Source organism: Telmatherina bonti (genome assembly GCF_933228915.1).
Source record: "Telmatherina bonti genome assembly, chromosome: 7".
NCBI lineage: Eukaryota > Metazoa > Chordata > Actinopteri > Atheriniformes > Telmatherinidae > Telmatherina > Telmatherina bonti.
This window is the reverse complement of record NC_136625.1, coordinates 30,143,794-30,428,929: the sequence shown is the minus strand read 5'-3', so window position 1 is coordinate 30,428,929 and position 285,136 is coordinate 30,143,794. Positions and strand designations below refer to the sequence as shown.

Sequence of the window (285,136 nt, the reverse complement as noted above, 5' to 3'; positions counted from 1 at the left end):
CACCAGAGAACAGGACCTCTTTCCCAACTTTGTGAGGATCCCTTCTATAAATACTCCTTACTTACACTCTGAATGACAGTCATAGACAGCTGCAGCCACCAGTCAACCCACAAGAGAGGACTAACCACAGCAATTTGAGCAGCCCTGTGACTCCAGAGAGTCCTGCTCTGCTCTTGGTAGCGCAGGGAGCCCACGCAACCCAACGGGGACAAGGTGACAAAATGGCTGCCATGACTATAGACCCGGTGCAGCAGCCTCGGATGTACCAACAGACCTTGCTTCAGGATGGACTCTGTGACCTCCTAGAGAATGACAAGTTTGTGGACTGCGTTCTCAAAATCCAGGACAAAGAGTTCCCATGCCACCGCTTGGTTTTGGCTGCAAGCAGCCCCTTCTTCAAGGCCATGTTCCTGTCTGACTTGGAAGAAAGCAAGAAGCGGGAGATAGTCCTCAAAGATGTGGAGCCTGGTGTTATGGGAATGATCCTACGCTACCTATATACATCTGACATTAACCTGACAGAACAGAATGTGCAGGATATCTTCATGGTTGCTAACATGTACCAGATCCCATCCATCTTCTCTGTATGTGTGACCTATCTCCAAGAAAAGCTGGTTCTGGGCAACTGCCTCGCTATCTTTAGACTTGGGCTTCTTCTAGATTGTCCCAGGCTCACACTGAATGCAAGAGAATTCATCTGTGAACGCTATCAGATTGTTGTCAGAGACCAGGACTTCCTTCAGCTCTCCCCCAGCGAGCTGGCCATCCTCATCACCTCAGATGCCCTTAACGTAGAGCGGGAGGAGCTGGTGTTTGAGTCCCTGATGGACTGGATCAAGCATGATGAAACAAAGAGGCTAAAAGACCTTCCAGAGCTGTTGCACTGTGTCCGATTCAGGCTTATACCAACGGATTACTTCAAAGAGAAAGTGGAACGGCACCAGTTCATCCGGTTAAACCAGGAGATCATGAAGGAGTTGGAGCTCGTCAAGGATGCTCACAAAGGACGACTTCCCAAGCCGAAGAGGCTTACTAGCGATGGAGCAAAGGGGGGAGAGGGGAGTGAAGATGAGGAAGATGAGGGATACCTGCCAGGGATACTCAACAACAACCCTCGCTTTGGCATGTTTGAGATGGACCTGATACTTATGATTAACAACACAGGGACCGTGGCTTATGACCCGGTAGGAAACGAATGCTTTGTGGTGTCAGAATCAACAAAGATTCCCAAGAACCACTGCAGTCTGGTGACGAGTCAGAACCAGATTTTTGTTGTTGGAGGTCTTCTCTACAACGAGGAGGACAAAGATGAACCTTTTAAGTCTTACTTCCTACAGGTAAAGTGTCATGACTGTCTTCAAGGAAAATATATGTATTTTCTAGACTTCTGGCTTTGCATAATTTCTCATGAATCTTTATTCTCATCCATAGTTTGACCCAGTAAGTTCAGAATGGTTAGGGATGCCCCCCCAACCTAACCCTCGCTGCCTGTTTGGCCTGGCTGATGTTGATAACTCCATCTATGTTGTCGGTGGAAGAGAACTAAAGGATGGGGAGCACACCCTGGACTCAGTCATGATCTATGACAGACAGTAAGTTTAATATGATCCATAAGTGCTGCTGATCTACTGTATACCTGATTAAAATATATATCTAGGAAATTAACCACCGTAGTTCTGTAAAATCTGCAAAAACTTGTATTAATTCTCTTGTCACTGACATATAAACTTTCATCCTTTTTGTCTAATTTTATGTGATGTTAGTCTACCTTTACATTTTCTTGACATACTTTGTATTTCCTGCCAATCAGATAGATTCTTCCAATTAGCCTTCAAACTTCAGCTAATCTAGAGAAACATCCATTGTCTTTCTTCTATGTGCAGGTCATTCAAATGGGGAGAGTCTGACCCGCTGCCTTATGAAGTGTACGGACATGGAACCGTATCCCACCAAGGTCTTGTCTATGTTATTGGAGGAAAATCTGAAAGCAAGTAAGTGACGAAGAAAAACACTTAAATAAAACAATCAAATTTTATAACAATACTGCAGTTGATGCAATGATATCAGAAGATGTCATGGTTTATTTGCCCTGTTTTGTTACATGAAGTGTCATCAGGTATTCCCAGGTATTGGTTCGGTATCACAGATTAATAAATATGAAAGAGTTACAAAAGAAAGAACAAACCTGGTATCCCATAATGCAACTTTTTACTGTCTGTTAAAAAAGTAGTGCATTAGACGTGGTGAACCCTTTAAGATTTCTTTTTTTTTTTTTTTTTAAATAAATTTGATCTAAAATATCATTTGAAAGAAAAGAATCCCATTAAACCAATGAGAAAATCATTTCACTTAATAGCATTTAATAAGAAAACTTCCACCATTAGTAACAGATATTTAGTCCTGCTCAAAAGTTTGAAAGATTTTGACCTAATTTCTCCATTTAGAAATAACTCCAGTGATTGGATTAGTGGGTTTTCTCACAGTAGCAAGATGTCTGGTGGGAGTCCTGACTTTTCTTGGGGCGTCGAGGAAAGCGGACCCAAATTATAATACTGCTTTAACCACGTTCCAGAGATAAGAAAACTTTTTATTTCTTCAAATAAAACATTTCCAGATTAAGCCATAAATCTTTATTTTGGTTTTGTGCTTTTCATGCTTTCCAGGTGTGTTTTTTGTCTTTATGACAGTGCAGATCATTTCAGAGAGTTGTGACTTTAACTTTTCAGCAACACATCATTACTCAATGCTTTCTTAATGGACTCACTGGAATCTGCACCAGACAATGTGAGAGTAGACCATAGTGTCTTGGTTGTAGTCTGGGTTCCTTTATAAAAACCCTCTGCTGCTTCATGTCATGTTCTCGATGTAACCTTTGTTTGTCTGAGTTCAGCTTGGTGGAGTCCAAACTATTTAGAGGTGGTTTTAGACACCGGCTGCTCATGAACACCATAAAAACATTCACACTAAACAAATATGAACTAAATAAAACTTATTAATCCTTCATAACTATTCAAAAGCTGTCTAGAGTCAGTGTCATTCTACGCTTCATGAAGTTCAGGCTTTGATTGGTCCTGGAAATAAAACAGAGCTGACATGTAGAATCAGCTGATTCCCCTTACTGACCAGCTCATCAGGTGTAATATTTTTATAATTTGTTTAGCCGTGTTCGTTTTATCTTCTGTTGCAACTTGTATAAACTTATCTTGGAGCTTTTCTTAAAGCAACACTATGGTAAATAATTTTTTTCAAGTATTTGTGTGTTCTCCCAACGTCCTCGGTGCTCACAGCTTTCAAACCTGAGACAACGAGTGAGTACATGTGCTTTGGTTTAGGAAAATATAAAGTCTTAAGCCTGTATGCCAAACTAGATCACCCTGTGAGTTGTTTTTCCAAATATTCACATGCTGAGTTTTACTTTCCTTGATTAATAAACTAAGCCCAATAGATCAAATCAATGCTTAGATCCTTTAACATGGAATAATGAATGTTTGTGTGCAGGAAGTGCATGAGAAGAGCGTGTGTGTACAACCCCACTAAGTTCGAATGGAAGGACCTGGCTCCTATGAAGACAGCCCGCTCTCTGTTTGGTATCACCGTCCACAATGATCAGATCTACGTGGCGACAGGAGTCACAGACTCGGGCCTCACCAGCTCGGTGGAAGTCTATGATATCGCCACCAACAAGTGAGATAAATCAGTTCTTTTTTATGGTCTACTTTACCTTATGGTTATGAGGTGAAGCATCTGTCCACAGGAGTGCAATGATTCATGGAGCATGAATAGCACCTCATTAGATCATAAAACACTACTTGTTGCACTGATGTAGGTGTCATATTGTAATACAGCAGCTAATTTAACATCATTGCTTCTAATGTCTGTGTGAATGTTTGTGTGGCTGTGTGCCAATCGTGCTCCAGGTGGTCTGAGTTCACAGAGTTCCCTCAAGAACGTAGTTCCCTCAATTTGATCTCAATGGGTGGTATGCTGTACGCTGTGGGGGGCTTTGCCATGGTACCCAGTGAAACCAGTGAGGAACCTGTCCCAACAGAGATGACAGACATTTGGAGGTGAGAGCTGACTAACTGCACTCAGATAGCCAGTTCTTCTTTGGTGTATTTATTGAGAAATCCAATGGTTGTGGTTTCTATTTTTTCTGTTTCCAATGAAAGTTAAATAGATGATGTCTGACATGAACAAGCTGAAAAGTGGAAACTTCCTTGACTTTATTATAACATTCTAGAAAATGACTTTTAGCCTTTTCAAATCTAAACTTCATTTAGATCAGATAGTTTGAAATACAATCCCGATGTCAGAAAAGCTAGAACACTGTCCTGAATAAAGACTGAATGCAGCGATTTGCAAATCCCATCATACCACATTTCATTCCTAATGGAACATAACATACTGGATGTTGAAACTGAGACATTTTTACCATTTTATGAAAACTATTTACTCCTCATTATTTATTGGCAGCAACAAATCTAAAACAAGTTGGAACAGGATAATGTTTACCATTGTGTGGCACTCCTCTTATTTTAACAACTCTCTGTGAACATCTGGAAAATAAGGAGACCAGATACTGAGAGAAATATTATCTTATCCTCTGTGTCAAAATGTTGTTTTCTATTGGTGAAACATTTGGATGGATGTAGATGGTGTTTAGCTGAAATCTCCAAGATCTTTCCTGAAAGAGACATTGTCTGGATGGGAGCAGATATTGCTCTGAAACCTCAATGTCCCATGGCAGATTTGGAAGCTGGGTGGTCCCTTTTCTCTTTAGTTCATAGGACATGACGTTCATGATTTTACAAAAATAATGTGACCACAGAGCAGTCTCTACTTTGCCTCAGATCATGATAAATGAGCTGTGGTCCAGAGAGGATGGCAGTGTTTCTAGATCATGTTCAATTATCGCTGCCACTTTGCATGAAAGAGGCTTAACCTGTATTTGTAGATTTCATGATGAACTGTATTACCAGACAGGGATTTGTGGGGGTGTTCCTAAGTCCATACAAAGATTTTTTAGCAGAATTGTGTGTAAATTTTTGGCAGTGGTGCCTGAGAGTATGAAGACCACGAGCCTACAGTTTTAACTTTAAGCCTTGTCCCGTGCCCACAGAGATTTCTCCCAATTCTCTGAATCTATTGACGACATCTTACAGATGGTATAAATTGTGAGATATTTTTACAATTTCACCATTAAGAACACTCTCCTGAAATTGTTCCACAGTTGTTAGTCAGCCTGTCTCAGACCTCTTCCCATCGTTGCACCTGAGCGGCTCTGCCTCTCTGAAATGCTCCATTTATACCCAGTAATGTTTCTGATTTGTTGCTTATTCACTTTATAAGTTGTTGAATTCTCCTCCAGTTGCTTTTTATTTGTGCCAGTTACCTTTCCAGCCTTTTGTTTCCCTTTTCCAACTTTTCATTTTCAATATGTTGCTGCCACCAAATTGAAAAAAGCCATTTTTTCCATGAAATGATAACATGCTATAGCTGCCCTCATCAGTTATGTGTTTAAATGTGGGTTTATGAGCTTTGCAAATCATTATATTGCAGTTCTTTCTTTTATTGCATTTTACACAGACCCCAAAGTCTTTTAAAGGTGAAATTGTAAATTCAGTCATGTCTGAAGATGAGAAACAGAAAAACTGGATTTCATTCCAGTCATATATGTAATGTTATGTCATCATTACATGTCAATCTCATTGACATAGTGTCTCATCAGCACACAATTAAAAAAATGATATCTATGTAAATTCATTAATTAATAAGTCATACACATTGTAAATGGATCAAGGAGAGGTAGAGCGGAAAAAATCCTTTCTGGGTTCATATGTGACAATTATTCACAAACAAAGCTCAGCTGTTTTACTAATTCTTTCTGTATCTGATAATCAAAACTTTGATTTGGTTTGTAAAAATGTAACTAATAAAAAAGAACATAATATCATTTGTTCTTTTTTAGTTAAATTTTTATAGATATCACAAATTATATTGACACAGTAAGCAATATTCTGCAACATATTACATATTGTTCTTTTTAAAATATTTGACAAAATATAGAAGGCAGCCTGGCTTGTGCTGTGTTATGATAAAGATTGAGCCTGGTTAACTGCTGTTCTTGTGGATGCCTGCAATGACAGTCTGTTTACTTTCATTGTACACCACAGTAAAATGTCTTCCAGCTTGTTGTTTTTTTTTTGTTTTTTTTTTATAGCTTTTCTAGTTATTCCTCATTCAGTCTGTTGAACAATCACTAGATTTACATGAGAAGTACCAGATTTGCTGTGTGAGCCTAATATGCTACAAAGGCAAATAAATCTTACATCTTGTATCTTTTCCACAGGTATGATGAATCAGAGAAGTGCTGGGGCGGGATTTTGCGTGAGATTTCCTATGCAGAAGGATCCACCATCCTCCCCGTGCGTCTCAACACTCTCCGTCTCACAAAGTTATAGTGTTGGTGTTATGAGGTTAACAATGTAAGCTTATAATCAGGTTATGATAACTTATTCAGAATAACAGCTGAACTTTGCCTCGATAGAAATTAAAAAGAAAAATGTTAGCATGTGCATCAAATGTCTTACCTTGCATTTTACAACAGGGGGAGACAGAAACGTGCCTGAATAGGTTTGGAGAAGTTAGAATTCCTTGAACCAATGGATTACTTCAAAGAACCACATCCATGTGATACCTAAAGCCCTAAAATGTGTATTTGTACTTTTTTCATGAACTATTTTGGAAATTTTCTTTTCTATGTGTAACGCTGTATTCAGAAATTAAAGATAATGATAATTATGCTGCTTTCAGAGGATATTCTTATTGCCTAAATAGAAAAGATACTGAAGGCATTTCTCAGTGCAAATGGTTGTATTCATCTTCATTTGTTCAATAACAGATTTATATGCTACTCCACATATTGAACAATGCATTTCTTTTAAAAGTACATGAACACAAATGAGAGACACTTTTACAACTTTACATTGACATTATGCAAACATCACAAGTGACGAACGTTTCTTTCAAATGTAAACACGGATTTCTAGTTGACACCTGAGCACTAAACGTATCACCATCAAACAAAATAAACACATTCTTTATCCATATTTACAGATTATCTTTATATACAACTATAGCTGCATGTGACATTTACTCTGAGGTACCTTCTGTAACTTTTACTTTATTTTTAGTTTTACACACAGTGGTACAACAAGCACAGAGGAACTAAAGTAAACATTAACCCCACGTGGATCCTACTGCGGCGTTACTGTAGCCTGTACTTTTTGGGGGTATCAAATACATGCTTAAATGCCAGATTGAACAGAAAACTATCATATCATTCAGCTTGATAAATTCTGATCAAACAAGACAAGAGTCCACAGTCAAGCTAGCAGCAAGCTGCACTTTTAGTTAACATCTGTATGCTAACATGCTCCAAACAGGAATGCTAACAAGACAGCGCTATCCAGATGAATTGATAATAATCTCAGTTTAACATCTCATATTTAGCACCAGACACAAAGTACATAGGCTTTTCAGATGTTTTGTATCTGTCAGTACTTGCAGAATAGAAACCTTGATGGTGTGCAATGATCGAAAGAAAGCAGTTATTTGATTTGCTAGCACTTCATTTCCATTTTTAAGGTTGTGGGAAGTTCAAATGACTAATTAATCTTACATAACTGTCTTCCTATCTTACTTAATTGTTTTACTTGCAATAGACAGTGGTCTAAGCATTCTCAATAGCTGAATTTTAACCATCAAAGTTTGAGCAAATAAGTATATTATTGATTTTTTTTTTTTTTTCTTTTTGCCACTTTTGCATCAGATATTAAAGCAGACGCAATCTGTGTGACATGGTTTATGTTGTGAAAAGGTCAGAACAAAGTAAAATAAAGAAAAAACCTGATCCAAAAGTAAAGAAGAAGAAAATCCACAAGTCATGGTTATATTCTTAGTAACTCTGGGTTCAGCTTCCTGCTCAAGAATCCTTTCTGATCTGTTTGAGAGTCCCTCCTGTCTACAGCAAGTACAGCAAAGTTCACACTACAAGACCTGAAGCCGAAATTTCACAAAGCAGACAAATATTAAAGATTGGAGGCACGTGGCCATGATCTGAAGCAAACCGTTGCCAAGTGCTGCGTGTGAACACTTTGAAGATGTGATTAGTGAGTGTTTCCAGATATTTTGAAGAGTTGCTGGGGCAGGAGTTGTATGGAAGTGCAGCACGAGAAGCAGGGTGAGGAGAGATAGGAGGGAGAACCAAGGAAGATGAAGACAACGGAAACACAACTAGCCAGATGGAAATTGGAAATTAATAAGCCATAAAGAAAATTTGGGGAAAATGTGTGTGGTATTTAAAACAACAAGGTGATCAGTACACGTTAACCTACTATTGTTTGTATTTCACTAGAAAAAACAATAACTGTGTAATTGTGAACACAATTAGAATAAAACCAAACATCTAATTATATATAGTTGTGTTCATATGCCTGATATCATACAGAATTGATGCTCACAAAGTCAGACACACACGATGAGCTTAGGAATCCAATCACTTATGAATGAAAGCTGAGTATGGTCATGCTTAATTAAAAAAAACATTATAATAAAGATTGTTTTCTTGAGATAAAGAATGATTTTAAGGAAGTGAAAATGTTTAGTTTAAATTTTAAGGAACAATGATAAAACACACAGGAGCCTTTTTTTCTATCACAGTTACACAATAAGATGTGCATACTTCCACTTTCTGTTCTAGTTTTTGATCATTTGCAACAATTACTAATTATATTCAATGCTAACCACTCATTTTCAAGCTCAATATGATCATATCACGTTATTTTGTGATAATTAGTTATCTTGTAGACAAAGGTAGTTATCTTGACAAGACAAAGGGTCAAATTACTAAGATAAAGCTGATGAAAATTATAAGATAAAGAATTCTTGAGATAATGGCATCAAAACTAGATGATTGCACGCATGGCCACCCCTTATGCGCTCAACCAGAATCAAATAGCTTCAGTGTCTCTGCTCTACAGACAAAGAATCCGGTAAAGACATGCTCTTGTAGTGTGTAACTCATGCCACCCATAATTCATGTAGAAACTAGTGTAAGATGTTAACTAACCATAAGGACTTCACACAATCTACTTTAAAGAAAATGAGAGAATATCTCTTTAACTCATCCTGACGGGAACATGAAAGTCTGATGGGAATACTTTCTGTAAGCGTTCAGACATTTTAAATTGAATCTCAAATGTAAACCTGGCAGTGGAAAAAGACCAAAGTTTAAGAATCAACTATTCTAATTCATCATCTGGTAACTATGAACATCTGGAAAAATATCTCATGAAAACATTTGCTGGTGGCACAGGAATAGAATATTAACAATAAATAGAAGAATAGTAACTTTCCATGCAGTCTAGTTAACAGAAGTTAGGAACTTTTACCACATATCCATTTACAATTATTTGCATGATTGACTAATGTGACGCATTTGGATTATCTGACATGAGACTGTGTCCTAAAACCAAACAGAAGCATCTGTAATCTGAGTCACATTTCACAAACTACAGCTTGAGTTTACTGAGCTGGAATGTTATCTGGCAGTAATTCAGCAAAGTGGATAACCCATATAAAACTGTCAAAGACAAGGTATCTGGTTCTGGGACCATGTAAAAGACTCTTCCCAAGTGACTACTTTTTAAAACAGCCTGGCAGTGTCATTAATGTTGTTACCATTTGTCCCCTATGCGACCCTGGTCATTAGGTTAAGTGATTGGACTCTCCTGCATAGCACATGCTAGTAATAAAAACATCTTGTTTCCTACTGGATAGAGCTTGTCTCTGGTTTTATCCTTGTATCACATAGAATCATCTGATGAACACCAGCCAAGAGTCCCATTTCCTTTTAGCGCGGATCTTTGTGCTTGCAGATGCATGTTACTTTACTGTTGTTGCCTTAAAACCTGATTTTCTATCCTTTAACAATGGTAAATTCAAGTACACTTAATGTGAGATTTCAGCAAAACATTATATTACTAGTTGGGCAAGCTAGTCTGCGTGCCCAGTGATCAACGTTCTCCTGGCTGTGCAATCAAACTCCAATGATGTTCTCCTGACTAAATCTAGGTGAATGCAATCTATGAAAATGGCAGAGTGATTATTTTGCACTGGTGTAAAGCTGACTTACTCTGGCATGAAAAAGCACTGAACAGCTGTCATTTTTGATAGCTAACCCACAAAATAACAAGAAATAAAATGGGCTCTGTATCAAAATGTCATGCCGACCCTCAGAACTCCCTCTACCTGATAGTATCGCTCTTGTGGGCCACATATCCTTGTGGAACATAAGCGAGTCAACTTCTATTGGATTTTAAATGGCAGAGAGGTGCTCCTGACATGCAGATGCTCGTCGTGTTGTGGGGCTGCATTTGGTCAACATGGTGATCTGGGTGCTGAAATTGTTGCCGTTGCTGCCAATGGAGGGCTGCTGGTATTTAGTGTCAGCACCCAGGAACCGCTGCAGCATCCACCTGCGCCACTTACGCCTAATCTCTGACTGCACCTGCAGCAGAGGCAAAGAGGTGAACAAACAGTTTATGATGGGCGTTACAGGAGAATGACATGCAGCAGGGGGAGGCAAAATGAGATCTAGTGATATAAAGGACAGTAAACATCTTAAAGAGGTAATTCTGCTTGAATTTACTCACCTCTCCATTCAGGAAGCAGTACAAGACTGCAACAACAAAACCCTGTTAAAAAGAAAAACAGATAAAAGAATTTGTGTTGTTGGAAGAGACGTTGTACTAGATAGCACAGCTGGGGAAACACTCAACATTTTTTAGGATGAGTAATGACAGTACGATTAAGACCAACTTCAAGCTGGGACTGGAAGCTCATCATGTTGCTGTCTGGGATATGTTCCCAGGAGATATCAGTCTGGGCCAAAAATGATTATAAATCAGGACGACTTTCCACTGGAAGATTTCCATCTTTGCACTTTGCTCTCAGCTTCTAGTTTAATACATAGTAAATCTGATAAATAATTTTTCAAATACGCTAAATTAAACATTAAATGCAGCATTCCAGATTTGTAAAAGGATTACATCAGATCCCGTTCATACATTTGTGTATAAGAAGTGACATTTTGACTGACTTCTGGAAAGTATGACCAGCACACTCCCTAACGCAGTGTATGAAATTAAGGGATAGGCTACCTGAAATGACCCAAGGACAAGATCGAACACCATCCTGATGTGTGGGTGGAGGTGGTCAGGGATAAAGGCAAATATTATGTAGTTTATGCCAAACAGAGGTATCAACAGCAATGTAGATTTAGCCAGTCTCCTAAAAGTAGCAAAAAGAAATCAAAGATTAAAATAAGGTTAGTGTTCATTTCTTTTCTACATCCACAAAAAAAGAACGTCATGGCTGTATTAGTTTTTAGGCAAGAGCTATTGCTCAACACAAATAATTCAATCAATCTCAGCTGATAAGACATGACTGTAACCTTTGCTATGATAGAGTTGTTGACATTTGGCACTGAAAACCTACGAGTACTGATTGGACTCCTTCCTTCCGATGTCAGGGCAATTCATTTTCTGACGCAATATTCGGATTATACAAATGAAGAGGAAAAAGTTCACCTGCCATGAGAGTAACACATCTGTTAATGGTGCGTTATGCTGAGTTGTATGTGAAATGTTACACATGAACAAGTGCAGTGACTCACAAGTATGGCGACTAAAATGGGTGTTTTGATGATCCACCAAGGATTGTCGTCAATTGTCTCCCAGCATCTGACAGAGGAGAGTTAAACAATCATACAAAAATGATGAACACAAACGGAACCAAGCAGCTACACGAACAGAAAGAAAATAAACTCCAGAGCTAAAGCTAGCACAATGCTAATGCTATCGCTTAGATTATTATGCAATCACTACAAAATATGTTCCCTCACCTCTGCTTCTTATTCTTGAACTTAGAAACTGATACAAAGACTAAATATTTCATTTTAAAGGTACAGCATGTAAGAATTACTGACATCTAGTGGAAAAGATGGGCATAGAAATTCAAATGCCAAGTACAGTTGTGAATGGACGGTGGCTGTAAGTGGACAAAAATCTTCCAAACATAAACATATTTTTCATTTTTGAGTGGATCCAGTGTCCTCAGGTGCAGCGATGGATACACTACTGGTAAATATTTCAATATTATTTTAATGTGTACTGTCTATTTTATGAACCTTGTATTTATCCTGAATGGTGCTCTAGCATCTATCAAATAAAGTTGGTATTGCAGTATTAAAGCTCACATAGTTTTTGTATGTGTTTCACATATAGTTTTTTTGTCTATCCTGAGACACTATAGGAAAAATGACTGCTGAATTCAGTAGAACAGTAGAAACAGTAGAACTTTATTGGCTCACTCTGAAATAATAAAAACACAACAGTTATTAAATGCTGATAGAAAAACAGCTCTTAAAGACATTTTACATCTTACTTTGATCAAGCTTTGATTTTGTTACACGCTGCATCTTTAAAATTAAAATCTCTTTTGAAAAAAAAAAAAAAAAGGTCCAGAGCTTCTTATGTTTTCAGACAAGGAAGGAAGGTTTAGAGCTCCTTCTACACATCCATCTGTACCTGTTTATTCCAATCCAGGTCTGTGTGTTGGTGACATTTTTCTTTTTATTCAGCACCTTGTGTGATTTTTTCACAATAGGACCTCATCTCTTAGCAATGTTCCTAAGCAAAAAAGACTATTTAGCCACATCTTAGGTATGACCTGTCAAAAAACTTGTAATATTTGCTTAAGCTATTTCACTCAGCTTTGTTGGAAACCATCACAAGGTTAAGGAAAGCTGGTAGGACAAAATCCAGAAGAATTTAAGAAATGACAACAGCAAGTGAATCTGCATCTACAGATGTTCAATACAGATTGTTCAAAAGGTCTTTTGGATGTTAGATATTATTTTGTGAGTGCTTTTTATCGGTGCAGTCTCATCCCACTGTTTCAATAAGAATACATGAGGAATGTTGGTATGTTATAATAGAAAACAGTTTTTATTTCTAAAGTTTGCAATCAGTAAAGGCACAAAAGGCACATGCCACAGGAAAGTCAGTTTATCTCAATGAATCTCCATTAATTCACACAGATCAAACACAGTGAAAACTCAAACTAGTAACATTTCTTTCTAAGTTAAGTGAGCGAGTAGTTTAAAATAAAGCTGGACCAAATTAAAATGTCATGTTTAAATCAGCTGTGTAATTAAATTCCTTAGCTGAGACAGCTTTAGATAATGAAGTGTGCCTCAAAAATGCAACTGAGTGGACCATGCATGGATGTTAGATATTATTTAAAATTTGTTGTTCAAGTCTTGGAAAAACTATCATCTCACCATGATAATACGAGCTTGGCTCTTCTGTGTGGCGTTTGCAAGTATAGGTGTGTGTTCTCTCTGGAAACTCCAGGTTCCTCTCACAGTCCAAAAGGTTAATTTTTCGCTCTAAATTCTGGGGTGAGCATGAGTGGTTGTTTATCTCTGTGTTGGGCCAGTGATGGACTGGTAACCTGTCTAGGGTATACCCTGCCTCTCTAGCTGCTGGGATGGATTCCAGCCTTCGCGACCCTGCATTGGCATAATACCGGTAATAGAAAATGAATGGATGGATGGAGTACAAATTTCCCAGCTAAAGAATGAGTAGTTGAGAAAACAAACTGCTGCAAACAGCTGCAAAGCATATTTCAATAATTTTTTTAAAAAGACCGTTGTGTTATGTGAACCTATATTTAGCATATATATCAAACCTGTGATATCAAGATAGATAAACTCAAGATATTTTTCCAGAGGCATTTTTAATTCAACATCATGAGTTGTTTCAGCTCAAAGACACAAGTAGTACAATAAATGTTGTACTACGTTTGTTAAACTTTTATTTACCCATTTAACTTAGGTCCACACAACCTAGGTGAATTAACTTGAAAAGCTTTTCAGCTTTTTGTCTTGAAATTCACTTAATTTTTGTTCAAAAAGCAGTTCGAGAATCAGATAAAGATAATCCAGCATTGCTTGGAAATTAATGACAGAATCATCACCTTAATTTTAGAAAGGACTGTCAATGTAGAGTTGCATATACAAAGTGATACTCTTTGGAGTTCTCCCCTTAGCATTTAGAGAATTCAAACAGTTCTTATCATGGCTTTTGCGAAGACATCTCCGGGTCATTTCACTGAGTTTGGACAGTTTGGAAGCAAAACAAACTATTCAGCTGAACATTTGACTTTAATTTTATCATATTTCTTGTGCCTTTGCAATTTTTTATTTGTTCTCCATGGTTTTGTGTTCTGTGATTATTCTGTGTTCTCCTAATGCTATCCAAAACTAGCTATAAATCGGTCATCAGCCATTCTGTATGCAAACTACCAAATCTCTGCTGTTCTCTGTCCGGCATCGGCCATCCTGTGGGTAAGTAAGAAGCTTTGAAGTTGAGTTGCAGTTGGTCTGTTTATACTTTTGTTGTTGCCACCTGCTGTGATGATTGTTATGTTGTGTATTTCTAGGAGGTTAAAACAATGTCAAAACTCACCCTGGGTGGTTTAAGTAAGCCTTTGTAATCATCCATGTGGAAATAAAGATGGTTGGAGCCCCTGCAAGCAGAAACAAGAAGTGGCTAAGCATCATTTCCATGAGGAATGATCAGTAATCTCCTCCCTGAGCCGCAACCTTGTTGTGGTGGAGGGGTTTGTGTGCCCTGAAGATCCTAACAGCTATGTTGTCAGGGGCTTTATGCCCCTAGTTGGGTCACCCATGGCAAACAGGTGTCTAGGGGAGGGACCAGACTAAGTACGGCTCAAAAACCCCTATGATGATAAGGACTATGAGTGGGTCACCAGGACTTCCCTTTGGAGCCAGGCCTGGGGGTGGGACAGGAGAGCGAGGATCTGGTAGCCGAGTCATAGACTGTCCATTACGAACACCATGTTCGAACATAAGAGTTTCCATATGTACACCTGGCATCGGAACTATCAACTGATCACACCACCTGAGCCAACTCACTACTTATTGGTAGTGAGGGACCAGGTGGTGTGGGAGGAAGCCGGTCAGATCTGGCAGGCCCAAACGTGTTGTGAGGGTCTGCTGGGAACATCTGGCAGAGTCCCCCATCAGAGCGAGCTTCAGCTCCCACCTTCAGCAGAGCTTCAACCATGTCCCGAGTGAGGCGGGGGACATTGAGTCTGAATGGGCTGTGTTCCATGCCTCTATTGTTGAGGCGGAAAGCCAGAGCTGTGACCGTAAGGTCGTTGGTGCCTGTCGTGGCGGTAATCCCAGAACTCGTTGGTGGACACCAGCAGTGAGGGATACCCTCAAGCTGAAGAAGGAGTTCTATCGGGCCTTCTTGGCCTGTCTGGTGGGGTGTTCCAGGTATGTCTCTACGGAAAGAGACCCCAGGGAAGACCCAGGACATGCAGGAGGGATTATATCTCTTGGCTGGCCTGGGAACACCTTGGGATCCCCCCCACAGAGAGGGAAGTCTGGGCTTCCCTGCTTAGGCTGCTGCCCCTGCAACCCGACCCCAGATGGTGGTGGTAGAAGATGGATAGATGATCAGTAATGTTCAAACCAAACATGGACAGACTCAGAGTGACCAGATGAGTGGTAAAGCTTTCAGTGTGTGTACACTGTTAATCTTTTGAATTACTTTATAGCTAAATCTGTATCTAATTTTTTGTACACTTAGAATTTTAAACATGCCTTGTTCATCATGGGGTCTCTCAAGAAAGTCAAAAGCTTTTTGGCCATTTTCCTGCTGGCAGATCATTTTATTCAGACCTATTTATTGTAATTATTTATGGACTTCATTCAAAATAAAAACATCAGAGAATATTTATTGAACATGCATATCAAAGCAAATTGTAGGACCAAAATGATGGGAAAAAATTACAACATGATAGAAGAAGTTAAGATGAATGCAGTCAAAAACTCTTCCAGATCTTCTACAAATATATGTACTTTTATGAAAAGTTTCTGCTAAGACGCATGAATCAGTACATAAATACAGGCAGTTCAAATCCAATTGGTTGGATTTAGATGGTGCTTATTACATTACATATATATTATGTTGGATATCCTACAGTGCATATAGAAATCAATGGGAAAATATGACGCAGAAATTCTGGTTGTCTGATGATTACTTTTGACGATTTCAAGCACCACTTCAGAAGAGTGGACAGATTACAAATGCTTGAGATTGCGATTCTCTGAACTGTCTGTGGCCATCTGGCACGAGCACTTACCCCAACCAATCAGAATGTACCACCAGAAGTATTTCCTCTCAGAGAAGAAGGAGACGGCTAACAAGGCGTGAAGATAGAGGCCCTCCACCAGCAGCCAGAAGTAACTCGCCATGACCCCGTACTGGAAGAAGACCACCACCGCCTTGCAGCCCACCTAGAAAACATGAATGTGTTGCCTTACCAAGAAAAATTTCCGCTACAATTATAAAGCAAACAAACGTAGTCTCTTAAACATATATGTAAAGTTTATGACCCATATGGGAAGCAAGCTAATGTGTTCAACTTGTCACTGATGGAATTCTTAAAGAGAAAAACTTAAGGAAGATGATCAGGTAAACTACATCATGTGATTGTGTCTGTGTGGGTGGGGTTGGGGGTTGGGATGATCTACAAATGTCCCTTAATGGTTGTGCTGCTCGTAAAAACGGTCTTGGCCTGACACTTATATTAAAACGACTGCTGATGGTACCTCAGAAAGTCTGAAATCAGACAGGGTCATCTGATTGAATGACTCGTTTAAGTTTTACTGATGTATCATAAACCACAGGCAATGTGGTTGTTGTCTTGAAATATAAACCTGCACCAGCCACTTATTAATACCACCAATTTAATTGTTTATTAACGCAAGTATCTCATCAGCCTATCACATGGCAGCAACTCAATACGTTTTGACATGTTGACGTGTTGGCTGTGTCCGAATGGCCACACAAGTCCCTAAACCATCATTTACTACATAGGCGTACACTATGCATCTTACTATATAGTGAACTCATTCTGTTGGCGATTCAGACACAAAGCTGGCTAGTTTCTCCTCGTCGTAGATCACATGACTACCGACTGTTACCACAGCAACCACCATGCATTGTTCCAAATCCAATCCAGACCAGTGTGAAAATATTTTATTTTCTAACATTGTATTTTATACTTTCTTTTTCATTTATGCAATAAATAAGGACATAAATGAATTATCTTGCTTCTTTTTTTTTTTTTTTACCTGATTTGATGTTTGTGTCACTTAAGCCACTTTGAGCTTCCAATGCATTATGGTCTATATTGACCCATCTAGTGATTATTGATGCTCATTACTTTTCAAGATGCATTGTGGGTCATTTTAAGTGTACTACTTTTTTTCTCTCTGGACATTCGGACGCCCTTAGAAAATGGCCACTATAGTATATAGTGACCACTATATAGGGCACTCTGTAGGGAATAGTGTGGACATTCAGACACACTAATCACACAGCCACGGTCACCACAACTTGCTGAAGTTCAAACTGAGCAAGAAAGGAGATTTAAGTGAGTCTGAAAGTGGCTGTCGGTCTGATAGTCTGACTAAATAACATCTTGCTGCAACTAAGATGTGCAGGATATCATCTCTGAACACACAACACATCCAACCTTGAAGCAGATGGACTGAAGCATCTCAATAGCAATAATTGAGGTCAAAAGGGACAGGAGTAAATGATAGCACATCTCCACGTCTCAGTGTTTCAAAGTAAAAAAAAAAAAAAAAAAAAAAATTGTTTTACAGTTCATTGTCATTGTTATTGAGATTTTCTTTTACTTAACTTCACCACCCTATGCCAGTGTTTTTATAAGTTAAGTGGGGCCTCTCATTCCAAGTAAACTGAAGTAATCACAACAGACTTAAGGACTTTTACCAAGATATAAGATTATAACATTTTTTAAAAACATTGTTTTTTCATGGTGGAATTTAGAATCATCAGGAGATTTAGCAGCTGTGTTTGGAGTCAAACAATCTGTGTACCCCAAAGAGGAAATGTTTAAACTTGGCCATTAAGGATCAGCACTTGGAGGTTGTAGAACAGCTGATTTACAGTTTGCTGATTTTATTCACTTTGTAATACAGCAATAAATTTAGATAGAGCGAGATCTGAGAGAACAGCACTGACGTTGGTGGCCTGATTCATCAAACAAGCTGAAAACAGATGTAATGTATGAAACTATGACACATCCAGGAACTTATAAAACTCTTTTTATTAACTCAACACTTAGAATACTGTTGTTGCCAACATAAAGTGTTCCAAACTACATACTGGAGCGCTGAATGTGATTTATTGACAAAGCCGTCTGCAGTTCAGGTTTAATGTTGAGCAAACAGGAACTCTCAACATCCTGCTTGACAGGTGAATGGGAAAACACCGTGTCAGGAGTGGAAGGGCCTTGGCAAACGCTGCTACACCCAGGACATTAAGTAAACTCTGAGACAATGCATTCAAAGTCAGTAAAGTCTGGGTGAGTGATCACCACAGCTAAAGAAAGAAAGAAGCTGTTGAAAATGTTCAATAATATGTCAGACCTTTAGGAGGAAAATCCGCAAAAACTGTGGCATAGGAAGAGAAAGGCTCTTTCTTTTTTCAGATTTTACCAGGATATGCTAAATTATCATCTGGTTTTATACATCTTTAATTTAGATGATTACTTAAAGAAAAACTAAACCAAAATTTAAATTCAAATGCAATTTATTAACGGATCATTAGGAAGTGCAGTCACCTATAGAAAATTAGAGTTTGGACATTTTATTGATCTGAACCATTCAGATGACAAGAAACAAAAAACATAAACAACTAGGAAAGCACTGGAAGAGCACAGACCTCTGCCAAACCATTGTCATTTTTTCATTTATCTTTTTTAATTTACTAGTGCTTGTGGGAATTTCTTTTTGAGTTACAAGCTGTAATGTTTATCACTACCTTCCCATATCTCACAACCTGGTGGTCATGTGACCATTGCCATGGGCTAAGACAAGAATCAACATCTTACTGAAGAAACAGGATATAAAACAGATGCTGGATTACTCTTTGTTTGGGGTGTAACAGTCTGAAATCTGACAAAGTTCAGCAGTATTGCCTAAATGTTAACATTCCTGATAGTACAATAAGAAAATATGGCTTGTATGCAAGAGTTGCCACATTTAAGACTCTTAAAAAAACACAAGGCAGCATGTTGCATGTATGAGATCTGCAATACAAAACAAACACAACTTGAGGAAAAAATGTCTTTGGAAAACACAGGGCCAACGTAGACGCTTGGTATTAGTGCAGTAGCACATGTGGATCAAAGCAAACACAGCATCTTCACACAAATTGTCAAGCACAGTGGTAGAGAGCTGATGATTTGGACTTGTTCTGCAACCATAAGATCTGGGCACCTTGTAGACATTATTAACTGCTTTGTATACCAACGTATTTGAGAGTCAAATGTGAGTCTATTTGTCTGGCAGCTAAACTTTGGCTGGAACTGACTCAAGCAGTGATCCAAAACACAGAAAGAAACCTACAACAGAATGTCTAAAAAGAAAATAATGAAGGCGTTGCAGTGATCCAGTATTAGTTTAGACCTCAACCTGGCTGAAATGTTGCAGCAACAGCTTCACAAAGCACTGCATAAATGAATATCCACAAACCTCAATGAAGTGAAGCAACACTTTAAGCTTTTAAGCCTTGAAGACTCCAGATTTGGGGCTTTTGTTTCACTGGTAACAGTTTGTGTTTTACTCATCTCGTCAAATCTCACAAGTTTTCCCTTTAATTTGACATAAAAAATTTTCAGATCCATTTTGTGGTTGCAAAAATATAGTCATTTTCCAAATGCAATTTTGAGCAAAGTAGGATTAGGGCTTAAAAGGTTACAGCCTGACCGACATTTTTTTTAAATGTGAATTCTTTATTTGCCCCATTAAAAAAAAAAACAAAAACAAAAAAAAACCGAACTTCATTTTCATGCATTTTTACCATTTATTACTGCGTGATGGGTCGAAATTATTACAGTGTAGTCTTATGGTTCCTAGTATCCATTATGGAGCATAAGACAAGTATCAGATCATGTAAAACAGGATTTTTCTGCAAAGTTCCTCCCATTAAGTGATGCAAAAGTTCACAGAAACTGTATCTACCAAATATATGTTTGGCTTAATGAGGTTAAATAAGCAAGGGTCAAAATTCCCCCAAAATGATGTACAAGACAGATAATATCATAAAGAAAACAATGCAGCTAAAGGTAATTTTACAAGCTATTGAATCATGTGGTTTATTAAGCTGTTCATGAACAACTTTTGACTTTTCATTTAGTTTTTGCTAAACAAATAATGATGTGGTGTAACGTCACATGTTGTGGATGATCAAAGGGTAAATTTACTTCATATTAAAATCTGTAAAGGACCAGATCATTTTTATTTCATCCTAACATGTAAAACCTTTGAAAAGAAAGCTGGTGTCACATCTTTTTCACAACACTATCAGCAAGTTCAATAGAGCTTTTATAGCAGCACAGAGTGATAAGAGCGAACGGTACTCACTGATGATTGACAGTTGTCTGTCTCGCCAACATCATACAGAACCACATCCTTGATGAAAACAGTCACAGCTTTCAGTATGAGAGACACAAACAGATGCATGTGGATGTAGTTTCTTGTGCAGTGCAGCTTCCTGGAGGAGACACGGTTGGTTAAACAACAAAAAAGGACATTTCTGTTCACTATGAAATAGTGATCTATATTCATGACTATTGTGAGAATAATCAAGTAAAACACAAATACATGTCAGTAATATTCGCTAGAAATTTTAATGCATCAACGAACAAGACCAAACGACTGAGAGCGGTAATTATGAGCACTATGTCGTGCATGCCTGTTGCTTTCGAAATGTTTTCTTACTGTACTGTTTTCTAAATATCACACCACATAAATATTTTAACAGCGAACAGCTTTGTGTATGTACTTCACACTATATATGGGAAAATACTGTACCAGTAATTCTTGACATTCTGCAGAGAAGCAAACAACAACAAATCTGAAAGTCTTGCAGATAAAATGTCAGTGATGTAAACTCTATCCTCTGGGTACTTTTTAAACAAATGCCTTCCCGCTGAGCTGAGGACTTGGGTTGACAGGTGGAAACTTATCAGGCAAGTCGTCGCAGCAGGCCGGGTGAGATGACACACGGCATCAACCAGCTGCCTGAACGCTGCATCCAAAGCCGAACATAAACAGCAACGGATGTTCACATCCTGTGTTTCTGCTTCAAAATGCAAGTCGATGACATGTAATAACCAAACGGAGTAAACACAAGCCTTGCTGTTTAGCTCATATCACATAAACAGTTTGAAAGAAAAACTGACCGCACATAGCAATTTCTAAAGATCAGGGTCACTTAAATCTTTCCACGTGACCCCAAGACATATGGCCAGGAAGGAACATGGTGTGAACAGCAGCAGGCAATCTAAGTGGTTTGACTTTACAGCTTTTTGCACTTGACTGCTTTGAGATGTTGATGCAGATAATGTGTAAATTTGACGACTTCTCCCACAAAATCTGCTTTAATCACTGTGTTTAAAACACTGTAAAACCCCTATAAAACACAGGGCAGATAGTGTAAAACGAGTAAATGAAGGGGATTTATTGCTTTGAATGATGGAAAAGGCCTTATGCCGAGACATTAAACAACATTTTGATGAATCTACTTACCTAAAAAGACAAAGTATGACGATGGCAGCTGTCAGAGAAATGAGCGAAACGCTGTGACCGATGGTGTAACCCACTTTGATGGCGCCAAAGAATTCCCCCTATAACAACATATTCCGTTACTGTAATTGGAGACAGATCATTTGGACGGAGTTTGACATTTAACTGGAAGCCACAGCAGCAGCAGTTTCTATACTGACAGAATTTTCATCCACAGTGTTGTTGGGATTGTAACCACAGTCCATTATGTAGGAGTCCATACTGATCGGGGTCCAGCCATCTGCAGTGCAAGTCTTTGATAGATTTCCTGCAGAACAGAGGGACAAAACAAGACTTCAGAGTGTTTCATGCAAAAGCACAGTAAAATACTCCTAAATAGTAAATACTCCTAAATTTACTCATACTTAATTGTGTCACTGAAGTATTCCCGTGAGACTCGTACTTCTATGTTTCCCTCTGGAATACTTCCAAACACTAAAAGCACAAGAAAGGAATGACTGAAGGGCATCAGTCGTCCAACTTGTCCAGAGATGCTGAAACTTTTCCCATGTGTATTTGCCTCCATCAGTCTCTTAATTACCCTCAGCCTGCACACACACATGTGAACACCAGGAAGCCTGTATTCAAACGGAGATGTTTTTGCTCTGGTCCCTCCATCGGGCCAGAGGTGGAAGGTCTAAGTGCATTAGACTGATGGCTAAGAGCAAAAAGGTCTCTCTTATCTAAGCTATACAAGCAGAGACTCATGCAGGAGCAGAGAACTTGCCAGTAGAAATCAGTAGAAAAAGAGGGGTAGCTTTCAGATGCTTTTCAGAAGCTTTCAGACGCTTTACTCTAGCCTACATGTTGCATTAAAAAATGGCATATGTAATAAATGATAAGGCTTTAAGCAAACCAGCGATGAGGCAGCCACGTCTTTCTCTACTGCACCATGGTAAAGCCTTGTAGAGAAGACAGATCAGCAAAGTATAGGAGGACCATGTAAGGTAGATTAAACCTGAGTAAAGTACAAGAGAGTAGAGCTCAGCAGATTACAGTAAAGCTCTGAATGCAGCGCAGACCACTTCAGAGCTTTGCTTTGATGGACCAGGGAAGAAATAAAGAAAAAAGGGAATAAGTGAGCGAAAGGAATTGTTTCCTCCAGTTCAATTACTTCACATTCAGCTGCAGAGATATGATTTAATACATTTATGACTAAATAACATAAAATCTAAATCAGATTATTCATCTTTTAACTGTGTTCGGACAGTACATGTGCTTTACTTAACCAACTGAAATAAAATGAAGGTTTCTGGTATGTAATGTCCCTTGTCTGATTCTATTCAAGGATTTTTGTTGTATAGCACATTTATCCATCTGTTCATAAGGAGTAATGTAATCCTGCTGTATTATGATGGACTGACAGGTATGGGATGTTGCTAAATCGCTTATTGTATAAGGTTTCTATGTCATATTCCCTCATCTCCAGCTTCAAGACTAAAGAAAAAGAGCTGTGTGAGAGATTAATCTGCAGGCTGTCGTAGAAATTGAAAAGTTGGACATTCCACAAATTTCCTAATCGTATCACTCCACAGACATCGAATCAAGATGGAGTTGGGAAATGACCAACAATCCAAAGTCTTAGAATGTATTTGGCATTAAAATTTAGTCAGCTCACAAAATACCTGAGCGGCGTATTGCAGAGAAGACTGAGGCTTAGCTTCCTCAAACAACATGACAAGACACAAAGGCAAAGATAAGCCCCTGCTGTTTCAGCCCATGCCACCACTGGATTTGGCTTGTTTGAGGGATTGCCAGAAGAATGCTTTCATCATTCCCCAAAACATGACTGCAAGGATTTTCAGAGTCATGAACGATAACAAGGAGAGCTGAAATTAGTTTATCAGTCTGTGATCATTTTTATTTCCAGGTTGCTGTTTATTCCACCTACCCTTTACAGTAGCTACATTCAATTTAAATACTTTTTCTTTTCTAAATGTGGCAGATATGAACATTATATTATTAGGTTCAGCAGTTTTATGGCGTGTTAGTAAAATCACTGGCAACCATGTCACAATCAGGCTGGTAGGAGGCGGTTGGTCTCTGTTATTAGGACTGATAAATAACTGAGGGTTTCTGTTTAACCTTCTTGGTAAAGAGTTCATGAGAATGTCAAACTATCTCAACTAAATTTACAGCATGGCTCCTGATCTCTGTGGCGCCATGTTTCGTAATGCTTGTTTTTAGTGCGTGAGCCTTCTAAAACGAATGGCTCACGATGTGGCAACAACTCGTGTTTCGCAACTGCTCCAGACAGGGAACCAAACTGACTTTAGGCATTTTTTAGGTGTTTCATTATATATATATATATATATATATATATATATATATATATATATATATATATATATATATATATATACATATATATATATATATAAACATTTTTTTAAAGGAAATTTAAAAATAAGTAATAGCATGCTTCTCAAATCTCTTTTTAATTAAATAAATAAACTGGAAAAAAGCACAATGCAAGGTTCCCACGTAGCTGCAGTGGTAATTTAAAATGCACAAAGCCCCAGACCGTTCATCATTCCTTAATTAAGTCCTCCTTACAAGACCTGAGAGCAAAGCAGGTTTAACCAGCTGAGAGCTTCACTGATTAGTTGATTTACTACATAATTGATTTGGTATGCATCAGAGCCACAAAGGTCACTCAGAAAAACTTCTCGACATGCTGAGGGCCAGCTCTTCATCCCAGCCAGCTTCTGAGCAGCTGTTATGTGAATCTATAACATTTTGGGGAAATATCTATGTTCTTCCTCAAACTCCACAAAACCAGTGATTCTTCATCTCTCCTCCATCTTTTTCCTGGAGTGCTATCCTCACTCAGGTCACACTATTTTTCCCATCTGGGTCACAGTGCAGCTTCCCACAGAGACTTTCCTCTGTGCAGTGAGCCTTCATATGCTAATGGAAAATCCTCGATTGGACCCTCTCTCATATCCTGAATATGACGAGGAAAATACTGACTGGATTTTGGCAACAGGCATTTCTTCAATATCTTTGAAAAACGCAGATTGATTATATGAGCGATGCAATCAAGTTGACATTAGAAATTTGTCAATAAAGCTTGACATAAAAGCACAACTAAGCCAGGACATATGGTACGTATAAAAGCAGAAATATGAATATGCATTCATGCACATGGATAGACCTCTCCCATTTCCATTTCTGCATTAGCCATAACCGAAAATACATCCCCTCAATTAATAATTTGCACATAAAAATGCTTGCACCAAAGGTTATTCAATGTGGCAGCAGCAAAGAAGAGAGAAAAAAAATCTGAATGAAATAAAGTATTAGAAGCTATCAACTCTGGAATTTCAATCAAACAACCCTGTAAGCAGAGAAAAAGAAGATTTAACTTCAAACAACAAATGTAGCTGCAAGGCAACACCAGTGCTGCTGTTCTTAGGCACAAATATTAACATGAAATCAGCTACTAATGACAACATAATTTTTTTTTTTTTTTTTAAATGGGTTTTAATGGGCACGCTGTGTGGTTTCCACATGATTGTCTGTTCAAGGAGAAATTCTGTCTTAGGACATATTCACACCAGAATAGTTCAAAGAGACAAGTCTGGGATGACTGGGTTCAGTTGGGTGGACAATGTCAAGGAATGTCGGACCTTTCATTAGTTTGGCTTGTTTTCACATTACTCTTTACTCAAACCGGCTGGACACCGTTGCGCAGCTACAACTGCTTGTCGCTCAACAACAAGGAAATATCAGGAAGATGATAAGATGAGAAGATAACTCACTTCATCGATTGTTCAAGATTGGGATCAGCTTGTTCACCACAAGTAAACAATGGAGCAAGAAACCAGTTCATGCGGGATTGTTGTTTCTGTTTTTATTTTGGGGTTCAGAACTTAATCAGATTTACTCAAGAAGCTATGAGCAGCAAGAGAGGCTGTGAGCTTTCTCGTATTTTACCATAAAACACGTTTTACATGGTCTTCTGGTCCATTTTGTCCATTTGATTTCACATTGAAATTGAATCCAGAGCTTGGTTTTCAGGTGGAACACAGTTTGCTACTTTGGTCTGCATCATATGCAAATTAACATTCATGCTGCTTCAATAAATTGTAAAATCAACACAAGAAGACTATGTTTATTTAAAAGCCATTTACACGACAGAGCCTTTTTGTCTTTCATCTGCATCCTTTACATGCATATTTTTTCTACTTTTATAGAGCTTGCGGCTGCGTAGCCTGACATAGAAAACAGAGTAGAACTCTAGCAACCATGCTGGCGGTGTTGAGCAATATTGATCCTGTCAGAGCAGTGAAGAAAACAACTAAGAAGAAATTGCTACTTATTAAGTAAATGCATGCACCACCGTCTACTGAGAGTGAGAATGTACACTATAATAGTTTCCTTCACTGTTGCTGTGAGGCTACAATGTAGTTGTTAGCATTAGAGCTTTACTGCAAGAGGTTGCTGGTTTGAGTCTCGGTGGGGGTGGGTGGGGGTGTTTCTCTCCGAGCCCTACGGTTTCCTACCATTGTTCACAGACATGCATGTTAGGTTATTGGTAACTATAAATTGTCCCAACGAGTGAGTGTGAGCGTGAACGGCCGTAACGGACTGGTGATTCGGGGTGTATGCTGCTTCTCGCCCAATGACTGCTGGGATAGGCTCCAGCTTCCCCCCTCAACCTTTAATTGGACTAAGCAGTTCAGAAAATGACTGACTGACGGACCATTGCTGCGTTTGCTAAAGTCTAAAACTGATGTACTCGATGAATTTGAAGATGAGTTGTGCACTGCCGTCAAGTGGATACATTTCATACAGACTATACCAGTTTAAATATTTTTGGGAGTATGTGAGTAGTGATTTGGATGACATCTAAAAAGGAGATACTGTACCATATTTACATAAAGGGAGCAAAAATGAGCCTTCAAGCGAACCAAGTGGCACCTGGGTAAATGTGCCTTTTTATACAGATTGTCTTCTTAATTGAACTACATTTCTCTTCAAATGTCTAAACTTTACTTCCAGTGAGGATAAGAGTATACTAGATTTTTCCATTTTTAAGGAACAGATGAGCTGAATTTCTTTAAAAGAACATAACTAATAGAGAGGGTCTTCAGATTTTGTGAAAGATTTTGTAAAAAGATCTGTTATCCACTATGCTAGCAGACTGTACATTGCACATTACGCAATCATTTCAATGCAAATGTTGGTCATATTAAGCTATGGATGTGTGCAAATTGTAGTGATCAGTTGTTAAGACTGTCAAGCTAATAATTTGTTAGCAAGGTTGGCTAACGACAAAAAAAAAAAAAATCAGTTGCGGTTTTTTTTTGGTTGTTTTTTTTTTCTTGTTATTCAGGCACAGTTTGGTGGAGTTTTATAAATCTATTAAAGTATTATGAGAATTTCCATAAGAATGAACTTCCAGTAAACTTACATGTATACACAACACACGCATATGCTGAAAATTACATATAAGTATTACATCAGAAAATCTGTCAGATTTAAAAACCTTATTCCCAAATGTTCATTTTAAGAAAATGTACGTTTTATGGTTGCTTAACTTCAGTAGTGGGAGGGTTTCATCTTAACATTTTGTGAAGTATGCATCTGAATTATTTTGTGTAAAGGTAAACTGAAAAACGCTAGCCTGACCAAAAGTTATTTTTGTTAAAGAACGTACAAAGACAAATAAACTGCAAATCGTGCACTAAATATGTCACAGTCTCCATCATGACAATACCAATGCAAGTTCAATTTTAAATATAATTCAGAACTTCTATCTTCCCGCCACCCTGAATTGGATTAAGCGGTTAGGAAAATGAATGAATGAATGAATTTTTATCTTGATTTTGGTTGTTTATCGAACTGCTTGCAAACAATGTGGACACTGAAATCAATATTTTTCACTATATTTCTGGAGGGGAAACAATGTAATGATTTCTAACATTTACCGGAGCCTCAGAAGATTCCGACATAATTTTGTCAACTTCTTCTTGACTCCCATGTAAACACATGTATGTGGAAATGTGGGTGCAGAAAAAATGTCTGCAAACAAGCAATGTTTCACATGAACACAATTATATACACAACCAACACATTACAAATTCTCCAGCAGTAAATTCATGTGGAAGTAGGGACACATTTCACTGATGAACATTTCACCTGCAGACTACTATGCTTAGACTACTTCACACACACACAGTATTTACACACGAGTAACTATATTCATTTAAATATTCATTGAAAAAATCCTCTGGTGCAGCTATAAGAAACTTTAAAGCTGCAAAGTTTTGAACTAATTTAAGTCTACTTCAACTCCTGTAACATTTCTCATGGCTCTCATTTGAAATGAAGGCTTCCCTGCCGGATGAATACAAATCAACAGCTCCTTCAACTTTTACTGAGTAATTAAAGTGAGGAAGCTCTGTTTGGTAATTAATGGCAAACTGAGAAATGCTGGAAACTCTGAGGGGAATTATCTAACAAACTACAGTGCTAGCGTCATCCAGTAAATTTTCAGTAGTGTTTTCCCTCCTGCATAATTAGCATTACTTCTCTGAGAGGGCTTCGTAGATTAAAGACGGACAAATAAACAGCATGTTGCTTTGATGGGTGGATGGGGCTGTAATTGGAAGTTGTTTATTTTTTTTCTCACTCAGTTGTGCAATGGGTTCCAATTTTTTATAGTATATCTTTTGTTATGTATGAGAAGGAGCATGTGTGATCATGGGCCAGAATGGCATAATGAGTCTGAGTCTGTGACAGTACACTCCATAATTCCCATTTATTTTGTAAGATATTTATTGTGTTCATACTGGCGAGGACTCAAGATGAGGGAATGTTTGGAATTCTGACAAAAAGGGGTAAGAATGAATAAAAATGAACATCATGCCAGCGTTCCTTGTTGTTCTTTCAGATATCCTGTAACTAAGTCCTGCCAACTCAATTAGACATCCTCATTAAATTTCATGTTAATCTGTGACGTGGCAACATTGCTGTACAGGATTTACATAAAAATGCGCAATATAACCACTGATATATTTATTTAGTCATTATGCTTAGGAATGTTTTTGTTGTTGAAGACAAAAAAAAAAGAGATTAATAAAATCTTTTTTATTGTTTTCTTTTTTTCTTTTGGACAGTTAGTGGAGGAGCACCAGAGAAAACAGACACTTATAATAACATTATGCAGTTTATGTGAGGAAGCATTTGCCCACATGATGATTGTACAAACCCAGTTTCCAGAAACATGACATTTTTAATGTTCTTCATTGATCAACTTGAACAATTCATCGAATTAAAAGCAGCTAAAAGAAAATTTCTCTGACATTTCTGAATTTCTCTGTTTCTCTGTCCATCTGGGAAGAGCTTGTGTCCAGAGAAAAATAATCTTTTCTGTATTAATGATGGTGGCATTTGTGGAATTTAGTGACATCTTGTGGTAAAGCTCCAGTATGCAACCAATTGAGCAGCCTGCCTCAAAAAGCTACAGAAAGGGAACATTTATGCTTAACATTAAATATGCATATGGATAGAGACCTCTGTCTGTTCGCATTATTTTAATATTTCACTCCGTTTTCTGAGAGCTTGGAAATGCAGAGCTAAATGGAGCGACTTAGCAGTACTTCTGGACAGCGTGGGGTCAGTGTTAAGCAGTATAAAGCAAATGCAAATAGCAAAATGAACAAACAAGATGAAGCTGCAAGGTATTTAAAGGCTTTACAAATTTCTCCATCTACTGTGCTGCCTTTTTATGTCCCTTTCTGAGAAGGTATATTATCATTATCCCTTCCACTGTCATCATGTTTGCTACTGACGTCAGAGTTCTGCATTGACCTCTACAGCAGCCATACGTCAACATAAAGCACACATAGGGGGGAGCGCTGTTTGACAGAATTACAAATGGATGCAGTTGCTTTTCAGTTTATTTTGTCAAACACCTAAAAGCATCAGGAATTGTGACTAGCAGCCCATTATAACTCCATAGTAATATCGTGCAGTCAGGTATTGTCTTACTGACAGAAGTTTTGCTCTATGAAAAAAAATCCTTCTTTCATAACTACAGCATCATCTGACAGATTCATCATTCAACAGACTTAAAGGCTGTGCTTTGACTTTTTTCTAGAAACAGATACATGATGATAGGAAGGCGGCACAGTCCATAGTGGTGCGGCATGTAACATACTTCAACCAATAACTTGATTTCCTTCTGTCGAGTGTATTCTGAGGCTGATAGGTCTGTTCAATGATTCTGAGGCCCCAACCTATAACTTGACCTTTCAGCCATTAAACTGTATAAATTTGTCTGTTTGCCAACTGTCACAAAAAACAAACAACAGAAAGGTTCGTTGTCGTATGCACACACTCAACGTACTCTCTAATCATGACACTTACGTGGAGGTACGTCCCCAGAGAAGTAGAATAGATATTTGGGGCAGGGGATGGTAACCACCTCTCCAATGTCAGCACTGGGCCAGCAGGTGATCTTGTCCCACGTCCCACTGCAGCCTAACAAAGATGAGAGGAAGGAAAGAAAACACTATGAAATCATAAAGACCAAAATAAGCTGAGAAAGACTGTTGCTCAGAGAGTGCTTCACACTGTTAAAACATCACTCCGCTTCAGTAAAAAACACAGTAGCCTGATTAAAGTTAACATGGGTTCCCATGACAGCCAAAACGTCAGTCGTCATTGCGGTAACATGCTGCTATGATGACTATTAAAACAGCCCCTCGTCCTTCATTACACACTGTTATTTGAATTCAACAGATGAGTGTGACTTTCCACTGTGTGTGTGTGTGTGCTCTGGAGATGTGGAATCAGGTCGCAGCACTTTTAAATCTGCACCTGCTTGACGATTCATCACGATGAGAACTCACCTTGCCAGCTGTTGTCTGCAGCTGCACCCCAAGGAACTGGAAACAGTCAAAACAAGTGGAATCCATACATTTGCAAATGGTGACTAAATTAAAAAGATAATGTGTGTTTAATGACTTATGTGCTGTGTGACAATGATGGTCACATAAAAACCCCAGTTTGAATCAATGATGGTTTCAGTCACACACAGACAAAAGAGGCTCATGGAGCACAATCCTGACCAGGTAGAATATACCCAGAAGTTGCATGCTGTGGGTATACATCGTCCCACTTGGCAGCAAGTAATTTAAAACCTGTGTAAAACAACAAATCAGTGAAGTGACTCCCATTATTACACACTCACTGCTGTGTTTTGCATGCAGATAAACTCTCTGCCGCTTTCTGAGGGATTTATTTGCAACTCTGACTTGAATGTTTTCGCTCCCAACTGTACAAATTTCTGACTCGGGGCTGAGATTAGCTGTAAAATTAGGAGTTCAGCCGTGCAAATTGTCAGAAGATTTGGTTTGAATAGCTTCTTTGTCAATCAGATGTTGATTGTCTAGCCGTCCAGCCGACTTCTGGACTTCAGATGAGACGTATGAAGATGAGACCGAATGAGTCAAATGCATTAATATGAGTCAGTGCTAAGCACACAAACACATACCCAAAAGAATACATACCTGTTGTTTTGTTTTCAATCAGAGCCTCACACATGTTTTTCTCCTTGTCTATTTCCAGAATCAGGTCACACATCTGACTCTGTGCTGGAAACACCTGCAGGAAGACAATGTGATTTTTAACTAAATTTTCTACCTTTTGCTATAAAAGTTACAGATGCATGTTTTTAGTGCTGGAAAAGTTTAGATAATTCATGAAAAGTTGTAGATATTTGCTAAACTTTAAGAGGTATATAAACTTGTTTAAGTGACTGGATATTCTTAACAAAAAAAAACCTTTATAAATGTTGCTCTTTGTTTGAACAAACCTTTAAAAAAGGAAAACAAATATTAAAATATTGCATCCTTGTGCACACTGCTAGTTATTTTTATTGCGTTAATTAACCTAAATTCTTTATTTTCTTAACTAAAATCTTCTACTCTTCTACTTTTACTTTTTTGTCATTTAGTTACTGTTGTAACAACTGGAATTTCACCAAAGTGAAAATAATAAAGGACTATCTAAAGCGAGTGAAGCTTTATTTATACCAGCAGTGATGTGTAAAAGTCTTGAGCGACCCGTTTAGTTCTTTATATTTTGCTTCCAAGTTGCTGGGACTTTCACGTATCATTTCGGGAAGTTTTTAAACAAGGGTTTTCCAAACTTTTTGCAAGTCATTCAAAGGTTTCTTGTATATTAGCAGATTTTTCTGTCTTTTCCAGTCCAGTCCACATACCTCACCGTTTTCAACTGGATAAGGTTCTTCTTTGTTAACCTATTTAATGCGCTGACATTTTCCGTAGGCATCTTCAGCAGCATGTTACATCATTAAAGTGGAACTATTATGTGCATTTCAGCCTAATTAATTTTTTTATTTCTGAGACCAGAAGGGCTGGGATTGATCAAGTTATTGTCACAAATCTCTTTATTTACTTCAGACCGACCCTCTCCATAGGCTGTCAGATCAGCCTGTGGGCAAAACGAGTGGATTGAGACTCTTCCGCATTAAGCCCCGCCTCCCGCCACTGCACTACATCGGGAGCGCGCACCGCACCTGCTTTTGCCGTCATTGTAACATCTCATAAACAGAAGGATTAGACTAATATGAACTCAATAAAAAAAACACAACACAATGTCAGAACATAGCATACAGCCCTACATGTTCAAACCTGAATCAAACTCTGAAAACAAAGTGGAAAACAGCAACCCACAGCAACGAATGCAGCAGGATGTCTCTCTTTAGTAAACTCACCAGCCATCGGTGGAAATAACTTTATCTGACGTTTTCCACCCGCCTGATGTATTTGTACATGCCCTTGTTAACCAGTAGAAGGTAACCAATCACCGAACCTTATCCCCCGGGACGTCACAAGGATTTCCAAGTAGAAAAAACTCTCTAAAAGCGCGTTTTTCGTCACTATGGAAACCGAACGGGGAGCATGCTGGAACTCAAACTCAAACATGGGTTTAGGTGATAAAAAAAACAGTGCCGTTCATGTGTCTGATGAGGATTCAACACTGTAACACTGTAGAAAGCTCAGAAAACTCCAAATACCATAATAGCAGCTCTTTAACATCATTAGTGCTTGAAAATGAAACTTGGCATATCCCAGCATAGTGTGCAGCATCTCTATAAAATTCTGAAGAAACCTAATAAGTGAAGAACAAAAGAAGTCCATCCATCCATCCATCCATGCATCCATCATTTATCCATTCATCCATCCATCATTCATCCATTCATCCATCCATCCATCCATCCATCATTTATCCATTCATCCATCCATCATTCATCCATTCATCCATCCATCCATCATTTATCCATTCATCCATCCATCATTCATCCATTCATCCATCCATCATTCATCCATTCATCCATCCATCATTTATCCATCCATCCATGCATCCACCCATCCATCCATCCATCATTTATCCATTCATCATCCATCATTCATCCATTCATCCATCCATCATTCATCCATTCATCCATCCATCATTCATCCATTCATCCATTCATCATTTATCCATTCATCCAGTCATCATTTATCCATTCATCCATTCATCCATCCATCCATCGGCCTCTTTACTTAACTGCATAGTCTAATCAAGGATTACGGGGAAGCTGGAGCCTGTCCCAGCAATCATTGGGCGAGAGGCAGGGTACACCCTGGACTGGTTGCAGGTCCATCACAAGGCCAAACAAAGAATTGGCAGGCATTTACAAAAAAAAGCTATGTACATCAAATAAACAGTATATTAATGTGTTTTTTCTCAAGAAACAGGAAAATATCCAGCAGCGATCTGACAAAGGAACGAGAAGATGCATTTGGGCTTTCATGTGATCCATGTTCACTGAAGCCTGATCAGAAATGGTCTCCATGGAAGGGTGGCTGTCATGAAGTCATTCTTAAGGAAAGGAAATGGGGAGGAAAAACTGACACATGCTAAACCACACAAGAACTGGACTGAAAATCAGTGGAACCAGGTTTTATGGAGAGACACATCCTCCCTACTGAAGCAGTATGGGATCATCTTAACTGAGCACAATAAAAAAAAAAAAACAAAAAAAAAAACAGCAGCTAACTTTCCAAAGCTTTTCCACAGAAAAGTCCTGGAGACTACTTGAAGATAGATAACTTGTCATAGTGAGTTAAAGAATCGAACTGCTCATCCCAAATACTGACTTTCCAGCTCATCAAACAGCACAAGTTCTGTTTTTGCCTTCAACTCTGTGATGATATCTATGTTTGTGCATGCTTCAATAAATCCTGCTATTTTTATATATATATTTATGTTGGTGTATAAAAAAATGAGGAAATGAGGAGAGTCTTAAGACATTGCAGAGTTCGATAAAGAGTCATATAAGGGCATCACATCTGTTGTTGCTGCTCATGCGTTGACCTTATCTACATTTATTTACCCAATCTGATTTGCAATGAAGAAGCAGGACTGGAATTTTATCTGGGATCTAACACTTCTAGTGCATTAAACAAGATTTTATCCAACTCACTGAGAATGTCCCAAGTCTTGTATCATGGATAGGACATTGTTCACATGTGAAACACATCCAAAAGTCCAATCATAAGCAGAATTATAACACAAATGTAAACACACTCATGTTTTACCAGTGGAATTTATACAGCCTCTTGGCAGGATTGCAAGATTTATTACTCTCACTTAGCTGGATGAATCTCCTCTCCGTGGACATTAATCAGACTTGTGGTACGTAGCTATTGTTAGCCACAAAATGAGCCCATATGACTCCAGCTTCTCTGCACACACAAGGTGACTCCCTTGCATAGGTAATAATTTATCTCCCTCCTCTGGCTACGTGACCCCTCTTGTGTTACTTCCCCCAGTGATGATTAGGCAATACAGTTTTCTGACAGTGTGATGGCTCAGCTTTGCAAGTTAAGAAAAACAGTCAGAAACTTCCAGGAGGATCGTCATTATGATCTCACTTTTAGGAATACTTTACCGAGTAAAGAAGCCAAATCATGAAAGGGAGTAAAAAGTGTGAATGTGCACTGACATGCACATGCACAGCATTTCCACCAACCTCCAACTGGATTCCAGCATGATTCATAAATGCTCAGAGGAGACAGTTAAGTGGATGAATAAAGTGGAAGCACAAAGACAGACAAAGAAGACTGTTGCCATGGTGTCCAGGTTGGAGACCAACACGCTTCCTTTGGAACTTCATTCTGATTCCATTAAAATGAATTGAACAAGTTGCTGGTGTTTGGAGATGGGGCAAACTGTGATTGAGGGTCTAAAAATAAATAGGATTTTTTTTTTTTTTTTTTTTTTGAAAAACCTTAATGCTGGGAAAAGCCTTTAAAAAGTAAACGCACGTCCTCCATTCACACCCGCTGAAGATGCTCAAGAGGTCACATTGTTGCGCTTTTAGAGGGAGTGGATATCACTTGGTGTTTGTATAGAATTTAAACCTTGGAAAAATCTACGTGCTCATCCTAAAAATAAATAAATAAAAGTTCCCAAATCAGTCGATCAGCTGTGACTTGTTTACAACGAGCCCGAGTTCAAGTCATGAGAAAACTCAAGTGTTGCTGAAATATACTTACGGGTTCCAGTAATGTGCAGCAGTAAAGGAGGGAAATAAACCTTGAAAATAGGGACAACATATCCTCTAGATTTGTTAAATAATAATACTTTGGGGGCAAAAAAAAAAAAAAAAAACACGTAAAAAAAACCGATGCAAGAGCGGATCTGCAGTGAGAATCCGAGGCGGGTTGAAATGGGTCTTTTGCTGACTCTGTGCGTCTTGCGCTCTTGGTGGAGAGCTCGAGCTTAGCGTCCTCCTCCTCTTCCTCCTCCCTTCCACACTGCACCTCACCCTCCTCCCTCTAAAGATTTACCTTGAAAAGCCAACAAGTAGCCAATGAAAGCTCATTGGTGCGTCAGTAAATGAGTGTGCACAAAAACAGCATTAATATTATAATGCTGCTCATGAGTCACAAGCAGAAAGACCTACCAACCGATTTCATTTGACTGATTTGATACGGCTGCCTTTAAGTAGTCTAAATACATTTACTTTGCTACAGTTTTTTTGTTTTTTTTTGTATTTTTCTTGAATGTTTTTCCACCCTTACAGTCTGTAGGGTGGAAAAACACGACGAGTCTGAGTCTGACTCTTACAAAGCAGCATTGAAAAGGAAGAATTAAAGAAACTGTTATTGCCTGTTTAGGCTTCTGATGGCTATCTGAATAAACTAATTATTGCAAATATTTTTCCTGATTGGGGGTATTTTGTATATGCAGGGGGTGGGCAGAGTCTGCTGCCATGTGTTAAATTTCCTTTCTAGAGCTCATGTGTGAGGCACAGATAATTGAGTTTTTTTTTTCTTACCAGTTATTTTGCTTGCTTGATTAATGACCAGGGAAAGCTTTGCTTTAGTCTTAAACATTTGTAGAGCTGAACCAGAGTGTGATAGCGTCTAAAGATTTTTAAATAATTCAATGAGTGATTTGATAGCAGTTAAAATGTCCTTTCTATCATTGAAGATGTGCTTCCTTGGCAGAAATGTGCATTGTTGATTTATTTTTTGTAGACAGTGTCAGTGTGTTTAGAGAGGGACATAGCTGTCAATCTCCATGTCTAAGTAACCTCAACCTGTCCACTCAGCCCATGGATTTGATGGCGATGAGGGGAATTAAATGTTTTTTCTCAACATCACATCTCTTTGGTCTTGAAGATGTAAAGTTCCCAGGAGGCTTCCCTCATCCAGACTATGAGCTCGTCCACCTGTCCATAGTATGCTAAAAGGCAGTTTATGTCCCTGATGTGGGCAACCAGGCCATGCAATCAGCATACATAAGAAGTGAGAAACTGGGGTTATTGCAGGTAACGTTGTCCATGTAAATGGCAAATAAAATGGGAGGTAAAAGGGTACAACCGTGTTTAGAATAATTATTTAAAAGCATTGACCACAAAATGCTGGGGTCAAGTCTATTCAAAGGCGCATAGTGTGTGTGAGTTAACCATATTAAAAGAACAGGATTCCTCTATGAATAGAAATCCTTGTGTGGGGGTGGGTGGGTGGACATGTCAGCACAATAAGTGAGTTGTAACCATTTATGATAAATACATTAGCTGGAAAGCTGTCATCATCTTGCAGATGTTGTTACTTCTAGCAAAGAGGTTTTGATAGGGAACAGTGCTGCACTTATACCATAAAAAAAACTATATATGTCTTCATGATAGAAAAGTAAGAGGAGTCCCCTACAGACTTACTAGTTTCACTGAAATCCCTGAATGCCTCACCATGACGTATAGAGAAAGAGATTAAGTATTGCTGAGCCTTTTTAAAACAGCTGCTGTTTTCCTTCTCATTTGTCATCTGTCTGTGTGATGTAGGCTTTTCTGTTCTAAGGTTTCTCATATCAGGACATAATAAATAAATAAATAATCTAGTCCTCACTGGGTTTCAAAATTAATCAAACCCAATCTCGGATAAACAACAACAAAATACATCACTCAAGATCATTATTTGTTCAATTCAATTCAGCTTTATTTCTATCGAGCCACTTCACAACAATGTTCTCACAGGGAACTTTACCTACACAAATCAACATACACATCATTTCAAGCCAATTCATACATATTCGATAATAGAAACCAACAGATTGCATCGAATCATGACTTCGATCCAATCCACAAGTAAACCAGCGGTCTGAGAGTGAAGTGCTCTATTTGGAATATATGACCCTGTGAGATCTTTTATGTAAGATGTAGTTTGGTCATGGAGAGCTTTATATATGAGGAGAAGAATCTTAAACTCTAGCCTGGATTTAACAGGGTTGTGTTGTGAATTTGTGACGTGAAACTAAGTCAAAATGCAGAAGTGTCTGTGTGAAAATGTTGTAAGTACACTCTTAACGCCTCTAATGTGAAGATGATAATCAGCGGCTGCACTTGATTTATTGATCATCATTAGTACTTCTATAAAAAAGCAAAGGTTCTCTCAGTTTATTGGTCTGCAGCATTAAGATGTGTGTGTGCTGAGGAAGGAAAACATCAGCGAGAATATCAGAGAAGTCATAGTTCGATCTGAAGAACATAATTCTACAGAAAAAAGATCATTCACAGCTGGAAAAGAATCGATATTTGCCAGTCTTCCCAGGAATGGGAAGATCGGACATCCCAGCAGTTCAATGTGAAGTTGAACCTCAGAAAATTCAACAGCTACATCTCAGACTTCCCAGGCCTCAGTTTGCATGTTAAATGTTAAAATCCATGACAAAACAATCACTGTAGGTTGTTTAAATGGATGGTTTTCTTTAATAAGAACATGGCTGCCAAGCTTGAGTTTGGACTTCTGAAACACTGCTCTTTACACAGACAGGATCAAAGTAGAAATGCTTTGCCACAACTTGCATTAATATACAACCAAACAAAACACATAACATCTGTATATATTCTAGAGCCAAGTGTGAGAACATTTGACCTGAATAAAAGTAGTTCAAGCAACAGGCTGGACAACGATTCCTAAAACAGCATATCTACAAAAGATAATAAGAATAAGAAAATAATCAAAGTGTCACAAAGACACTGTTGGAATTCAAATCACAGCGTCCAACTTCGTTATATCACAAAGAGAAATTGTTTAGTTTCTTTGAGGAGGAGGCTGATGATTGTGACCAAACATACCTTTTCCTGCTCACTTCATACTAGAAGCAAAATGCATTTTCATGGAGTGGTTCAGATTTACAGAAATACTCTGCAGACACACAAATGAACAATCGAGTTACAGGAAGTCTGCAGAAAAGGGTCATGGCTTGCACCCTGCTCTTAGATGAGATAATGCTACTGTACTTAGACAAACGAGTGATCCAAAGTTTGCACATCTGCATGCATGTGAAAGTGTTTTCAGCACATTGTGGAGAATCCAAATCAAATAACTCAACAAAAGCTGTGGAAGAGAACTGAAGAGTGTTTCAGCTCTCTTGCATTCCTCGTCCGGCTACAAATAGACAATACTGGTGAAAACACACAGCGTTATGTGTGTGTGACTGTGTTGCTGGTGCAGCATTGTGTAGAAATTGTATCACTTGTTTATAACCACGAGGAAGCTGGTGACAATACACAAACCAAGGCCTTGTATTCTATGACTTCTTCACAGATAACATGTGCTTTGACATATGCTTCACCGTGGTCTGGTCAGTATCAACAGATAACTCAGTGGCTTATGTATGCTTTGATGGATGGCAGGATAAACCGTTAAAAGTCTGGGATTTTGGTTTCTGCAAGAGAAATCTTGTGAGTTTTTTTTTTCACATTGGGTTTGTTGTGTTCATCTTTTAATGGATGATTCAATACAAAGCTCTTCAAAGTTGTTTAATATATTAGAGAGGAGATTTATTTAACCTCCCACTTAACCTCCTTATATCATATTATAAGGATGATGATGATGAAGCTGCAGCCAGTCATCACCACTGATGTTCACCGCTCTCTTGCACCAGTTGTTGTGTGGTGTTTTATTTCTGCAGTGTTTCAAAATTAAACACATGCTTCTCATAAACCTTTTGTCATAAAGAACTTCCTCTCATCACCGAAAAACCAGGAACATCTTACAGTTTCGCACCATTATGCAATCAGATAAGCTCTTAAACACGATGACAAGCAGTGTGAATTATCATGCCTACAAGATACAAATACTAATTAAAGCATTAATTTATGTAGATGATTGCAGCTGAGACAGCTGCCTCAACACACAAGCTGAAATATGACTCTGCGTCATAACAAGCAGCTCTTTGTGAGGCTGAAACGGACTAAGTCTACCTGCAAGCTGTCAGTCAAGACCCAAGATATTTCACCAAAGGCAGTGAGGGTAATTATAAAGATGCATCAAACATATTAAGCCTATTAAGTGAAGACCTGAGAGTGAAATCGTGTTCACAGCAGGGAACCAAAAGCTATGTCAGTGTGCTTGAGAGTGTGTTACTGTTTGTTTTATTGGCTGATGAGTGTGTCCATATATCCTGACAAAGCATTCATAAGGAGGTTCATAGCAACCATGAGCCACAAAAGAAGTCACTGGAACATTGTTCAGTTTGCACAATAGGTGTTCTCTGGTGTTATCTATCTGATCATCTTAAAGTTATTTGAAAGTCAAATTTTCCCCTTTATGCCATCCATCATTTGAAAGAGGAACTTGACAATGTAGGGCATACTAATGTAAACATAAGGCCCTAAGCATTGCTGATTCACTTTTATCAGCACTACTGGCTAATAGTGTTTTTCCAGTCCCAAGATAACATTAAAAACTATCTAAAAACACATAAAATTCAATCAGATATCGATTTAATAATCCAAAGTAATTAAAGACTTATGACTGTTATTTTAAGAGGGTGACGATATGCAAATCAGTTCATTGCCATCCATACTGGATCAGTCAGGACTCAGGTTAACAGCAACAATCTTCTGTGTTGTTAATGTACTGGGTGCCACACACACACACACACACACACACACACTAAGCTTGAGAGAAATATTGTTAAAAGCAGACATTTTTATAAAGTACGCAAATAACAAGAAACGTTATCAATTAACAGATTAACTGGTGACAGGTAAGGGAGTCAGGACTGGGTATAAAAGGAAAGGAAGGCTTTATTCGCTTGTCTGTAATAAAGATCTGCCTCAATTGAAGATATAAGAAGCCTTTTAAACATGGGATTCAGAAGATGACCACCACTTACTGCTATGTTAAACTTGTTTTCAGCAAATATGGACAGATTTTTCTGCAAACATACAGCAATTATTTCCTCAGTTCCCAAAATATAAAAATCATGTTTTTAACCTCTTAACACACAGTGTCGCAGATTAGAATTAAGCTACTTCTGGTCTTTGATTTTTTTTTTCTTATGTCTATTTATTCCATTTAATTCATTTATTTGGCTACATCCTTTTTGTTTATGTACTTATTTCTATATTATTTATTTAATATTAAATTTTACTTAATTTAGTTTCAGCCTTTTTCTTTTTTAAACATTTTTCAGATTTTTTTTCACTGTGTTCACTTTATTGATTGAACAAATAAAAAGAAATTCAGGCACTGATTTAAAAAAAAAAAAAAGACAAATGTGGCTTTGTACCAATGTGTCTTTATCGATTTATTTATTTATTAGTATAATGCAGACAAGAATCGAAGCTTGTTTCTAAATAACATTGTTTCTGCATACAATGTTTAGTGGAGACAGTAAAGATAATGTTGTTAGACATTTCAGAAAAACAAAGTCAAAAAAGATCTTTTGATATTCTCTGATTATTTCATATTGCAGGGAGCACAAACAGCCTGGCCTGGAACTGTAAAGCTGTGTGTCTTCTGTCTGCTCCCACCCACCAGTGAATAAAAAGACTAAATTTGGGGGTTGGGTTCAGCTTAAAAAACATATATTTATCAGAGGATTTAAAGCTCCTAAAGTCAGAAGGGAGGATATGGGGACAGTTTTGTTTTTGAAGTAAAACTAGTGTTTCATTAGCCAAAGGATAGATAATTCCAAATTCCTTGTTTTTAGTCCTGATTTATTGCTCTGTCTTGCATGAATCCTTTTTGTAAAGCCACCGCATTCCTGCAAAGATGAAACATTGCTGGATCACAGCTGTTTTCCAGCTAGATAGTGGAGGTTGCTGGCTTCATGTTCTCTGTCTGTGGCCATCAAAGGGCTTTGTTCCTCGCAGACCTGCTGCAGCAAAGTTGCAAATGATTTATTGAAAGGTATTCCAACAATAGGCAAACTGGCGTCACTGCTTTGAATGCCATTTTGCTATCAGCGAGCAGTCAAGGACAGACATGCTGAAGAGGAAGGATGTAACACCTGAACCAGGGCAAGGCATAATAAAGTGACAAAAGAAGTATTAAATGAAGAAATTATTTAGTAGAATGCTATTTCTCTTCTCTCGTCTCATCCAGAGTATTAAAGCTGGGGAGCCAGAGATGCCCCTGAAGATTTGCTTCTATTCCTGTGGAGCTGAATGGACCCACAGACAAAGAAGAAATCTGTTTCCAGTAAGGAATTTACATTTTCTGTTGAAGCACTCTTTTCTTTAACTGAACAAGCAAAACAATGGGTAAAGGTAGCATGAAAATGACAAAAGAAAAAATGGGTACACATTAAAAACAGGTGTAAGCAGCAGTTGGACGCTGTTTACAAAGAGAGCAATCTGTCCACACTTTAGTACACAAAGAGGACGAAAGAAAAAGGAAGCTTGTAAAGTTTGTGACGCCTGACTTTATGATTCATGATGGTATAACACAGGTCACTATAGATCAGAGCAAGAGAAACACAATCAGGTGACAGCAGTAGAGGGTAATGTACTTTGGTGATATGGACCTCTCCAGGAGGCCACAAGTTAAATCTGAGAGACCATGAGATGATTAACCAGAAACAGACAATGTGCACCAGGAGTCACAAACTTTAATATCCTGTTTGGATCATGATGGAAGATTTTCAACCACTCAAGTTCTCATTTATTAGAAACCTTATCTGTTATTGGTATCTAGGTCACATGGAGTTGTCATCAGAAATCAACATGACTGCCAGCACTGCAGGACATGCATACCTGGTGCAAAGCAATCATACAAAGTGACTTTCTTCATTCTTCTATTCAATAAAAAAATATTCCTTTTTGAAACCGTGACTTGTTATGTTGATTATGAGAAATGGCATTCATTGTATACTTCAGCAACTTTTGTATCCCTCAGGATAAATTGGAGGATTCAGGGTAGAAAGCCATGTTACTAAACAATTTGGATGCACAGTGAAAGATGTGATGATATAAACTGCAAATTCAAATATTATCTTGACAGCATGGCCTTTAATTTTCCTGCAGAGTATCAGAGATTGCTCATTATGTGGCAAAATATATGCAAGTGGAGGAATGACAGAAAGAGTGGTGATTACTATAAGCTCTTCATCATCAGATTGTGTAGAGAGATAGAGCCAGGTAGTGAGGTAACTTTATGCTGAAGTGGAGGAGGACAACATGCCAAACAGTTTAGAGGGGGCAAAGAAGACAAGTGGCCTTTTCTCCTCATTTATGAATTAATGCCTAAATGCTCATATAATAATAGATCCATGAAACCTTTTTGAGGAAGGACAGTATGTTACAGTATCCATAAATGCATCATGACTCAGTTTACAAATCATCCCGGTCATGACTGCATCTTTCAAACTGGCAGCATTAGTCAGCACCACACCAGCACAAACAAGCATCAGTAGATGCTGCACTATTATGGGGGAGGTATGTGGAGATAACTGTACCTGGGACAAAAAACAGACAATTTAATCAAAAGAAAATGATAAAAACAAATAATAATGGGAAAAAAAAGTATATGTCCATTGTATAGCCACCTGTAGCCTTGATTAGTTCGGGCTAAATCCCTTTCCATCTCCTTTCTAAACATTTTCAAATACCTGAAGAAATAAATTGAGAGAATTTTTAAAAAAAAAACCAAAAAAAAAACTATAAAAATATATTTGAATTTTACAAAATCGTATTTTGTCGTTTTGAACTATCAGCTGATGATTTATCAAGTGATAAATCTAATGTAGAGAAACATAAAGTGTATTTTAATGACAAAGCTGAACGACTCTGCAGCTCTGTATGTTGGTTGACATTTCCTTGCTGCCACCTAGTGGACAGAAACGTCATTGCACACGCTGCTAAAATCCTATTGGCTGACACATAATGACGTACTGGGAATACAAGGAAATTAAACAAACCATTTGGTTTCGCTTTGTGTCACTAAATTAGGATTGCGTTATAACTTTGTGGTGTTCTTTTAACAGGTGAGCATTGTTTAATTGTTCTATCCCTTTAGTTAATACAATACAAAGGCAGTTATATTACTTATTCACTGGCAGCGTCTGTGAGTAGCTTACTGTGACCCCTAGGGTTGCCACTGACCCCGGTACGTTAAGTTGCATTTAGTTATGAATGGTTTCTCATTACAGGTACAAATATGGATGACTCTCCTCTAAATCATCTGGTTTTGATCGGTGTTGGGTCCAGCTTTGCGTCTTGGTTATTTTATCATTTGTACCAGGAAAAGAAGATAGAGTTACAAAAACTGAAGGCAAGTTGATATTGCAGTAAACTTGAAATGTAGTTAGTTTTCTGAGTTTTTTAACATCCTTCTTCATTGCAGGAAATACCTGTTTTCAAACCAGATCAGCATCTGCTTAAAGTAGTGAAAGCATCCCCACACAAGCGACTCCAGTATGTTGCAGTTGAAGGTAGAAAACTGTTTTGATATTTGAGTAAAGGATCATTTGAAAGACAGTCATGAAGATATTTTTAATACTTGTTCATTTTTGTCATATGTGTTTTAAAGGTATGGTCCAGCCAGATGGGGAGCCTCTGGCCAGCAAGTTTGTCCCTCAACGCTTTGGTGTAATTCAGAAGATAGTTTCAGAGGAGCACTGTGAACACTGGGACTCCACGAGCAGATCATGGTACGCTGAAGCCAAAAATACACACACACATGTTGAATCTACTTTTCTAATGCAGTTGTAATTTCAGGAACTCTAAGACAATCAAAAGGAACGAAACCAACGACTCAGTCCCTTTCACTCTGATCAGCCCTGGAGCCTATATCGCTGATGCTTCTGTGAAAGTGCACGAGCCCCAGAAGGCCTCGGGGTCCTACCTAGAAAGGGTTTATTTCAAAGTGAGACATGCTGAAGAGGGTTTGGTGGACATTGTGGTTCAAGAGCTGAGCGGTGAGAAACATGTGAAAATGAAGGAGACCGAAGAGCTTCTGCATGTTGGAAGCACGCTGACAGGTTTCGGTGAAGTGGTGCTGGAGAAAGAACAGGTGATGAGGCTGCAGGCCCCGCTGGACAACCGCAAATACATCCTGATGCCAACTGATTACAGAAGCTTCATAAACAGACACGAGGCTTCAGCCAGTATGTGGAAGAGTCTGGCTGCTGTGACTGGGATCACAGGAGCTTCTCTTCTAGCCGGTGTCTTCTTTGGTTTCTTTGGAAAGCAAAATGACAAATCAAAGTAGACCTGTGGGGAATTCAGCAGATTTAAAAGCAATAAGAGTTGTGCTGCTGCCTTTTGAGCATCTGCATACTGTCTCAAATTAACTGTACAACTTTCACTACAAATGATTTTGCCTGTTATCATTTCTTTTATGGAAGTTATGTAAAAAGGGGCATCAAGGCCTTTCAGGCCTTTCTTTAATTGGCTTTGAGGCTGAAAAAATTAACATTAATGAAAACACAAAAAAATTAAGAGAAAGGTTTCAAATCAGAAAACAATCATTTTAACCAGAAAATACAACCAGGGTCCAATAAAACTGGCAACAAAACAAGACAAACTAAATTCTTTTTAGAGCTTTAATAAAATTTAACTTCTCTGAGGTGTCTTCTTTGAACATTTGCTGTATTCTTTTTGCTTTGGATGACTTAAGGGACCAATTCAGTGAGTTAATTTGCTTAAAGACAAGGTGGATATATTGCGTCTGCCAAGAGATGGAGTGAAGTTTAAAACCATTACTGCTTTTTTTTCCTTAAACTAGTACAAAACGTTTAATACTGTGGCCCACACTGCCAGAAAATACAAAACACAATAAAGACTAAAAGGCTTATAATGCAGCATGCACAAGAATTAAGTCAGTTTTTATTGCAGCTTCATCACAAGAACAAGCTGTTACTTTTTTTTAAAGTGAATTTAGATCAAATGTTTAGGTGAACTTGTTTTTTTCTTTTCTTTCCAAGATGTTTGGTTTACTGTGAATCTGATCATAAATGACTGTCATGTTATTTGATTAATTGCCAAACATCCCTGGCCATTCTGCTTAGACCCAAATGCGTTGATGGTGATCGTCTGCCTCCTTGTTGCTTTTACTGCACTGCTTGAAGTATGTTCAGAAACTCAGTTTAGTATGATCAAAATGGGATTATTTCTTTTCAAAAGGTGGTGTTTTTATTTTTTAAATAAAGCAATTTTTCAAAAATACATTTCTCCACATGAATATGTAAAAAAAGAAAGTCACGTGCACACACTTCAGTCCATGTAGTCCGAGACCTGTTCTTTATTTGACAGATATTCAGAGCAGCTCTTTCATCTGCTTCACCTGTACAGAGCAGATCCTGATGGTTAGTGGAGGCAGGGGAGGGAAACCCAACAACAACCCAAATCCCTCCTGTCACACAAGAGTGAATTGTTTATAGTCGCCCATTCTGAAGCACTCATTCGCCATCCTCTTCTGAAGACTCTTCAGCTTCTTCTAACCACTGGATGAACTTCTGAAGCTGTTGCAGATGAAAACAGAGAAAACAGCTGTTAGAGTCTGCATTGCAGAACGCTTTTCTGATACAAGAGGAGGTGAAAGGTAGTCCAGTTAAGGTGATAGTAAAGCGTACAGAGAAATGAGGAAACAAACTTAAGGAATCTAAAATCTTGCATTGACTTATTTTCCAAAAGGGGACCAAATTCACATAAATATGCTTTTCAATAAAATTCTACTGAGTGAATACAAAAAAAAAATTCACTAATCTCTGGCAAACTGAGAAGAGATTTTTTTTTTTTGTTATAGAAGGTGGAATACACTGGAGATCATGATAAATATTTCTTTGATTCTGGTTTGAACCAAACTGTAACAGACTGCCGGGTCTAAAAATCTGGTTTCATGTTGCCAAGCCTCACTGAAGAATGTAGCATGTCAAGGCTGGCTTGTGTTTCACATCCGACAGAAACGCTGCTGCAGAAACAATTCCTGAAAGTGTTTGTTCCGACAGACGCATCACGGTTTTGTTGAGCATTAGAGCCACGTGGCTGCATACAGGTCAGAGTGCTCATGCTGACCTCCGTCCACCACCACAAGCAAATAATGGACAAGTGAGCATCAGAACAATAAATGAAGGTGAACTGGTCAAATCAATCATCTTTTCCCACATTTACACTATATGGATTGCCAGGTCTGAATGCTTCAATTACAATTAAAAACACAACAGTAAATCCACTGTGGGAAGAAGGAAAGTGGAGAGTGGGGTGCTTTGGGTAAGCTTTCATGTGGATGTCACTTTAACACATACCAACTACCCAAAACATCAATGCTGGCAAATTACAGCTGTCTATAGAAATGGTTATTCCCTAATGACAGTGACCTCTTTCTGCTGCACAATGTGCCTGCAATCCTGCAGAAACTGACCATCTCCTGGGATGTTCTGGACATACAGGACTACATGGATCTGATCATACAGATCACACAGGTTCAATAAACCCCACGCCTCGACACATCAACTCACCACCATACATAAACGGGTTTGCCAACTCCCATTACTGCCTCCATGCTTGGAAGCTGATGAAAAAGTCAGTATTTCATAAACAGCTGCTGCACTTTACCTCTGGTTATACACAGGGAGGATGAAAACCAACCTCGTGACTAAACAACACACACTGAGACCAGACGGTCTTTATAAGACGTGTCAACAAATCATCCTGCATCCTGACGGCACCCACACATCACCTACCCCTTGGTTCTTGCGGAGCCGTTTGCTTTTGTCTGTGACGGCTCCCTGTGTGAACCAGCGTAGAATCATCTCCTCCTCCAGGATCTCCAGTTGGTACATGTTCATCAGGACCTGGGTAACAGACATCACAACACATCCCCACTTTCAGACCAGATGACCACACAACAACTTCTGCACCTTTACAACAAAACGCTCTGGTTGCTTTAATAACCCACAAGATCAAAGATTGATCCAGACCTTGACCATGGCAGCCCAGTGGCTCTCCTGCTCCAGGAAATGTTCCTCAAAGGCAGACAGGCAGTCCAGATGGTCCTGTGCTCTCTTCACGTAGTTCTTAAACACTGGTGACCATTTCTTTAACAACTGAAAGCAGAAGAAAAAAAAAGAAATGATTAAACTTTCTGCGATGTCTAAAAAATAAAGGACAGACATGACGTATGAGGATGATAAAAGATCTGCTGCTAATGACCGGCAGGAGCAGAGCGACGTATTGTGAAGCGTTGAGTTGGGGCCCCTGCTGCTGGAACGGATACTCCAGCACCACCCTGGTTAAAATCTGCATCACCTCCTTCAGGCTGATGTTGTAGGCATACCTGCAGAGGGACAAGGTGTCAAACTAAACTAAAACAGCCAAACGGAGCTGCACAGCTATGAGGAAGTTCACAGTATCGACTTACTTCAAAGAATTGATTTCAAGTACAAGATTGTCACAGCTTATGTTCTCCTCCAAACCCCTCTGCAGAGTCCCGAGCACCTCCATCTGGAAGACTAACCAACACCAATCGAGAAGTTATTTAAGATCAATTACGTGAAATTAAACCTGAAACTTGTCTCAGATTTTGCTGCCTATACTTTGGCTTTTGAGTCAGCAGGGGGCAGTCTCACAGAAAGAAGCTGAGTTCTCACCTTTGACATCATCCATCTCAGGGGAGGGAATGACCAGATCGTCAGGCCCATCAGGCTCACTGTCCTCACTGTCACTCTCAGGATCTGGGTTCAACACCAAACCTGCTCAACAAGAAGCAAAACATTTATTAACCCTTTGATGCATCATGTCCACCACAGTAATCACCTATTTAAAGGCTGTTTTATATCATATTCATAGGTAAGGATGGTATATTTGCAATTTTGCCACTTCAGTGGACATTAGGAGAGCTGCCAAACACACCGCCGCTTACTGAAGCATAAACAAATATAGTATAAGATTTCATATATACACGTACATGTAATTACTATGTAATTACTAAGTTTACCTTAGTGATAAACAGGACAAAAAAAAGACACTATTTCTATAGAATATTAAATAAAGAAACTCAATAAAAGTCAAATAATAAAAAAGACAAAGAAAAGTGTCTGTGCATGTCTGTAGAAGTAAAATATTGTGGAAAAATGTGGGAAAATGCAGCATTGTTTTTTTAATCACTCATGCATCAGAGGGTTAAGAAATAAGCTGCTGGGAAATTGGACATGGCAACACAGGAATCACTTCCAGACTACAAGATCAACCTAAGACAGCTGAGCTGCGCTCCTACCCCAGAGACACTGCGGCAACTCGTCATCCTCTGCGTCATCCAGACTGCTGGCCTTCCAGATGTAACCTTTTCCTTCCGCTCCAACTTCTGCTGGGTTGAAAACTGGAGGACAGAGGAAAACACAGTCACTCTCTCAAACACATAATCACTTTAATTGCATCACATCAAGTCATTACGCACCTTTCTGTTTGGTTTTGTCTTTACTTTGGCCCACTTCTGCATCATCACTGAGGAACTCGTCGTCATCTTCCTCCTCCTCTTCCGGATGGTGCATGGACACAACTGTTCCCTCTGGCAGAGAGATTTTTGGTCCAATCACCACCTTAAAAACAGGTCACAGAAAAATGAAGACACAACTGGTGCCAAAATTCAAAATGATCATTTGAGTAGAAAAAAAAGCAATAAAGTATTAAACACAAGCACATCCTTCATCAAGCCCAAAGCTGTGCATCATAATACAAACAAAAAAGATCCCTGATCATTTGTTTGAATATGCATTTCTGAACAAACCAAAAAAGGAGTTATTAAGTCAAATTGTTTATAAAATAATTGAACACCATAACAACCCTAACACAGTTAGACAGCTAAAGCTCTACAGATAAACATCCTCTTAGCAAAATCTCTTTTTTTTTTTTTTAAAAAAAGATGATAAAACCATGATAGAAAGTTCTTCCTTATGAAGTAAAATGGGGAAAATCGATGCAGCAGCTGCACGCGGTTCGGCTAAGATGCAAAATTCTGTCTAGGCCAGAAACGGTTTTTACAAAAACTCCTAGATGTCACTGCATGAAGCCAAAAAGCCTTCTGATTACCCAGATGCAGCTCTAATTTGTAAACATTAGCTTTTTCAATGAAATTTTGACAAGAAGTCAAACAATCAATTTAACTTCCTTTTATGCGTTTGGCGTCGATGATCACACAACTTTTTTTTCTTGCAAAGTAGCAAACCTAAATGAATTAAAAGGTTAATTAAACCAAATAAAGTAGTTTTTACAAGTTTCACTCTGCTGGATCTGTTGGTATAGATAATTGGAAAACACTGACACATTGTTGATTCCTTGGAATAAATTAGGCAACAGTTATATTTGGAGACAACATCTGGAAACACCTGTATGGGAACTACTGAAAGTTAACCTGCAGCAATAGAGACAAAATATATACAACACAGTTTATGATAGAAAAATAGGATTTTGTATGTGCAGCTTACATTATAAGCCAAGACGCACTGTTTATTCAGAGTCACAGCCTCTTTGACCTCAGCTTTGTCACAGACCACAGACTGCCTGATCACCACATTACTGGCGATGTGAACATTATTCCAGATGTAGGCACGGTCCAGGCTCACGTTATCACCTGTAGCAAGAACACAAACAAATGTTACACTTGTGTGTATCAGATCCATAAAGTCTTTCAGGTACATTACGGTGGATCAGGTAGCTCACCTATAGTGCAGTTGTTACCAATGACACTATTAGAAATGTAACAGTTAGCACCAATGCTAGTGTCACAGCCTATGAGAACATTCTCCTCCATTTGGCTGCCATGGCCCAGGCTGACTCCAGAACCTCGGTACACATTGTGGCGAGAATATGTGCAGATACGTCCCTCCTGGTCCGTGAAGTTGGACTCAGGCGTTAGGGGGTAGATCCACCGCCTCACAAAATCAGACGAAACGGAATCGTACATGAGCAAGTTGGATACACGGACACCATAGCCATCCTTGGTGACATGCATGTGTATCTGGTTGCCAAGAATCTAAACAGAGACAATGAATTACAGCCTTGTGAAATAAATGTCCTCTGTATCATAATATCATGCAAAATGTGACAGAAGACTGAGCAATACCTCTTCATTTACTAAAATCCCTCGAACAAAGTCGTCCCGTGTTTGGTAGTCAAAATTATCAGTAAAGAGTTCAGCAACCTAAAAAATGAGAGAAAACACATTACTAAATCCTAAAACAATATGTTGAATATATTAGACATTTGTATTGAAACTGACCTGAGGGGAGCAGATACTGATATGGCAGTCCAGGAGGTCGTGTCTGATTTCAAACTCATCACTTCCACTATGGAAAATGTTCTACAAAACACCAACAACGGCAGCTACCAGTCAGTCAAAGCATTAAATGGGCATTACTTACTTATAAAACCACTGCTTACCATGGGGAACTGTAGCCTTTTCAACCCTTGTGTCTTCTGGTAGTGTAAAATTTGTTGGCTCTTGCCATCCATAGCTACAATGACGTCCTCCTCCTCACAGCGGGATTTGTGACCTGGTGAGGACTCTTTAAAAATCATGGTCATCACCGAGATATTCTTCTCCATCTTTCTCCGAAGCCTGAGGTACACAAAAAGCAGCTTGGTCAATTAAATATGTTACAATCAATCCCTTTAGCTTCACAGAAGGGCTTGCCATACATAGGAGATGCAAAGATCTTGTACCTGTGCTCTTGCAGTGCCTGGGTGACATCAACGTTGGATACAACATCTCCGTAAACCAACACAAAGTCAGACCGCACTAGGGACTTTGCATCAACATCCCTGAGGACATCTCCAAGGGAACGGTATAGATCTGAGGTGATGATGTGGACTGTGTTTGGAGAGCTGGGTCGACACCACTTTGACTTCCTATCAGAGACAGTGTCAACGTCCTCTTTAACAGAGTCCACTTTGCTTAGAAATAACTGTACTAATAACACTTACAGAGACAATATCAATGTCCTCTTTAACAGAGTATACTTTGCTTAGAAATAACTCTGTACTAATAACACTTACAACAGGTGAGCCTTGATCTTACTGGCCATCCAGCAGCAGAAAACAAATGTTTCTTGTACTCCAGTGGACGTCAGGAACTCCAAAGTGTAGTCTATCATGGCAGCATTACCCAGCGGCAGCAAAGCCTGAGATAAATGGTTGTGACACATCACGTTAGCAAAGAAATGTAGGTGTCTCAGCGGTCTCGCATCAATATTGTTATTCCTTAAATTAAACAAAAAAAAAATAAAATAAAGCTTAACTTGTTTTTTAAATAGACGTGTTAACAGGTTTTAATGTGTGTCAGAGCGACTGTGTATTTGCAGCATGGGCATCAATGAGTTGCTTTAGCATTCCAGTTAGCTTAGCTTTCCGCCTACCCTCGGTTGGTCCTTGGTTACCGGGAAAAACCTCCGGTTGAAGCTGTCAGCGACTAAAACGGCTTGAAGCGGCTGCTCCTCTTCCTCCTGTTCCCCTGCACCTTTCCTACCTGGAATGCCAGAGCCAGATCGACTCTGTTTTCCTACTTTACCAGCCATGTTTGACTCCCCGATGCGCGACTGTGTCGTCAGAAACAACTATGGTGGCTTCGAAGGGACAATCTAGTGTTGTGTCGTTGTCGGATTTTGAGTTTGTAATGGCATCTTTTTTGTGATTTTACTCTTTAAACTTAATATGTATTTGAAAGTCAGACTGAAAGTAAAGTCAATTAACTCACTTTACTATTGTATCAGTGTTTCCCAATCTAGACAGCTCTCAGAAACATAATTGAAGTGAAAATTATATCGTCACAAGTACTGGCACTTAATGAAAAACACTGAAATTTGGTGTTTAAAGTTATATTTGGCTTTATTTGCTAATAAAGCAGTATCTTTTAATATTTACAAGGCTTTTGTCAGTTTGACAACACACGTAATGTCCAACAATAGGTGTATCTCTTATGATATTGTGGCCGTTTCAAGTGCAAACTGGTTTAAATAATTCAAGAAATTAAAATATTGGATGATTTTTTTTCCTTATTTCACATTAAGTTAATCTTTAAATTATATTGTACAACAGAATAGTTTTAGAGAAACAAAGTTTTTAAAAAAGTTAACATTAATAGAAATTATAGCTTTATCTTCATTGTGATGAAGTTTGCCATATCTGGTCCAAATATTGAAAGTTCAGCTAAATAATGGGCAGACTCTTCTTTATTTTTTAAATGACTTTATTTAAAATAAAAATGAACAAGAGAGAACATATGAACCAACATGTTAAACTTTAACAGACATGAACATCCGGCTCCTGACACCCAAAAGTTTAGACAAAAACCTTCATTTACTGCTCTGAAAAAGCTCAACAGTTTATCATGATGTTCTCAGACTCCTCACACAGCGCACAGCCAGAAAACTACTAGTGGTGTTTAGTAATCTTCTTGGCGTGTTCCAACACTGAGTTGTATCGGAGTGTTCTGGTGATCCAGGATGATGGGATTCCCTCGAGGCCAATCTGGATTAAAAAAAAAAACAAGAAAATAATAATGAAAAGGAAAAACAGAAAAAGTATTTACTGAAAATAAAATAACAGACATTCAGACCTGAGCTCCAAGACAAGCTCCAATGAAGGATCCTCTACTGCAGGTGCATCCCCCACAGTTCATGGTGTCTCTGATCGCCGTCTCGTACTGCTTGGCGGTCAGGACTCCATGCAACGCTGCCTGGAACGCACCTGGCAAACCTGAAACAACATCAACACTATCTGAACTGACTTTTTTAATACTGTTATCAACAACTTTCCAAGTTGGAGGCAGTATTCTATTATTAGTTATTTAAGTGGTGGTAAATCCAAAGTTGGGCTGCATGGTGGAGCAGTGGTTAGCACTGTGGCCTCACAGCAAGAAGGTCACTGGTTTGATCCTTGGCTGGAGAGGGGTTCACTCAGTGGCCTTTCTGTGTGGAGTTTGCATGTTCTCTCCGTGTATGCATGGGTTCTCTCCGCGTACTCCGGCTTCCTCCCACAGTCCAAAGACATGCATGTTAGGTTAATTGGTTACTCTAAATTGCCCATAGGAGTGAGTGTGAGCATGAATGGTTGTTCGTCTCTGCGTGGCCCTGCGATGGACTGGTGAGCTGTCCAGGGTGTACCCTGCCTGTCGCCCAAAGCCAGCTGGGATAGGCTCCAGCTTCCCCGCGACCCGGAATTGGATTAAGCGGTTCAGAAAATGAATGAATGAATAAATCCAAAGTTCAAGAAAGGCGAGTAAAAATACCTCATGTATTTGGAAAAACAGTGGGGATGAGCTCCTGCGGAGTCTTGGATAAGTTCTCCTTCACCTGATGAATGTGTCCTGAAATCAAGCAGGAAGTTAGAAGAGGACAAATAATTAATAAAATAACGTCTCAATCTTAATCTTTACAAGGTGTAAAGTAGAATTGGATGATGATGCCTTTAGCCTTCGGTCACATGACTGAGTCCCATGACCGACCACACATACCAATGACTGCTTTGTCCAGATCCTGAGGCTGCTTTCTGTTTGGGTTGCTGAGCTGATTTAGTACTACATCCAAAGCCTTTGGATCTGGACCATTCAGGATGAAATGCTCCAGAAACCTGGAAAAATTAATCAGCTTTACATTTCATATAATGCATATAAGTTTGGGCCACCAGATGTGTTTGTTTTCTTTTTCTGACTGATATTTTATATGCAGCAACTCTGTGATGAAGCTAATATTATGTCAGCAATATGTAGCAATGATTAGTGACATGAAATTTTTAAAAAATATGTAAAGACAACTTTACATTTTAAAATCAATGTTAACCATTTCAAAAAGTACTTTAAAGCGAGTCTGTGCTAATTAAGTTGCACTGACAAATATGACTGACAACCTGCTGTTGTTTACTGTTAGAACAACAGTGGAAATATTTGTTTTTGATCTCAGTTCTAAGAGTCAAAAGTTTCTCCTCAGCAACAAAGAAAGTGGGAAAAACTAAGCTTAAATAAAGGAGAGCCCCTGGCAGATTTACGAACCTTGCTGCTGCCATAGTTACTGCTACACATTCATCGTTGTTCTGGGTGACACGGATGGCCTGTTCGACCTTTTCCAGCATATCAGGCTGCCCTGCATAAAAAGCCACTATAGGCGCCAGCTTGGTTACTCCATCAATCTGACAGTCAGTCTCGCAGCCTGCAACAAACACAACACGATGCCTATGTATTGATTTTCTGCATAACATCAAAGCATTAATAGATGGGTGAGATTTACCTGTTTCCTCCTTGCCTGCATCTACATTCTTCAGGAAGCTCTTCAAACTTGCATGTCTCCATGGTCCCTCGATTGGGAGCTGAGGTCTTGGCCCTTATTTAGCCAAAAGAACCATCTGTCAGCATCTTACCAAGTGATGCAAACACTTTACACACTTACTTCATCAAGTTTAAAATTAGTCGTTTTAAATGGTTAAGCTTAGAATTGCTATTGTCTAAATAAATAAATAGATAAATAAATAAATCCTCCACTGGACTGCTGGATACCTCCTCTCTCCCTGTAAGGATCATTGACAGGTGTGTCATACTCTGATCCTGGTCCAAAGAATTTCAGTGTGCGCTGCTTCAGATCATCAACATTTAGACCTGGAAAACAGCATAAAACAAGATCATAATGACAACTTTAAATGTGTGGAAACTTAAAGTATGCAAATCAAGATTGGGAAAAAAAAATCCTCATAAATCCCACCAAAGATCAACCGAAACCTTGAGTGGTTCTGCAAAGTCACATTTAAAGCATTTGTTGATTTCATACTATTAAAAAAACACTGAGGTAATGTCAAAGTTTAACATGACCATGGAGCAATCTACTAAGTATATAAGACAAAAATAGTCATTTACCTCCACATTCAGACAAGGACTCCAGCAGGACATATGCCTGGTCTCCGTAGCAGCTCTGCTGGCCCGCCTGCCGTCTGTAGAAAGGGTTGGCAGACTCAGAGCGGAACTCGGGGTTCGGATCCTGAGCCAAAATTCCCTTCAGCTTCTGGAGGTCATACACCCAGTGAAGGGGCTGTGCTAAAAGACATCAATCATACAGTCAAAACTAGCAGGACTACCAGTACCTGAGCTGAACAACTCTTCTGTTGCAACAATCAAACATGCAATTAAAGAAACACCTCTGATAATTCAACTTGTATAACTTTAGCAGCATTATAAATGAGACAGTGAGGAAATGTAACTATCATGTTTTTCCAGATCATGTTAATGAATGATGTTGTGTAATAGCCTGGATACTTACCTGCAGCATCTGCAACTGCTGATCCAACAATGGCTCCTATTGCTCTGTTAGCCACAGCTGAAGCCATCTGTCAACACAGAAAAAGAAATACTTAAACTTAGAAAACTGGTGGATTATTTTAACCCTGGAGGGAAACATAGATATTTCTCAAATATCTAAAACATTGTCAACATTATTTCTTTTTCACTTGACAATATTCTGGTTGAACCTAAATCCACACAGGAAACAGAAAGCTCCAGTCCTCAAAGGCCACAATCCTGCAGGTTTTCCATGCATCCCTGCTCCAACACACCTGACTCAAACGAGTCAGTCATTGTGCAAAACCTCATTGGCTGTTGGATTCAGTATATGCAAGCCAGATGTGTTGACTTTGGAGACCCTAATCTGCAGGATCTCAGACATGACTCAGATAAAAACAAACACCAAAACCATGGCTATTTAAACATAAACTACATCCCGCTGCAGCCACAAATGCAACTGAACCAACCAGGTTAGACTAGCTGTTATACAAACCTAGACTCTAACGAGATAGTTCGCGGCACAATTACAAGAGGAGACGCCGTTCCGCACAAACTACGCAAAAACTACAGATCCCATAAACACTAGCAACCCTTCGATAACCTTTTGAGAAACTCACGTCCTTCTAAATCATCATCTGACCAGTTAGTTTCAGTTCCCACAAGCACATTTCTGGATGGTAATAATACATCTAAAGTACAAGACATCTTCCATCACTAACTAGTTTGAGCTCCTTTTTTTTATTGCTAGTTTTAGCTTCAACAACGGCTGTGACAACTAGCTAGTTCCAGGTCGTAAATAACATACATGACATGTAAAAAGTCTGACCTTATCTCCGTCAAACGTAATGCAAGACGTGCTGCAGTTTAACTCATTTCTTGCAGATATTTTGACTTCCCTCAGCGACGTCACTCCTAAAGTCCACCGTTATGAAATTGTCAGCGCTTTAGCACCGCCCGCCAGTGACAACATAACCCCGCCCCTCCGTGATTACCCTCTGAACTGGGAGTTTTGGAAAAATAAAATATTATATATAGCTTTTAAAGAGAATCAAAATAAAATTGTTAAATTGATGATGGACATGGATAAGAAAGCAACCACAAAATTTGCGTCTCGCCTGGTGCATTGATTTGCACCACTTTGTTTTTATATAATTTTTGCATTTCCTCATTGCTAATCAAGGGGCACTTTGGTAATCTCGCATATACATTTGTTCTATTATAGTCATTTGTACCTGCCTTTGAGCGCTTTGGGTGTATTTAAATTTTGTTTAATATCTTCTTGTACTTAGTCACATGTTATGACTGACTGGAAGTTTTGTTTGGGATGAATTTGTTTTTCTTTATGCTCCTGTTTGATCACTGGTGCAAGTAGATTATTATTAGGGTCCGAGCCATACGAAGTATGGCAAGGCCCTATTGTTTTCCAAATGTTTATTAGGGTCCGAGCCATACGAAGTATGGCAAGGCCCTATTGTTATTGTAATGTTTATTATTATTATTCTCAGCACAACTCACTCAATTTTGACCCCCTCAGACCCCGTGAAAAGTTGCGAAACTTGGCACACACCTCAGTCCCGGTGAAAATAGCAATATTCTGGGGTCTGCGTGCACGCCAATGCAAAAATGCCTCGACGGCGCCCCCTAGAAACGCCAAAAATGGCCTCTAGAATGGTGAAAAAATTTTTTAGTTTGACGTAGGACAACGAAATTCGGTACACATGTCTATCACATCAAGACAAGTAAAAAAGTCATTGAAACGCCTGTTCTCATGGCAACGGGCTGTCCGCCATCTTGGCGTTTGCGGCCATTTTTTTGCCCGTTTTTGTCAATTTGGGCGCATCGCATTTGAACGAACTAGTCTGAGGGTATTCATGCTATTGGCTCCACAAAAAAGCGATAGTCTACTTTGACCTAGGGCTACGAAATTCGGTACACATGTATAAGTAACCAAGACGAGCAAAAAACTCTATTGAGAACCTGTTACCATGGCAACGGGGTGTCCGCCATCTTGGCGTTTATGCCCTTTTTATCACTTTAAGCGCATCGTATTTGAACGAACTAGTCTGAGGGTATTCAGGCTATTGGCTCCACATTCGCCATGGAGCTTCGTGACAAGATGGGGACCAAAAGTTATTCAAATCTTTCTGATAGGAGAAAGCGTGTTACCGTGGCAACCCATGGAAAAAAGCGTTCTCGCCATGAAACACGGTTTGCTTATATCTCTGTAGAAATGCATCCGATCGGAACCAAAATTCAGATAATTCATATTTGGCAGCTCCTTAACGCATTGTAATATGTATTGTGGGGGGGGCGCATTCTGGGGGGGGCCCCTAGGGGCCCGATGGTCTACTTTGACCTAGGGCTACGAAATTCGGCACACATGTGTATCAACCCTAGACAAGAATAAAACTCAATTAAGCACCTGTTACCATGGCAACGGTGTGTCCGCCATCTTGAAAAAAATACTCCTGCCATGAAAGACGGTTAAATCATATCTTTGCACAAATTCATGCGATGTGCACCAAAACTGTAACTATTCGACTTTGGTAGGTCCTTAACACATTATAGAATGTATTGTGGGGGGGGGGCACTTTTTGGGGGGGGCCCCTAGGGGCCCGATCGTCTACTTTGAGCTAGGGCTACAAAATTCAGCACACATGTGTAACAACCCAAGGCGAGTAAAAAAGTGCATTGACCACCTGTTACCATGGCAACGGGGTGTCCGCCATCTTGGCGTTTACGCCCATTTAGCACTGTATGTGCATTGTTTTTGAACAAACTAGTTTTGGATTCGTGCCTTTTACTTCACATCCACCCAATAGCTTTGTGGCGAGTTCGGGTGGAGGGTTCGGCATGAGGCGAGGACCCGATGGATGCCGCTTGCGGCTTTATTATTAGGGTCCGAGCCATACGAAGTATGGCAAGGCCCTATTGTTTTCCAAATGTTTATTCTATATTATTATTCTTCTCAGCACAACTCGGGCATTTTTAACCCCCTTAACCCCTGTGAAAAGTTGCGAAACTTGGCACACACCTCAGTCCCGGCAAAAATAGCAATATTCTAGGGTCCGCATGCATGCCAATGCAAAAATGCCTCGACAGCGCCCCCTAGAAACGCCAAAAATGGCCTCTAGAATGGGGAAAAAATTTTTTAGTTTGACATAGGACGACGAAATTCGGTACACATGTCTATCACATCAAGACAAGCAAAAAACTCAATTAAGCACCTGTTACCATGGCAACGGGGTGTCCGCCATCTTGGCGTTTATGCCCTTTTTATCACTTTGAGCGCATCGTATTTGAACGAACTAGTTTTGAGGGGATTCAGGCTATTGGCTCCACATTCGCCATGGAGCTTCGTGACAAGATGGGGACCAAAAGTTATTCAAATCTTTCTGATAGGAGAAAGCGTGTTACCGTGGCAACCCATGGAAAAAAGCGATCTCGCCATGAAACACGGTTCACTCATATCTTCGCAAAAATACATCCGATCGGAACCAAAATTCAAATAAGTGATATTTTGAGGGTTCTTAACGCATTGTAATATGTATTGTGAGGGGGGGGGGCACATTTTGGGGGGGGGCCCCTAGGGGCCCGATCGTCTACTTTGAGCTAGGGCTACGAAATTCTGCACACATGTGTATCAACCCAAGACAAGCAAAAAACTTCATTGTGCAGCCGTTACCATGGCAACACGGTGTCTGCCATCTTGGAAAAAAACCTTCTCGCCATTATACACGGTTTGCTTATATCTTCGCACAAATTCATGCGATGTGCACCACAACTGTAAATATTCATATTTGGTAGGTCCTTAACACATAATAGAATGTATATTGGGAGGGGCACTTTTTTAGGGGGGCCCCTAGGGGCCCGATCGTCTACTTAGACCTAGGTCTACGAAATTCAGTACACATGTGTAACAACCCAAGGCGAGTAAAAAAGTGCATTGACCACCTGTTACCATGGCAACGGGGTGTCCGCCATCTTGGCGTTTACGCCAATTTAGCACTGTATGTGCATTGTTTTTGAACAAACTAGTTTTGGATTCGTGCCTTTTACTTCACATCCACCCGGAAGCTTTGTGGCGAGTTCGGGTGGAGGGTTCGGCATGAGGCGAGGACCCGATGGATGCCGCTTGCGGCTTTATTTTGTTTTGTTTTTGGTTGTTTATTTTGGTTTTTTTTGTGTGTGTTTTTGGTTTATTGTTAGGTTTTGTTTTTTGTGTTTTGGGTTGTTTTTTTGTGGGGTTTTTTTTTTTCAGTTGTTTTTTTTTTTTTTTTGTTGGGTTTGTTTTGCATTATTTGTTGTTTTTTTTAGTTACGTTTTTTGTGTTTATTCGTGTTTTTGATGTTGTTGCTTGTTTTTTGTTTTTTTTTTGTTTTTTTTGTTTAGTTGTTTTGATTTGTGTTTGATTGTTTTTTGTTGGGTTTTTTTGTTTTGTGTTTTCGGTTGTTGATTGATTTTTGTTTGTTGTTGATTTTTGTTTGTTTGTTGGGTTTTTCTTTGTTTTGCGTTGTTGGATGTTTTTTGTTTTGTGTTTGTTTATTGTTGGGTCTTTGTTTAGTGTTTTTTGTTGGTTATTATGTTTTTTGTTTCGTGTTTTTTGTTGTTTATTATGTTTTTTTTTTTTTGTTGTTGTTTATTGTGTTTTTTTGTTTCGTGTTTTTGGTTGTTCGTTGTTGGGATTTTGCGTTTTTTGTTGTTTTTTGTTGTTTATGGTGTTTTTTTTGTTGTTTGTTTTTTGTTTTGTGTTTGTTTATTGTTGGGTTTTGTTTTTGGTTTTTTATTGTTGGTTTTTTTTGGTTTTTGTTGTTCGGTTGTTGGTTGTTTTCTGTTGGGTTTTGTTTTTGGTTGTTTTTTGTTTTTACTTAATTTGTTTGTTGTTTATTGTTGGGTTTTGTTTTTTTTTCAGTTGTTCATTGTTTTTTGTTGGATTTTGTTTTTGTGTTTTTGGTTGTTTTTTGTTGGGGTTTTTGTTTAGAGTTTGTTAATTGTTGGGTTTTGTTTTTCGTTGTTTTGTTTTTGGTTGGTTGGTTGGTTGGTTTTTGTTGTTTTTGTGTTTTGTGGGGTTTTTTGTTAGTTTTGTTTGTTTTTATTTGTTTGGCCTTTTGGTGTTTTGCTCAGGTGTGGAACCCTATGGCGTTGTGGTCTGTGCTTGTAGTTGTTTTTTTTCCATGTGTACGAATTAAGGTGGTGGAAATGTGTGTATCCATTTATTCTGCTCCTCTGCAAAACATGCATAACTGGGAGAAGAACTTACCAATCCTTTGTAAAAACGTGTTGCGGGTGTTCACCTCAGTAGATCTTCATTGCTCTTATTTACAGTTACTGTTAAACATATCAGAGGATGTTATGTTTGTGATGTTTTGGACGGGTGTTGCTGCTGGTTTGTTTGCATTGTCAGCAGCAGTTTCATCAGCACAGGATGTAACAATGGTCTCTTCTTCTATCTCACTGGGATGAATGTCTGCCACATTTATTTGACTTAAGGTCTCAGAAGGCTGATCACTGGTAACAGAAAAGAGTTCCTGATTTTTCCAATGATTAAATGCTTCCATCAACTCGACCTGCCTTTGATTTTGTGCATCCATCAGCCCCATTATATATCTTCCATCACCTTTGTTATAATATTCATCTTTGACTTGTTTGTCGCTGGGAGAGACTTCTGCAGAAGTTACAGCAGTAACTCTGTTAGCATTGGTCACATCGCCTGTGAAGCTGGTTAAACTGTTGACTGATTTAGTTGTTTCTTTAGTACAGGATGTAACAATGGTCTCTTCTTCTATCTCACTGGGCTGAATGTCTGCCACATTTATCTGACTTAAGGTTTCAGAAGGCTGATCACTGGTAACAGAAAAGAGTTCCTGATTTTGATGAAATGCTTCTATCAACTCGACCTGTCTTTGATTTTGTACATCCATCAGCTCCATTCGATATCTTCCATCGTCTGACATAACGCTCTGAGTTGGAACTGCGAAAGGCTGATTATTTTCCTCAGATAAGGGAGTTTGAAGTATGAAAGGGTGATTGAGTGCTTCAGCAGGGGTGATCCGTTTGTCTGGATCCACCTGCAACATCTTTTTGAGAAGACTGATGAATCCATCTGTGTCTTCAGGTTCTGTGGTCTTGTCAGGCACCTTATGCAGTGTTGGCAGATCTTCCAGAGAAGAGATGTTGTCATAAATATACTTGACGGAAGTAAACCAACCTCCTTTAGATCTTTCATATTCATCCATTGTATTTCATTTCCATTCTGAACCGTCATCCGTCTCCACCGAGTTAAAAAAGGTTTCGGTTTTGAGTCCTTTATCCAGTATGTAATTAGGAATACCTATAATCTTTGAAATGGCTCTCATGACCTCATAATTATTTTTGCCTGCAAACAGGTTTTCTCCAAGATACAAGAACATCAGTGTGCAACCCAAAGACCACATGTCAACTGTTTCATTGACTGGAAGGCCCAAAAAGTTCTCAGGGGCCCTGTAACAAAGTTTTTGAAAGTATGGATGATTACACAAATCACCTGACTTAGCAGTTAGTCCAAAATCAATTAGCTTCACTTTGAAAGGCTGCAATTTCCGGTTTACCAACATTACATTGTCTGGGGTATTATCATTATGTGACAAACCGATACTATTGAGTACAAAATTCTCCACATATCTGTATCAACCCTAGACAAGCAAAAAACTCAATGAAGCACATGTTACCATGGCAACAGGGTGTCCGCCATCTTGGCATTTATGCCCATTTATTACTGTATGTGCATTGTTTTTGAACAAACTAGTTTTGGATTCATGCCTTTTACTTCACATCCACCCGGAAGCTTTGTGACGAGTTCGGGTGGAGGGTTCGGCATGAGGCGAGGACCTGATGGATGCCGCTTGCGGCTTTAATTATTATTCTTCCATATTATTCTCGTTCAAAGCACAACTCGCTCGATTTTGACCCCCTTAGGCCCCGTGAAAAGTTGCAAAACTTGGCACACACCCCAAGCCCGGCGAAAATAGCGATATTCTGGGGTCTGCATGCACGCCAATTCAAAAATGCCTCGACAGCGCCCCCTAGAAACACCAAAAATGGCCCCTAAAATGGGGTCAAAAAAGTTTAGTTTGATGTAGGATGACGAAATTCGGTACACGTCTATCACATCAAGACAAGTTAAAAAGTCATTGAAACACCTGTTCTCATGGCAACAGGCTGTCCGCCATCTTGGCGTTTGCTGCCATTTTTTTCCCCGTTTTTTCAATTTGGGCGCATCATATTTCAACAAACTAGTCTGAGGGGATTTATGCGATTGGCTCCATACTCAGCAGGAAGCTTCGTGACAACATGGGGACCAAAACTTAGTGAAATCTTTCCAATACGAGAAAGCTTGTTACCGTGGCAACCCACTGAAAAAAGCCTTCTCGCCATGAAACACGGTTCACTCATATCTTCGCAGAAATACAGCCGATCTGCACCAAAACTGTTAGTATTCATATTTGGTAGGTCCTTAACACACTGAAACATGTATTGTGGGGGGGGCACTTTTTTGGGGGGGGGGCCCCTAGGGGCCCCCGATCTTCTACTTTCACGTAGCACTACGAAATTTGGTACACGTGTAACAACCCAAGGCGAGTAAAAAAGTGCATTGACCACCTGTTACCATGGCAACGGGGTGTCCGCCATCTTGGCGTTTACGCCCATTTAGCACTGTATGTGCATTGTTTTTTAACAAACTAGTTTTGGATTCATGCCTTTTACTTCACATCCACCCGGAAGCTTTGTGACGAGTTCAGGTGGAGTGTTACCAACTTGGCTCACAGTGGTAACAACAGAGGGAGTCAAATACAGGATGAAGTATTCCCATTCTCTTTATTTACAGAACTTATTCAAAACAAACTCATAATGGGGTCTGAGTGTGTAAAATATCAGTAGTGAAATGCTGTGAATGGTTGTGTGAACATGTGTGCAATGCTGTTCAAAAATGCAACCCAAAGCTAAACAAATTATAATTACCGTGATAGTAAGAGAAAATGCTGCCCAGCCAGAGGAGAAAAACCCAGGGAGTGAGTCTGGCAAAAGCAGGCTTTATAAGTTAAGCTACTCCCACCTCTGCAGGTGCATTACATTCTCTCCTAACCACACCTAATACAAACAAACTGAGATGGCAGGCCATCACACTCCCCCCCACAAAACAAGGGCCGAAGTGACCCTTGCCGTACAAGCCTTCCAACAACCTGTAAGAGACAAAAGACATGGTTAGTAGAAGACAAACAGCAAACTACCGGGGCAAAACCCTCGACAGGGCAACAGCCACAACATTCTCCGACCCCTTGATGTGACGAACATCCAAGGCATATGGCTGAAGAAACATACACCACCTCATCAAACGCTGATTAGGGTTTTGCAAGGAATGGAGGAAAGTAAGGGGATTATGATCGGTGTACACCGTAATAGGCAAACCACCACCCACATAAACCTCAAAATGCTGTAGTCCCCAAATCAGAGCCAAAGCCTCTTTCCCCACGATGGAATAGTTCCGCTGGCAAACACTGAACTTCCGGGAAAAAAAACTAATAGGATGCAGAAAACCGTCCTGCCCCCTTTGTAGCAAAACAGCACCAGCTCCTACATGACTAGCATCCACTTGCAACTGAAAAGGCTCACCCATTTTGGGAGCAGCCAATACCGGGGCAGACGAGAGCAAACATTTAACATCCTGAAAGGCCTTCTGACACACAGGTGTCCACTCAAACTTAACCTTGGAACTAAGGAGACTGGTTAAAGGGGCAGCCACAGTCGAAAAATCCTTACAGAATTGCCGGTAGTAGCCAACCATCCCCAGGAAGCACATAAGTTCTTTCCTAGTAGAGGGAGGAGGAAACTGGTCAATAGCCTGGACCTTAGCCCGCACGGGACGAACCTGGCCCCGACCGACAACTTTACCCAAATAAGTGACCGTGGCCCTAGCAAACTCACATTTCGCAAGATTTACTGTCAGTCGAGCCCACGCAAGACGCCGAAACAGTGCCTGCACTCTCTGTATATGTTCTTCCCAGGTGTCACTGTAGATGACAACATCATCTAAATACACTGCACAACCTTCCAGGCCATCTACCACCCGGTTCATCAACCTCTGAAAAGTAGCAGGTGCATTTTTCAGGCCAAATGGCATGACTGTATAAGAATATAAACCAGATGAGGTGACAAATGAGGCTATCTCCTGAGCACGTTTTGACAGGGGTACCTGCCAATAACCCTTCAGTAGGTCAAACTTACTCACAAATTCTGCCCCCCCTACTCTATCCACACAGCCATCCACACGCGGCAAAGGGAAACTATCAGGCTTTGTGACTTTATTTACCTTATGAAAGTCAGCGCATGGCCGAAAAGTGTGGTCGGGTTTCCTCACAAGCACACAAGGAGAAGACCAACTTGAACATGAAGGAACAGCAATGTTGTTTTCCAACATGTAACGTATTTCAACCTCCAACTGCTCCTGTTTCTCTGGTGATGTGCGACAAAAACTTTGCCGTATTGGAACAGCATCTCCGACATCAATATCATGCTCGATTACATGAGTAACAGAAGGGGTATCTGAAAACAAAGAGGGAAATGAGAAGATCAACCCCTTCAACTCCTCCCTTTTAGGTTCAGGTAAATGCCCCAAAGAAGCATCCAGATTACTCAGCGCTTCAGAATTCTTAAGGCGACACTGCAAAATACCATCATCAGGCCCACAAATATCCTCCGACTCACCAAGTGAGGAAACAGATTGCACGATCCCGTCAGGAGCTGCAACAGCAGCTGGATGAACATCATTCGGACTACTCGGACGGACATGATAAGACCTCAACAGATTTATATGGAAGAGTTGGGACTTCCGTCTTCGGTCAGGAGTAGCAACCACATAATTCTGATCTGAAACCCGCCGGACAACGGAATATGGACCAGAAAAACGTGCTTGGAACGGAGAGGTAACCACAGGAAGTAGCGCCAACACTTGGTCACCTGGATTAAACTTGCACTGTTCGGCTCCACGGTCAAAAAACCTTTTCATCTTCTCCTGAGATTTGCCCAGGGTTATTTTTGCTTGCTTCCCAGCCTCATACAATCTCGGCCGAAAACCGTTCACATAATGGCTCATGTTGGCAGCACGAGAGGTTACGCAGGCGAGTACAGGATATAGCCCAAATGATCTGGTCTTTGGTCATACGGTTCGTGGTCCTTTGGCTGTTTTACAGGATAACTGGAAGAAAACTTCTCCCTCTACTTAGCGTAGTAGAGGGAGAAGTGGTTTTATACAGTCATGCCATTTGGCCTGAAAAATGCAAGCTGTCAGCGTAGTAGAGGGAGAAGTTTTCTTCCAGTCATCCTGTAAAACAGCCAAAGGACCACGAACCGTATGACCAAAGACCAGATCATTTGGGCTATATCCTGTACTCGCCTGCGTAACCTCTCGTGCTGCCAACATGAGCCAGGGCAAACCATCTTCCCAGTCCCGATCCAGTTCAGTGCAATAAGCACGCAACAACCTTTTTAGGGTTTGGTGAAATCGTTCTAAAGCTTCCTGACTCTGTGGATGATATGGTATGGACGTGGCATGTTTCACATTAAGTTGGTTCAAAACCTCCGCAAACATGTTTGCCGTAAAGTTTGTTCCCCTATCACTTTGAATGACCTTTGGAATACCAAAAACAGAGATAAATTTTTGTTCAGAGTAACCAAGTCAGGATTTGAGCCCCCTGCAGATCTGCGACATCTACTGGTTTGAAAAGTTAACTGCAGGCTCAAGGTAACGAGAACATTAGGTAACTTTTAATGAGGTATTTTCCAATCTAGGTGCTTCTGTCCCGTTGCATTGCATGTTTTGCAAGTTTGCCCACTCTAACACACCTTATTCAAATTAGTCAGGACAAGAAGACCTGACAACAAATGAACAAAACATCATCTAGAGCTGGTCTCTGTAAAGATTCTCACAGCTGTGTCTGCAGATATATTCATTTTTATTCGTTAAAATAGGGACGACAGATATTAATGAACACTAATGTGTACATTTGTAGAAATTTTTACTATTGGCTAAATCCTCACAACATAATTTGTATGTCAAATTGTAATTATCACTGACTCAGCTGTGAGCTAGTGATTATCTCTGCAAGAACCAAATGATGTTCCATTTCTATTGTCTTAGTGTAAAATGAATATTAATAAATATAATTAAAATAACTTGGGGAAGCACATGTTGACACCTGGATCTATCAGAGGCACGAACAGAGTTACAAAATGTTTTGAGTCTTCAAAGCTGCCATGTTACCATAATCTTTCTTCATGTCAGTTAGAAAAAAGGTGGAAATTGGAAATTTATAAATGAAATGATATGCTAATAATAAAGGGATATACACGCATTTCTGTAACATTTATCATTTTTAAGTTAGCATATTTATTGAGTTTATATTATGCAGAAATTGATAAATATTAATCCATCACCATTTGTAGTTTAGTTATTCTTTATGGACAGATTAACAAATTAGGATCTAAGAAGAATACTTTTGCACAGGTTCATGACAACTTATTGGCAGAAAACATTCATATTTTATGGTTTCAGTCTGTAGAAAAAAATGAGTAAAGCCACTTGGTAGTTTAAATACTGTTAAACCTTTTCAATAAGGCTTGATTACAGTAATAATCACTCAACGTTTGTCAGTCCACATGTGTTTGAGCTGACTGTCTTTTTAAAGGCCTTTCAATGAAATGAAATAAGAACTGAAAATAGTTATGCAAGCTGTCACCGCATGAGGTGTAAACGAGACACAGTTGAAGCGCTCCCCCATTTCATTTCAGGGCTTCATCTCATTTTATTACATGTTTACAGTTACACAGTGAATCACAATCCGGCTTGATTTTCCATAGTTAATGACATATGTTAGACCTATTTAACCCACTGCGTCGCAACACACACGCATGGACACATACATTCAGACTGCATCTTTTAATCTGTTCAAAAAGACTAAATCCTGCAGCTTGAACGGTTTAGACTGACATGTCTTGTTACAAAACAGAGTGGCATGTTGCATATGTGTTTCAATGCTATGTAGCGTGTGATTTATTTTTAGCTTACATCTTCCCTTTCAATCTGTAAAATAATATGACATGGAATCATGTTAAACATACTCACACACATTGCACAGGTGCATGTGTTATACATCTAAAAGACATTAAAAAAAAAAAAAAAAAAAAAACAAGAAAAGAAAGAAAGCCACTTGCCCCCTCTTGTAAAACCATGATTCACTTTCTTCTTGAGTCAGGGCTAAGTGACACCTATGCACGAAGCTTCAGCAGGTGCACCACCCTCTCGTCTTCTGTCTCCCCATGTCCTGGAGTGACCCAGCTCCACATTCTAGCGCTGCAATGATGCCAGCAGAAGCAAATTAGACACCAGCAGCAGCCCCTCCTGATATGTACTTCTCTGTCCCACATCCATTATTTTTAGCTGGGATCCAAGCCTCCATCCTCACTTAATATGGGAAAAGAGTGCCTCAGATTCGTTCCCACCTCTAAATCCACCATATGATTCTTCTCCTTCAACAGGGAAAAAGTAGACAGGTTAACATGCTCTTATGTACACAAAGCTCATACAGCTTCCCCGGCCACCTCCATCACCGTCTCCAAGTGTCCTGTGCCTGGTCAGAGATGGACCAGGCAGTCAGCTGGCCTTCATCGTCACACTCCACCCCACTTTTTCAGATCTGCAACACACGCTCAATCACACACACAAACACACTTACACACAAAGCTGTAACCGCAGCAACTGCCTTGGCCCTGCCTCATCTTTCCCGTGCTCGATTACACACCACGCAGGCACACACACTCACACCTATGTCAAACTTAGCCCAGCCCCTCTTGCACCCTGTGGCCCACTGACACTTTCCCATGTGGGGTTTTTTAATAAGGTGGATCCAGGAGTTGGTCTTGCTCTCTTCTGGGTGACGCGGATTGGAAGGGGTTCTGCATACTTTCACCAAGCTTTCTTTTTGACCCCACTTAGTTAACTGTACGAAACTGTAAATAAATCTAAACTGTCTCAGAGTGGAGCCATGAAGTGGACCTGGGTGCTTGTGGCAGTCTTGCTGTCCTTTGGAGGTTCACTGGGCAAGGAGACCTTGGACTTCCTTGAGTATGATGGGAAGGACCGTGTCCATGACCTCAACGCCAAGAACTATAAGTCTGTGATGAAAAAGTATGATGTTATGGTGGTGTACTACCATGACCATCCAGGATCCAGCCGCGTCGCCCAGAGACAGTTTGAGACTGAGGAGTTGGCCCTTGAGGTGGGTTGAACTGGGGAATATTACGTTGGTAAAAAGAGGAGGATTGCAATATACAGTACCAGTCAGGATTTTGGGCACGCTTTCTTCATTATGGGAAAATGTGCACAAACTCATGACTGGTACTGTAAGTAGTGCTGGATTCAGTACACAGACATTTAAATATACTGGAGCTGCTTTTAAGATTTTGGTTGGAGACTCTAAAAGAGTTTTACTTTATAGTTTTGTTTAAGTCGTCAAGCTTAAAGTCAACACATCTAAAGTAAAGCATGCCTCTGCTGTTGGTTTGGGAATGTTGATGCAAAAGCATACATTAATACAAATGAGAGGGCTGCAGTTTTTTCCAGCATGGTTACTGGATTGAAAACCCACTGACAACAATCCACAAGCTTCCTCAACTTGTGTCAAATGCTGAGCATGAGTGCATGTGTATCTGTGTGTATTTTTGAGCAAGATGATGGACCTTATCACACTTGTATCAGCATGCCAATCACATGTTAGGCCTCTTGTCAGCCTGGAGACTCAACAGTTTCATCACATTCCTCGCAGAGAGGCATTACATCACCCTTCAGAGCAAAGTTACGGTGTCAGCTCTCAAAGCATCAAACAACAGCTTACCAAGGCTGACTCTCAATTTACACCTCAATTTACTGTATATTGAATGTCACATTTCCCCAGGAATAGTTGAGCTTACTTTTCAGTTCAAAGATGTTTGCAGACATAAACAACAGCCTTTTTCAACCGAACAGGTTTTAACATAACTATCTCAAACACAATCTAGACCTAACAGGTTCTTAAATGGCCTTTTATGGCAAGTATGGTACATTTTAAAGAAATATTTAACCCGTATCTGCTCTGATTATTACAGATGGAAAAATGAATTAATTAAGGTGCTTTATGGAATACACTGGAGCACGAATATTATGTCATGTCATGGCATTTAGCATGTTTATTGTACAGTGTAAACGTCACTACAGCCTTGAACATGTGCATGATCATGTTGTACTTTGAAGTGATATGAAATGCAAATGGTGTTAACATCTTATGTCTGTTACTTAAAAATCCATTAACAGCATATAAATGTTCACTGACTCATTGAAAGGTGTAATCTTATTATTCTTTTGATATATAGTGAGCAAATAAATGTAATTTAAATATTCGCTAATATTTTATGAATTAGAAAAGCACAGTTGAGAAGAAAATATTACTAACAGCAGGCAGCAGTGGCCTGATTTGATTGACTGTCCTGAGTATATCATATTATCTCGACAGTCTCTGGTGTTGCTGTAACGGGTACTGGGGCTTGGTCTCGGGGCTGCAGGCCGGCATTTGAGGCACTGGCTCAAGGAATGCCGGCTCAGCTCTGTGCAGTGATTGACACTTGCAGTACTGTACTTGTCAGCGGATCCCTGAGTGCTGAGCATCACTGCCGCCTGGCCAAAATAGTCCCTAGGCTGGTGTGGCCCCAGGGTGCTATATTTATCCCAAGATGCTTTTGTGGCGGGCCCAGCTCCCTAAAGGTTTCTGTTTCTCTTATGAATGTATTATGATTTATATTTAATGAGGTTTTAATATTAGTAACAGGCAACAGCAGAAGGTGCAACATTTCAGAGGTCAAGGCGCGCTGTGGGGGTTCGTGAATGGCAAATGACACATGACATGAGGAAGTCTTAAGTGGGTGCTTTCTTTTTGGTCATTTGAGACTCTTTGGGTTGTTAAAGTGGCCTCTCTTTGTGTCCACTGACTTTGTGTTTTTTGGCAAAATAGTTAATCAACGTATACATTTAGATTTGAGTGCACACACAGGCAGTTATTTACATTTTCTCACAGTGCATTCGTATCAAATATTCAGTAGATTTGAACAGATTATACTGAATATATGCTGTTCATCGTCTTTTTTTCACACAATTTTTTCACATGTTTTGGGTAAATCTCAACAAACAACAACATGACAAGCCCACAAAAATAAAAACTGCACTGCTGTTATGCTGTTCACGTGTTGCCAGGCGGTGAAACGTGCAGATATGAAGCCATGAAATCTCAACTCAGATCCTCAGGTTTAACTTTACATGTAGCTGAAGAGGTTCAGTTACTTTAAAGAAGTGCCTCCATCAGCGTTGTTTTGGATGAACATCATTAAGACTAACATCCAAAATAAACTTGAATACTGAGAAGATATAAATATGCTAATCTACGGATATTTCCTTTACTTGGAAAAAAATAGAAATAAAAATAAACAATTAAAAAACAGATATTTTTCACTATAAAGTCACTAAAAAAAGTCACCCTGAAAAAGCTTGAATATTTCAGTTTCATGTTATTTATCTGAGCAACCAGACAAGAAACTTCCTATTCAGATAACTCTTCATGAACACAGTGTCTTGAAACATGTATTAAAATACTAAATACATATAATTAAATATGAAGCTCTTTCCCCATTATGTCAGTTTAAACTACAAAGATGTCGACTGAATCTAAATAAAGTGCAACATGAAGATATAAGTCTACATATAAAAACAATGTTTTTCATTCCCATCCGTCTGCAGTTCAAATCAAGTTAAAAGTGATGCAAACAATCATGTGTGCAGCCATCTCCACAACAGTCTGGTTAGTCTGAGTATTCATGCCAGTAAAAGGAGCTGCTCAAGAACCCTGACACCAGGGCATGAGCATTTGTAAGTGTGTGTGTATGTGTGTGCTTTTTACCCTTCAAATGCTCTGAGATGGCCCTCAAACCAACTCCTTAATGCAGTTTGGCTGCAAGTGTCTTGCTGCTATTGGTGGAAACAACTGTCAGTCATGAGGTTCAAGTTTCATACAGATTTAGAAAGTGCATAAGCAGCTCTCTGAAAAGCAGGCTTTTATGGTAATCAAACCACAGTGTGATAATTTTGTCATGAGGAGCACGCAATAATGAAACAGGTATTTGTGAACTGCATGAGATTAATCCATAAAATGCTGCATATAACAGCAATTTTTGTTTTTGTTTTTTTTTTTTAAATCCTGGGTTGTTTAACCAGAATCGTGTGCTGGTGTTTGTATTTTGCAGCGTGCAGCCCAGGTCCTGGATGAGTTTGATGATGAAGACATTGGAGTTGGTCTCATTGATGCAAAGCACGACAAGGCTGTTGCAAAGAAATTAGGTAAATTCAGAAAAAAATGAGAACTTATAACAGTTGGAGACACTGTGACATAATCTGAGTTGGCATGAAGCTGTCCAGTTAGAAATAACAGGATGTTTTACAACTTGTTTGTACAGAATAAAATGCTGTGTGTGGATTTTATTCCTCCAGGCCTTGATGAGTCAGACAGCATCTTTGTCTTCACGGATGATGAAGTCACAGAGTATGATGGCGAGCTTGAAGCAGACACTCTTGTGGAGTTCATCTACGATGTTCGTGAGGATATATGTCCCAGTTAATAGCCTGTCTTGTCTAAGAAAAAAAAAAAGAATTATCTATTCTTTTCTACAATGACATCCTCCTCCAGTCTCTCATTCTGGTTCCCTACTTTCTCTTTCTTCTCCATTTCCTCTACAGCTTCTCGAGGACCCAGTGGAAATTATTGACAACAGCAGAGAGCTGAAAGGCTTTGAAAACATTGAAGAGGACATCAAACTGGTGGGCTACTTTAAGAGTCACAAATCAGAACGTAAGAATCTGTGCTGTGCTTGCTTGATAACCTGTGTAGGACAACTACCACACTGATCTGAGATCATCATTATGGCAATTTATTATCATGCTGCTGCTTTTACTTCAAAATACTTTATTTTAAATTTCATCTTGGTAAAAAAAAAAAAACAAAAAAAAAAAAAACAGTAATAAACAAAAAAAAGTCTACACTCTTAGATAATTCATAAAGGGAGAGATCTACTAAAACAACTTGATGGATGATGATGAACATTTCAGATTTCGATGAGTTTGCGGATGCTGCCGAAGAGTTCCACCCTCACATCAAGTTCTTTGCCACGTTCAATCCCAAAGTAAGTAAGCATGATACATTGTTATTATAGCAAATTTCTCTAATTTGCTATTATATAAATCAGGAGGAGAAACTCCCCGAGGGCGGCAGTCCTGCAAGTGTTGGGAGTTTCCCTGCTGCAACACATCCTGACACCTATCATTAATTAATTTATGCTTTTTTGCAAACTTGTGCAGAGCTTGAAGTCAATTTCTGCACAAGTTAGTTAATTAGCCATTATTTAGAGTCAAGTGTGTTGCAGCAGGGAAACACCAAAACAAGACTCCGGTCCTCAAGGACATACATGTGTGTGTATGTGTGTGAGTGTGTGTGCACAGTAACAAAATAAATATATTGTACGCTCCTTCATTTCTGGGGTTTTACATATAATGAAACCATCTAATCCTCTAAGCAGGTCAGCATTTAAGCTCAGATGTCGGATCTAACAGTTTGACTGTGTCTCAGGTTGCCAAGGCTCTGGAGCTGAAGCTCAATGAAGTCGACTTCTATGAACCCTTCATGGATAATCCAATTGTTATTCCTGGAAAACCTTATACAGAGAAAGAGCTGGTGAAATTTATTGAAGCGCATGATAGGTGAGTCCCGCTTAGATCAACAAAACAAGGTTTTCATGAATCAAAAGCTTGACAAATGCAATAAAAATCTAATGGATCTGTCTCATTAAGACCAACCCTGAGGAAGCTGCAACCACACAACATGTATGAGATCTGGGTGAGAACTTTGATGCATTTTGCAGCAGTATTTTTACAGTTTTTTTGGCATTGTGACTGTAAGGTCATCAGTAAAGCCTCATAAAGTTCAGTTTGTCTTTTTTGGTTCTACAGGATGACGATGTTGATGGTGAACATATTGTCGCTTTTGCAGAAGAGGATGATATAGGTAAAGTAGCATAAAATCTGGAATTCTGCAACTGTAGTGTGAGAACATCAGCAGTGCTGTGATTTGTTATTGCATGCTTTTGACAGACAACAAAGGGAGGGAAACTTTAGTAAATCTATAGATGGGTAAAATACAAAAGCAAATTCCTTAAGCAGGATTACATCGTAAAATTAAGTCAAATGAGTGTGTAATGCTTGTGTGTGTGTGCGCATGTATCATTGATTGATTCAGTCATGCGATCATTCATTCATATAAAGTTAGCTTTTTAGTTGTTACTGACCAGCAATGTCTTTCTCCACTCAGATGGTTTTGAGTTCCTTCATATCCTTAAACAAGTTGCTGAGGATAACACAGACAACCCTGACCTTAGCATTGTCTGGATTGACCCTGATGACTTCCCTCTGGTAAGATTATGAAGCAGTGAGACTTGTTGCATAAAAAACTTAAGACAAAGGAAAACCAAGATTTAACGGTAAAAGAGGAAAACTGCAATGTATTATGACAATGCTTTGATATTTCTATTTATTTCTCCCTGTAGCTTGTGCCACACTGGGAAAAGACTTTCGGAATCGACCTGTCCCACCCTCAGATTGGTGTCATTGAGGCCGATGATGTGAGTGATATTTATTTTATTGAGTTTTTCTGCAATCTCACAGAACGTTGCAATACTTGGCAAACGTTCGCCAAGTTTATGCAGTGACCTCATGCTCATGCACATCTTGCAGCTGACAAAATCATTTAAAAGCTCGGTGATAAAACAACAACAACAAAAGAAAACAACACAGAGTTTCACTTCCTTGAAATCTCCAGAAGCAAATGGTTTCTGTTTGTTGTGCAGGACGACAGCGTGTGGATGGACATGGACGACGGCGACGACCTCCCATCAGTCGATGAGCTGGAAGACTGGATAGAAGATGTACTCTCTGGTGACATTGATCCTGATGAGGAGGACGACGATGATGATGACGATGATGATGATGACGATGATGATGACGATGATGACGATGATGACGATGACGACGACGACGATGATGATGACGATGATGACGATGACGATGATGACGATGATGATGATGACGACGACGACGACGACGATGATGACGATGATGATGATGATGATGACGATGATGATGACGACGATGACGATGACGACGATGACGATGATGACGACGACGATGATGACGATGATGACGATGACGACGACGACGACGATGACGATGATGACGATGATGACGATGACGACGACGATGACGATGATGATGATGATGACGACGACGATGACGACGATGACGATGATGACGATGATGACGACGACGATGACGACGATGACGATGATGACTACTAAATCATTAAGTCATTATCTCTTCAAATCTGACCAATGCAATTTTAAGAGACAACACCTGTAACTCTACCTATTCATCCTCTTTTGTAACTTCTTCCTATGCTGAACTCGTCCGTCCATGTTGATGTCTCATCTTCTCATCATCTTCCTCTTCATTTCACCAGAACAATATTCCATTACATATTCCATACTCCCTCACATATTCACTAATCCTCCATGTAACAAAAGCACTCTCTGAGATGCCACAATACCACATGTAGCACTGGCAATAAAAAAAGAAAATATCTTACAAAATCTTGCCATTTATTGCAATAGATTTTTTATTAATAGAATTAAAGTTTTTATTTTCCTAAGCACTGGAGGGGTTGCATTGTTTTATGCAGTATGCCTGCGTCCATCTGTGGAGTCTCTTGCTGTTTGAATGTGTTTTATTACATTCTACCATTTTCTTGACTGCCCCTGTAGTAAACTGACTGAGATCAAACCCATGGGTGCTAGCAGTCTGTTGGTCTTCAATAACACCATAATATCATGGTACTCTACTGTAAAATCAGTGTAATGCTGTACATCATATGGACGTTTTCTACTATGATGAATTATCATGACAGCCAGATTCTATTTTTGTAACAAGAAAATATTAAGTTACTGTAAAGTCTTAAATAAATGACAGCTTGGACAGAAACCCATCAATTGTATAGTTTTTACAGATGTGTGTGTGTGTGTGTATGTGTGTGTTTGTATGTGTGAACTGTACACAGCATGTCATACCTGATGATTTAAATAATTATCAATGAAGTATAGAAAGACAGAAAATATAGACGGCACACCCAAATCTGTCCAAAAAAATCTAAAACAAATCAATTTCACATATTGGTATTGTGAAACTGGCTGATTTTTTTTTTTTACATGAATAAATAAGAATGGCATTACACGATCCCTGACAAAAATGTTGCAAATGGTTTGAGCCACTTTGTACCCTTATTTTAGAAAGAATTTTACAACCTGTTCATCGCTGAAATCTTTCGGTGGATGTTCTTTCAGATGCTTTAATTGCAGAAAGTTAATATTTAATTATTACAGTTACCAGCTGAATATTCTGGCATTATTAATTAAATAAATTATTTTTAAAAAATATTTAACAACCTCATTTTTACATCTAAAAAATATAGACTCATCTTACAATTTTAGTTATTTTTTCAATTTCAATTTCAATTTATTTTTATTTAAAAGGGACAATGCCAGTTAATGAACATCATGTACAGCTTGCAGATGTAAACAAGCCAGATTATATTTCCACCTGTTGTCCCCTAACAGATGTTCCCTAAAATTACAAAATGACCTAAATTACCCTGAAATTTTATTTCTAGAGAATCCATGGGAAGGTTGTTCATTCATCAGGTTATGGCAAAAGATGGTGGTCAGTTCAAGTTAACTGTGTCTAAATGTTAAATACACTGGAAAAAATTAAAAAGGAAACATGCAGGTTAACCAAGGAAGATGTCAGTGTGTCAGGAAAGTTAACTCAAACCAATTTTTTAAAATAAAGAAATGCAACAACCTAGTGTTTTTGACCGCACGGTCAGAAAGCTGATGAAGGGGATAGAATGTACCTCTAAGAAAGCCAAAAGAAGAATATTATTCATATTTAAAAAGAAAGAAATACATACATACTGTGGATAATTAGTCATGAATCACCATTTTCCATCATACAAACTGAAACTTTTTTTAAGTTCAAAAAAGCTTATAATGCTTAAAACTTAATTCCACATTTGATGATATGGAGTTAATGTTAGCTCAGATACCTAGGGAAATGGTACTTCTTACTTCCACAATACAAGTGCAGGGGAACTTGAAATTTTGGACACACCTGTTTAAAATAAATTTTGTGATTATGTATGCGATTTTTCAGGATTATGATTCATTTTACCATAGAATCCATAGTTTTTGACAGCTGTGTTTATACATCTGTTAACATCTACTGCAGCTAATTTAGGTTCTTGCTTTAAAAAAAAAAAAAAAAAAAAAAAAAAAAAAAAAGACACACACACATTTACACATTTGGAATTTATCCCAGCTATTTGTCGGCGAGAGGCCGGGTACACGTACACCCTGCACATCAAAGATAGTCATCTATAAAAAGAAAAAGAAAAAGAAAGTGACTCAGTAAATTAAGATTTTATACATTTTTAAAGAACGACAACATGTTGCGCATCGGGCAGAGGACTCCCTTCCCAAAACGTCTTTGCTCCGCCCCTGTATGGCTCATGACGTTTTAGGCACTGATTTGAGGCGCTTGCGCCAAAAACAAGACACGCCCCTCTTTCTGCAAGCCATGTGGCTTTCGTTGGTAAATAGTGATAGATGCTAAATATTGACATTCATCTCTCATCCCATTTTTGAGTAATCTCAGACTTCCGTGGAGCCAAAGCGGCCATAATGTCGGCGGGCGTCGTGAACCTCCAGGCGCAGGTGGAGTCGTTGCTGGGGACGTTGGTTAAAGCCGCTTCGGTAGAGTTGGTCAAACTGTTTGAGAGCAGATACCGAGACTTGGCTGTGGATGTGGGCCTCACTCAGGACAATGAGGAAAGCGAAACCTTGGAGGTGCACGGTAGTCTGTGGTTTGAAGACACAAAACGCAGCATCGGTATTCAAGTGGAGGAAGACGTCTGTTGTTCGCCATTGGAGCTTTCTGGTTTGTACTGTTTGCGGTTTTTGGGAGCTGTTTCCTCCTTTAGAACTCTGTGTTTAGGCTGCAGGAAACCGTGTTTGAGAAAAGTGCAAAAAGCTGCAAAGTAAAATGCGGAACCTTACGCAATTGTGTGCCATCAGTGCGCATAAGCAGGTCATGCTTGCGTTACTTTTCCTCCAGCCCTTGCACTTATTGCACGTTCCAAATGTATACCAAGTCTTAAGGAATGCATCTGCTGCCTGTCGTAACCCCTCCCCCCTCTCATCAGCAGACCCCTCTCTACTCTCAGATTGTAGTTGTTTGAGGGATCCAAGTGGAGTGTTGGTGGAGGGGTGTCTCCTTCCATCTGAAATCCTCCTGGATGAAGATAATGGCCATGCTGACCCCGAGTGGCCGCTTCTGAAAGATCAGGTCGGTGAGATAACAGGATGTAAATCACCTGTGGCTTTGCAAAGCAGTAAAACTCCACACTCTGCTAGTTTCAAGTCTCATTTCTCTAATCTTAATTGCATTTTAATGGAATGTGTTTGCTGAATTAAAATGCATGCAGCTCTGTTGTTTCTTTTTAAGCAGACTGCAGCAGACACTTTAAAGATGTTGGAGTTGAGTGTTCTTGAGGCAGAGTCTACAGCTGATAATGACGCTCAGACAGAAGTTGTTTTACATGGTAAGAGCTGAAATCGAAGGCTGAAACACTGACAAGCACCATAGAAACTAACCGTATACACATAGGTATATGTGTGCAAGTTTAACAAATAATGCTCACTCCCTTTGCTGTTACTTTGATTGAGATTTTATCATTGGTATTAGTTAATGTTAACAAGCACATGAAAAACTTTGTATTATATTAATAATACGGTGCCTATGGATTTGGAATGATTTTCAGCAGCAAAAGTAATGAAATCATAAGAGTTATATCTATCTCATGTGTACTTAAAACCAGACCGTTTTAAACATGACATCTCTGCTGCAATGTGACATGTGTCCCAGTGCATGTTTTGATAGTCTTAACTTTCCAGTTACACTGAGCAGGACAGGCTGAGAAAGGAAGAGGAACTGTAGATGGATAAATATTTGGTCATCCAGAGAATTACTACAACAAACATGTGCATTTCTTGCCTACACTCACAGTCAGTTGAGCAGTGGGTTCCTGATGACCTCCAGTGGCATCAGATTATCGCAACTAGCAGAATTTAAACTTTGCTCTAGTGGTGAGGGTTCAAGGTTGAAAAGAAAACCTAGAGTTTCTTGGCAGCAAGAAAACTGCACAATGTGTTGCACCTTGACTTTGAACATTACAGCTGCATAAATAACCAAAAACCCTTATCTCAGAAAACCATTTTTCTCAGACTCGTTGACATTAATCTGATGGCGATTTAACACAGTCTAAATTGGCATCCTGGTTATAACTATGTATATTTGCCATATCAGTCCTAATCTCAGATTAATGTGACATCCATTCATCCACTCCTTCACAGGTTACTGATTTAATTTGGGATGGCTCTTGGAGCTCGTTGCCTTCTTTCATGTCAATATAGAGACAATATTAAGAATTACAAATGTTCATTCTGTTTGTTTCAGAGGAATCTTGTACCTTCTTTCAGACTACCTTTAGTTTAGCTCCTGTCTCTTAAAAGACATGTCCTTTTTCATCCAAAGCGGTCCTACTGCTGGTTTTGAGCTGCTGCCAGTATTGTTACTATATAGAAAACAGATGAGAAGTAATTCAGTCTTGGCATTATACTCCTGTTATGTATTTTGAATATCTGTACAGGATGACTGTAAAGGGAAACAGGAAGTCCTCACAAATAAAAGTGTCTTGTTCTGCTAACTAGTGTTTATTAATCACCAGTCAGGTTTCATGAATGTTTTTAAAAACGGTTTGTGTTTTCGAATGCTATTTACCATGCAGATGGAGGTTTTTAAAGGGTGAATGTTATTTATGAATAGGGATCTAACAATGGTTTATACATGCTGGCCAAGACCACCAACACCATTTATTAATAAATGGCCTGCTGTATAAAAAGCTGTCTATACATTTAGCTACATTTAGATGATTTACGCTCTTTGATGCAAGACTAATTTTAATTCGTATCATCATAAAACTTGTTTATTTTTCACTCTGCAGCGATTGGTTCAGAAACCTCAAAGTGTGGATCTACGCAGAGCTCACCCTCTAAAAAGACACTACTTGTTATTCCACCAGATATAAATGGTGCCTCGTCTGAGGAGAAGGTGAAGTATGTTTGTCCATTAATCCTTAAACCAGACTCTCCTGCACCCAAACCAGACAGTTCGGAGAAACCTGAACAAGCTGAACCCCAGCAGGCCTGCGTCAGCACCGCTAAAGGCACAGCGTATAGTCCGTCCCCATCTGATGGAGCTGTTACGCCCACACAAGTTGGGGTGTGGGAGCGGATCCATACCCCTAAGGAGACCAAAAACCATCTCCAGATGAAACTGAAACTCACCTCTCCAGATCAAAAGTTGGTGCGTCCCTGTAGAGTGCAGCTGGTAAACATGCTCACAGTGCCTGAGACAGAGATGAAAGCTCAGCACGGTACTGCAAAGGTCAGCGATTCTTACCTCAAGTTAGGGTGGCCCCTACCCAAAGACTTCCGTCACCATCAGGGTCCCCACACGGGCCATCGCCTCTGCTGTTTTACTAAGTGTGAAGGAGGTATTTGGCGACTCCAGAAGGTGGTTACCCACTCGCGTGAAGGTTACATTTGCAGCATCTGTGGGAAAGCGTTCAAGCGAAGGAAGATTCTTCGGAGACATGAGCGATTCCACACGGGAGAGAAGCCGTATTCGTGTTCGGTGTGCTCAAAGACATTCGCCCTAAGAAAGAGCCTTCGTAGACACCTGAGGTTCCACACTGGGGAGAGGCCGCACACCTGTACACAGTGCAGCAAAAGTTTCCGTCTGCGAGACAATCTCAAAGCACATTTGAGGTTTCACTCAGGTGAGAAACCTTTCAGCTGCACCACCTGTGGTAAAACCTTCAGGATTATGAGAAATTTGGAGAAACACAAACTGAGCATCTGTAATTTCTTTGTTCCATCCTTCAGAACAATCGCTGGCATGTAGCGTGAAAAATAAAAAAAAACCCACACACAGCTGTCAGCAGCAGGTTGGAGTGGTTTTTAATCATTGTCTGCCTCAGACCAAAACAATAAATTACCTTTAGAGACTCTTATAAAACTGATACGAGAAAACTTTAAGATTTATCCAAGACTGAAAAAGATTGCCCTCAGTGCCACATTTTGTCATCCCAGAAAGGGAGAACATGAAAGCTATAGTTAGATATAATTCTTATAACATGTACATACACTGATTTTTTTCTTTTTTTTTTCTTTTTTTTTTTTTTAGCTTTTTTTGGGGGTGGGGTTGAGGGAGGGGGGTACTTTGTTCTCATAGTAGAATTACTGAATGTAATAAATATTTTGGTTTTATGACCAAAAATCATGCTTTAAATGTCAAGACGTGGCTCAACTATTAGGAAAAAAAACTGTACGGACAAACAGCTAAACTACATTCCTACTTTGAAAGGTCATTTAAAGGTTGTTATGCTTTTTACTACATATATAAGCTATATTGAGAATGTATTTTCTTTCTTTATTATTATTTTGTTTGTCTTTTTACAACTACTGGTAAATTGTCTTATGTCAATAAAGTCTATTCTGCTGTATTTTGTGAACATCTGTCCAATCAAACATTGATTTAAACAGGTTGCAATTAACTATTTTAATCCATCCTAATGTGTCATTGAGATATGGGGTATCTACACAATCACATGTTGTGATGGGCTACTTTTCATACTAAATTTGCCCCTGTCTATCAGCCTCATTAAAATTATTATGGCTGATTTGTTGACCTTTCTAGTTTGAAATGATTCCGCACTCGTCCTTTCTGTCCTTCCGCGGGTTCCGTACCATAATGCGCGTTATTTCTGCGCAACTAAATCCGAACCGTAGAAGACTTGAGCTTTAATTTAGAGAAGTTTTTTTTCAGTTAGCTTTTTTCCTAGAGAAATTCTAGGTACTATTGTAGAAATTAATTGCTGCGTTTGAGCCAATTTGAAATCGCTTATACAGCATAAATAAACAGAAGCTGGCCATTAAAAGTAACAATGCGGTATTAATTTATTTTAATATGCATGTATCTGTGCTTTTATAAACACTGATTTATTTAGAAATATATTTTTATGTTATGCTTGAATTAAACCGCTTTTGAGGTTTGTAGGCTCCGCCCTATCAGGAAGTACGACTGTAATAATAATACTTTCACTTTAGCTTTTTAGTGTTGACGGAAGAAGAAAAGCACTACATAAGTTTTTATTTCAAGGTATGAGTAAATATATAAATTATAACTAACAAGATATGACACGTTTACAAAGGCAGCAGCCTAGTGAAGTAAGTCTGTTTTGAACTTTCTCCTTTGCTCTTCATGCTCTGGGAAAAGCTCAGATGAAAAGCAGTCAAACATGGAAGACTCAGATCAAACCCGACTTGAGGAACTGCTGACCTGCCCAGTGTGTCAGGACATCTTTAAGGATCCTTTACAGCTTCCCTGTGGACACAGCCTGTGTAAACACTGTCTAGAAAACCTGATGGCTCACTTGCTGCCAGACACATCTTTTAGTTGCCCAGACTGCAGGGCAACTTCTGGAGAAACTGTTGGGGCCCAGAAGAGCTACGCCCTGGCCAACATTGCAGAGGAGTTCAAGTTGAACAAGAGTAGGAGGGTATCAACTATAAATAACCTTCTAATGCTATCATGTAGTCTCTTTTTGTATGAATACACCACTTCACTCACCATCTGATTTTTTTTTTCCACTCTAGGAAATCCAGACAAAATGTGTGTACTGCGACTGTTGTCTGGAGAAGAACATTCTGGCTATTAAAACATGTCTGAAGTGTGAGGTGTCATTATGCAAACATCATGTGAAGGACCACCTTGAGCTGCCGGTCTTCACGGGACACCCCCTTGTGGAACCTCTGATTGATCTCCAGGAGAGGAAATGCTCACAGCACAACGACGAGGTGCTGAGATACTACTGCAGATCATCCAGGCGCTACATCTGCAACATCTGCGCCCTGGAGAGCAAGCAACTCAGCAGAGCCACGGATCTCTCCAGTGTCCTGTGGAGACAGCTGACTGTGAGTTCAATGACATGAGAACGGTTGAGTGTTGCATTGAATGGAGGCAAAGTATGTGTGTGTGTTTTTAACAGGACAACATGGACCAGCACTTTAAAATGCTCAAGGAGCAAATCACAGAATCCTTCAATGCTGTGAACGAGGTGCAAAGAGGCACCCGACGTGATGTGAGCTCTGTATTATATAACGGATTTAAAATGTTTCATCGTTGCGTTTCAACACTTTTCTGGTCTGACATGAGATGTTTTACAACCCAGAATCCTCCTGACTCGCACATCAACGGTGTCACAGTCGTCCTTCTGCTTCTCTGGTTCATTGTTTTGTATTATGGTAAGAAAAGCAGGGCAGGACTACAAGTGTGTGTATGGCTCTTACATGTCTTGCAAAATATTCCGACATCAACTTTTATTCTGCTTTGTTTCCAACCAGCTTATAACTACTCTGTGGAAAATCAGACGCTTAGAGAGTCTCTGGAGAAACGGCAGACCCAAGATGATCGCCTTTGTTCCACCGACATGGGTGAGATTCCACCAACTTTTACTTCACAGAGACAACAAAAAGAGGGAATCCATTACAGAGTGGCAAAAAAATATATATTGGATATTTTTGTTTAGTTATTTTTAGACCATGTTTTTAAATAATGACCATGGGAAGGTTATAAAATGGAAACATACAATTCAAACAAGGAACGTGTTAAAGAGTTAATGAAGAAAACTTAAATCTATTTACCTTTATGAGGGTCGACCTGGGAAGATGGCTCCAGTTTCGGCTCCAGTTTCCCAGAAAGATCGTAGAAACATTGCTCCAGCCAGACCTGATTATGTGGTCAGTGCCATGCAAAACCATCCTGCTGGTGGAACTCAATGTCCTGTGGGAGGAGGGTATGGAAGCCTCTAAGGAGCGCAAGCATGCTTAGTTGGCCGATCTGGTGGCAGAGTGTAGGAAGGCTGGCTGGAAAGCCATTACGTGCCCTGTTGAAGTGGGATGTTCGTCCATTTGTCTGCTTCGTGACATAGGATGGCCAGAAGTAGAGTATTAGAAAGCCTTCAAAGATCTGGCAGAGAAAGGCAGCTTCTGGCTGTGGATGAGGAGGAAGTATAGGGACGGGGAAAACCTTGGGCATCAGCAGGGGGTCTCTCTGCCATCGCTCCGCCACCAGGAGATGTCCTGGGGTCAAAGGAGCATCCATGACTGGTGGTCCCCAGCTGATGACCCATGTTATACCCAAGGAGGTTGTTGTGGAAAAAAGTCTGTCAATCACGAGGAGTCTGGTTCTGAAGTGAAAAAGATTACAAAGTTGATTGAACAGAAAGTAAGAATGAACAGAGTAACACAAATAGCAATTTGGAGAGACATTTCAGAGGTCTGATGGGGCTGTAAGAGCCATAATAGTATATTTTTAATGTTCATTTAGGTGGCACTGGTGACTCAGCATCTAAGCGGTAGGTGTGTCACGAAGTTTGAAAGTTGCCAACTCACCGGTGTTTGGGGGCATGGATGAGGAAGTGGGGTGAGCTCAGAGGTAGTCCAATTTTCTGTTGACCGCATATCACACATACTGGAGAAGTCTGTTTAGTCAGTATACCGTTTAGTCATTTGTTGGATCTAATCTTGGAACTGTGGATGGAAAGAATAAAGGTATCGCTGCTGATACAGAAGTATCTTGGAGTTTATTTGGAATGCGTGTCCGACAGAGAGCCCCGAGTTTAGTCCACAGCGTCCCTCATACAATTTCTCTTTTGCCGCAACAGGGGCAGAAAGTCTGAAAATGCTCTAAAAAGTTCTACACAAAACTATTTTTTAAGCCCTCTCCTACAGTACGTCAATTGCATGTCATAAACCTATATTATTTTAAACAAGAATGGTCTGTTGTTGCGTAAAAAGTTACGTCAGACTGACCCCTAAGTTATAATCTCCCTAATGGCACCGTGGTATCTAGTTCATCATGACCTTTACAGAATGCCTACAAAGCCATAATCAGAAATTAATATATGTAAGGATTATTAAAGATATGAAAATCTAAGTTAGAACATAAAATTTCCACAACAAGGTGTTCAGATTACTCTTTCCAAAAGGCACCGGCGGAGGTGCGTCAGGCAGCATTGCCCAGCAGGTAGACTACAAACCTTGTATACTCAAGTACAACAAAATAAAGAAAAAACTGAGGGGTAAAATCCCACCAAGCTTCTGTCAGCTGTTTGATAAACAAATAAATTGGCCACCACTATAATAAAAAGGATCTATGCGACGTCTACACAACCTCGTCTGTCTGTTGTCTGCATAATGAAGCAGAACAGACCAGATGGGGTTGATGGGAGAAGGGGTACGCTTTAAAGTTATATCCCATTCCTAACTGGTTTTAATGCAAGGGGACCATTAGAGCTGCAGTATTTTCTTTGTAAGTGCTACAGCCATGTTTGGGTCAGGTACTTTAAGTAAGTAAAGGTACACAGAAAAACACCTTATACGTGCAGTTTTGAAGTAATTATTTTGGCCTCAGACGTCACCTTCCCTTCAGAACTGTGGTTGTCATTTGGGATCATGTCTGTCCCCATTTTTACCACTAGATGTCAGTAATTCTTAAACACAACACCCCTAAATAACAGCAAATGACCTCCCAAACCCATTCTTAAATGTCTGCACAGAACTATTGGTCGATCATCCACTGAAGAGCCCCAAACCTCCAGAAACAGAAGACAAAAGTACAAAAGGGAGAGGTGACGAGCAAAGGATGGATCCGACTGATAACCCACAGACACTCTGATCACCTGTTGCCACAGACTCAAACAAGTATCTTGGTTTGGAGCTCAGAAGCTCGTCCATTGATTTAAGTCTTATTGTGATTTTAAGAGGCATTTGATTGTTTCTGTTTATGCAGGCTGTTCTGACAACTCCAGACAGTTCATGCTCCATCCACCATCACACACCAAGAAAACAACTGCGTATTTTACAGTCTGTTATCATATATAAGAGCAACAATAAATGTTTTTATTTCCATCATCACTTTCAGGTTTATTTCAGTATTATTATATTTGTTGGTCACTTTTTAAATGTTTGCTTTTAATGAATGAATAAATAATTATCATGATCTGAGTTGAGGCTGTAGTGGGTTCTGGACGGTACCAGAATGATGCAGCGTCCTAAAAAGGCATCCAGTGCAAGAACAAGGATACAGACATGTCAGGCAGCCGGATCGTAACACCGGACACAGCTGTACACATTCAGCACAGAGCTGACCCAGGCAGTGTGTTTGGGTCTTTATCATGCAGAGCCTCCGTTGTCAAGGCTTCACGAACAATCCTGCAGTCACAGCATTCAGCTGACTGCTCAAATATTTCAGTACTTTTGTTTTATAATATATAAAGTTATTAACTTTTAATTGTAACTATTTTTTTAGTAGTATATTTAGACTCATTTGTGGTGTTTGATGAAAATTTAGTTACTACAGCATCCTCCTGTGGGAATGTTTTTTCTCCAACAGGGTAGTTAGATCGTTCATACTGAAGACACTGGGTTTTTTAGAAAAATAAAAACATGCAGCTTTAGGAATCTGAACCCAACAGAGCGTTCGTGTAAAAAAGAAAAAAACAAAAAAACATGCTGAGGTGCTCTTCAGTCAGCCTAGCTGACCTGGGATAAACATGCCACGAAATGTGAGAAAAACAAATAAAAGAAAGGAAAAAAAAAACAAAGCTCCCATTTCTGTCCAAGATGCTTGAACCAAGAAGTACACGTAGGGCAGAGATCCTCAAACCTCCCTGACTCAGTGAAGGGAGACTGACGTGTACATGCTTGGAAAACAACAAAAAATGTTTCTGCTGACAAAGAACAAGAAAAAAAATTTTTTTTAAAAATCAGCAAATTTCAGCAAAACTGTAAATTTATTAAGAAGACATGTTATTTTACAATTATTTTACAAAACATGAAGACATTAAACAGCCTGGGAAGCTGCCATCAGTACAAAATGTATATAAACTCAAACTAAGGCTGAGCTGTTGGTTTTTCCACTCAACAGCAGAACAGTTTACACACGTACTAAATTCAGCCATGAACACTTTACAACAAGAAAACACCCTGAAAGGTTTATCTGTGTCTTCTGGTCTTATCCTACAACTAATGATCAACAAACTGAGCAGAAACGTCACTGCCTTGATCGCCTTTTCAACTTCTCTAGCTGCCTTTAAGTCTTCCGATGACTGAAAGTTGGACAAGCACCTAAAAGTAACGCTTGGTATTTTTTTTACACAGGACATTCTGGTAACTAGAACAACACCAGTATAGAACAGCTGTCTTGTAATCAGAACATTTGTGCACTTTAAAAAAAAAAAAAACTACTGCAATGCAAAGTTAACTGTTATACTATTACTTCTGTAGAAAACATTAAGAAATCCAAAAAAACACCAATTAAATTTGATCGATTGCCAAACTATCCATTTTTCAGCCATCAGCTCTGGTAACAATCTGCTTTCTGACAAAAAGGAGTCGTACAAGCTTCACTTCACCGTTCCCAGGTTCTGATTTCTGATGGAGCACCATGCTTTAAACACATCCCTGGAACACAGAAAATATCACATCAGAAAAACTTGTCAGATATAAATTATGATTCAAAAAAAAAAAAAAAGGCATCAAACTGCTACATACCTGCAGTGTGTGGCCACACATTCGTTGCTGCAGTATTCTTTGTCCCAGTCTTCACTGTCTACTGCTGGGTTGTTGCAGCCTGCCCTCACACACACGCTCGTCGTGATGGCGCCATCACCAGACCCCTTCACCTCCATCACATCCTGTAAAGAAATCAAAACCAAATTTATTTTTTAAAGCACTTTTCCTGCCAGGAGCAACACAAAGTCCTTCACATGATAAAACCATGTAATGTGTAAAACAAAAGCAAACCGCCACACAAAAAAATTGATAACATAACTATTTAAAAACACTCATTTTCTCTTTAAAAGACATACACGCAAGCAAGCGCACACACACACACACACACACACACACCTCCCCACATTATATGTAATGATACCAAATAATTTAAAATCAAATAGTCACAAAACATGTTTATGTGTTTTTATCTGTAGATTAAATTAATTACAAAGAAATGGGAAAGCATCACTGATTTAGATGCTAAACTAAAAATAACGGCGTCAGTTAGATCATTTAAGCTTTTTGTTTTGCTTTTTTTTAATATATATTTCCCCAGAGACGGTAAAAGGGGGGTGGTACCATCACTAAAACTGGATGTGCATAAAATAAAATCTTAACCATCCAAATGGCCTCAAGGTTACTGCTGATAAGTGTTAGTTGCCTGAAAGTAGCTCTGAATGAGTCTATGCTGCACTCAAAGTTGAAAAGCAGTCACCATGGCAACCGCTTCAAACAGACTGGGGTTAAAATTACAAGTAAACTCAGATATTCCTTTCAATGACCATTTATTAGATCAAATTAAAAAGCATTTGTGTGTTGACAAGCTCTGAGTGTAGTGGCTACGTTTGTGCAAAACGTACCTCGTCTGAATCCAGGATTTCCGTGACATCGTCGTCTGCACTTCCTGATGTCTCTGCTAAGTTCACTACGTGCACCGGCTGCGGTGGTGTGGTCGCAGCTGCAGCGGTGGGAACAATAATTGACGTAACCTCCTTGTCGGAAATAGAGGCAGGGAGAATTTTAATCTGTAGCGGAGGTGGCGGCGTTGTTGTGATGGAAACAGGGTGGCCTGGTGTGAGGCTTCCCTCTCGGGGTTTGGCTTGTAATGGCGGGGGAGCTGGTGCCATCTGCTGGAGTCGTGGCAGAGGCGGCGCACTCTGCATCTGCTGCAGCGGCGGTGGTTGGCGGGAGGCACTTGAGACTATGAGGGTTGGCTGCAGGGAGCGGACCCCTGCAGGCAGCACAGTAACCACCTGCCCCCCTCCCTGCAGCAAATGCTTTGGGATTATGATCTTGGTGATGGTCTGGGCAGGAGGCACAGTGGCTCCAGGAGCAGCAGCTTTGTTGGCTCCTGTGCGAGAACGTGTGATCATCTCAGGGACGTCCAGGATGATGTTGGAGGCACAAATGTTGGTGATGGTGTTCTCTTCCACGCTGCTGTTAGCTGCAGGTGGGCCGCTAGCCTGCTGACCGGCAGTGGGATTCAGACTGACTGCAGGTGGAGGAGGTGAAGGAGCAGTATCCATCTCCTCTGCAGCAGGCTGGGATGAGACCAAATTATGGATTTAAATATAAAAACATGAAGCGAAATGAATGAAATATGAAAGGAAGTGGTCATCTCTTATGTTACCTGAGAAAGCTGTTTGGCTTTATATGCTGCAAGAGCTTTTAAATACTCCTTTTTTGCTGCTTCTGTCTTCCTCTTGTACACCTTCAGAAAACAAAGGACCACCGTTGTAAATAAACGTGTTTCCGATTCTTCTACTTGTCAGCATGGACGCAAATCTGCTCACAAACCTGTTTCTGATCCTCAGCCAGGCTGTCCCACATGGAGGCCACGATCCTTGACACCTCCCCAAAAGAGGCGTTTGGGTTCTGGCCTTTAATGGCCGCCTGGGTGTCTCTAAAGAACAAGGCATATGCTGAAACTGGCTTTTGCGGCTCATTAGGATCTTTCTTCCTCTTTCCTTTCTTTGCACCTGCCATTTCCGTAGCTGAGGCTAAAACGGCAGGTTTGCCCCCGCTCCTCCTCGCTGTAGCCGGGGAGACGGTGAAAGGGGAAGCAGAGTGGGAGAGGACCGAAGACAAGGACATTGATGAGTCTACCAGCACACTCCTCTGTGAAGAGAAGAGATAACACATTAAAAAAAAGATGAAATAAAACAAGATGCTGCACGATTTGGTTTGGAATAGACATCCAAGAAGAAAGAAATGGGAGAAAACAAACAACTGCAAGTCTCTAACTACCTTTCTCCTCACCTTAAAGTCATCCATGTCTTCATCCAGCAAGGACCCAGCTGGAGACGGCGTTGCTGACAGCGGTTGCTCAGCAGCATCCGAGTGATGACCACCACCGAGACCCAGAGCCAGCTCTGACGGGTTGATGGTGGCAAGCTGACTGCTGCCTATAAGGCCATGACCGATGTCACCAAGCTGGACATCGATAGTCATGGGAGATGAACTGTTGAAATGAGAGCCACTGGAATTCCCCATTTCCTGTGAAGGGAACAGCACAAAACATGCAAATAACTCTGAGCTGCATTCATTCATGGTCAATAAATTATATTCACTCAGTTTAATCTTAAATCTTTGTCAGTGAAGGAATAAATATTCATAGGTTTTACCTGATTGAAAGTATTAAAAGTAAATCAAGATACTTAGAACTAAGGATTAAAACATGTTGGTATAAATATGTACAGGTTGATAGTCTTTGTACATTCACAGACAGTATGGTAGTGTTGTGTCAGGTTGTTGTTAGAAGTGACAGTGATCATGACTTTAGTGTTTGACATGAAGATTAGACAACATTCCCATCCAGCTACCACAAGAAACTATGTCTTTCAGATATGCAACTGATATCTAGACAGCAAACTATGTCAATAAGTGCATGATGCAAGAATAACTAGTTTATTATGTAAACAGACAGATAGAGCTGTATTATGAGAGTTTTATAGCTTTGTGCAAACACATGGACCAGATGATGCTCAGTGTAATCTTTTTAGAAGGAGCCAACCTGACTTCATGTTGAAGTTGTTGGCAGACTATGCATACATTCATCGATGTGGAGATAATGGAAACCCGCTCCCTAGATTTCTTTAAAAACACTCATTTCCCACAATGAGCTGTGTGAACCTGGTTAGTGTAGTTTGTTTTTTTACTGCTGTGCGACATGGTCACTGCATCTCACAGCAGAGCAAAACTTCTTTCTTTTTTAATCTTGTTTGTGGTGATATTTTACTAGCTTATGTTTATGTGAAAGATCCACGCGCACAAGTAAAAAAATGGTTCATTCTGAAGTATACCTTCATTTTGCAAAGCAGTGAGATACCAATGAAGACATAGTTATGATAATAAAACTATTTTTCCTTAAAGAACCTTGTTTTTGTTACAGTCTTGCTTTACAGAAATATATCCCAGAATAATAAAACACACACAAATGTACTTGCTGCAAATAAAACATTATTATTGTGATATTACATTGTATATGTAATGAATTTAATTTTTCAAAGTATTTAACTGATAGAAAAGCATTGATAGAGATGGAGCTGTGTTACTTCTCATCAGGCACAACACGAGCTTCCTGCACTTATTCATTGATTTGTATACATAACAGTTTTAACTATGACATCTTGATTAGCCATATATTTCAAGACCTCCCCAAAACCATGAAGTAAATGCAGTGTAAGGAACTGAATTTGCATTTCATAAAACATCATTTTTAGCATCATGTACTGTGTTAACTGGACACTGGAGCTCCACAAGTGCCTGTTTTAGCTTCTTTTCTTTTCATGTCTCTTTTAGAGACTTTTCAGACTTTAGATATAACTCATGAGACCTGCCACATACAGAAGGACTGTTTGAGGACTGGAAAGGGAGTACAGGGACCATGTTGTGGCGTTCTCAGACAGGAGTAAAAAGAACTGTCTTCTCCTAAAAACCAAGAGCTGGTAGTGGATTTCAGGAGATCTAAAACACCTAGCAAGCAAGACTGCATTGATGAGCAGGAAAGAGACACTGTACAGTCCTATAAATACCCAGTGGTAGCTCTACATCAGAAAGTGGAGTGGTCTTTCAATACAGACACAGCATACAGGAAGGGTCAGATGTCTATGCTTCTCCATGCGGCTCAGGTCCTTTAATGTCTGCAGTAACATGCTGCAGATGTTCTACCACACTGTCATGGCAAGTGTACTTTTCTATGCCGTTGTCTGCTAGAGGAGTAGCACTATGAACAAGGACTGTAGACGTCTTGTCAGATTGGTTAAAAAGGACAACTCTGTGCTGGGTATGAATCTGGATCCTGTTAATACAGTGGTGGAGCAGGAGATGAAGAGGAAACTGCAGAGCATTATGGACAATATTAAACAGCCTCTCCATAACACACTGACAGGACAGAGAAGAAGCTGCAACGAGAAGCTGATCTCAATGGGGTGAAGTACTGAGAGATTCAAGTCGTCCTTTGTCCCTTCAGCCATTAGGTCAGGGATCCTCAATCCTGGTCCTCGAGGGCCGGTGTCCTGCGGGTTTTCCAAGTGTCCATGCTGGAACACACCTGACTCAGACCCTAAAAGGTCTGCACACGTCTCCTGAATACACATTGACTTGAATCAGGTGTGTTGCAGAGGGAACACTCAGAAAAGCTGCAGGACTGTGAACCTGTGGACCAGGATTGAGGATCCCTGCATTAGACTGCACAACACCGACTTCTTTAATATTAACCATTTGCCCGCACAGAACTGGGGAAAAAGGGCCTTTGTCTACTCAGCTCTGTCTACGTGGAACTCTTTACAGAGAGACTGGAAATTGTCCCAACTTATTTCTTTGAACAGTTTTAAGTCCAGAGTGAGAGATTTTGAGGTGTCCTCCTTTAGTTGTAATTGCTTTTAATTATTTGTTCTGTTTAATTTATTTGTCCTGTAACTCTTGCTGCCTCTTGGCTACGACTCCCTTGAGAAAGAGGTTCTTAAACTCAATGGGAATTTCCTGGTGAAATAAAGGTTAAATAAATAAATAGATAGATAAAATATGACTATTTCACTCATTTTAATCAATGAAAAAAGTAAATAAATGGGTAAGTAAGTATCTATTTCTCACTTGTGAGCATCCATTGGGTACTTACCAGTGCAGAGGAACTCAGAAGGCCTCCCCCTCCAGCTTGGACCATCGTCCCAAGGTTCAGACCCTGCTCCAGACCCTGACTACCAGAGTTCACAAAGGTGGAAGCAAATGAGGGGTCGTTGGCCTCAACCACCATGTTACTAACAAGGCTTCGTGAGCCTGATGATCCACTAGTGCCGTCTGACCCATCAGTCAGCTCGAAGTGGGAAACCGCATGGTTGATGCAGAGAGCTTGGTCTGGATCGAGGGATATCGGGGGAATCTCAAAAACCTCATCTCCGAGGCTGGGTGTATGAAATGTTTGCTGTATGTGAACAATGAGAAGTACTGGGTTAATAAAAGAAAGATGGGAGCTCACGTTGTGTTGCTACCACGTTTCTGAAGTTTCCTCACTTACCTCTGCGGACAGAAAGGGATGACCAGCTCCACTTATTGTGAGATAACTATCACCTCCTGGGGGAAACTGTAACAGACCATTTGCAATTAAATAAAGACACACAACGCAGTGGTGATTTTTAATCAAACATAGCGCTAGTTGATGTAGCCTTACCTTATTCTCTTCAGAGTATCCACCGTATGCCTGAGCGTCCAAAAACTCTGATTCAACATTTTGAGCACAACCACCAGACAGATCAGAGTAAAAATTAAGGTCCATTTTTTAAAGCTCTACTTTAAATAAGCAGATATACTTTCATTCTTGGTTAAAAGGCAGATTTTTCCAACTACCTCCCTACTGTAGCAACTATCTGTTTACTTTAGCGGTTAGCAGCTAGCACGCTAGCCTGAGTAACGTTTGAAGAAATTATGCTAAACTATGTTTTCTGTGGAGTCCAAATGATAGTTTAAATACCTTATTAATAAAAATAACAAATAAACAGATTATGGTGAATTATAAAATCCATATGTAGTATAATTATCGGAGGTTTAAGTTTAACGCAGGCCCGAAGACCTGTTCATAGTGTAGTGTTGTTGATAGCGCCCCCTACAGGACAACAGCGGAATAAGGAAGGAATGCTGGATTCACGTGCTGTCGGAAAAAGTCAGTACGATACCCCGACAACCCAAAATATCTGACAATCCATTGGTCTTTGATAGCCAATTTGTGTTGTTTTACTCCAAATTAACAAACCAACTGTTATTAGTATTCTTTAAATATTATCACCATTTTCAAATGAACGATATATAGCGTTGCCATTTTATCAACGTTAAATGTTCAGTGCGTTAACTCCACCCAAGGATGGCACTTTTAAAAGGTATTAGACAATTATTCCCAACCAAGCCTGTTTCGAGGGGGAGAATGCATTAGGCCTGCCTTTCTCCATTCCTTTCCTTTTTTAAAACCGCTGGGAAAAGTTACTGTAGTAAAAATATCTGTGAAATTACATATATTTCAGCAGCTTTTCTACTACAACCAGCCACCAGAGGGAATTTAAACGCACCACCGTGAAATTAATTCAGAAACTGGTTGAGGATGGTGCTGATCTAGATTCTCTATTAATTTTATAATCAGTCAAAATTCCTAAATTAAAGGTAATAATTTGTTGGATAGATTTTATGAGCCTATCATTCCATACAAAAGACCCATGTTACTCGAAAAGCGACTAGGCCCTTGGTGTTGTCTTGCAACAGGGTAATTAGGCTTCGGTCAAACAAAGATCTGGGAAAGACCCCTAAATGAGGAAATACCCATTCATCATTTTCCTAAAATCAACACTGCACTTATCTGTATCTCAAAGCTTTCATTTTCAACATAATATATGGCATGAATGCAAACTTAACATCACTATGACCGACGCACCACTTGCCCATTTCTAGTCTGCTGGGACAAAATTCAGCCTTCTGTGGCACACAACACATGAAATGGGAGGGTTTTTTTTTTTTGGTTTTTTTTTTAAAAAGACTGCCATTTTAAACACTTTTGACACCATCTTCCTTCCCTCAGTCTGTAAATGATGAGATTTGGTTGTGTCTGACAGACTTGTTTTAAAGACAAAATCATAACTTTAAATTCACCGATCAGGATCAGACACTTTGTCTAATAGTGAACTAATAGTAAACAGTTGTAAATAATTTAAGATGATTACTTTATATTATCACATTTGCATAAGAGGTAGCTCTTCTGATTGGCATTTTAAACAATGGGAAAATGTTTCCCCTCAACATTAATTAGATCAAAACCAATCTAACCCTTCCTCTGTAAACACAGTCCAGTTTTGGCAAGTTTTCTTTGTTTAAAAACTATATTAATTTTAAGAATAATCCCAGTTAGCATAGCATTTGCTGTGGTAACAATTGGGGTCTCATCCAGGAACCAGTTCATATATTCATTATTACATGTCAGGGAAAAAAAGGGGGCTAGTTGACAATAATGCTACTCATGGTACTGTGGCATTATAGGAAAAAATCATAAGACCATTTAAACACCAGTCAGCGCTTTCATCATTTCACAACCGAGCGATTTCTAATGACAGATTTTATCATGTGTCTCAATTCTTAGAGCCTCCATGTGGCAGGCACATGTTGCATCTGAACAGTATTTGATTGATGTGAGGAGTTTAAAACGGTGATGATAAAGCTCTCGTGCACCCTGACATGCTGTAATCAGAACACTTTTTAAAACGGTTTAGAAAAGGAGTAAGTCTTCTGGTCTCGGAAAAGCCACAATTACACACACAAACCTTTTTTTTTTCCACTGTAGATTGCTGTTATTCATATCACAGATACAGTCAGGTCATAAAACAAGAATAGTAATTCACTGCTGTCTTTGCACCATAGTACACGACTGACCAGCTCTACATTGTACAGTACACCCCCCTCCTCTTACCACTGCTTCAGTAACTAATATGCCACTTTCCCCTGTCCCTCCCTCTTAACCCCCACCCCTCCCATTGAGTGAAAACACTAACAGTACATCCACAACCTGGATCTCACTTTAGTTCACATACTCGTTTGGAAAGAAGATGACCAAACTAGATTGGAGGATTGTGGGATCTGGCTCTGCTCAGTACACATGTCCAGTTACATGTAGCGCTAGAAGACCAGCTTTGAGGTTTGTATATATGAAAAGTATCTGTACAGTAAGGGTCCCCATTTGGTCACGCTTGGGAATGTGATGGGAAGTTGTAGGTTTGGATGGAAGAGGAAGAGAATGGTGAGTGGACAAGAAAGAACGCTCAGTTTTTGCCATTTTTCTCAGGAGGTTTTTGAGAGGAAGATCAGGTAAAGAAAAATAACAAAACTGTGATAGAAAAAAAACAACTGATGGGTGCAAACCTGCTCATTATATGGGAAAAACAATCCTAAATAAAATAAAGTAGCATAAAAACAAAACAAAATTCATCCATAATTCCATTACATGATGGTAAAAATAAATGACTGAGGAATAATATGATTTGTTTTTCAAAGGGGACTAAATTAGACGTGTTTGGGGAGTGGGGTTCAATCAGTCCTCTGAGCTTGATGAGGAGTCGGAGTCCTTCCGTGTTATAATGACATCGTCCAATAGGGCTTCTTGATCTGAGCTGTCATCTGAGCTGTCACCTTGGGAAAGGCTGTCAGCTCCCTCCATCTTAATGTCAAAGTCCGGGCTGGTAAGGAAGTGATGGGAAGTTTCCAGGTCCTCCTCATCCATCATGTAGGCTCCATCTGACACCAAAGTCTCCTCCTCAACTTCGTCCAAGTTGGGGTCTTCAGGCGTGGGATCAGGAGTGTGGTAATGATGATGGTGGTGGTGATGACGCCGGCGGCTTTTCTTCGGGATCTCAGAGTGCTCGGTCAGCAGTCGGTGGAAGAAGGATTCAGGCAGAAAGCCCTGCAAGAAAAACAAATAAAAATCAGCCTGGTTGTAATAATATAGCACAATTAGTCGTTCTGCACTTTGACAAAATAAATATATTTTTTTTAAAAAAAATAATTAAAAAAAAAAGGGGGGGGGGGGTGGGGGGTTGTCATGTGATTTCCTTACAATAGATTTATTGATGTGCACTAAAAATCACATCAGTAAGCAAACAAAATCAAAGGCAGAAAACTTTACAGCAGGTATTTTCCATACCGAGTTTCGAACGGTTTCAGACCACTCAGGTGCAACTGCATTATCAGGATTCTCCTCCAGATACTCCCTCAGGTCCTGTAGCATCGGACAGAAAGCAGCTCCAACCTAGAAACATGTTTGAATGTTAGTTAATAGGGGAAAACACACACACACACAAACACAGTAAATCAGTTTAGTTGAACTATGACTCACCTTCTTTCCTGTCCTCATGTTAATGATTTTAACCTTCTCAGTGCCTGTGGGGGCTTTATCTGCCCTCCTTCTCCTCTTCCTCTTGCTTCTGTTCACAAGAAGCTGAATAAAAGAAAGAAAAATAATCACAAAGCTGAAACAGTTAGCACTGAACTGAATTTTGAGAAGCATTATGAGTTGGCTTTATTGGCCGCTAATCTATTTTTTACCTCCAGCATGTCTCCTTCCACCTCATAGTCAGGGTTTTCCTTCAACCATGTGGGAGGGTCCCTTCGTCGAGGAGCACGTTCCAGTGCATCATGGAGTCCGTCTAGGTCTGACATCTACATGAGAAAAAAGGGAAAAAAAAAAGAGCAAACAACATATAATCCAGGAGAGGTGCTAGAGGAACAGAGATAAGTGTGTACCTCTTGGTCCTTGCGCTTTTTGCGACCACTGCTCTCTCCCCCCGACCCATTGGGCATCAGGGCTTGCTTAGAGAAAGTCAGCTTCAGGCCTTCCTCCTGGCACGATAAAAAACACTCTTCTTAACACAGAAATAAACTACATCACAGCTGAAGTCAACAATGTTTTGAAGCATAAAAACATGTTAAAAATCTTGAAGTTCCTTCTTTCAAACAAGCAAACGGATTTAGTTTGCCAAAACAATCACCAGAAAACCAAATTTCAGTTTTCTGCCTCCAACAAACAGTCAAATTTTCCACTGTTTTCTCACCTTGAGGAGTTTTACTGTAAACTCTCCATCTTCTCCATCTGGTCCAAGGCCGCTAGGAGCGCTGCTGGGTTTACGGATGACCCTTGTGTAGGCCATCTCATCTCCCACCAGCTCTGAGCTCGGAGGGTTGAGGTGCGCTTCGGGCACGTAACGCCGTCCCGAGGGCCACTGACCACTCAGCACAAGGGTACACAGATTCTCCAGGCGGTTGATCAGCACACGATCCTGAGAGAAAGACATCATATACAAGTTATTCATCACAAAGAGAGAAGAAGACATGGTTTTGCTTTCAAACAGCATCAAGTCCAGACATGTTGAGTGATTTATTCACCTTGGGCCAGTCAACTCTGAGAGGATCAGGGGGAGGAATGCCATCCTGAGACAGAGTCATGGAGAGCAGACTGTTATCTTCATCCATGTCTCCCACCTTCATTCCTCCTGAGAGAACAAAAAGAGGTGCAAACACAATAAGAGGATGTGGATTTCTTTTTTTTTTTTTTTTTTTTTTTTGCAAGAGTCAGCATTTTTCTCAGTAACCGTGAACTCACCTCCTTCCACCTCTTCTTCACTCTCTCCGCTGTCATCACTGCCACCGGATCGATCCGAAGAGGATGAGCCTGAATCTGAGTCTGAATCTGAATCAGACCCACCCTCCCCCTTCCTTCCTCCCTCGGTTCTCTCTCCCCTTTCCCGGCTCCTCTTGAAGTTCCAGCCCTGACCTCGCACTTTGCCGCCATGGTGACTTAAGGGTGTACTCTGCAGCTCAGCGCTGATTCCAAGCAGCTGTGCACTTTCATCCGTTTCCTCCTTTACTCCAGGTACATCCAGCTCGTATTTGGGCTGGCCGAGTGTCATGATGGGTGGCATTTGGGGTGCGGGTGGTGGAGGAGGAGGTGGGGGTGGGGCCTGCTGGTTCTGGATAAACTCTTCACGGGCAGTACTAAAAGTGAACTGTGGGTCAGAGAAGATCGAGAGCTCTGTGCGACTGACGCCATGCAGCGCAGCGCCAAGCATGAGCTGACGATCGTGCTCCGGTATAATCCACCAAGCAGGCAGCTCAGAGCTGGATGGTGCCAGAGCCAGACGCTCCTCCAGGGAGGGGTGGGGGAGGACGCGCTCACGAAGGCGACGCAGGAGGCTGATGCGATAAAGGGTACGTGACGCACGTTCCTCAGTGATGGGGGCCACAGTCTGAGAAAGCTCTGATGGATCTGAGTAAGAAGAAAGCAAAAGACGGTTGAGAGGACATGAAGGGAACAGGAGGCATCACCTGAAAGGTGGCTGAGTGTCACACACACAAAAATGAAGCAAGTAAGCTGGTGGAGAATGAGTTAATAACACTATTAAATACCTTCATCGCGGCCAAGCTGGAGGTTGCACACCCTGCGACACATGGCAACAAAGGAGCGGAAGTATCGGCTGAGGCTTTCGTCAGTTTTTTTATCCAGACGAGCAAAAGTACGGAAACGGGTCCAGTCATACTCATGGTCTCCGCTCTCTGGAAGACCTGGCTCCTTCTTCATCTTCTCCACTCCAAATGTTGATACCACGCGGTAGAAATCACACTCCTCTCTACGTGTCCACCTAAAAACATCAATACCAGACAAGGAGTTGAGGCGTGGAAAGGGTTTTATGTCTAACACTTTGTTTCTAAAACTGAGATTATCCAGGGTGATTAGTTCCAGTATAATACAACACCTTTGCTGTCGTTGCTGTCGTGCAATTTCCTTCAGTTTGCTGGCCTGTTCGCACCGCCTGCGCCTGCGGTCCCCCTTAGCCTCAGCTTCGATCTTCAGCTGCTCCTGCCTGTAGCTGCGCTGGTAAGCCGTTATCAGCCGTCGCATCCGTGCTGTTAGTGATGAGCTGGAGGGCCAATCGCACACGCCGCTTTGGCTGGTTACACTCTCTGTGATCACTGGTCCTGCTTTGTCTTCCACAGTGATCTCATCGTCCACGTTCATAGAATCAGGCTGTCAAAGTAAAAGATATTGCATTTATATATATATATATATATATATATATATATATATGTATGTGTATATATATATATATATATATATATATATATATACACATACATATACTTATAAAAATTCAACCTTATCTATGCACAATGGTCAGTGCCACAAGAAGTGAATACAGGTTTGTACCTCTTCGAAAAGATCTTTGGTGTGTCTTGAAGCGGGCTTGAACTCCGGATCCTCTGAGTACTTATCATAGTCGGCACTGCACAATACAAACAAAACACAATCAAGCAGGAAAGGAGACAAAGTGACATAATGTGTCAACAAGATTAGGAAAGAACAAAAACTTTCTCACTTTAACAGTACAGAACTGAGAGCTCTTGGTTTTTCATTTATGTCTGAACATTTCTACACACGTGCAACTCGTCACATTAACAGAGACTGCATCCAGTGGAAGAAGCAGGTACAAACATGTTACAGCACCGTAAATCCTATTCAGCCTTACTAGTGAGTACAGTTTCAACTGATTAAATTAATAATGAGGGGGAAAAAAAACAACCAATATTTCTTCTGGGTAATTATATACACATTGCCTCAGAATTCCACAACATCATTATTAATCATGCATTTGCATGTATTACTTTCTGGTGAGGACATCCCAATGTGCTCCATAGCTCTTCTGTAACAACGCTGACTACTTCATGAGGAAACAGGTTTAAATTGTCAACAATGCTAGCAAGTTGCTGAATAATTTAGACATCAGAATTCAGTCGAAACTCGTCCAGATGGCTCCAAGAAAGTCAAGTGTCAGATATCTCAAATCGACAATAAGTTTCCCAAATAATCTTAAACTGTAAAAAAAGAGACTCCTTGTTTTGTAACTGCTGCCTGCATGCTAACCATGTATAGTTGTATAGCAGGATATCAACCATCTGATCACCCAGGGTATGAGTGTGTGTGAATCTTCCATGCAGTGTCAAGTACTTTGAGTGGTCAACATGACTGGAAAAGCGCTATATAAGTACAAGTCCATTTACCATCTGTCATGTTAATGTTGGTGCAACTATCTTCTCTCTCAACTTTAAAATATTCATTATTATTAAGGCCTCAGTGTCCCAAAAACGTAATTTCTCGCAATCTTGGAAACAAAAACGCAATACATTTGAATCCTTAAAGATCCAAAAAAAGGTCCAATATTTTAATCAGGTCTTCATTTGTACCTGTAACAAACTAATATTTAATAAGTTTAAAGGGGTGCTATTATGGTATTTCAAGTGTTCTGAGCTTTTAAAGAAGTGTTACAGTGTTGAATCCTCATCAGACATGTGAACGGCACTGTTTTTTATCACCTAAACGCATGTTTGAGTTTGAGTTCCAAAACTCTCTCCGTTCGGTTTCCATGGCGACGAAAAACACACTTTTTTTAGAAAGTTTTTTCTTCCTGGAAATCCTTGTGACGTCCCGGGGGATAAGGTTCGGTGATTGGTTACCTTCTACTGGTTAACAAGGGCATGTACAAATACATCAGGCGGGTGGAAAACGTGGGATAAAGTTATTTCCAACGATGGCTGGTGAGTTTACCAAAGAGAGACATCCTGCTGCATTCGTTGCTGTGGGTTGCTGTTTTCCACTTCGTTTTCAGGGTCTGATTCAGGTTCCAACATGTAGGACTGTATGCTATGTGCTGACATTGTATTTTTTTTAATTTTTTTTTATTGAGTTTATATGAGCCTAATCCTTCTGATTATGAGATGTTACAATGACGGCGAAAGCAGGTGCGGTGCGCGCTCCCGACATAGTGCAATGGCGGGAGGCGGGGCTTAATGTGGAAGAGTCTCAATCCACTCATTTTGCCAACAGGCTGATCTGACAGCCTACGGAGAGGGTTGGTCTGAAGTAAATAAAGCGATTTGTAACAATAACTCGATCAATCCCAGCACTTCTGGTCTCAGAAATAAAAATAAATTAGCCTGAAATGCACATAATAGTTCTACTTTAAGTTCTTACAGTGTAATCTTCTGCTTTCTGGTGTCCATTAAAGGGCAGAAGAAAAAAATCTGACTGTGTTTCACAGGATTTTGTACAAAGTTTTTACCAAAAAGTGACTCCAAATGTCTCAGAAACTGTTTGCTTCACATGTTACGCTGGGATCTTATGGGTCAATTGGCTCTGAAAGCGAGTGTAACTTACTCATCTCCCAGCTCGGCATCACCAGTGTGCTGCTCAGCATCAATGGCCTTATCATCAGGCCGACCAACTCTCTCTACGAAGCAGAGGCAGGGATCAGCTCGCATGGTAGTGTACATCTCATAACCTGGAAAAGGAGAAATAAAACAAAGTCTGTTAAAAGATTTATCGCAGACATAACAGAAGACAAGCAGACTCTATTTGGTTCATAAAAATAGACTAAAATTAATTAAATATTCTATTCTAAAATCATTTGGCCAATGCTTTTATCCAAAGAAACTTAACATCTGACTTACATCTCTGCAATGAATTTAACACACATGTCTCTGGACAATGGTAGGGAGCAGACGTAATCGGAGAAAACCCATGCACACACGTGGAAAACATGCAAATGCCACTGTTCAAACCGCCCCCGAGTTTAGCCTACCATGTTTGAATACACCAGCAAGCAGTGAGCGATCAGCGTCTGAGTCCCACCACGCTGCAGGCACTTCCTGCTGCTCCATCTCTGGCATCCAGATATCAACATCCCTGGAAAAAGAAAAAAGAAAAAGTCTCAGCGTATTGGCTTTGTACATCACAGTAAACTGGAGGAATGAGCATGAGTGACTGCACACGTTTAACACTAAGCACAGCGGAGAGCATTAAAATACCTGATGTCAGCCCCTTTTAGGACAGAATCAGCATGGTCGCCAATCACTTCCTGTTTCAGGTAGTAGAGCATACGCACCCTCAGCAACACCCTGAGGAGAGAGGAGAGGTTTTAATGCTGAACCGCAAATGAAACTGCCTATTTATAAAGAAACAACTGAGTGGGTTTCACATACTTGTTGCACTGGTGCTTGAGATGTTTGCGATAGCTGTCATCGAGCAACAGCGTGTCAGGATTGTACTTACGGATCCACTCCACCTTCTGAACATCAAATGTACTCTGGGCCTTTACTCTCTTCCCCTTCCTGCCTCTTGGAACGGGAATAGACAGGCCTAGAGAGGCAAAAAAACACAGGCAAATGTTTACTTGGCATACAAGTTCTTTGATAAGTATCAGGTTGACAAAGAAGAGAGAATTTTTCTTCTGCGCTCTTCTGTCTAAAAAAGCCTAAATTTGATTTAAGACTTTTGCGAGAGAATCTGGACGCAGCTTCCTACCAGAGTGGTTAAGTAGTGTTTGAGGTTCGCGTCCGTTCTCTGGTGGTGTGATGAGCTCCCAGATAAAACTCTTTATGTTCTCATCTCCGCGATAGTGGAGCAGACAAAAAACTAGGATGACACGACAGATGGTCTCTACGTCACGTTCACTCAGGCGCCTCTTACACCTGGCATGAGACAAGATATCCCTCCAGCGACCCCACCTGAAAAGATAAACGGGTAAGCGAGATTCATACAGAGGACACCACACAATGAAATGAAGATGTATGGCTAACACCGCTGACATACCCGTAAACAAGCAGGTGTTTCTCCACTCTGAAGCAGTCGGTGCGTCCGTAACCCCCTCCGCTGTGGCGGTCGGAGCGGCGAGAGGCACGTGAATGTCTAGAATTTGCAGGTGGATACTCATCGTCGCTGTCTAGGTCAGACACGTCTCCACCTTCACCACGTAAACTGGAGAACTGTCGAGTCTGCTTACGAATTCTCGGCGTGTCAATCACAAGAGTGTTCTGGAAGTAAAAGAGGAATTAGTTCAAGTAGTCGGCTTAGCGATTCTCCATGCAGCAGATGGAGCTAAGTAGATCATATTTAACTAAGATGACTTGTCTTCAAAAATAAAGCACTACCTTCCGATTCATGGAATCCACGTCTATGTCGGCTTTCTTAGCCCACTTCTGCCAGAATTCGGGGTCATCAAGGGCGATGTCACTGCGGTTCTCAGAGGCCACGAAGCTGGCTTTGGAGAACGTGGAACCCTTCCCCTCACTCTCAATCGTGATGGTGGTTGCTCTTCGTTGTAGGATCTGGTCAATATCCTCCTCGCAGAATCGACTGCCCTCGTCATTCTCATCCATGATGGCAGCATAAGCTCCTTTCCTTAGAAGATCCTCTATCTCTTTCTTAGAGAACTGCTGGATCTGTTCCAGATGACATAAAACCATTTACACAAGTGATCCAGAATGCATATAAGCTGCTTGGTTTTGAGTTTTTTTTTTTCCTTTATTATTACCCCGTTGACGTTACTGTCTTTGTTGCCGCTCATGCTTTGCAGGACCGCACGGTCCAGACCAAGTTTCAGACTAGCTTTGTCCAGCATCTCCCTCTCATAGGAATTTCTGGTGATGAGTCGGTAGACCTTCACTGCCTTTGACTGGCCAATACGATGACATCGTGCTTGGGCCTGGATTAAGAACAAAAGAGAGTTCAAAGAAAAACATGAAGCTGTTCACATAAAGGGATCGGGATGGTTGCAAATTATGAGTTTATTATAAAGTAAAATCTTGTACCTGAAGGTCATTCTGAGGGTTCCAGTCAGAATCAAAAATGATACAAGTGTCTGCAGCGGTGAGGTTTATGCCAAGGCCGCCGGCACGAGTACACAGCAGGAAGACAAAGCGATCCGAGTCAGGTTTGCTAAAGCGATCAATGGCAGCCTGTCGCAAGTTTCCACGAACTCTGCCATCGATTCGCTCATAAAGGTATCTGTGAAAGAAAAGACATGATACAGACGAGACATGAAGAATCATGCGGCAAATTTTTTACTAAAGGCTTCAAACAGATGATGTTTTATTAAACACTCAAACCAAAATTCACAAAATAAGACTGAAATACCTCTTGTTGATGAGGTAGTCCTCCAGAATATCTAAACAGCGCACCATCTGAGAGAAGATGAGCACTTTGTGGCCACCAGCCTTGAGACGAGGCAGCAACTTGTCCAGTAGCACCAGTTTTCCAGCCGACCGAATTAAGGCCTGCAAATGAAAGTCAGGGGCTAGGGGGTCGTACACCTGCCGCAACTCTGCTACGATCTTCTCTTCCGCACCTGAACAGAGAGAACAAAGTTTTTATTGTATATCAGCCTGGTGAAGTTAATGTTTACATTATATGATCTAAAGTTGCCATTAATAGGATCATTATGAGCAGCACAACATTTAGATCAGTTGTTTTTGGAGGTCCCTGCATAGCTAAATAACATACAGCTCAAAAACCATGACTAACATGATCTCAGTCTGCTGTTCTCAGCAACGACCGATTTTAGCGCCAGCGATAAATGCTAACATAAAAACTCAGTCACTTTAGGTAGCACAAGATTAAAAACATCACAGTACCGTTGATGAGGTAGGGGTGGTTGCAGCACTTGCGGAGCTCCATCATTGTGTTGAGCAGGTTGGGAACATTGCTGTTACTGTTTGCCCCCAAACTCAGGAAACTAAAGTTCCTCTCCAGAATGGCCCTGTAGTACTTCTTTTGGACATCAGTCAACTCAACCTAATAAGAAATTAGAATTTATTTGTTGTTGTTTTTTTTTTAAAGTCTCAAAACAACCTGGTGCATCTCGCTGCAGGTTCTCTAATGAATTAAATCTTAACATCCAATCCACGATTTAAAATATTAATCAAGCCTAAATCCTTTAGAGAAGAACTTGACTCACAGTTTTCTTGAGAAAGATTGAAGAAACAAAGTATCGTAAAGACTGACCTCAATGATGGTCTCCTGCTTGGGTGCCAAGTTCTTCTCCACATCCTCCTTGAGTCTTCGCAACATCATGGGTTTTAAGATTGCCTGCAGTTTCTGAACCTGCAGGATCAGGTCAAAGAGTACTTGTTCAAAACCAGCCACACAAATGTTATCACATCACAAAAACAGTGAAAGGCTTTGTGCATGTGTGTGAATCTGACTGGATTTCACACCTGTTCCTCTGTTTTGAGGTCTCCAAAGTCTCTGAGAAATTCAATTTCAGAGGGAAACTGAGCCGGCTCCAGGAAATGAAGCAGGCTGAAGAGTTCCTCCACAGTGTTCTGAAGAGGAGTGCCAGTCAACAGCACTTTGTGTTCCTGAGAAAAACCACAAATTATAGTAAAAAGACAAACACACATGTATATTTTATCACATTAAACAGGTACAAAGTATCATCAGCTATGGCCCACTCACAAGGTCAAGCATCTTCAAGCTGTCCAACAGCTTGCAGTTGCGATTTTTAAGGCGGTGAGCCTCGTCAATGATTACACAACGCCAAGCGATCTCCCTCAGTTCCGGACAATCTGACAACACCATCTCAAAAGTTGTGATGAGGGCATCAAACTTGTATGCACCGGGGATCAGATGTCCCTGTACACAGAATTATTATTTTCATTGGAGACGTTTAACATAACTTATGTTAATTAGTTACAATCTCAAATCAAAAAGTGCACCTTGTCATCTTTGCAGTACATCTCATACTGCTGGATCATCTGTCGGCTCGCCAGGCTGCCATGGTAGACAATGGCATTCATGTGGGTCCATGTGGAGAACTCCCTCTCCCAGTTGGTGATGGTGGACAAAGGAGCGATAACTAAGAAAGGGCCTTGAACACCAGCAGCATACACCTCCGACAGCAGCACGATGGACTGGATGGTCTTCCCCAGGCCCATCTCATCTGCCAGGATGCAGTTCTGCCTGAAAGACGAGAAACTTGTGAGCATCCTGAATCCTTGGAAAAGTACTCACATATAATATACTCACATCATTTTTTGGGGGGATTAATGAGATATTTTTCCCATTTAGCTGACTATAATAAACAATTCTTTCTTCAAGTTGCTGTGTCGTGTGTTCACTCTTCATCTTACATTTATTTTTAATGAGAACCACTCATTTATCTTGAATTAAAATTAAACTTAAATTGTGACTAAAGTTTATACCGTTACCACTTTAATTACAGGTTTGAGTACTTTACCCAGCAAAGCAAACCACGTCAAAGTTCATTTAGCCATTAATGACCATAAACTGTAACCCAGCAGTGTGTGTGTGTGTGTTATAAATACCTGTTATACCAGTTGAAGAGAAGCCAGTTGACTCCTTCCAGTTGATACTCTCTCAATGTGTTGCCATTCTTGTACTCTCTGGTCTCCTCCAACTTTTTCCATGAATTGGCTTGAGGTCTCACCTGAAGAGAGGTAAGTAAGAACCAATGAAGAAAAAACCAAAAACAGCTAAACAAAGATGGCAAATTTGTTTATATTTATATATTTGTTTATATTTATTCTGACTTCTTAAATTGAATAAATGGAAATAAATAAATAGGTAAAAAAAAAAATTAAATTAAAAAAAAGACCTAGTTTCTCTTATGGATTAATTCACACTGAAATATAACTTGTTGCAACTTGTACATTCAAGGCTTCATAACCCTTTTTAAGAGATAAGCTATATACCAGTAATGTCCATAAACCTGTGACAGCATTCTGTCATTCATTTTTTGTTAGCTATTGTTTTGATGCTCTTAAAAGCTGCGTTTAGACAAAGTAAAAAGAACCTCGGTGAGATAATGCTGACAGTTTCTCTGACAACAATTCACCGGAGACCAAAAACAGGTTGTGAAAAGAAGTTAAACAGAGCTTTTCCACATGTTACCAGTTAAATGGATGGGATGGTAAAATGTTCTTACTGGTTTCACAAAAGCTCACAAACAACTTCAGACTAAATGCAACACAAAATCAAATTTTAAAATGGTAAAACAAAGCCAGAAATGTTTTTCATTTCAGTCAAAAATCTAAATAGACATTTTTCAAACATAATTTTGGGATGAGCTAATATGAAATACGGTTTAAAATACCCGATAGTGCGACAAGCCAACTTTTCTTTTACTACTTACTGTTCTCTTCAGACGAGGTTGTCTGTTCTGGATTTTGCTGAACTCCTCAACTTTGCCCTCATCAACATCCTCTTTTAGTTCCCATGTGGCATCCTCATAAGGCAGAGAGCACCACTTCACCAGGTAGTAGATAACAGGCTGGAGGTCAATGAGAAGAGCATTCAAGCTGTTTTAACGCAAGCTTTTTGTCTGCAAAAATGCTAAATCATGAAAGAAAAAAGGTCAAATACAACAATTTCCACATGATACTCATCTCTGACCTCGCCATTGTCTTTGTCCACACTGTGGGACACATCAAGGATCCTGTCCACCTCCACATAGTCAGGGTTAAAAGGTTCTTCATCCTGCAGAGAACGTGTTATGGTCCACTTCAGCTATCTGAGCAACTGCCTACAATACAAGGTGTCAGAATCTGCCTCCTGCTCACCTCCTGGAACAAGTGTCTCATCTGTGCATGCTTGGTCTTGAACCTCTTGATCTTCTGATGGATCCTCTTGTCCTTTTCCAGCTGATTCAAACTGGCCCACTCACAGTGTAAGTACGAACTGAGAACGAGAGCGCATTTGTAATCATATTTGTTTGCAAGCTCACCCATTGAGGTATTAAAAGTGCTGAGACTCAGTTTGTTCAATGACGTAATTAAACTTACTAATTCTTATATTTTACAAAGAATTCCTCAACATTGGTATACTGGCCTGGCAACACCTAGAAAAAAAAAACAAAAAACAAAAACGAAGAGATCTTAATGGGCAATTCACAAATATACCAAATAATCAAACATATTAACTTTTGGATGGTGATATAAATAAATAAAACACATACCTCTTTCTTGGTTATCCTCATAGACAGAACTTTGTCTACAATGGCAGCATCTTCCTCACTTGGATTTTCCTGTAAAATACAGTCATGATGCAGAAAAGTTTGTCAAACTCAAACACGTCTTTCGCCTTACATAAACAACGCCACATTTAAAGATCAAGTTATTTATTCAGTGTCTTCAGAGAAAAGGAAACAGTCACAAATGAGACCCACCACAAAGAACTGCATACTGGGCAGTCCATCACCATCAAGTTCCACCTCCTGCTTCAGCTGCGCCGCCGCCCCTCCGCTGATGGAGGCCACAGCTGCAGCAGTCGTAGTAACATCCACATCTTCCTGCTCATCCTCGTCATCTGTTATTTTGATATCCAGGTCTTCGGTGTATTTCTTCCTCTTCACCACACGACTGGAGCGCCTCTTCTGGCCAAAAGAAAGTGAGTGTAAATTAAAGGCATCTTAGATTGTTTTCTTGCACGACACCCCATGTATGTGGTTAAAAATACCAGATGGACTGTGTTTTTTTTGTTGACCACTCAGTCATTTTCTATAAAAGCCTCCTTTTCTTATTCACACACTCAAAAATCCCTCACTTCTTAGGATACATACTCTTCTAGAGACTAAATAGTACTTTATAAAGAAGTACAGATACTGATGAAACCTCTAACTGAGCTACATTCATCCCAATCTCAACTCATATGATGCTTTCTTCATAGTTAGGGTTTCTCCAAACTAAAACGCCGCCGTCTGACCTCGTTATCCAACACAATTTGGAAGAACTGGGGCGTTAAAGCCCAAAAATGCAACTCCCAGAATTTTTAGCTATAAATGTTCCTATGTCGCATTTGTCACAGCACTGTCAACTAGGACAACCAGCATCTGTCTGATTTGTCAAAGACAGTCAAACTTGGCATATGTTCATTAAAAGAACTCAGGATTTGTGGCACTCGAATCACAAAAACATGCACTAATGCAAACTCATTGCATGTATGTGTACCGTAATCATGTCATCCTCCAGTGTTGCAGGCGAGGCAGGGCTCAATTCCCCATCAGAGTGGTCCGAGGAAGCGTTCCTCTTTCTTTTCTTTGCCCCCACTAAAGTAATAGTGCTGCCAGGAGGAAGTGGAAGGACACAGGAAAGATATAAACAGAAGGAAGCACTGGTAAAGAAAGAAATGGGGCTTTTTAAAAAGCTCCATTTCCAAACAGAAAGCAATTTTACTTCATCTTACTTTGCTTTAGTCTTGCTTTTGCTCTTGTTCCCAGGTACAGATATGACTGTGCCACCAGCCACTGCAGTTGTTCCTCCCAGTGCCTTCACTTTGCCCTTTTTGTCAGCCCCAACAGCGATTCTTGAGACCAATCCACCAGATACAGAACTCTTCTTTTTGCTTGATCCTCCGCTGCTTTTTTTCTTTGCAGCTGACACCACAGTCACAGTACCTCCAATTTCTGGAGAGGTCTGTGTGCTTGGAAGTTCATCCTGATTCAGGACTCTGGGCAGGTTCTTCTCACCGCGTGCTTTGGCCCGAGCAATGGCTTCAGCCACTATACGGTTTGCTTTCTCCTGCTTGCAAAGAATCTCCACACGTCGCACAGATGCAGACTCACCAGGAGCCTTGGTAATGCGGATGGCCTGGGAAGGAGTGGTGGTTGTTGCAGAAGGACCTGCAGTCGAAGAGTTGATCACCTTTACCACAGAGACTGCGCCGCCAGAAGATGAGGCTGAACTTGTCTGTAAGAGAGGAAACGTAAAATCTTTTTGTAAGCATTCTCGTGTATTAAAAACACAACACAGTGCTCTAATGGATGCAAATATGCATGCGAATGTGAAGGGTTACCTGTGGCTGTAGGAGCATTTTGAGAGGTAAAGCAACTCTCTGCCCTCCTTGGCCCTGGGATATCTGCAACACCTGAGGGCTGCCAGTGTTGCCAGCTCCTGATACCAGCTGGTACTGTTACCATGAAAGAGACAACGTATTAAAGCTTCTTTGAAAACAATTTTTTTTTTTTTTTTTTTTTTTAAAAAAAAAGGTAGAAAACGAATCTGTTTTGGATCTTTTGAAGAAAATATTTTCCAAAGACTCTTCATGTTTGGTATCTTATCAAGTATAATATCAATAGTATTAAATAATTCATTTTTATCAGGATATTTTTTTACATGAAAACAGGTCAAATAAAATCTGGGACCTTTCTTTTTCCTTATTAAACTGTGCGCTAAGCCAAGTTAAACACACATTTAAACTATGTTCTGAACATATAAACTATGCTGCATTCAATTTGGACTCAGGAGTCAGATTTTCCGAGTTCCCAGTCAGAAATACAACGTCAATGCCCCCTGAAGTCAGAAATCTTACTTGGAAATTCAGAGCAGACCCACGTAGCCCGAGATATCAAGTAAAGATGGCTACCCGATGCACCAACAGTGAGTGAAATAAAAAGTAAACATACAAATAAGTGTGAATGAACTTGTTTAACTGTGCAGGAATTAAATTTAGAAGTTACACTTTTTAACTTCTAAACAGACATTGGGTTTACAAAATGTGTGCATGTCCAATACACCAAATAAAAGTGTTGAAAGTAGTGTCTCTGCTAACATTAGGAACAACTGCTAATGTTGGTTTTCCAAGTTCTCCAATTTTGTCAACGTGAACGCTTTCAGCTCAATTATGATGTTATTCCCGGTTTCAACTTCCGAGTCAAATTGAACACAGCATAACAGTCTCAAAAACTGCAGCCATATTAATTTAAGAGAATTAATATTAATTTAAAGGAAGGATAATATTAAACATCAATGAGAATGAAAAGTGTATTTCAATACAGGAGCTGAGTAGCATTATATAAATAAATCCAAAATTCCTTTGAATGTTTAGATATTCATTTGAAAATTTAATAAGTTTATGACTATTAAGATAAAAATGTTTTATATCCATTAATCTCACAATGTAATGCTTTAGTTTTCCTCTTCCTATCCAAGCTTAGTTAAACCTCACATAGCTTGAGTGAGGATTGTATCTTGGCAGCGTGGGCTTGGGGTAGGACTTGGACTGTAGTCTGGTCCTGAGCCATAATATTCTGAACTAAACAGTACCCTGAATTATATTTCTGAATACAAATTAACAGTCAAGAGATCGATTTGATTGCATTAAAGAGATTTGTTATGTAAAACTATATAATACTGCAGCGACACACCCAATTTGTGACAACTTAGAGCAACAATGAATTTAAAAACACTGACAAAATAATGCTGATTTTAAACCCAAACCAGTAAAATCTCATGTCTATGGAAGATCTATAGATGCACTGTCACAAAAATTTTCAAAAATCCATAAAATAAAAACTAGGGCTGGGCGATATGACTAAAATCTCATTTCACAATATAGCTCATTTTAAATTTACATAACAATATACATAATTATATACAATTTTTTGTGTAATTTTGTGTCAGTCATCAGTTATTTGTCAGATGTGCTTGGTAACAGCAGCAGTGATCTTCCATCTGCGGGAACTATGGCCATATGACGTTTCACGGGTAAATTATGAGATCTTTCACCATCACTTGACGCTGCTTTTGCTCATTGACTCTATTCTTAATTCTGTATTCTTTGTCCTGATTATTGTGCAGGTGATAAAATTAGTTAGTTGAGTCAGAGTCCGTTGTCGGGACTGTGAGCTAGTCTGTTGTCGGTTCCACTTCGGTCATTTCATATCTAAACCGCATCCATGCAACAGAAATTTTCCCTCTTTTATGAACAACTTCATCAGTTTTGGTTGGCAAGTCATCTTTTAGTGAATTATCCTGCTCTGAAACACGTCTTTTTCCATGTTTGTTTATATATTGCTGTGTGCATGCTGTAAAGTGCATCTTGACGTAAAATACTGCAATAAAGCGCCTTATAATGGCATAAAAAAATAGAGCCACATATGAAATGATTTTCTATTGTCCAAAAGATATACACTGTCATATTGCCCAGCCCTAATGAAAACCAATAGACATTATTAATGTGTATTAATGATTCTAAGACAAGTAAACTGAATGCATCATAAATTACAACACAGGTGAGCAGTCTTACCTGCATGCTAGCAAAATATAACATAAGGTTACTAATCATGTGTGTAACCCTGTTATGGGCACATCCAAAAAAAAAAAGGTATTTAGGGCAATGCTATATTCATAACAAGTACATGCAGAAATCTCAAAATCCAGACTCATGACTTATCTGCAGTCTTTGCAAAAGCATCTCAGTCACTTCAAAACATCACATGTTCCCAAATACTGATTCAAACTATAAAAGTCCTTGAGCTAATGAATTAAATGAACAAATACTGCTAGTTAGCATAGCTATGAAGTTTTTGTTTGTTTTTTTGGACTGAAGTGTCCTAGATAAACTAAAGCAGTTTGTCTTTTGTTATGTGTGCTATAACAGTATAAGTAACAGTTATTTATCAGATTTGAAACCAATGCTTTTGAGACCAAGAAATAATTAAATCAGCAAATAACCATGACATTGCTGAGCAGACTACTTTGTTTTAGTGCTTTATCTGCAATGCTTAAGTTCTTTTATGCTCTTACGATTGTTTCTCACCTTTACTCCGCCTTGTTGGTTGGGCTGCTGTTGCACTTGCAGCTGAATTGTGAGGACTTTGGGCTGCCCTCCAGGCTGACCTGCAGCCCGAGCCTGGGTTAGGGCTGCTAGCTGGCTACCCTGGAGTACCAGTTTGCCACCAGGGAGCTGACCCAGCACGAGTCGAGCAGGGGCCTGTGCTTGCTGCTGTTGGGCCCCTTGAGCAGTCTGAACCTGCTGGACCTGTGTAACCTGCTGTTGAGTTGTAACAGCTTGACCCAATGGCGCAGCAGAGCCAGTCTGAGAGGGCTGTTGGAGAACCAGGGTGATGCGCTTTGCTTCACCCCCCTAGAGTGACAACAGATTAGGACTCATTACAGCAAACACACTACTGCAGACTCATTCAAAGCATCATGTGTAATGACAGTGAGACACGTTGATGCTTACCTGTGACTGCGTCTGCATGGCTTGCTGGAGTTGCACCTGACCCTGGACCTGGATCTGAGTTGCTTGGCCTTGGGGCTGGACTTGGATCTGAGCACCTTGGCCTTGCGATTGTATCTGGGCAGCCTGGGCCTGGGGTTGGACTTGAACTGTAGTCTGGCCCTGAGCCATCTGGGCTTGGGCTGGAATCTGTACCTGAACTGGCTGGCCTTGTGTTTGCTGTACCTGCTGAGGCATGGATGTGAGCAACACCTGTTTCACTGGCCCATTGGGGGACTGCAGCAGCCTTTGTACTCCTGCCGTTCCCACCTTAACTTGGGCTTGTCCTGGGCTCACCTGATTCAATACTGCCCCCCCCTGCAGTATGGACATGCCAGGTTTAAGTGGAGTGCCTGACAACACACGGATGACCTTGCCACTTGTCTGAGGTGTGGTTCCTGATACAGTCTGCAGCACCTGGGCCTGACCCTGGGGTCCTTTGAGAATGACAATTTTACCACCAGCTTGCTGTGTGATAGCAGCCAGCTGTTGGGGAGTAAGCTGGTGAGTTATCTGTGCAAGCTGCTGTGTGGTGACTGTGGTAGTGGTAGCCGGAGGACTAGAAACAGTCAGAGGTGAGCTCAGCAAGACAGTGCTACCTGCTGCTCCACTGGTGTTGCTGGCAATGGGTATGGTAGTCTGGGCTTGTAACTGAGGTATGGTATCAGCGGGGGTGGGAACAGGGGCTGGGGTCACGGCAGAAGCAGCCACAGAAACAGTCTGAGCAGTCGCCACTGACACTGGCTGCTGCGAGGCAACTTGAACAAGACCAGGGTCTGGGATGGCAGGAGCAGCTACAGGAACACCAAGGTTTGTGTTGACTGTGAGTTCAGGGGCAGACTCTGGCTCAGCTGGTGGATCCACCTGGCCTAAAGCCAGCTTTAGAGCTTCTTCTACAGGATCTGAAGAACCCTGAGAGAAGGAGTCATCGGGTAGGGCATCCAGGTTAAAAAGGGGCGTGTCCTCAAAGAGGTCCATAATGGGATCTGCCATCTTGCCCACTCCACTCAGGGAGACGGGCACAATGTGAAGAAGACTCCGAGATGGAAGCTATATGTAGTTTGTCCAATTCTTCTCAACTTTTATGGAAAAAGCTGCAAAAAGAAAAGAAAAATTATAATTGGCACAATGTTCTGAGAGCAGAAGTTCTGACTGGTTTTATTGTCAACATGTTGTTTAGAAATAGGAGAGAAAGTGGGACTAAAAGACAAAGACAACCTTGTAAGCACTTCTGTTTGTACTTTACTCTCTCCTGTCTGTCTGATGTCTAATATAATTCAGATAAGTCTGGATCCTAATATGAATATAATTTACTCAAGTCATTATATACACTTATTTTAACCTTAGCATCTGAGAGTGTGCATTTAACTCACAGAAAAGCTGCCTCAAAATACTAATTTACTATGTTTTTTTTGTTTGGTTTTTTTTTCTCAAAAGAACAAAATAACAGATGAAAACTCGAACTATGATAGTTTTGTATGTATGGTTTAACTTACAACATTATCCAAACATGCTTTCAAAGTTATTCTAAAAAGGTTTGAAAAACAAAATAAAGAAACAAACTTTCAGAATATCATACATAATTTGTCAACTGGTTTGATCATTTGTCTCTGAAGGACAGAAATAAAGTCAGTCAGATTATTAAATGGTCCAGTAGGCTGATTGGTGAACCTCAACCGAGTCTTGAGGCCCTGTACACCAGGCAGGTACAGTAAAGCCTCTAATATAGTGAGTTGTGACTCCCATCCTTTATTTGTGGAGTTTCACCTTCTCCCATCAGGATGCAGGTTCCAGGTGCCAGGTACTTTATTGGAAGAGTTTTGTTTAATATGCAGCAGTCCTTCTTAATAAATTTTAGGATTTGAAATCATTTTTATCTATTAATGTAACTATTTATTGATTTTTGACTTTGTAAGCCATTGGGAATGTCAGAATCACTGTTTATGTGTCTATTTTATTTATTATCTTCTGTGACACTAAACCTGAAAATGCTGTACAATAAATCTACTTACGGGTACAAATAAAGACACCTGAACCCACAATAAATTTTGTGAATGAGACCAGTCTGTAGTGGAGTCAAGACAAGGAGGGTACTGATGCTGGACAGGTACGATGCTTTCCTCCGGTCGTGTTGCAGTCTTTCTTACATTAGCATTAGCTTCTCTCGCGTCCAAAATGTGTCGATTACAAAAGCGTGTGAGCCACCAAAAACAGACTGAGGCTCATAAACATAACATATTATGTGTTTCGGGTGGTAAGTTTCCTACTCCGTCATTTACTACAGACCATTCAGTCTGCCGGACTCCTTCTATCTCATCAACAAACCGGACCAAACCAAAGCAACGTGCCACAATAACCATCGCCCGTCAACGTTCAGACACAGGTTAGGCCGCAATGCTGTTTCGCTTGTTCTCCGTCTGATTTTCGGTAAAAAATACCTGAAAATAACCATCATAACCACTGCCCCAACTCCCGCAGTAATAATTTCGGGGTGCTAAATTTACCTTTGCATCGACACACATGGCTTTCTCCGTCTCACAACACTGTACGATTACAGGAAACGGCCAGGGAAGAGCAGGAACTAACTTCTTGCTAGAGAAAGCGTAGAAAGCGTGCCTCCTCCGATGCTACCCAAAGCTGATTGGTGCATCTTTTCCCGAGCCGGCAGCATGCGGAATTCTCATTGGCTGAAATGATCATCCATCATTTTTACTGTTTCTCTGGGCGGGATAAGACCCATAGTTAGGTTGAGAAAACAATAAATGCGGCCTAGCTGAGATCATTTGACTCGGTGATCTTCAGCATTGCTGTTTTACAGCCACAAATGCTTACAGTAAAAAGCACGGGACTTTTAATACAGACTGGAAAAAAATAAAAGGTGTTTTAATCCTGTTTAAATTTAAGTACGGCCTTTATATTTGTTTGTGAATGACACCATCAGTTTTTAAGCGTTTATTATATTGGCCACAGCACGGGAAACGGTCCACATCCTTAAATGAATGAAGACTTGTTGTGCCGTTTTTGTATAACTTTTTATACGTGTAAATGCATATTAAATGAGTGCCCCGTGGTGTTTCTGATTATTATAAATTATATATTGTGTTTACTGATAACAGCATTCCGCTTATGTGATGGTCTGCGTGCGTCCGTGATGGAGTCAGGTGTATGGCGCTCTCTAGTGTCCCGAGCCGCAAACAACCAATCCCTGTGGATGTTCAGTTTTGTTTTTTTAAAGAAAATGTTTAATGCTATTTGCGTCTAATTTGATAATATTCTTAACTATAAGACCCCAGAGTTCCTCCAAGCCATTGCAATTTTATTTTATTTTGTCTTATTTTATCTATTTATTTAAATTTCATTTACCAACAATAGTGGGCAGATTTCTTGAGTTAGATGCTCTAACAGAATAATGGTTTGATTCCCCATAGTAAATATACCTCTAAAGGTTCCTGGATCCATGTGGAAAAACGGCTCACCTTGTTCCATACTTTAGAATTCCTGAAAATTGATCAAAGTCTGTCCTTAACCTTTTGAGTTATTTTGCCAACAGACAGATGAGAAAACCTACACTGCCAAAATAGCCTACATGACATCCGCTGTGATGGTGGTAATAATTTGTAATTCATTTAGTAATATGTTTATTTACGAGCATAAATATGGCGAAGTAATCAAAACCTCTCCATTAGGTTCTGATACAAGGTTTTGTGAGGGAATGACAATACAAATATCCTATGAAATGAGATGACATTGCATTTTGGACTAACACAAATTCAAACAAAATGACAATAAGGGACTTTTTGGTTAATTGAGAACGTGCCACTTTTGCAGATCTTTTTTGGGTGCCAGGCTTTAGAGGATGTTGCCTGTTTACCATGGTTGATTAATGAAGCATTGATGCTTCTTCTGTGGGGTAACACAAAAATGTACTAGACCTCAACAAGAATAACACACAACTTCTCACATATTGCTACTGACTTTTCTTCAGTTTTCAGCAGGAAAGGCCAGTTTTCCATTTCCCAGGAATTCTTTCTCCCAAGAATCTTGGAACTGGAAATGAAGGACTCAGGTAATGAAGCAGGCCCATTTAAGAAACCATTAAGAAACAACAGAGAGAAAGAGAGAGAGAGACAAAAGAGCTGATCCTGAACCAATGAAGTGTAAGTGACTAAATGTGACAGCAAACCACACTTTATCCACGGCAGTCCTGCAGGGATGAGCCTGTCTGCTCGCCAAAGCATCCATCTGTCTGTGGCCCTGTGAGAAGAATCCGCCATACAACGCATTTATACTCTGTCCCATGCTGGTCTGCGTGGTCCACGCCAATGCCAGCTCTGCTGGTGGGAACTATATTTACAAATCGCTGCTGTGGCATTGGGCAGTGCACCATAAAAAATTAGAGAAAAACTACTTTGCATGAGCAGATTTACCAGTAAAACTCCCAATGAGTCATAAAAAACACATCTGCATACATTCTTGCACACTTACCCAAAGATACTCTCAGTCAAATTTTGGTAATTTTATTTTAACTTTTTGATCTGAATAGAAATTTTTAATAAATAAACATCTTCTGCAGGATACTGACAGGCATATTAGGAGAAAATCAGTCATACAGCACAGTCAAATAAGGAACACGTCTTCTTTTAAGCTCAAATAGATATTATTTGGAGACCAGCAGTGTTTTAAACATCTTCAATTTAAAAAAAAAAAAAAAGTTAGGGCTTGTGTTTATTCTTAGCACAGAGGCCCACATTGCACATTGCTACTTTAGTAATTTTGTCACAATTAACACAGGTATTTATACACAGAGATAGTGAAGACAAATTCCACAGACAAATCATTTACTGAGAGTTTCTGCAGTGTTTTGCCCTTCCTTTATGTTTGTGGGAGTTTTCTGGATTTACAGTCTACAGGTCAGTCCTGCTTTCAACTTTACATGCGCTGTATAGTAACCTCTCTACTCCCATATCTTCTGCTATTTTCTCTTATTCATTCATGCCTACTTTCTACCCATTTTCTCCTCATGTCACCCTCACAACACCAAATCTTTCCACTTTTCTCACAAGGGGAAGACCAGGAACCCAGAGAAGGTGGAGTACTTCCATCCTCCCATCAGATTGCCTCTCTCCAGTCTGAGGTAGGCCTTGTCCCCCTTCTCCATAATCACCAGGCCGGCATTGGTGGCAGCTTCTCTGGTCACATCTTGGTCCCCAGCAAAAGCTGAAATCATTGGCCAGCCATTCACCATCAGGCTGACCTAAGAGACAAGATGGCAAGGGAATTACACATGACATGTGGCTGAGCTGGAATGTAACTACTATCGCACAAGTAGGAGCATACCTGAATAGTTTGTCTGTTGTAAGCCTTTACAACATGGAAATTGAAGCTGTATACACCTCTCCGCGGTGCCAGGAAGATGCTACTCTCTTGGTCAAAATGAGTGCCCACATTAACCAAAATCTGATGGTGACAGAAAGGCGGGTTATATAACACACAATGTGGAAACTAAAACGAACCATCATGATATGTAAAGAATGGCCTATTTTATCAAGCAGTAGCATCATTGTTAGCGGACAAACACTTATCTATACTCACATTATCAAAGTAGATGATCATGGTGCGGTTACTCATGTCCGTGGGTTCGTGGTTGGTCTGGCGGCTGGCGGAGAAGGCCACTCGGCCAGAGCCGGAGCGGACAGACATGCCCAAAGCATTACCAGCGGGTTCAGATGAAGGAGTGGAGTCGCACACCACCAAACATTTCCCTTCAAGGATGATGGGCTCTGTGTCGTTCTGGCCTCTGGATCCCAGTGGACCCCATAACAGCAGCACACTCAGCAGGGTCAGGAGGTCAAACTGGGCTGAGCTGAGCTGCATGACTAAGCCTTGGATGTTTGGGGAAATGTATCCCTACTTGATGATGATAAAGAAGAGTCACTCTGATCAATCTGAAGTGTAAATAAGCATGCCACGGCTACTGAGATGGCCTCACTGGAAATCCCTCAGCCCTTCCCAGTTAGAAAGAATAGGATGAGAGAGAAAAATGTTCTTAATTAAACCTGTAAGCAGCTTTAAGTGGTACCCTCAGTAAAGACACAACACCAGCGGATAGTCCAGATGAAACTCAGACTGGTTCAGAGGTCATAGCTGCCAGTCAGAAGCTTTTCTTTTGCCCAGACAAATCCCAAACCTTCTGTATGTGCTGGGTCAGCAGGAGCCACGCTGACAATCACACAGAGAAAAAAAAAATCTTGGTTTTTGCAAGTTGATTTCCTCAGCAGAAAATCACACAAGATGCTGGGATGTAGCTGAGGAGAAGAGAGAGCAGATCTGAGTTCAGGCTCTATACTAGACACGAAGGTGATGTACAAGGGAGAGGTGAGGAAAAAAAAGAAAGTGATGAGGTAGGTTTCTGGAGAGGTGACAAGGGGGAGGATGTAAGGCCCAGAAGGGAGCGAGAAAGGGAAATAGAGTGGGGGAACAACTCCACTGAGTGACCATCTGTTTTCTACACATACCCTCCTCCCTCCTTCCTTACCTCCCGCAACCTCGACACGCACTCCCTCATGCACACTTGTGTTTTTGTTTCACATTTTCTCATCCGTATGCAGCAGCTACACATAAAACATGCTTTTTACTTTCATTTGCATTTTCTTTTTATTTCCACTGGAAGTTCAGCAGCCCTTTCTAGTTATTCAATCTGATATTACACATTGTTTTGGGTTTTTATCCTTTTCTTTTTCCTTCTCAACTTTAAGAGAACAAACCACAACAACAACAAATGCAACAACTTATTGGTTGGACAAATATTCACATAATGACAAAAATCTCTACAATTCATCATAAAAAAGTGCTCCAACATGATTTAACTACTTGCTTTGTGCATTAGCAATCTAATAGTAAGTGAATAAAAAGTAGATCATCACCTGTTTCAACTTGAATGATCTTGTGTTTCACATCAGGGGAAAACAGATGTTTCCGCCAGCAGATGAAGAACCGAAAGAAGCTAAAAAAAATCCTTATCCTCAAGCTCTTCTGTCACATTATCTTACAGCATGAGAGTCGAGCTGATTGCAACCAATCCAGAGTGTTACTGTGATCTTTCTGCGTCTCTATCTCTCTGTGTCCTCTTTCTCAGCCAACTCCCCCTCCTCCCTCCGTCTGCTTCTTTCTCACCCTCTACGCCGCACCCACCCACTCACCTTTACAGTGAAATAAAGAAAAATAATTGGGTATGTGAGCAGCTTCAAAGAGCAAAGTTAGCGAATGAGTGGCAGTTGTTTCCCTTTCTTCTGTAATTTCCAGTGAAAACGCCGACTCTCATGTGTGTTCACACTGAGTTAAAAAGGATCAAACGCCCCGGCCCGATGCTTGTGCACCTGCATGACTGTAGACCTGTGCTTCATGTAGCCAAGTAGCCACCTTTATAAGATTTTACAGCTAATTTAAAACTTGCTTAACAGATCATAGGCACCAGTTGCCTCATAAAAATATAATTTTCTTCCTTTATGGGCATGATTACACAACAGCCCGAGGGTCCACCTTCCACAACTGAGGTGCTCGCAAAAGGAAACTAAAACAGAAAGATGGAGTGATCTGATTTGAGAAATTTGCAACCTGTCTTAGCAGCTTTTTAATGTAAGTATTATAGAATAAAAATGCTTCCCATTATTGAAATGATGTTCAAAAAAGATGTAGACATTTTTTCTTTTCTTTTTTTTAAAAGAAATGAGCATCTGCACCTCTGCTCATGCAGATCCGCTGAGGTCTCTTCTGGAAGTTGATATCACAGTTTTGAACAGTCAAAATCCGTCTGAGAGCAAAGCTCCTTGCAAACAATCCAACACAAGTCTGTGTCAAAGAAACCCACAGAGCTGCTTTCCAGGTCATCCTTTCTGTAGCCTCAGACTTTAACGATAGAGATGCGACTGTTGAGCTCCGCTTTGTAAAGTCCAAAGCCCAAGCACACTGGCTGGGTGAAGGTCGTTGAGAAGGTGTGGAGGTGGATCAGATTGTTGGACGACCCCACCTCTGAGAAAGTGATGGTCCCTGCGCTGTAGTCAACAGCAACTGCAACTCGGTTGCCAACCATTTGGTACGTGAGGCGCGTCTTCCTGCGGTTGTGCCAGGCTGCAAGCTTCTTGTCATGTTGCTGTGTCAAACTCCATGATACCTGTGGATGAGAAACAAAGGCGAGTTTTCCTTTTGGAAGCAAATCACTGCAATAAGAAGGGAGGTCTTTGCACCAGTTTTAATCATTAGCTCACATTGTGAAGTACAAAAGACAAAGATATGTTGAATTAGCCACATATATACATAAGATTTATACATCAAAGTATAGCAGGTGAATCAGTGATGAAAGTGATCACTGTCTACATGCAATGGCATTTGACACTGGTTCTGTAAATCGCCATGTCATTTCTGAGACAGCAGTGAATTTGGGTTGTAAAGGATGCAGTGCTTGAGAGCACTTCATGGACATACAAAGACCTTCTTGTAGTGATAACCAGTTCAAAAGCCTTTTCTTTTAAGCCAAACTGGAGAAAACAAACCCAGGAAAAGATACTGAAGGAAGCTTCATAAGAAACACACTGCAATTATTTCTGATATCAAAACCTGATTCTCTCTCATTAGTTCACAAGTAAAACAGATTAAAACTTTAATTGGCCAGTCATCTTTTTGGTACCTTTCAGGAAATATTTTATAATAACCTTTCAGTGTTGCATTGAAACCATTCTGATGAATCTACGCTTGTTCACCTCCTCTTGGCTTCATTTTCATATCAACCAGCCAAAGGTTTCAGACTGAATCAGGTAGGTATACCTGCATGGAGTTGGACTAAAGATACAAAGTCAGGTAAAGGACTCTCCTCTAAAAAGTGTTTGAGTTCTGTCAGTGGTGAGCTATTTTTGCTGAAATGAAGTAAACTGAGAAGAAATTAAAGAACTGCGTGTGAAAAGCCGTATATTTAATTCCATTATCATTACTCAGATACAGACCTTGTTGTTCCCGAAGGCATTAGCTTCTTTCCCCTTCCGGCCAATGCGTCGATAGCAGATGGCAACATCCCAGAATCCCTCAGCCACCAACTCCCAGTAGTGCATCCCAGAGGAGAAAGTCTGAACCGTGAGGACTTGTGGCCAGTGGTCAAAACGCTCAGGATGAGCAGCGCAGGGCAAGCGACTTTTAACACGTGAAACTGAGCGCAGGTCGTCAGAGATGCTCAACAGAGGGTGGGCCGTGTTTGTGTCCAGACTTAAAGGACTGGTTACTGTCAGGTGGGAAAAAACAAAGAAAGAGTGATTTCCTTCAGTCACACTTGTGCTTTCGGCCGGTTACTTGATGGGGGCTAAATCTCTCATGCTTAACACCACTGCTCTTGGATAAATAAAAAAAATATTTTTGCATTTTCAATTAAGTTAGTTTATATCCATTAGACAATTTATAGAGACTGAGTTTGTTGCCTCAGAAAGACTATTTACAGTCCTTTGCTACTTAAAAAAAACTTGTGTAATGAAAATAATTCTATAATTATAAAAAAAAAAAACAACAATAATAATGTTGAAAAATAGCTTGTTATACTTATGAAAATATTTATTTGTGTTGTTAATGACAGTTAGATGACAACAGATTCACATTTTTCCTATGGAAAAAAAAACTAAGTGATGGTTACTCTTTCTTCCAAAAATATTCATGGTTGAAGTAAACAGCTAACTACCTACTCTTCTGTTTCAGGGATGGGTCACTGCAAAATAGAGTCAACTGATGTAAGCGATCAGATTTCACCTATGATGGAATATTTGCAATTTTATGAGTATTCTCTTCCAGGATCTCAATGTCTCCATACACAGGGCACAAGAAAGCAGCAAATAGGTTTATAAGTACAAAAATTATGCAAATGTAGCCTTGTAATGCATCAGATCCCAATACAAGTGAATACCTTGGAGAGTTTTTGAAGAGTTAGACAGTTATACTATCTACCGCCTAAAACACTAAATGAAAAAAAATGATTTAGAAGAGTAGTGAATCATTTTCAAGGTGCTCTTAAAATGTGTGGTGGGCTATTTTTAAACATTTTTAATGAACCCTTTCATGGATGAATTATTAAAAAACATAATAAATAAAACATAATAAATAAAAATTATATATAAAAAAACATTTTTAAAATAAAGTATTTTATTTACAGACATATGCAATGATACTTTTTTGTTTAATATTTAGAATTTCTCATGATTTATGATTTATTTAATGGATTCTATAAAATGTTTATAAAATAATATAAAATCATAATTATATTATTTAAATCTTCTATAAAATATAGCTGTATCATTTTCTTTTCCTATTTATGGATAAGGCAAACTTGCATAATTACATTATGTTCAGTTATATCATATATTTATATTTCTCCAGTGATTGGATACCCACTGGATGACTCGCTAACATCCACTGAAGTGGTTTATTTACAAAAATACCATCCTCATTCATGAATATGCAAGAACAAAGCTTGTAAATAGGTGTCCACTATATGGCCACCATGTATGAAAGTGTTAAGTTGAACAAATTTTCTAAGATGGTTTTATATGTGGAGACTTGGACAAAATCATGCTAGCCATGCTAGCTGTGTGCTAAGCTAACAAGCTGCTGGGTTTACCTGAAACTTAAAGGACACTTATGTGCTCTTGACAAAAAAGTATGTTATATTATTAAACCTTAAACCTTTGCCTCAAAGTAATTAAACAGGCTTTAAGAAACAGCCAAATGCTGAAAATGCCACTTACAGAGCTCCCTTTTGAGTTCACTGAGGCATCGGAGGGTGGCAGTGATAAATTCTCGATATTTGCCTTCTATGTCTTCTAGGATATGTTTCCTGTCCAGACTGATGGGTTCAGGGGTGAAAAGTGGGCAATTCAGGTCAGCTAATAACCTAAAATACAAAACCCCAAAGGTTAAAAAGTCATGGGAATGATGAAACAGTGTTCATGTTTGTACGGTAACTATCAGTAACAAAAACACTCCCAAACATGAAAATCTGAATAATATTAATGCTGTTTACAACATAACCATTTACAATCTTTCTACATAGCTCTGGGCTTACTTTGTGTCATCTGATTGAAAGGCCTGAGGAGGAAGACATGGAAAGGACAACAGAAAAAAACATGTCATAAAACATCTGCAGAAAGAACTACAAATGTCCCTGTGAATCTGCTCTGATGGATGGGAAAAGAAAAAGAAAACAAGGTCACTCCATGTGTGATGGACTGTGTGCTTCAGTCTGCTAAGTCTTTGTTTCACTCAACAGCTTCCCTGGGGCTCAGCCGTGTGAATAATTTAGCTTCAAAACACATTATTAAAAAAAAAGAAAAGAAATTATATATATTCACACTAGACTCTGGAAATTCAGCATTATATATGTTTATGTAACTGGTATATTGTCATATGGCATCTATAAGCTTTCAGCTTTGATATATTTCAACCTAACCTACTAGCCGACTACTGTTTGTAAATGTTTGCTTGGATAGCCCATCTAAGTAAACAGTAACAGTACTTAAGGTGTGGATGTCACAATTATTGCAGCTCCCACAAATGTTTTCTGGTGATTAGATGGGGATTGTAATTTAGGGGAGAATATTCCTACATGTCACAATTTGCTGAACAATTCCAATTTCTGAAAAGAGACATTGTGTGCCCTTTTGTGACAAGTTGGTTTACTTTCCCAAGGCCTAACTGAAATGTCACCAACATGTTTGGGCCAAACTATGAGAGAAATAGCTCTTTCCTTTAAAATATTGACTTTTAAAGTGATTTCCTTTCCAATTCATAAGGCATAGAGTGAATAACTTGACTAAAGTTCACCAGTTTTTCATCAAAATCTGACCAGCTTTGATGCTCAGCTGTTTTAAAATGCTGAGATGATGGAAAAAAAACCACGTTAATTTTTTGAAAAAAAACAAAACAAAACAAAAAACTCAGAATAGTAGTCACGTGAGGGAGACACTGAATGACCCAAATGTTCAATGTGGTGATATCAGAGAAAAAAAACTAAAATTTGAGGGTTTAACTTGTTAACATTTTTATGACCTCATTTCCAACCAATGTGTTGTTATATATGTCCAACTGAAAAATCCATAGTAAATGTGCCACAACATTGTAAATGAACTACAATTTTCCTTTTCCGTTTTCCACTACAACAGAGTGCTCATCTTGCTACTGATGGTGTTTCTCTTCCTGTCACAAGGCAAAGGTGGGATCATTCACCATGTAATGATGTTTCTTGACTTGCTCTGAATTTCTGTGTAAAGTTTTTGTTTCGGACCAAACCCCTGTCCTTCAAGCGAGAACTCAAAACCGTTCCTGCACGGTCTTTTTCCCGGTTCTACTAACACAGTACATCTGCAATTACTCACTTTTCAACTTTGCTCCATAGTTATGATAACCTGACACAAACATCTTGCTATTAGCTATGTTTACATAGACAAATGTGTCTTCAATTTTACTTAAAATTATTGTGGTTAAAGATTTAAATTCAATGTCAACACTAAATAAAATGATTTAAAGTGATAAACTATCAGAAAAAATTTGTTATATATATGTATATATATATATATATAACAGCCCAAGTCTGTATCCGTATATATATATATATATATATATATATATATAACATGCAAACTCCAGACTTGGGCTGCACGGTAGCGCAGTGGTTAGCACTGTGGCCTCACAGCAAGAAGGTTGCTGGTTCAATCCTTGGCTGGTTTGGTCAGTGGCCTTTCTGTGTGGAGTTTGCATGTTCTCCCCGTGTATGGGTACTCCAGCTTCCTCCCACCATCCAAAGACCTGCATGTTAGGTTAATTGGTCACTCTAAATTGCCCCTAGGAGTGAGTGTGAGCATGAGTGTGGTTGTTCGTCTCTCTGTGTGTGGCCCTGCGATGGACTGGCGAGCTGTCCAGGGTGTACCCTGCCTGTCGCCCAAAGCCGGCTGGGATAGGCTCCAGCTTCCTCGCGACCCTGAATTGGAATAAGCGGTTCGGAAAATGAATGAATGAATAAACAGACTTTCTTTACAGTATATTGAAAGAAGATCTGATTTCCTAACTTTACCCCAATTTAACAGTGCATCAGTCGAGTGTTTTAGTGTTCCATTGCCCTGTTCAGGGATAGACCAGGAGGTTGTGAATTAAACCTAAAAGCAGAAAGTCGTCATGCCTGAATTTTAATCAAGAATAAAGGGACATCCAACAATCCTTAACTATTTAACAATCACCAATTCAAACTGTAACAACAAAAACAAAAACTGTCATTCTGAATGAGCCGTATCAGGCCAGTCTGATCTGATGAAGTTTTTTAGTGGAGACATTTTTATTCTGAGTATATAAGGAGAGTCCTACCCAGATGAGCAGGAAGGGGTCCGTCTCTGCAAGCAGCAAGGTCAGGTAGCGCTGGATGTTCATTGTCTGGCTCATGTCATATTTCACTTTTGCACAGTCTTGGTGCACACGCTCTATGACCTGTTGTCTCTCCCTCTTGGTGATTTCCCTCAGAGACACCACCAGCTTCTTCACCTGGACCTGCAAGTCTGAGTCCAGCCGCCCCACCTGATTGTCGTCCTGCTTTAGAGAGTCCTGGAACCAGTAATGAGAAACAAAATCACAGCTATGCCATTAAATTTTAGAGCATTTGAGTCCATGTTCAATTTCTATTACACAGATCAGACGTTTTAACTCACAGCCATGGTGAGATCTATGTTCTCGTGCTCTTTGAGAATCTGTTCCCCATCTTTCAGTTTGTTCCCTGCTTTGATGAGCAGCGTCTTGAGTATGACCTGTGAAATCACAATAACATTGTTTTAGAAACATCACAATAGAGATAAACACGTAAAAATCACACCCATACTATCCAACCAACCAAGCTAACCTTCAAATCCTCTTCAACCTGTCTCAGCGCCTTCACTTTGTGCACAGCATGGCTTCCCTCCAGCAAACAGTCTCCACACAAATACACCCTCTCATCCACGCAGTAGTAGCGGAAAACCTCCGCGTGCACTGGACACCTTCGCTGGGATAGATCCCCGAGTGGATCCACCAACAGGTGGGTGCTAAAAGCTGGTCTCTCCAGATGGGGCTGGAGGTGGCTGGCACACAACGACACCTCACATCTGAGGCAGGTCTTGACAGCCACCGACGGCCGTCCATCTTCTGTTTTGGGAGGACAGCAGTCACACAGCACTTCACCGTGCTCCTCCTGACACTGGGCGCAGCTAAAGCGACCTTTTCCTTCCTCCTTGCTACTCCAGGCCTCACGGATACAGGCAGGACAGAAGCTGTGGCCACAGGGCAAAGGGTGGGCCTGGCTGAAGCTGTCTCGGCACACGGAGCAGGTCAACTCTTCATCCACGGATTCCATGATGCTCAGATGAAGGTCCCTGATGAGGGTTACCAACTAAACAATAAAGTCATATCATATAGAAACAACAATGTGGGTTACATGTTATTCTGTTTAAAAAAAAAAGGACTCACAGCAAGGCCTGCAGATGAATTTAATTCAATGCCTGAATAAGCAAAAACATTTAAACCATTTTGAGGGGGGGGGGGGGGGGGGGGGTGTTACATTGGATGACAGAAGTTATGTGTTCATGTCTCACATACAGAATACTACTGCCTAAGCCAGCGTTTAGCTGGGGACAGGAGGAAAGCCCTCGTTTCACTCCAACTGTTCACTCAGACCAATAATCCTGTCTACAGGGTATTTGCCTGCTGAGATCCAAGAATAGATTTCTGAACGTTGCATCAAATCTTACTGAGATTTGAAGGACAAGGTGAACAAAGATGACAGAAATCGGTCATGATGCAGGTGATCAACATGAAAACATTAAAAAATGATCGCAAATTCAGTCCAAACCTCCCTGACATGTAAACTGACCTTCATATCTCCTTGTAGTTCCAAAGGCCTTTTAATAATTTATTTACCAGATTAAACTGAAGACAGTAAATGAGATGAGTAAATACAGAAAATGGTTTTTGACTATGTAAGTGCAAAGAGATTGTAACGCTGACCCTGAATGAGCATTAAGTCCAGCCTGACTCAAGCTGTTGCTGTGGAGGGATCAGGAGATCATCCTGACCATGTTGTTGTACCCTTTTCTTATACATGTGCGCTGCGTTTTAGCTCCACCTCATTAAAACCAGTCCCGACACATTAGCTAAGTTTGGAAAAACAGAAGCAGGAAAAAGTCCTTCTTACCTGCTGGTGTCCTGGTGTTTGCAAACTGCTGCCATTGGGGAATGAATGTGTTGCGTACGGTCAGTAAGGTGACTAATCCCTACAGATTCATGGTACTCTGAGAGGTCACCTTACCCTGAGATGGGAGGGGTGGTGAAGGAGAAGTTATTAGGTCATTTTAAAGCCAACAAAGTCAGTCTTATTTTTAATTTTTCTGTTTTTTGTTTTTTTTTCTTGACAGAGAACCCACCATGTGTATTTATGTCAAAACTGTTTATATACCATTTAAAACAAAAATATATTATTAATAAGTGTAGAAAGATTTAAAATACATTCAGGTGGAAAAAAAAAAAAAAAAGAATAATCAGGTGAATTTTTGACCACTCACTTCGGTGACGTTTTAGTAAATACAACCTTCTTTCAGTTCAACCACAGTATTTGAATTGACATTTGTTTTCTCCGGCTGCAGATTTGGCTGCCATGTTTGGGATCATTGACCTCAAACTGCCCAGTTTCTGCCAAACTTTCAGACAGATGGACTTAGATTTTTTTTACATTAGTATACTTTTACAAGAAGAGGAATTCACAGTTGACTCAATGACTGCAAGGCGTCCAGGTGTGGCTGCAAAACAAGCCTGAATCCTCCACCACACCTCCACCACTGGGCTCGACTGTTGGTGTTTGTGCTGCAATGCTGTGCTTGGTTTTATACAAACACAACTATATGCATAATGACTAAACATCTACACCTTGTTCTCTTCTATCCAAACAGTATTGTTTAAAAAAACATCTGGTTGTTTATTTGAAGAGAGTTTAGTAGGCTGAAGCCGTTTTTTGTCAGAGGGAAATACTTTCTCCTGATGATGCTTTATTTGTTTTACCGGTAGTCTTTTTTTTTTTTTTTTTATTGTACTGTCATGAACTTTAACATCTAACCTGCTAACTTGGGCTGTAGAGTCTGAGATGTAGCCCTCACAGGATGGTCGAACTTACCAATGATTAGTTTACCAAATGTACTTGCAAAGCAACGTCTGGGTGTTCATTACCATCTTAATTCTGACACATTAAGAAATCAAAGTGCAAGATTTTTCCCAAAATGGTGCATATGCATAAATTCACGGTGAAATTAGTGCCTTTATGTCTGTACTTTTGAAAGAACAACCAGAACCTGAGTTACAGAGATGTCCTTGATGTTGTTGTTTATGCATTAACTGACTAGAAACAATCATCACACTAGTGAATCTGTGTGTTTTGGACTGTGCAGGGAAGCCCAGAGAAAGCCTGTTTATGTACAGAGACCTCTCGACACATTTGCCAAAATTCAGCTAAAACTGTCTTAATGCAGTGCAACCATATAAACCACGATCTGTCCAGTGTTCTGCCTGTTTGCTTCTAACATCAAGGTAAAATTACTCTTAATTCTGAGAGATTATATTGAACTTTAAAAATGAAGCAAACGTCCAAAACAAGTAAAATACTGCTTTTCTCAGAACTGTGTCTTTCTCTGAACGCATAGAAGCAGTCAATGTATTTACTTATCACTCAGTGTTTCTGCGTTTTGCCTACATTTTAATCAATAATGACACAGTATGATATTTTATCTGCTGTCCGTTGTTTGACATGGTATTTATGTTTAGATCTGGTAAGGTTCAGGGTTTTTTTTTTAAATGCCCTGGTATATGAAATTTTTTAAAATTCCAGACTGTCATTTTTCCTTTTCTCATCATTACTCCTGCTAAATTTAAAAAAAAAAAAAAAAAAAAAAAGGTGATTAGAGGTGCGGTGAGAGGTTGTTCTACAAGGGACTGGCCACCTGACCAGGGTGTACCCTGTCTTTAGCATGCGCATTGCTGGGATAGGCACCCTGCAACCTGAATTAGATTAAGCAGTATAGAAAATAAATGGGCCTTTTTATTTTTTTCTTATTGTTAACCTCTATGAATAAATGTACTATTTTAACAAAAGAAGCTCTGTATCTTCAGAAAAGTATATTGGACCTGAAGATGTAAAAACTCAAGGTTGCACTGCTGAGCAAAATGCAAGGAAGATTGAAGCACAGAGCTTTTGTGAAGGAAGCAGTTCTGCTTTTGCATCTTTAATTAATTTAGTCACAATAATAAGAAGATACATCAGTAAACATCATGTGTTAATTTTCAATGTATCACTTTTATTCTGTGGGAGTATAAAAAAGTCCTATAGAACCAATCTTTGTACTTGGGTTAATAAAGACCTGAGGAGGTGTGAAGGTTTCTGAAAGATAAAGATGCACAACATCCCTTGTTACAATGACTGACAGAACTTCTTTCTACCTGCACATCACTCAGAAAAAGAGAAAATAAAATGTAAATGAATACTTTTCTGTAAGTAACAGACTGAGCAACAGTCATTTGTTTACACCCACAGACACTCAGCTACAGCAGCTACAACCCATCGCATCCCCACATGTTGCTTCTACAAACCACACGCGCTCTTTGCTTCTCAGGTGCATTCAGTCAATAACTTGACCAAACACTTTCATCACTTCCTTGTTGGGCTTTATGGGATGATTTTATCGTCTTCATTGGCATGAGAACATAGGCAGTGGTTACCATTGTCTGTTACCATTAGCATTATTTTCCATTTTGCAAGCTATCTTTATCTCATGTCTTTACCACAAAACTCTGTCACCTTCCGGTTGGTTTTATCCAAAAACTTAAAAAACCATAACTGCTTGTTTGGGGTTATGAAACATTCGTGGTCAGGACTGAAATAGATTCTTCTTTACAACGCAGCCATCACTTTTATATGTGTCACTTTCATAATTTACATGCAGCTGTTCTAACAACCACTAGAGGCCTGCATGAGCAAAAGTATTCAGACCCCATAACCACGAAAAATACACTCTCTTAACTAATTTTTTCTTGCTTTTAATCATTTTGATGTATTTATTTTGTATAATTTTATTAGAATTTTGCATAATTTGACATATTATGTCATAGAGATTATGATATAAGAGTCGTGAAGCACATTAAATTGATTTATTTATGAAATCCACTATACTAATAAACTAACCTTGCTGTGAACCTTTCCATACTTTATCTTTTTACAACCACAAACACGACAGTATTTTATTTGAATTTTATGACAAATTTATGAAAATAATTTTATGACAATTTTATGAAAATAATACATGGTTTGTAAAGGTTTTTAAAAATAAAAATGTGAAAAGTGTGACATGTATTTGTACTAAGCCCTTGTGCACTCTACTACTCCTAAATAAAATCTAGTTGCCCTCAATTGCCCTTATACTCAATATAAAAGCAGCTAGTGTGTAAAAGGCTTTATATATAGATATAGATAGATATAGATATAGATATTGATGTTGTGATTCAATGCTGGTTTCTTATGTGAAGAATGGGAATAGTCAACATGACGATCTAAAGCCAGAGGAGAGGGGAGAGGAGGGGAGGAGAGAGAGGAGAGGAGAGGACATAAGATAGACAGACAGACAGACAGATAGACAGGCAGGGATAGATACACACACCAAGCTTCTGAAACAAGCCGATCAAGTAGAGTACTAACAAGAGCACTCAGTGGTTCCCAAAGTTTTTGCACCATGGCACCAAAGACAGCACAGACTGGTGTTAAGAGTTTTTAGTGGATTCAGTTCACCACTGTAACAAAGCACCTTCATGTCAAAAATATCAGCTTCTCTTTCCAAAATAATGCTGAATTTGGAGTTTAATATATGGGTGATAACATTGTTGTTTATGTATTATTGCAATAATTTGAACAGCCCTGAGAAAAATCCCTAATTAATTTATCAAATATAGACTATTTTTATGATCATTGTATTATTTATTTATTTGTTCATTTAATATTTTTTTTATTTAATTTGTGTTTCTAATGATTAGGCAACCCCCTGAAATTATCTTTGGACCCCTGTGGGGGTCAGAACTCCCAGTTTGGCAAAGGCTGTGCTAGAGGAGCTGCAGAAATCCAAGCTCAGGTGGGAGCTGCTTGTGTAGACTTCCTCCATATAATTGTCATATTTTGGCCAAATTATCTGCCTAAGTCTACTCCTCTAAACCTGCAGATTCACCATGTAAAAAACCTGCCTAAAAACATTAAAATGTGTTTAAATGATGCTATGATAGGCTAACAATAATAACCATGGCACTATTGAATATGTACGTAAAATGTGAGTGCAACCTCAAATATTTTCATTCTCCATACACCCCATTTGTCCTGGACTGTTTGGACACTGACTTAAATCTACAATCAGTATGTTATACAGTTTCATAAAGTCAAAAAGCAGGTTTACACATAAAATGAGCTGTTTGTAAATGAGAAGATCTGCATATGTTTTAAAAGTGCCCAATTATAACTAAATGTGTTGGACTGGATCTAAATCTATCTAGATTTTGTCTGTGAGAGACACCTAGTGGTTTTATGTTGTAAGACGCAAACCACAACACCTGTCAGCTATACAGCTTTCAGGTTACAATTGGGACTAAGTGTGTTTTAAGTGTGGATTTGAGAAAAAAAAAGTTCATTCTGGTAAAATACCTTGCGATAAAAGGACATGCCAGATACTGTCCATACTGAAGCCTCTTATCATCCCAGCTCAGTTTGACATTTTTGATCATTAATGACAAATTTGAAAATGTGTAATTTTGTGTCAATGTTTCCACAAAATGAGAGAAAATTCAGTTTAGTTAGCCCTCACTTGGCCTACTTTATTTATCTGTTTTTCAGTATTATGGATAGGGTTTATATCAGGCCAGAACAGTCAGGCTGAGTGTCTCCCCGGATCTTTGTGTGGCACGCGCTCATTAAAAGCCATGTAACCGTGGTCACTGTTTCCCTGAATTCTGTCTGGCAGTGAGGGGTCATTAGTTATAAGAGGCAGAGAGACAGACAGCTAAGCGACCGGACAGACAGACAGTAGCCTACTGCAGCGACCGCAGACAAGGCCGGACAGGAGCAGGCCCAGAAAAACAAAGAGAGGAGGAAGAGCAGCACGTCCAACCAGGAAAAATAATCCTTCCCCCTGTAGCGACCTGCGCCGCCCTGCCTCCTGCTCCTGCCACCGGACTATGAGTAAAAACTGCCGGCATAATAACCCCTTTGTCATGACAGTCAAACGCAATTTGCGACAGAGATAAATCATTGAAGAAAAAAATGCGGCTGTCCGACTGCGCATCACCGGGAATGAATAGGGAAACGCTGCGCCAGTGTCCCGGCTGAGAGACGGAGCTGGTCGGAGCTCCTGAGCTTATCCTCCTCCTCCCTCCTCCACACACAAGTCTTCAGACATTCTGCAACATCGGCGCCCCCCAAAAAAATCATATTTTCCAACATGGTAAGTTGTTTTTGTCGTACGTCTGTTAGGATCGTGTCGGCCACGAGTGGCGCGTGGCGGAAATGCACATCCGGGACAGTGTTTGTCGGCGAAGTCATAATATTTTATGAATCATAACTTGTTATGATGTAGGAGCGCGCGTGCCGTTCAACAGGTCGCTGTACAGTAGCGGGAGCGCGCATCTCACAGCTGCTGGTTTCCAAACACCGGTGTAAAAAGCAGAGAGAGAGACAGAGAGAAAAGAAAATGTCCTTCCATCGTAAATGCGATCAAATTGACAAGATGGCACAGCTAAAAGAAAATGCTTTGTTGGCACGCTAGAAATCAGCTTAAAAATCGATTAAATCCTCTGTTTTTTTTAGCTTTTACAACTCTTCGTTTTACTGGGTTTCTTTGGCAGAAGATGATTGATAATGAGGTGCAGGCTGTGTGAAAGGATTTCCTTTTAGTTTCCGTATTGGTTTGTGTAGAAATGCCTATTTAAGGCCCAAAGCAGATTATTAAAAGCCTGTTTCATTTTGTTAGATAAACTGGCGAGTTGTGTATTTCTAGCTAATTTAAACCTGCATTGCTACATAAGTCATTCACACAAAGATAGATTCGAGCAATCAGACTTAACATGAAACCAAGGGTGCGATTTATTATTCTGTCCGAGCCCCAGAGAGGTAAAGAGGAGGTGGAGGGATGTCTGGAAGCTGCCACGGGGCCCGGGTGAAAGATGATTTTTCTCCTCTCTCTCTCTCTCTAGTTGTGTATTTCTTTCACTACCTTTCGCTCCACGTGGTAAGCAGTCGGGATGCGGGCTGAAAAGGGAGCATTGTGCCTCCAGTCAGTGGCCTTATGTGTGAGAGAGGCTCTGAGAGGGTGATGTTCACTCAGCTGTGTTCCCTGAACGCCATTGTTGCAAATTCCGCCCCATTTCAGCCTTTCTGTTTACTTTCCTCCTCACCCAGGAGCAAATGTGAAACCCCACTCAGTTACAAGCTGTACACAGAACAGAAATGCTATTGTGTTGCGAGACCGACAAGATACCCTGTGACGTGATTGGAAACATTTGGATTTGTTGAAGGGGGAAGCTGATTTTAATGATGCTGGTTTTTGTGCACAGTTAGGCTCTTGTCACGCGCAGATACGTGCTGCAACGTGGTTTCAGTTTGACTGATATCACTCTGGAAGCTCGTTCAGGGGCCATAATGTGATGCAGGTCAGCTTCCTTCAATGTATAATGGATTACAAAAGATTGGCAGTGGAGTCTCGGTTCAAAAGACTGGGTGTTCACTCGCCATTTGAATGCAAAGTAGTCTAGTGGATGAACAAGTGTGTGTGTGTGTGTGTGTGTGTGCAGAAGAGAAGGAGGGCCAACGGTGAGTTTTGAGAAAAGAGAGACTTGTGGAGAGAAACTGTCACACATGCCTCTGCTGCTCTTCTGTTTTTTGTTTTTTCTCTCTGCATCAAATTACACCAAGGTGGATGCGCTTTATATGGTTTAATCGACCAGGATCAACTTGTGTGTCCCGTTTGGAAAGGATGCTGTATAGTGTTGTAAACTTTCTTTAAATATATGCCTATTTTTTTCGTCAGAGTAACTTAGATGCCAACTTTTTTCAGCGCGCAGGAAGACATAATAAAAGTTGTGTGTTGGCCAGTGCCCTGCAGCGTTGGGCCCATCCTGCAGAAGCATGTCCCGCCGGAAACAGAAACGACCCCAGCAGCTTATGAGCCTGACCCCCGCAGCGTGTCGGATACTTGAGCATGGTGAGACATAGACTAAGAAAGATTACTTGTTACTCAGTTGGAGGAGATGCAAATTTTAAACAAGAGTTTGTGTTTAAGTTATGTGCAATAGCCTACATTTTTATTGTGGTATCTACTAATAGTTTGAACTCAAAGGAATCTTCCAGTCTGCTTTAGGTCATATGGAGTTTCACTTTAATGTCCTATATTCAGGCCAGAAATTTGTGCAAAAGTTTTAAGTGTCCTTATTGCTTTACATGCTGCTTCAAAGCAACAAGACCTTCTTAAATCTCATTAAAAACATTGTTAATACAGAATCTCTGATGTCTCTGACAGTTTTCCTCTCAGCTCGTTTTGGCTTCTTTTCTACCCATTTTCAGCCCAGTCTGTCCAGTCCAGTCCTGACTATTATGAGAGGAATGAGTTTTTTGTTTGTTAAACCACATAACACTGACCTTTGACCCATTCAAGCAAAAAAAAAAAAAAAAAAGGCTCTGAACTCACTAGATGAACCAGTGTTGTGTCCTCTCATATCAGATAATGTAGCAAAGAACTTATTCTAAAAAGCATCTTTAAAGACCTTGTTACCTGTCTCTAATAAAAGAAAATGTATTCATTTATTTATTTCTCACAGTACATTGATAAAAAAAAAAAAATGTTAACGAATAAAAGGTAATTGAGCTTCACAGTTATCTTGAAGCCAGGTGATTAAAAAAAAAAAAAAAAAAAGCTGAAAACTTGTCATATGGAAGAATGGCTGTAAGAAACCATTCTTTAGGAAGGAAAACACAGAGAAAAAACTGAAGTTTGCCAAATGATAAAAGAACTGTAATGGAAATCGGTGACACAAGGTCTTTTGGGGTGATTGCATCAACAATAAAGCCATGTGGGTTCATCTGAGGAGAGAATGAAATAAAAGGCAAACAATGTCTAAAAAGGAACTTTGGAAAGTCCTTCAAGTAATAACAGGGAAGCTTGTCTAATAGACATCATGTTGCATATCTTGTTAGAATGATGCAAGATGTGTTTTTACCTTATTATCTTTAAATTGCTTCACCTATTTCACATTTTTCTGCTACTATAAAATATCTCCTCAAAACTTTTACACATACTGCAAGTTACACTCAAATGGTTTTGATCCATTTAATAAGCATTTAAAGATAAACTATATCAATGTAAGTTTTATAATTACAGGTTTGGAAAATTATTTGATTATTGAGATTTTGAGTATCAATTTGTAATTTCAAAGTTATAGTGGTAGTCATAAGCTGATTTCTTTGCTCTGTTTAACTCAAGTATCCTCACTTCCTCTTAACATCCCAGTTCAGAGGTGGATACTGCCAAGAGTTCAGAAATATACTGTAAATGCTTGCAGAAGTATTAGTGAATTTGAAAACCCAAAAAGCAAGAAGCAAGACATGAGAATGAGAAGGTCAGGGGAAAAGAAACTTTGGTAGACACTGTATACGGTTCTCTATTAGCTGCCATTGTCTCCTTTCATCTTTGTTGGCAGCCATTGAAGCTTGAACATACCCATGAAGAAGTGTGCATGTGACAGTGCGTGCACACAGCTGTGTGTAATTCTCTCTCTCCGTTTCAGTTGTAGTGATCAGGGCCACATTGTGTCATGAAACCGTAGTCTTTTAAGCAAACAGAAGTGGTTTCTGAATCAGCTCTATGCGAATGTTTTCACCTGTCCCTCTATGCGTTCCCAGACGATGTGTGTCTGTTGATGGATCTGTGAGTCATCCTGTCTCCAGAGTGGCTTGTTTGTTTTCTTTGCACGTAACATCACTTCCTCTGCTTGTCCCTAAACGACATTAGAAATGCGACATCAGAGTGTTTTAAGGTCACATCTGCTGGTCAATCAGGCATCCAGCACGGTGCTCAGGACATAACCCGCAATGCTTCATTAGGCTACCAAAGGAAGGGTTCTTGAGGAGATAAAAGTAAAACAGACAGAGATGATAGAATGTCTTAGGATGTGGCTTCTTTTCACGGGGAATGAGGGGTATGAGCGGTGTGGGGGACAAAGTCCATTGTCTTGTTGTGTTACCCTGGAAACGAGGTGGGCTCCTCTGCGGGTGAGCGGTGTATGCTTGCAGACCACTGGGATTAGTGCATGCTGTCTATTTGTGTGCAGGCTTGGGCTACTGCAATGAATAAACTCTTTGTGCAAAAGACAAGGTGGTGGAAATTAAACCCAGATTTTAAAGTCGCCACCCAGATAGCATTACTTCTTTTCCTAAATATGTAAAACTCATCTTAAATCTCTCTTGCTTCAGAAAATTGAGACTGTTTTCTTTTAAATTTCCCCAGATGACAACTTGGCTGTGAAATCATCTTCGTTTCCAAATATATCAGACTTCTCTTCAGCTTCTTCTCAAAGTTACCAGCTGTTCCTTGCTGCCTCCTCACCTTCCAAGGGCTCTCTGAGCCCCCCTCCATCCATAGAGGGTCCATTGCAACTTTGTTCACCAAAACAACCTGCACAGGAACTCCTCAAAGACCTACAGCCTCCTCTCTCTCCTGACTTCCCTCACTCTTCCCTCCCTTCCCAAACACAATATCCACCTGCCCTTCGGCTGTCTGATTGCAGTTCTTCTTCTTACCCCAGTGCCATCATTCACTCTTCCCGAGGTGCCTACATGGCCTCTCCCAAGTTAGGGCTGTCAGCCACCACCACCACCTCCTCTTCGTCCTCATCATCTTCAGCCTCTTTATGTCCTCCTCCACACCCTGGAAGCCCCAGTCGGGTGCCTGAAGGCCCTCCAAGTCCTGTTACTCCCACTCCAAGCCCAGGAGTGACATCTGCCTCAACTGCGCCCGTCAGGACCCAACTGAGCATTGCTTTGATACTGGAGGAGCTTCGTGTGCTACAGCAAAGGCAGATCCACCAAATGCAGATAACAGAAGAGATCTGTAGGCAGGTGCTGCGCCTTGGCGGTGCATCCTATAGCATAGACACACCATCCCAGCATCTCCTCCCTCCCCTGCCTCAGCTTTGCCTGGAAAGTAGCAAAAGGGCATCAAGCCCTACAACTCAACCAACTGGATCTCAGGCGTCCACCTCTGTGGCTCCTCTCCTGGCATGTTTCTCCTCTCTACTCCCCTCTCAGACAGCCAACAAGCAAATACAGCCATGCTCATCGTTGTCTCAAATCTTACAGCCTCACAAATCCCAGATGGAAGGAACTGGAGGGAATACAGGGGCTCATGGTTATCTGTGGGAAAGTTCTCACTGCTCCCCTCCCTTCACCACTTCCTCTGCAGCCACTTCCACAACTTCCTCCACCTATCCCCTAGCCCTGTCTTTAGCCGTACCCAATCGCTATCTTCATGAGAAATCTCCTAATACCACCTCGGTGAGTGGACAGAGTGACTTGTCCTTTCTAAACTCATCCCTCCCCACATCGCTGTCCGTTATCCCGAACTCACAACGTGGTCAGCAGTCTGCGTCAGGGGGAGGCGACTCCTCAGCTGCATCCACTTCTAACAACACTGGCCGTCTCCATCACGCCTGCCGCTTTTGTGGGAAAATGTTCAGCAGTGATTCTGCCCTGCAGATACATCTCCGTTCACATACAGGGGAAAGGCCCTACCAATGTCCAGTGTGCCTTAGTCGTTTCACCACACGAGGCAACCTGAAGGTCCACTTCCTGCGCCACCGTGAGCAAAACCCAGAGCTCTCACTTTCACTTCTGCCACCATCACTGTTTGGTGTAGCATTAGGGGCCACTGGAGGATCAGATATGGGGCAGATTATGAGCAGTTGCGGCAGTACTAGTGGTATGAATGTAACTCAGAAGAAGCGAAAAATTAGGGTGGAAGATGAAACGTGTGGAGACAATTTGGAGGTCGGTGGTTCTAGTAGTGGACTTTCACTGGGGACCTCTGCAGGATCTACCCCTTCTACCCTACCTCTCCCTTCAAGTATGAATCTGGCCTTGATTTCTCACTCTCTTCTTCAGCTCAACAGGGCTGCTGCTGCTGCTGCAGCAGCTTCTATAGCTTCCTGCTCATCACACTCATCCCCTTCCTCTTCATCCTCCACATCATCGCTTGCTACCTCCCTTCTCTCAAACCCTTCCTTGTCTTCATCTTCTTCCATCACTGGAATATTCAAAGGTGCCAAACAGCAGCACTTTGATGAAAACACTCCACCTCATGCACCAATGCTGTCTCCCGCAGCTTATTCCCAACTAGTCCACCTTCCAAAGCTTCTTTTCCCATCTGCCTCCTCTTCCTCCTCTACCCAGGCTGCACACTCACCCCCATACAACCATCCAGCATTGAGCTTGCTACGGGCCCAGTTACCCTCAAGCGCAGGCTCTCAACAACATGCTTCCGGCCATACTCAGCTTTCTTTCCCTGTTTCTTCCTTTCCTAAAGTCCCGGGTCTAACCACCACCAGTCCATCCTCCTTACCCTCGTCCATAGCCACTGCTACCCCTACATCTGAAACTTCCAAGTTGCAAAGACTGGTGGACAAATTAGAAAAGGCTCCTCCAAACTCAACTTCTTCATGGACTTCCTCGGCTCCGAGTTCCATGCTGGAGATTTTGTCTGGCAGTACAGCTACCTCATCAGTGAGTTTGGCCAACAGTCATTTCACAAATGCCAGCACCTCTACCACATATGTTATGGCATCTCCGTCTCCGAACCTGGTGACCACTTCTGTGTCACACTTTACACGTGAGATGGTTGCTGCTCTGGGGATGAGTGCCAATGGAGCAAAAGCTGTGGCAGGTGGGCTGCTTCCATCTCTAAGCATTACAGGTTCAGCTCAAAATCTGACCACCAATCAGTGTGGGGTGTGCCTACGGGTACTGAGCTGTCCTAGAGCACTGCGGCTACACCAGGCCACACACCTCGGAGAACGTCCCTTTCCATGTAAGATATGTGGACGATCCTTCTCTACCAAAGGCAGCCTGCGGTCACATCTTGCCACCCATCATGCCCGACCACCCAATGCACGTGTCCAAAACTCTTGTCCATTGTGTCAACGTAAGTTCACCAATGCTCTTGTTCTTCAGCATCACATTCGCATGCACCTTGGAGGACATTTGCCCCCAGTTGGCACAGAGGACTCTGAATCTAGTCCCAAATCATTGTCGCAGTCTCAGACCCAGCTCACTGAACAAAACGCTGCCTTAAGTAAAGCACCTCCCAGAGCTAGTCCAGCTCCAAGCTCACAGTTTCAGACTCCAGCTACTGACTTAGTCCCTCTCTCTGGCAGCAAAAAATCAGCGGATAAAAGTCTCAGCAGGTCTGCATCCTCTAGCCCAGATCAAATCCCCCCCACTGACCTTAGCCCTGACCCTTTCATGAATCCCACCACAGAAACTTCCCCACAAGACATTGCAGACCCCCCTGTCCTTTCTGTCAGTGCCCCTCTGTCAGCTTCCCAAAAGATAGATCAAACTTTGGAAACTGAGGAAGACAGTCAAGTTCACCAACAAGTCTCTGTTGATATTCATATTCCTAATTCTAATCTTTCACCAATTCCCTCCAGTTTGACCAAAATCACAGAGTCCCCACCTTCTAAATTCGTGGACTGTGGTGAGGCTGAAGCATCCACCACCTCAGACACCTTCCTTGCTTCCAAACCCAACCTGGAGGACATACAAAGCACATCTGTTCTTGATGCTTCCTTAGTTTTCCCGTGTCCCACTACCACCTCTAACCTCGTCTCCAGTCAAGATGTTAGTGATGTTAATCCACTGACAGCTTTCCAACCAGACTCGGCCTCCCCAAGGCCTCAATCTCCAGATCCTATGGAGGATGACAAAGTTCAGTCTCCTCCACCTACAACACCAAAACAAGACCATGTAACTGTGCCTGATGACGACCCCAAATTGACACCCAATGAGGAGAACGCAGACCATACACCAGCTGAGGACAGAGGTGGATCCCAGAAAGCAGCTACGTCTATGAGGGAGACACGTCGGAGCTTTCATTTTGCTTCATATGGGAGAGAAGAGCGAGCAGAAGGCATTAAAATGAGTGGGCTGGTTTCAAGTGATGTTCTGGACACTTCTGTTCCCATTAATCTTGCTCCAGCACTCCCATCTCCTCTGTCACGTCCTGAGAAAAAGACCTACTGCTGCGCTGAGTGTGGAAAAGAGTATGCCAGTCGCAGTGGACTGAAGGTTAGAAAAGATCTGTATGGTATATTGTATGCTATTTGCTGTGACACTGTTTTGGAACCTAGTTTTCATTAAGTCTAACCATTATTTTTCATCTGTAATGGAGCAGTACTTCCCAACACAAGTAGTATGGGATTAATATTTATTATAAGATTGAATTTTCTAATGAAGCCTGAAATGACGGAGTTGAAATATTCAACTGTGTATATCATAAACAAAAACCCTGCCTCCTTTAGTCTTTTGTTAAGCTATATTATCTATTTATTTTACTCTATAGTCCATTATATGCACCTTATTAAATATTTTGAGTATAGTAACACTCATAAAATTGGTTTGAACTCTATTAAATCCCAGGGGCACATGAAGCACCATGGTGTTGTAACCAAAACATCCCGTCCACCTCCCAGGAGCAGCCGTTCATCATCTGAGCAAGTTCCTTCCTCTACATCTATGGCATCCTTAAACATTCCAGCCACCAGGAGCTCAGCGAGCTTCTGGAACCAGTATCAAGCCTTCCTCAACACCAGCACCGAGCCAGCCGATGATCCAAACTCTGCAGGCCAAGGTGAAAAGGAATCAGCGAAGACTTCAAAATCACCTGCACAAGCGCAGATGGATCCAAGAGCCTCTGAGGAAGCTGGGGAGGAGTCCGGTGAAGGGTCGTAACTCAAGTCAAGTCAGAATGACTGGCTGGAAAATGTTGTGGTGTCTCTAATCATTCTTTGCATTTTAGCACAACTGAGTGGACGTGTGTATTATTGCTTCCTTAACACAGTTCAGGTAGCCTGTCGTTTTGATAGTCAAGAGTAATATGTTTGTATGTGACAGTTGTGAGTCAGTCAGCTTAGTCTTGTGTTTGATAATGAAATAAAAAGAGACAGCTACTGCAAATCTAAAAAAAAAAGAAATTCCAGTTGTTCCTGGATTTGTTTAAAGATGTGGCTAAGACATGGCTTGTGTATTTCATTGTGTTTGTCTGAACTTACCAGCAGGCCCAGATAATATTAACAGCTTCTTACTGAGTCAAAGGTACTCTACAATGATCAGTTTAACTAAGTTTAAGTCATTTTTGGTAACATTTTGGTGCTTTTGTGTCATGTATTAAACCTCATCAGTGGCACCAAAGGAGGTTCAGTCCAACCAAAAAAAATAATTATTTTGACAAATGCAAGAACCCAGGTATGTTTCATACTTACACATGATTTCTACTGATATGAAGTGATAAAGTAAGCTTAACTGAGCAAAACAAAGCCAACAATATGAATGTGTATCTGTGTGGGGGGTATTAAGGTTTTAATCCCTATCTTGTGGTTCTGAAAACTATTGTTGATATCACAGTGGTTTACTTTTCACTATTTTGTCCTGTCTCAGCAGAAGTACACCTGCAGTGTTTGTCAGTCCAGCGAGGGCTCCATCCATTGTGTGACTTTTGCCCATCAGCTTTGTGAATATTATTATTGTTATTGTTGTGTGGTTTAAAGGTAATATCTATAACATAACTGAAGTTACTAAAGTTACTAAACTTTTCAGTTTACAAATACCTATAAAAATCTATGTCTTTGTTGTAAGCTGTACTTTCAGTATCTCCATATTAAAGAGAAGAAAGAAAGTTGTGTTCAGATGTTTATGAGAATTTAAAACAAAAGTGGTTTATAAAGTATTTATAAAGACAATGGTAATGTTTGCATGTAAGACTTTGTATTTCTGGTTAGATTTGTTATATGAGGCTGCATAACGGTTAGCACTGTGGCCTTGGCTGGGGAGAGGTTGTCGAGTTTGCATGTTCTCCCTGTGCATGCGTGGGTTCTCTCCAGGTATCCAGCTTCCTCCTACTGTCCAAAGCCATGCATGTTGGTTAATTGGTTACTCTAAATTACTCTAAAGTGTGGATGTTTGTCTCTCTGTGTGGCCGTAAAATGGACTGGTGACCTGTCCAGGGTGCGCCCTGCCTCTCGTCCAGTGATTGCTGGGATAGGCACCAGCTTCCCACAGCCCTGAATTGGTCAAACCGGTTAGATGATTATTATATGAAGATTACTGATGATGCTGTCTGCTAAAAAAACTGAAAAGTTTTCATCTCCTGTGTTATGATCAGGATATAGAGCAAGATAAAAAAAGAAAACAAACAAAAAAAAAAACCCAGCAGATGTTTTTCTGAGAAAAAGGAAGTACACCACCACTGATACCTAACCAACTAAGATGAGTAATTGCTTTCACTGACCATCAGCAACATGTTTTGGCAGCTTGCTGCTTTGGATCGTTCAGGTATGTTTTAATACAGTGCAGACGAATAAAGATGCCAGCAATTGTTGCCATCCGTCATTTCCATTAGATGCAAAATTTCCATCTGAACTAACTAAAAGACTTCTGAACTAATGACCCTCGGAAAGACGAGCAGAGTGGAGATCTCCGGTTCATTCTGCGCAGCATCATGTTTGGAACTGACGGTTTGGGCTTGTTTTACACAGGACCTGGACATCTTTGCGTGGACCATGAACTCCTTTTCACACCAAATGATTTTACACTCAATTTTGAGGTTGTCTGTCTAACAGCTAAAAAAGACACTGAATGAAATTGGCTCAGGACAGTTGATGTCATTCACAGCAGCAAATCCACATCAAAATGGCTGAAAAAACCCAAAAAGATTTGGCCATTGCAATCTATCTATCTATCTATCTCTCTCTCTCTCTCTCTCTCTCTCTCTCTCTCTCTCTCTCTCTCTATCTATCATAGGTTGTGCTTTTATTAAATGCTTTTTCACTTTGGATATTTGATACAAAGATTTTATGAGCTGTTGCTTATCTGAGATCATTCTTAGCCAAATTTAAGACTTAGTAAGGACAACATTACACATATTTCTCCAGACAGCAGATGATAAAACAATAGAAAGCCACTACAAAAAATAAATGACCCCCTGCCTGTAAATAATGTGATACATGCACGTTAGAGGGCGCAGTTTCCCTTTTTAAAACACATCTGGATGTTACACATCAGTCATCAAAAATGGAAATCACAAAAGAGCAGTCAAAAATGTTAAATATACGGGTCAGCTTGCAACGAATTAATTTAACATCTAAACACTTCACACTCTTAAAATAATTGTAAAGATTTGGAACTGACTCGAGTTTGAAACAAAGCTTTTAAGTAAAGGTTTATTTTCAATGACAAGGTTTAATAAACTTATAAATACCGGAGGCAAATATTTAAGTCACATTTAGTTGATCACGTCCTGAAAGAAATCTTGTAGAACCTTAATCTGTGGATTTGTGTTTTTACACGGTGTAGCACCGGGATTCGTCCAGGAATTTATTATTCAGCAGTGCGTTCGAGTCTTTCTCCATCAATAACAGCAGCTCCAGGCATTTTAATGAGCTTTCAGGCATTTAATCACTTTCCTAATGGTGAGACCAAACTCTGCCAAGTTTTATAGGTCATCAAGTTGAACCTAGCCTTGCAAGAGGAGGCGGGCTGATTTAGGAGGGAGGGTGGTTTACAACCCAATACTTTCCAGCTGAAGATCTCAAGGGAGTATCACAATACCACGTCTGCAGAAGCGAGAGGGGATCAAAATAAGCCGACTGAAGGCCAGGAAAGGCAGAGGACTGGGGGAGTTGAGGCTGTTTCATGAAAACAAAGTCGGCCGCAACATCTGAAGCAAACTGCAGGCTGATTTTGGAAACAGAAAAGTCAAAGCTTGCAGCTCCAGAGTCCCCTCTCAGACATCCTGCCTCCAGAACCGTCCGATCGCTGGTCCGCCCTCACCAAAACGCGAGAAGAATGCACAGACTGGACAAATACCTCTTCTGGTTTCACTAACTCCACTTTTAACTCGCTAATACGCATGCTGACAGTTTTTTTTTTTCTTTTATTCTCCGAAACCAGCTTTGCGCAAAGTCGATCTCGGAAGCGCCAGAAAAAAAAAGTGCATTGCAGAAAAGAAAATCCAACAGATAGCCAAATGTTTTGACAAAAAAGCAAAGGGAAGATTGTGAGAACTTTTTTTCAGGTGCTTGTGTCAGTGTTTTTTGTGTTTAGATCTTTTGGGGTTGTTTTTTTTTGGAAAGCGGAGTGATGGCAGCAGATGTGAAAGCGGTGATCCGGCTGCTGCTGCTGCTGCTGGCCGCGCTGTGGGAGCTGAGAGCGCAGGGAGCCACGGAGCGCCAAATCAACCCGGAGGTGAGGACAAACACAGGTCCCCCCAACACTGGGACAAAGTTACACATAGCATATAGATTTACACAGAAAAAAAAAGACAATGAATGGATCCAAACGTGACACATAAAGCAAGACTAAATGTAGGTAGCCTGAAACAAAAAAAAAAAACAAAAAACTAAGCAATTCTCATGATAAAAACTGGAAGGATGAAGAAACTTTTGGTGTTAGGGAAACAAAAAAAAGACAGTTTAGAACTCAAGTAAGTCGGGTATTTGTTATTATTATTCATTGATCTGTAGACATAATTGCATCCTGATTGTTCTTTTGGTTTTTTTTCTTGGTTGTTTCTGCATCCTGGCAGATAACCATGTCTACAGCAGAGCAGGAAGATGGGAAGGGCTTTGACCCTGGGTTAGAGGAAGCAGACCATAATGATGATAGCCTCGTGAAAACACAATGAAATGCTGAGAAGGCAAAAGCTGAAGCACCAACAGAAAAAAAAAAGGGGGGGGGGGGGGGGGGGGGGGGGAAGCGAGCAAGGAGAAAGAAAAGCCTTGTATTGTGGTTGGGTCTGAGTGAGACAGTTTTGGGGGGGATTGAAAGATGTGTGTATAGTTATGTTCAGAAGATGTGGGTTAATCTTTGACATCTGTCTTGGATTATGTCTAGAGAAAAAAAACACGCCAACAAAACTCTGAAGACTTTTCTTTCAGAGAAACAACCCTATAAAGTATTACAATTAAGGAATATTTAGTTATGGTTGTTCTTTGCATATGTGGCCCTTTATTCTTTTAGATTCTGATTTTCCTTTTAACTATGGAAGAACAGATGGCATCAAATTGTGCCAAACTGTCAAAACAGCCATTCTGGAGACCTAACCTGGGCAGTCTGGACTAAAACCTCTCTAATTTTGTTGTGTTTCACTTTGTCAGCTTTGGTCTCCACGGGGATCATTTTCAGATATCTTATTTTGATTTGAGCTACAGCTGCATGCATCCAAAGAGAAATTCATATTCATCCTGAAAGTGGATTTGTAGGCAAGCCCAAAACTATTTTCATCTATGCTGTGAGCCATCTTCATTTATTCCTCACCAGTAAGACATATACTGGTGTTTACACATGTTATGTTACCTTCTTTATGATAAGTATTCAAATTGTGTGCTCATCTTTAGGCAGGGGCCTAAAACTAGGAATGGGGCTAAAGGGTTAATCTGCAGCATCAGCTTTCCTCTGGTCTCACAGCAGCATGTGGAAGTTTAGTGTTAATCCAAGGAAGTGATTTGGTCCTAATACTCCTCCACACCTGCTTCCTTCTGTGTCATTAGCAAAGAGCATGTGTATGATGTGTGAGGAAGAAAAAAACAAGCAACATTGTGCTTGATCATTCAGCATCGCCAAACGTTTTTCTAATTACTGCATCCTGCCTGTGGCCTATATGGAATTATAACTGCAGCTGTGCCAGTGGAAAAAAGTGGAGTTGAGTTACTCCATTGACCTACATTAGACTGGAGGCTCTGCAGCACAAGCCTTAAAGATGTAAACTATGAGTCAAGAGCACTTAAGTTTAACCACACAAACTAAGATCTAATAAAGTTTTCCTGTGCTCTGAATATCCATAATGAAAACAGGCTGATAGCAAGGAGGCAGCTTGAAAAAAAATCAAATGTTAAGCATATTTAATAAGTTACAGTACATTTTAACAATCACTACACTTAGCGCTAATCATTAGACTAGGGGGCAGAGCTTTTTCATTGTCACATGATGTGTATATTGACTGAAGTAAGACAGAAAGGGCAAACTACAACTAAAGAAGAGGTTTAATGGACAGGTCACCTGTCCATCACAGGGCCAACACAAATAGGAATAACCATTTACTCTTACATTTACTCCAAGGGAAAATTTAGTGATCAATTAAACCGACATGCATGTCTTCTGATGGCTGGAGGAAGTACCCGGAGAGAACAGGCAAACTCCACATATAAAGGCTACAGTGGTATGAACCAGTGACCTTCTTACCATGAGGTAGAGAAATAAAAAAATCCTGGTTGGCTTTTTTTTTTTCGCTGTTGGAAGATTAAATCAAATCTCTGTGGTCTTATTTATCTTTCTAGACAGTTCAGATCTGAAATGCTGCCTCCACAAACCCACAAGTTCAACTTTTGGTGCCCAGTTTGGCTTTTGAGGAGGTTATATATATTATGATGAACTGGTCAGTGGGTGTATGTTGGTCAGTGGGTCTGACCTGATGAGATAAACTCTGCATATTGTGTGGATGCCCATGTCATTTCCTGTTGTCTATAAAAAAAAAAAACAGGAAGTGGGCAGTTTATTCTTAAATGCAGAAACACAGCTGGTGTATCAGAATCCACCACCTACCTTGAAATACCCACGCACATCCTTCTCTATATAAGTACAGAGAAATGGCCTCAAGCTGAGGTTATTCACTGCAGAGGAAGAATGATAGTCATGACATGAGATGATGAAAGCGAGACATGGAGGACAGTGAGGAAGCTGTTGCAGAGCAGAGAGAGCAGCATTGTAATGCATTGCTGGACTGATGCAGTTTGGGGAAAATAAGGAAAATGAAGCATTTGTCCTTCTGAAGGATACAGGATGTCATACACAATCGTCATGTATCCATCCTGTGTGAATAAACTGGTTGTCTCATCCCTTTGGCTCGTGAAGACAAATTAAGATCATTCAGATGATGAAAGCTGTAACTTGACTCTAATGCTGTTCTGGACTGGTCTTACAAGCCATTTTAGAGCAAGCCATTGTTACAAACATCAGTGGGTGGCATGAGGGCAACGTCTTTGGTCAAAGATAGGAGGTGTCAGAGGAAATAAGGTCATTTTTAAAGTCATTATCTCATTTCCTTTTGAAAAACAGAGGTGCTTTTTTCCTTTTTTGACAAATTTCTACCATCATGATTTGCCTACAGTTTGCATGACACTGACGGAGATGTGTGTTTTTCCACTCTTGTGTCACCCGGTCTTATTTGTGTTGGCTGAGGAAAGGTTGCTTTAATAGGCAGCAGATGGGGGATTACACATTTCAAGAGAATTTCTACATGTGTGCAGAGAGCAGGTCATATAATCCCACCTACAGCAACAACAGCTCATCATGGCACATGTTCATACCATGAGCAAGGATTTAAGTTTCTTTCTTTTTTTTTCCAAGAGGTTGTAGTAAAATTTACCTGCCAGCACAACCCTCACTCATACAGTGATGAAAAAAAAATCAAAGGGCTTCAAGTAAAAAACTGCAGATCTCTGTACAGTTAGTGGATCTTCGGTGAGTAGCTGTGTGTGTGTGTGTGTGTGTGTGTGTGTGTGTGTGTGTGTGTGTGTGCTGTATACCCGGCATGCCTCAGTTGGACTCCCATCGCTGTTGACCAGAGTTTCTTTCCATTGGCCTTCACCAAACGGAACAACTGACTTGCTATCCTTTTCTTCTCCTCATCTCACCCAATGCAGAAAGAGCACTCTGCCTAGTAACAACCATAGCAACCACTGTTTGACTCTTGCATGTCTTCCATTAAACAGTAAACTTACATCACTGGATAATTATATGTATTATATTTTAAAATATCTAATAGAAATGAGCTCATTAAAAGGCTTCAGAGCATAAAATCAGAATATTTTTCATCAGTTATTGGAAGACGTGTTACAGGGCTGGGTTATGAGCTGACAAAAATTCAAAAGAAAAGGCTGTGATTCACTGCTCTACATCAAAAAGCGGCATTGGTTAAGTCATTCTTGTGCCACTGTAAATAATGTCCACTTCCTCTTCCTGATGCCGCTTCAGTTCCAGCCCAGCAGTGTGGTCAAAAATAGCCGTGTGAATAAGACTTTGTCAAGTCACCTGAGGGACCCTGTGAATGAAGTGTGGAAGCTGTAAAGTTAAAACAAGTGTTCAGTGTCATTCAACAGCAGCCTTTTGACTGAGCTGAGGCCAAAATTAGGACTTGGTAGAAAAGAAAACGGCAAATGTGTGAAGCAAAAGAATAAGGTTTCTAGTTAGGACAAATCAGGCTTTAAAAGGTCTCCTCCCTGTTCATTATCCATAATATAGTTTTCCTTTTCGCTTAAGGAGAGGAGGAAATCCAAATTCATTTATGAGAGCCGGCAGCAAAGAGCATTACGGCCGTTAATTGCATCATGTAGATCCTGCTAATATGCATCTTTCCCACCTTGTGTGCCTCTCTTTCCTGCTCATGTGGATGTGTTATAATGGCAAACAGTGAGTCTTTATGTATCCACTGGAGCTCCATGGGCGAGACAGAACCAGAAAAGAGCTCATTCAGGGGTAAAGTCTAAACATCGAGACCTCCATGTCTCCTGAGGACAAACAGAGGGGGAGAGATTAGACCTTTAAGGTTCTGCAAAGCTACCATTTAACTCCTGCCCAAACTGGTCAAGCTGGACGAGCATCTTTTCAACACCTATAATAAAAACGTGGAAAATGTTCAAAGGAAACAAGAAAAAAATGGCTTGCATCCAAAGTGTTTAACAATTATTAGCAACAGATACGCTTTGGAGTAATAACCAGGTTGGTCAGGGTGTGGCTGTTCGTGAGACTTTCACCCTAAGGTCTATGGGTTTTCCATGAGAGAAGGATAAGGGAAAGGAGGAGGGGTGGCGGGATGAGACAGACACAGACATGAACGTGGGGGGAAGAGTTTGACTCTGAGGTTTGGATGCAACTGGGGAGAAATTCCCAGTGAAATTACTGACTGACGCTGCAGCTCGACTGGAGACATTGGCTGAGGTTACCCAAGGCCTGAGTCTTACCCTGGGACACTCCCTATCGTTTTTCTTCCCTTTCTTCGTCCCCTTCGCTGCACATGCGCCTAATCACTCTGTTGTTAATCTAAACCCAAAACACATAACAGATCACATTAGGCTGTGTCAAATCAAGCTGTTAAGGAAACGGGGAACGTTTTCCATCAAGTCAACTGTAAATCATAAACTCACAGTACAGCTGAATGTCAAAGTGCTCTCAGGTTTCACTGCACTCGCCATAGCCTCAGCACTGTTTTTTCAGCTCCACTTCGAGAGGGAACAAGTTAAAAAGAAACTGTGTGGGAGAAGTGTGGAGCAAAGCTGTGGCACTGGTCCAGATGTCAAACCAGCACTGGGATGAAATAGGTTTCCAGGGGAAAGTCGGGTCAAGCTTTAGCTGAGGCTGAAGGATCTGGAGGGCAGAAGATCTCAGTGACCATCAGCCCAAGCTTAAGAGTTTAGATGGAAGCATTGTTCAGACTTCGAATCAACATCGTATAAAGTGAACAACTAAAATTAATCTTTAAGTCTTTGATAGTGGGAGAGAGTTTCTTCCTCATTTTCTAAACCTGAAACCTAACTGTGTTGAAACTTAGCCTTTTTTCTTTCTTTTTTTTTTAGTTCAGTTTCAGTCAGCAGCTGTCGACACAGTCGCTGGAGCAGCTGATACTGATGCCATTTGGGTTTAATCATTAAATGGATTCATGCCAGGCTCCTGAAACTGATGTTGCTCCCCAGACTACAAGACGTCAGAACACAGAAGTTATTTAAGAGCTTATTTTGGTTGTCAGCTAGGAATGTGTTTTCCTTTTACCACAGAAGCATAAAACCATCCTGAACTTGTAGATCTTGTCACTGTTTGTACTGAACAGTTCCTCTGCACTGATTCATCAACAAGATCAGCCGTGTGCACTACCTCTAATGTTTTTTTTTTCCTTATTTTCCTGTCTCTCTGCAGTCATGGCTTCAACAGTATGGTTACCTGCCCCCAGGGGACTTGAGGACCCATGCCCTTCGCTCCCCGCAGTCTATCTCTTCTGCCATCTCCGCCATGCAGAGATTCTACGGCCTTACGGTCACCGGTACTTTCGACGTTAACACGGTTGAGTGAGTACAGCTTTTTATTCTGTGGGGGGAAAGATGAAAAGATTGCAGTTTCTGGACTCATTATGAGCCGAGTTTGTTTTGTGGTTTTTGCGAAGGGCCATGAAGCGACCGCGCTGCGGCGTGCCGGATAAGTTCGGAGCCGAGCTGAAAAGCAACCTGAGGAAGAAGCGGTTTGCCGTCCAGGGCCTGAAGTGGCACAAGAACGATGTCACTTTCTCGTAAGTCATCAGAGCTCCAAAGGAAGAAAAAAATGATGCAGAAGCGTTGTAGATCTGAGTCCAAGGATTTAATGATCTTTTCAAACGTTTCCCTCTCAGGATCCAGAACTACTCCCCCAAGGTGGGTGAGTACGAGACGCACGAGGCCATCAGGAAGGCCTTCAAGGTGTGGGAGAGTGTCACTCCGCTTCGCTTCCGGGAGATTCCCTACAGCTACATCCGTGACAAGGTGGAGGAGTTCGCAGACATCATGATCTTCTTCGCTGAGGGTTTCCATGGTGACAGCAGCCCTTTTGATGGAGAAGGGGGTTTCCTAGCACACGCATATTTTCCTGGTAACGGCATCGGTGGAGACACGCACTTCGATGCGGCTGAGCCGTGGACAGTCGGGAACCAGGATCTGTTAGGTAAGGCTGACGTGATGATGAACGAGGGATTTCATTCCCTAAAAATCTGACGATGCATGAAAAGCTTAGATGCCGGGAGCTACGTTGCAGCTTCATTTTCGCTGCCACAAGCAAAACCTGGGGCAGGTCCACACTTGTGTCAGTACACTTCAGGCAGCGAGTTGCTTGTGTGAACGGGTTTATTTTTGAAGTGCAGAAGCCACAGGAATTTCCAGTGTCAGCTCTTTGAGTCAAAAACATCTTCACAACTTTCAGACAATTTTATTTTTGATTCACTGACGTGGAAGGTAATGTGCTTTTGAGTCACTTAAAAAGAGGAAAGAGTCTAGTTTACTCATTTTGGTTCTGTCTAGTTTTTTTTGCCTCATCTCTTTCAGCCATTTAATTGGTTTTTAAACAGGTTTTGTTTGGTGTTGCCACTCTTCCAGGTAACGATGTCTTCCTGGTTGCGGTGCATGAACTGGGTCATGCTTTGGGTCTTGAGCACTCCAATGACCCATCAGCCATAATGGCTCCTTTCTACCAGTGGATGGACACAGAAGACTTCCAGCTTCCCGATGACGACCGCCGAGGCATTCAGACTCTCTACGGTGCGTTTGGGTTGTTTAATCTTTGAACATCTTCACAGCTGATTGATTCAATTAATCTCAGCTCCAACTGTTTAACTTGCAACATCTATCCTATAAACTACAGTTTAGTTTTCATCTTCTCACAAATTCTCCTTTTTTTTTCGTTCATGCAGGGTCTGGATCCGGCCCTCCACCTCCTCCCGTAACACCCCGTACACCTGGCCACCGACCCGAGCCTACCTATTCTCCAGACAAGCCTCGCTTTGGCCCTGACATCTGTGATGGACACTTTGATACTATCGCCATCCTCAGAGGAGAAATGTTCGTGTTCAAGGTGAACATTCAGAACATTAAAACTGATCTGACTGACTTTATCTAGTCGACTGTTCATGAGACTACAGTTTTTTTTCTCTTTTAGGATAAGTGGTTCTGGCGAGTACGTAACAGCCGTGTGTTGGATGGGTACCCCATGCCAATTGGACACTTCTGGAGGGGTTTGCCCACTCATGTTAATGCTGCTTTTGAACGGGAAGATGGGAAATTTGCCTTTTTTAAAGGTCGGTCTGACTCTAACAACCTTTGCTTTCCTCTTTAAATGAACACTTAACTCACATCTTGTCTGTTCTTCCACAGGAGACAGATATTGGGTCTTCAGTGAATCTATTCTGGACTCTGGTTATCCTAAGAATCTAAAAGAGATGGGCTCTGGGCTTCCCAAAGATCGGATAGACGCGGCTCTCTACTACACCCCCAATGGACAGACGTTTTTCTTCAGAGCTAACAAGTTGGTCATCATTTTTATGTTTGCTTGTGGTTGGGAGTATCTAAAACAAAACTGTGCAGAAGTTTGTAAATGAAAGATTCGGAGGAAAATCCCTCCGTGTCACCACCAAACTAAATCAGCCATTCAAACTGAAGGGCTTACTGTGAATTACAAAACTGCTTCTCATTTAAAAGTTAAAATAAACTCTCAGGGTACTTCAGAGCTTGCTCAGTTATAATAAAGTGCAGCCACCTACGTTGTTGACCCAAATTCAGAGCGATTTAAGTCCACGATGACGAGGAGCTCTGATGCAGTTTGGTAAAATCACAGTCAGTCGGATTTCAAGTCATTCAGGAGAAGTTTAAGAAAATATTCTGTTCAAATTATTCCTTTTTTATTTGACATTTAAAGTTAAAGAAGTCTAGTCTGTTTTTTAATCTATAAATCAGATTAAATCCAGGAATGAGGTCTGTTCATGAGTCTTGAAGTTTAGCTTCAAGCCCTGAAAAAAGGTATTAAATCTATCAAATAACCTTAAAAGAAAAGAAAAGGTTTGTTTCTGATGTCCCATAACAAGTCCAAATCAAGTCTTTAGCTGCCATGTTTTGAAGTCATACAAGAACAAGCCTTGTTAATGGTGTGTTTACATGGACAGCAATAGTCTAACTAATGACCTTAATCTAAATAAAACAAGAATTCTAATTGTGGTGAAAAATGGAGAATAAGTCCGACTGAATTTATTGGATTAACTGTAAACAAAAAGGGTTGTATTCAAAACAGAATTAAATTCAGTCATGGACCAACTAAATCAATTTGAGCCCAGATCATTATACCTGAGTCCATATACGACAAATAACCAAACTAAGGAAGCAAATGAAACTTAGTTAGTCTCCAATTAGATTAAATCCCCGTTCCTGCAAATCCACCAGCTGGTGGGCAACATTGGAGTCAGAACTCCCTTTAACCAGGAAGCAGATTCAGGAAGCACAACCGTCTGTGTCGGCTGGCTGGGGGTTGGGAGGAAAGAGACACAAACAAACTCAGAAACAATAGGTCATGGATAGTAAAGGGACGATAAAGGCAAAATGAGAGAAACAAAAAGTTAATGACAGCCATGCACTCTATGCAGTTAGAGAGAGTAAAAAGTAAAAAGAGCAGGGTGAGAAATAACGCTTCATGGGAGGTCTCCCATCTGTTTAAGTTCTTTACCAGCATGATTAAAACAATGGTTCAGCGTCACCTGAGACTGACCAAAAGGTCTAGAAAGTAGAGAGTGTCTGCCTCCTGAAACCCAAATTTTTCCACTAGACAGTGGCTGGATAACTACAGGCTTTACTCTTTATTATACGTTTCCACTGTAATCCGTATTTACATGTTGCAGAGCGTAGTCCAGCTAATGACTACATCTTCCAGCATTATTGTTATATTCGCATGAATCCAAAGTCTTCCAGAAGTCGCCAGTTTCTTTCCCTACCCAAAGGTTTGTCTTCTTTTCAGCTCACAGCATCCAAAACTCCAGCAAGAAAATGTAATTAAACTAACATTCATGCAAATCAACATTTTGTTACATTTAATTCATGTATTGGTTACTGCTGTAAGGAAATAATTTAGGTTAAGGTTGTTTGCACGGTCGTTTAATATGAAGCACTTTCTTGATGGCTGTAATTTTCTGGCCATAGCTGCTCTTTTACTAACCTCTTTTCCATCCTTTCGTTCAGGTATTATCGCTTCAATGAGGAATCCCGAGCAGTTGATCCCGACTATCCGAAACCTGTTAGCACGTGGCAGGGTGTACCTGACAACATCAAGGCAGCCTTCATGAGCAAAGATCAAAGTAAGGGTGGTCTCCAATATATCAACTAATTTGCTACATCTTAATAATGTGACTCCTGCTTTGTTGTTATTTTTCCATGTTAAAGCTTGGATTTTGTATTTCTCTCTTTCACCCATCAGTGTATACCTACTTCTACAAAGCCAACAAGTACTGGAAGTTCAATAACCAGGTGATGCGAGTGGAGCCCGGATACCCGAAATCAGTCCTTCGTGATTGGATGGGCTGCCCCAACGAAGACCCCAAGACGGATGGAGGAAGAGGCGGACATGACAAAGACAAGGAGAAAGAAAGGGACAGGGAAAGGGAGAGGGAGAGGGAAAGGGAAAGGGAGAGAGAGAGGGAGAGAGAGAGAGAGAGGGAGGATTATGACCGAACTAGAGACAGAGAGAGGGACAGAGAAAGGGAGACGGAGACAGATGAAGGGGTAGATGTGACTCTTATTGAGACGGATCGTGGCAGTGCGGCGGCTGTAGTCTTGCCGCTGTTCCTGTTGGTGTGTGTGATCATAACGTTGGCAACCTTGCTGTTTTTCCGTCAGTACGGTACTCCACGCCGACTCCTGTACTGCAAAAGGTCCTTACTGGACAAGGTGTAGATGGAGGAAGGCGGAAGGGAAGCAGGAAGGAAAGAGAATAGAATTAAGAGATGTTCATGCCAGATAGCAAAAGCAGAAGAGAGAAGAAGAAGGGAAGAAAGAGTAGAAGGAAAAGTGTGGGACTTGCATTTTAACGTATTCTTGCCACTGCCAGATTTGTTTAACTATCTCAACCACTCAGTCCTTCCATTTTTTTTCCTCTCCCTACGTCTCTGCTTCTCCTTTTGTGGTAACTGACGCCAGCTCATTGCTGTTTGTTTTAGCCTTTTTCAATGTCTTATTTTTAGTTTTTGTCAACGGTCAGTGTTTGTGTTCTTGTGAATTTCCAATTCAAAGTTGCATCTCTGCAACGCAGCAGAAGGCTGCACTCCCCTCCCCCCCCCTTTCTCTTCTTAACCCTTGTTAATTTGCACACACTAACGTCAACATACACACACACACTTGAAAACCACATAAACTATGTCACTGTGTTTCTTAATGTTCCAGTAAAGCAACAGGTCAGAGCCAGTTTGGACCATAAAAGGGAAACATAGCATTAGCCGACATTCTTATGAAGCATTAGATAAACTCAAATCAGAGGACAGCAATTAGTTCAGCCATGTTTTCCCCCTTTTATACCTATGTTTTTATGATTATTATTATCATAAATGATGTTGTCATTAGTATTATGACTGTTACTATTATTGTTGTTGTGCTCAGTGTAAAGAATGTTTCTTTTTTTGTACATTGACATTAAAAAGTCCTGCTGGACAGAGACATACACTTTTGAAAGTGGCCTTAATTTTATATATGTGGGGACAGTGAATGGGGAAAAAGGGATTATGTATTTTTGAAACTTGATTGTTTTTTTTTTCATACCTTGAATCCATTTCAATTGAAAATAAATTGAAGATCTGAAATGACTCCTTTTTGTCATGTACTTAATTTTGTACTTGAACAGTTGTGAAATCGTGGTGCTACGTTAGCAGTCAGGGGCTTCGAGCAGTTCAGCAACGACAATAATATTAGTAACGATGATAATGATGATAACCAAATAGTTTTCTCATTGCGATTGTGTGTACTTCCTTTTTTTTATTTTTTTTTTTACGCTTTTCGTACATGAATAAAGTAATTTCAAAAGGCTTTCTGTGCTTTCATTTTCACTTGGTTATACATAATCTTTATCTTTCCATCTTCACCTTCACATGATCCAGCTCTTAACTGGACTTTATCACTTGTGTCAGTCTTGTGTCTTCCCCCAGTCTCCCTGGACCTCCAGGTTTCTTGTTCCCCAACCGCACCACTCTGTGTTACTGGGGCTCAGAAACTGGCAGGCCCTTAACTGGGTTGGAAAATGAGGACTGGATCCAAAGCTTAAGTAGAAACAGGGATGAGGACGATTGTATAAACCCGTTGCTGCAACAGCAGGAAAACATATCTCAACTATACAGTTCAGAGAGAGAGAGAAGGTGTGTGTTTTCTTGCATTTCTGTACTTAGGACAATGTACCGTCACCAACAACAGCATGACCAGGACACTCAAGAAACATGAAGGATATTCTGTATTGATTGCTTATCTTTTGGGTCTGAAGTTTGACAAGCTGTGAAAAAGCTCAGTTTTCATTATTAGCTGAGGGGGGGTGAATGTGGTACTTGGAAGTCCTCCCAAGTATAGCATTATAAACGCACATGGAGCATGTTGTTCACAGCTATAAATGCCTTAATTTGTGCATGATGCACGATGTAAGTGTGCACTCCCAAGCACCATGGGCCAATAAAAGCTCAAACAGCAAACTTAGGCGTCTCCCTAGTCCTTAATGTTCCAGCTTATGAACAACTGCCATGCAGGCTTTAGCCTCGCCGTAAAGATAATGGCGGGTGGGGGTCAATGCCTCGATGATATGCCATAATGACAGCAACAGAAGCTTCATGCCGATGATGATTAGGTATTTTCCCATTGCAATAAGAAGATTTAGGGCACCCATTTGTCTTCAGTTTGCTGTGGTGTTTTGAAGAACTGGGGCAGAGGAGAGAAGTCACGAGGCATTTCTGGGGGGGAGAGGAAGGAGGAGTGAGGAGGGTTAAGTCACATTTGGAGGCCAGAGATGGAGCAGAATTCCATGAGCAACATCTGGAATTCCAACTGGATCATGTGAGCCAGACACACAACGGGACGCAGCAGTGATGGGGGAGGGGAGTCAGCTGTGGATCTGTTTAATTGATTTTATGACAATCTATCAAGACAACAAAGGAAAATAAAATATTTATGGGGTTTTCTTGTCTTTCTTTGTAAGAGGAAACGTGTCTTTGTTGTTGTCTTTGTCGAGCATGATCTTTTGCTGTCTCTGCTTACTCTGTGGCCTGTGTACAAGTCCGATGCTTTCCTGTGGGTCACTACTTGGTGTTTTCCTGTCTGTCCCAGCTGACTCTGCAGAGAGGAGAAAAGAATTGCTTCAGCACAATTCCTCCCCACAGTCGTCTCTCTTCTCCTCTCTTCTACGTGTAGCTGGAGAGCTTTTCTTCTCTATCTGCAAAATGACTCACTTCTTTTTCACAAAACCCAACAAAAGACCACACCACAGTGCTCGGACCTCTTCCAACTATGTCCACTCCTAACAAGCTCACATTTCACCAAGATACAACCCTGTTTCCTCCCCTTGTAAAAAGCTAGACAGCTGTGTAAAATGTAAATAACAACAGATTGCTGTGGTTTGAAAAGTATTTAAACTCTGTATTGAATGGAAAATAAAACAGACACCACATCAAATGTTTACTCTAATTAATTGTGTTGCTTTAACAAAATAAATTTTGAATTTCATCATAGTAATTGCATTTTTAAAATCAGGAAATAAGTACAGCCAAGAGACTGTCTTGTCTCTTCTTTCAACAATAAGGGGCTGGCAACTGAGGAGATAAAATGGTCTGGTTAAAAGCAAAAGATTTTCCATTCTCGCTTCATATTCAGCTGCTCAGGAGTTTGAAACGTTCCACTTTTTAGTTCATAATGTTTTCAGTGGATCATAAGTATGAACCTGTAAGCTGTCAAGTGGACTTTACTGGAGAATCAGTCTCTTGTACTTGTAGCATGTGGTTTGATAATATTTTGCTGAAAAAAGCAAGACTTTTCAAATCAAATCAAATCAAAGATAGTTTCTTCATCCCCAAGGGGAAATTCAGAGTTCAAACCAGCTCGTTCTGAGATTTCATCGTGACTGCATTTTCTTTATTCCCAAAAGAAAAGAGGTACCTTGTAATCTGCTAAATGGAGCAGTAGGGCTTAGTGTTAAGAAATCAGCCATGAAAGGGTCTAATTTTTATCAAACACTCTCAACTATCTCTTTTTGTGCATCGGTCTCTCTGAGCTGCATCCGTCCTGTGCCCATTCCAGCTGACATGCCCAGCAGACTGATGACGAGACTGCCCAACAGGGGAAGTCCTGTTCTTGCCTATTGTGTCTTGTAATAGCAATCACACTGTAAATGTAAATTCCCCAATGCTTGACACAGATTGCTGTTAAAAAAAAGTTGTTACTCACCTCTCTTCCTAGTAACAAGGATGTGGGATAATGGAAAGGTGGGATCTGTGGTGTGGGTAGGTTACATATGGTTTTAATTTGCATCAGTTAAAACCTTGCCACATCCTGCACCAGCACCAATAAAACAAACAGGAGGAAGATTGAGAACAGTCTTCTTTCTCTTGCTCTGTCACATGAAAGTGGCTATCTTTAGCTAGCTTATCACCAGAACATTTTTAACAAGTAGGATAGCATCATCTGCGAGACATGAGTAGCCACAATAATACTACAGGTTCAGACATGCTACAGCGCATATTTTCAACCAAGACACCTTTTAAACTACTAGATAGGGGCTATGAGGAAATAATAGTAATAATAAAAAATAAACATAAAAATACTAAAAATAAACATAAACATAATAATAATAATAATAATAATAAAGCTCAAACCGATCCCAACGGGTGTATGTACAAAAAACACTTTACTGTCACTCGCAAGTAATGATAGCAGACCTCATTTCTCTTTAGCATTTGCTTTATTACTAACAGCAAATCATTAGCAGCAGTTTTATTATTCATGTAATACAGAAATAGGATAAAAACTGTCAGACAAGTTTTTGTCTAATGTTTTATGTATGGACTACAAAATCCAAATGATTATTTGTGGGCTTGTTTTAATTTAACAGAGTGAAATACCTTTTTCAGGGTTCAAATTTGTGCAAACATGAAAAAAATCTTTAAAATTAGCCTGTAACAGTTAGAGAATAGAAAATAAATTAGTTACAGTAAAGCACAAGAGTTTTAAAGTTAGTTCATTTGAGCAAATACTTTGAGAAAAGTATGAAGAGTTTTGACTGGTTGTTTGTGATTAATTGTGTTATTTAATTATTAGCGATTATTAGTTGTTAATTATTAACTTGTGCTAGCTAGCTTAGCATGCTACTTGCAACAGTTACTGTGTGGGGGGAAAAAGTAGGCTAGCTGAACAAAGACAAGGCTCTGAAAAAGTTTTTATCTGTAAATAAACTGCAGTCCTCATTCAAATAATTAATTCACCTTGTTTTTTATTGCTATATGTCAAATGTCAAAATCTGCTTAACAGTATTTCACGGCTGCTGCTGCTGCTGGAGTCACAAGCACAGTTTATTTGTGCTATACACTAACAGCAGGAAGGGGGGATTAACAGCTAATACTTTTTCCATTTTGACAGCATGTTGTTTTTCCATTTAGCAACACATGGAGGTATGCATGGAAAATAATTTTTTCCCCATTATTTCAACATATTTGTGTTCCCCAGATGTCTCAAATCTCAGTTTTCTCCTTCACCAGGATTTTGGTTTGTGATCTTTGCTTTTCCCGTCTCTGCTACCTCACTGCTGATTTGGCTAAAAGCCTTTGGTTCTGAACGTTTACATACAGCCTTATTTTCTCAGTTTATAGTTCTCATTATATGTATCACTACCTTCCTTTTATCATTTTCAGTAAAGCTTCATTTTAAAACAAGATACAGTCTCTGGTTTTGAAGCTGCATTCCTGCCTTTGTTTCCCATCACAATGTCTGCACTTTGAATGGGGTGGGATAGAGTTGGAACAGGCTCTTATAAATGCCAGAGGAAGGAATTATGCTGGTGGAAAATAATTACAGATGCAAAGTAGTTGAGCAATTACAATTTTAGCCTCTTTATTGTTGATATTTTCTTTCAAAGCCATGTCTCATGGCGTGGTTTCCCAGAGCCCTGCAGGAAAACACCTTCATAATAGGAGATGCTGATTCAGACTCTACATGCTGAAACTACCCATGTTTCAACCCTGCTACATTTCCAAGGAAACTCCCCTTAATGTTTTGTTTGTCATCAAAATGTGCATTAAATCACTGTATTAACTCTTGACATCACAACAAAGAAGCAACACAACACAAATATTTTTTTTTCTCCCCTCTTCATATCTTTTTGCAGCTTGTTAATTAACTGCCACACAACACCATGCTCAGCTTTTCTCTCTCTCTGGCTTTTCCATTCCAACAACCCACATCTGGTTTCCATAAACACATACATGTCATCACAAAGAAAGGGGGGGGGGGGGGGGGGGGGGGGGGGGGGGCTTGGGGAGAAAAGAAAAGAGGAGGGAGTGTACATATCAAGGGAGTTTTGAACTTCAAGGAGACTTAAGCGTGATTGTCAAGATATTGTTGCCTGTCATCACCATTTTCAGTATTCTCTCTACTTCCAATCAATCAGTGAGAAACACAAGGACATGTGAAAGAGAGAGGAAAACATGAGGGCTGCCAGGGGTATACAGGATACAAAGCTAGGAAAACTCTTCGTCAGATGAGAGTAAGCGCAAAGTCAGTGAGACATGCAGAGATCAGAAAGGCCACATCAGAAGTAGCCTTTGAAAGCAGAGCTCAGTGCGCCGCTACGCTGAGGTTCCTAACACAAAAACCGGTGCGGTTACACTGAAGAGGGGAGGAGGAAATTAATTTGAGTGGAGGGATACTGCTTACAGAGCAAAAACATATTGTTTTTACTGCCCACTCAACACGACTACAGTGGCCTTGCTCAGCTGACTGGCTGCTAATGATTGACCTGAGTCCTGAACCAGACACAGATGGTTTGTTGTGGTCCTCCAGCTGCAATGAGTGGCTGTGGAAACATAACTACACCTGTAGAAACACTGATGCCAGTCATCTTTAAATCCATGAACTCTGATCTAAGGTTAAAGCTGATGTAGGGTGGTTCAGCTGCTGATGCCCCAAAAATAGAAACAGACAGAGTATTCAGTCCTCTGTGTTGAGACCGGTTTAATACCTTGATAAACTAAGAATTGTATCACGTTTATATGTACAAACATCTTCCTGTTATTCTGGAATCAGCACTGGAGTGTCCGGAAACCAACACAAGAAGACAGTGTGTTTTTCCTACAGCGCCACCCACAGGCCCTCATGTTCTCCTCATGATTTAATTTGCACAAAATAGTTATTTTAGAGCAGAGGTAGGCAACGCCGGTCCTCGAGTGCCACAGTCCTGCAAATGTTAGGAGTTTCCCTCCTGCAACATACTTGATTCAAATCAATGGCTAATTAGCAGACTTAGACTTAGCAGCAAAGTTGTGCAGAGCTTGACATCAAACTCTGCACAACTTTGCTAATTAGGTATGATGTGTGCCAGGTATGTTGCAGCACAGAAACTCCTAACATTTGCAGGACTGTGGCAAATGAGGACCGGAGTTACCTACCCCTGCTCTAGAGGATGTGCTTATAATTCCACCGTACAGTTTCCACCTAAAACACACACACAAAAAGCTGCAACATGGTTAAAGTAGATGCAGCAAAAACAAAAATAAAAAAGCTGGTTGCACATCCAGCTGTGATATTGTTGGGAGTATCAGATCATGTAGATCTTGAGGTTTTTCTGTAGAGATTCTACATTATTAAAGCTCCTTTCCTAGACTGACATGCATTTATATGAAAGCCACAACAGAAGCAAATCAGAGATGTTTATAAGCTTCCTGCACATCCAAAATATCCGAACTAAAAAATGGAATTTTCCTTTAACTTTGGAGCTCACAAGAGCCTAGATCTTTGAAAATCTTGTCAACATAAATGATTTTCTTATCTGATCCTCAGCCACGCTGTTTCATGTTGAAACTGGGGACATTGGGAAATGTTGGCACCGAAGGTCCTTGCAGAGTCCGGACATCAAGTTGCATCAGGGCAGAAAAATGTTCTGCTCAGCGACCATAGGGCTGTAATTACAGAGGAGCAGTGCTGAGCTTTGCAGGATCGACGTCAAGAGCAGAGAGATGGACCGGGGCAACCGAAGAGGGAAGACAGCAAATGCATCATTTATAAGAAACTGAATCTGACGAATCTTTAAAAAAAAAAAAAAAAAACACAAAGATGGTAAAAAGGCCACACACTACCAACTGAGATGACAAAGACAGGATTCACTTCCTTACCACTGGACTGGGGGAAAGGGGAATTTCACAGCTGTTTGCATATTTTACATGTCTTTGGGAATATTTATAATCAATGTCATTTGAGCACATTTAAGGGTTTTACGTCAGATTCAGTGAGTGGGCAAATGCGGCATGACTGACCCCTTGTGGAGCATCAGCAACTTTTGCAGTAGTTTGTTGAATATTTCATTAGAAAACATGAAATCCTCTTCATGGGGATTTGGAAAAGAAACAATCATTTCAAACTTCAATTTCTTTTTTATTATTTTTACATTCACCACTGATAGGCGTACTCAAAGAAATAAAAAAAAAAAAGCAAAAAAAAAGCAAAAACAAAACGTACTAAAATGATAAAATAACTATTAAAAAAAACAATATTAAAACCATTGGTAAGAACTCATAATGCAATCTCCCCTCTCAGGCCTGTACTGACTACAGGGTAAGAGTACTGGAGGCAGGGAAAAAAAAGAAGAGGGGGGGCGGGTTCAATGGGGACATAAGTATAACTTGTGTCGTATGCGAGATTCTCCCACGGAGAATCAAATTGTCTCTAAAACAGAGAAAGAACACTGCATTGCCTTAGTAGTTATTACACGCTTAGTGAAAATACCCCAGAGCTGCCTCATTTAAAGACATGATTTTGAATAATCTTATAGGTCTGTACAAAATGCCAAACACACCGATTCCAATATTTTCGGACTTCTCCAAGCATCTGCACAGAGGACCGAGTTTCTTTTCTGGCACACCTGGCAGGAGTAGCCTTGTACTACATGCATCAACAAAAGGATTCCTCACCAAACTGCAGAGAGTTTACAACAGAGGCGTCAAATGATTGCAACTCATTATTGGCATCTACACTTTGGAGCAGATGGGGAACGTTGGGGTAAATAATCAAAATAGTCCACGGTGCCTAACTGCTTGGCAGTCCGGACAAAAGCCGAAGGAGGGGGGAGAAAAGGAAAACAAAGAAGCCGAATGTATGAAGAAAAATATATCAAACTTGGACATGAGCGAGACATACAGCACTCTGAGAAACAACACTGCAAAAATCATGGTCCCCTTAAGCAAGACTGCTGTAGATGTGCTTTAAAAAAAGTGAACATTTGAGAGAAGGAGATGACATCAGTTGGTCCTCTGTTGGGTCTTAGTTGTGACAAAGTACATGTAGTGAAAGGCAAATGGAGCAGGGTGGTCTCCAGGACAGTCCCATCAGCGCTTCCTCTCTCTTGGTTCGCTGCGGCTGCGTGAACGTCGGCCCATCCCGCTGCCCCCCGGTCTACTATGGTAGCCATCCCTGCGTTTGTCATTCTCCCGCTCCCTCTCCCTGTTTCGCTCTCTGTCCCTGTTCCTGTCTCGTTCTCGTTCTCTTCCTCGGTCTCTGTCCCTCTCTTTTTCCCGGTCCTTGTCACCCTCACTCCGGTCTCCTGTTGTGGCACCTGTAGCTTTCATCCTCTCCTTACGCTCCTCCTCCTTTTTCTTCTCCTCCTCCTCTTCTAGCTCTTTCCTTCGCTTCTCACGCTCCTTCATCCGTTCTGCTCTGGCGGCTTCCCGCTGAAGGTACTGAAACAAAGACAGGTACATGAGTTTCAGATCCAAACCCAGGCGTAAATGTTCTGCCACAAACAGATCTGCATCTCACCTGCTCCTCTGTAAGTGGAAGCCAGTAGATGCAAGGAGCTGCTTTAGTTTTGCGGAACAAGTCATCAAGCAGCTTTGCAGGGGGATCCTCAGCTGTTTCACCAGAGAAAACAGAGTATTTAACAAAAAGATCAAGAATCGAACATGCAATGGACACTTTATCTCCATGTCTTACTCTTCTTCTCCTTGCTCTTCCCCCTCTCCTTTCGCCGTCTCTCTCTGGAGCGTGACCTTCGGGGTCCTCCTTCCTTCTCTTCTCCGGATTTCCCAAACTCTTTGACCTTGTCGCGATCCCACTCCCGCTCTGCTCGGGCCCGCTCTCTACGCTCCATCTCACGCTCGCGTTCAGCCCACTGGTCACGATCAGGGAGAAGAGAGGGTATGCCTGATGTTCGTGCACGTCCAGAAGCGGACCCCTGTTCATCTCCTCCGGGTCTGACGGCTGCACCCAAGCCTTTATGAAAGTCCAACTGTGAAGAACAGATACATTACATGGGGATAAGCATTGTTGAAAAGCATTGTGGGTGTAAAAAAAGAAAAAGACTGATAAAGACTTACCTCATCTTGCTGGCAGAAGTCAACACTGAGGACTTTTGGGTTGCTCTGAGGCCATTTAACTCCATGAAGAGCTGCTCGTGTAGCGACTGCCCCGTCTATGCTCGAGTACTAAAAACCAAAATGAAAGATGGTGCACCGTGAAGAAACTTACACAGCAATCCAGTTCACTTTCAGTCCCGGCTATAAGAAGGGCTCATGATAACTTACAGTGACGTAGCAATGGGATTTGATTTTATCGATCCAGAAGCCTTCTTCAACCAAAGTGCCGGTTCTGCTGAGAAGCTCCTTGAGCTGCCCGAGTGTGAATGGCCTCACCTGAAAAGTGTTTAACAGTTTTTCACTAAAACTATGATCAAGGCAGAGACAACTGGACATATCAATCTAATGATATTCAGATGAAAAAAAAAAAACATAAAAAAACAAGTAAAACACCTGAACAGATAAGGTAAGGAAATGAAAATAGCTTTGTGTGTAAAACCTTGAGTTCTGCCAGTTTCTGGATTTCAGGTGGTTATGTTTTATTCCTCTCACTGAAAAGGGTGATGAAAGGTTGTTCCACATCGAAAAAAATTTCCAATTACTGCGCTTCTAGTCTGAACACTGTTACTTTCTGTGTCTGCTATTTAGTACCATTTCTGGTGAAACATGTTTAAACACTTAAACTAAAAGCACTCAGAGCTCCGCCAAGCTATTTTTTGTGCGTTTTCGTCCCAATGATTATGAGCAATTCTTTTTAGTTAGAAGTTTTAATGGCAAAATTATCCCTGGCTCATCAAAAGTGAAGATTCCTTTTATTATTTCTGTGTTCAGACAGTGATCCGGATTACTCCAAAAACTTGTTCCTTAGTCCATTTCTAACATTTCCTAAAAGTTGAATCAAACTTCAGCCAAAACCCTTCGAGCTATATTGCTAACAGATATAACTCTCCAAGTTGGGAAATTTCAGTTGCACTGGGAGGATTGGGCTACCATGGGTACAGTTGGATATCAGTTGGATATCAGTGCAAATGACTGTATCATTACAATGAAGCTTAATGCCAGTAAGGACTGGTTTCTCACCAGGTTGCAAACATGAACGATATTTGAGACATTCCCTCGAGGTGGCGAAGGCTGTCGGGCCGTGCGAACAGGATCATCGATTGTGATTGAAACTCCCATTTTCTGCTGGCTGATGGAGCGACGGATGAGGGTGTCACTTGGTGTCACTACAACAAAGAATGGTTAACACAATACTTTATATCCATATTTTTTAAATGTTTATGTTAAATTAGAGAAAAACAAAATAACTTTATGGTCATCATTACAACATTTATTATCTTTCCTTAAGTTTTTTTTTTGTTGCTTTTTTCTTGTTTCACAATCAGCACTAAGCTCAGTTTTGGTATTAAAGACAGTTTTGATATCATGTTACTTTGTCATAGAAACTTGTAAAAAGGTGCCTTAATGCTACTTCAATGTCCATGTAACAGGTCAGGAAATATTTTTGATAGATGCAACGCTAAATACGAAACATATTTCGGTAGGTAAATTACCAGTGTTGACGTCTACATCATGGCTGGTATGTGTTGGGGACTGGGTTTCCTGCGCTCCAGGGATGATTGTGTCCATCTGCTCTTCATTGGACTTTACTCTTGTTTGGTCATCTCTGATATCCTCTTCCTCCAGCTCTTCATGCCTGCTCCTCTTTGCCTCTTTCTGTCCATTTTCTTGGCTTTCTGAATGCACCACCTTGGAGAGTGAGAAATATAAAGAAACAACATCAACAAATTAGATTAAAATTAACAAAACAAACAAAAAACTGACATTCGCCAACAAATTAGAAAACAAAAAAACCCTGACATTTGCCACTTTAAAGTGTGAAGTCTAGCTCTTCATTATTAATTTCAGAGTAAGAGCAGCAAGCTAACCTGTGTGACCGTGCGTCGGATCTGAAGGTCCTGGTCAGCATGCTCCAGATCTTCGTTCTCTGCATCAGAGAGAGGAGTTTCCTCAGGGTGTAGGTCCACTACTGCCTCTGGGCCTAAACATGGCCGGATGTCAGGAATCAGAGACTGTAGGCAATGAATGAAAAAACAAAGGATTGTTTTGTTAAAGTGTTAGTCAAGTTTCAGCATTCACAGTGGGACGACTAACAACATGAAGAAAGAGATTTCCAGGGACATATCCAGGAATTTTTTAAACCCAGAATTTATTTACTTTTTGAGGTTGCATTTCCACTTCAAAGTTCAGACGACCTCGCTATCCTTCCAAGTCTCAAATGATCAAAACTCAGAGTTAAATTAGCTGAAGTAAAATAAATCTGAACTACACACCAGCTTAATCATGGACGTTTGTAATTCTGCAACTTTATTCCACCTGCCCATCATGTATTCTGGAGAATCTGAAAAGTCCCAACGTTCTACTACATGTATGCTTCAAGGAAAGTTTACAATTTTAGGTAAGGGAGGTAAGGTTTTCTTTTACCTGGGTAAGGTTGAACAGAGCTCAGATAAGTTTGAAAAAAGTCCCTTCATAGGAAAAGGGGATGAGGTGTTGTACGTCTTAGTCTGCTGTGACTACCTTCAGTGAATCAGTGGTGATGCTGATAGAAGGTTTCTTGGCAGTGACAGCTGTGCTGGAACCCCATCTCCTTTTGCGACCGGCCACAGTCCCAGATTCCGGTTCAGCCTCCGCACTGCCAGGTCCTGGTGATGATTTACTACCTGGAAAACATGATAATGTACAATATATAATATATACAGATTTCGATCTGAAAATGTCAACAATTCATGATGCTGACAGTGAAAATCTTAAATTTGGAAGACAAACTAACTAGTAACAGCTGCTGATAAAGAGGTGGAGGTTGGTGGGTATACTCACAGCTAAGAGAAATCCTACGCGATGAGAAGGCTTTTGGTGTCTGAAACACAAAGAAATGAGAACAACCCAGCATACACGGGGAAGATGAGAGGCAGGCACTAGAAGCAGGGATGAATAAAGTCAGGTGGGTGGAACAGTAGAACAACAACTGGAAAGGGAACAAATAAAGACTGAGAATTGACGGCAGAAACTGCTGTGTAAGGTCTCATTTTAGATTCATGGCCACTGAATTTAATGTGCTCATTTAACACATTTAATAGGTTTCATGATCAAATTCATGAAAATAATTTCTCTAAGATTAAAATGCTGCAGCTTCTTAAATGAAGCTTTGGTGGAAATAATAGTTTGCATTACAGAATATCCCCACAGATGGGTTGACCAAGTATCTCAATACTAAAAACACAATACTTGGATCAGACAACACTCAGAAAAACCTTTCCATAGCTTCTTCTCCCACCAACAACTTCAATAAATATAAAAGATCTCCTAAAAAACAGAATATTTGCTAAATCTACTTGTTCCCTGATAACACTGATACCTGATTCTTACTGGTTTGGATATGGCCCAATCAGGACTGCATGTACTGTTTCTAGGCAACAAGGGTCCAATCAGTGGTGGCTGAGGTGTTTGGAGGGAAATCTGAAAGCTTGACTGGCAGGACGGTTCAATTGTTCTCTTGGGTAAGGGCCTTGAAATGTTTTTGCCAAAGGTCTTTTGTCCTCACACGTTTCGGCATAAAACATTTTGGTGAAAAATGTTTTCAGGCTCGTAAGAACAGAGAAACAATGAGAGTCCAATTAGATGAAAACCAGATGATGCATGCCGTTGTCGGTGTGTACACCAATCCAAAATGATGATGTTCGTGTTTGGTTGCAAGATAAGACAGTCACAAAGAATGAAAAATCTGACAATGGCTTATGTATAAAGTCCTTCTTCAATTGAAAAAAAAAAAAGAAAAAAAAAAACCTGTATCCACACACGAGGAAATGTCCTTTCATCCTGCTCTAGTTCATAATCCACTGTCTGTATGACCAAAAACAGTGAAAAAACCAAGTCTTTAAATTGACTTGATGGAAGAAGCCTTCCTTGCTTGCGATCTTTGAAGTTTATCAAAGCAAAAAGCCATATTAGTTGCCATGAGACAAGAGGTGGACAATACTGACAGGCCAGCCTCTTCTTCAAATGCTCTGGTCCAATTAATAGCTCTTTCCAGATATATCAATGAACTCATGTGCCAGCCTTTGTTGCCAAGGATATTCCTCTGCTGCTGGGGGGTTTGTCTGTGGATTCTTGGGGTAAGTGGAACAGATGCAGATGTAGTTGTAGAAGTGGCAGAGGTAGTATGCAGGTACCAATAGGGGCAATGAAAGAGGCAAGAGCACCTTTATTACAAAGCAATCATTTTGAATTTTAAATATCAGCGACAGTGAAATAAAACGCCTTTGCTGTTGCCTATGGCAGTATCAACAACCAGATGACAAATATAATTTCCTTCTACCATTTGGAAAAAGGGCTTAATGAACTGTCTTTTATGGAAAAACTTTAAAAAAAAAAAAAAAAAGGGGATACAACATCATATTTATTATACTAATTATTAAGTTAGCACAGGGTGATTAAAAAACGTCAACTATCAATCAAAAATTATTCAAAAAAAGCACAACATGGTCCATCTATTGATGTCCTCAATTATTGACAGTTTTCAAAAATCAGGTGATTTGTGACCCCCCGTGTGACTTACCTCCTCACTGGTCTCTGAAAGCTTCTCAGGATCTGCCATGGCAGTGTCCTTCACTTGCCTGCACAGTGTTAAACCCACATAATATCAGGAAACAAGATAAGCAGAAAAAGATCATTAGTATGTGCAGGTCAGAGATGTACACCCCATATATGCACCTGGCATATTAACTCATGTCAAGTGACTTGGAGCAGGGACACACTAAAAACCTGTAGGACTGAATTGAGTAGCCCTGTCTGCAGTCCTTGTCCTTACAGAGTCCATCAAGACTCCACTTCACAAATAAATGCCCACATAGTTATGTGATCCTTGTGGATGTGCATGTGACATCAACTCCTTCTGTAAGGAGACCGTGTTCCTGGCTAAAACAAAGCATGCTGACTCTGCTGTTGCCAGAACAACTGTCACATTTTCTCCTCCCTCTATCTCCCCTAAATACTCTCCTTTTATGTCAGCTGTTATGAAAACAATTTCAGATAGTCTGTCATTTCTATCTTTTTGTGAAATCATTGTAAATAAAAACAAAACCAGACTTATTGCATAAAAGTCTTGAAGGTATCTTATAAATTCTCATTTTAATCACAGAAAAGACAGAAAGTCAGACCTTTGTTTGTCTTTTTCTTCTTCCTCCTGGTTGTCCTTCCTCTTTCGGTGTGGATCATCACTGGTTGCTGCTTCAGTGAAAAGTTTCTAAAAATTTAAAAGAGCAGAAATGTATTTTTCTAAACCAAGTGAAAATTGACATATGATCGTTTTGAGAATTCTGCTAAATACAAAGGTCTGGAGCATCAACCAATAGGTGAATCCTTTACCTATTATTTCTCACATGAAAAACATTTCCATCATACAGAAAGACAAATCCTCTGTATGAAGGACAGATCCTGTCCTGTTCTACAGAGAATCATTTACACACACAGATCTGGAAAACCACATCATTGAACCCAGTTTTAATGAAAGCATCCAAGAACAGCTCTGATAAAAACATATCCTCCTCAGGATCATCATAGCCAAGATGCTCTTGGGGTGCATTTACATCAGGATAATTCACTAGATTCAGTCCAATTAGGGACTCGGCTCAGTCAATGGGGGGTGTATCCATGCGGACTGAGATAACATTCATGCTGCATTTTGGTCAAAAGAGCCAAACCATTAGATTAATTTAATAGGGCTGGGCGATTAAATGGATTTTAATCTCAATTACCATCTGGGTTTTCAACGATCATAAAAAATAAAAGGGTGCGATAACTTTTCTCTGAGCAGTTTTCTCTCCTGCTGTCTTCAGCTGCTAATCGAGCGTCACTGTCATTGCAGCGCTGTGCTGTAAACTCCTCCCACAGCCGCTTTGGTTTCATTCAGACACTGTTGCCAACTTGGCGACTTTCCAAACAATCCTAAAGACGTTGTTTAAAAGCAACTGTCTAATGTTAACTATATTCATGTTGTTAAAGGTAATGGATAATTGTGTTAAATAATCGAGATCTCAATATCAGTCAAAACAATCGTGATTATAATTTTTGCCATAATCAAGCAGACCTATAATATATCCCCATTCCCACCAAAGGTGGCGCTGCACCAGTATTTTGCGAAGAAGAGGACAAGACCAGAGTGACGAAAGAAACCCCACTTGCGAGTTAAACATGAAGACGAATCTGCTTTGGGTTTCTTACTTTTTAACAACTTCTACACAACTGCAAATGCCATCACACTGCATTCAGTGTGGTGCTATAGCTTCATATTGTACATAGTGAATTTAAAGCTACAATTTCAGCTGGCAAATCCCGACTCCTCGCGTTCATGTAGATGTTTAACTAATATTTGGTCCGTACCAAAAGCAACAATGAATCCAAGACGCAACTTCTTCTTGGAAGCATAACTCACAGTCTTATATTTCTGCCTAAACTCCAAGTTCTCAGTATGACTGATGGGATCCGGCATCAAAGCAAACCGAAAGCATAAACTTCACAGCATAAATTACATTATCTACACCAGTTCCAACACCTCCAGGACACATGTAAGTAGTCCCTCCTCTAACGGGGCAGATCATCTTTTGTGGCATGTTAAAGCTTGTTGTCATCATGTTATGGCTGACTGGTGTATACATGTGATTTGTTATTCTGTGATTTTTTTTAGGGCAAATTCCAAGAATTATTATTTAGACCTCATATTTGGTATAATCTAATTTAATCAATGAGTCTACAAATCATTTTTAAATTACATTTACTCACATACCTAATTTGAAAAACCAACCAAATGAAATAATAAAATTTTAAAAGGCAAGTTTCCACATTAAAGTACAGTGCAGTAATACTGTATTCACTTATTATGGAAAATTGATTATTTTTCTGTCAAATGATAAATTATCACTTTCAGCTCTATCACGAAAAAACATCATCATACATTAAGCAGTACAAAAAAGGGATAAACAGATGGATGCATTAAAAAAAAAAAAATCACATCAAATTAACGGATGTACAGCAGCAACAGAACAAAGGATATTAATGTTGAATGCTTATAAGGGAAGGTTAAAATAAACTGTACAACACATTTAGGAACTAACATGTTGAAGCCACTTGATTAAACCTCAGCCAGTCTTGTGAACAACTGGATTTTAACTAAAATATTTTCACAACTGGGATATCTATGTAACTGCCATGTTTTGGTAAGTTCAGAAAACACTTTATTCCCGCAGCATGTAGCTATTTTGGAGCATTTACCTAAAAACCACTGACCTTAGAGTGACTGTCTCCAACAGCAGTTTTACTCCTCTCAAGAGACATCTCCTTTTTGCACTGGGAGGCGTTAGGGCTCTCTTTTAACCCCTCAACCTGAGTCTCTGTTGTGTCCATGTGCACCGATGACGAATCCCTGCTACGTTTCTCCTCCTTAATGATAGAGAACACAAATAAATGTAACATTTAAGCACTGAACCAATAATATACAATGCCTGCATGGAAGTGGAGCAGATTTTACAGTGACATCATACTCATTCAATAGATAATGTGATTTATAACATACTCATAAGAAGGCCAAATCATTGCTCAGTTATTATAATTTAAGTGATTTCATTTCCACTCAATTGAAGTCAATCAGTGTTTGGGGCATTTGGGTGATTTGACTGACTGACTGACTGACACACACACTCACTCACTCACTCTCACACACATACATATATGTAATATAGCTGTATAAATAAAAGGGCTGTGACGATATGCTTTCATCCCGATCCGATTATAACGATTCTTCAATAGTGCTGATTTTTGTAGACTTGAAACAAAAAAAATGTCCAAAACATTTTTTGCTCATCAATTTCATGATTTCGATTGGGGAAAAAACAACACAGTAGCCAGATCATCATTCAGTTGTAATGCCCAAAAAGACAAGTAAAAAGATAATTAAAAACAATTTTAAAAATGACAAAAAAATTTTAATGCATTATTTTTATTTATTTGACAAAAAAAATCTATTTTACAAAAACAAACAAAAAAAAAATATATATATATTCATCTGTGTGTTTGTTGGTCAGGAAGGAACTAAAACCTAAGGCTGTATGACTTACCTTTCTGCCTCTAGAGGAGGAATCTTGTGAAGATGTGGACGACCCAGATGATCGTGAAGATGAGGACCCAGAGTCTGATTCTGATGAAGACGAGTCATGGGACGATGATCTTCGTCTTGCTCGTTTCTCTTCTTTCTTTACATCCCCAGGCTGTGAAGAACTCTTACTTTCATCCACCACTTTTGGTCTTTTGATGGTCTCCCTGGCAAACCTTTCGGTCTTTGCTGGAACTGTTTGTTCCTTCTCAAACCTTCTGACTCTTTCTTTGGGATCCTGGTCCAGTGCAATTTTATTAGTGTTCTTCTTCTCCTCAGACGGGGTCCCTGCAGTTCCCGCTGACACAGTAGCTTCCTGATTTGCCAGGGTCTGTGGATCTTCCTGGTCAGTGGAGGATCGTTTTCCTATTGGCTGTTCTCCAACACTGGTAGGTGAGGTGACAGATGAGGCCTGAGGCTGGGGGCTATCAGAAAATTTACGGGGCCGCTTAATACCCAAAGGAGCGGATGGGGATGTGAGCTGGACTGGGGAGTCCCTTAAGAACCGGAACTTCTTAAATGATGAGTGTGGTGACAGAGGCGTTGCATCAGACTCTGCGCCATGGGCTTCACTCTGGGACACTGGAGCACGGACATCTTCCTGCTCTCCTGCCTCTGTCGATGAGTTTCTAGCTGGTCCTGTAGAGAGGGGGGGAGGAGTGGGCAGGGGAGTGAGACCAACCTCACGGCCATGTTTGGATGGAGAGAGGTAGCTCTCCTTTTCAGCCATCTTAAACCTCTCTTTCTCCTCTACCAATGCCCTTTCCTGCTCCTCCTTGGCTTTTTCTTTCTCCAAACTTTCCTGTTCAAGAGCTCTCTCCTTCTCCTTCCTTTCATTCTCCAGCTTCTCCTGCTCAAGAGCTTTCTCTTTTTCTAGCTGTTCTTTCCTCTCCTTCTCAGCTCTTTCCTTCTCCATCCTCTCCCGTTCCAGAGCTGCCTCCCTCTCTGCCTTCTCTTTTTCCTCCTGTTCTCGCCTTTCTCTCTCTTTTCGCTCCTGCTCCAGAGCTCGCTCTCTTTCAGCTCTCTCTTTTTCCCTTCTCTCCAACTCCAACTTCTCTTGTTTTAAAGCATTTTCTCTTGCAATCCTCTCTTCCTCCAAGGCCTTTTCTCTTGCAATTTTCTCTAGCTCTGCAGCTTTTTCACGCTCTAGTCTCTCTTGCTCCAAAGCCTTCTCCCTTTCTATTCTCTCAAGCTCCAGAGCTTTTTCCTTCTCAATCCTTTCCTTTTCCTGCCTCTCTCTTTCCAGGGCTTTTTCTCTCTCAATCCTTTCCTTTTCCTGCCTCTCCTTTTCCAGAGCTTTTTCTCTCTCAATCCTTTCCTTTTCCTGCCTCTCCTTTTCCAGAGCCTTTTCTTTTTCAATCCTTTCCTTTTCCAGAGCTTTTTCTCTCTCAATCCTTTCCTTTTCTTGCCTCTCTTTTTCCAGAGCCTTTTCTTTCTCAATCCTTTCCTTTTCCAGAGCCTTTTCTTTCTCAATCCTTTCCTTTTCCAGAGCCTTTTCTTTCTCAATCCTTTCCTTTTCCAGAGCCTTTTCTTTCTCAATCCTTTCCTTTTCCAGAGCCTTTTCTTTCTCAATCCTTTCTTTTTCCAGAGCTTTTTCTCTTTCAATTCTTTCTTTTTCCTTTTTCTCAGCCTCCAGAGCTCTCTCCCTCTCCAACCTCTCTTGCTCTAGAGCCCTTTCTCTCTCCAATGCCTTGGCTTTTTCTAGCTCCTTTGCCCTTTCCATTTCCTCCCTTTCCCGTTTTTCCCTCTCCTCTCTTTCTCTTTGCAAGCGTTCCTGTTCCAAAGCCCTCTTTCTTTCTAGCTCCTTCTGCCTTTCAAGCTCCAAGGCCCTCTCACGCTCCTCCTTCTCTCGAGCCAACGCTTGTTCCCTCTCCTGTCTCTCCTTTTCTAGAGCAAGTTCTCTTTCCCGCTGTAATGCCTTTTCCCGTTCTTCTCTTTCTAAGGCCTGCTGCTGCTCAAATCTCTCTCTCTCCAGAGCTTTCTCCCTTTTCTCTCGCTCCAGTGCAATGGCTCTTTCTCGTTCTTCCTCAGCTTCTCGTTCTTGCTCTAACTGTCTTAACTTTTCTTGCCTTTCAAGCTCAAGTGACTTTTCTCGTTCCATCTCAGACTCTCTGTCCCTCTCCTCTGCCGCAGTGGCCTTGAGCACACTCACAGGTACTTGGATATGGACCGAATGTGCTCCTGCGACACCCTGATGGGGGCCTGCAATCTTGGAAAATGGTACATGCCCTGCGGTGTTGGCTGTGTGAGTGATGGCAGATACCAGACCCTCTGGAGGCCCTCTGCCAGGGAACGATGTAGCTGAAGGTGAGCCGCTGTCCTGCCTATTGCCTTCCATTTCGATGCCATGCCAACCCGCTCCAGAAAAAGCACCCTCTGACTCCATTGTAAGTGCTAAAAGAGTCAGCGGGCCAGGCTTGCGCTCATTAGGTTCACTTCTTTGTGGCTCTGGGCTACTGCTGCGGCTGCCGCTGCTGGAGGAACCAGAGCTGGAGGTGCTGGGTGAATGCCTGGCTGGGGCAACATCAGGACTAGGTGGGCTCTGTTTAGGGGTGTCAGGTAAGGGAAATGATAACTCTGGAGGCGGGGAGGGAGGAGGTGTTGGCTGGCGGAGCTGAGGAGACAAAAGGGAAGGGATGTGTTGCTGCTGGGGTTGACGGGATGCACCAGACCTCTCCCTTGCTGTGGGCACTCTGGCTGGCTCTCTGAAGTTTCTCCGTCGAGCGCTGCTGTCCCAGTCATCATCATCACCATCCTCCTCTCCACCCTCGCTATCGTCATCGTCGCTGTCACCTGCTACTTCGCTGGATGCAGAACGCCGCTCTTGTCGTTGCTCACCACCAGGTACTCGCATGGCCACAGAACCGGAGGCTGGTGGACTGGATACATCTACCTCCTGGTTCATGTTACCTTGCCCTGCATTAACTGAACCAAACAAGCCCTCTCCATCAGAGGGGCCAGGTGGCTTGTGTTGGCCAGCTAACATAGGCGTGACATCCTGACCAGAAGAAAAAAAAAAAAAAAGGAAGTGAGACTTTTAGAGAGGACTGTGAAATTTTTTCTTATTTATAATTTTTGGGCACAATTATTACAAGCTTAACAGAATCAAATGAGTACAAACTCATAAAAAAATGTGTAACTATCAAATGTGGGAGAAAAACGGAGCAGCTAACCTGGGTAGGAGGAGGGCATGATGTCCTGTTGTTAACTTCTGTGTGGTCCTCTTGTTCTGTTTACAAAACAAAGAAATATAACATTTGCATCTGCAAACACTGAACTGTATGCATCATTTTATTTTTTGACAGGGACATAGCATAATAAAGCATGAAACAGCTTCTAAATATGCCAGATTTAACCAAAAAGCTAGCTTTCATTTGCTGTCCCTGTTGCCCCTGGCATAATATAGAGGTTCCCTGTACAAAAGTAACAGAAAAAATACAAATTAATAATCTAAAATCTGAAAATATTCACCAATTAATAAAACAAACACAATTCATAAGAACATTATTAAATTCAGACAAAACCACTAAATCAAAAAGCAAGACAACCTCACGGGAAAAAAGATGTACACGTAAAAACAAACACAAACAAAATGGCAGCAGCTGACAGAGGTTTCAATGTTGACAGGTTTGATGGCTGACGGTTTGAAATAAGACTTAAAAATAATAATTTTAGAATTACTTTCTTAATCCTAGAATGGAAAAAAAAAGAAAAAGTCACCATCTAGATTTAATTTGACAAACTGGTAAGAGCCTCCCATTGGATAATTATGCAAGATGGATAATAGTGTTCAACAACTTATTTAACCCTAAATAATGTTGTGAGAAATTTCTTATTTCTTTAAAAATCAATGTCAGAAGACACAATCTGTGGTTGTGGAAAGCATGTTAATGTTTCACAAGGGTCAAATCACTGGCATCCATTAGGCAAATAAAACTAAGAATACAGCAGATCAATCTGAAACTTGGTAAAGAATCATCCAACATAGTGGTGTGTATTTGCAAGAATCTGGCGATACGATGTGTATCACAACAGGGGCCAACAATACAATATATTGCAATATATCAGGATACTATAAGCAAGACAATATACTGCAATTTTTCTTTACTAGTTGTAAACACTGAACGCTGTTGCACGCCTAATATCAACTTACTGAATAACAACAGAAGATTTAAATTTCACTGCAGAATGAATAGAAACACTGATCTTTATGTAAAACATGAATAAAGAAATGAAAATCTGCCTCATCAGTATAGATCGGTTGTTTGATAAAAATCTATACAGTGCTTTTGAATTTCAATATAATATTGTCACACAAAATATTGGGATCAATATTTTCTCATACCCCTAATCCAATGCATTATTGACCATTATCTTAGAGCACTTGCACAATGTGAAGGGAAAGTACTGTACAGCCATAAGAAAACTACTTATCACTGAGGCTAAGAAAGAAAGAAAAAGCTTCAATTTGCTTGGGAGATTTGCTGTTTAAAGACTGGAGTTTATAGCAATGGAAGAAGGTCCTGTGGTCTGATGATTCACCCTTTTGCAGAGTGATGGGAGCATCAGGGTGAGAAGAAAGATAAACAAAGAGATGAAGCCATAGCATCATGTCTACTGTACAAGCCTGGGGGGGGGCAGTATTATAGTCTGGGGTTGCTGCAGTTGGTCAGATTTAGTTCAGCAACATTATGTGCTCAGAGAATGAGGCCAGCTGAATACCTCTGAACGAGCAGGTTATTCCTTAAGTGGATTTTTTTTCTTCCCTGATGGATTGGGTATATTCCAAGAAGAAAATGTCAGGATTCCCTGGGCTCAAATAGTATTTCAAGGACCATTAGACATAATTTTTTTACACATAGACTGGCCACCACAAAGTTTACACCATAACCCCCATAGAGAATCTCTTGAGTGTGTAGGAAAATACTTGTGTGTAGCCATCCTGACTCTCCCATCATCAATAGAAGAGCTTAGAGAAAAATCAATCCAAGTTGACAGAAATGAATTCTGTGTTGATCCAGAAGTTTATCTAAATGATGCCAAAGTGAATGTGTGCCATAATCAAAGCTAAAGGTGGTCCAACTAAATATTAAAGTCTCAATTTGTTTTGACAGGCAATGCATTTTTGCAGTATAAATTATTGAAGAAAAACAGTAAAATAAGTAAATAAAAGACCCTCCAGAGACATCATGAGAGCACTGGTGTGTTTGTACCCTGAGCATTGAGATATCCTGCGCACTTACCATTTGTTTCATAGGCTTCACGAGCCTCTCTCTCCAAACGCTGCCTCAGGAGCTCCTGTTGCTTTGCCAGATACTGCTTGATGAAACTGTTCTGGCTCATTTCTTCACCAATCTAAATACAAAGTGAAACAAAATAAGTCCAAGCAACTAAAACAAACTCTTGCAGATATTTAGAAGAACAGCTATTTTTATAATTACCAGGTTATAATTTAAAAGGCTTCAGTCTTTGAGATACTTGTCTTTTTTTCAACAAAGACTCTTACCTGAGAGTTTGGTTGCAGTCCAACATGAGCAGTGGATGTCCTCTGCAAATTCTCCAACATGAGAGCCTGTTATTGAGACCAAAATCTTCATTAATGTAGTATAAACAGCAGAAGGATATTCTTCTGGTTGCGTTACTTCATTTACCAGACCATGGTATAATACCTTTTAAACATGCCAGCAATTACTTCTATCATTTCAGTGAGCATAGAGTTTGTGTGACTTTGCAGGACACCAACATAATACGGCCATGTTGGTCAATGACAAATATTACTGATCGATACTGCCTTTCTTTACTTTTGAAAATTGCATTTTGCTGAATTGAAAAGCTTGCAATTGCGAGCAACCAGAAAGTTAAACGAAGACACGCACCAAATATTATTGGTCAGATTTAAATCTGAAATATTTTGCACATGGTGAATAATTCAACCATAATTGAAAAAGAAACTCTTAAATAATGCAAAACAAACGAGATGGGGAATAAACGGTACGTTTTAATAGAAAAACACTAAATTACACATTCCTTAATGTTGCATAATATCGAAATTAATACTTTTTAAAATCACCTCTCATTATTGTGTCAACTCTAAATGTAATATATATATATATAATGAGGCAGAAATCCTTGTGTGGATTTACCTTGCAAGAGCACGTCAACATGAGAATAAAAATCACTTGACTTGAATACAAATGTGGCTGGTTGGACAAATAAACTTTAAAAAGCGTCGCTTGTAAAGAAAATACTGATGCAAATACTTTTAGCATCGGTTATAGTGGAACTCAGGAGGACTGATTTGTGTTTAAAAAAAAAAAAAAAAAAAAAGTTAAAAAGATATCCAAACATTCACGGAGAAGGTTAAATATTTGTTGAAATGTAAACAAAGTTGTTCAAACTTGACCCATGACAGCTCACGTACCCAGGCGACCATTTCTAGATCTGACGAAACATGTCAGTTCAGATAAAATGCCTAAAATGACATTAACACTGTTAAAAGACATTAACGTGAAACAGCTTAACTAAAATAAAACACAATGCAACAATCACGCAGCAAAAAGTCATGCACATTAACTATTTTCACATCGTTTAAGGGCAACAAACATATCCTGCAATCCTCCCGCTAAGGCCAGCGATCAACTCACTGCGTTAGCCTGGGGAGCTAACGGGCTAACAGGACAACATCAAACAAACACACAGCTCACAACGAGATAATAACTTGGCTGAACTTCTGCCCTTCATCTGAGCTACACAGCTCTGCACAACCAAAAACGGTGCCTAACCACAACGCAATGCAAACGGGCATTTTCCAGAAGGATGCCAACCTCGAAAAGTCTTCTACCAGGCTCGGTGGGACCGGACTGAGTTGTCGGCCCTCGACAGCGAGCATCAGCCCGTCTCATCGTCAAGCTTAGCTCGCTGCAAGTCTGTTGGTTTTTCCACCTTAAATCTTACCCCTTTGAGTCTTTTAATGAGGGCATTCTTCTGTCCGCTTTTCGACAATCCCCTTTCCTCGAGAGCTGCTTTTAAGTCCGCCACTCGAAGGGACTGGAGCGGTCTCCCGTCCAGCGTTACGTCTTCGAGGTCCGCCATTTTCCGTTCCTCTAGTCAATTCCCAGCGAGAGCTACGCCTTCCAGTACGCTGCGTCATCAACGACGACTTCCGCCGCGCTGCGTCATCAACGACGACTTCCGCCATATCTAACGTCAAACTATGTTTTTCTTGCTCTATTATATATGATTGTATACTGAATGTATACTGGCATGTTCCATCTTTTATTACAATATAGGAAAATGAGAAAAAATGGGGAAAAAATGGAAAAAAAAAGAACGTTAAACTACTACTTCCTGAGGGAATGGCATCATTAACAATGGCAAATTCTCCAGGAGTAACAGGAAAATTGAATTTTGTAAGACATTCATAATATGTAAGTAAATGACTATCCCTATTAAGCAACTGATTAACAAGCAGAATACCATGTTCCACCTATGTTGTTAAATACAGAGACTTATGTTTAAAACAAATATCCTGATTATTCCAGATGTAATAAGAGTAAAATTACGTTTGTATACTAGAGACCAGGAAAGAAGCATTTGCCTGTGAAAGTTGGATAATTTAATGGGTATTTTATGTATGTTGTAATTGCACCTTAATAGAAAGTTAAGAGCTCCTAAGGGTTCAAAAAATGATGGGAGATAAAAGCCCATAATGACTTTGGATTTAACAAATACCTTTTGATCCATTTAATTTTGAAGGAAGAATGTACGGTAGTGTGTAAAAATCTAAATCTAAACGATTAACATCTATTAATGATAAACATCTGGTCTCATCTGCACCTAGAACTGCTCCACCTAATGCTCTGCCACAACTTTTTATTGGCAACTCTGAGCCCTTTCTTAGTATAAAAACTAATAACAAATGCATTAGAGAATTAATTCAAAGAGATCTGAGTTGTAAACCTGCCTCTGTTTTTATCTGGAATAATGAATATCTTGATATAAACTGGTAAAAGGTCTGGTCACTTCCCAGAATTTTTTTATTACCAACAAAGTGCGAGAAGTGTCTCTGAAAATTCTCCACAGGTGCTATCCAGTTAATGTTTTTCTGGCAAAAATCCATAAAAATGTTGAAAATCTCTGTTCCTCCTGTCAACAAGCAGATGGAACTATATCACAACTTTTCCGGGAGTGCTCTTATTGTCAAGTCTTCTGGAATTATGTTAATCTGTACCTCAGTAGGAAGCTGGAGTATCAAATTAGGATGAAGTCTGATTATGTTTTATTTGGGTGTTTTGGTTGTCACTTTCCACACAAAATAAGATTTATAATTAACCTCTTCGCTCTACTTGCTAAATTTCACATACATTGTTGTAAATTCACTAAGCAAAAACCAAATATGTCAGTTTTCCTATGTTATTTCCATATGTACATGAAGTCATTGAAATTTTGCACAAATTCAAAAGCTGTGAAAATTATGTGAATGATGCTGCTACTGAGCTTGAGTTGTGAGTTATGAAATTTTCCTGTATATCCGTTGTATTGTATTGTAAATACATTTCAATAAAATAAAATGTAAAAAAAAAAAAAGGAACGTCAAAATGCTAACAAAATCAGTTTTCGTTGTTTTGGTTTTTTTTTTTCTCTTTCCTTCCTTCTTATGTTACAAATTTACTGCTCAGTTGCATTGTATGTACCTGGAAGCTTTACACCTGTTTACAAGCTGTATTGTTATACAATTTCTTTCAATAAAGTTTTAAAAAAAAAACTACTGACAAAATCAAGGAAATCTAAATGAAAATTATTCATCATTTTTATCCTTGTACACTATTTTTGCGCAGATAAAGGATATTAAGGTCACCTGCTCATTTTGTGATCACTCTAATGAAGACATGCATCATCTATTCTGGTCCTGTGATTTATCCTATATATTCTGGCAAAATGTGTGTACATTTATTTCCTATAAAATTGATTTTGACTTCTCTCGTATATTTGAAAATGTATTGTTTGGCTTTTTTTCCCCCTTTAACCCTGCCAAATCAGATCAATATTTTATAATCAATCTAATTTTGTTGCTGGCAAAATACCATATCCATAAATGTAAATTCTCAAACAAAAAACCCTCTTTTTTTTATCTTTACAAAAGAACTCAAACAATACCTCACAACAATAAAGCACTCTAAAAATAAGAAAGCTGTTAAAACCTCTGATTTATGTCTGCTTTTCAACATTTATTGAAAAGCTTATATTCCTTTGTACTCCATACTCTCTGATCCCCTATCATTATCCCTGTTCATGTTCTGGACTACATTCATAGCTTGTAATGTCCAATTGTCAATAAAGTTTTGTTAAAAAATAAAGAAAAAAAAGAACATCAAACTACTGACATTTAAATCTAATTACGTGTACAATTATTATTTAATACATTTTAATATATTACATTTATATTGCGTAAACAAACAATTGTTTTGTTTACTTTGTTATGGCTTAATCATAGACTGTATATAGAAATGTTGCGCAAAATTAGCGCAAACTTGACCTCCTCTGCAACGAGGCTAATTATCTGCTACAGCTTCCTGTATATATTTGTTAGCTGCATTGCTAATGCTAAGCAACACGCCACTCTAAATACGACCACATTAAGCGTCGCTTATTTGTTTTTTTTCTCTCAATAATTTCATTTGCCCTTTGAAAATCAATTGTTAAAGCTAGTCATTATTTAGTAATGTTGACATTAAAGAAAGAGTCCGGTGGCTGTTTTGTTTAAACTACACGTAGACCATACTCAGACTAGAAGATTCTCTATTGAAGATTTTTATTATAAACCAGCAGAAGAGGAACAACAAACTTTCTTTTTTTCGGTTTCTTTGTTTAATTTTTTAGGGTGAAACACACTTTCTATAGATGTCGTGGTTCAGTCAAGTCGGTCAAGGCTCAGATCAACAGCAGCCCACTGACAGACAAAGATTTGCAGCCACAAATATCTTTGGTAATCCGACGGGGGGATCAGCCACCCTGGCAGCAACCCACGGCGGCGCTGGTGTCTTCACTCCTCGCCCTTCTGACTTTCCATCGGTTCCTCGTGGTACAACCAGTCCTCTCAGTCTTGAAAACTTGTCCTGTGCATCTCCTAGTGCAGGTCAGGTCAGAGAGCTGGAGCCCATTTCCTATGTAACCCTCCAGGAGCAGCGGTGTGTTGTGAGCTGGTATCAGGGCTGGACAGCCACTCAGAGGGAGCGATTCCTGCAGGACCTTCTGGGCAAAGCAGTGCCAGGCAAAGTGTGCACCCTCCTAGACTCACTCAGTACTCTTCAGGTACTTTCTACAATCACTGGGAGATATATAGAATGGATAGTCTTGTACCTTGTAATGTTGGTTTAAAAAACAACAACAAAAACCAAAAACCTGCTGCATTGTCTTTTTGTTATCTGACAGGTCAAAGACAGGCTGCCCAACATCTTTGAATGTCAGCTACGGCTGTGGACCCAGTGGTTTGAGTCTTGGGGAGAAGATGACAGGAATAATTTTCTACACATGCTGGAGGAGCGGGACCCAGAATTTGTTGCACACTTTTACAGGAGTGTGGCCGGCACCGCAGGAATAGACTGAACAATGTTTACATTTATAAGTTGTGTAAAATGTGATTAAAAAAAACAAACTGTAACTGGTCACTGAATATAAGCTTTTTTTTTAAATTTTGTATTGTACTAAGATTTATACAGTTTCACAATGGCTGCATCATACAGCGTACTGCATTTTCATTAAAGTTGGCTGACACTGTGTGTCTGAGCTCATTGTTATAATCTTTAAATACATACTTGGAAAAAATGACCCCATGTTGTTGTTTTTTTTTTAACACATCTGGAATAATATGGAAAGTAACTGGTGCATGTCTATTCAATAGTTTAGTGTCCAAAATATAGAATGGCAATTCAAGAAGCAAAATTTGCTTGGCTTTGTGGATTATTTTATTATCAACCAACATTCACAATGAGAAACCTACATTTCAAAACTGACTTTACAGAACTTGTGCTCTATTTTAACCAGCTAGTTGATCCGGGAGAGAGTAAAATGATTGGACTTGGAAACTCTGTGTCTTCCACACAATAATTGATGAATGGATAGATTTTGTCCTCAAATGTTTGACGTGAAAAAGTATACAAATGAGACCTGGCTCCAGGATCATAAAAAGAAATCTCTCCCTCTTTATAATTCAACAGGATACCAAGTGTAAGAGGATGAACTGGAACATCAATACCAACAGGTTTTGTGTCAAGAGCCTTCAGCTGACCCTGTTTGTTCAGGATTATACTCCAGTAACCATTTTCCGGCTTGAATGACAGGGCTCCCCTTCTTGGGGCGGATTCACTGATCATCCCAATGTGGTAACAAGTCTTCCCAGCTACAGACACCTCCCAGTAATGTCTGCCATGGGAGAAGCCTCTGGCACCCACGACGGCAAGAACCACATCAAACCTGCCTGGTAAGTCGGGGACTTGTAACATAAACTCATTGGTGGATACTTCAGTATTATCTTCAGACAAAGCAATTCTCGGATGAGCTGTGTTTGGATCCATGGTTATCTTTGCTGTGAACAGAGAAATGCGCGTTATGAGGATCTTCATTTCACTTTTATATCCGTAGTTTGAAAAAAATTTAAAACCTTTTTTTGAAGGTATATAGATTGAATTCTGGCATCTTAAAAGTTAGGAGAGAAAATGATGGAAACTTGAACACAGTATTGCATTTTTTTCTTGTTACATTTTTACAGATGTAAAACTTTTGATATAAGCTTGAGTTAGGAACATTAAATAAGAGTCTGAAGACAGAAAGAAATTAAGAAAGTAAATCGTTTTTGTGAGTGACTCACTGGAAAAGATGGTTTTTTCTTCTTCATCGCCTTGTTTCCTCAGAAGATCTGAAGAATAATCAGAACAGAACATTTTTTGCACACTACTAAACTTATAAATCTTCCTCAAGTTGTTTTTCAGATTTAGCTGCTCTCACACTGAGCTAAAATAGCATGAATTACACTTTTAATCAAAGCAAACATTCTTTTAAGTAAAACATACTGTTGTAGTTTTCCTGCAGCTTGTTCTTCTCTTGACTTTGTTCCTCAAACTGTTGCTGCAATCGTTTGAGGGCGGCATCCTTCTCCAGCAGCTGATGGTGGAGGCGGTCCGCATCCTCCTGGCTTTGTTGCAGTTGTCTCTGTAGGTCTGTTCATTGAGATAATTACTTCAAAAACAACCTCAAACAACTCAGTGGATCTCCAAGTGAGGTATGCGTGTGTAGTGATAGTCTAGTCTGTTTGGGGACCTCACCTTCACACTGGGAGTTGACAGTGCAGCATGTTTTTAGCTCTTGGACTTGTTGCTTTAAGTCTTGACAGGAAGAGGAGGTTTGAAAATGAAACAAAAACATCAGCTTGTATAAAAAGGTCAGATGGAAGACATGCATTTCTGACTGAACTGTGAAATCTGATCTGTAGTGTGCTGTGAACTTTCCCTCAGCGACAGAGCAAATGGAGGAAAAGGTTAAATCTACACAGCTGACTCGCTTTGACTATCAACATTGAAATCTCTCGAGTTATTCCCTTATTAAATAAAATTTGAACAACTTTTTATTGGTGACTTTCCAGTTATTCCAATTGGCAAAAGCAATGAAGAAAGGTGCCTTAAGATCTAAACATGTTTTAAAGATGCTGTTCCGTACAATGCATACCTTTATTTGTGTTTTCAAGTTTTCTATTCTCTTTCTGTTGTGTTTGTAGCTTTTCTTCCAAATCTGGAAAAATAGAAAACATGACTGCATGACAACCTGAGTGGATCTTTTTTCATGTTCGTGTGAAAGCTGCAGGATGACTTTTGGAGAGGAGCGGCGTCATCAGGAAATGCAACAAGTCTGAGAGTTACATGTGTTCAGGATCTCTGTGAAGATCCGCCTGTTAGAGGACTGAATATGATGAAATGACAAACCGGCGATATTCTTCTGCGTGGCGTGTCCCTTATCTGCTTTGTTCCAAGCTTTTTTCAGCTCAGCTTTCAGATTAATGATGTCCATAACTTGCAGAGACACAAACACAGTTGGAATGTTACTTTGTGCTAAAATGCAGCAGAAAACAGGATGATTTAGAGAGTAAAACAGGTTCGTACTCAGTTTAAAATTTTCTGCGCTGGATTGCTTGAGTTGTAGCTGACTGTCCTCAAGTTGGGCCTTTGTCAGATTGAGTTTTCCTTGTAGCTCTGAAAGTGATTTAAAAATGAGTGAAATGCACAGCTGTGACATTTAAAATGGCCGTGAAAGCCTTCGTATCCGTTTCCTCTTTACCTGCAAGGTTCTCAGCATACGACTCTTTGAGGTCGGATATTTCTTCCTCCAGCGGTGGGATTTTCTCATGAAGTTCCATAATCTGAGCCGCTAAAACACACAAACATTTTCAACAATTTATTTAGGCTGTTTTATCATCAGAAAATCCTCAATATTCATACTTGCTTGATTTTTTCTTTAAAAAATATATATATTTACACACATATATTTACATATATTTTTTATATCCAAAATATAACTTACACAAATTAGAAATCCTTATATCACTTGTACCCAGCAAGTTGGTTTTTACTTTTATCTGATTTCTGATATATTCCAGTTCAGTCTCCAGGTCTTTAAAAAACATAAAACAAGAAGAAGAAGTGATGTTTTAGATCCTGAAATGATTTGTGAATATAGAATGAATGTACCTTCTGACAGACTGCTGCTACATCCTACCTCTGATTTTCTGGGCTTGTCCCTGCAGTTGGTCCTGTTCTTGCTTCTTCAGTCTGGCTATTTCATCTTGTTGAGCCAAGATCTGAAATGCTAAGGACAAAAATTGTTGGATTAATTAAAAAAACAAATTAAGGGGGGGGGGGGGGGGGGGGGGCAATGGTGAATTTATCTTCATCGCACATACTCAGTTTTGTGTTTTCATTATCTTTGTCTTGTATCCCGTCAATCAGGTTATTGAGTTGATGTCGAAGAGCTGCAGACAAGTGATGAAGAAAAGTTTTTATTTCCTCATTTTGATGGATTTTTTTTTTGTTTTCAGTGTTTTGTTTTGTTTCAGTGTTGTTCAAGGTCACATGTAGTCCAGATACAGTTTGTTTCTGTTACTCACCTTCAATCCTTGCATAGTCGGTGTCATTTGTTGGCACATTTACCAGCTTCTCAATCTGCACTTGAATGGCAACAATCTGAAGAACTGAAAGAGTTGAACAGCTTTAATTCACTTTAAACTTAAATTCACTTAAAACAACTAAAACTCTATGATATTGATTCTTTTAGTTGCTCCTTAATGTTGCTGCACTCACGCCTTTGAGCCTGAGAACTCCTTTGTTTCAACTCTTCTGTCTTTTTCTCCACTTCTTTAGTCTTTTCATCAATAATCTTTTGAAGAGCTGCAAAATACAACCAGAACCTTCCTTCAGCTGGTCTGTTTGTCGTTGACCTTGCACAGCAAATCTTTTATAGAGCTGACAAACAACAGTAAAAACAGAAAAGCTCACCATCAGCCTTGGATTTGGACACAGTTTTTTGTAGTTGCTTATTCAGCTCCTCCAGCTGTCCAGTTAGTGTAGTAATTTGAAGAGCTGGAAGAATGAACAGACTTAAGTTTAATATTCACGGTTGTCTTCATCACTGAGGTTGCTGAATGGGAACTTCTTATACATGGAACTCCATGTGGTGCTAAAAACTAAGAGCGTCGCCACTCACCAAGTGTAGTAACAGTGTCAGATTTGGACGTCAATTCCTCAATTTTGGCGTCAATATTATCCTCCAGATCTACAAAAACACATTAAATACAACTTTTGATCTAATTACGAGATCTCCTGCAGTAACCGTGGTTAGGATGTGTCGAAGACAACAAAGACTCACCTTTAATTTTCTGCTCATATGCAGAACACTGTGTCTCCGTCTGGTTCAGACTGTTCTGCAGAGCTGAAAGAAACAAAAAACAAACCTCATTAATAATAACTTCTGTAAAGTAACACTAACCTCCTTCTTTATTTCTTATTCCAAAAAAACGGGACATGCCGGGACTGAACTTACATTTGATCAAAGCCTGACTGCGATCGTTCTCCTCCTCTTTAATCTTCAGCTGTTCCTGCAGCTCTAAAAACAAAATGTCACGCTGGGAATGAGGATGATTTAACTTTCAGAGTGTGTTAAACATGATCAGAAAGAAAACTAGACCCTTGTAGTCAATGAAAGCTCAAGTTATTGGAAGTATATAATGAGAAGAGATTAGTAAAAAAAGTCATAAAACTTAACTAGTCAACATATTGTTAATAACAAAAAGGCGAAGGTGCAGACTCACTGATTACAGTAGCAGAGTCACTTTTGTCCTCGGTTTCCTTTTCCCTCTCTATATTTCTGAGCTGGGTTTGCAGATCAGTGATGGTCAAAACTGGCAAACATAGACAACATGTGAAGAAGAACATGTTACATAACCTTAGCAATAAAGACAACAGGAAGAATTTAACCTCTTTACTTACTCAGTTTAGCATTTGTCTGGTTCTTCTCATTTAGCTCATCAACATGTTGCTTCAGCTCACTCTCCTTGGCTGTAAGCTCATCAGAGAGCTCTGATGCAAAAAAAGAAAGAAAATGTATTGTATCCTTTAATGGAATGATAGATTCACCTCTACTTGGATAATAAATTATAAGTCAGCCAGAGACACTTACGGGTTACCCTGGTGGTTTGTAGAAGCTCCTGATTTGATAGAAGTCTCTGCAGATACTCCACCTGACTCTGAAGCGTTATGATTTTCAACACTGAAACACAACAGGACAGGAAAAAGAAGCATTTTTCCACCGCAAGGGATACTGTGATGCACAAAACTCGACAGGAACATGAAACTGATTTACTTATCAGAGGGACGAGGGAAAAGCAGCACAACTTGCCGATGCAGCTGTTTCATACTCACTCTGTTTGGTGTTGTCTTGACCTTTGCTGTCGAGTTCACCAATGAGACTGTCCAGGTTCTTTTGCAAGGCTGGGAAAAAGGAAAATGCATGTAGAGTATAATTAAAGATTCATGGCTTTATTGCTCCAAAAAAGGAGAAAGTCTTGAGTTCAGTTTTTGACATCATGAAGTACCGTTTATTTCGTCGGTGGTCCCATTGTTATACTTATTCTGCAGGTCCCATATCTTATTCTGCAGCTCAATGACTTTCAAAACTGAAATAAACAAACACATGATTTATGTGAGGCTACTGTCATATCCGCTGAAATACTTGATCCCTCTATAACTACACCAACTCAGTCAGCTGGCGTTTGATCGTGAGGAAGCAAAAAGAGACTTAGTAATTGAGGCATTTATAATAAGACCTCATGACACTTTCAGAGAAATAAAACAAAACACAATGAAGAACAAGAAAAACTTGGAATTAAATTGTTTAAAAAAGAAAAAAGGCTTGAAGTCAGTGACAGATGGTGGAAAAAATTAAAGTATCGCGAATCTCAGAACGATTCATATAAAAGATTCGGACTGTAAACGTGTGTCTATATTTTTACATAGATCATTTGTAACCTAAATAATGGCTCACTTATTTGTGGCTTGGCAATAAGTGTCTGTGTCTGTTCTGTCTTGGAGTTCAGTTCTTCTTGCTTTTGTTGCAGTTGCTTCTGCAGATCTGTAGAAAAAAAAAACACAGTTTAAGAGGCAGGCAGACGTTGACAATTCAGCTGTTTCACAAGTTTTTCATGATAAAACATGCAAATGCAAAAAAAAAAAAAGGAAAATTTTCCTTCAGATAATTTTGTCATGTATTAGCTGACAGTATTTTGTTAAATATTGGGAGATACCAATAAGATGACAAAAACTTACCAGGAATGTCACATCTAATATAAAATAACATGGAAAAACTTTTTTTTTTTTTTTTTACTATAAAAAAGCCAAATATTTTCAAATTAAAAGAAGTAAATATAATTTCATCTCACAAAATGACTTCAAATGTATCATAATTTCGCTAAAATGTCCATTTCTGTTATCAAATATTAAAGATCAGAATGTTTTTGTTACTTGTCAAGCCAAAAAATAAGTAAATAAATAAATAAAATCCAAATGTAAAAGTAATGGTATAAACTACACTTTTTCTGTTATTTCACAGACAGCCCAGCTGTCCTCATTATTTTACAGGTTTTAAAGTTCCCTTTAAACACAATTTTTTTACAGTGTAGATAAAAAATGGGTAACGAAGATTAATTTTAAATAACAGTCAGTCGAGTAATCTGTGCAAATAAACTATGTCACATAAATTCAAATGGCAAATTAAGTTAAACTAATCCCAAAGATCTTCTGTGATTTGAAGTGACCTCTGTTAACCACAGTCACTGTTACTCACTTGAAATCAACACTTTGTCGTCTGAGGCGACGATCCGCTCCTTCAGAGCTTTTATTTCACCAGGCAGGTTTAAGATGCTCAGAACTGTCAGCAACAAAAAGAAACAAATGCACAGTTAATGGAACACCAATGACAAAACAAAGAAAAACCAGCTGTGGTGCATCATGACCCACTCAGTGCTCCCTTGGAGTTATCAGTTCTGTACAGTTCTGCAATCTTCTTTTCCAGCTCAGCCTTTGCATCTGATGAAAACAAGTATTTTATCAACTTAACCTAAATGTGAAGCAGAAAACAGAGCAGAGCTTAGCTTCACAGCGTACGTGCTTGTCTTTCCTCGAGTGATGAACACTCCTCGCGTGTCTGCCTCAGCTTTTCCTGCAGTTCTGGCATCAGAAGAGAAGAAATAAAAACTCTCATCTGAAATCACTGATGGCACAAAAAGATCTTTGTGATGGGAACTCACCCGTTATTTCAGTCTGCGATTTAGCATAGTCGCTTTTATATGTTTGGAGCAGAGCCAAGATATCTGAGTCAAAACAAGGAAGTGCTGTCATCAATAATCTTCCATGTTGCAAGTGTAAACAATAAAGTAATTAAGCCAAATGACAGGATTGTTACGTAATCGTAATGAAAACATGTAAGAGGAGGCCCGCTCACCCTGGCTTTGACCTGTTGATGTTGTGTGTTGTTGCTGTCTCAGTTCTTCCATTATGCTGATGATTTTCATGACTGGTCAAAGTAAAAGAAAACACTCATCATCCTGCTGAGCTGAATTCATGTTTTGACTTGATATAACGCCAGTAAGAGCAGAGACCAGTCTCAGTCTGAGTCCACCCTTCGTCTACTCACTCATTTGTGCCTGTGCGTAGTCCGCTCCCTCCAGCTGTCTTTGTAAAGTTTCCACCCGTTTCCTCTCTGTTTCCAGATTCACTCGTAACACTTGGATGAGAAGAACTCCTGTTCAGACCTTTTTTTTTTTGTCTTTACTGTTACTATATCTACAAGACTAGTACATCAAAATGTCAAGTTCTCTGATTTAAGCTGCAGATGTGCTCATTCACCTGAAAGTGAGGCCTCCAGTGTCTCCTTGGTTGTCATCATCAACTTTGCTAATTGATCCACTTCACCCTGCAGCTTCAGAATTTCTCTGGCTGAAGATAAATGAAAGAGGTTCATGAAAAAATAAAGGCAACGCCCATTAAAAGGCACATGCATGTTTTTGAGTTGCACGCTCACTAAGTTCTTTGTTATTCTCATCTCGATTCAGCTGCAAAATCTTCTTCTTAAGCAGCTCAACCATCTGCCTCCACTGTCTCTGGGTATCTAAAAAGAGAAGCAAAAACTTTGGCTACACAGTCTCAGATATGAGAAATGGTACAAATGAGAAACACAGCACTGGTACGAGGCAATGCCGATCACAGGACTTACCAGCAGTGGCTGCCCTGGATTTCTCAATGTGGATCCTGATCATTTTCTCCATGACTGTGATCTTACTACGCACAGAAATCAGCTCCAACACTAGAAGACCAACAGAAAATGTGCAACAGGGAACGCCTCATAAAGGAAGTCCTACTAGATGTGGTGAGATTAGCATACTGACCTGCTGCGACGGCTTCTCCTTTGCCTTGCTGTGCACTGATCTTCTTGTCAAGCTGTTCTTGTAGACCTGATGCAGATAAACATAAAGTATCAGAAAGTATTGCAAAGTACTAAAGTAGACTGATTTCTATGTGTATTTATTAGAAATGTTCAATTTTGTTTCTTTTACCAATATCCAATGTACCGATTTTGTCCAACTATTAATTTCCAATACCAATATCAACTGAAAACTTGACATGACATTTATTATATTTCATCATTTTGAGTTAGAGGAGACTTAGCTGAAGAATTTGATATACAATATGTACATGTTGTGTAAAAGTTTTGTCATTAAAAAAGTAAAATCTGATGCTGATTATTTCCGATGTCAATATTGACTGATGATATCAGTATGCTGGTAATATCAGACATCTGTAGTATCTCTGAATTTATCTTATTATTTACAAGAGATTTTGTTCCAACATTTTATAATGTGACATTTAAAAAATGTAATATTTATGTGGGAGGAAGGGAGAAGAGTTTACCCAGAATTCTCGTGTCAGGCTGAAGAGCAGATTCTTTATTTGACTCTGCTTGTAAATCCCAGATCTGATTTTGCAGTGAGATTATCTGTAAAACTTAACATAGTAACATAAATGCCTATGATTGAGTTTGCACAAATAAAAAGAAAAGCATTTTCTACTAAGCTGTTCCACATGTCTGTATTTTTCTGTTTTAAGAAAAGAAACTTACTGAGGGCTGAGTTTGAGTGGCTTTTTTCAGTTTCCTGTTTCTTAACCATCAGTTCAGCAGTCTTTTCTTTCAGCTTTGTCTGCAAATCTGTGCAGTATCATTTCAGAAAGGAGATATTATAACACAAGGAATGAGTAAGATGTATAAAATCCAAAGAGCATATTAACGGAACCACTCACTTGTGATATCTGTACTTTCAGAGGAATTAGTAGAAAGTAGAACTTTCTTCTGGAGATCGCTCACTTCCCTTGTGAGCATCATGATCTTCAGTACTAGAAAAAACATTCAACTTTAGAAATCAAAGCAACAATTAACAAAGGCAAGAGATTCTGATATGCATCAAGCAACCTTACTTTCAAATATTTCACTGTCAAACACCTGCAGGAGCTGGTTCATTTTCGTCTGCAGTTGGGCTTCATAAGCTGTCAAGAAATCACAATATGCATTTGCTTATGGAAAACATCTCCGCTGGTTCTTTTTCATGTGTGCTGCAGAATTAATTATCAAAATCTTACAGCCAGCCACAGCCGATGCAGTTGAGCTGCATGTAGCGAGTCTCATTTGAAGCTCCCTAACCTCCCGCCTCAACCCAAAGGCCACTTCATCTGTGAGAGAGTAGACAGGTTACGTCACATCAGAGCAAGGGGGGATGCCCACCAGTTAACCCTGTGGCTTTAAATAAATCCTCACCAAGGTGGTTGTTGCGGCGAGTTGTTTGCTGAAGCTTTGTTTTCAAAGATGCCAGTTCCTCTTTCATGCCTGACAAAGAAAAGGGAGGTTGGCAATGACAGTGAGTCGGAGGAATAATAGTCAGCACAGCGTTTCACCTACTTCCATCTGCACCACAGTGTGCACAAGCACTGGTCACAATCAATAACACACAGAAGCTACTGCTGTGCTGCACATATTGTTAGGAACAGATCTTACCAGTGCAAAGTCGGACGTCAATTGACTGTAAGCAAAAACATAAAAAACAAAATGTTATGGGTTAATAAGCAGAATTTTAAAACCCACATTTAACAATGAAGAAAAGACAAGATTACTTACCGTTATGCTGATATTTGTAAAATAAGTTCCATTAGGTAAAGTTATCTGAGATGAATGACATAAAAACATTAAAAAGAAACAAGGAAAGTAGAATGGAATATACCATTGCTTGCATTGAAGCTTTTTATATATTGCCATGTTAAATCAGTCATGCAGACTCACTGGGATCTTTGAAAGGACATTGACTAATTCTGGGTGCTCTGTTTCACTGATCAAATCAGGAACTGCAAAAGGAACTGATCCCCCTTTATGTGGGACTGAAAACAAAATAAGAAGTCAGACACTCACCAACAGCAATTTCTAGTTAATTCATTTTTTCATCTGCAGCTCACAAACAGGAAGTAATATAAATGATTTTCCTTACCATGCTTGCTGTCAGATGTATAGACACAGGTAAGAAGTAGGGGGAGCCAAATGAAGTAAGACCCTCCAGCCATTTGCTTGTTTTCTGTCATGAAACTGCTCTCTTGCCCCAGCAGCAGCACTGCTCTTTATATTGAAACAGATTGATCAATGTCCGTGGGTTGTGTCAACTTCCCAGAAAAGGAGGTCTAAGTTACTGAAAAGGCTAAAAGTTAAGAGGTCACTGTGAATCAATATAAATAACACATGAAGCAATCTCAATCAAACAGGGCAAACATCCAACAAAAATAATATTATCAAAGAACCAGTAAGCTGACATCTAAATACGACAAAGAAACTACGCAGATTAGCAGAAAAAGTTTGTAGTTTGAACAGAAATGAATAAGCACAAATTTTAAAAAGGTTGTCCGCATGCTGTGTGGTTCAGATTTATGAGAATGAAGTCACTAAACTTTTTTTGCTTTTCAATACAGACCTGAAACTGGTGATGTTCATGGTTCTTTTGCCCTGAAGTTTCTGGTTTGATCTCCAACTCCTTGAGTCCACAATTTAAAATGCCATTCATGTAGATCAGGTGTGTCCAGCTCCAGTTCTCAACAATGACCACAATCCTAGAGGTTTTCAATGTTTTGCAGCTCCAACACAACTGATTCAAATTACTGAATCATTGTGTAGAACTAAGTTGTTGACTTAGGTGTGTCGAAGGAGGGAAATACTGAAAACCTGCTGGACAGTGACCATCAAAGACCTACTTTGGACACTTCAGGTGTAGATACTGAACTTTACACTTCACCCTCAATGTGCTCCTTGCTTTTCAAGTTACACTGTTTGGATAAAAGAGTCTGCTAAATGAATGCAATGTAATGAGACTAAAATAGCTCATACTGACATGTCTGAGGTCTATTTAATAAATTGGATGGACTTCAATAAATGGTATAGAAAAAGAATGGATGAATAAAAAATAAGAAACTACAAATTAGAGGCCTAAATTGAAAGGTAACAATTACTTACATTGAGTAAAACCTGTTTGGAGTAGAAAGCATTTATAAATGCCCAAGAAAAAATTGATTGCCGTTTTTCTTTTATGTCCTTTAAAAAGCTTGAGCTGGCAGTAACATGCATTCAGTGTGCTGCTTTGGTGCATTTAACTATACTAAAGAATCTAGTTTTGGTTTTGGCATTTGGTCTGGTCCAACTTGGTCCAACTGCAGAAGTACAGCTCATTGTCAGGAATAGTTAGGCTGGTTAAACAGAAGAGTATGAGGAAACAGTTATCTGCCAGCCAAATTCAATGATTCAGGATTTTGTTTGGCGGGGAGGTTGAGAAATGACCAGAAATGTTGATATTTCTGGAACATTTTGTTTTTCTGTACAGTAATAAAGACTAAGAAGGTCATATATATATATATATATATATATATTTTTTTTTTATTTATTTATTTATTTATTTTTTTTTTCTTCTCATTTCATATCAGCCCGTTATGTCTGATCTGTTTGTGAACTTTTTGTGAACTTAATTTACTTTTGATCACTGACATTTCTTAGCACCTGTTTATTTCGGTAATATTTGCCGTAACCCTTGTTGCTGGGTTCATGGCCAAATCTGAGAGAAAGCGCAACAAACAGCTGATTTGTCATACAGGTGGTGACTAATCTAAAAAACTAAAGCCAATATGTGAAGAGGCACAAGGCAAAATTATGTATCCTGGTGTTAAAATATTCTCTCTGAAACTTATGTCTTTGCCCTGAGTTTATTTGTAATTCTTGGCATGAAACATTGTCATTAATAATTAGAAAAAAAAAAAGTTTAATCCATTCTATTTTAGTTTGTTTATTTTTGCATGTGCTTGCCTAAATGCATGTTCTTTTAAAATATTTATTTGACATTTTCCATCAAAACCTTCTCTTCAAAAAGTAATAAGAGTTAGTAGCGATTTTAAAAACTGGATCTAAACCTAACCTTACAACATATTCTCTGACAATAACGCCAAAGGGACATTGACCTACAAACACACAGAGAAGAGAAAAAAATGCTGGCTTGTAATTACAGTAATGTTATTGCCACATGAGTTCAAAGTCTTTTAAATGTTGATCACATGATTTTTATGGTTATTTCATAAACCCATAACAAGTGAAAATCCAAGGGCTTAAGCAAAAACTTCTACTTCAGCAGAATAACTCTGACTCTTCCCAGTATTGCAACCTCTTCTTGCTCCTGCCCCCACAGACTGTTCCTCTATGATCGAATTGCACAAGACACTTTAGCCATTTCCTTTTTTACTTCACTTTATCTTGATTATTTGGATTAATATTTTATATTTGTTTTTAAGGGTTAAAGATTATGCGTGTGTCCTTTGGGGGGGGGGGTAAAATGTTTGAATGGAAAACAAAGGAATTAAACATAAACAGTCTATGATAACTCTCACTTTGGCCATGAAGTAAAGTCCCTAACAAAGCGTAATTCCTTTCATTTTGGTACAGCATGAGTTTTCAAATAAACTAGTCGATAGTAACCCAAAGTTGAACCAGATATTTCTAAATATTCTGTTGATAGACCACAGCGCCATCGTCTGCGCTGTTCTTTTAAACGCTTCTTGTTAAATCCAAGACCACATCCAACGATCAACATAGATTATTTTGACCAACTTTACTTAAAACAAAGATATCCACATCTATTGAAATCATTGATAACAAGTGTAATAGCGTGTATGGCGACCACGGTCACTATTAATCAGCCATCTCGGAATAAAGGCAATATATGACATTTGATGGTAGAGGAGACGAGTAGAATTTATTAGGTTGGTATGAAAACGAAGTAGGAAGTGCGTAACAGTGACTTTTCTCTTGCTTTACGTTCTTTGTTTGAACGTCTTCTCGCGATATTACGGTAGATGGGCGGTTTTTTTTTTTTTTGTAACCTTGTTAAGCGCAGTTATGTGGACTTTGTTACAAACGCAGGGTTAACACCTCGACTGACTGTGTGGTGTGAAAGCAGCGGTGGTAATTGTGTGAATCAGCCTAAGGATTGTTGTCCGCAGCGCGTTGCCTTGCTGTCATATAAGGTAGGCTACTCTCTTTACGTAAGATAGCAATAAATTAATAAACAAGTCGTTTTAGACATTTCTTTACACTAAGGAAATTTAACAAAAAAAAAAACAAAAAACCGGGTTTTAAATAAAAAATGTAAATAACCATAAAATGGTTCTTGTTACAAATAACTTGGATTCCTGAACAATGAGAAATTACATAATCTTTTAAGTGATAAGGGCAAGTTGCCTAAAATGTTTCTTAGAGATGTGTATGGTGGTCGAGAACACAGTTAAATTCAATATAAGGTATTTAACTAGAACATTATTACTCTAAAAAACAAATGTTGTGACTTTTTGTACCATTAGCATTTAACAATGGCCTTGAAGTGGCTTTCTATGCCTATGTCTCCTTACCACTTATCTATGTTTTAAACTATTTCCCTTATCTAAGTTGACAAAGTCCTTTAAATAAATGCTGACTCACAATGAGTGGATTTAAAGTAGTTGGATAAGAAGAAAGATGACCCATTTAGATTCATGGTGAGCTCTGAGTGGAAACAGAGCTCTATTATTTGTTAACATGATGAAACTAATATAAATATCTCCATTTGTTCATTGATCATATTTGACTCCTGGCATTTTAGTCATATTGTGTACGTTTGGCTCATCGTAGTATGTTATGCTGATTCCTCCACCAGAGAAGATGGCCCTGTCTGGATGGGTGTGTTTAGTTACAGGTGCCTCCAGGGGCATTGGCAGGGGAATCGCTCTGCAGCTGTCTGAGGCAGGAGCTACTGTATACATCACAGGACGCCAGGAGAAGACTCTGAAACAAACTGCTGCACAGGTGACATTTGAAGCTTGTACTTCTAAAGGCTAAAATTGTAAACTAGTAATTAATAAAACAATGTAGAGGTGTAGCTAAGTTCCAAAGTTATTTTGACTCATCCATTCAGCCCTTATCCTGCATTTGTCTAAAAGAATGACGCAGCTTTCAGCTCTGTTGGACCGTTGCAGTGATGTTTTGGTTCAATACCTCCTTTCTCAACACAGGTGAATGAGAGAGGTGGGAAATGTGTGCCAGTTGTCTGCGATTCTACAAAAGATGAAGACATTAAGGAACTCTTTGAACGGATCAAGCGTGAACAGAACGGCAGACTGGATCTGTTGGTTAACAATGCCTATGCTGGCGTACAGGTTTGTATTTGCATATCTTTAGCAGGAAATGCTCAGGGTAAAGCTGTGTAAGTGCAAAAAAAAAAAAAAGATAAGGAAGCTAAGGGACTGGACAAAGTCAGTGTTTTGTGTTATTGACCACAACTTGTGTGTCATTCCAGGTCATCTTTGACAACTTGGGGAAGAAGTTTTGGGAAATTGATCCGTCTATTTGGGACGACATCAACAACACAGGCCTCAGGTACTGCATGCCTTTGTGTTTAATCATGCTGTGGTTAAGTTCACTGAGTGTTTGTTGGCAAACTACATCATGTCACACATATTCAGATGATTTACCAGCTATTACTTGACTTGTTATTAGCTGTCAGAGTATATAGAAAATTTGAGATGGAGAATGAACTGAAATGCACTTATTTATTATTTTAAAACTTAGTCCACAGCATTGCTTGACTTATTTTTTTCCATCATCTGGCAGGGGTCACTATATTTTCTCAGTTTATGGGTCACGGCTGATGGTGGCTCAAGGTCGGGGTTTGATAGTGACTGTTTCATCTATGGGTGGGCTGCAGTATCTCTTCAATGTACCATATGGAGTTGGTAAAGCAGCAGTAAGTCATCATCTCACAGTGTATTGATTTGGTTACATAGCATCTTGTGTCATTTGTTGTCGGTGTACTAAAAAACTTGTTTTGTTGGTTTTTTGTTTCCAGTGTGACAGACTGGCTGCAGACATGGCTGTTGAGCTGAAAAGTAGGGGAGTAGCTTCTGTCAGCCTTTGGCCAGGAGCAGTCCAAACAGAGTTAATATCCCAGTTTGTACTGGAGAAAGAGACACCACAGGGTATGGATTCCAAGGTAGGCTCTTGTTAAACTAGACATAATATCTCTGTTACTTCAGCTGTATCCCAAGTTTCTTGGATTTGTTTCCTAAGTTTAAAGAAGTTTTCATCAATGGAGAAACCACAGAAGTGAGCGGGAAGTGCATCGTCAACCTGGCAAAAGGTAAGCCATACGGTTGGACGTTGTTAACACTGCTGTGTCATAAACTTGGCATCTTCGGTAAATGTCAACCAGAAAGGTTTAGTAGCTGGGAGCTTATAATGTAAACAACCATAAAATGCTGAGATGTTCTTCTAGCTGATGTAGTTGCTTTAGAACGATTTCCTGTGTTTAGTTTTTATTCCTGTCTTTGTTTGATAGATAAAAATTACATGTCGATGACTGGGAAGGTGCTACTGACAAGTGACCTGGCGAGGCGCTATGGACTTAAAGATGTTGACGGTAATGGAATTATTTATGGTTAAAATAAGATTTTAAACATAAGATTATGCTCATATACATGTACTCTGTTTATTTCCAGGACGGGAGGTTGCTGATTACACGTCCATAAAATTCCTCCTGAGCCAGGCCCGTTACTTCTCCTGGCTGTCCGTTCTTGTTCCGTCCTTCCTGCGCGTGCCCCGTTTTATGATGACCCTGGCAAACAGCCGCTTCTAGAGATATCCCTAATCACTGCTCACATCATCGTATTATAGCCTGAAGTTATAGTCTCTGTAGTTTAAGCTCACAACTATTACTGTTTTCTTTAAGAAAGTTTATACTCAAATATTTTGTTTTGAAGGAATATTTATGCCATTGCAGATGTGTACACATCCATTCCCACTTGAGGATTTTTCTGATGACAAATTGATGAAAATTTGAGCAACATGGGCTCAACCTGAAGGACATTGCAGCAAACTGTGTGTATTTAACGGAAACACTCATCACCAAAATGTGAAAGCATGAAATGCTATTGAACACTATTTTTTAAGTTCTATGAAGGTAAAACTGACATTTATTTGTAGCATATAAATGTGCATTTTGCACGTTTTTTTTTTAGTTTTTTTTTACAACTTTTGTATGTATGAAAAGCCGGGGAAGGCAGAAATTTGAAGAGGCAAAAAAGACAAATATAAAAAATAAAAAAATATTTGAAAGGACAGGTGCTTCTCTCCCATCTCAGTCAGGATCCCATCCCACTAGAAAAATATCAGGATATGCAAACAATTCTAAACAAACGTAACGCAAGCATGTGTAAATTAACAACGTAAGCAGTTTTTTTTCTTATGTATAGTGTAAACTTTAAGTCATATCTAACACTGCACCTCACCAGTGCTTAACAAACCAGCTAGCCTTAGCAGCACATGGAGATGTTTTCATACTAAATGCACCTCCATTTCTATGAACAGACTTTGCCGAGACTAAAACATTTTTTACTTGTAAAGTTTGACTTTTTAAAAAAAACTATTTCACTTGATGAAGTTCTTCAGTGGCAGTTTATCTCAGAGGATTCCCTGCATTAAGTACAAGCTTCTCACCAGCAGAAGGATGAAAATACATTTGGGGAAACCACTAAGGAGAACCAGAGGGTGATGAGGGTGGCCAAAGCCTCACTGGTGGAAATAAGTGCCATGACAAGACAGAAATGTATTCTTGCTGCAAATGTGATATATTTTTCTTCCTTTTGATTTTAAACCATTGAAAATGCTGTATTTGGCTAGCTAACATTGAAATGGTTAAATAAAGAAATATTAATTTCTTTCTTGTAATTAATTAGTCCTTTTCCCTTAATGATACACTGGAGAAAAGATTCCCAATCGAGCCACCGCAACTAGCACTGAGACTGAAACTGTTTCTCTATCTGCTCTGTTTATACAAGATAATGCTCAGGAACTGACTGTGAACTTGGGTGTTGTTTACAATGGATGCATCTTTCTATTCTTTTTTTTCTTTTTAATGTTCATATTTTTATCTTGCTTCAGTCTCACTGTCTTGGCAGCTGATAAAGCATTGTAAGAAATACTGAATTTATATATTATAGCCATGAATACCCTTTAGCTAATTTCATTTCCATATTATATTAAGTTTAGATTTTGCACAGTAAAGCATTGAATTCTACAAGTTATAAAACTACAAAAACAATAGAAATGTTTTTATGTTCAGTTTGGAACAGTGAGCATTTTTCCTACTTGTCCTGGTTTGGTAAAATACTGAAATGTCTCTACTTGATGGCTTATTGCATCAGTACTGTGATCCAAAGACCCCCCAGTTTTACAGCTACAGAGGGGGGGAAGTTTCCCGAACATCACCATCCGTGATGGCGTTACAATTACAGGCAAAGTTTCCTAATTGAAAAAGATGGCTCTTCGTGTCCTGATGCATGGTTAGTTGACATTGGCCTAATGTAACGGATTTACTAAACAGACCCTTCCTCCCTCCAATCCACGGCCTCCACACCCACACTGGCACACCCACCCCACCGTCACAGTGGGGAGAGTCATGTGGGCCTCCTGGGCTTCCTGGTTCTCAGCTCCGCCTCGCGTCGATCTGGCCGGACAGGGGGAAACACTTCTCAGTTCAGAACAAAAGCAACAACGGACGGACCGAGAAACGGAGGGGGGAGGAATAAACGGCAACTCCGACTCAGCCTGTTTTCCCCTGAACTGGACATCCGTGTCCTCGGCTGGAATTGGCCGACGACTGAACTACCGCGACAAACTTGGTCGCGTCGCATCTTTGAATCCTGACCGTAATCCGTCGAGGTGCTTGATAAATAAGACAAGGGTCAAACAAACACACGGACGGTATTGTTTCCTCGGACTGCTGTTAAAACTTGGTCAGATATAGCCGAGCGGTAGAGAGGAAACTCTTGAGTTTATTGGAGCTTGTGTGTTCCTCAAACCACGCTGGAAATAAAGGGTTATTTTGGCATTTTCGGTAAGTTTATTTTTATGTTTCACTGAAGCGTGTCTAACGGCGAAGTGCGCCTGTGCAGTGTGAAGCCTTTTAGTTGGTACGCCATAGAGAGAGAAGGGGGGGGGGGGGACGCTGGACTGCTATTGTTACGGCCACAGAGAGCAACTTTTATAGTTTTTATGTGACGAAATCTAATAAACTACAGATAAACTATTTAAGCGTGCCAAAGAAAGACTGGAAAACATGAGGATGTGGGATGAGCTCACCCCGGGGAGTTTCAGTGTGTCACCAGTGACTTAACATCCTGCAATGATTTGTAAGCCGATGTTTTTGTTCCACTAAAACATTTCTACACTGGTTCCAGCTGCTTTATTAAATGGTCGGCCGTAGATATGGCGCGACCTCCCAACTAAATGCGCAACACTTCCTTTGTTCACAATAAATACAGATCACCTCAAACTGACGCCACATATCTGCGAGTCTGAGCCTGATTTGTGTGGACTAAAGTGAGGTCAACATGTGCAATGCTGACCCAGAAGTAATTCTTGATCACAATTCCTCGAGTTTGACCCCTTTAAGAAGTATTATGAGATGCTTAAAGTGCTTGCTTAGCACCTGTTGATTGAAGGGGGGGGGTGGCTTTCATAGGAAGTGTGAGATGTTTAGGACATTTAAAAAGTTCAGTGCATCTCAAAATAAACTTGAGTCTGATTTGTGCTTCTTGTTTTTGTCTTCTTGCAGTTTTTTGTTGTGGTGTCTGTCTTTGTGAGGAGGCTGCACTCATCTTTCAGGACTGAGAACTTGGAAGTGGAACAAAGCCTGACCGAGTAGGGGTGAGAAAGTAGACAGTGATGGATTCCTTGTAGAATTTCATTCTCTGTGCCCCCACCCCTTTGCAACCAATCCCACCACTCATGCAAAACAAAAGTCAGCCACCACACTTTGGGGGAGGGGAGACCCAGTCTGGACAGAGTAGTATACGACTAGTTTTATTGAGAGTTCAGAATAAGGAGAGCAAAGTGGGGGGAGGGGAGACTGCTTTCAGATAACTGAGAATTATGGACAGAAAGTTCTGGAAACATCAGTCTGTACTTGTGGAGATAATCACCCCTCGATGCACAGTGATCTTATCGTTGGAGTAATAACAGTTTGACAGTAAAGAGCAGCACAAAACAAAACTATATCATAGTTTTTCTTTCTTTTCTAGGTGGCAGAATGGCATTGTATACCGAACACGATGACAGAAACGGACTGATAGTGGATGAAGATGAGCCCTCTGAAGGAAAAGCAACAAAGGAAGAATGTGAAGAACAAGATGAATCAACACAATCTTCCAAGGAATTGCGCCATTCTGCCAGCTCAGCCGAAAGCAGCGCAAGCAACGTAGCTAGTTTCACCACCAATCACAACTCTGTTGTGTGCCTGCCTCTGGTCTCGGAGGGACTGAAACTGGTGTGGACACAGTCTGATCAGACTCGAGAACTTGACGCAATCCCAGAACTGGTCCATGCCTTTAACTTATTTCCTTATCCATCCTCCCGAGATGTAAACACTCTGGCTCGGGTGTGTGCCTTGCCACTGGACAAAGTTAAAGTGTGGTTTATGGTGCAGAGAATTAAATACGGTATTAGCTGGTCCTCCGAGGAGATTGAGGAGACGCGGCGGAAGCTGGCAGTTCCTGAGCTTTATGATGGCTCCGCTGAAGCAAGTGAAGAAGTCAAATCAAAGAGCAAGAGCAAACATTTGGAAGATTTGGTCATTGAGGACAAGGAGACTGATGAAGAGGAGTGTGCTTTCAGTAGCTTCACCCCTCAGATTAAGAAATCAAAGTGTGAGTCACCAGATTCATATAAACCATCGAAACCCCCCGCTCCCTGTTTTAGCTCTACCCTCCCACCTCCTCAGGATTCATACTTCTACCACCCACCAGCAGACACGACAGTAAGTGCTGCAGCCGATGTCTCCCTTGACCTCTCAGATTCATCTTCACAACATCACCGCCATGGACGCTACAAAAAGTCAAAAGCCCAGCTTGCTGCTCTGCGCAAAAGCTTTCTGAGAGAGAACTGGCCTGCTGAAGCAGAGCTTAGACGTTTGCAGGAAGAAACTGGGTTGACCCGTAACGATATTCGGAAATGGTTCAGTGACAGCCGTTACCAGTTGAGAGTTGGCCGGGGAAGCCTGGCAGCTGCCCAGAGCAACTCCCTGCATACTGCTGTAGAAGGCAAACAAGATCCACAATCTCAGCCTCTTCCACTTGTAAATCCAAAGTCCCGCCAGCTAAACGGAACAAAAGCCCACGAGGGAACGCGAAATAATGGCATTAGAAATTCACATTTCTTTCAGACTTTTTTGACAAACAGCCTTGAAGCATTTGGGGAAAGGGTCCTTGAGACACAAGGGCAAGATGTCATTGAGGAGCTTTCTGGAGATGGGGACAGTTATCAAGATGAGGAACAAAGTGAAGAGCAACCTTTACAGTTGACCAAGACCTGCAAGATTGAGCCAGATGTTTCCCAGGGAATAAAATCTTCACCGTATTCTTCCCCATCTGGCAGCCCGCCACCAACTGTCTCCCCTAATAAACCTCTTTCACACAAATTTCGCACATCAAAAAAGTCGCTGCATTCAACCAAAACCAGTCCCTCACAAACTTCTATGTGCTTCTCGGGGGCTTCCACGTCGACGTCCCCTGCCCTTACACCAGCAGGGCGACCAAGAAAGACCAAGGAGCAGTTGGATGTGTTAAAGCAGCACTTCCTGCAGTGCCAGTGGCCCAAGAGCGAAGAATACACTGAACTTGTTAAGCTTACAGGTTTGCCTCGAGCAGATGTCATTCAGTGGTTTGGAGACACTCGGTATGCGGTCAAAAACGGCCAGCTGCGCTGGGTGAAAGGTGTCCGCGATCAGTTCTTAGCAGAACTTGCTTCCCAGCAAAGTAGCAGTGGTTTTACAAATGGCAATGGGACGTCTACTCGGGGTGGCCGCAAACGGAAATCTCAAGCAAATGGAACAAGTACAGACTCCCCTGATATCCAGCCATTAATAACATATTACATTTCAACAGGCGCACTGCAGGAAAAAGACCTAGACTCACTATGCAAGAAATCAAGAATGAGCTACCAGCAGGTGCGAGACTGGTTTGCAGCTCAGGATGTTGGGGAGACTGACCCAGAGCCTATGGTGGATTAAGAACTCTTTAAAAAGATGTTGGAGACCTCCACACATCTTTCTCACAGCAGGCATAATTTCTCCTCTGGTTTGTATTGCTTTAATAAGGGCAGGTTTGTAGAATCCAGTCTTCCCAGAGCAACCCCAAAGTGAGGTTTGTGATATTTCTTTTATACATATATATATATATATATATATATATATATATATATATATATATATATATATATGTATGCTGCATTCCCTGCTTATCCTAATATATTTAGACTTGAATTATATTTGTGCTGCCTATGCTGCTTAAAATAGGACAGTAACCTGTACACTGGTTTGCTATATTTTGTGAGCTTATGTTTGTTAGATATCACTACAAAAAAGTTATTTTTTAGTATTCTATTTGTAGCAGTGTAATTTAAATTGGTTTGTCTTTTGGTACAGACGATTTCCTGCTTCAGAAAAAAAGTCAACATTGGTGAATTTATTGACTCATCAGTATGTGTAAGCATTCCTTTTAATTCAGTTCTCTTGAAAAGCACACTGGACATGTACTTTAGAATCAACATGTTGCACTTTGGTTTTAAAGCCTGCTGCCGTTATATGTATTAAATCCAGTTATTTCAGTAAACATCCACTCATTTCAGCATATTTGTATTCAGAGCAACACAGTGTCATGTTTGATACATCTCCCCTAGAAGCTATTATGACTTAAATAGACAGCAGGATACAGGAAGTACAGTTACATTTGTCTGCAGTGTTTCTGAAATGCATTCCCATACCTTTAAGTCACTCTTTAAGTCATACTTTACATATCATTTGCATACAACTTTACCTTGTCAGAAGTAAAAGGTTAACTATTGATGGTGCACCGGCATTATCCTACAGATGTCAGACTTGCCAGCTTAGTTGTTGATTCAGTATTTGTCTCTTGTCTTAATAGGGATAGGGTTTGACTTCCTGGTTTGTAACATAGCTTAGGTTGACAGAAGCTGGGTGTCCACATGTTATATAAACAGAAATGGATCTTAATTTAAAGGATAGTTAACATGTTTAAGTGTAAATGATGATGGCACCAACAGTGAAATTATGAAATCATGGAAAGCTGCACACCCTTCAAGCGACTTTTCCCTCCCCCCTTAGTTGATTTATATAGTACGTCATGGGCTTTAAATGATGTCGGCGTTTAGCTCCCTTAGAAACGTCCAGACAGGTCAAATAACGGGAAACTCAATGTGCATCACTTTTGGTTTCTGTTTGTTTTGAAAAAAATAAAGTATCATGTTGTGGGGGGAAAAGTCCATACATGTAACGTCTAGCATGTGTTTTTCTTGTTTGAAAAAAGAAATCTCATTTGCACAACCATGTCACTGGAAACCAGTAAAAGGTCTGCATTTATAACCAAGTGTGTAGTGATTTTTTTTTTTTTTTTTAGTTTTTGCAGTGAACACAAATGGTTATGAGAAATCATTTAATTTTGAGTCAATTATCATGGTAGTTGCTGTAAAATTAATCTAAAAAAATGCAGGATAATGCATATTTCCAGGAAATTAAATTAGCACACATAATATTAACATCATGCCAGTTTAATTCCACAACAGATCATTATAAAGACTATTAACCCCAGTGACTTTAACAACGAATAAGACACCTTTTTCTCATTGATGGAACACCAAAGCAGTGGCTCGGGTGAACAAATCTGTGAGTAATGGCATACTGAACCAACGTGTCCCTGGTGCAAGTGGCCAATTAATGTCTGGGTGACGGGGCCGACAGTCCATTCATAAACGGGAACTGGAAAACTGGAGTCTGAGCTCTGAGGATGATGAAAAACAACTGACTCAGTTATGTGGGGTAAAACTATCTACTCATCAACAAAAACGCATGACTCCATTCTCAAGAAGTTCTTGAAAAACTTCCTCACCTTGTCGGAGTGCTGAAGGAAATGGGTGTTACTTTAAAAAGAAAGAGAGATTTCCATAGACGATTGGCTACACTCTATTTTTAACTTGATGAAAAGCAAATAAGTCAGACATGCTTGATTTAAAAAGAAAAAGTGTTACCGTGTTCCTGGATGGAGCTGAAGCTGGACATGGAGGCAGCTGATCCAGGAGTCTAACCAGATGGAAGAGGAAAAAAACTTCTGCGCTCCATCTAACAAATTTATATGAATAATCAATGTTGGAGACTTACAGCAAGGGTGAGACTAGGACCTCTGTCTCTGTGCCATCTCTGGGACTCGGCTGAGCCTACAACACTGAAGCCCAAAAAGTATTTTTAATTATAAATGTGACGTTGAGAGTAAAAAAAAAAAAAAAAAGCCTAAAATATGACACTTAAAAGGCATACCTCATAGCTCTTGAACGAGGGGTAACTGATAAAAAAAAAAAATATTTATGCACTCATAAGCCACCATCATTTAAATAAGGGAGTGAGCATCAGCACTTTAAATTTAATTTCTTAAGAATTTAGTGAGATTACCTGGGGAGGCAACAGCCACAGGAAGTGAAACCCTCTGAGTCCTGCGAGTCAGCAAACTGTTACTGAACTGTTTATTTACCACAGCCTGAAAGTCTGAGATCAAACTTGGAAATTGGATTTTACCCGTTAATCTGAAACTGTCCTGGAGAAACCTGCGTTTTGTAAAGAGTTGAGGTAGAATTAGGTATTAAAAATAACCAGATTTACTTCTATGACTGGATTTATGTAACGCTTACCCTCCTTTGAGAGAGTGGCTTTTTTAACTCTGTGGTTTCTCTTTTCAGATCCAAAAGCTGCTTTTTTAAGTCCGTGTTCTCCCTTTTCAGCTCCGAGAGTTGCCTTGTGATAAGACATTTTTGGAAAAACATTGCATTTGGGAGTTTTATTTATGGAAGGACATGCGATGTTAAAAGTCACCTGTAACTCTGCTCTGTGACTTCCTTCAGACGTCTCTCAAGCTCACAAGACTTATTCTTGAAGTGCGCTGTGACCCTCTCCATCTGCATTCGCTGAAAATTTGCTATCTGAGTGTGAAGACAAAAAAATCGCAGCACAAAAAGTAATTTTTATTTATTTTATTACTACCTAAAACAACTTTTAACAAATGGATTACAAGTTTAAAAGATCCCAGATGAGTGGGCCTACAGCACCAATAAAATGTTGTATTTTATGTCAGTCTCCTGTAAAATTACATGTTGTCTCAAGATTAGTCAATCTTTTCTGACAATAATATTCTCTTTTAATAATTACAAAACACAGAAGCAAAGGACTCTAGATGCATGCTGTTGAGGAAGAGACAGACCTGGGATATATGTGCCAGCCTGGACTGGATGAGCTTAATAGGATCCTGGAAAAACACCTTTTCCTGCGGCTTCATCTGAAATAAAAGCATGTCCAGATACAAAATCTTCACTGAAGAAAACACTACCACTGCTGGGAATCCATTAAACTCACAAACCTGATCAGTGATGGCCAAATAACTGCAGGCAACCCCGCATATGCCACACTGCTCTGAAAGTAAAAAAAAAAAAAACCCCACATCCAGTCAGCTTAGATGAAAGACGAGCTCAATGGGTGAAAAATAAAACCTCTTACTTGATTTAATGCATGCTTCACAGCTGATGTGGCCGCAGCTGGACACAGCAAACTTGGCTCCTCTCTTCGTGAAGCACTGGTTACAATGGAACCAGTCCATGTTTAGTCTTCTCGGTTTTCTCTGTCTGCAAATGAAAAGCTCAGAAGACACAAATATGTTTGTTACCATGGGCATAGACAGGAACAACTCCTGTCACAACTGTGTGTACAATTTTGTGGCAAAAGTTTGGTGCTTTCGTGGTCCTTGTGCACAAAGCAAGCCACCTAAAGAAATGTGTATGCCCATTTAAGGAAGAAAAACTGGCCTAAACTTAAGCAGAATTAATGTACCGGTATGATATGGGTTTTTATGTTAACTTCTTACTAGTTGTACAAATCAAAGAGAGAATATGTTTTGGCGGACAGCTTTGCCAGTCTTGTTCACCGCAGAATCTAACATGTTTGCTTCAAAGGATTTTCATGGCTCCAGATGGCCATATCAACTGCTGACCAAAGAGAAATACAACCCTGTTTCCTAAGACATTGCAATGCTAAATGAAGTTAATTTACAAAACAAATCACACACAGATATGAAATGTTGAAACGGATTCAAGTGTTTTTATTTTTTAACTGTCTGCTGATTTTAATTTAGTCCCAGTACAACATTAAAAATAAAGTTGGAACAGCTGTAAACTCCTTCACAGAACACCTGGGTCCATACAGGTGAGACTGGGCATCTTTTGATTAGTTTAACCTTTACAATCACATCTGCAAGAAGCAGTGTAATGTCAGTTATTTGATAAATGAACCTGTAATTTGACTGATGGGGGAGCGGAATTAAATATGTATCTTGAGCTGACTATGCACGTGCTTTGTCCATAAGACTGGTTTTATACACCTATTCACCTCATCTCAAACATCTGCAGAAGTGCACTTTAGTTTTCATTATGATACACTTTCATAGTGAACCAGCTTCGTGACGCTGAAAATCCAGACTAGGCTGAATTCTTACACCTGGCAAAGAGATGTTTTAATTGCTAGCATGATTTCCCACCAGCACACACTTTTGCCGAGTTAAGTCATTTCCTTTTGGAAAGTTATTGCGTACTGTGCGGCAGGTTGGGATTTAATTTTTGGAACCTTCATAGAACGTGATTAGATTTTAATAGTTTACCATGTTGACATTTTATTCGCAGGCCAGCTAAAAGCAGATTTTGCGCTCTTGCGGCAAGTTTTAATTCTTTGCTTAAAGAATCAGTAGAAACCTATTCTGACGGCGAAGGAACTTTGGCTAAAGTCTGCAAACACAGCTGGGAGTCATTACCTGCAGTGAGAGCTAGAAGGCGCCAGATTTAGCCTCGGAAAGACGTTTCCCCAGGCAACGCATTTCCGCCTCGCGCATACGCTTCTGTGATTGGACGCCATTGCGCATAAGCGGCCTTAACGGACAGAGTCCATCTAGAAACGGAGTTGGTCAAGAGAAGAAAAGAAAAAAAAAGCCATCTCCCCATACGCCACCTTGTATTTTGCTGCTTAAGGGACCAGTGTACTGTCTAGTTCATTTTCCTCATATGTGGACCAACAGTTGTGTCCACTTTGTGCCTGGAAGTTTGTTTTGAAGCCATAGCCATCAAGTTCTGGCTTGTGAACACCAAGATGTTTCAGCTCCCCTCAAATAGTTAATTAGAACCACTTGTGAAATGCCTTCAATAGGGAGCCAATTAAACACATCCAAGTAATTTGATACAGTTTAATGAAAGATCTTACATTCAGAATCAAAAGACAATGTCAGATGAAGTGTGCCAGTTCATTAGACAATCCAGTTTTGAGCCTTTTCCTCAAGAAGTCATGTCAGTGATGGTGAGTGGGCCAATGACTGCTTTGACCATACCAGTCATTCCTATAGGAAATTGACATGTTAGAATATTGACACCAGCTTGCTGCGATCATTCTGCAAATACATACCAGATTCTAGACTCCTCTTCTTTCTAGACTTGCAGGTGGAGTCACAGCATGCACATAAGTCACTAGATGCAGGGTCATCCAGCAGCTCCCACCTGAGTGCAACATTAGTCAGAGTAGCAGGACAAAACATTGTAGAGGGGAAGGAAGGAAAAAAAAAAAAAAAAAAAAAAAAAAATTACCCATAATCCTTGACATAGTGACAGGCCTTCCTTGTGTCATCAAGTCCATGGGGGTCCCAAGCCACAATGCTGCAGTGGATATAAACCTAAGGGAAGAAGGTGCTTTTTAACTTTTGATTCGACTTTCTCCAATGGAATCTTCAGCTAGTGCATTACCTCCTGTCCCAGAGCAAATCTAAAGGCTTGAAGCGATAGCCGAAGCTCTGAAGACTCCAGCCTTGGCTCAAATTTTGATCGTGAGGTCTTACTATCCACAAGACATCTGTACAGGAGGAAACTTAAGTTGGCATCATGTCTGGTACAAAGACCAAATTACAGGTTGCATGTAGTTTTAGTACCCCTTATTGTCAATAATGGTATACAAGTCACTTCCTGGACGTAGATCTGATGTTGTGGCAGCAACACATTCCTCAAGCAGCACTAACAAGGGCTGATGGCTCTGCTGCTCCACACTGGCCATGATGGGGATCAAGGAGCCCAAATGGAAACTTGTAGATTCAGCAGGACCTGAAAAGTCCTCTAGTACACAGAAACTAGTTTTGTAGTCATGTCATTCCAACTACTGCCAGTGTCATAGTAAAACACTCACCATTCATAATTTCAAGATGGAACACCAACTGTTCAACACCAAATGTAGAAAATACTGGCTCATAAATCATGGGGTACCAGTCTTTAGGCCTGGGCAGAGAAGAGTTTAGGCTTTTGTCACTCTGATAATGCATACAAGATTGCTAAGCACTCACCTTTCATAAGCGCAGACTATTGAGTGACTGAAGGGAAGAACATTAGAGCCAGGAAAGGAAGGGTAAACCAACTCATTGGTATAATTAAGTTCATTCCCAGTAACCTATTGGTGACAGAAGAAATGAAATTAGTCAGTCTTGTAAAGTTAACATGCAGAGGTGGCTCCTACTTACTAGTCTCCTGAAGTCACAGTCATTGAACTCCACATTGAAGAAAACATCCCTTGGGGTGAAGCTGGTGGGAAAGCAGCTACCAAGACGAAACAGTGAAGTGTCAGCCTGAGATCTGCTGTCCATCCAAACCAGCGTCATGTAATCAGCCTTACAATCCACTTTCAGGTCTACAAGGAACAAAGTTTGATTAAACCCTTACACATATTAGATAAAAGCTACATGATGTATTGAATGGAACTTGTACCTGCATTTACTGAACTAACAACCACCAAGAAGGAAAGCAGCACATAATGCTTAAAGAAAGCCATCATGACTGAACAATCATTAGTGGCTCTGTCAGTGCTTTTATCTTGTCTGACATGGCCAATGACAATCAAGGAAACTGTTTTCACCTTGTGGTGTGTGTCAGCAATGATCACAGGTCAATCAGTGTAATTACAACAGGATTGTAATGAATTGTTTTCAGACCACCAAAAAAAAAAAAAAACATTATAAGAAGACAATTATTTGTTAATATAATAACCTGGTTGTGTTTTCAATTTGTAAACTAAGTTTTGTTGTTTGTTTTTCCCTGCCATTTCTCTGTTCTGTAGTCCATTTGTGTTGGTTCATTCTTTCATTCTTTGGTTCATTCATTCACTATCTGGCTAACATGGTCCCCACTCCCTACTGTAGCAATGTTGCACTACAATTTAGTCTGCCATGTACCAGGGAGCAGCAGAAAAAAAAGATATTTCCTATTAAAGTAATGCAATATGCCACCATTATATACTTATCAGTTTTTCGTTGCAGTCATGTAAAGAGAAAGAAAATTATGATTATTGTCTGTGAGGAACTTTCAATCAAAATCAAAACTTTATTTGTTGAGCACTTTCACATGCCTCAAGGTAACGCAAAGTGCTGTACAGGTAAAATAAAATAAACATTAATAGCACAAAAATAAAAACCGTTGAAAGACAATAAAATAGTTCAAAAGACAAAATAAGACAGAAAAGACCTAGTGCTCCTGCCCTCTGTTGCTAAACGCCAATGTAAAAAGATGAGTTTTTAAAAGAGACTTGAAACCACTTTGAGTCCTTGCTTATCTCACAGAAAGAGGGAGACTGTTCCTGGGTTTTGGGGGCTATGGAAAAGGCTCTGTCTTCCTGAGTCATGAGTCGAGTCCTCGGGACAACAAGAGGCATCTGGTCTCCTGATCGAAGAGCTCTAACGGGACAATGATGCTGCAGTAGCTCAGAAGTTAGAAAGGTGCCAGACCATTTAAACATTTAAAAGCCAAAAGTAAAACTTTAAAAACTATTCTAGAAGAGACAGGCAGCCAGTGAAGAAAACGCAGTACAGGAGTAATGTGCTCACATCGTCTTTTTCCCATTAACAGGTAGGCAGCTGAGTTCTGGACCAGCTGTAGGCAGCAGAAGAGAGACTGGTTAATCCCAGTATAGAGTGAGTTGCAGTCCAGTCTAGAGATGAGAAAAGCATGAATGACCCTTTCCAGGACGGCATGAGGAATATAAGGCTTCACTTTACTGATAAGCTTAAGGGATTAAAAACTAGACTGGACCAATGCACTGACCTGCCTGTCAAATTTAAAATTAAAATCCCCCAGAATTTTAATAAAAGGGTGGTTAAAAGAGTCTAGAGTCAACAGCACTCCTGCATCCTGTCAGCAGGTTTTCCCAAAAGTTATTACATCAGTTTTATCTTTATTTATGCAAAGGAAGTTTTGCCCCATCCATGTTTCAATGTCCCTCAAACAGTTCTGCAAATTTTCACTACAGGATCCAACAGAGGTTGAAGGGAAAAAAAAAATCTGAATGTCAGTCATCTGTCAATGTCACCTGAATATCATTTACATATTTACATTTATGTATTTACACTAGAGACACAAGGTCACTTGAAAACCCTTCAACCCTTAAAATTCTCATCACTTTTTCCTTTTTAATTCGATGGGGTTTTGCCTGTGTGCTCACTAGTATGGATTATTGCAAGAATTCTTTTTGATCAATTTTTATAAACCAGTTTTTCTGCTTGAACCGCTTAGTCCAATGAAGGATCACGGGGAGCTGGAGCCTATCCTAGCAGTCTTTGGGTGAAAGGTGGGGTACACCCTGGTCAGGTCACCAATCCATTGCAGGGGACAAACACTCACGCTCATTCATATGGGCAATATAGAGTAACCAATTAATGAGTATGTGTATGCGTATATATATATAGGTCGTTCCGGAGGCTGATGGCAGGAATGATCTGTGTCTTTCAGTCTTACAGCAGACTTGAAGCCTCTTACTGACTACACTTTGTTTCTTCATTGTGTTGGAGAGGTGTGAAGAATTCATCAGCTGTGCAACATTCTTTGGACAATCAGCTCCAGAGTTGCTCCAAGCACAGAAGCAGCTTTCTTGATCAGTTTGTTGATTCTCTTCAAGCCTGGTTCTGATGCTATCCCAGCAGATGGCTGCAAAGCCGACTGCACTCTCAACAGACTAAGATATGCAACATCTTGGTGCAGACTTAAAGATCTCAGCTTCCTGAAGTAGAGTCTGCACTGACCTTGTGTTCAGTGTTGCATTTCCAGTCCAGTTTGTTGTCCAGCTGAACTTAAGATACTTGTATTCCTCCATCTCCTCCCAGGATGGACACAGTTCTGTTTATTCTTGTGCCTCCTGAAGTCTGTTTTGCTGGTATTTAATACAATTGTCTCTGCTCCATTTAACAAACTGACCACATGGCCATCACTGATACACCCCACAACTGCAGATGACATGACTCAGTTGTACTGGAAGCCTGTACAGTTAAGAGGAATGGCGAGAGTACAGTTCCTTGAGGCACACAAGTGCTGCTGACCTCCATCACAACCGTTCAGTCTCCATGCTTTTTAAAATCCAGTGTGTTTAACATGTGCACTCATTGACAGCACCTGTTGCAGATAGCATGCAAACCCTTGTAGACATTGAGCACAACCCTGACCTGAGAAACTAAATCACTTGCAATTGATAAAACAAAAAACCCACAAGCTACAATATTGCAAGTATTCAGAAGAGAAATGCAGGAATCCAAATGGCATTTTATTAAGTGTGGGGGCAGCATGCCACTTGCCTACATTCAAAATTTCCTCAAACATCCACCTTCCCTGAAAAAGAACTATACAGGTTATTTACACAAGGCTTCTCATCTTGAATCTGACTATGCTGCAGGTTCCATTGAACAAAACGCAGTCTTTGACAGTCAATGTCTTCAAGTCAAGGAAATTGGCAGGGTCCTGTTGCCATCCATCATTTATCCTCAAGTGGTTCTTCCCTGCATGGATGACAAAGCTAAATGCATTATGCAATCCTCCAATTTAGAAACAAGTTAAATCATACCTTAACTGGGGTAACAGCCCACATAGATGTTTTATTGCTAGCAGAGGCCAACTGGTCTGTGATTATGATGGGACCCAATACTGAATTATACTTTGGCCCAAGAGATTCTGCAGGGGAAAAAAAAAAAAGAAAAAAAAGCACACATTAATAAACTGGGAGCAGCATGCAAAGTTTTAAATCTTTGCAAATATAAATGATACCCAGTTCGAGTGATCTTTTAGACCGGGACCCACAGTTTGAGTCACAGCACTGACAAAGGAAGCTCTGAGACTTGTCATCCAATAGCTCCCATCTGAGAACACAGCACAATGTTGCAAACAGACTGCACATCCCTACACATTGTGGCATTTTTTCCCCCCATTAAGAAAAACTGAGGGTATTTTATATTAAAAAAAAAAAAAAAACCCACACACCACATACACAAATAAAAAAAGCCATCCACATACCTCCCATGTTCCCTGACATGGCAGGCTTTCTTGCTTGCATCAAGAGCAGCATGATCCCATATAACCAGATTACAGTGGATGTAAACCTAAGGAGCATAAATTTAAATGCATGTATATGCATATCCATGAGAGCAGTCACCGTTTATTGCTCCCCACTCACCTCCCCACCAAGTCCAAACTTGAAGGACTGGAGGTAGAGGATGATGGCCGAAGAGTGGTACCGAGGAAGGAAAATGGAATTCCCTCTTTTGCTTTCAAAGAGACACCTGAAGAAATTCCAGCCTCAAATTATTTAAGTCCATCCATCATAATGGATGAGTTATATATACACACACACACACACACACACACACACACACACACACAGTATACCCTTTATTGCCGATGATTGGGTAGATCTGGCTGCCAGAATGCACCTCTGGTGTGGTGGCTGCAACACATTCCTCCATGAGCAGGAGCAGTGGCTGGTGAGACTTTTGTTCCACTGCTGCCCATATTGGCATGAATGAGCCCAATGGGATCACATTAGTTTTTGCCACACCAGTTAGTTGGTCTGTAAATAATGAATTTGTAAGTAAATCTTTGCATCCGGCTGTGAAGTCAATTTGAATGACAACTCACCGTTAAGGAGTGCCATATGGAAGACAAGCTTACTATGACCACTTGAAACACCTGATCCAGGGTTTAGGAATGGAGGAACCCAGCCTTCAGGCCTGAGGCAGGGAAGGGGAGAAAAAAAAAAAAAAAAAAAAAGTTACTTTAAAAAAAAAAAAAAAAAAAAAGTGCCCACCCCCCACAAAAAAAAACAACAAACAAAACACCCCACCCCACAAACCTAAACTAAAATACCTTGCATAAACACATTCAATGGGATACTTGAAGAGGGGAGGTTTTGACTTGTCATGTGGCTGGAAGCGCAGCTCGTTTCGATAAGTCATGCGTTTCCCTTTCATCTGGGAAAGAAATTAAATTAGATTAAAAGTACACGTACTGGTTGAGGAGATGATATACTGAGGACATTACCATTTTTCTAAACTTGCACTCCGAGAACCTGTAGTGGAACGATGCTTCCCCCTCTCCGTTAGGTAGAAGTCTCCACTTAGATGGCATGCAGCTTCCAAGAAAGAGTCGAGCTGCATATGGGGTGAAATGGGAACCAACCCTCCACGTGATTCTCACAGAGTCTTTCCCGCAGACTACTTTGATATCTGCAAGAAAGTCGTTGAAATAACAGTTCAGTACAAAAAAAAAAGAAAAAAAAACAACCCACTAATTTTATCCATTTTCTCTACCCTTATGTGGTAAAATACCTGGATCAACAACAGCTGTTGCACAAACAGCCAAGAGTACCACACCTAGGTAAAGATGAGCCACCATGACTAAATGATACGAAATAACTTGAAAATGATGCACTTTATAGAACTCACGCGTAATCAGCTGAATGATTAACATCTGTGTGAAACGAAGGAGCTATGCTGTGTTCAATAACCCTCGGAAATTTTAGGTAAAAAGTTTTATGTAAATGACTTCTGTCCAATAACCTTTGATACCCGAATTTGGAACTAAAGGAAAGCATGGTTCTATCAATATTTGCTTTATTTAAAAACAAAAGCTTTTCTTATTTACTATTGCAAAGGTAAAAAGACACGTCTTTTTCTTAAAAATGGAGCAAAACATCAAATCCAACAAAACACAGCACAAAACAACAAAATAGAGAGGATAATTTCACTTTTAATTTACTTTATTAATGATACAACATTTCTACTCTATGTTAATATAACATTGGAGATGTAAACATGTTTTAGCTGTACATTTGCAGACCGGAACCATTCTGTTGGTGTGGCGGGAGGCCGCTGCATCCGGAGTATTAGCCTGTTACACAGGAAGTTAAGGCAGGTTAGCTGACAAGCTGGTTGTTACACGCTAATTTGACAAATTTTTTCCCCCCCCCATTTAATACTTTTTTGTAACACTAGCACATTGTATATTCAACATGTTGATCAAAGTTAAGGTGAGAAAAGATTTTTTTTACTGAAGCTTGAAGTCCTCCGCAGGTCTCAGATCTCTGGTGTTGCTCGGTAGACCTCTAATGTACTGACAGGTCCGCCGGTTTGTTTCTGGGCCTGAACCACTGCAAAAAACTTGACATTTTCTTACTTAATGCTTAACTATTACAACCATTATATTAAAAAAAACAACTTATCAGCTATCTATTGAAAGGCTCATGTACATTTTTTGTGCAGTTATTGCCTTTTTCCTACAGTAGCTTTGGTGTTTTGAAAGCTTGATAACTTTATTTGTGAAAGTTAAATTCATGAATCACCAAAACAGTTGAGGAAACACTTCACAGAAACCCACGATACTTTCTAATCTGTAATGATGCTCATATTTACTGGTGCTTTGTATCATCTACTTACTGACCCAGCAAACACACAGCCACTAGGTTTTTAAATGAAAATGCACCACTGAAAGATGCTTGGGTATTGCAGACAGAAGAGTTTCAGCAATGCTGTTATGTTCTTTTCAGACCCTCACTGGAAAGGAAATCGAGATTGATATTGAGCCCACAGACAAGGTAACAGCTTAAAAATAATATTCTTGTGAAGAAATTTAAGAAATGCAAAATCTAGGAGCTGTTGATTATTTCCCCCCGTTTTTAAAAAAAAAAGTCCTCTGTGTATGAATCAAGGTGGAGCGAATCAAAGAAAGGGTGGAAGAAAAAGAAGGGATCCCTCCGCAGCAACAGAGACTCATCTACAGTGGAAAACAGATGTGAGCTCCTCCATTAGTTTATCTTGAGCTATAAAAAGTTAATAGTATTTTAGATGTCCCTCTATAAGCTTTCTTGTCCTTGCTTTCAGGAATGATGAGAAAACAGCTGCAGACTACAAGATCCAGGGAGGCTCGGTGCTTCATCTTGTGTTAGCGCTAAGAGGAGGGTCAACGGCTCACAGTTGCAGCATACATCTGTCCTCGTCTTGAGTTGCTCTTGTTGTGAGACTAGCAGAGTGCCAACACATAGGCGTTCATAACCACATTGCAGCAAATTCAAATTTCCTCCCACCAGGCCAATGCAATAAGAAAATACTAATCAACCCTCCAAGAAAAGGATGTTCTTTTTCCTTTGTAGATATATATTTTTTTTGTAAACCCACATTGGTTTTTTTGAGTTTCAAACAGTTAATACAGGCACCCATGCTTTGTTAGAGACAGTTTAAGAACACTGTGGTCTGTTTTTTTTTTTTTTTTTTTTTGTGAATAAATGCTGAAGTTGACTTATTGTAAGTCCTGTCCTGTTGTACAGAAAACACACAAGTAAATCAGACACCAACTCACTCCTGAGAATTTGTTTTATTAGAAAATGACATAAGACTGAATATTCAACAACAGTTCAAACAGATTATGTAAAATCTTCTGGTCTTTTCTTCACATAGTAGCAATGGTAGTGACATGAAGTCAAGTAGATTTGACTGGAATCTGTTTGTTTCACCATTGCTGATGTCTTGTATATGGAGTGTTTTTAAAAACGTGAGCATGTAATGAATGGCTTATTGAATGCATAACATCATGCTGGTTTTACCTTAAGATTTGTTTATAGCACGTCCTTTAACAACCCAAAACAGACCTAAATTTTTTCATTGTGCTTAAACACTTAATATCTCAAAAATAAACCTTCAAGGCAGGAATGTGCCCATTTTTCTTGTTGTATTATTATACATACAGTAGTCATTATAAATAAATCAATTCTTAAACATCTGTAAACAGAAGATGGGCGTTGCTTGTCTGAACAAGTGTTGCTTATATGGAAATATAGTCAGAAGTCAAATAAGTCTTCATTTACATTTAAATATTCTTGGCCTTCAAAGAAAATATATTTTAAAAAGTGGTAAAAGGCACAGGGGAATGACTCAGGACTTGTGTACACCTGGTTATTGTGAGCTCTAGCACAGATAAATAAAGGCAAACAATATGGTCGTATAAATCTCCACCTTTAAAACTGATTTCTCCATTCTTAATAAAAATTAATTGTAGTCAACTCAATAAAAGAAAAATAACAGCAGTAGTAGTGGCTAAATCATTCATATTTACCTACTTTTAACAGTGTAAATACCTTCTGTAGTAGAGGTATCACTGCAGTGGTGTGACTGAGATGTTTTAGTGGCTTACAATCACTGGAAAAAAGCCAGAAAAACTAATTACTTGTGGCATTAAAACAGTCAGTAGTAGCTTGTACACTAAAGTCCTGAATGGTACAGAGATTCTTTAAATACAACACTTGAAATAATTCTAAATTTCTCCATAGATATGACATAAAAAATAATCACTACCTAAAGTAGATAAGCCAGCTGGAAAAAAAGTCATGTTTAATTCTGAATTCATTGTTTGACTGCTGATGGTAATCTGTCCTGTTCAGAAGCTGCAAAACAGGCCCAGACTATGACAGCATGCTGTAGCTACTGAAACTTTGTTAGATAGGAACTGATAATCTTGAGATCGGCTCGACCGTTAAACAGCTACAGTATAGTTACCAAACTTGTTTAATAGGTCTGGCATATCTGCATTGTTAAAGCACAAGTGTGTGAAGATCTGATTATATTCCATCATATTTGTGGAGAATTTTGGTTTAAATACATATAAAAACCAGGTTACTGGGTAAACAAAATTAGTGTTTTCAGTGGTCATTTTAATCCTGTGCCAACAACTACAAAGTTTTTTTTGTCATACCTGCAGATTTCTTGGTGTGTGCCGTTATTAAAGTAATGCTTGTGTCCCAGAAGAGTAGAAAAAGTGACTCCTTAAAAGAGCCTGGGATTTCCTGTGACAGAACTTTGCTCCTCAGATACAAACAACAAACAGCTATCTATAGCAAACGGCCTTAAGACTCCATCAGAGAGACATCTGCCAATTCATCCACGTAGCCCTCCAGGGCGGACTCTTAGGTTTTCATCAGTGTTGGGGATTGTTTAGGCCGGGAAAGGAGTCAATCTGGACGGTATCCTGAACGGCTGATCCTTGGCTGGTATAAGAGACACGGATCCTCATCTTCAGATTAACCTGGAAGGTTAGATAAGATACATGTCCAAATTTTATCTGAGATAACAGTAAAACCCAGCCTGACATGTTTTTATAAAGAGTTTCTACCAAAAACAAAGTATTCCTCCGACACTTGAAGATAATTAATGTGAATGCCCATGGGGGCCATTTTTATTATTATTCTGCCAAACTTTGCCACGCTACTCCTCCTGCGCCATTCAGATCACTTCAATCGTTCACATCTCAAACCCTGCAGCTTCTTCGGGAGATGTGTGCTACAACTTTTGTCTTTTCAAATCTTTGTAGTTTTTGAGATATTTAGCATTTTGTAAAAAATTAATTCGGCCTTGTGATTGGATGAAAGTCTTTCAAACCCACAGTGCATTGGACGTTGCAAAAATTCAGCTCTGCGATTGGTTTTGGAGCTCTGCACCAGTTCGCAGTGTCCGGTTCATCAATTTCCGTCTCCATTGTCTTTCCTGCAAAATGTTTGTCCTACACTGCTTGTCTCACTTTAATGATTCAAATGTCAAACTGTTTTGCCCATTCAGGAGATATGTGCTATGACTTTTGGTCTTTGTAACATTTCAACTTATTCAAGTTATTCAAGTTTTTTTGTCAACTTGAATAACTTGTTGACAAAAACTGTATTAAAATCCGTTCCTGTGATTGGACAAAACAGAAAATTCAGCTCAGCGGTTGGTCCATTTTCTGCACCAGTACACAGGTACACATTGGTATGCAAGGCAAGGGTTCTTTTGTACTCCTCCTTATGCTGATCTAAATCTAATAGATTTTGTGTGCTACTTTACACATTTGAAGAGGAAGTGTAAAAAGAAATTTCCCTTCCAATGATAAAAAATTTTGATGATTCTGCCATAGTACTGCAGAGAGCTGTGCCGGTGTAGTGGTTAAAGAAATGGGCTCTTGTTCAGATGTTCGTGGGTTCAAATCCTGATACATTACCATAATAAATTATGTTGCACAGTTGTGCTGCTTCTCCAAATGGTTATGTAATGGCATATCAATCATTCATAAAAGGGCATTCACATTTGCTCTTCTGCAAGAAGAGCACTTTTCTAGTTTCTGTTGCTATTTCTATTTCCAGGCTGTGTAGAAAGTCTGAAAGGAAGAAGCCAGCTCTCTTCCTTGCTCATAAGGTGTATTTTGGCACTGTGCAGACCCACCTTATTTGGGTTGTTGAGGACCACCATCTGGGTCACTTTAGCTGCGCCTCGTGCAGGAAGAGAGTCCCCGCTGGGAGCCTTCATGTGTAACTGCACACTCTGTAGGGGATCAAATGAAGCTTTGAAGTTGAAAGCTACAACACAAACATGTTCAGTTTCATCTGGTGTACTGTCGTCAACCAACAAGAACATAACAGGAGCTGAATTTCACACAAACTGCCAACATGGGGGTAGCTGGGATTTTAAAACCTCATTAGCATAAAAGCTGGGTTACTAGCTTTTATGCAAATGATAATCATTTGGATAGAGCTTTAGACTATCCTGTTGCACACTACATGGGCACCAAAGACAGGACAGTGAAGCAGATGACTGTGTTTGTTGCTGAAGCAACACCTCATCAGTTAGATGCCTGCAAGACTCTTTGCTCACACCTTCTGTTTAACAACCTCTAACATGTGGGAAAGTGGCATCCAAGATAATGGTTTTCTGCTCCGTCTACCGTTATTAAATCTGACACCACTGCTCTAAAGGAAAAACACTTACGTCTTTGCATGCCTAGTTGTGAATTTGTCGTCATCCCAAACAAGAATAAAAAGACATCAGCAGTTTATCTGCAGCAGGTTTTTTTTTCTTTAAATAGATAGTTTGATTTTTTACTCAATAAATTTCTCCCTGTTATCAGACTGGATTCGACATAGCGCTGCATGTGTAAGATAGAAAAAGTTGATGAGTGAGTTAGGAGAATAAATGCAGACAAATGAAGGAAACATCTTTCTGAAAGCAGCTTTGAGCATTTCATTAGTGGGGATGATACGAACCTTGGGCACCGCTGCCTGCAGGGTGAAGCTGCTGATGTCTGAGTCAGTGGAGTTGGAGGCTGTGAGTATGACTGTCAAGGCTGAGTCCGACTGTCGTTCACAACTGAGTGCCAGAGTCACGCCATCTTTCTCATACACAGTGGTTGCTGGAGCTAAGGAAAGCAGTCATTTATTAAAAAAATTGTATAGGTTGAAAATATAAGATAATATGATTAACATTTATGCACATTTCTGCATCCCGTTTTTAACTTTCTCCGTTTTCAAGTCCAAAATAATCTTTTGTGTTTCTTTTTTCTCCGTCAGGTTAAGCGGTTATTTCTGAGGACTTATGAGAGGCAGACCTGGTGTTGGAGGAGTGGGCTCCAACCCACCCAGCAGATCCAGGAGGTCTCCAGCAGTCGTGGTTGTATTGATGGGCGAGGCTTTGCCACCGAATGCAGGGCTGGGCTGCAGAGGCTCCTGAGAGCCACCCAGCAAGTCCAAAAGATCACACACCTGGAAAAAACATAAAGGGAGGAAGCTTCATGGAAAGATTTTCTTGCTTCATTTAGCATGAAGCTGGTAAGACGAAGACACTGCTGAAGAGCTATTCTTGCTGTCTGTCCCCCTAAACTGCCATATGATCAGAACCTCACCTTTACATTTGAAGGGTTTAACGTTGTAGCTGATGTGACAAAGCTTAAAATATCAGTAAAATCAAAAGCAGGACAGACAGAAAAGCAGAGCGGACAATCAAAGTGCCACCCTGACCTGGTTAGCAGGCTGCTGTGGCAGCACCACCTCTCCCTGCTTCACTTTGGCTGGTTGGACCTCCTTGACGGTCTCCCCCGATGCTTCTCCGTTGGTATGACCCGGTGAGTTCTTCTCAATCACAGGCATCCTCTCCAGCACTGCTGCCCTGTGGAAACAAGGAACCTCTGACTTGTTTGGGCCAAAAAAGCACATTTGTTTTTTTCCCCCTGTTTCTGAAGATCATGTAAAATGAGCAAATTTCTTTATAGAAAACGACACATAAAAGAAAAATATGTCACTTCCTACTTGTTTACCTCATGTGATCATATTTTTTGAAGAGAGCATTATATTCAACTGCCCTCTGCTGGAGCTCCACGTCGATGCAGCTGCCGTAGATGCTGACGATGCTTCGGATCCGACTGCCAGCGGTGAAGTGGTGAAAAAAAGCAGCAGCAAAGTTTAGAAATTGTCTTACTTAAAGGATTCAGGTAAATTAATTATTAATTTTAATTTTTCTTCATGTATTTCATGTTTTATTGTGATGAACGGTGTGAATAGATGTGATATATGTATGCACAAGTTTGAATGTTTTTATGGTGTCTGTAGCACCGTCTCCTCTGGAAACAAAGTACCTAACGAATAAATAAAGTGAGTTTGATTTGATTTAATTTCATCCCTGAATGCACAGAAATCCATAAAAATGTAGAAAAAAAACCAACAAAGAGACAGACGTTTTTCTTACTCCACGTTTTCAGTGATGCGTGTGCTTAGTTTCATGGTGGCTGTGAGAGCAAAGCCTCTAGTTGCCGGGGACGACATGTGTGACTGTAAAACGGTTTCCAAGACGTCCAGGACATCGTCCTCTGTGACCTGATCAAAAGACATTTTAATACAGGTTTAGAAAGCTGTTACCGCGCTAAAAATACAATTATGGAACTTTACTGAGAGACACAGAAGAGAAAGTTGGATTTGTTTCACTCATAAACTGTAATATTAAAAATAAAAAGAAAACCGTCGCGTTGTCCCCTAATCAAAAGCAAAAGCAATTGTTGTGCTCCTCTTACCTGCACAGGTTCAGTCTCCTGACACTCTCCTCTCAGCAGCAGGTCTCCATATTCTCCTATACACCAGCACGCCACCTGGACCAGAGGTTGCTGCACATACGGGCACAGCAGTCAGTGCTGGATGTCACTCAGTGACACACAGAGAATAACATGTCAATGTTCTGTCAAACTGCTTATAAAGCAGTTTGAGATGCTGATTTTCTCCAGAATTCATAGGAAATTAATGCAGTGGAAGACGGGAAACTGCACCACTCTGCAGATGAGTAAATAGCTGCTCATCTGACTTGGGTCCAAAAATAAACCTGGTGACATCAGCCAATTTCCAGCGGAAAGCCCAGCTGTTCTCTCAGCTGTAAAACAAGCTCTGTGTGGTTCAGGACTGCTGCAGACCTTAAATCCAGAGGGAAAACAATCACCAGCTGTATGTAGAGCAACAAATAACAGATGCTTTAAATCCAGCATCTTTAATTTACTATAAATCAAGATTAAAGATGTGCTTGTGCCCATTTTTTTTAAATTCATGTTTATTCTTATTTAATTATATCATAACAATTGTAGAGGCCATTCATGAGTTTTTTGTTTTCTTTTATGAGAAATGGCTGTTATGTAAGTTAAATAATTTTTTGTATTATATTTGAGTATATTACCTTATATTACACAGATAGATTTTTATTTAAAGTCTGTTATTTAGCTTTTTGATAAGTGTGAGAACGGTGAGGGAAGACAGGCAGTGTTTTGTTTGTTTGAAATCAGTGTCAGGTGGTGCGATCATGACGTTTTTGACCACTTTCAGGAGTTTTGTTGGTTTTTGTTAACTGGAACAAATATATAATGATCCATCTTTATTCTATTTTTTTTGTTTGTTTGTTTAAAGAAAAATTAATTATTTGTAATTTTCTAAATCCTTTCCCTTTTTTATTTTATTTGGGTTTTGGAAGTGCATACAAAAATCAGACGGTCCACCCTGCCACCCCCTTTAAAGGTAACGTGGAAAAGGCTGGTGCAACAGTATTATAATTATTCTCTGTTATGAACAACAATTCTGAAGTGTTTGTTGAAAAATAAGTAGACACACACACACACACCTGAGAGATGTCAGTGATGAGAGCTCGGTAAAGCTTATGGACGGTGTAACAGTGCAGCTCTGAGGTGTTGGTGATGAGCTGAATCAAGTTGGGCACAGTTTCATCTCTCACGTCGCCCCCTGCCTGCCAGAGTGGGAATTACACATGCATTAGCCATTTCCATCAGGTGCACACCTTCCCAACACTAAAATTACATTTTCACAACATTTCATAAAATTATAAATAGTAAAGATATGTCCATATGCCAATTTCATCTTGTTGATACATTGGCTGCTAGTCATAGCATCAACATAAAACCATTACTTTTAGATAAGATACCGATTAAATCCTGCATTCCACGTAATCTGGGCAGTTTTAAATTCGACTCTGCAAGTGAACCATCTACTTATTGGCATCTATCATGAGAAACTTACATAAAACACAGTAGGACAGTTTTTTCAACATCGCCAATCAGTCTTACTTGATAGGAGATGAAAATAAAACCTTTTTCATTTGAAGAAGCTTTCTGGCTGTTTTACTTTAAAACAAAACTTTTTTATGGATGTTTTAAAAAAAAAAAAAAAAAAAAAACAGCATGAAAAAGTCAAAACATCAAAGCACCTTTCAACATTTTAAGCAAGCTTAACATGTAGAGGATTATTATGCAAATCTTTGCTAGCTAAAAACATTTCACTAGCAAATATATTCTGATGAATAACATCCTAACGCATGGACATCCCCGAGATGAACACAAATTCTTTGTAAAGAGTGCATTAGGAATATCAAAGTGCTGTAGACATGCAGACAAGTTTTACAGATTATATCTGCAAATGTAAATCTCCACAATTTCCGGTTCAGACTTCATGCAAGCAGGACTCAGAAGTGTCTACACAAGCAGAAAGTCAGGAAAATATCTCAATCTGATCATCTGAATGAAGATCTACATCCTCCAGAGCATTCACACACACATGTGCAATAGAGCCCCATTCATTGTGCACTTATTGTGGAGATTTTCCCACTTTCTAAGATCTGAACATGACAAATGATGTGTGAACACAGCAGCTAATGTTTCAGAGCATTTACTTCCACTGAGTGAATCGAGTCAGTGTGCATGTTGGTGAGAGTCACCATCTCGCTTTCCTTCTTGCTGACCTGGATTCTGCCTCTCACACACTCGCCTTTACTTTGTGTACACACAGACACACATGGTAACACCAGTCATCCTGCAGCCTTGCTTGCTGTTTTCAGCTACGGAAAAATGCAGATTTCCACACGATACTTTTTGAATGTGATTTTGGCCTCCTCTTCTGCATCCTTCTCCCTCCCGCTTTCAGCTCTGAAAACACTTCGCCAGCTTCAAATTACCACCAAATGCAGTTGTGTCAACAGCAACTGCAGAAAAAGTCTAAACCTTTTGCACTTTGACCTTTCCTGCCAATGTTGCTTCCAGTGATGACATTGCAAATACACATATATACATGTAGTATCGGTACGAGTCGTTTTCATGGGTATGGAGGGAGCCTCCTCTTAGTTCAACACCTGCTGTTTAGACAACAGTGATTTCCGCTGCACATTTTCTGCTTCATGTCCTGACTCCTGTTGAGTCTACACAGGAGCCATTGCGCAGCGTTTCCTGCCATCAGAAAGCTTTTCCAGCAAACAATCTCCTGCTGTGAGCATCTGTAAACTGTACCTGCAGGAAACTGTGGACTTATGAAAACAGTCTCCAGAAATTCTCATCTGCACACGTGTGGAAAAACAGCTAAGATGTGTGAGGGAGGACCACTGAGCTTACATGATGAAATACATAGTGTGATGCCACCCAGGGCTTTGATGCCTCAACTTTGGCACTGTAGGTGAAACACTCCTGTCTTTTTTAAAAACCTGAAGTGATGCGTGGTGGTTATAAAACAAATGCAGCTTAAAGGCTTTTTTGTCTTCGCTTTTCAGACCCGGAGGCTCCATGCTTCTTTATATAAGTTGAGGTGAGAAAACTCATTTAAAAAGCAGCAGGGTGAGTGGCTCGGTCTGTAATTACCGTGGTGAGGACATGCAGGATGGTGTCAATGTGCCAGCGCTGGGAGGGTGCATACCTGACAGAGACAGAGACACACACACAGCCAACTCAGCTGTGATCGCCAGGTACATAATGCAAACACACACACACAAGCTGAGAAGTGCATCAAGTCACTGAATGATGTGCATTAGAAACACAGAGAACTATTCATTGTCACCGTGTCAGCTGGACAGAAATATGAGTGGAGACGACCCAGGCTGGGATGTGGAGATATCTACAGTATAGTGTGTGTGAACAGAAGGTTTATTGTTCCATCCTCCACACAACAGTTGCATGTTTTTTCTTTTGTTTTAGGAAGACATCACATTAGAAAACATCACTAGGAGTCAATTTACATGCATTATTATACTGTATGTGCTTGCATGCATACGCCATATATGTGTAAAATACATATTTGTGCACGTGTGGACTTTTTAAACCCATTTTAATCATGTTTGGATGATGCCGTTTCACATATAAAAGTAATCTTTGGGCACTTTATGTTGACTGAAAGCCATCAAATGAAGCACAGACGTAGGGACTCAGTCATATGCAGCACTGCACGTACCTTTCAGCAGCGTTAAAAATGCCGCTAGCAGCATGAGCCCTGAGCTCAGGAGGGCAGGAGGAGAGAAAAATGAGCAGCTCCTTCATCATAGAGCGGATGTTGGAGGCCGACACCAGAGCCAAGGAGAGCTCCAAGGCACGCCTGGAGAGATGGGGGAAGAGAAGGAGGAGGATTAAAGGTGGTAGTGCTGTACAGGCAGCTCGTTCCTTTGCTGCTGAGCTGACACAACTGAGTTCACATCTTGTATGAATCATGTTTGATTCATCTGCACAAATTAACTTTCAAAAGTTCGTCTAAGGTTTTTTTTGGGGGAGGTGGGGGGTATAAATAAAATATACTTTTATTTAGCACCTAATTGGCCTCGGTTCCAATTACCTGAGCAAAGTTGAAAATGTGACGTCTACAGACCACAGGCCACTTACTGGCCGACGAGTAACGTCAGCGGATGAGTCAGGAGGGACTCCTTCACAAGAACTCTGCCAAACTCTCCTGTAACTCATCTGTTGCATTTCATCTTGTTGCCTTAAGTCATTTCCCTACCTCTCTTCTTTTTCTCTGTTTGGAGATATACTCAATCAATCAATCAATCAAACTTTATTTGTAGAGCACTTTCACATACCTCAAAGTAACCAAAGTGCTGTACAGGTAAAATCAAATAAATCAACATTAAAAGCACTAAAAAAAAAAATACTAACTGAATTTTTCTCAAAATGATCAAACACAATTAAAAATGACAAAACGTCATCTCAGACATAAATACCTTCCACATTTCACATCACATCCAGTAAGTTTATGGTGTGACAATAGTTGTGTTTATATTTCCACTAGGCTGCGTTCCTTTTTCACACACACACACAAGTCAGGATATACAGAAAAGGGCTCTTATCACGTCCTTGTCATCCTCTCACAGGTTCATACATTTTACAACAGCTGTAAATAAACTCCAACCCCTTTCAAGCTCCCCGTTCTTCCCTTTCAGCAAATAAGCTTATCTTCAAGAAGATATTCACAGTTGTTGGATCTATAGTCTGACACCTTTTTAATTCTTTTGCCACAGTAAAGTCATCCAAGCAGTCACCTTCTTGCTATTCAAGACATATATCCATCATGATCATGTCAGTAGTTGTGCCCTTTTTTTTTTTTTTTTAAAAAAGCCCCTAAATAAAAAACTTGGGGTCCATTGGGATTTCCTTCAAGATCATCTTTTCCATCAGTCACTTCACGTCCTCCCAGCAAGTTTTTATTTTACTGCACTGCCTAACACAGTAAAACAAATGCCCTTCTTTACTTTACGCTTTATATATACACACAGCATGTCTCCTAAATTATCAATAAATTCATGTAGTTTTACCAGAGTAACACGTTTACATCAACTACTTATACTGTAAAAATGTCAGTCAGGTGTGAACAGATGTAGAGCAGATTAACTTCCTCTCCTCTAGTACAGTGTTTTTCAACTTTTTTTCAGCCAAGGCACACATTTTTTCACTGAAAATTCACAAGGCACACCACAAGCCAAAATGTTATTTACTTATTTATTTTTTATTATAAAGCCCATCTTATTATTATCAAGTCCATCTTGTCAAAGTTGTCTTGAAGAGAAATAAGATAAACACAAGAAAGAGAAGTTTTATTATCTTTCACCTGGGCCATGGATGAACACAAAGCTGCTTTTTAGACCAATCAGGTGAAATTGGATCATTTCTCAGGGTACACCTGATGATCTATAGTGTGCCACGGCACAGTGGTTGAAAAACACTGCTCTAGTACATCTGGGTTTCGATGACCTCTCAGAGCGTTCAGCCGGTTATTTGAACTTTCAAGCGGGTTTTACTGGCTCTCTTCTTTAAACTTGGATCTGACAAAAAGGCCCAGACTGAGCAGCAGCTGAAGCACCGCCTCGATGTCCTCTATTGTTGTTGTGTTTGCTATGACGACCCCACCCACACTGAGGTGGTACTCGATTGAAACAGAAAACAACCCAACCAAGTAGAGCTGAGACGAGTAGAAAAAGAGGCTTCAGGGCCGTGCTGGAGAAACTAAGGAAAAGTAAAGAGTTACCGCTTCACAGAGGCATCCTGGTCCTTCAGGCAGTCTACGATAGTTCCTCTGTGGCGCTGCACTGCATTATGGTCGGTCCCGACAATCTTCTGAAGAGAGGTCATGGCTATATACCTGAAAAAACAACAGAGGTAGTGAGAAGAAACCAAAACAAAACATTAAGATAAATTTACTGAGCACTACACCAGAAGCAGATAGACAGTAGTGATAGAAAAAAATGTAAATTTAATTAACTGAAAAACTGTATAAACATCAGATAACAACACAATTTAAGTGAAAGTATTTCTGTAAAAAAAAACAAAAACAAAAAAAAACATTATCTCAAGTTGCTTGGATAAATAATTAATCTTTTTTTTTTTTTTTTTTTTAACTTAAAATAACAGATTGATCAAGTATTTATGTGGAGACAGGATAGATGTTATCTCATCAGGCAGGTCTGACAGGACTAAACCCGACCTGGTACTGTCAGACAGTCCCAATCAGATTCAGGGACTTTGCAGAAGGAAACCAGACAGACTTGTTTGCACAAAAAGCCCCTATAAAAACAAAAACACTTCACAACAAAACCTCTATGTGACAAGCCTCCACACTCACTGCTGAAATAAACCATGACCTGAAATTGAGAGATCAGACGGTGACCTTCTGCTGGCTCTACAGGAAATGCTTCAGGGGAACGTAATTAGTGGACTCAGTTGATAAGAGCCTGTTGGGAAGATGTTTCTCTGTCTGCCAGGCCAGCAGTGAGTTTGCCATTGGCCTTGAGATAACGTGGAAGAAAAGATAAAGGGGGAAAAAAAAAAAAGAAACAGAGGAAGTATGGCATCGGGAGAAAAGAGCAGCACTGACCGAATGTTCCTGTCATTATTCAGGAGAAATCTTCCCAGGATGTTTACAGCCAGAACCTGCAGAACAAGTCAAATTTATTAACAAACTGACCTACATTAACCCTAAAGTATCAATCTGGTAAGAAGTGTCACTGTTCTCACTCTGAGGCCGCTCTCTGACTTGATGTCTAACACAGTGAGAACAGTCTCATACAGCACGGCGTTGCCCACAGTCTTGGTGCTATCCGTATTGGTCGCCACCTGCAAAGCAAATAACACGCCAGTTTAAATACATCAATCACACAGCAACGGCCAGGAAAAGACCTGGGCCATATATTTTTAGAGCATCTGTCACCTGAGCCAGCAAGTCATTCATGGCGTCACTCGCCAGTTCATTGTTGTGACCTAGGATCCTCAGCAGCCTCAAAATGCGCACCTGAGGATGGAGGCAAGACGGAGGGAACAGATGGACGACGAGTTATTTTTATACACTGAACCAGCAGCAACAGCAGGAAGGAGGACGGACAAGATGATAAACCCGAGGAAATAGAGAGAAGGAAAATAGAAACAAGTAATTGCCAGAGACATAAAAGAACACAAACGGCCTTTCTTCACATTAAAAATACAAAATACAAAAGCCTCAGCGGGGATTATTAGTCAAGTTGAAGCTACTTTGACGTGCAAAACATTTCCCTTCTGGTGTCTGTTCTTATTATTTGTTAGAAACCTTTTTAAGTGTCGGTAATTCAGAGGTCAGGATGGGTTGACGGAGTAGAAAATGATGAAATATAGAGATTTACATATCAAATAAAAGTATTTAAAAAAGATAAAGAAAATGAGAAATAAATTTTCATCAAGAGTGTGGTTTTAGTTTCTAACAATAAGCATCTGAAGCGCTTAGTCCAGGTCAGGGTTGCAGGAAGCTGGAGCCTGTCCTAGCAACCACTGGGTGAGAGGCAGGGTACATCCTGGACAGGTCGCCAGTCCATTACAGGGCCAACACATAAGGACAAACAACCATTCATGCACACACTCACACTGAGAGACAATTTAGAGCAGGGGTGTTCAGCTCCGGTCGTCAGGGGCAACGATCCAGCAAGTTTTCCTTGTATGCCTGCTTAAAAACGCACGACTCCAATGAATCAGTCATTGTGCAGAACTTCATTGGCTGTTGGATCCATTTAATGGAAGCCAGGTGTGTTGAAGCAGGAATACAATGACCCTGATTTCGAGCAACCAGTTAACATGGATGTCTTTAGACACCGGGAGGAAACCAGAGAATCCAGAGAGAACCCACACACACTCAGGGAGAACACACAAACTCCACCGTTTGAACCTCCCCCGGTTGAAACTCAAACCACTACGCCACCGTGCAGCCCCGGACAATAATCAGTTACATTTATTTATGTCTTATTTTCCATGTTTCTGCCTCCCAATGAGTTTCTTTATTGAAAGCAGATCCAGCAAGAAGGTTGTTGGTTCGATTCTCGGCTGGTTTGGTCAGAGGCCTTTCTGTGTGGAGTTTGCATGTTCTTCCCTTGGATGCGTGGGTTCTCTACAGGTCCTCCAGCTTCATCCCACCGTCCAAAGACATGCATGTTAGGTTAACTGGTTACTCTAAATTGCCCATAGGAGTGAGCGCGAATGGTTGTTTCTCTGTGTGGCCCTGCGATGGACTGGCGAGCTGTCCAGGGTGTACCCTGCCTTTCGCCCGAAGACTGCTGGGATAGGCTCCAGCTTCCCCGCGACCCTTCATCGGATTAAGCGGTTAGGATAATAGATGAATAAAACTTTTAACTGGTGTTAAAAACTTTCCCAGCTATTTAAAAAACATGACAGAAAGAAAAGCATTTTGGTGAGGGAAATAACTGCAAGTGAAAAAGGAATCATTTTCCTAACTTTAACCTTGAATCTTCCACTAATCAGCAACATCAATTAAATTATTAACAGAAAAAGTCAGCAAAATCACCTATCTTGCAACAGTGGAGCTGTCTGGTTCGAACCGGTCTGTTCAGCTTGTATGTGATCCTTTTGGGTTCAATACCACAGAACTTTAACATCGATGATCACAGTTATGCAGACGATACACAACTTTATGTGTCTTTGTCACCAGCAGACCAATTGATTTACCGTGTCAGTGTTTGTAGCAAATAAACACCTGGGTTAGAGTTAATTTTCTAAGTCTGAGATTACTCTGTTTGGTAGCAAAGAGAAGAGGGTCAGTATTGGTAAACACCTGGAGACTCAAGCTCTTAAAATTAAAGATCAAATCTAGGACACTGGAGAGTGTCTGTTAAATCTTGGACAAGTTGTTCTTGAACCTTGAATTTCCCTTCGGGGATGAATAAAGTTGATCTAATCTAATCTAATGGATCAAACTTTCGGCAGCCACATCAAAGCTTCACTAAGAAGCTTTTTACTATCAGAAACATCAACAAGATTAAAAGTTTAGTCTCCCAGAAAGACCAGAGGAAAGTAGTCCATGTGTTCATCTCCAGTAGACTGGATTACTGGACTGGTCTTTTAACAGAACTTCCTAAAAAAAACATTAAACATCGGCAGCTCATCCAGATGCTGTTGCTTGAGGTTTAACTAGAACTACGAGATCTGAACACATCACACCAGTTTTAACATCTTTACACTGGTTTCCAGTAAGTCACAGGATAAATTTTAAAACCCTACTGATTGTTCACAATCCCAGTACGGTTGAGGCCCAGAATCCATCTGTGGTTTATTCAGAAAATATAAACCAAGCAGAGCTCTTAGATCCAAAGACTCAGGTCAACTAGTCCAGACAAGAGTCCAGACCAGAGTCCAGACAAGAGTCTAGACCAGAGTCCAGACAAGAGTCCAGACCAGAATCCAGACAAGAGTCTAGACTAAACACGGAGAAGCAGCATTTAGCTGTTAGACACTGAAAAACATTTTCCTCTCATGTGCCTATGTGTGAAATCTGCACACTAACTTTTAACTGATCTTGATTTTATTCATTTCAATTGATGATTTTATTACAATTTTTGCTGTTATCTTTTATGCTGCTTTAAGCCCCTTGTAAAGCTTTTAATGCTTTCTGTAAAGCACTTTGAGTTGTCTTGTACATGAATGGAACAGGAACGGCTTTGGAAGAAACATAATAAGAATTTGAGGTATTTACCTCAAATCTAACGGCATTTAAGGAAGACCATCCAAATTCATGTGGACCCACCTCACAGCACACAAAACATCCAACGCCAACGTCGTGGTACCACAAACTTTTAAGTGACATGAGGGGAACCTTCAGAATATTAAGTGGGCAGCCATGAAGTTATAGCTGATCAGTGTAGAATTTAACGAGAAAATCAATTTCTTTTGATAAAATGTCAGGACGAGTCTACATAAAGTGATAAATTGTGGGAAAAATCAACACTAAAAGGGGCATTTCAGATGTTTTCTATTGACTTGTTTGAAACCAAACAACCCCAAATCTTAATAATGAAGGATTCATGAAATGCAGTCAGAATGATAACTTCTTTAATTAAAATTAAATGAATAATATATAAAACTTGACTTGGAAACCCCAAAGAATACAACAATTACAATGAAAAAGTGAGCAACACAGTTCATTTGGTTTTGAAATTTCAATTCAGAAAAGCAGACTCATTCATTCCTTACTGAAACAAAATCTGTTTGTCAAAGATTTTGGATTTTTCAGGACAAACCAGGCAAACAAGATGAGCGAAATCCAGTGTTATGCTAATGAAATTAGCAGTGAATGGCACCAGGATGATTAAGTATGTATAATAAATTAGAAGTGAGTGAAATCAAAGCTGACCTGTAGGAAGGGATCGCTGACTCCAGCTACATCGTGATCAGGTGAATAACCAGAAATGACAAGGCCTTTCATGATCTGAACTAGATCCGGCACCGTCTGCGAAAACACACAACACAAACAGCTTACAGTCAACACACACGCTATCAGCATGAGGAATATGTGCAGCCATCATACCTTTCTGAACTGCTCCAGTGTTTCTGGGTTCCTCTCACACAGCTCAGTGATCAGCACCACGGCGCCGTGTAACACACCTGAAGATTAGAAGAAAAAACTAATAAACAAAGATGAAGCTAGACTGGAAACAATATTTGTGAGGCATGATTGTCAGATGTGATAAGATCTACTAACCGTGATTCTTCTCACTCAGGAGGGAACGAGCAGCCGGAGCAAAGAGCTCTCCTAAATCCTGCACTTTTCTCACGATGTGAACAGCACATAAAGCAGCCTAAAGGTTCAACAGAGCAATGCAGCTTACAAATAGGCTGTCGAGCAGCTAATATGTGATATCATCTCGTACAGAATGCTGGGATTTACCTAAATCCCACATGAATCATAAATGGTTATACCCGATCTCATGTAATCACATGACATTAGTGCATCAATGAGGCTATTTAAGGGTTGCATATAATAACAATGAATGCAAATCTCATTTTAAAAGTATCATATTATAGCCATAAAAAAGTACCACATGTTTCCAGAGAGTGACTTTTAAATTGCAGCTTGAAATACCAAACACACACGTTCAATCACGACTTATAGCCCCTGGATTCACGTAACGTTCCTGCGATCACTGAAATCAGAGAGAAATACTTCCTGTAGAGCAGGCTTTTCCAACTCTCCAGGCTTTAGCTGTTTCCCCGCCTGCACGAACAGAAAGGCCCGTGCAGAACCTGACAACAAGCTGTTGAGGAGCTCCGCTTCAATTGAGTTGGTTGTGTTGAAGCAGGGAAACAACTAAAAGCTGCAGGGCTGTGGTTCTGAAGGACCGGGTTCCTGCCTTTCCTGCTTGTACTTTAGCTACTTCCAGAAAAAAACAAAAATAATACAGAAAACTAAACAAACACAATAAATGATAAACACTAAATAAATGTCATGTCTTGCTGGATTAACACATTCTGACATTTTCACAGCATTGAAAATGACACCTTTAATTTTCTTCTTCTCTATAGGAACATGAAAAATACATAGAAAATCCTATTTTACTTGTAATAATATAAATATCATAAGGTGTGCGGCTTGTCACAATACTAAAATGTAAAACTCGATTCCGATACGAAGGATGTTTAACGATACTCCATACTATTTTTTTAAACTAGAGAGCGGTACGGTTTGGTTAGCTTCAGACTGACTCTCACTGGATGATGTTTGGATTTGTGTCAACGCCCAAACCAGGTGAAGCATCACTTCACCAAATAGCAATCTTACTCTTCAGTATTTCTACTGGCGCAAGCTGCTTTTAGCTGTGTTTAAGTGTAAACAATGTAAAAAAACCAGATAGCTCCTGTCGTGACAGGGGTTGCCCCCTTGCAGTGCCCGTTCAAAATGATTGGAGGCGGCTGTTCTAAAAGCGGCATATAGGAATCGATACCCGTGTTTGTTAGTTATTATCTAACTAGATAGTACATTTTAGTATCAATTAGTAGCTGAGTATCATTTTATTGACAACCCTATAAGGTGCTACAGAATAATGAAATATATACATGTTCCTGTGAAGGCTCTCACCTTTTTCTTAATGTAGGAGTTGGAAGCTCGCAGCAGCCTGTCAATCTCTGGCGCCAGATCCCGGCACATCTCAGCCGAGCCCATACAGGCTAATGTGCACAGAGCCAGAGACTGCACGTACTGGTTACTGTGAGAGAGGTCACTAAACAACACACAGATGGAGAATAGGTACAGTGTGTTAGGGTATGAAAATACCATCCTGTTGTCATTTATTCATGGATATCAGATGGTGACATTTTGCATCAGTGTTGCTGTATATTGACTTTTTCTTCTTACAGTATTCTTACAGTTATGATAGTAAACGTAACTAATATAAACTGTATTTTAATCTTTTTTTTTTTTTTTTTTTTTTTTTTTACATTGTGCATGACTATATTCTATCAATGTGTGTGCTGATAGCTGTCCTTACTTCTTGATGGAGTTAGTAATGAGCAGGCTGGCATCCTGCTTCTCATCCAGGAGCATCATGGCTCCCAGGTATCCCACGCGCTTCTCGCTGTACCGAGGGCTGGCTATCATACGGACACACTCCATCTAGCAAAGACAGAAACAACTTTGTAGAAATGTGGAGTTACTGGAAATTGTAACACTTGTCCTGCCTGAAGGTTGAAAAGCCCTCAACTGGAGGCGAGTCGACTCCAGAGCAGCGTTCTTCGAGCTGAGAGGGACTCAGTGGCCTACTTACTGCTGACAACTGAGGTTGCTTCAGGGTGTTAAAACACAATCCACTCTCTTCAGATACCAGAGGAATATACAAGCAGTTTCTCACCCACATTCTCCGACAAACCCCAAGCAAACTCATGACAGGAATTAGCCAAATCCCCTCACCTGACCAAAGTGAGCTGGATAGCCCAACATGTGCACGTAGAGCAGCTTGGCCAGGTTGTGTGATCTGCCACCGTTGTCGGTCTGTCTGAACTGTGCCCGGATGGCCGCACACTCCCTCTGGATGACACCCCGCTCCTCACACTGAGTCCTGGCTGACCTGATGGCCCGAATCATTTCCTGCAAGGGAACTGATGGAGACATGGCTCTGTGTGTGTGTGTGTGTGTGTGTGTGTGTGTGTGTGAGAGAGAGAGAGACAGGAAAAGGAAGAGAAAGTGACAAAGAGAAAGGGATTGGGCAGAGGGATTGTAAGTGTTTGACAGATTAATATAAACCCATATTACATTACTACAGAACATGTTAGTATTTCACTTCCTGTACAGGTGTGTGTATGCTAGTAATAGCTTCTACTTGGCTAAAAAAAAAAAAAAAAAAGAAACACATTTAAAAGACTTTAAATGGAAAAAAATGAAGGTAAGGAGACACACTTTAAAACTATTTATAACAACTTTACTGTTTCAGTTTTAATAAACAGATGGTTGTTCCTGCTGGCAGCTCGAGTTGTTTTGTGAGGTAATTGATGTTGTTTACCTATATTTCGTATGACTTTGACCCAATAAATACAATGAAATAAAAGGTGTAACTAGGAAGTAGCCGTGACAAACCCAGCAGCCGGTGATGCAGGTCAGTGAAAGGAGCCGGAGCCTAGCAAGCTGACAGAACCGAGCTGACCTTGTGGATGCTGTATGAGGCTAGGCAGCTAAAGAGCGAGCTAACTATAACATTACGCATCGGATGGTTGTTTACGCTGCAAAATGACACGTACCTCGACTGTATAGCCGGTCAGTTTACAAGATAAACCCGTTCAACCGACCCCCTCCAACACACGGCCGCAGACAGTTGACTGGAAACCCAAATACTGTATATTATCCATGAAGCTACTGTCAATGCGGCTAAACTAACGACGTAACTTCCGGTCCGTTTTCTTCAAAATAAAGTACACCGATTTAAAAAAAAAAAAAAAGTACTGGATTCAGATTGTGAATTTGTGTTTGGGTGCAACACGGTGGCATAGTGGTTAGCACTGTGGTCTCACAGCAAGAAGGTCGCTGGTTTAATCTTTGGCAGGGTTTGGTCAGTGGCCTTTCTGTGTGGCGTTTGCTTGTTCTTCCCGTGTATGCGTGGGGTCTCTCTGGGTACTCCGGCTTCCTCCCACCGTCCAAAGACATGCATGTTAGGTTAATTGGTTACTCTAAAGTAACTGGTTACTCTAGGAATAAGTGTGAGTGGTTGTTTGTCTCTGTGTAGCCCTGTGATGGACTGGCGAGCGGTCCAGGGTGTACCCTGCCTTTCGCCCAAAGACTGCTGGGATAGGCTCCAGCTTCCCCGCGACTCTTCATTGGATTAAGCAGCTTGGATAATGAATGAATGAATGAATTTGTGTTTGGTAAATGCTCAACCTACTATAACAATTTTTCTGGTTCATTTTTTTTAGTGGTGCCACATTTGTAAGTGCCATGAACACCAGAGTTGATTATATGGGTTGAAACATTGAAAAACTTGCCAAATGTTCTGACAATCTGTATGTCAGAACAACAAGCTCATTCTGTATTTTGGCTGTTGTTTGTATTTATTGGGTTGGACGATTGAAGTCTGATGAAACAAGACATCTTGACAATTTAACAGTTTATTCATTTTCAGCATCATGAAGTCAGAGGGGCCTGGTTCCCTTTTCCTGACCCTGGTCATCAGCTTGGTGTCACACATTGCTGTTGGATGATATCCAAGTCTTCAACCAGCATTTGTTGCAAGTCAGCCAATGTGGTGGTGGTGGTGGTTACTCTGGCACAAACAGCACAATCAAGCTGATCCCATAATTGTTCAGTTGAGTTGAGGTCGCTGCAGGTAGGTAAGTTCATCCTCTCCACTCCCTAATCTGAAGGGAAACTCTGATAAAGCACGTTTTATGTGGGCAAGCATAGACATCTAGCAAGATACAATTCAATCCCAGACTGTAGAGATATGGGATGGCTACAGAATCCCATCTTGATATCTCTCTGCATTATGAGTGCCTAAAATGATGACAATTTTCCAGTGAAGAAGATGTAGCTCCACAGCATCACACTGTCTCCACTAAAAGCTGTTAGCTTATATGTGTAACAATCACTTTATTGTTCTCTGCACCTTATCCAGAATTAGATCCGATTGTCCAAATGAGTACTTAAGAGTGTCTATGTGCACAGGTACAGCAAGGTACCAGAAGTTCAAAGCATTAACTTTGTTTTGCATTACTAAGATTTTTGATGGACACACTTTATACTCAACTCTGTTACATTAGAAGATAGCTTAGTAGTATCTAAGATATGAAATGAAATGAATGAAAAATACTTTATTAATCCCCAAAGGGAAATTCAATACACACACACACACACACACACACACACACACACACATATATATATATATATATATATATATATATATATATATATATATATATATATATATATATATATATATATATATATATATATATATATATATATATATATATATACTTGCCTGTCAATTCAGCCACAACCTCCACCATGTTGGAAAACATTCTTACTAAATAAAATGCATACATTACATACATTAAAAATTTTTGACCAGGGATTGTGTCTTAATTCACAGCTGAGTTGCAGCTCTATAGTAAATGGGGAAAAGTTTAAATATAGTCCCATTCTGCAGTATTATATCAAATTCTGTGTAGTTTCTTAATTTGACTGTTTTGCTGAATGCCTTTTTTCTTTTGTGAATCCAATATGCTTACAAATTACTTGGAAATATGATTTAGTTTGCTTTAATAGTTTTAAATAGTCTGCTTTATGTGATGCCCACGTGCAAACTTTACTCTGAAGACATCACATCTCCACTTCCTGTCTTAATAATAATCTGCCTTGACTCACCTGTTTTTTCATACCTGTGCATGACTTCCGCAATTTGATCGCTCATTGCGGGCGTATTCCATCCTCTCCAAGTGAGTGGATGAAATATTGATGAGTTCTAAGAACAGCTCTCAGACTCCGGAGCAGTGAAGCACATTGAAACTAATGAACACAAGAGGGCATCCCGTTTGTTTCTGTCTTTTTCTTTTTTTTCTTTCTTTTTTTTTCCAGTTTAACTGTAGCAATTAGAAAAACCCATTATTAAATATAAGCCACTAATTCATGAAAACGAAATTACTTTCTTTCCATAGAGATTTGTGTATCAGGACATACAAAAGGTCCTCACCACGTGTTAAAAAGACAACTACGTCCTCAGGTTGACAATGTTATATCCTTATATTATTACATTGTTCTATCGTGTATAACTAAATATAACAAAATGCCGAAGCAGTGGGTTAAAATAAGACAGAAACTGAACATCTTATGATTTAAAAAAAAAAAAAAAAGGTTGTAGAAATTGTTTTTCCTTCTTTCAGCTCTCTTTGGGTTCCACCACCTTAAGCCTGGACTCTTGACTGGCCCACCCTGACTATGTTTCCATCCCTTTAGTCAAAGATTTACTTTGAATATATTTCTAATTCCTACTGCATGGCACAGGATCAGCCGAGCTTTAACTTTACGACAGATGACCCTTTCATTAGAACCATGCATACTTTGACATATAGAGGAATTAATGGTCCACTTATTGACAGCAGGTTTCCTGGTCTTATGGCTGCAAATCAAGATGAAAATATCACCCTTCCACCATCATACTTTAACAGTTGATATGCCGTGTTTGCTTTTCACCAAACATGGTGCTGTGCAGCTTTTAGGTCTCACGTTTCCAAAGGACATTGCTCCAGAAATCATTTGCCCGGATACTTTGCAAACCTAAGTCATACTTCCATGTTCCCTTAAGAGAGTAGATACTTTCTCCTGACAAACCTTCATAACTACCTTAGTTCTTCAGTCTTGATTTAATTGCACTGTCTCGATATTTAACATTTAACATGCTAACTAGGCTTGTAGAACTTGTGAAGTAGCTCCCAGTAGCTTGTTTTTTGGGTTTCTGTGAGCGTTACATAGTCTGACATCTGGATGAATTTGCTGGGACATCCATTCCTGGAAAGATAGACAGGATTAAATGTTTTGCATTTGTAAATAACCCTCATCATTGCAGAATTATTGACTAAAAATTATTTAAAAATCACATTAAAACACTTTTCATCTTCACGGAGAGCTTCTCCAGAGATTGTAGCTGATGTCTTTCCTCCATGGCATTTCCTTGACGTACAGCTGAGTGCTCCAGATGAGCAAACTGCTGTTATAGAGGTATTTACACTGGCAATAACCAGTACAAGTGCATTTGATCCATAGCAGCTGACTGCTTCTGATTCTCTTAATTCATCTGAAAGAATTGGGTTTTCATTTTTCTAATTTCTTTATTAATTTTCTTTTACATCTAATTAAATCTGGTTTTCTATGGAGGTATTTATATGGTACCTCCTGTTTGACTGTGGAGCTTTGTGTTTCTAATTTCAGTTAAATAAACTGAATGAGAAGCACCTGTTATCTGCAGGACGTGTCTACATATCCCCCTGGTTGACCTGTTCTCTCTCCTCCAACCAGCAGCAACGCTACCATTTGGTAAAGCCTTTTTTGTTTTTCTTTTACATGTATAATAAAAACGGTTAAAAAAAAAAAAAAAAATCCCTGGTGTGGTATGTTTGGAGCTTGAGCACGCTGTAATTATCTCATTAAATGAGGATGTTAATCCACTTCACCTTGAGTTCTATTGTAATGAAAGAAAATGCATATTGCAGCTCTCCCTGCTTCATACTTTAAACATTCTTTTTAAATAAATAAAAACAGAAATGTGTGTGTGTGTGTGTGTGGGGGGGGGGGGGGGGGGGGGGGGGTGTTGCTCTGTTGATTCATCTACTAAATCATCCGGAATCATCCGGAAAGTCTGTTTTGGTGTAACTATAGTTACATTATAGGTTATTTTATATAGTTATTATTGGTGATTGCATCAACAACATACCGTATGAATAAAAAAATAAAAAAAACACACTGCACATCATGTTTCATCATCTCGGATTCATAAAGTTGAACAAAGCAAAACATTTTTAAAATGCAAAGAAAACAGTGTAAAGTGCTCATATTTGTGTAAGTGATATTTTATCTCACTGTTACAACAATTAAACGATCTGATGGTGACATTTGAGCAAAAATAAATTGATAAAAAAAACAAACAGATAAATAAATAATTAAAATATAGAACATATTAGTACTTTTTTTTTCCCCATGAAGCTAATCAATCTGGAAGTCTTATCCAAAGTGTCCACATGGCCATAAAATGTTGGTGAGGAATTGTACATAATTATTGAGGCATATGAAAGCTTATTTCACTTTTATCTTTCTTTCAACGTCCTCCTGTCTCCAGGTTCTCCTGTACCACAGAGAAGACCACCAGACACAGCTTTTGGCACAGATGAGCCATTTAACCTGCATGCCACATGGAGAGAGACAAAACCAAACCATAGGCATATAAAAGCTGATTTAACACATAATAAACAGCATGTCCAAGTCTAACATAAAATACTGTGTGAATGCTTCTCTTGTCTGAATATAAGCCATAAAATAAGACCAGAGCCATAATGTTGCCTTACCTATGGCAATGTGGAAACCCTGTGGCTTGTTTTCCCAGTAGACTCCCAGAAAGTATACAGGCACCCCAATCATCATGATGGCCAGGCCACAACCACAGACAGGAGGTTCAGAGTGGAGGCAGCAGACAAGCATGAAGACCCAGACCAGCAGGAAGATCACAGGGCACGCCAGGCTCACCTGGAATATGACGGGACAAACCAGGTAGGTAAACTACACACACGTCAAAGTTCTGAAAGATTACCATTAAAATAATTTAAAAACCAGCAAGATTTAACAAGATTGAATGCATCAACATTAGTTATAATAGGACAAAAAAAGAAGGGATTTGGAGTTTGCTGTAGTTTTATTAAAAAAAGAAACTACAGAATATTTTTTAAACTGATTTAAGTGCAAATGAAGAAGCAAAACTTAATTCATCAATGCTTCCACCTTGATGGGTCAGTAAATTTTGGGCTTCTTTATTCTGCAGCACAATCTGCCCGGCGACGGTGACGCAGCAGAAGAGGGAGTTGATAAAACTCCCATAACTTATGAGGGTGTTAATGTCACAGCACAACATCAGCAAAGTGGAGATCGACTAAATATGTCAAGAGCAGAGATAAGTAATTTCTTGCGCTGGGGGTTGGGTCGAGGGCACGAATGGAAAAGAAGCAGACATTGTGATTTTTGTCATGACTCACAGTAAACAGAAGGGATGGGATGGGAGTGCAGCGTGTGACATGAATCATGCCCAGCAGACGTGGTAGATAGCCTTCTCTGGCACCAGCGAAAAGCAGCCGGAGAGGCAGAAGCAGCGATGGTTTAGTCCTGAGAGCACAGCCAGATGGTGCTTACTTATCGTGTGCACTTGCCAGCTGAGCAAAAAGCTCAGAAAAAAAAACAACACACAGTTCGGATGATTAGGCAGAAATGCAGGGACGAAAGCAGAATTGAAAACTGCAGGTTGAACATTTAAACCAGACAAAACAAAGCGGTTTTTAATCATTTAGGCCTCTTCCCTTTCACATCAAATCTAGCTTGTTGCTTCTAAAAACAGGGATTCATTTCTGTGAGGCTTTAAATGTTCCCCCTGCTGTCTGTGTACAGAAGAATGAGCTACAATACAAGTATGGAGAAAACTTTAAAGCACCGCAGGCAGAGCCACTAGAACAGAAAAAGAGACAGTGAATAGCAAGGCAGGATAAACTGACCAGGATGATGTGAAGAGAGCAATTTTTCTCCAAATGTCTGGAAAGTGGTAGCAAATTCATTGTTCACGAAAATTAGTGATGCAAAAGGGCAGCAGGTTAAGTGGAACAAGCATCAAGCTACAGTCACCAGCAAGTGTCGGATCAATCAGTCCAGACTTAGAAGTGATCGTAGGCCACTTTCATTTTCAACATGCAAACAAAAACTGGGTTTACTTCCTGACCACTGCCACAGCGTTGGACGCCATCACCTCCTAGAGGCTCATGGCTGTGATGTTGGCCGCATTGGCGAACACATACACAAATGTAACCATGGGGATAAAGATGAAGATACCTCGTGGTAGATTCCTGAAGAACAAAGAACATGAGGGATTTATAAATATCAGTGTGTTTACTGTTGAAAAAGAGACTACTTACACTTGAGTTTTAATTGTTTGTTATTGTGCACATATTTGTGTTTTTCTAAATCGTGCTAGCACAGCACTGTTTGTATTTTTGTATTTATTTTGATCTCCATTTGCTATTTCAATACAGCTATTCTTCCTGGAGTCAATACAACATTCCTCTCATAATCCAACGATTAGACCAGTTTTTTATACAACCTTAACAGTGAGAGCACATCTAATCCTTTCAATCCTAAATTGGATATGACATGCTATTTTTAACAAACAAACAAATCTAAACTTTGTTAAATGTGACCAGCAGGCAAAGGAAACAGTAGGACTGAAGGATTATACATGCCTGGACGGGTCAACAAACTGTGACATAGTTGAGGAAGTTCCAGCCTCCGTAGGCAAAAGACCCTTGCAGGAATGATAGACATAACACACCCGCTTCATTAATTAATTCATATTTATTGAAATAAAAAGCAAACATTTTTCTAAAAGTATTTTGTGAAAAACAAAACAAAACAAAACAAAAGATCAGTTAAAGCTGAAACATTTTCTGCAATTAAAGTCAGTTGACATCAAAGTAAAAGTGGAAACAAAAAGGCATTATTAACATTTCATGCAAAGTGGGATATTCAGGGCTATAAAAGAGTTGTGAGCTGGACCTGGTGGTGTGTGTATGTGGATTAGGAGTAGGACGAAAAGCGTTTTTATGTGACTAATCTCTCTTTCACAGTAGGATCAGGGATCCTGTGACAGTCAGAGGATGTGATTATTTTATGATGGAAAGGGAAAATTTTCCAGTTAAATTTATTTTATTATAATCCTATTTTGTCATCATTAAGTTATTAAGTTCCAGGAACTAATGAAGTTCTATAAGCTCATAGAAGCTGGATGCAGATTTTGCAAGACATAAATCCTGCAAAGTCCTCACGAGGCTGGCCATCACAGGACTGAAGTCGTTCACAAAACCATGAGCAGGATGATTAAAATGGTTGATTAAAACGGGTGGTGTCTGTGAGTAATTGTTTGGTAAGGAAATTGGAACTTCACCAACCCTGGTTGGGTCATCTGGATGAGGTTGTGTGATATCATGAGGCCCGAAACACTCTGACACCATGAACATCCCGGACAGTGCATCCTGATGCATCATAAGAAATGTCTCTTGTAGATCATAGATTGTGTGTTTGTAGGTTTTTCTCACTTTTTATTGTTCAAAAAGGGTACAAAACACGTGTTAAATTTCATTCTAAAGAGGCCTAATCTATATTAAAAAAAAAAAAACACTACAAACAAAAAACAATTAAAAAAGGGTAACACCTTAGAATAACGCTTCAAATTTTAGACGTGTTACTCAGGAGCAGCTATAGACTGAAATCAACACCCCCCCCTTTCTTAGTAGGATAAAACATAAAGCTTACTTTCAACATTTACACTACTATCTGACACTAAAACACTGTTTTGATGTATACAGTCAGGTTTTTGGCTACTCCACAGCACAGAGACTGCTCTAGTTAGAGCTTTCAATGACAGTCAGTCCTAGTACAACTAGATCTCTGTGTTCAGTTCTGTACTCTCAATATTGGTATTCAACATGGCCAAGCCTGAAAAACTGGGTAAGAATTTTTGGCACTACAATGAAACTGTTTGAGTCTTGTTAAAAGACAGGAACTACTTTGTTTCTATAGGTAAATGAGTGAACTAAAATAACCTGTGGAGTTCCCCAAAGCTCCATCTTGGGTCTAATTCTGTTCAACATCAACATTTTCCTACTCTCTCAGCTAATAACAAGATGTTACCATCACGACTCGGAAAGGACACAAATTACACATCTCACTGGGAGACTAGTTCAGTTCAAACACTTATCAAATGCATTGGTCAAATGAAAGATTGGATGTGCCAGAACTTCCTTCAGTTAAATGAAGATAAAACTGAAATAGCTTCTGGAGCCAAAGAAGAAAGATGAAAAGTCAGCACTCAGCTTTGAATAGTGGTGTTAAAAACCAACAACGAAGCTGAAAATGTGGAAGTAGTCATGAACTCAGACCTGAATTTCAGCATCGCATTAAGACAGCTGTGAAGTCGCTCTTAATGAACATTTCAAGATTGAAATGACTGATGTCTCAGCAGGATTTAGAAGTACTTGTCCGTGCATTTATCTTTACTAGACTAGATTACTGTAATGTTGTCTTTAAAGGTTCCCATAAAAAGTCCATCACACAGCTGCAGCTGGTGCAGAACGCTTTACACTGGTTTCCTGTCTGTCTAAGACTTGACTTCAAAGTCCTGCTGTTAGTTTATAACATACTGAATGGTTTATGACTAAAATACATTCAGGATCTTCTGGTTACTTTCTATTTTTATCTTCTGAGTCATAACCAGTCATGCAGAGGCAGCGTTCAGGTTTTATGCTCCTCACATGCAGAACAAACTCCCAGAAACCTGCAGGTCTGCTGAAACTCCCAGATGCTTTATGTAAAGAATAACAACTTTTCTATTTTCCTCCTTTTACCGAAACAACAGTAAATTCTCACTCTGCAAGTTGCATTTCTTGTATTTTATATCATTGTATTATAGCTTTTTCTGTCTTATTTTTTAAATGTCATACATTTGTATTTATGTGCTCCTGGTATCTATGTCCAGTCTGGTAAATATGTTCTTGCAACTTCCAGAAAAACAGATGATGCAAAAAGACAAAATTGAGAAAATACAACCTTTACATATGTGGACAACACCCATGATTATGATGAGGCTAAAGGCAGAAACTTGCCAGCTGTGAAGATATCTTGGACATGCACGGCCCATCACACGCTGTGGCAGTTCACCCATGTCAGAAACACTGAAAACAACCAGAGAAAATACTGGAAAATTTTTATCAGGGTAAAGTTCAAGGAAAAGATAAATCATATGTTGAATTATAAAATCTAATTTTTTCTTTACTTTTGCATAATAATAATCTGCTACAGTGAAATGCACAAGCATAATAATGTAAATCACCCCCATCATGGCGTAATTGTTTTTTCTTTCAATATTAAGTAGTTGCTCTCCTTACTGCTTTTGTGCAAACTAAAGAAATGTGTCTTGTATCAGTAATTTTAAGCCTGAAGACTGACTCATTCAGCATTAGCAGAAGTGAGCTGTAGGAATCTACCTGAAATGATTAGATCTTTACTGTGAGTTTTACTAAACCACCGAGCTAAACCTGCTTTAGGCTCCCTGTAACACTAGAAAACCCTCATTAACTACCATTAACATCTGGATTTTGAAATAAAAAGGTTAAAGCGAGGAGTATGTGGGAGCTCCAATGCCAGTCACCAGAAAAATCACCATCAATTTCAAATGATTTAATGGTTTAAAGTCTGTTTCAACATCTGATATGTTGTTAGTGTTTTATTGGGAATAAAATAAGAGTTTATGAGATTCTGTTTAATCTCCATTCATATTGTTCCAACTTTTTCACAATTGTGATTGTAATTTTCTCAATAAAAACTAATCTGTAGGCTTCACAGAGAATGAAGTATTTGTTTGCACAAATAAATAAAGTTATGAATAAATAGAACAACAACAGAAACAACCTTGGGGCACATGTTTTATAGTACTTCTGGACTACACAAAGAATCTTGAGATCTTGATGGTGGGGGATGGAGCCAGAGATGAACAGTTTGAGACTTTGTCAGCTTTACTGTTGTATTGTGGATGCAAGCAGCTGAAAGCAGTGTCTTTTGAAGGGTACCTGAGGTTAGTGATAAAGGGAGGAGCTTGAACATCTGGAGGAAGCTCAGAGTAAACCTTCAGCTCAGGTCATTTGGTCGACTAATAATGAAACCCTCTTGTTGCCTCACTTTGGAGGCAACATCTATCTGTGGAGACCCCGGGGCAGACTCTAACATGTTGGAATACATGGCCATGTTGGCCGAAGAACACTTTAGGATTAAGCCAGGTACTTCTGAGGGAATTTTTAAAAAAAAAGCAAAACAAAACTGCATTTTTCCTCTTTAAAACTGGAACATTGCAGTTGCTTTGGCTGCTGCCATATTATGCACAGTCCGTGGCTTCAGGACTTCTCTTCCTTTCACTCGGTCAAGCTTCTACACTGAAAACCCCAATCTCAACAGGATTAGCAAATCAGTTATTTGTGATTGAATATTCCAAACTTAGACCTGAATCTGTCATCAAACATGAGCCGAGTTTATTCCACTGATCCCAACTGAGCAGTGCTCCAGATCCGTCAAAGCTCCTCCATGAAAACAGAAGATGTCAGCAAACACTTTCACTGTACTGGTTGAACTACTTGCTATTGATTTTGCTGTTGAGTGTTCCTTAAACAGATGCTCCAACACACGTGTATCAATGTTCTGACCTCGTCCAGCAGTCATTTAGTCTGAAAATTTATTTTACAACTCACACAAGCAGATGGCAGCTAGTAGACGAAGGCCAGTGTCCAGGAGGGAAAGAGGGGTTGCAGGACGTAGGTGGAGAATGTGAGAGCAAGCACAGCCTGGTTAGTGGGGTAAACAACCAACACTGCAATCCACAGACGCAACCTGTGAGGGGTGATGCTGTATGGTTCATTAGGCACACGGCTGCAGACACACAGTATGACAAAGTACAATCCCTCACATGTAAAAAATACTGGACAACAGTGCAAATGAGACAGTAGTTAGCAGAGTGTTATATGAAGCCGCGGTAAAAAGGAACACACAAAGCTTCAAATACAGCTCGTCTTTGTGGGGGTCTTGATCTCCCGTATTTTTATTGCCACTGCATTTCAACTCTGATTTTTTTTTAAAAAAGAAGAGGAATCCAACAACAGACTTTAGGCACATTTAACAATGCAAGATGTTTTCCAATATGTGAAAAACGTGATACATCAGAAAATTTTAAATATGGTTACTAATTTGGTATTACAATACGGCAGTGGCACCGAGCACATGCAATGACATCCAACACACATGTTCTGCTCTCTCATTAGCATCAAGATTCCTGGTACATTGGCATGTGCAATCTCCCCCTTCCAGAGTACTTCCTGGAATTATTTTCCCATGAGCACCTTGTACAGGTACGGGTATCTATATAATAGTACAGGTATCTATATAAACCATAATTATAAGGGTTTGGTATTAGGAAATAATAAATACGAATGAATGTAGAGTAAACAAATTGATAATGTGCATAGAGGTGAACTTGAAGATTTGTATTATAGATAATGAAATATATAGGTTGATATCCAATTATAAGTAAGCATATTTTTTGTATTTTTTGTAAATGAATAGTTTACATGATAGGATGTAATATGAACTGACATTAGATGCATGCATTGACTTATGTAAAAATGGATGTAAAGAGATGATTTTGAAGATGTAAATACCTTGTATTCCAGGATTGTACTGAAATATTGATGTGCTGTGTAACTTTTAACAAGTTTTTGTTTTGATATAATTGTGCCGGACCCCAGGAAGAATAGCTGTAGCTTGTTACAGGTAATGGGGATCCTCAATAAACTAAATAAACTAAACCTTAAACCAGGATATCACCTGTCCCAACACAGGTATAGGCTCCCTGCTGTTCACAATCGGGATTAAACTTCTAGATTTGTCTCACCAGCAATATTAGATACAGTGGATAGATAAACTATTTCTACACCACATATTCTGTTCTTTTCTTCCACCACCTGGTTACATATAGTAATTCATAGAAACATTGTTGTTGGAGAAAAGAGGAATGAAGGGAAGTTGATCAACACTCTAGCGAGCCAGTAAATCCAGTAAGCCATTACAAGGATTATTCATCATGTGACAAAAACACATTTCTAACCTGCATAAACACAAACTGAAATCTCACCCAGCCAGTCCTCCAAAGATGTCCTTGACGTATGCGTAGTCTCCCCCTGACTTGGGGATGGTCACTCCTAACTCTGCATAGCAGAGAGCACCAATGGCTGTGATAAGACCAGTAATTGCCCACACAGTGATGGCTACCCCCACTGAACTGGCGCTCTCCAGAACGCCCTTGGGACAAAAATTCCAGACCCGATGATGTTTCCTACTGAACAAAAAAAAAAGAATGGATGTTGAAGGATGGATGTTTTGAGGACAACAATCAAAGCTACACACCACAGATACACACAGAAAGAAAAAGAAGCTTGCTAGCTTCCTGTGGAGCAGTTTCGTGTTTTACTCTGATTAAAAGCTTCCAACAGAATTAGTTTTACCTCTTTAACATGACTGGACACTGCAATTGAATACTGAGGAACAAATAAAATTCGAGGAAAAAGGCAGGCTCTCTATACAACCATTTTAAGCCTCTGATATATTTCCTGTTTGTGCCATTTGTGGCTTTTCTGCAGTAAAAAGTGTGACCATCTGAAAGCCTTTGTGGGGCCAAAGCAGGGGAACCTACGGCGCTTCTCTTATTCTGGTATTTATGTGGATTTCATGGATCTCACAGTCAATAAGTCTGACACTGGAACTCTCACCAGAGCTTACATATATAGATCCATCAGGATAGACTGCAAGTCCGCAGGCATGTCTTACCAAACCGTTATGCTTTTCCAGCTCCCTGAAGCACAGCTGTAGATTTTTTTCTTTGGTAGCTGACTGTATGAATTTAGTGTATTTGTGAACTTTGGCACCTCCTTTCCTCTTTGCCTTCTGCACACATCTTGCAAAACAAAGTACAGCATTTGATATTATTGTATCATCTGCCGGAAAAATGAATAAAACACTGCAGTCCACAAAGCTCTTCCCTTGTAAAACAGAATTCCTGCTCGTGTGTCATAGTGGGGCGAATATTCTAGGAAAACATCATTCATCATTTACTGCTTGAGTGGAATCATAGCTGATGAATAAAAGCAATGATACTAACTTGTTTCCATGTCCGTCCTTTCTGGCACACCAACGCTGAAAGATGAAGGTCAAAAGAACATAAACATTCTCTTTGCTCTCATTTTTCCATCTATGAGTTTATATTTCCTTTTAGTTTAAAAAAAAGCTTTGACTTTCTACATATCTGACAATACAAGCAGCCTCATTATTTAAAGCCTTAAGTCTATCATCATTTATATCTTTTGTTGTCGTTCTTTTCTCTTAAATCTGTGATATTTAAAACTGCAAACACATTAAACCATTGATGAGAAGGTTACATGATTCAAATCTGGTTGAAATGAGAAAAAAGACCAAGTCAGAGGATTCAAGTTAGAATTGACGATTCTTTGTTGAGGAAAAGAAGATTGTGCATATCTCGAGAGGAGGTCTTGCTGATACCCTTAGCTGCTAAGCTAATACATCGAATGCGAGGGTCCCAGGTTCAGCCTGAAGATCTCGCCTGTCATACGTCAACCCTCCTCTTTTATACTGGACAAATCATGTGACTATGTGCGTGCATGAATATGCAAATTCATATGAATGTGTATTTCTGTTGAGAGCGTTGCTCCTTCTGCAGGACAGTGGTCTTCTCCTTATTTGGTCCTGACGTTGAGTCAGCAGGTGAAGTTCCTGTGAAAGTTGCATCCTCCCTACTCTTGTCCCATGGTTCCACAAACCTGCTGTTGTCTTCCGCCTAAGGAGTTGTCTGCTCCTCTCTGTGTGAAAATTACTGATAACTTACACTTGAGCCATGTGTGTGTGTGGTTTCAGTTGAAATATCAGTCCAGCCAACGTCCTTGACTTTTCTCATCAGGAACTCTGTTTCTGCTTCTTCTGTGCTCTCTTTGTGTGCCTGTTTTTACTTCTGTTATAGTCATACCAGGTCATAATATAAGAATCATTTGATTATACATTGATTAATAATAACAAGGGATGGTTAGCATCCCTTAGTTATGCTGCTATAGGTTTAGACTGCTGAGGGACATTTCCTGATACACTGAGCTTCTTTCTTTTTCTTTTTATCTCTCTCTTTTATCCCCCCCCCCCCCCCCCCCCCCCCCCAATAACAGTGTTGCATCATTAACATGTATGTCTCCTGTCTCAGCAGGTCTCACTGACCGGGAGTAGCAGTTCCTGTTGTCTGTTGTCTTTCTGTCCTCTTCCCCCCACACAGCAGAGGCAGATGGCTGCCTGTCCTTGAGCCGGGTTCTGCCGGAGGTTTCCTTCCTGTTAAAAGGGAGTTTTTTCCTTCCCACTGTCGCTGGTGTGCTTGCTCAGGATGGGAGATTGAGGTGGACTCAACTCAGTCTGTTGGTTTCCTTATATAGGCTGTTATGAATTGGCCTTCATTATGTTTTCCCCTCTGTCTGTAAAGCGTCTTGAGATGGCATTGCTGTGATTTGACGCTATATAAATAAAGTTGAATTGAATTGAATTGAATAATATGTAAGAATATACCTGTGATAAAAAATGATAGAAGATGTAAAATATACTTCACTTTATATAGTCTATATTAACATTGTGGGTAAACAGGTGAAAAGTCAAGCCACTGTTTGTTAAAATGTACAAATACAACCAAACATATGATGGTTATTGAAAATGCAGTGTTATCAGTGGTTAAAAACCACTTAAAATAAAAAAAAGAAAAGAAAAGAAAGAAATACAAAAGAGAAAAGAAAATAGCTGAAAAGACCTACCCACAATAAGGCCGCAGGCTGATGTGTTTTTTTCTCCGCCTGTCTGAACCATAGACAGTTGATGGTCTGAACCAAGTCTCATCCTGAGTCGAGGCCGAGGTGTCCCACCTCCCCTCTGGCTTCCAGCGACGAGGGCAGCAGCTCTTTGTTCAGCCCTGCTGACGCAAAATTACATTGTTTTATATCAACATTACTGTTTACATCAAGTAACGCGCTTTTAAATGTCCAGAAAAAATACTTGGATATAACTCACCATTTCCTTTCACAAGAACTGTTATGCTATGCTATAGTTAATTGATCAATAATTGTATGAAAGCTGCTTTCGATAAAAGTGTCTGCTAAACAAACAAGACTGTAAGAAACAAAGTATTATCAAGTGTGAGTTACTGATATTTTAATGCTTTATACTTAATGAATGAAGGTTTTATATAAATTCATTATTTGGTTTAATTATGTGAAGGACTTTGAGCTGCTTTTGTATGAAAAGTGCTTTGTAAATAAAGTTTGATTTGATTTTATGAAACATTTTGAATGTAAATAATCCACTAAACTCTTGGCTAACTATCACTTAAACCAATTTTTATGGAAAATTGTGAAAAGAGATAGATCCCCTTTTCCCCTCCAAACTTTTCCGGAACAAATATTCAGATTATAAAAGCAAAATAGGATTAAACATTTAAAATACATTTTATTTTATAAACTTGCTTGTATATTTAATTGGTATTACAGGATTATTAGAAAATGATATTGAAAATAGAAAATGAACAATATTTTTAATATTTTTATTTTCACATACATCCTCTAGAGCAGGGATCCCAAATCCTGGTCCTTGAGGACCAGTGTCCTGCTGGTTTTCCGAGTGTTCCTGCTGCACCACACCTGATTCAAATCGATATGTATTTAGCAGACATGTGCAGAGCTTGTCTGAGTCTGAGTCAGGCGTGTTCCAGCAGGAACACTTGGAAAACTTGCAGGACAACGGTCCTTGAGGACCATGGTTGGGGATCCCTGCTCTCGAGTGTCTCCAAGGGTGCCAAGCAGTACGTGCCCCCGGTTTGAGAAACAGCACCCTGGATAACCCACATTCACAAAGCACAATATTTCCAGGTTTCAGTGGAACTCATTTATATTTATAGTTATTTTTTTCTTTCTGTAAGCAAAAACAACTGGATGAGGAGTTGCTCAATTCCCATTACCATGCTTTATATTTGTGTTTCCAACTATTTTATCTGTGAGGTGTAGACATATCAGTGCAGGAGTGGATCATCTCAGCAGCAGCTCTGACTGATGACTGCTGTGTGGTTTCACTAAGAGCAGAGAAAGCCAACCACGCTCTTCCAACAGAAATCAGCTGCTTGTTGGTGAGGTGTTATGAAATATGACTCAGGCTGTCCAGAAATATAGGAGCTAACTCGATTTTGTTAAAAGATGCAGGTGCTCAGAGAGAAAATAAGACGGTTTTCTGGCTTGCTGTTGTTTGCATACTGTACACTCAAACCTCTTCATCTTTCTTTCACAAAAGCAGCTGCTAGGATCCAAAATTTATGTTGATTTAGTTCATAAAAAAAAAAAGATTAAGCTCTGGCAGATATTAAAAAACAAACAACTACATTATTCCACAATGACAAAGGTGGCGATTTTACAATAAAGAAATACTAATACATTTATTATTATTATTATTATTATTATTATTATTATTATTATTATTATTATTATTAATAATAATAATAATAATAATAACAACAATAATAATAACAATAATAATAATAATAATAATAATAATAATAATAATAATAATAATAATAATAATAATAATAATAATAATACATCCATCCATACATACATACATAATTAAATAAATAAATTTAAAAAATCATTTTTAGGCTCCTTAACCCTTAAATGTTGACATCTGGCTTTAAAAAAATATTAGGTTACACTAACAGGCTACATTAGTGTGAAAACATTACCAATCCAGCAGCTTCAAGGCATTTAATGAGACACAATAATAATTTAGATCAGATCTTCTATTTTCTCTCTGAGAGACTGGGCTTTACTACCAACATGGTGACACCAACGCCAATGGCTCCAGCTCAGATAATGCTTCTGGACCTGAGAGCCTCATTGTTGGCTGAGTACCTGCACGTAATCAGATCTGATAAATTTCTCAGATGTTCATGCTGTGGTATATTTACATCTTTGGAAGATAGAACCTGATTCATTAAACATGGTGTGATCTTTGCATGACAAACTATCACCCTTGGAAATCAATTACTTCTCTTCAAAATCACATCATTTTATACGTTTATGCCTCGAGGCAGAAAGACCTTCAAGATCTAAGTCTCTTCAAATGAATCCATCATTTCGTAAAAAGGAGATTTACATGCATGGCCTGAGGCAAATGTTAAAATTGCAGTGAAATTACTGAGCGGAGAGTTTCACCAGTTTATGTGTGCTTGAACTGACCAGCCCTCTGAAGCAGCCTGAAAACTCACATCTAATAACCCTGAAAAAAAAAAGCTGTTAGGATGTGGATGGCTTGTTTAATCCACAGACCTTTGTGTAAACATCACTGATGAGGCTGAGTTGGTTGTAAATGATTGTCAATTCTTTGGTTGGATTTGTTTTATTATTTATAATTTCTAATTACTTAGTCCATTTATTTTACATTCATTTTAACAAATCTAAAAGAAAATAAGAAGAGTAAAAAAGCTATGAACAGCGCTGGAATAAGTGAGGAGGAGAGGGATGAAGGTGACAGAGGTTGAAGATATAATAAAGGAGCCCAGTAAAGATGGCTGGAGGTGTGAGAATGAGCGGCTGTGGGATGTATGAAACAGTAGAAAGCTATAACACAGCTACGTTGTCTACACTGGAAAATAAAGTTCCACTTGAACTTTGTTTTTATTGCCGTTCCAACATTTAAACTAAAGGTGTAACGATAAAGGATATGACTGCCTGAAAAAACACAAGTGGATTTCCATAACCAGGAGGAGCCATAGCTGCTGGTCCTCATGACTGCAGGACTCAATCATGCAATCTCTCAGATGACATATTTAACCGTTGTGTGGGCTCATGATGCTGGGTGAAATGCCAGGGGATTACTTATAGAAATGAAGTTTATGTAATTCATTGTCCCACTCCAACAGATTCAACAGTTTTGTTTTATCATTACAACCTGATAAAGAAATTGCTCCAATCTGCAGCTCTGACGTCTTGTATTCTGAGGACGATATGAGGCTGGGCGGGTTGGATTTGATCAAGAAAAAAAGCATTTTTACAGGACACATTGTATCAAATGGCTGCGTTTAGTTCCTACCTGCATATAAATTAATCTCTTGCCTTTTATGCCAAAAGGTGACGGGTTGAGAGAAAGCTGAGCCAAAAAAAAAAGGACAGATTGAGTCTTCTCATACTTCAGAAGTAAACTTAAACGTGCAAGTTGTTTTAGTTAAAGGATGTAAACTCACCATCCACTTTGTTAGGTGTGTCTGTTCAGTTGTAAACACAAATTTATAATCATGCAGTCACATGGTAACAACTTAGTGCATGTAGACATGTAGAGCATCAGAAAGAGGAAGGAAGGGAATTTATGTGACTTTGAACAGGGCAGTTGTTGGTCCGAGTATTTCAGAAACAGCTGATCTGCTAGAATACTGGGAAACTACTGGGATTTTCACACACAACCATCTCTAGGATTTACAGTGAATGGTTTGTAACAGAAAATATCAAGTTGAGCACCAAAGTGCCTTGTTGATGGGAGAGGATTGCAAAGACATCTTGTCTTTTAATGCACAGATTTTGTTCTCCAGACACCTGCAGCTAAGTCTGGACATAACTTCTAGTGCTGAAACCTTAACCCTATCTATCATTTTCATTCATTCATTTTCCAAACTGCTTATTCCAATTCAGGGTCGCAGGGAAGCTGGAGCCTATCCCAGCTGGCTTTGGGCGACAGGCAGGGTACACCCTGGACAGCTCGCCAGTCCATTGCAGGGCCACACACAGAGAGATGAACAACCACACTCATGCTCACACTCACTCAATTAACCTATCATGCATGTCTTTGGATGGTGGGAGGAAGCCGGAGTACCCGGAGAGAACCCACGCATACACAGGGAGAACATGCAAACTCCACACAGAAAGGCCACTGACCAAACCAGCCAAGGATTGAACCAGCAACCTTCTTGCTGTGAGGCCACAGTGCTAACCACTGCTCCACCGTGCAGCCCGTCTATCATTTTATTATTAGGAATTTAGTCTTAAGTCTAACACCCATTATGTGTAGAAAACCCTATAGATGCTCTTTATAGCAGTAGATGGGGCATTTGAGGATTAAAATCCGTCACTGCTTTTATCTTCCTGGGACTAAAAGTACTTTTAAACACATTTTAAACACTATGAAAGTTCAGAATATACAAATAAATAAAAATGCAGAGCATATGAAGAGAATTACAATGTTTTATTTAAATGGTTCAAAAATACAGAACACAAATGGTAAAAACAGGAAATCAAACGTGACTTTGAAAAGGTGATGGTCATCTGACCTTTTTGTGTCGAGTGTATTGATATCTTCTAAGTATTTTATGTATCATGTGGAATGTGCATTTCATAAGGCCTAAGTCAAGACGGACTGAATGTGTATGTCCACAACAACAGGTCATAAACAGGAAGGAAAATTTAACACAATGAACCAATAGGTTGGCTCTTGGATCTGATCAGAATGGGCCGATCACCCAGTGGCAATAAACTGTGTGTGTACTGGTCACAGTCCAAGTTTGCTCCAGCTGACTTCTTAGGAAAAAAAACAAAAAACAAAAAAAAAAGATCACTTGATTTTCTTCCCCCCTAACTCTTTTCACTGCAGTCAAAAAGGGCTTGCATCACAAGTTCAAGTTGTAATCACATCTATAAAACTTGACCAGCTACATTCCAACCGACATCGAGTCTTACAGAAAGACGTGAATGAACATCTGCTGACGGGTGCGCTGATGCCTGAACTTCACAGACCGATGGTGTAGGAGCGGCCTGCGGGGTTGTGGATGGCAGAGCAGGATGGTTCAGTCACAGCCCATTCGTACCAAACCTTCTTCCCATTGTTGCAGCGCCAGAATCGCACTGCGATCTCATCGTCCCGTGATATGGAGATGGGTTGCTGTTAAATAAGGAACGTGAAAATCAAGCCGTGAAGATGCTGTTAAAACCGCGACATTTACTGTGAGCTGACTTACTTTGAGTGGGAACAGAATCGGAAACCAGGAGAACATTCCAGGCGAGTGTGTTTCTGGTTTTATACCTGCAATAAAACAAAATGCATTAAACACATCTTCATTTAAACCGTTGATAGTTGATTTCTCTTTTTTTAAGTTTACATACTGAGAGTGACATCTTTGTACAGCGTTGTCTCAAAGTATCCAGCAAAGCCATGGAGCACCGAGTTACAGCCCACGGAGAATCTGAGGCACTGATATCGGTTATTATTCATGTCTGACAGGAAAGAAAAAGGAAAACTGTTAATAAAAAGACAAGCAGACAGAGTTCACTGCTTTGCAATGGGAAGTATGCACACACCGGTTGTGGGATGTGTGAAGGTGAAGCACGGTTTGGGTTCAGCCAGCTGGTGGAAATTATGGAGTCGCACGACGTAGGGTGTCTCAAAATGGCACTCTGGGTCCTTATCACGTTCCCGGCACCCTCGTACCTCGTTGTACAGCTTGGAAGAGGACAAAGGAGCCAGGAAAGATGTGTAGGAACACGGGATGCTGACTCCATCCTCTGCAGAAGGAAAGTGATAGAGGTGTAAAGAAGCATGGAAGGTAATGGAGGATAACATTTTTTTTATTGCTTGGTGCAGCTAAAAAACAGGAAGACTTCTGTCATCAGAGAACATGCAGCCTAAAAGCTTCGGGTACCTTTGAGAAAGTGCTGCGCTCCGTCTAAGCACTCTGGTGAGAGCTCGTTGTCGCCGAATGATCCGAGCAGCTCGCTCACGATGATATCAGCTTTCTCTGGTGCTGCCCAGTCGCGCATGTCACATGACACCACCGTCACCTGGTCACCCCACTCCTCAAAGCGCCAGTTTTCTAGTCTGAGAGCAGCAGAAATGATAAATCCCACATTTCAGGCTTTTCATAGAGGTATACATTTATACATAGAGGCTACATTTTCCCATGTAGATACAGTGATGGAAGCTCTACTCACGTGACTACAGCGTTGGGATTTTTCTCGACGGCGTACACCTTCAGCTTCCTGTCTGCATGTCTGGCAGCATTCAGGGATGCATTGACCAGAGGACCCCTACCTGCTCCCAAAACCATCAACACCCTGCAACGGGAGAGAAACGTCAGCTGCTACTTCATCCCTTATGTCACAGCCGAAGCTGCTGAATAATAAATCCATATTAAACTAGTTTTATTATCAGAAGTGTCATATCAGTGGAGATTATCTTCATGTGTAAATCACTCAGATCCAATTCAAACGATTCATTTTAATTCATCACACAGACTTTGGTGCAGATACTTACTGAACATTAGTGTCTTTCTGCTCCTCTGGTACTCTGTCTAGTAGACATTTATATACAGCCTGTACAAAAACAAAAGAGACCAAATGATTAGTGATCATTTGGTTTCTGGAGTGACTATCATAAACCACCTATCAGTTCTGTCTCTCAGATTACTGATTAACCTCCACAAAACAAAAAATACAAGATAGGAACAAACTTATTTAAAAAAAAAAAAAAAAAAAAAACCACACAAAAGGACACAGTTCGTCCTTTTATAAGCCAGGTACCGGCACTGTGCTGATTCCTGAACCCAGTTTGAACTGCTTGGTGCAATCAGATTGAAATAAACTGGTTTGAAATGGGAAAAGTCAGTCCTAAACTAACAGAAACAATTGTGTTTCTTCCTCATTAACTATGATGTCAGTGGGGAAAGGCTGGATTCATCTGAGTGCCTGGAGATGTTTATTTATTTCAATAGAGTTAAAAAAAAAACCCACAAACAAACAACAGAAAACTTGCTGAATGCCAGAACAATGCTGCTACATCAGGCTGCTTTAATGAAGTTTCAAAGAAACAAACACCTGACCAAATAATCTAAACACTGAACAAAGTGAAGAAGAAAACCCCACTGGGGTAAAAGCAGAGCTGGATGTGGTGTTTCCATCCTTCCAGCTGCTGGAGAGCCATCACCAGAGAACAAGCCAACCTAGCATCACTTCCCCTGCCTAAATCTCTGACGGATCAAGATGGTAGGTTGACTACACAAAGTTCATAGTCTCTTTTTGATTGATCGATTTCTCTAATTCCGTACAAACAATTTACCAGGTCCAGTTTCATTGTGTCAAATGGCCTTACCTGCTGGTACTGAGAATATTTAATGGGATCCTTCTCAAATACTTCATATGTCTGAGACTCCAAGTTATCCATAAGCGGCTGAATGACAGGAGGAGAAAGAAAATCTGTTAGCTATTCATCCCTTGAAGCAAAAACAAAAAACAAAAAAAAACCCTCACAAATTGGGTGTGCAGATGCTTTCCTCGTACCTGCAGCGGTGACTGCAGGTAGTCTTCATAACCTTTGGCAAAGACCTCATAGGAATTGGGTCCAGACCTGCTCTGGTTGAGGTATTCCAGATACTGCAGGTAGGATCTAAAATCCTTCTCGGTGTGCCGACTGGTGCCTGTGAAGATGAACTGGGTCTCCAACTGAGAAGAAACATAGTTTGTGTTTAAAAATGTTAAAACTTGGATGAATTTGTTGAATCCAACTGGTTATTGTCATGGCATACCTTAAAGAGACGCAGGATTAGTCTCTGATGGGCTTTTGACAAAACGGGAAAGCCCTTCTTGTTGGTAAGGAAGAGGTTTGTAGGAAGGATTGCAGATTTAATTGGTTCCCCGAGCCATTTATCAATCACAGCATCTGATGGCATGTCTGCTCCAACTTCAATAGCTTCAGGAACACAAGAACACATTTCCATCACAATCTTTGGACCAGTGCAATGATTTTTGATCGTGGATGTGTCTTCACAGTGTGTTTGCTCACCAAGACAGATCCTCTTGTTATAGTCACAAAGGGTCCTAAATGAGTGCCACCTTAATCAGGAAAAAAAAAGAGGCAGTGAACACAGTAAACTTTGACAGCATGCAGACTGAACCTGCCTGCTCAGGAATCTAACTGGCAGAAAAACTAACCAGTTCCAGGTCTTCTCATCTACACTTGTTTCATCAGCACAAACAGTTGGTTCGTTCTCAATCAGGTCTTCCCGCATGTCTTCTGATGCCATCAGTGGGACTCGGATCCAGAACTGATAAACACACAGAAGAACAGGACTTAAGTGAGAACTTCAGCTACGTGCACCATGCAACAGCAATGCACAAGATGCTCTGCATCTTACATTTGAGGTGTGATGGCCAATGTGGATGTGGTTCAGCAACATTCGGGCTAGATTAGCATTATGGGGGCCTTTCAGAGGGATCATGAAGACAGGCAGACCCAGGTAGGCTGAAAAGTTTAACTCCTGTGCGAGAGCCTAGAGTGGAACACAGCAGAATAAATTGAAAGAGAACAAAGGAAAAGATAAGCACATAAACCTGGATAAGATGATTTAGGGCACATTCACACCAGCCTTTCTGATTTAAATCCTAGTCAGGTTGTTGGGAAAGTCTGCTTCATTTGGGATATTGTGAATGCGAAAAACAATTCTTATTCAAATAAAAGATTCAGACTCGGTCCGTCTAAAAACGCAGGCTTCAAGTGGACCAAATACAGGAAGCAGACTGCTAAACTGAGTGCATTGTGGGTTTGCATCACAGGTAAATACAACCAACATACATGAATGTGGGACAACAGGAGGCTCTGGATGGGAGAAATGGTCAGACTTAGAAGAACTGAGTAAAAGTTCTGATAGAAATATGATGAACCCAAAACAGCTAGGATCTGATGCAAATACATACTTAGCTGTTTATAGGCCAGAAACTGAAGCTGCTCCTCATTAATCAACAGATAAACATGATTACTTCTTTGCTGTGTCTCTGTTCTTCACCTACAGTAATTCTCTGTGCAGTGCCACCACTGCAGAGAGTTGAACACGTTATTTAAAAGCTTGTTTGAGAAGTGCAACATGAAAGCAATCTTGGTCCAGAGAAATATTGCACCCCCCAATAAGACTGAGTCTAGCAGAGTATCCTGGTGTGAATGCACCTTTAATGTCAAAACATATCAAAGAAAGTGTGCATCAATCAGAACGTCAAGAGTCAAGAGCTTACAGCCTCTGAGTTTCTGCGTTCGGTCTCGATTTCTGAATCTGCATTGATCCATGGAGAAAGCTTCCCAACGATTAGAGTATTCCAATCTAGAGGAAACAATAAAAATTTACAATGATATCTGTTAAGTCACATTCTTTAAATACATTTCTCATATTGTTCACACACACACACACACACACACACACACACACACACACACACACACACACGTGCTAAAATTATCAACCTTCACAGATTTCTCTTGGCTGCAATTATATGCAGTCTAGTTTTTGTAAAGTAGTAAGCTAAAACGCCACACTTAGATATCTACACCTCTCATGTTGGCACAGACCTTCTGATGGTGAGTAACTTTGCTATATGTTGCAGCAATTCTTACATCATCACTACCAATATTTTCCATAGTCATTCCCTTATATGATCAAATTTTACTGACATTAACAAAATGCTTTGTTTTCAGTTCCAATATGGCGTCAGCAGAACTGTTTGTTTTGAATGGTTTTCTTTATTAAAGTTGTTCCAATTTACATCAACTGGTCAACTAATGTGTGTGTCTCAGGCTGTCACAATGGACAGGTATTACCTTTGAAGAAACAAATTTATATTACCTAAAATCCCTAATATCAACAACCCCAAAGTTAAGAACTCCTCTGATTATGAAATTGGAAAAGGCCCCTTTTCCAGAGTTTGACCCCCCACCTCCACTTTTCCCCCCTTTACCATCATTGAGCAAATTGCATGTAGTTAGACTCTAATGATAACTGAGATGTTAGAAGGTAAAAAAGCAGAAACACTAACCTCTCCCACAAAGCAGCAGGTCTGATCGGGTCTGGGCACCTGGTCGAGATTTAGCGGGCTCCAACTCAAATTCTCTCCTGAATCTCGGGTGGAACAGGGGCAAACACAGGAAGTCAAACCTGCACACCACAGGAGGGAAAACATCACATCACGTTCATTCATTTATGGTATAAACATGAAGGGATACACTGATATATTTTCCAAAGTGTTTTTTTTTTTTTTTTTTTTTAACTTCGTTCAACAGAAGTAGCTGAATGAATCTCAATGAAACAATCCAAAGCAGTGTCAAGCATCATTGTGATGGGGCACGTGCTGATAACTCGCCGGCTAGCTTAGCAAGCATCAAACACACACATGCTAACAAGCGCCAATAACTGTATTACTGTGATTTAACATAAGAGAAGTGTATGCAGGGCGACGCACTACTCTCACCCAAGTTTGGCGACCGCAGCTAACGTGTCTGTTATCTCCGGGACACAGTTCAAATCTCTCCCGCAGGACACCTTGCTCCCAGTACTGGCGGACGCCATGACTTCAGCCTGCTGAACAGACCGGACTGCCGATGCTTTGCCGGGCAGCCGAGGAAACTGACGCCATCTTGGATCAAGGCGCATGTGTGAATGAGTTGCATAGGTAGGTACGTAGAGCCAAAATGGATAAATATGTAAACCAGTTGCACGTCTCATGAATTATCGCGATGAATATACTTGAATGGTTTTTAGAAATAACTTGATAATTTTCTAAGTTAATTTGTTCTGCTTTGCATAAAAATCTGTGGCAATAACAATCTGTGAAAATAATAAATAAAATAAAAAATAAATTTTCATCGTAAGAAAGATGACTCATCAATCAGAAAATGTAGGGTTTGCAGAAAGTGGCTTCACTGCATATCATATTTACAGCTTTTAGGCTGTAAATATGATATGTGTATCACTTACACAAACGTAAATTCTCTTTGATGTGTTTCTACATGTGCATATTTGTGCAAGCTTTCAGATTTGCAGGGGTATATAAGGGTGAAACCTTGGAGTTCAAAGCATTATATTGGAGCCACAGGCAGTCTTTGTTTTTTTTTTTTAATAACATACAAGTCAGAGGCTATGATATTTTTTTTGGCTGTGTTTCAATACTTCGAAGATGGATGGACCCTGTTTCATTTGTGTTTTACCTGGCTTTTTATCATACAACGTGCTCTGAGGTTGTGATCTGTAAATCTCTCTGCATCAATCCCAATATGGCATTGGAAGATATTTGTCGTTTCAAGAACAAGTCTGGACATCAGTTGTTCCCATTGTCAGGTTTGGAGAATACAGCAGCATCTCTTCATATGACTGACAACTTTAAATGGAGAAAACATAAAACATCCGAAAAGAATGGAGTTCCACTTCACTTTGTCATGCCGTCTTTGCCTCCAGCCTCACCTTTCCTCAACCGAATCAGACCAAGCAACTCAATGACAGTGCAAAGGCCTTTCCCTCTAGCTCATGGAACAACAACTTTGGGTTTCATCTTCCAAGGTGGGGTTATTGCAGCAGCAGACACACGTGCCAGTGCTGGAGGTCTTGTTGCATGTCCAGCAGTTCATAAAATTACCCCTATTCATTCCCATTTAGTGGTCACTTCTTCTGGCAGTGGTGCCGACTGCATGCTGTGGGAGCGTATCCTGATTAGAGAGATCAGACTCTACCAGCTGCGACACAAGCGCCGTCTCTCAATACGGGGGACTGCTAAGCTTCTTTCGTTTATGCTGCATCCCTTTAAAGGCACTGATGTCTGTGTAGCTCTCACTCTGTGTGGCTGGGATAAGGAAGATGCAGTCAAGAATTTGGACTCCACTTCTGATTTGATTTATGGTAGCTCTTCAAGTGTTGTCAGTAACCAAGATGTCGCTTCGACAACATATTTACCATCCTCTAACAGCGGCCCAAAGCTTATTTATGTATGCAGTGATGGAGCCAAGCTGCAAGGAGATGTCTTCTCTGTGGGCTCAGGTTCTCCTTATGCTTATGGCATCTTGGATGGAGGTCTGAGGTGGAGCCTGAGTAAGGAGGAAGCCATCTCCTTGGCAAGAGAGGCTGTTTTCAGAGCCACTCACAGAGACGCCTACTCAGGAAACAACGTGGATCTTTTCCACATCACAGCTCAGGGATGGAGCCAAAGACCGAGGGAAGACCTGAAAGAGGAATATTACAGAGACATGAAAGGGAAAGGCATGGATCCAAAACAGAAAGATGTTAAATAAAGTACAAGTTGTAGTGTGCCTCCCAGGGTTTATATTTAGGCTACTAGAGAAATAGTGAAAATTTCTACCGTCTGTATATTATCATGGTTCATCAAACTTTTACAGTTCAGAAGTAATTTATGTATACAAAATCTGGGGCATAAAAATATCCTTTCAGTTTTGAACTTCTTCTGTCTCTCCTTTTTATTGCTAGTAATGACCATTTGTCAATATTTATGTTTAGTTTAGTTTTTCTATAAAGTAACCCCTTAGTCCCTCTGAACTACAGGGGGCGCTGTCTTTTTCTGTATCTATCAGTACTCCTGTTCTTATAGCGGAAGCTGCTTGCTCATCGGACACATTGAAAGATGGCTCTTGCTAGTGTATTGAGCAGTGATTGTGCGGATTTTTCATCCGATTATCGCCAGCCCCTGGCTTTTGGTTGTGGAACCAGTCAGAATGGGTCGGAATCGGAGGCTACGCTGCGTGAAGATCTTAGTTTTGCCGTCAAAAACCCGCTGCTGGAGGGTGACGACGATGGCGTTGAGAGGAAAATAGAGTTTCTGCATGGAACCACCACCTTAGCATTCAAAGTAAGCGCACTTCTTGTTTCTAGCATATGAAGTAAACTCTCCCAGTGTGTTTTGTTTTTAAAAAGTCAGGTAATAATGCAGTCTTTTCAATTAATGTTTTGGAGTTTAAGCGACATACCCTCTCGTCTTAAAGTTAGCATGCTAGCGCGGCTACAAACTGCTATCTCATGGCAGATGCTAGCTAAGAATTTTTTGTTTTATATGTATATTTAGATATAAACGCATATGTGTGTATACTTAAAAATATAGCTGTCTATCCTGACTTTAACAGGAAGTAAAAATCTCTATTAAGCCTTGGGATTTCATACACCAGGCACCATCCACATATCAATTCTTTGTTCCAGTTGTTCCAGTTGTCAAACAGTATAAACATAATTACATACTTCATATAATTCCTTTGCATTTTGCCAGGTTTTTCTTAGGATTGGGTTGACATTAGCTGTTATGTGCAGACTAGCAAGAACTATTTAACTGTTGTAGGAATGACCATGAAAATTTAACCACAGCAAGAAAATGAGTGAGAAGAAAAATAAACTGAAAAAGCAAACATGTCCCTTTTGTATGGAGAATAAGTGTGTGTGGACTATTTTTCTCATACGACTCTTCAAACAGGCCATACACAGTTCTATTAAGTGACATAATGCACATTATTAAGCATAAGATGAGGGGGGAAAAAAAAACCTTATTCGATACTTGTATTATTGAATTGCATTCTTAATGAAGTATATCAAATTTACAATTTCATTTTTATGTAATATAGACTTTGTTGTAGGATATTTTTATTGGTATCTTTCAAAGTCCTAGCCTAGATTAAACTATAAAACATGAAAACACACGTGTGTGTGTGTGTGTGTGTGTGTGTGTGTATGTATATATATATATATATATATATATATATATATATATACACACATACATGTATGTATGTATGTGTGTAAGTGAATACACTCGAGGGCATGTCTATGAAATAACTCTTCAAATTGTAAAAACAGTGAATGGTTTTTTTTTTTGGTTTTTTTTTTTATTGTGGACAGGGACTGCTTATCCAGAATAAATATTTAAGAAATTGTCTTTTGTTACGGTGGCTTTCTTTTGCAATTCTTTCCTGTTTTTAAAAAAAAAAATGCCAAGAGTTTCATCAGTTTTGCATACCTATCAGAATAGTGTACTTTGCAAAATGCACATGCATGCCACAGAATGTAGCAAAACTATGTGCATAAAATGTATGACAGTACACTAATGCTTCAGTTTTTTGTAGTCTCTTGGGCTTAGGTATACAGTTTGGGTCAAGTTTAATCGGGATGCTATTTTGACAAAGAAATCTCAACTTAAAGATCAGCCTATAAATGTGTGGAATGCTATTCTAGCAAGGTATGCAGAGCCGACAGAACTGGTGTTTGTTGTTGCTACGGAATTGGTTTGTTTGTCCTTTAAGGCAGCAAACTTCTCGTCTGCTTTCATGTGATGGCAGTTCGAATCCAAAGTTGTAGGAGATAGATCTGGCAGCATTTGTGCTGCCTCTGGACACTTCAGCCCTGCATAAGCATGTCACTGTTTGCTAGTGGAATTTTCTAATATAAAATAATGCCAGTTTGCTAGAATAGCACTAGTGTTGAATGTTACCATAAGGCTGGCCAATATTTAGCTACTGCTTCACTGAACAAGTCAAAACAATTGCCATGCAGGATTGCATAACTTTCTGTGTGTGGTGGGCTTGGGGAGGAAAAATAATAATTATGATGCCATTTCTGTGGTTTAAGTTAATTAGAAATAGTTGCTGATCCCGATCCCCTTGCTTTTGGCAGGATTGGCGAGTATTTCCGATGCTAATATTGGTATCGACCCAACTCTACTTTAACTTGCCTGCAATCTTGCTGTTGCAATATAAAAAATTTCTTGCAGAGGTTGTTAATCTTTGCACTGGAGTTTAGGGCTAGAAAATATAAATTTGACCCAGTTCATAAGTGGCTGCACCGCTTCACTGTGCTAACCTTCTTATTTTACTTGCTTTGCTAATGCCCTCATCCTCCCGACTTTTGGCTTTTCTCAGTTCCAGCATGGCGTTATTGTTGCTGTGGACTCTCGGGCCACAGCAGGTGCCTACATCGCCTCTCAGACAGTGAAGAAGGTGATTGAGATCAACCCCTACCTACTGGGTACCATGGCTGGGGGAGCTGCTGACTGCAGCTTCTGGGAGCGACTGTTGGCCCGTCAGTGCCGCATCTATGAGCTTCGCAACAAAGAGCGCATCTCTGTGGCAGCGGCCTCCAAGCTACTTGCTAACATGGTGTACCAGTACAAGGGCATGGGACTCAGCATGGGAACCATGGTGTGCGGCTGGGACAAAAGAGGTCCAGGTAAATGCTACAGCAGAATCTCACATCTTGCCATTTTTCATTCACAAATGCATTCACATTTATTCTATTTAAGTCTTTAAAACTGATGATATTTCTGTCAAAAGAAAGTGACATTCCCCTTTAACTGCAGTCCTTAACCGCTCTGTCCCAAGTGATCATTGTGTTTTAATGTCAGATGCATCATGGCTGGATTAAAGGGTTAAAAGTAGTCAAGAAACATATCAATGGACAAATTCTCAAATGACAACTTTTTACCAAAGAAGTTATTTAGGCAAGCAGAGCTACATTTGATATTAGACAGTAGAGCAGAAAAGAGTAAGATTTGAAACTCTGAACTATTTAATTGTAGGTAAATTGGCAAATAAAATTGGCAAAATTGTGATTCTTTACATTATTTTTCTTTTTGATTTTTGACTCTTAAAAATAAATAAATGTAATTAGATGTTATCAACAGGATCAATGTCTCTTGAATTGAAAACATTCTGAAACTGCAAAACAAGATGGACGTCTAATCTTTTTTTTTTCAATTTTTATTTTTATTAATTAATCAATTATTTTTAATCATTTTAGGGTCTCCAGTTGCCTTCAGTTGGCAGCAGATTGACTGGGAAGATGGGCATAGCATTGGGAATGACATGGTGCAAAGGGCCCCAAGGTGGGATTTGAACCTGGGTCAGCTGCTTTGAAGAGCTGCTAAGCCAATTAAGCTAAAGACCCTCCCAAGTTTCCAGGCCTTTTTTTGTGGTCAGCATTTGAGTTTGTTTAACACCAAGTCTTTTAACTGCAATGTTGGAAGTAACCTTATATGATCCACAATTGAAGTATTGCATGACTTTTTTTTCCCTCAATGCACCCAGCATACATCACCTTTCCCACACACATTAGCATACATCAGCTTGTTAAATTCTGTACCAAATCAGTTTTGTTTGTCCGAGTTTTAGTCATGACAGATCTGAAAACTTTAATGAAATGTTTGAGGTGCTTTTATTTCCCACATTTTGGATTAAAGTGGATTGGTAACTGCTTAATACTGAAATTGACCATGGGCCTGTGTTCAGATTATGTTGGCCAGTTTTTTTCTATCACCTATTATGGGCTCTGCACCATTTACCTCTGGGTGACCCCGGCCCCAAAACAACCATCAGCTGGGGCATCAGGCCGATCACTCACTCAGATCCGATGGCTTGTTTGGCGAGAACGCCCCTTTAACTGCAGTCGGTTTTATACTGTTACATTTTACAGACTACAACCTGAAAGAAATGGCCTCATTATTAACTTTTCATTTTCTTAAGATCCATTTTATCTTGAAAGATCCATGTCTCTTTTAGTTTGGCAGAGCCTCTTTCTACTGGTAAAAACTCTTCTCTCCGTTTAGACAGCAAACTCTTCCCCTGCTGCTCATCATCACTTCCCCCTTGGTCATTGCCAGGCTGATGGTAAAAAGACCCTCTGGAGGAGTAGTTCACTGATTTGGCCACTAGGTGGTACTGCAGCTTCTCCTTTGCCTTGCTCCTGTTTAGGCGACAGCTTTGGATGTCACCGTGTGAGGCTGTACATCATGAAAGGTGTGCTTAAAGAGGCCGCCAAAGTGACACAGTAATGGGAAATCAATGTCGCTGGGACTGTGGGCCAGTGAGAGTGGGACTAAATGATAGACGTCGGGTCTCAGCTGTGGACAATTGGGTCGCATGCATAATGCCCTTGTGTCCACTGAGATCGATGCCAGCTTTGTCTGGGAAGCAGAAAGGTCTGTTTGAACAATGATGGGCTTGCTGGTGGCCAGCACACGTACATGACACATGTTAAATCGCAGGCAATCAATGGGGGAAATAATGATCTCTATATGGGTTCAACAGGTAAAGCTTTGTCATCGCTCTCACTGTGCTGATGACCAAACGGAGAGGTAAATGTCATGTAAATTGAATCAATCGTGATTAGGCAAAAAGCTCATTAGGTAGCTACAATCATGTCAGGAACACTTATTCCAGAGATGAAGAGTCTTAAGCTGCATGCAGGATAAATAGAATAAACGTGGTGCAGAGGAGCTTGAAAAATGTGCCTACGTGTAAAAACGTAGCATGTTATGACTCTTGTAATCGGTGTACAGTCGATGCTTGATAGCTGGGTAGCAGCTTTGAATTCAACAAGAAGGAACTACGCGATGTGTGGCACAGACTGCTTCGGTTTACAAGGACAAGAGGGGGCTGTAATGGGGTCGTTTGTGATTAAATGGGATGCAGCCTCATTACAAAAAGGGAGAGTAGTGTATGATGTGAAGCCTTGTCAGAAGACCCATGTGGCAGTCTCTCCTGAGAGGGTGATGTAATAACTCTTCCCCCTTTTGTATGACTGCTGCGCGCTCTCTCTCTCTTTTTTTTTTTTTTTTAAACTCCTAAGCCAGTTGAGGATTCAAGTGGGAAAGACAGATGACAGACACTGACCCATTTGATGCCAGCCACCCATGCACTGCTCCGTGCTCCTCACCTTACATCTCAACGTTGTTATTCCAGCCAGCTGCACAGACTGCTGTTTTAAAGAAGGCTCCTTAAGCACCTGTCAGTTGATTGATGAAGTGGAAGGAGCCTTGCTGGCCTGCACCGCTGCCGTGCTCCCCCATTCAACCATGTCCCTTCTTTCCACGCTAATCTGACGTTCATGAATTTCACCCCTTTTCTTTTTGCTCGCTGATCACACATTGCTGCTGCGTCAGTGTTTGATGTGCAGAGAGCATTCAGTGCCGTCGCATTTGGCTCTACAAAGACCCCAGGTGTGTTTGTAAAAGAAGTGGATGTCGTCAGATTTTCTTCTGCTTCTAAAGTTGGACCTTTTCAAGAGTCTTCAACGACCTCTGTCAAATCTGCTACTCAACACAAGAGGCTGTCTTTACAACTCTCTCTCTCCTTGCCTATTATGTTCTTAACGAGTTCCTCACAGTTTTCAAGAGGAACAGGCAGGTCTTGGAATGGCAAATTACCCCTGTGCATAGGCAGGCACTAGATGATTATTATGGCAAGCCAACGATAGGCTTAGGAAGCTGCAATTTGCCAGCTGAAACCAGTGGTAAGCTTCTTTTAGTTCCTCCAGCAAAGTGGGAAGAAGAAGAAGAAGTGGCTCTCTATTCCTAATGCTGTCACTATTTAAGCTGACAATCTGCAAAGGATGTGCAATCTGTGGGCATTTCGAAGTGTTTTTTTTAATAAGGGAACAGAGCGCTAGTGGTGCATCTTTGGCAGTTTTCTACACACGTGTTCCTGCTTTTCTGTGCGAGAATCATTTTCACAGGTTTTGCTTTGTGAAAGCGCTCTGAAAAACATGCCTTTTCACAGGCTGTCTTTAGCGTCTGCAGGCTGGGCCGTGGGCGAGCGCGCAGGCTGGTGCTAGTCACCTCCTTCCACGTCACTCTGGATTCAGGCCTGACGAGTATGTCACGGCGCAGAACAAAATGCTGTCCATGAAAAGGCATGTTTGTGTGTGTGTGGAGCAAACTGTCCCTCACATGTCCAGTCGAGCATCGCGGGGGTCGGCATTGCTCATGGGATTTCACGTTAGATCAGTGTGACATGGAGCGATACACCATGTGACGTTTGAGTGTGCAAATGTGTTGAAAGGAAAGCAGTGTGGATGTGTAGATGGCCATAAATGTGCTCTACTTGTCTAATATCCACTATATGTGAGGATGTGGTGTATTTTTTTGGATTCATTTTTTTTTCTTCATCCTCCCCGGTGAGGTTCGAGATGCAGTTACCTGGACGGCTCAGGTTGTGGGTCGATACTTAATTTTTGGCCTGTTTGCAGGGATCAATAAGATCCAGCGAGGGGGCCCCTGGGCAGACAGTGTTGTGGGCCGAGCCTCGTCAGCAGGTTCCGCGGCCGGCTTCATTTTACTTGAAGAGGATGCAGCTGTTCATATCTGCCAGCCTTACTTCACTTGGAGAGGCTGCAGCTGCTCCGATTCTTTTTCTGGAGGACTTGCAGTTTTTGTGTGTGTGTGTGTGTGTGTGTGTGTGTGTGTGTGTGTGTGTGTGTTTTGTTTGTTGGGAAAGTGGTACAGCATCTTAATTTTTTTTTTTGCCAAAGCCTGACGCCTCGATCAGGAGAAAACCAGCTCCCTTTACACCTTTTTCTCCTGCCTCCACAATCCTTTTGACCTGTCTTCTGTCCTTTTGTCTCGTCAGGTTTGTATTACGTTGACTCGGAGGGGAACCGCGTGTGTGGCGACCTGTTTGCGGTAGGCTCTGGCTCCATGTACGCCTACGGTGTGATGGACAGCGGTCTGCGGCACGATCTGTCCGTGGAGGAGGCCTGCGAGCTGGGCCGTCGCGCCATCTACCAGGCCACGTTTCGCGACGCCTACAGCGGAGGGCAGGTCAATCTTTACCACGTTCACAGCAAAGGCTGGACCAGAATCTCCCAGGAAGACGTGCTCATGCTACACCAGCAGTACAGAGATCAGGCGTAGTTGAAGTGGAAAGGAGTATTTCTTTTTCTAATATTCAATGTTTAAGATGTTGAAATGTATTTCAGGTTGACGCATAATAATAAAAAAAAAAAAAAAAAAAAAGAAGAAAAGAACTCATCTGCTGATCGACTTCTAGTTGCATCACTTCTGTTATTCATTGCCAGCTCCAAGCTTTATATTATACATTTTTAACAAAGCCAGTGAGCTTCACTCACCTTGCACAGAGTATGAGTTGAGGGGCTGCAGTAATGGGGCTGATGACTCAAACATGCTTTAATTGTACTGTTTTACTCGCTCTACATACATTTCACTTGGATCATAACCTTGGAAACTACATCCTCTTAATAAAAACCTGTGATCTTTTTTTCAAGTGTGTGACATTTCTGTTGTTTCCTTCAAGTGCCTCTTCTAGTTTTCGGTCACGAGACGCGAGCTGAAACGGCTCTTTATATTAATGTCTCGTCTCAACGCCTCATCATCCTTATTGTTGTAGTTTTTAACTGCTGTTGGTGTTTACATTTCCCGCGTCTGTTCCTCCAGCTGTTGAGATTTGGGGGTACATCCGAAGCCTTTTTTTTTTTTTTTTCTCCTATATGTTCTGCATGTATTAGCAGGGAGTAGCGGCGTCTAAATGGCACTATTTAATTGCATACCACTAGCTTCAGTAATTGCGCCTCCTGAGTTGTAACAGTGTGTTTTTTCTTCCCCTCACTGGTAATGTTTCCCTCCTCCGCTCACGTTGCACAAATGCGTCATTTAATTGGAAGGGAAAATTTATTCTTTAATTCCTCCCTGACACACTTAGCTTCTTGATGTGCAGTGGTTGTGTGCCACTCTGCCATGGTGTTTTACAACATAACGACCTGCGCTGGCATTGTGTGCCCCTCCAGTAGTTTTTATGGTTTGGAATAAACACTAATAAAGGGGACGGCTGAGGCCAGTGCACTTGCAAACCATGGTTAAAAACTAGTTTCACAGGTGACTAGTTGGCAGATGGAATAGAAATGGGATTTCGATAAATGGAAATGAGCTGGTCTCGTCTTGGATGCTGCTCTTGGTAAATGAAGTGATGGGAACTGCAACATCAATAGCAGCGGATACTGACAGAGCAGCTGAGCCCATGCAGATGTGCTAAACTAATGCAGCTGTAGATAAAAAAACATTAAAGCTATTCAGGGAAATAGTTCCTTAAATGTCCTCTATGGCTGGCCTAAAGAGTTAAGAGATGGACTAAATATGATTTTACATCTTCCTAAGAAGGGTGGATGAATAAGTTTTCCAGCACCATTAAATATCCAACATGCAGCTTTGTTTTTACATTAATAATAGTAGGCTTTTGTTGGTTTATTAAAAAAAAAAAAAAAAAAAAAGCAAAAATGAGCTTTTAGAGGTAGCAATTTTCACTCATAACTGCTTGATGAGAGGCTGTTCAGGCAAAAGAGCAGCTGAATATGATGGAGATTTAACCTGTGAAATTAATGCAGTAAGTTTTCAACATTAAACACTCTGGACTGACTCACTGATCAGCTTAGCTAAGTAAAAAAAAAAAAAAAGAAAAAGTTTGTTGGGATCTAAAAATACACACTTTCCTTTTCTCAGGATCATGTTTTCTGTTTGTAACTTCTTTATATATTTGCAGTTATACTACGACATATTAAAGCTTTAAGATAAAAACCATTCATCCAGCTTCTTAAACAGCTTTTGTTTCTGCGGCCAGCCAGAGTCAACTTTACAGATTGAATGTATGTAAAAGAGTTTTTTTCACACTATACCAAGATGCAACATTGGTCATGTTGAAGGCTTATCAGAGTATTTTGCTGGACTATTAGAAATAACCAAAAATATAATGCAACCAAAGGGTGACGTTTTACAGGGTTACACAATCAAAGAATGGTAGCATGCGAGTTTGAATAGACCAGTAGCTTTACTAGGACCAGTGATTCCTCTCTCTGTTGTATGACCTTTTTAGTGGGACAAATCACAAGACATCTGTGGTGTTAAAAAGAAATGTAATGTATTTGTGTTCTCTGTTGTTAAAGCTTTGTGAATCTAGGAGTAACTATGTCTCAAACGAAGCTCTCAAGCCTCTCGGAGTATAAAAAAACCAGGCTGGTTGTAACTGTAAAAGCATGTGTCCTATAAGGAGCACTTGTTGTCAGTCTTCTGCTTTTGTCCAAATTGAAATGTTTCAGCATTCATGGTTCCCAGTGGACAAATCATCCAGACTGCATCTTCATGTAGTGCAGTAGAGTGGAACAATGACTAAAGATTGATGTCAGGATCGACTATCTTTACTTTAGTGCCCTCTAGTTAATTCATTCATTAATTTTTCATGCCTACTGCGCTGTTTAGGGCTGCAGGGGTCTGGACCATAACCCAGAAACTGGAAGAATGTATGCAGCCCATTTTTTTTTTATTATCGGGAAATCAACAGTTTTTCATTAATTTAGTGAGCTCAGTAAACAAACGTCAGCATATTTAACACGACAGGTAGGGTTTTTTATTCACTACTAAAGCAAATCTAAAATGATCCTGTGACAAGCTGTTAAAAAGAAATAACAATAGGAGCAGTTTTCCATCCATGGAGTTAAGCAAAACATCCAGATGGCAAATGTGGTTGTGGGAGCATTGAAACAGTTGGCCACATCCTTTCTCATATACTCATCACAGGCACAAGTTATTCAGAAATAATACATCAGATCAAGCAACAATCATGTGCATGCACTTTGGAAACTGGATAGTTGGACCAAAACAAAGTATTAACTAATGAAATATTAACAAAGTTTTAATCTAAATTATAGGAATCTGAAAGTGAATTATATCGCAGCTCTTCTGGATCAAACTGAACCATTTATGACAGCAACCCAAACATGAGGAAGTAGTCCCAAATGATTTTAACTATAGGCTCGACTCATCATCTTGTTTTGCTCAGAGCTTTTATTTGAGCCTAATTAATCAAATATAAACGGTTTGTTTGTTGGTCAGTGAGTTTTTTTTTTTAACTTAGCATTTTTATTAAAGTTTTATGCAGAATCCACAGATCTACAACAAAACAAATCAAATAAGTAAAGGCCAAAGTCTGAACATTATGACACTTTAGATCAGTGATCCTAGGCCTGGGTTCTCAAAGCCCCCTGTCCTGCAGACCTTCAATACTTCCTTGCTTCAACACACCTGACTCAAATTACTTGGTCAATAGCAGACTTGTTCAGTGCTTGTCAGGGATCCATTTAATTTGAATCAGGTGTGTTTCAACACGACAACATTTAATACATGCAGGACAGTGGGCTTCGAGGACCGGTGTTGGGGATCACTGCTTCAGATTAACTATTTTTTCTCCTTTTTCCCCAGCGCTCTTGTATTGAAATCCGGGTCCTTGTCTTTCTGTCATTCTGTGTTGCTGCCCTGTACTACTACACCTCCGATAAGAGTCTGTACCGTCACTTCTTTCACATAATGGTATGACCGCAGTCTTTCCTTAAATGTGATTAACCGGATTGTGTGCCTATCAAACTTAAGTCCCACCCCTTCTGAAGAGTCACCTTTACTTGTTCATTGTGAGGAATCGACTTTTAAGTGTTGGTTCTTTCATAAGCAACCTAAAACAAACTAAGATGAAGGAGTAATCCTGTAGTGTACACCTACAGGAGGAAAATGGAAAGAGCTCCGCTTTAGGAATTCTTTTGATATCCAGATGAATCCAAGAATCAGGCAGGCGAGTCTTTTGTTTGTCAGCTCAGAAGGTCAGATGAAAGATTTTCAACTGCCCATTGTCACAGACCACATGAATGAAAATGCTGTTTTATTTAGCCAATTATGAAAAAAACCTCTCAACTCATCTGCTTAAATATCATTTTATAGAAGAGCCTGCTTTGTAAAGGGTGATACGACATCATGACAACAAAATGTCCTAAAAGGTGTTGTGTTCATGATGCCTAGAGTCTCACCTTCTTTATATTCATGCTACTGTAGAGCTTGTCTGCAGGGACCAGACATATCAGTATTTGTTTCTGCAGACATGCCATGGAGAGCCGTGACTTTTGACCCAGGTCTTATAAAGCACAGTGAATCTCGAAGCATCTTTCTTTGGCGACTGATTCTGTGCGTAACAATGTACTGGTGCGCATGTTCCCGTATGCCTTAGGCGTGTATTGAGGTAACACTTTTTTCCTATGTTTTTGGACTCTCACACCTTTCCCTGTGTGCGCGTGTGTGTGTGAGTGTGTGACCTTGGCATTCAACCAGCAGACAATATGCAGTGTCTAAGTAGGTGATGGTCCATGCGCGGATCATAAAGATTACAGGTTGTTGACAGGTATTTTCAGTGTGGTTGCTATTATCTCTTCCAGCTTTCAGAATACCCCCCCCCCCCCCCCAAAGCTCTCCAACCAGGACAAGATGGCTACACACTGGGAAGGCATGAGAAAATTAAAAAAGAAAAATAGCATCCATTTTTCTTTGTAGCCTAAATTTGACTGAACGTGATGAAAAAGACCAGCTGGTGATATTGAAAGGTGCCAAGACAATGATTTTCACACTGTCAGAAAATAACCCGAGTGCCCACATTATACCATCTGTCAGGTGGTCATATATGATTTCAGTCCCCAGACATCAGATCATACTTGAACACAGTCATAACGAAGCTCGGATAATCTTTGAATTCAGCCACCTTGTATATGACTTGTTATTTGGCATGATTTGATGCTCGGACTACGTAATTGGATCTTCAAAATACAAAAAAAAACCAAAAAGAAAAAAAAGGGAAAAAAATAACCTCGGAGCACACGTCTGGAGATTGAGTATCTCGCAGCCATTGTTTATTCCTGTTGATGCTTCATCCCGGCAGGAAAACAAATGAGAAGTCTATTTGGCTTGGGTAATGACTCCCGGCTGGCTGCCTCTTGTCCACCCTGAAGGCTCTCTAGGTGTCATATAATCAGTGCCCCCCTCCCGCCTACCCCCCCCTTTCCATACCAAGTCCTTAATGCGTGCCAATTCTAACAAACAACAAAGCTGGCATGAAGATAATTGTGTTTGTGGACTCTGAGCATCCCTTCCTCGCTGGCGCAAGAGGCAGCCACCGCCGCCGCCTCGTCTCGTTTTAGAGGTGCTGTTTTTCATCCCTCCTGATGACAGCCACGCTCTTGTCATTCCCGCCGCGTGCTTGCCGTCTTGCTCAACTCCAGACTTCCTTTTTTTTTTTCCCCCTTCATCCACTTCCTTCTCCTTCTCCTGTATTGTTGGTGGCAATTGCTTTTTTGTTCTTTTTTTCTCTTTTTACTCGATTAAGTAAACAAAGTAAACATTGGAGCCCTTGAGTTTTGTCCAATTTGAGTCAGTGCTTGTCTGTTTTCCAGCAGGCCCTGAAGAGCTTCTGCCAACACCTCTATTGCTACGCTTGATGATGATCATCATCACGAAGGTGATGGTGAGGATGAGGAGGATTATATCTCCTATTACTGATGCAGACTTTGCCTCAAGAGGCCTGAAGCAGTCAGGCTGTTTATCCCTTGTCATGAGACCTGACTGTATAAATGGGTCCTGTCTGTTTGTTTTATTGTCAACAGCACCGGGCCTTGGCTCCCAGGCAAACAAAGACAGGGTCAGGGAGACTACAGCTGAAGACATGGCAGGAAGAGCGATGGTGGCTTCCGCGGTCACTCCGCTTCCTCCCATGTGGCTTCTTTTTTTTTCAGGTTGTAGTTTGTTCTTTAAAAACGTGAGAAGCAAATCCCTGAGGGCAGTGAAGAGTGAATTGTGGATTGTGTTGTTTCACAGTAGCTATCACTGGGCTTCCGCCCCCCTTTTTGCAGTTCAATTCTGGTAATGTGAGATCTTCTATTTGTTTGGGTGATGTGCCATTAAAGGGTTATTGTGCTTTTCTATAGACTGACCTTGTAAAGTTGTTGGCACGCTCGCTCAGATTGCTTTTTATATACCTATTGGAAGTTTGAGTAATGACTTTTAGAAATTACCAACATGTACGTCGTCCCTCTGGATGTCTGCCTTACAATTCTCACAGAAGCACGGAGCTCTACTGTGTGTCTCTTTTATTGGTTTGAAGTGTCACTCAGAGCTACAGGCTCTCTGACAGAATAGCCAGCCCCAGCGGAAGACCCATCTCGAGAGGAACCCCTCTGCCAGGCTGGACAGGACGCCTTCATCTCCTCATCTCTTGTCTCCTATTCTCTTTCACCTCTCCATCTGTCCATCCCTTTTTTTCTCTTTTACATTTTGACTTAATCCCCCTTGCTGTGCCCTCGGCCGGCTGCCCGCTTCCCTCCGGCCTGATCCCCGCTCTGATCAGTGCCACCTCCCTCCCTCCAGCCGAACCAACGGGGGAAATGGAGGAATTAATTACGCACCTCAGAGCTCGTTACACAGCCTCAACCCTCTCAGCTTCTTGGCTCTTCTCGGAGTGCAATTGTAATTCAGCCCGGAGCCCTGGACGTGAGGGTAATAACATAGGGTACCCGTCCAAACGGACGAGTGCCCACTGATAAATGATTTGAAGGGCCGGACGTGACGGAACCGACGTGAAGGGGGGCCAGGAGTGACTCTGCTGTGATTGACACGCAGCTTTGGCACAGGGATTATGTGTGAGAGAAATAATTTATGACTTTCTCTTCCGGGGCTGAGACGAATGCCAGAAATGAGTAATGACCTCTTGAAAGTTCAGCTTCTCTGATTGCAAACAATAGCCCAGGTTGTCACTGCTGTGGATATGACAGAATTGATAGCGTAATGAGAATGAGAAGCTAATGGACTAAAACGGGGAAATGGCAGTTTAATTAAATATCAAGACCCAACAAAGAACAACATCTTAGCTTTAGACGTCCTCACTGATCAATATTATTCCCATGTGGTAGAATGAAAAATGAAAGCAAATGTGTTCTTTTTTTTTTTTTCTTTTGCCAGCTGCTTCTCACTTCATATTCTTCCACTATCTAGTAATCCTCTCTTCTCACTGATCTTTTGTGTTGTAGTTTTTCCTCTGAGCTTAAGCGCTGAGTGCCCAGCAGTTGTCCTCCTTTTGTATGTTATTCAGCCTCTGATGTTTTTCTGAGCACTGCAAATAAAGAGGGAAAAAAAAACGTGAAAATGTTTATTTGCTCAACCACCGCCTTTCCTCATGCATCTCCATTCTTTGCCATCGTTCATTGCAGTCGACTGCATGCTTCTATCAGCAACTTTCCCTCATCCTATCTTGCTATACTCTGGATCCATCTTCTCTTCCATTTTCTCCTTTTATTCCTCCACCCCTCAGCTTTCCACCATCCTCCCTCATTCTTCCTCTACTACTTTCCCCATTATCCTTCTCTCTCACCTTCTTGCTCTCCCCCTTCCTTGCATTTTTTTCCTTTTTTTTTTTTTGCTGCAGACCGATCTGCTCTCATTACATTGATGGCCCTGATGATTCACTTGAATGGTGCTCTCTCTCTCTCTCTCTTTTTCTCCCTCGCTCTCTCTTCATTGCCTCTCCAAGGCCTTTCTTCACAGCCTTCTCAGACAGAAGTGCTTTCTCTCCGGGCATAATGGCAGCATGGCACCTGCTACCATGCTGCATGACCTCTTGGTATTATCATATAGGTCAAAGCTAGATTAGCAAGATGACTTGCTCTTTATTTAACTTGAACCCAAGAGGTATAAATGTTGTAATAAAAAAAAGCAATACGTCAGCAAAGTTATCCATTAAGTACACTTGTGAGGGATTTTATGGAAGTATTTAATGCGAGTTTGATTTTTTTTTCTTTTGTTTAGCCTGCTCAGGTTGTCAGAGTTCTCTTTGATCTTAAAAGTGGCCAAAGCGTGCAAGTGCTGCACGTTGTCTGAACTGCAGCCATCCCTTGTCATCCATCCCTTATGGTGCTTATTTCACACTTCGAGAATTACCTGCAGAGCAACTCACTCTGGTTTGCCTCCAACTCACTACTTCCATTTCATTTTGCTAAAATGCAAATAGGGCCAAGCTCAAACAAAGGCTATGTTTCATTTCTTCCCACTGCTTATATATTCTTCTCTGGCTGTATATTTCTATAGATGGTGAGGCAGATTTATTTAAATAGCACAATTCATATATAAAGCAACCCAATGTTCTGTACGTGATCAGTACTGATGGTACGATGGGTTACAAATACAAACAGGAATAAATAATCAATGTTCTCTTCATCTGCATCATCTTCATCACCATCAGTGTTGTCATCTTCGTTATCATCACCATCATTATCATCACAATTATCAATGTCATGACCATTACCACTATCCTCATCATCATCATTACTGTCATCATGATATCATCATCATTGCCATTATAACCATCATAATTATTATCATTATGTTGATCATCATCATCACCATTATTAGCCCACCACACAACGACCATCATCATCATTACCGTCATCAAGATATCATCATCATTGCCATTATAACCATCATAATTATTATCATTATGTTGATCATCATCATCACCATTACTAGCCCACCACACAACGACCATCATCATCATTACCGTCATCAAGATATCATCATCATTGCCATTATAACCATCATAATTATTATCATTATGTTGATCATCATCATCACCATTACTAGCCCACCACACAACCACCATCATCATCATTACCGTCATCAAGATATCATCATCATTGCCATTGTTACCATTGTAATTATCATTATGTTGATCAGTATCATCATTATCATCATCATCATCAACAACTTCATTACTACCATCATCATCATCATCATCATCTTGATAATGATGATAATAATAATAATTATTTCCCCACCACCACAACCACCACCGTCATCACCAACATCATCATCATCATCATCATTACTATCATTGTCATCATCATCATCATCATCATCATCATCGTCATCATCATTTCCATCACCACCATAATAATATTGCCATCATACCCCACATACTCATTACATTGATCAGTATCATCATCATCACCATCTTGATTATCACCATTATTACCACCAACATCACCAACTTCATTACTATCATCATCATCATCATCATCATCATCATCATTATAACTTTATTCCCATCATTATCACCATCATCATGACTTTTAACTATACCATCAACATTATCACCACCATCATCATCATCATCATCATTATCATTACTATCATCGTCATCATCATCATCATCATCACCAACTTCATTACTATCATCATCATCATCATCATCATCTTGATAATCACCATTATTTCCCCACCACCACAACCACCACCGTCATCACCAACATCATCATCATCATCATCATCATTACTATCATTGTCATCATCATCATCATCATCATCGTCATCATCATTTCCATCACCACCATAATAATATTGCCATCATACCCCACATACTCATTACATTGATCAGTATCATCATCATCACCATCTTGATTATCACCATTATTACCACCAACATCACCAACTTCATTACCATCATCATCATCATCATCATCATCATCATTATAACTTTATTCCCATCATTATCACCATCATCATGACTTTTAACTATACCATCAACATTATCACCACCACCATTATCACCACCATCATCATTATCATCATCATCATCATAATTTATCATTAATCAAAAAGTCATGTTGATCCACCAACCTTTTTTTTTGGAAGACAACTGCTCTTCCACCTGAGCTCCAGCCTCCTGTAAGATCCAACCAAATCTCACTGACTAATGTTTGGATGTCCAGCTTTGGTTCCAAATATGAAAACTCGAGTTTCTTCTTTCTTCTCCAGTGAAGAAAATTCTGGCACGTCCAAGTATTGATTTGACCGAGGCAAACACTTGAATATGTTAGCCTTTGTCCTTTCTCCTGACCCATTATCTGACCCCGATTCCTCTGGAGCCTAAACAGACTCTTTGTGGTCTCCATTGTTTAATTCGGTGGACTTATAAATCCCTTTAAACTTAACATTTTAATAAGAAAATTTCAGACGTTACTGATGACATTTTTAAAGTGTAAATTCTAAAGAACCAGCCGATGTCACACCCTTGAACAACTTTGACTTTAACATACATTTGTCATTTAATTTTAGAAATGAAAAATTTTTTTTCTTTGATATCTGAGTGTTAAAACCAAAAAATCTACCACTACAAGCCTTTTATTAGAATCACACTAATGCAGTCTTGGTTGCGAGTTTCCATCCTACTCCTTTTAAAAGGGATGTCTGTGTCCATCATCTGTTTCAACAGAGGACTTTATGGAAAACACTGAGGATATGAAAGATAGATTTAGGCAGTGGGGTCATCCATCCTCATGGATTAATAAAGCATAGGAGTTGGTCTTAAAAAAGACTGGCTCAGATTTATTTTAAATGACCCCAGAAAGGCAGAATTTATGTCACATGCATTACTTATACTCAGTCCACCCTGCTGCCATTAGATGTATTTGAATAAATACATATTCTAAATCCCAATCCTTAAATTTAGAGATCTACTTGTGTTCACAGAAAAAAGGAGGGAAGACTAAAGTGATCACCTGGTTTGTGCCATTTTTGAAAAACAAAGCGGGGCCAATGAAGAAAAAAATACAAACGTCTCTGTTTCCTTCGCAGTAGTAATGGAAACTACTGATGTGGGAGTTACACACACAATGCAATAAAACCATAAAAAACTAATTATTTTTTTCCCACCCTCATAAAGGTAAAAGATTTACCATCAACGGTGTCAGCACTTGTGCAACCACATCTGTGATGTATATGATACACCGTCCCTGTGGGCAGGATCAGTGGGCATAAAAACACAATATC

The 285,136-nt window shown here is 40.1% G+C and overlaps 25 protein-coding genes across 26 annotated transcripts; 12 read left to right on the top strand and 13 right to left on the bottom strand.

Annotated features, from left to right (window-relative positions):
- The first annotated feature begins 102 nt into the window (after positions 1-102).
- Positions 103-6,808, top strand: klhl40a (kelch-like family member 40a). Its single transcript, XM_079243535.1, has 6 exons — positions 103-1,337; positions 1,432-1,592; positions 1,884-1,991; positions 3,499-3,684; positions 3,918-4,067; positions 6,350-6,808. Exons 1-6 carry the CDS (start codon positions 222-224, stop codon positions 6,459-6,461), a joined length of 1,833 nt encoding a protein of 610 aa, XP_079099661.1. The 5' UTR covers positions 103-221; the 3' UTR covers positions 6,462-6,808.
- A 3,570-nt stretch (positions 6,809-10,378) lies between these two features.
- On the bottom strand, positions 10,379-35,427 carry LOC306758679 (vasoactive intestinal polypeptide receptor-like; the record flags this gene model as incomplete). The annotated part of the gene is made up of 13 exons (XM_079244046.1): positions 35,407-35,427; positions 31,348-31,441; positions 30,203-30,316; positions 21,985-22,091; positions 21,788-21,885; positions 20,621-20,750; positions 16,303-16,456; positions 14,595-14,655; positions 11,738-11,804; positions 11,560-11,651; positions 11,223-11,352; positions 10,716-10,757; positions 10,379-10,570 (listed from the first exon to the last, which is right to left on the bottom strand). Exons 2-13 carry the CDS (start codon positions 31,418-31,420, stop codon positions 10,379-10,381), a joined length of 1,260 nt encoding a protein of 419 aa, XP_079100172.1. The 5' UTR covers positions 31,421-31,441; positions 35,407-35,427.
- An 8,379-nt stretch (positions 35,428-43,806) lies between these two features.
- On the top strand, positions 43,807-45,078 carry mul3 (mitochondrial E3 ubiquitin protein ligase 3; the record flags this gene model as incomplete). The annotated part of the gene is made up of 4 exons (XM_079243055.1): positions 43,807-43,920; positions 43,993-44,080; positions 44,179-44,299; positions 44,367-45,078. 4 exons carry the CDS (start codon positions 43,807-43,809, stop codon positions 44,857-44,859), a joined length of 816 nt encoding a protein of 271 aa, XP_079099181.1. The 3' UTR covers positions 44,860-45,078.
- A 776-nt stretch (positions 45,079-45,854) lies between these two features.
- Positions 45,855-52,177, bottom strand: eif2b5 (eukaryotic translation initiation factor 2B, subunit 5 epsilon). Its single transcript, XM_079243054.1, has 16 exons — positions 52,001-52,177; positions 51,642-51,766; positions 51,309-51,494; positions 51,027-51,204; positions 50,866-50,946; positions 50,710-50,787; positions 50,307-50,619; positions 50,072-50,217; positions 49,045-49,186; positions 48,865-48,966; positions 48,239-48,340; positions 48,010-48,100; positions 47,802-47,925; positions 47,570-47,695; positions 47,333-47,443; positions 45,855-46,111 (listed from the first exon to the last, which is right to left on the bottom strand). The coding sequence occupies exons 1-16, from the start codon at positions 52,157-52,159 to the stop codon at positions 46,049-46,051; spliced, it is 2,127 nt and encodes a 708-aa protein (XP_079099180.1). The 5' UTR covers positions 52,160-52,177; the 3' UTR covers positions 45,855-46,048.
- A 638-nt stretch (positions 52,178-52,815) lies between these two features.
- Positions 52,816-56,841, bottom strand: LOC306758878 (crystallin J1A-like). The gene is made up of 10 exons (XM_079244303.1): positions 56,732-56,841; positions 55,886-55,952; positions 55,486-55,662; positions 55,132-55,230; positions 54,866-54,958; positions 54,631-54,787; positions 54,097-54,212; positions 53,872-53,949; positions 53,200-53,339; positions 52,816-53,111 (listed from the first exon to the last, which is right to left on the bottom strand). Exons 2-10 carry the CDS (start codon positions 55,950-55,952, stop codon positions 53,016-53,018), a joined length of 1,023 nt encoding a protein of 340 aa, XP_079100429.1. The 5' UTR covers positions 56,732-56,841; the 3' UTR covers positions 52,816-53,015.
- An 11,981-nt stretch (positions 56,842-68,822) lies between these two features.
- casq1a (calsequestrin 1a) lies at positions 68,823-76,100 on the top strand. Its single transcript, XM_079243688.1, has 11 exons — positions 68,823-69,215; positions 72,262-72,355; positions 72,506-72,606; positions 72,752-72,863; positions 73,121-73,194; positions 73,638-73,768; positions 73,859-73,904; positions 74,018-74,072; positions 74,376-74,476; positions 74,611-74,685; positions 74,911-76,100. The coding sequence occupies exons 1-11, from the start codon at positions 68,982-68,984 to the stop codon at positions 75,415-75,417; spliced, it is 1,530 nt and encodes a 509-aa protein (XP_079099814.1). The 5' UTR covers positions 68,823-68,981; the 3' UTR covers positions 75,418-76,100.
- Positions 76,101-82,589: 6,489 nt separating this feature from the next.
- Positions 82,590-86,083, top strand: LOC306758376 (E3 ubiquitin/ISG15 ligase TRIM25-like; the record flags this gene model as incomplete). Its single annotated transcript, XM_079243690.1, has 6 exons — positions 82,590-82,850; positions 82,948-83,265; positions 83,340-83,432; positions 83,523-83,595; positions 83,695-83,784; positions 85,911-86,083. The coding sequence occupies 6 exons, from the start codon at positions 82,590-82,592 to the stop codon at positions 86,027-86,029; spliced, it is 954 nt and encodes a 317-aa protein (XP_079099816.1). The 3' UTR covers positions 86,030-86,083.
- A 1,006-nt stretch (positions 86,084-87,089) lies between these two features.
- Positions 87,090-93,973, bottom strand: tox4a (TOX high mobility group box family member 4 a). The gene is made up of 9 exons (XM_079243685.1): positions 93,578-93,973; positions 93,425-93,490; positions 93,029-93,331; positions 90,169-90,405; positions 89,707-90,027; positions 89,540-89,620; positions 88,770-89,450; positions 87,907-88,049; positions 87,090-87,816 (listed from the first exon to the last, which is right to left on the bottom strand). Exons 1-9 carry the CDS (start codon positions 93,680-93,682, stop codon positions 87,759-87,761), a joined length of 1,995 nt encoding a protein of 664 aa, XP_079099811.1. The 5' UTR covers positions 93,683-93,973; the 3' UTR covers positions 87,090-87,758.
- Positions 93,974-96,021: 2,048 nt separating this feature from the next.
- chd8 (chromodomain helicase DNA binding protein 8) lies at positions 96,022-116,391 on the bottom strand. 2 transcript variants are annotated; one of them, XM_079243681.1, is made up of 39 exons: positions 116,281-116,391; positions 113,741-114,870; positions 113,315-113,641; positions 110,570-110,683; positions 109,961-110,463; positions 109,726-109,837; positions 108,945-109,151; positions 108,735-108,803; positions 108,562-108,617; positions 108,340-108,457; positions 108,173-108,256; positions 107,913-108,050; positions 107,086-107,207; positions 106,477-106,720; positions 106,217-106,393; positions 105,976-106,119; positions 105,764-105,862; positions 105,394-105,553; positions 104,897-105,107; positions 104,572-104,767; positions 104,295-104,465; positions 103,912-104,202; positions 103,574-103,794; positions 103,286-103,488; positions 102,964-103,120; positions 102,790-102,879; positions 102,564-102,667; positions 102,140-102,263; positions 100,136-100,211; positions 99,684-99,955; positions 99,337-99,569; positions 98,534-99,196; positions 98,317-98,423; positions 97,986-98,210; positions 97,678-97,773; positions 97,480-97,593; positions 97,271-97,372; positions 97,079-97,183; positions 96,022-96,838 (listed from the first exon to the last, which is right to left on the bottom strand). In XM_079243681.1, the coding sequence occupies exons 2-39, from the start codon at positions 114,767-114,769 to the stop codon at positions 96,470-96,472; spliced, it is 7,833 nt and encodes a 2,610-aa protein (XP_079099807.1). In that variant the 5' UTR covers positions 114,770-114,870; positions 116,281-116,391; the 3' UTR covers positions 96,022-96,469. The 2 variants fall into 2 exon arrangements, with proteins under 2 accessions (XP_079099807.1, XP_079099808.1); XM_079243682.1 differs by having other exon boundaries at positions 108,945-109,148.
- Positions 116,392-118,832: 2,441 nt separating this feature from the next.
- cbln12 (cerebellin 12) lies at positions 118,833-119,650 on the bottom strand (the record flags this gene model as incomplete). The annotated part of the gene is made up of 3 exons (XM_079243691.1): positions 118,833-119,030; positions 119,114-119,233; positions 119,369-119,650. 3 exons carry the CDS (start codon positions 119,648-119,650, stop codon positions 118,833-118,835), a joined length of 600 nt encoding a protein of 199 aa, XP_079099817.1.
- Positions 119,651-121,676: 2,026 nt separating this feature from the next.
- trim110 (tripartite motif containing 110) lies at positions 121,677-128,174 on the bottom strand (the record flags this gene model as incomplete). The annotated part of the gene is made up of 7 exons (XM_079243689.1): positions 121,677-121,946; positions 122,773-123,044; positions 124,552-124,697; positions 124,869-124,891; positions 127,160-127,393; positions 127,498-127,593; positions 127,686-128,174. 7 exons carry the CDS (start codon positions 128,172-128,174, stop codon positions 121,677-121,679), a joined length of 1,530 nt encoding a protein of 509 aa, XP_079099815.1.
- A 7,839-nt stretch (positions 128,175-136,013) lies between these two features.
- On the top strand, positions 136,014-142,883 carry sall2 (spalt-like transcription factor 2; the record flags this gene model as incomplete). The annotated part of the gene is made up of 3 exons (XM_079243684.1): positions 136,014-136,089; positions 138,388-142,220; positions 142,572-142,883. 3 exons carry the CDS (start codon positions 136,014-136,016, stop codon positions 142,881-142,883), a joined length of 4,221 nt encoding a protein of 1,406 aa, XP_079099810.1.
- Positions 142,884-145,755: 2,872 nt separating this feature from the next.
- On the top strand, positions 145,756-157,704 carry mmp14b (matrix metallopeptidase 14b (membrane-inserted)). Its single transcript, XM_079243686.1, has 10 exons — positions 145,756-146,393; positions 152,115-152,263; positions 152,359-152,481; positions 152,581-152,888; positions 153,317-153,478; positions 153,631-153,791; positions 153,876-154,014; positions 154,091-154,241; positions 155,939-156,054; positions 156,174-157,704. Exons 1-10 carry the CDS (start codon positions 146,289-146,291, stop codon positions 156,647-156,649), a joined length of 1,890 nt encoding a protein of 629 aa, XP_079099812.1. The 5' UTR covers positions 145,756-146,288; the 3' UTR covers positions 156,650-157,704.
- Positions 157,705-164,388: 6,684 nt separating this feature from the next.
- On the bottom strand, positions 164,389-181,584 carry acin1a (apoptotic chromatin condensation inducer 1a). Its single transcript, XM_079243683.1, has 18 exons — positions 181,433-181,584; positions 179,985-180,050; positions 179,722-179,833; positions 177,652-177,707; positions 174,444-177,476; positions 173,617-173,769; positions 171,492-171,577; positions 170,891-170,948; positions 169,153-169,192; positions 168,853-168,995; positions 168,201-168,344; positions 167,826-168,021; positions 167,353-167,498; positions 166,501-166,608; positions 166,294-166,401; positions 165,911-166,205; positions 165,737-165,828; positions 164,389-165,657 (listed from the first exon to the last, which is right to left on the bottom strand). The coding sequence occupies exons 1-18, from the start codon at positions 181,568-181,570 to the stop codon at positions 165,307-165,309; spliced, it is 5,325 nt and encodes a 1,774-aa protein (XP_079099809.1). The 5' UTR covers positions 181,571-181,584; the 3' UTR covers positions 164,389-165,306.
- Positions 181,585-184,117: 2,533 nt separating this feature from the next.
- On the top strand, positions 184,118-185,149 carry cUnh14orf119 (chromosome Un C14orf119 homolog). The gene is made up of 2 exons (XM_079243219.1): positions 184,118-184,789; positions 184,910-185,149. The coding sequence occupies exons 1-2, from the start codon at positions 184,379-184,381 to the stop codon at positions 185,081-185,083; spliced, it is 585 nt and encodes a 194-aa protein (XP_079099345.1). The 5' UTR covers positions 184,118-184,378; the 3' UTR covers positions 185,084-185,149.
- A 13,381-nt stretch (positions 185,150-198,530) lies between these two features.
- On the top strand, positions 198,531-202,354 carry dhrs1 (dehydrogenase/reductase (SDR family) member 1). The gene is made up of 9 exons (XM_079244245.1): positions 198,531-198,663; positions 199,329-199,477; positions 199,684-199,827; positions 199,968-200,047; positions 200,282-200,414; positions 200,517-200,660; positions 200,738-200,807; positions 201,006-201,086; positions 201,166-202,354. The coding sequence occupies exons 2-9, from the start codon at positions 199,334-199,336 to the stop codon at positions 201,300-201,302; spliced, it is 933 nt and encodes a 310-aa protein (XP_079100371.1). The 5' UTR covers positions 198,531-198,663; positions 199,329-199,333; the 3' UTR covers positions 201,303-202,354.
- An 881-nt stretch (positions 202,355-203,235) lies between these two features.
- homeza (homeobox and leucine zipper encoding a) lies at positions 203,236-206,849 on the top strand. Its single transcript, XM_079243560.1, has 3 exons — positions 203,236-203,561; positions 204,282-204,373; positions 204,748-206,849. Exon 3 carries the CDS (start codon positions 204,756-204,758, stop codon positions 206,730-206,732), a length of 1,977 nt encoding a protein of 658 aa, XP_079099686.1. The 5' UTR covers positions 203,236-203,561; positions 204,282-204,373; positions 204,748-204,755; the 3' UTR covers positions 206,733-206,849.
- A 1,602-nt stretch (positions 206,850-208,451) lies between these two features.
- On the bottom strand, positions 208,452-210,393 carry LOC306758522 (E3 ubiquitin-protein ligase RNF212B-like; the record flags this gene model as incomplete). Its single annotated transcript, XM_079243849.1, has 12 exons — positions 210,279-210,393; positions 210,142-210,194; positions 209,986-210,060; positions 209,601-209,707; positions 209,420-209,522; positions 209,307-209,335; positions 209,184-209,224; positions 209,052-209,076; positions 208,902-208,959; positions 208,766-208,817; positions 208,627-208,657; positions 208,452-208,518 (listed from the first exon to the last, which is right to left on the bottom strand). Exons 1-12 carry the CDS (start codon positions 210,376-210,378, stop codon positions 208,452-208,454), a joined length of 741 nt encoding a protein of 246 aa, XP_079099975.1. The 5' UTR covers positions 210,379-210,393.
- Positions 210,394-211,593: 1,200 nt separating this feature from the next.
- On the bottom strand, positions 211,594-218,233 carry zp3f.1 (zona pellucida glycoprotein 3f, tandem duplicate 1; the record flags this gene model as incomplete). Its single annotated transcript, XM_079243848.1, has 15 exons — positions 211,594-211,715; positions 212,223-212,314; positions 212,402-212,487; positions 212,558-212,663; positions 212,740-212,920; positions 212,991-213,079; positions 213,145-213,248; positions 213,319-213,485; positions 216,911-216,969; positions 217,124-217,209; positions 217,284-217,389; positions 217,496-217,676; positions 217,745-217,836; positions 217,973-218,076; positions 218,147-218,233. 15 exons carry the CDS (start codon positions 218,231-218,233, stop codon positions 211,594-211,596), a joined length of 1,662 nt encoding a protein of 553 aa, XP_079099974.1.
- Positions 218,234-219,003: 770 nt separating this feature from the next.
- On the top strand, positions 219,004-220,403 carry nedd8l (NEDD8 ubiquitin like modifier, like). Its single transcript, XM_079243993.1, has 4 exons — positions 219,004-219,134; positions 219,651-219,698; positions 219,813-219,895; positions 219,985-220,403. The coding sequence occupies exons 1-4, from the start codon at positions 219,117-219,119 to the stop codon at positions 220,103-220,105; spliced, it is 270 nt and encodes an 89-aa protein (XP_079100119.1). The 5' UTR covers positions 219,004-219,116; the 3' UTR covers positions 220,106-220,403.
- Positions 220,404-220,899: 496 nt separating this feature from the next.
- On the bottom strand, positions 220,900-239,812 carry ap1g2 (adaptor related protein complex 1 subunit gamma 2). Its single transcript, XM_079243992.1, has 22 exons — positions 239,717-239,812; positions 238,893-239,097; positions 238,474-238,598; positions 238,065-238,206; positions 236,691-236,787; positions 236,517-236,593; positions 236,343-236,438; positions 232,887-232,967; positions 232,694-232,792; positions 232,554-232,609; positions 231,708-231,821; positions 229,647-229,787; positions 229,061-229,115; positions 227,044-227,166; positions 225,959-226,048; positions 225,637-225,764; positions 225,209-225,313; positions 224,913-225,060; positions 224,504-224,657; positions 224,163-224,314; positions 223,345-223,443; positions 220,900-222,178 (listed from the first exon to the last, which is right to left on the bottom strand). Exons 2-22 carry the CDS (start codon positions 239,091-239,093, stop codon positions 222,071-222,073), a joined length of 2,391 nt encoding a protein of 796 aa, XP_079100118.1. The 5' UTR covers positions 239,094-239,097; positions 239,717-239,812; the 3' UTR covers positions 220,900-222,070.
- Positions 239,813-245,253: 5,441 nt separating this feature from the next.
- On the bottom strand, positions 245,254-253,613 carry slc7a8b (solute carrier family 7 member 8b; the record flags this gene model as incomplete). Its single annotated transcript, XM_079243847.1, is given in 9 exon segments — positions 245,254-245,336; positions 248,820-248,858; positions 248,861-248,909; positions 248,913-248,944; positions 250,511-250,549; positions 250,552-250,649; positions 251,947-252,115; positions 252,118-252,150; positions 253,577-253,613. Coding segments are annotated over 9 exon segments (579 nt in total).
- A 5,552-nt stretch (positions 253,614-259,165) lies between these two features.
- On the bottom strand, positions 259,166-265,276 carry prmt5 (protein arginine methyltransferase 5). The gene is made up of 16 exons (XM_079243086.1): positions 265,160-265,276; positions 264,728-264,846; positions 263,933-264,018; positions 263,062-263,196; positions 262,859-262,971; positions 262,710-262,759; positions 262,453-262,616; positions 262,208-262,369; positions 262,020-262,097; positions 261,186-261,244; positions 260,864-260,986; positions 260,575-260,750; positions 260,234-260,437; positions 260,039-260,149; positions 259,894-259,958; positions 259,166-259,817 (listed from the first exon to the last, which is right to left on the bottom strand). Exons 1-16 carry the CDS (start codon positions 265,255-265,257, stop codon positions 259,665-259,667), a joined length of 1,896 nt encoding a protein of 631 aa, XP_079099212.1. The 5' UTR covers positions 265,258-265,276; the 3' UTR covers positions 259,166-259,664.
- An 847-nt stretch (positions 265,277-266,123) lies between these two features.
- psmb11a (proteasome 20S subunit beta 11a) lies at positions 266,124-266,969 on the top strand (the record flags this gene model as incomplete). Its single annotated transcript, XM_079243846.1, has 1 exon — positions 266,124-266,969. One exon carries the CDS (start codon positions 266,124-266,126, stop codon positions 266,967-266,969), a length of 846 nt encoding a protein of 281 aa, XP_079099972.1.
- A 331-nt stretch (positions 266,970-267,300) lies between these two features.
- Positions 267,301-274,459, top strand: psmb5 (proteasome 20S subunit beta 5). Its single transcript, XM_079243967.1, has 3 exons — positions 267,301-267,541; positions 269,592-269,898; positions 274,074-274,459. The coding sequence occupies exons 1-3, from the start codon at positions 267,317-267,319 to the stop codon at positions 274,355-274,357; spliced, it is 816 nt and encodes a 271-aa protein (XP_079100093.1). The 5' UTR covers positions 267,301-267,316; the 3' UTR covers positions 274,358-274,459.
- Positions 274,460-285,136: the final 10,677 nt, after the last annotated feature.

Bases quoted from the DNA above. Each gene is read 5' to 3' on its own strand.
- cUnh14orf119 (XM_079243219.1), top strand. From the start codon at position 184,379: ATGTCGTGGTTCAGTCAAGTCGGTCAAGGCTCAGATCAACAGCAGCCC. The intron at 184,790-184,909 runs GTACTTTCTACA...GTTATCTGACAG, and splicing joins ACTCACTCAGTACTCTTCAG to GTCAAAGACAGGCTGCCCAA.
- homeza (XM_079243560.1), top strand. From the start codon at position 204,756: ATGGCATTGTATACCGAACACGATGACAGAAACGGACTGATAGTGGAT.
- tox4a (XM_079243685.1), bottom strand. From the start codon at position 93,682: ATGGACCTTAATTTTTACTCTGATCTGTCTGGTGGTTGTGCTCAAAAT. The intron at 90,406-93,028 runs GTAAGTACCCAA...TTCCCTTCACAG, and splicing joins TTCTGAGTTCCTCTGCACTG to GAAATGGGGAATTCCAGTGG. The intron at 89,621-89,706 runs GTTTGTGAGCAG...TGTTTTCTGAAG, and splicing joins TGGCTGAGGATCAGAAACAG to GTGTACAAGAGGAAGACAGA.
- chd8 (XM_079243681.1), bottom strand. From the start codon at position 114,769: ATGGCAGATCCCATTATGGACCTCTTTGAGGACACGCCCCTTTTTAAC. The intron at 105,108-105,393 runs GTACTGTGATGT...CTCTCTGTTCAG, and splicing joins CCACCCCTACCTCATCAACG to GTGCGGAAGAGAAGATCGTA. The intron at 99,197-99,336 runs GTATTTAATAGT...CTTCTTACTCAG, and splicing joins CCAGCTTGGCCGCGATGAAG to ATCCATCAGAGCTTTCTCAG.
- klhl40a (XM_079243535.1), top strand. From the start codon at position 222: ATGGCTGCCATGACTATAGACCCGGTGCAGCAGCCTCGGATGTACCAA. The intron at 1,992-3,498 runs GTAAGTGACGAA...GTTTGTGTGCAG, and splicing joins GGAGGAAAATCTGAAAGCAA to GAAGTGCATGAGAAGAGCGT. The intron at 4,068-6,349 runs GTGAGAGCTGAC...TCTTTTCCACAG, and splicing joins GAGATGACAGACATTTGGAG to GTATGATGAATCAGAGAAGT.
- psmb5 (XM_079243967.1), top strand. From the start codon at position 267,317: ATGGCTCTTGCTAGTGTATTGAGCAGTGATTGTGCGGATTTTTCATCC. The intron at 267,542-269,591 runs GTAAGCGCACTT...GGCTTTTCTCAG, and splicing joins CCACCACCTTAGCATTCAAA to TTCCAGCATGGCGTTATTGT. The intron at 269,899-274,073 runs GTAAATGCTACA...TTGTCTCGTCAG, and splicing joins CTGGGACAAAAGAGGTCCAG to GTTTGTATTACGTTGACTCG.
- eif2b5 (XM_079243054.1), bottom strand. From the start codon at position 52,159: ATGGCTGGTAAAGTAGGAAAACAGAGTCGATCTGGCTCTGGCATTCCA. The intron at 50,218-50,306 runs GTGAGCTACCTG...TTCTTGCTACAG, and splicing joins TGGTAACAACTGCACTATAG to GTGATAACGTGAGCCTGGAC. The intron at 49,187-50,071 runs GTAAGCTGCACA...CCTGTTTTTAAG, and splicing joins AGTGCGTCTTGGCTTATAAT to GTGGTGATTGGACCAAAAAT.
- prmt5 (XM_079243086.1), bottom strand. From the start codon at position 265,257: ATGGCGTCCGCCAGTACTGGGAGCAAGGTGTCCTGCGGGAGAGATTTG. The intron at 264,847-265,159 runs GTGAGAGTAGTG...TGTGGTGTGCAG, and splicing joins GCTGCGGTCGCCAAACTTGG to GTTTGACTTCCTGTGTTTGC. The intron at 264,019-264,727 runs GTTAGTGTTTCT...TGTTTCCTCTAG, and splicing joins CCTGCTGCTTTGTGGGAGAG to ATTGGAATACTCTAATCGTT.
- dhrs1 (XM_079244245.1), top strand. From the start codon at position 199,334: ATGGCCCTGTCTGGATGGGTGTGTTTAGTTACAGGTGCCTCCAGGGGC. The intron at 199,828-199,967 runs GTTTGTATTTGC...GTGTCATTCCAG, and splicing joins ATGCCTATGCTGGCGTACAG to GTCATCTTTGACAACTTGGG. The intron at 201,087-201,165 runs GTAATGGAATTA...GTTTATTTCCAG, and splicing joins TGGACTTAAAGATGTTGACG to GACGGGAGGTTGCTGATTAC.
- ap1g2 (XM_079243992.1), bottom strand. From the start codon at position 239,093: ATGTCTCCATCAGTTCCCTTGCAGGAAATGATTCGGGCCATCAGGTCA. The intron at 238,207-238,473 runs GTAAGGACAGCT...TGTGTTGTTTAG, and splicing joins ATTACTAACTCCATCAAGAA to TGACCTCTCTCACAGTAACC. The intron at 224,315-224,503 runs GTCTGCCTCTCA...TGCTTTCCTTAG, and splicing joins GCCCACTCCTCCAACACCAG to CTCCAGCAACCACTGTGTAT.
- casq1a (XM_079243688.1), top strand. From the start codon at position 68,982: ATGAAGTGGACCTGGGTGCTTGTGGCAGTCTTGCTGTCCTTTGGAGGT. The intron at 73,195-73,637 runs GTAAGTAAGCAT...ACTGTGTCTCAG, and splicing joins TTGCCACGTTCAATCCCAAA to GTTGCCAAGGCTCTGGAGCT. The intron at 74,477-74,610 runs GTAAGATTATGA...TTCTCCCTGTAG, and splicing joins ACCCTGATGACTTCCCTCTG to CTTGTGCCACACTGGGAAAA.
- acin1a (XM_079243683.1), bottom strand. From the start codon at position 181,570: ATGGCGGACCTCGAAGACGTAACGCTGGACGGGAGACCGCTCCAGTCC. The intron at 180,051-181,432 runs GTAAGATTTAAG...TCTCAATAACAG, and splicing joins TCATTAAAAGACTCAAAGGG to GCTCTCATGTTGGAGAATTT. The intron at 167,499-167,825 runs GTAATTTACCTA...TCTTTGTTGTAG, and splicing joins TGATGTAGACGTCAACACTG to TGACACCAAGTGACACCCTC.
- mmp14b (XM_079243686.1), top strand. From the start codon at position 146,289: ATGGCAGCAGATGTGAAAGCGGTGATCCGGCTGCTGCTGCTGCTGCTG. The intron at 146,394-152,114 runs GTGAGGACAAAC...GTCTCTCTGCAG, and splicing joins AGCGCCAAATCAACCCGGAG to TCATGGCTTCAACAGTATGG. The intron at 153,792-153,875 runs GTGAACATTCAG...TTTCTCTTTTAG, and splicing joins GAGAAATGTTCGTGTTCAAG to GATAAGTGGTTCTGGCGAGT.
- nedd8l (XM_079243993.1), top strand. The intron at 219,699-219,812 runs GTAACAGCTTAA...GTATGAATCAAG, and splicing joins ATATTGAGCCCACAGACAAG to GTGGAGCGAATCAAAGAAAG. The intron at 219,896-219,984 runs GTGAGCTCCTCC...CCTTGCTTTCAG, and splicing joins ATCTACAGTGGAAAACAGAT to GAATGATGAGAAAACAGCTG.